Source organism: Leptonotus elevatus, chromosome 13 (genome assembly GCF_054856555.1).
Source record: "Leptonotus elevatus isolate MCC_2025b chromosome 13, RoL_Lele_1.0, whole genome shotgun sequence".
NCBI lineage: Eukaryota > Metazoa > Chordata > Actinopteri > Syngnathiformes > Syngnathidae > Leptonotus > Leptonotus elevatus.
This window is the reverse complement of record NC_141251.1, coordinates 9,826,354-10,114,711: the sequence shown is the minus strand read 5'-3', so window position 1 is coordinate 10,114,711 and position 288,358 is coordinate 9,826,354. Positions and strand designations below refer to the sequence as shown.

Here is a 288,358-nt window from a genome sequence, read left to right as displayed (position 1 = left end):
ATTATACGTTTGGAAGAGAAAGTCTATATGGTCAATAAAAGAAATTAAAGCTGCAATAAGTGACTTGGAATGAATAAATGATTGAAAGTGGATGAATATACAAAAGGTTAGGAGGCATTCCAGTGACTTACCGAGGTCCCATTGTTTTCCCGGAAAACGTCTTGGTTGACATAACTAAAAAGCTTCTTTTCAAGCTGAAGGACGACCTGAATGGGTGGCAAGAGAGAGATGGACCTCTGATTAATACCATCACTAATGGGAAGAGCACTTAGTAATTAGAGCACTAATGAACAGCGCTGTGCTGCAGTGTTAAGCAGTTAATTCGACACGTGTCTATAATATCAAATCACGCTGCATGTTAAACCCAAATAATTGTGGCCATTTAACATACTGCCTATTACAGGGCAATAAAATAAATGTTTGTATTGCTAATTAAGTTTGATTAAAAATAATTTTGTGGGATTGCTTGATGCACTTCCATACATACAAATCATCATTACCAGCTCTTCGATACTGTTCAGTGCCACATTTGAGGAGGTTGCGGGTTAGAATCCCACACCTCGGACTGTACATTGCAAATATATCCACGTCCATTATGCTAAGGGATATAAATGTATCCCAACTGACTATCATATCATGAAATGCATTATGATTTCACGGGAAATGATTAAATGCACGTCAGCTTTCAGCATCAGATGACACTTTTCAAGAATAAATACGCCATTGGCCATTAATTAGGACAAAACAATTTAGCTCAGTGGTAAGTGCAATTGCCTCTCTCCCAGAGAACCTTGGTTCAAACCCCGCTTGGACCACATTTTTAGAACATGCAATGGTTTGATACTGACTATCAGATCAGGACATTGATTATGATTTCCCTGAAATGATTAAATCCCAATTTAGACAGATTGCAATTATTTTTTTCTTTTTATTTATTTGTCATTTAACTACAATTACAAATTTATAATTTCCACATAATTTATCTTTCAATGTCCTTCTTAAGCATTTAGCTAATAGCATTTAGCTTCCATCATTTCCATGCAATTTCTGCAGATTATTATTTTTTTTTTTTTACTGCAGTTGGGTTTACAAATGTGGAAATTTCAGTTGCATTTCAATAAGCCTTAATTCTTTTTAATGGATTTGAAAATTAATGTTGATTGAGGTCTACATTATGACAAATTATACCACATGGCTTACCTTTTTGTCATTATCCCTTTCTCTATATATTAGCTTGTCGACTTCATTGGTGTCCGTGGTTCTTACTGCCTGCATGGTGGCGGTGGAACAGAAAGTCTGAAGGAGAAAAAGGCAAAAATATGCTTAGTGGTTTTATAAACAGCTAAATACTCTAGATAAAATGCTGTAACTGTCATATAAACCAATCCACGCATACATATTGTAGTACCCTCAGTGACCTTTGTGGTCCGGTGACAAACAATTACTGCCTTTGACTGATTTTTAAGACGCTTCCCATGATCACCTCACTGTCCTTTCTTTTTGACAGGACGAATGTACTGACCCCAAGGACTGTGCATATGGTTAAATTTCCCTCTGTGGACTCTTTTAACAATTAGTTAAACATTCGACCATCTGTGTTTGAAGACAGTTGAATGAGGTAATCCCTGAGCTAGTGGTTCCCATACCACACAGCAGACACTGGATGAGCTGATTGGAATTCAAAGCACAGATTAGATAATCGGGTCAAGCCAATATAACGAACAGAAAAGGCCTTTTGAACTAAAATCAGTGCAGTTTGGGCCATGACGAAATGCCCCGATTGGCCCAACAGATTACACCAAATACTGAGAGGAGGGACAACTTGCCCACTGCGTCAACTCAATTTCGCTATGTCTGCCTCAGTCCTAACCACAGATGCACATTTCTAAATCCCTAACAAATACTCCATCTTTCACTCATTTAGGCAATCCAAATGCAGGGTCAATATGGTCACCTGGCAGCCAAATGCTAATGCACTTAAATGAGTTTAAGCAGCTTTGTGCAATGAATAGGCCAAAGAAGGCACTGGTGAGCCGGGCAAGAGATACTTTCCTTGTCAAAAAGTCATTGTTCCAACACACGCGAGCAATCATCTTTTTCCACTTTTGGTAAGCATCTAATGCGCAATTAGTGGACAGGGTCAATAAATACATATTAAACGATGATAATCTTGAAAACTTTTAAAAGCTTAAAAAACATATTTAAAAAAACAATTAGATTAATAGTGATGCTTGAACATTCACATTTGAAATTCAGTAGAATTTCCCATTGAACACTCAAACTCTTTGAGAACTGGGAATTTGAAATTCATTCAGTTGTACTTTTTGAACATTTAAAAAACAATTGTTAATTTCTAATTATCATTACAGCTTTAATTTATTTGTATTACATTTAGGTGTTTTTAATTAGGGATGTTATATACCAATTTTTTTCAGACTGATACCAGACTACTATAAGTACTCAACTCTTGAGTAGTCACCGATACCACTAGTACTTTTGATACATAAAATTTCCCTCTAAATCAATGCCAGATATTTTTAAAGAAATACCTATTTATTTTAATATAGCATGTTTCCTTAAAATTGTATGCAATTGATGGCCATTTTCAATTCTTCTTATTTTTAGTTCCTGATCTTAAAAGGAACACCGATTGTAACGACAAGTTTGCTCTATAGTATTAATTTGGCTGTTCCTAACATAACTATGAGATACATTTTTCAAAAATCATTTCCACTTTAGGAACTTTATTTGGATGTACGCCACCATTTACGTGGCAACGCATTCAGTACGTAGTGATGTGGAATGGCGGCTCGCTCTTTACCAACCAATGTGAAACGCGTATAAAGAAAGCAAGGTGAGCATGCGTAGCGTTCCTAAAGGTACGATCAAAACTCTTAAATATGTCTAAAGAATGGCCGTGGGGGAGGGTGACTCCAATTCAGCATGTTGTTTCTTTAGGAACGCTACGAAGCTTACCTTGATTTTTTATAGGCGTTCCACATTGCTTGACAGAGAGCGAGCCGCCATTGTATGTCACTACGTACTGAATGTGTTGCCACGTAAATAACAATGGAGGTGTACGTCCAAGTAAAGTTTCTACAAAATGTATTAAAACGGAAATGATTTCTCAAAGTTATGTTAGTAACAACCAAATAAATAATATAGAGCAAACTTGTCATTACAATTGGGGTTCTGTTTAAAACGGCAGCCGATACTGGTATCGGTCACTGTGCGAGTTATATAGATATCTTGAAATAAGGCCAGGTATCGAAAAGATACCTGGTATCGGTTTAAAAAAATCTTATCTTATTTTATTTTTTATTTTGACAATTCATTTTGTTGGTTGGTTATGGAATAAAAACAACAATGAATGTTACATTTGAAAAATGGAGGGGAAAAAAATGCAGTACCAGATTTCGTGTCATGATAGCATTTAAGTGGATTGTGGCAACAAATAGGCATTGACCCGTCTCAGCGCCCCCCTCTTGCAATACAATGGAAAGACTCAGTTGCGCTTCTTCTTCAAGGAACTCGCTCTGTTATTTGATGCCACACAGTATCAGTGCAGCGACGCCCCCTTACGACGGGCCGGGTAAACTTTTAAAACTGATCATTGCATTCAAAAGCACATGCGATGTCGAGCCACTTTCATTGATCACCAAAAGTGATATTACCAAAGGAAGGGAGGGTATCTTCCCTCATTTGGGCATTTGATCAGATCCTGCAAAGTGACTTGGCATTACATTGCTGCATTATGTGTCACAGGTCAACAATGAGTGTTTGTAGAGGGCCAGAAGCTGGGGGCTGGGATGGGAGGTCGCCGAGAAAGGCGCTGGCTTTATGCATCAATGGAGGATAATCTCATGACTGTCGCAGGAGGAAGCGGCTGTTTAAAGGAGCTCTCTATTCCAGCTGCTCCTTTTAGTGGAGAGGTTAAAGCAATCTGCCCCACTTCAAAGACCACAGACCCACACACACACCCAAGCCTTCTGTCTACAGTCTTTCCAGCAGATGGAGGTGAACCACTATGCTAAACTTCAATACTGAGAAACCCATGTCAATGAGACCTATTTACTCATTCATAACTATGGAGGCATAAAAAAAAGCTTGCTTTTCATTTAGTGCACCAAAGTGCAATTATTCTTTTTTTTTTTTTTTTTGTATAAAAGAGTCGTACTGCCTTAGCCTGTTGCATGTTTAATTAGTGTTCTAATTTGTGTTCCTTATTTATTCATCTCTATTGATGCATGTTGTACGGGGTTCGCGATTCTTAACAGCTGTTAACATTAAACTGCCCCCATGGGACATATCCTTTTAATTGAATTTAATTGAATACTGTTACTATACTGCGGTAAATTACACACACATGCACACACACTGTACATAGACTATACATACAGTACATTACACAGTACGGATAAATATATATACTGTATAAGAAATGCATATACATACATACATGACATAGATTATTTCGCTGCCGTCTGGCAGAAGAATACAGTATTTGATTCTAAAGTTGCTCAAAATCTCGAATCGTTATCCCACCCGACTCCGGGCAAAACGTCCACGTTTTGTTACAAATTCAGCTCAGTGAGCATTCAAAGTAATAGTTACACAAGTTGCATTTTTCTAGTGCTGTTAAAGTTAACGCGTTAAAGTCATTGATTAATCAAAAAATGAATATCGCATTAATCATGTAATAGCGCAGAATAACCACACCATTACTTTCCTTTAGCTTGACAGCGGATGGTTACGTTAAAGGTAGCGCAGGTTGTGTTTGAGCAATAAACATAACTACATGCATTAAAGTAAAGCATTTAATAAATGTTTATGTATGCCATTTAAAATATTTGTTCGGGGGGGGGGGGGTGAGCGTGTGCAGTGGATCAAAAAATGTTGAAGACGTCCTCATAACATTAAATGTCAAAAGAATGAATACACAACAGGTGCTCATCAAATTTGGCGGGAAAAAAATGTTGCTAAAAAGCCTTTTTAATTGAGTGATTAATCATGCTTAAGATTCTAAAATGTGATTAATCTTATTTTAAAAAATTTATCGTTTGGCAGCTAAAATTCTTTCTCTTTTCTAACAAAAAGAAAAACAACAACAAGGGCATCAATTACATAGAGATGAAAAAGTGTGAGCGTTTCAAATTGCTTATGATTACTCATCAGTATTCTCACTGTATTGCGATAATAGAAAATAAAAATCACAGATGCATGCACTGAAATGAAAATCTTTTATATATGCAAAACCCTACTAAATGTACATAAAATTAAAGACAGCAGTGATATTTACAGTTATTTACAGTTTTACAACCAATTCTCCAAATATTTTAAGTGTCCGTAGCGACTTTTTTCCCCCTGCATTCGTTGTATACAAGCTAATAATCCATCTGCAGCATTGAAAAAGTCTTCTTTGTCTGATTTTCACCCTCTTCGTTTGTCTTTTTCAGTTCATGTTTTCTTTTGTTTGTCGTTGCAGCGCCCACCAAATGGCAGAAGTCACCTTCTGAATAAGGTTGCAACGATAATCAACCACTCTAAAAGGTCATCAAACCTTACATCATTTCATCTCGAGGTGACAGCAAATAACTTTTTGATGACCATCAAACTGGAAATGAAACTTAGCAACAAAGTAGTAAACATGTCATACTTTTCAACAAAAACTTTGAAATTGAAACACATCAGAGGTCAAGCGTGAAGCGATTGATGATATCAGCATTTTTGAAACGTTCAATACTAGTAGGAAATCAAGCTCATGATCAAGAGCTCTAAGAATTATTTAATAACGAGACAAATCAGCTCACTGGTGGGAAAATTGTGTACTGGACTGTGCAGCAAGAGAGACACAATGAGTGGACAATGAGCTAACTATTCATTCTTCATTACTGAAGGGTTGCCCTTTTTGTCAGCAAGGGCAGTGGCATTGTCAGAATACACTATTATTTCCTAGCTGCCACACATGGAGGTTGCCAGCTACGTAAACGTGTGCCAGCCGTGTTGGCAGGTTCAACGTGAATTGCTTAGCACCCTGATCACTTTTCCTCCATTTGTCGTCGTTCATCATACCAATTCTGCATGCATGATTGCTAAGTCTGCCCGAGTGTGGGGTAGGAGGGGGGGGGCATTCAAAGTGGGTAACAACAAATTTAGCCTGCTGCTTTACAGCTAGCTATTACACAGAAAAGCCAGTAAATCAGTCGCGACTCTCTCCACCCAACGTGACTGGACACAAGCCAGAGTCATCCACTCTTGCCTCCCGCGGCTGGCTAATTTAATGCCTCCAAACAAAGATTAATCACTGACAAACACAACAGGATTGTGATTCAAAATGGAGGCGAGGTGAGAGTGGACACATTAGCGACGGCGACGTTAGCCTGCGCGTGACCCACCGATCAACCGTTGACCCTCGTGGGGCTACCCGCCGTCGTCCCTAACAGCGAGCGACGCAGAAACTCGCGACTCTGCCTGTGAACCCGCTGGACTGTGTAATGGTGAGTTGTGTTGGCGCCGTTGGAGGTCTTCTAACCTGCCACGCCCTCGTCAAAAACCAGCTTGGAGAGGTAACAAGGCATGCGAGATAGTGATAATGTGCCCTATTTATCTTGTGCATTATAACATCTGGGAAACTTCTCTAAAAACAATGGCAAGCATTGAGGGCTGCCATTCGGGTTTTACCTTCAGAAACCGGCCAAAAGCATTTGTCCTCTTGGAATAGATAATAGACAGGCCACAAATCATTCAAGACAACAGGACGAAGGGGTTTGTGAGTGTGTGAGAGAGAAACCCAATGTATGTCTGTGTGTGTGTTCCCCCCTGGTATTTAACTTCTCTGCTGGCCCATTCTGCAGGGCCCCGAAGGACAAATTGCCCAGCATGGATGTCTTTGAGAGGCAGTGCAGCGCGCAGAGAAAGAGACAGCGCTGAAACACAGGGAACAGGCCCATAAAAATTCATCACTTTGACCCCAATGACCTCCTGCAACTGGGGGTGTTCACACGCACACACACACACACACACACACACTCACATAAAGACGCACAAGCCAACCATACTTACGCTCAACGTTACAAACCACTATTCTAAAATGTACTCCACCGACGTTGAGCAGTGTTGCACTCTTAAGTTAACCCTGTCCTATAAGATAAGTGAAATCCCAAATGTCGAAAGCCTCTCCTTCACACATTCATAGCGACAAACACAATAGCCATGGAAAAGCTTTCTACACAGGAAAAGGCCACCAGATGCTTCATTGTGACTCCGTCTCTGTGTAAAATAGTAGCAGTAAAAGGAGGGTGGGTTCTTCTTCTGTGGCGCATTCGCCCCAGTAAGAGGAGGTCATTGTCTCAAACCCGGGCTCTTGACACATTACGGCCACCTGTACAAAGAAAAGCTAATGAGAGATTTAATTTGAGATACCTCCCCTGCCACTTATAGTCAGCATTTTGAAACCAACCACAGCAGATGTCTCCAAGACTGTTTAACGTACCCACTCTCAATAATGCCATACATGCACACATTACACAATAGCCACTTTAATGCAGCGGCCATTTGAAGGCAGTTAGCTGTGGTTTGTGGTGTTTCTGAAAGGAAGCTTTGTTATCACCAGCAAATCTGTCTTTCGTGTTTGTTTGTTTTTTTAGCAATGCTATCTTAAAAAAAACATTTGTCCCGTTAATGAGAAAACAAATTCATGCCCAACTGTGCCCTGGCCATAGAATCACATTTAAATATAGCCAACAGAATCACTATTGATGGAGTATAAACACTTACTAAGCACTTAAAAAACATTGCACTCATTTAATTTACCTATCCCACCATAGCTCTAGTTAGGAATCAATTAAAGGAAACAGATAGTGAGGTAATCTGTTGCTGCAAAGTCAATTACTGGATATCGAAGAGGCACTCAGTGATTAGTGATTATCCAATAAGAATGCAGAGTCTGGTGGGTTCATTACTCGGGCATTCGACAAAGAATGGGATGGAATGAAAACTAAAAGAAAAGGAAAAGTTTCATACTTAGATTATTCATTGTTGTGTTTTCCTCTAGTCAAGATAAAACACAGGAAGAATTTGTCCTTTGCTTCCCACAATTTTCAGCTGACTTCATATAGGCAGGTGACCAGCTTCTTTTTTTTTTTTTGTGAGCATTAGGAAGGTGAAGACCCCAGTGAGGCATAAAGCCCCTGTTCACACACAAAGAACATTGATTCATTTGAGCACCACCCTTTAATTTGTTTGCATCATTTCATCTTAATGATGGGCTTGTCTACCCGGGTGAGAGAGAGGTATAATTCAGTCAAGGAAAAGGGAAAGAGGAAGGTACTGGAAGACGGGTGGGGTGTTGACACCCCACCGCAGAGCGCTAGGCAACCATCTAGTGGGTGGGCTTTGTGATACATTTTACCAATTTTTCATGCCCATCCCTCTTGATGTGACCCCACTCAGGGCCTTTTATGCTGCTGACAGCTCTGCGCAGGAAAACATGCTGCCGCTCTGATAGCATGAAATCGGGAACAAAGACCCCCAGGGAGAGGAGAAGGGGGCCGCTGAGGCCCACTGTGCTCTGGTCCCGCCTGGCTCTGGCCACAAACAGATGTTAGGCCAGCCCCGACTCTCTCAGACCCCGAAAAAAAGGAGACCCTTCAGGAGAAATGGGCCTGAAATGTATTGTTTTGGGCACCCACTAAGACAAAAAATGGGAGCGGATCCCTAAAAGGGCCGGTCAATATGTCCATCACTGATAAATCACATGCGGAGGACTAAAAGCCCATGAATTCTAATGTGGCCCTTAATGGGCACTCTTAAATATGATGGGATAGTTGTGAGCAGGTGTGAGTGGAGCTTAGTAACTTAATGTCAGTGGGCTGAGCTATTTAAAAGCTCATGGTGCCAACACCGAGTTTAGAGCTGTAAAACAATTGAGCCCTTCCAGGGAAGCAGCACTGATGAAGATGACATTAAGTACACACAGGGAAACAAAGTTGATAGGCCGATCAATTTGAGTTTGACAATAAAAGACAATTTATTCATTACTCATCATTGTCCTCTCTCGCTTTGCAAAGGCTTGAATTCAAGCCATTAAAACACCATGAGGTAAATGTTTTGCTCAAGTGAATAGGAATTGTGGCTGACTTGTTGAGTGAGCAGCCATGTGTAGCCTCTCTTTTACAGACTGCCTCTTTGCATATGCATAGAGCAAACTCAAATGATTACAATGCTGGAGACAGCGAAGGGGATGCTGTGTGCACATGCTTGTGCACAACCCCCACAGTCAGTGCATTATTTTGGAAGCATCTCCAAAATTTCATTTGGGAAAAAGCAAAGTAGTAAACCTTAGCTTAATAATGAGTTGGAGCCAATTTGATCAACTACTGCACAGCAGTGGTGTCCAAACTATGGCCCCTAGGGCCATTTGTGGCCCGCCATCCATTTTCTAAGAGGCCCGCGGTTTATACTAAAAATGGCATCTGGCACTAACTGTTTTATATATTGTACAGCTTTTCTAAATATGCAAATGAACGATTTACAATTAAGTAACAACATTTATTTTCATAACACTGTGGTGAATAAAGATAATTCATTTTTACGAGCAAAAACCTGTTGTGTCAAGGTCCAAATTGTGAATATATCAAATGAATGATTCCCAAGTAACAGCTTGAAAAATGGTCAGTTTATAACAGACTGCTCCTGTTTTGTAGGATTTGGCTGCTGTTCAGTGCAGGGGCTAATATTTTCTGGTGGGTTACAAGGCCTTGACCACCCCAACATTTTTGTAAAATCCTAAACCATTGGTCTTATAGAAAGCTGTTCAAACAACATGCAACTGCTTGATTGACTGATTTTGGTGTGCTTGATAAAGAAACAAATAATCAAAATGGCCCTTGCAGCCTTTGATTTTTCTCTATGTGGCTCTTTGGAAGAAAAAGTTTGGATACCTCTGAACTACAAAGAAAGATATAATGGCCAATGATCGTTATAGTAATATTAGTGATGCACCAAATAAACCCTCTTGGCTGAAACAGAAAACTGAACATGAGGACTCCAAGGCTTAAAGAAAGAAAGAAAAAAAGAAAGAAAAAAAGAAAGAAAGAAAGAAAGAAAGAAAACTTTATTTTTAAAAATCCTGGGCTGGATAGTTTGCCAAATTTGTCTAAATGTATGTTAATACTGCAGTTTGATTAGCTTTGCCCAATTCATGTATCAGATTTTTTTCATGTCAATGTGAACAGAACAATTCTGTTTTTTTTTTTTATTTCTTACTGAGCCCGGCCTCTCTCGTGTGCATAAAAATTGGACTTGTATCTGATTCGACTGCAGTCTCGGCGCTCAACTCGTGCTCATCCAACCTACAATATATCATCAAAAGGCAAAAAAACAATAACAACAACGTCACGATTGTTCAACAAAACGGACAGACGCCAAAAACAATGGCGGACGAGGGAGCAGAAAACAGTGGCCAAAAACATACGCTTTAGAACTGATCGATATATGGGGGCACCAGTCAGGTCAAGCACAAAGTAATTTTGCCACAAATGCATCAAAAGCATCAAAAAGCAACTTTGTTTTTGTTATGTGAACGACTACATTAAAAAAAAATGGGACTTAGCAAAAAATATCTGAATACGCATCACACCCTGAATTTCCCATGTTCAAAAAGGAAATATTCAAGTTTAGGTTATCAAACATAGTTCCTTTCCTTGGCTATAATGGCTATAACTACTTAGGAAAACAGCAGTACAGTACTGAAGAACAGGAGGGTGATATTATACACCTGACTGGGCCCAAGTCAAGAGCTTATAAGGCCACGCTCCCTCCCATGCCCTGTTAGTGCCAGGCTCTGCGCTCATCCTCGGCTTGGCTGGTCACACCATCTTTGCAGTTGGCATGGTGTTCCCAGCTGCCAGTCACAGAGGCCCCCGCCTCTAAGGACACAATGGCAATCGCATAGCTGGTGCTGGGCTCAAACGGCCTGTTGTTAATGAGCGGGACCAACAGAAGCCATTGCTTGTTCTTTCTTTGCCAGCGTTTTAATTATATGGACATCACTTCCAGCAAAGCTGCATCGCACAAGTTAAGCCCTCATAGCTGAACTCTGTATTCATTAGCATCAAACGCAAACAGAGAAGAGAAAAAGTGAGAGGGAACAGACACTGTTGTCTAGAGGGAATAGTCTCCTTCTATATCCAGATGGGTTATCTGTGATATAATGGTTCCTCATTGTGATAGATTGGACTGTTCCAGCCAGATAATATGCCTTCATTGTATTGTTAAGAAAATCACTGGCATCAACTATGTGGCAATAAACAGGCATGGGTCAAACGACTGGTGCCAATAACCCTGTTTAACTTGCACCGTGCAGTAAATGGGAGGAGTTACCTGCATTTAGACAATTGAGATAGTGTCAGGATTGTTGTCTTACATATGAAACAGCTAATCTGGTAGGCTAAAGCAAACCATCTAAAGAATCTACAAATACGATCCCACCCAATATGACCTTGCAAAACATATAAAAGACCTTATGTCTTGTCTCAAGAAGTCCACTTTTACAATAGATACCGGAATTAGGAGATAAAATACTATAAATATTAAGGATGCACATTTGACTATATTTCCTTTATCGACTTTATTTATTATTTATGAATATCATCTATGAACAGATTAATTAATGTGTATCAAAATAAGATCATCTTTTCCTGAATCATCTTAACTCCTTTTTCAATGTCAGTGCCATCTGCAGCAGTTACCACTGTAACGATTGTGATAGCTCAAATTGCCATAACTAAGGTTGCTCTTCTTTGCTTCGAAAACATGTTAAACCTCAATGAAAAGCGCCTCTCCTGGCTGCAAAAAGGTACTGCACATTATAATGACCAAGTTGTATCAAGACACAATTAGTCAACAACCAATTCTACTAAATTGACCGTATTCTTAATGATCACTTAATCGATTACTATCCCAGTCCTTATAAAAGTAGATGACAAGTGTGTGTTTTAAATGCATGTACAGCAGTGGTGTCCAAACTCGGTCCTTGAGGGCCGGAGTCCTGCAGGTTTTGGATATTTGCCTACTCCAACGCACCTTTTCCAATCAACAAGATCGTTATCAGGCTTATGCAGGTGTGTTGAAGAAGAGAAACATCCAAAACCTGGAGCACTCCGGCCCTCGAGGACCGAGTTTGGACACCACTGATGTACAGTATATACCAGGGGTGACCCAACTTTTTCTTTTTTAAGCTGAGAGCTACTCTCTGGGTACTGATTAAAACGAAGGGCAACAAGTTTGACATAAACTTCTAAAATAAATTTGCTACAATTACCATTAATAATGTTACTGTTATATTAATAATGAATGATATTATGTGAAGACATGTTTATGATTTCTTACAGTAATTACAAAACAATCTCAACACTTTATTTCTATAAATCTCTACCAATGTCCATATTTTTAAATGATCACTTCCACAACATTTCTAGGAAATCACAATGCCCCATCACTAGATAGCTATTTTTAGAACAGGCCAGAACCTGGTGCAAGGTTAGTGACCCCTGGTATATATAGTGTCTGTAACCTTGGGTTTTAAAATACAGAAATGTATTTGGAGAATTGAGGGAAGTCAATTCCCTGGTGTTGAGGTGGCGGAGGGTGGGGTGGGTTTGCACAGAACAGAGGCCCAATCAGTGCTGGCCCGCTGGTTAATGGATGGATGGCCCCCCAAAATTAATTAGCCTGACTAATGTAGTGTACACTTAATTACACTCGCTGGCTTTTGATTTATAGCTAGCAAGTAACACGCATGCTTGTCAAAGACGGGCTAAAAGGGAAAATTGCTTACCCGTTACTGATACCAATTATTTACTCAGTCTAGGTTCAACAGCTACTACAATGGCCATACACTAGTTAATGAACATGTTTGCAATATCACAGACATTTGTTTAAGTCTGCAGTATGTGATGTACAGAATATACGCTCATACAGACTTGCTCAATCCTCTGAAAAAGTGATTATGATATATTTTTTATTATTATTTTATTTTTTATTTAGCAGTAAACACAAAATGACAGAATGGCCTTTATACATGTGCTCATTGTTTTTACTTGTTTTTTATTTTATTTTATCTCTGCAGTTTGTTTGTGTGTGTGTGTGTGTGTGTTGAGTAATTTCACTCTGTACAAAATGAATGATCTATCATGTTAACCCATCATTAAAGGGCATTTTACAGGCAATTCATTAGGAAAGGGGCTAGTCAAGGGCCCCACCTTTAATTTCATGCTGCTCAAGCAAGAGAAAAGACGCAGGACAAAGGACAAGAGATTGATGCCTGGTCTGTCCCTATGCAATTCCAGAAAAAACAGACAGGAGGTGCTAATTCAAAACGCTCTCTTGTGCGAGGCAAGCTAAGCCTAATGAAATCTATCCATGTAGCGACAGATCGGGCCGATTTAAACACCCCCATGCCATGTCATGTGGACAGTAGATCAAGTCAGCAATTAACCTTCCTGCCGGCCTCTATCAATCCATAAATTGGAGAAGGCTCGCACACAATCTCTACAGATATTAAATTTACATTCTATTAAGTTTAATTAGGAGGGATTTTAAATATACTCGAAGTCTAGGCATTGAGCCCTGAGCGTGTCATCAATGCCGTTGATTCATGACAACAGGCCACATCAAAGACCCGCACATAAGCTTTCACAAACATGCACACACTTGCGCCCACTCGCACATCCCTAGAATACATCTTATACTTCTTTCTAATTGCATTTACAAAAGTGTCTGGAACATTTATGTGTAAATAGAAAGGATATATTGCTCTCTGCTGGAATATCGGTTTCAAGGACATATATTAACTTGCTACTGAGATCTGCTGCTAGCAATGCTTTTGTGAGTACATTTCTTGAACTTGTTACGAGTATCTTGCTGAACTTCCGACCATTGCCACTTGTTGCAAATATTTTTTCACCATGCATTACGTAAATGTCAAATCCCCTTTCATGGAGTTTCACAATGGTAGTAGTGTCTTGAGAAAACACACAAAATCACTCAAATCTGTATACATAATAAAGTATGCTCTAATTTCTGATTACCTGTGATGACAATAGCGCAGCAAGTGAACATGCAGACTATTTAGCTGCAGCTGAATGGGTTAGGGGCCATTCTCACTTGTTATCAGAAGGCAGTGTGTTTTATCGTTTTTATGTTTTACAGTCGAGTGGACCCACAATTTGTGATGGATAGGCCATGCATATTGACTTCACACTTAGAATTGATGGACTAAAAGGGATTATATGGGGTATATTAACAGTACTTTAAGCCATAAATACATCCCTAACTGTATGGTACTGTAAATTACTGTACATCTATGGTACTGATTGCTAAGCCACCTGGGGTAGCTTGTGCTGGTGCGAATCTGCTTTGTAGTTTGCTGGCTCCGAGCATTTGGGCAGTTTTGTCTCTTGGTGCAGCAGCACCTTTCATCAGGTTGGATGGGGTGCGTCAGCGCACAGCCATTTTCAAATGTTCGACCAGATTCAAATCGGGGCTCTGGCTGGTTGCCCTGAAGCCACTCCTTCATTACCTTGGCTGTGTGCTTAGGGTTGTTGTCCAGTCTGAAGTCCTGGGGACACGTTTTCATCCAGGAGAGATCTGACAGAGTGACAATAGTCCCCTACCTGACTAAGGCCCTTTTTCACTGGACTGCTCAGTTTAGGACAGGAGACCATCTCTAGGAAGAGTCCTGCTAGTTTGGAACTTTTTTCCTTTTACCGATGATGGAAACCACTGTAGATAGTGGAAGCTTAAAAGTAGCAAAACATTTTCTGTATCCTTCCCCGGATCTGTGCCTCAAGAAAATCCAGTCTTGGAGGTCTACAGACAAGTTCCTTTGACATGATTCTTGGTTTTCGCTCTGACAACTAGGGCCTTTTATAGACAAGTGGGGGCTTTTTAAAATCAATCAATCAACCAATCAATGAATCAATCAATCAATCTGGATTTTGTCAACAATTTCCAGTCTGGATGAATACACAATACAGCTACATTTGACATCTGAATAATCCCCAACAGACTGAATATTGTGTGATGAAGGTTTAAAAGGAACGACAGAAAACACATCAAGCCAGAATCATCTTCAAAAGTTTCAAAACGGCCCCTTTGCTGTTTCATCAGCACTGATGCAAAGCACGATCAAGCCAAAGCATGAGGAGAGGCGGGTTGGTGGGGACTGGATGGGTTCCAGGCTGCTCAGCCCTAACATTAGTCTCCACGTGGCTGTGTCCTTTGTCCGCCAGTCAAAGGGCCGCTGAATGGAGGTCAATTGAAACCAATTCCCTGTGTCTGACACAATTAATAGGGTTGCCCAGGCTGAAGAGAATGGGGGCCACCCTAGGCCTTTGGTTACTGATCCTGTCGCAAAAGCATGCAAGGAATTTGCCACCTGGAATTTATCCTGTGACAATAATAAGCCTGTCTCTTTCCAAACCTACCTCCTCCTTTGTACACAATAATACAAATATCTCCTGTTCCTTTCACCCACCACAAATAAGGACAGGTGTCAGGGGAGTGTCTAGTGGTTGTCCGCAGTCAAGTCAACCAGAGTGAGCCAACAATGGGGAAGAGAAGCGGTGGAGTTGCAGCTGGAGAGAAATGCACAGGTGCATTTTCCCACCAAATGTCTGCAGATGCAGACGACTGTAATATTGTCCAACAATCAAAAAGCATGTGGTGAAATGTAGTTTGCTGTATCTAAAAACAAACAAACTCACAGCCCTCGGCACAACAGTTTTCTATGAGCTGCACAGGAGAGGTCGTATAGAGCCAGAAAACGAGGCAGTGAAAATGAGAGCCAGCCTGCGTGCGTCTTCAGATACGACGGGCGATCGATCCAGTTAAACACTTTGGTGGATGTGCACTAATTGTCCAGTTGACATTAATCGTCATTAGAGGCCTTTAAAACAGCCTAGTGGCTGTGAGTTACATCCTGTGCCATGGTTGCAACCCATCTGTTTATCGGTGACATCACAGCTCTCTCTGTCGCTAATACGTAGGTCACTGTTAAATCAGACAAGTTGACCACTGCATTGGACGGGTTTATTTGAAGAGCAGTATCTTCTTTAATGGCACCTAGATGACATCACCAGCTGTTTCTTTTGTTGCCACTAAATGGTCAGTATGTTTGAGGAACACTCATTAAGATGAAGAGAAATGATCTCTCTGTTTGAGAGTGTATTTGTCCACAACTTTACTTCCTACTAATGCCACACCCCCTTAAAGTGGGTGTATCTCTTAAGAGTCTTTTGGCCTTAACAAATTAGTTTGGATGAGTGTGTGTGTATTCACCCTGGATGTGAATGTGTTTGTGAATGGGGGCCAAGGTGCATATGAAAGGAACAGCGTAGAGGGGAGGGTGTAGAGATGGACACATACTGATGCAAGCCTTACACATCCCTGGAAAAGGGGTCATGACCCCGACCACACTCAAACAGCATGTCAGTGTGGTAGAGACAAGGAGTGGGTTTGTGCTTACCTACCACAGAGCAGAATGGACAAGAAAGGAAACATGTGGAGAGTTATCTGGATTGGTGCACAGGTGTAGCACTGATAGGCTCAGATGATATTCCACTTCCAACATGAAACACTAATGCCCCCAAAAATGACCTCAACACAAATCTACCACCGGTCTACAGAGAGACAGATGCAATCGACAGCACCCACTGCACAGCACCATCTCCGTGCAGAGGAGCAAATTCAGGAATGATCTGCTGTCACTGCCCTTTTCTACTGACAGAATGGGGGAAATCTTCCCCCAATACGCCATGTGGATTTTTAATTCAACTCTGAGAGGCAAAAGTTAATATTGCCAGAAGAGTGCACTACAATTGACTTTTATTTTATTTCTGTATTAAAATAAGAGCAAAAAAATGTATATATGTTTATTACTTTTCCTATCCATCTATATATCTATCTATCTATCTATCTATCTATCTATCTATCTATCTATCTATCTATCTATCTATCTATCTATCTATCTATCTATCTATCTATCTATCTATCTATCTATCTATCCATCCATCCAAAAATAATTACTGTGACAAGCCAAATGTGCACTAGATGACAGTTAATCGCAATCATTGACTTCTCAATGGCCCCACTGTTTGTGCAAACTTCTGTTGAGAATCCTTGAGTTGGATTTATTATCTCCAAAGAGACACATTCACGTGATCTGCAAGTTAATGTAACCTAATTACAAACAAAATCAAATGTACTGCATAAACTTTGAGGCTATGTATAAAGTTAATGTAACCTAATTACAAAACCAAAATCAAATGTACTGCATAAACTTTGAGGCTATGTATAAAGTTAATGTAACCTAATTACAAAACCAAAATCAAATGTACTGCATAAACTTTGAGGCTATGTATCAATACCGCTGATGGACTGTGAAGCAAATACATGTGATTTACAATATTCCTCCACTATATATCATTCACCGTTAAACTAGATCTTAGCATATTGAACTTTAAATATATATATTATACTGTATATATAGGTTTTAGGCACCTACTTTACATCATAAACATTTTTTGGGTGAAAAAATGCATAGTTACTTGCGAGGGAACACAAATTATTTTTTCCCCCTACCATGTCACCTTAGGGGCTCCGCAATATACCACTAGCATAGACAGAAAAACAATAATTATTTAAACAACATTACAATAACAAAAACAGCAAATAGCAATAATGCTGTTAACATATTGTTTCACTTTTAAGCTAACTAGAGAAGATACAAAATGGAACGAACATAAAACCGTGACCATAAAACCGTGACCATAAAACTGTGACCTGGTGTTTGGTCGGTGCTGGATTTCACTTTCCTTTGTTTTCTTTGGTCCTTCCTCGGGTCTCCTGACGGCGGTGTTCGGTTTAGGTGAACGGTATGGGATTTTTTTAATAGGTTTTTGGTGAACTAACGAATACACACACACTCGCACGCACGCACGCACATACAAAAAAAAAAAAAAGAGAGAGAGAGCAATGATGATGACATTACCGAATGAACAATACTGAGCTCTTTAAAAAAAAAAAAAAAAACTGTGACCACAAAACCGATTCCTTTCTTCCATCCATGCATCCAAATTTGATTAAATCCCATTGAGGGCAAATGGCAACATCCAGGTGGGTCCTTAGGCAAGGTACTTCATGGTACACAGTCACACCAACACCGAATATGAGCGATACTAATGGCAGTCATATTGGCTGAGGCATCGCCCCGGTCAACATGACCAAGTCATGTGTTGGGGAACCATGACAATCTGGTGAGAAATTGGCGACTGAAACAAGAGCAAGGCATTGTCCACTTTGCGAGGTGATCTACAGGCCTCCTAGTGGCTTGATGACTACCCTGCAGATGGTCCTCACCAATGCGTACCACACAGAGTGAAGTCCTTCCTAAGCCATTTGAGCAAAAACCCTCCATTCAGAAAGCTTCCCCTCCTCCTTTCTCTCATGAATGGCCTTCTGGTTGAAATGAACAATGCCCACACCTTGAACAGGGCCACTGATTCGAAAGCCATTGTAGTCAAGAGGAGGGAGAGGATCGTGCAACAAGGAGCTCTCCCACTCTGTTATCGACGAACACCCCTAGTCTCCAGTGTGCCTTTATGACTTGTGATGCAGCTAACCCCCTCTTAGAATGCTGAATGACTGCACTACCTTGCCTCTTGCTGGCCTCATTTGCACCATGTGAAGGAGGTGCAAGAGAGGAAGGGGCAGAGAAAGAGCAGTGAATGGCAGCATAACATAACAATGCACTTGGAGGCACAGTTAGCAAACACAGCTGGGCCATCCACAGTGAAACCTTTAATGAGTCATAAGTCTAAAGAGACAGTGCTATTAAACCGCTTTTACTACTTTATATTGCAGTCCCGCTCTCTCTCTTACACACACATATCACAATTAGTTTGATAGGACATCACATTGCGTGAATTGAGTGTATTATTAGACAGCTAGGGCCATATTTCACACAGACTTATTCACACAATTAGCCCGTTTAGCATGTTGATCACTGACTCATCAAAGACAATAGAAGAGCACTCACCTCAATAACCTGTTTTGAGTCCAACCTGAAGTTAAAATCCCCAAAGACAAAATATGGCACCCTTTCAAACCGCTGGTCCGTGATCCTGCAAAACATGACCACCAGTTGATTGGCAGGATATAATGAGCAGGAAGTAGTTAGATGATGAAGGTCACAGCACCACCTTGTGGTGTGATTACTCTGATAAGACGTTTGCATGAGATATATCTTCCAATCTTTTTATAGTCTGGCTCAATGCAAGAGTGTTATTTGTGTATACCAGCATACAAATATGCTGAACATTATAAAGATGGAAGACAAGATACATAATATAATAATTTCATCCAAAGCAGATTTATAGCACTTAAATCGACTGCAAATACTGTGCAATAGCTCTTAACACTTCAACCTCAGAGAACGGAAGACTTTAAGTATATTCAGTGTTTCAGACACTACATTTGAATTATTCTCAAGAAGCTAAATGAAGTAACCTAAATATTACAGAGCATTGTTTGTATTTTCAAAGGAGGGAGACTATAATGACGTTACTACGACATGCAGCAGGAGAACATGTGGAGGGGGTGTGGGGGCATTCCCATGTCCTCATGGAACAGGTTTAGGCACATTTGACTGATAAAAGAAAGTAAAACATGCGCTCAATTCAAACGTTTGTCAGATGACACCACAATTTCATTAGGAGATATTGATCACTTCCTTTGATAACCTGCTTTGATGCTAAAGCTGATTAGTTTTGAAATAAATTCGCTTTGATCTAAAGTGGAGAACACTGACCTGAACCATACCAAGATGTGTCTCAGAGATAGCTCTGAATTTACCGCCGTGCAATGTCAGCTTCAAAAGACTGACTGACTTCATAGTTGTGCACTTGATCAGTGTTTCCAGACTTTTACATTTACTATTAAAAAAATTTCATGGAACACCGCCAAATTTCTTACCATACCATAAGTCGTTTTACAATCAGGAACAAGAAATTAGAAGAATAGAAAATGTCATGCCATTTTAAAGAAGAATGTTGGGATATATCTCGTACGGGTATCGGTCTGGAAAAAAAACATCCCAAATGGTTTATAGTCAAAAGATAATCACAATTATTTGTTATCATTATTGTTATCATCATCAACCACAACTCATTATGTTCAAGAAAACATCAGTGTTGTTCTCAACATGCAAGAGTGTCTCGACAAGACTCGCTCTCATCAGTCCAGAGTGAATTTCGGCTCCCGCTGCAGTGTGCGCTGGTTTGTTATTTTGGCAACTTTATGAAGCCTTGACCATGTGTTTGCCACCTGGTGGTTGGCTGACCACTGGTTGAGAATGTGTTTATTTAGATTTGCAGCACAGCCCACGTTTGAATTTATCAACGGCGATGAGTTTAGTTTAATCGCCATCACAATTAAATTCCATTAATCGACCCTAGTAAGGATGAGTGGGACGTATAATGAATGAATGTAATTAATTGTAGCCCTAATTGTGCAAAACCCCAAAGTAAGAAAAAAAAAGTTGCAAAAAGTGCTTTTGGGGAAATACCATGAAATGAATTACCAATTGCAAATAACTTGCTACCTTTGTTAGGTTTTCCACAGAGCTAATGTCAAAGCCTCTTGTGTAATAAATGATTCAGAATGTTTGGCTCTCTATCACTACTAATCATGTGGATAAATCTCACCATGAACTTCCTAGGCCGCGATAACAATATATTTATGGGGCCGTAAAGTGAGAGGCCACTTCTCGGTGGTGGTGGTGCTGTGTTGTGGCTGCCTGTCTTAATGCATGGTCACTTCCTCTCTGTTAGGCAGTGAGAGTGAAGGGCAGAAAGGTCAAGGAATAAGACAAGGAATGCAGCTATAACTTTAACATTATATTATATTAAATTGGCATGAGCCCATGGGGTTGGAGGGAAAACAGCAACCAGGCTATCCGTGAGGTTGTGGGTTCGATCCTCACTACTGGTGACCATGTCGAAGTGTCCTTGAGCAAGAAAATTAACCCAGATTTGCTCCCCGCATGGTAGCAGCCTACCACTGGCGTGTGAACGTGTATGTGTATGTGTGCGGTTTTTAACCCTGTGAAGCACTTTGTGACTTTGTGTCTGTGAAAAGTGCTATACAAAGAAAGCTGACTGATTGTATAGGACTGTGTTTTGAATTATGTTTAAAAGGAGTATTATTGTTTGAGAATATTTCATTATGTTATATAGGGGTAGGAATAATAATATAAAAGTGTATACATATAGTGTATACAGAGGGAATGCGCAAAAAAAGTGTTTCCATTACACTTTTGCTAAATACGTCTCAAAAACCACCTCATGAGAGCGTAAAAACATTTTTGCGATATTTGAGAGTTTTTTCAAAAGCTTGCTTTTGCGCAACTTACCTTTTGCATAAAACTGGGGGTAATAAACGCACTTTATATGTAACCAGCCACTCAACACTAAAAGTGGACTGATGTTCTTTCTTAATGACCTTACATTCAGGTGCAAAGAGACTCAGCTCAATTTAAAAGCACAGTGCTTCTCAGTTTATCTTTTTACCCACATGGAGGGCTGTAAAAAAAAAAAAGAAAATAAAAAGCTAAAGATTTGCACCTTCAATTGCTGTGCTTGTCAAATGTGAGAACTCCGGGATTTCTGCTGCTGCAAAAAAATTAATGAAAACCATGGAAACCCAAACTTAAACACAAAATCAAAGATGGGCTGTGTGACGTATTCTAATGTCTTGAGGAGTCTTTCAAGGCTACTTTCTCTAGCTTTATCCAGCTAACAGCCATGTCTAATACCCAAAGCTTGGCTGTTTTGTCTACTGGTCTAAGGTATCAGCCACAGGTCAGAAGGTAACATTCTGTTTACACGATCATTTCCTAAAGCACTCATGCTGACCCGCTGGTGTGAAAGTTGACTTTTTTCCCCCTCCGCCTTTGTGTGTGGCACGAAGAATTGCAACATTAGCTACAGCTACTGGGTGTGAAAAGGCCCTGAGAGTGGGGGTTCCAGAGAAACCCTCCAACCCCCCGCTGGCTGACCCTCACCCTGAGCTGGGGCCCCCATTAGCCTCGTCATCACAGTTCATTCAGGCAAACTGTAACAGTGTCACTGACATTCAAGCACAAAGACACACTCCTTTACACAGTCTATAAACATGCTTTCTCCTGGCCAATTCATCGTGCAGTGACACTCCTGAAAGAGCCTCTTCACAAGGCTCCGTTCTCACTGAGGTTCGGACTTGGGTCTTCATAGGGCCTTCCTTGGGGGCCACACAAAGACAGGGGTCAGACGCTAATTTATAATATGGCCCCCCAACTCTGCTCCCAGGCTCCTTAAAATACCACCATTCTAATACTCATAGCATCTAAATTGCTCTCAAACAAATACTTAAAAGAAGCTAAAAAAAAACAAAAAACAAACATGTGATCAAGACACGAAAGACATCCCATGTTGCAAAATGCAGACATGTTACCAAAATATATAAGAATTAAAGGAAGCTCACAATCCTCTCTCTCATTCTCTCCAGTCAGTCAGTATTGCTCACTGACTTTTCGTAGGATTATATGCCATGATTGACAGCCAAACTGGGACGTAATAGACAGCCTATATGGGATTAAGAGGGTGAAACTGGGGGCCATGTCAGGATGATATTGACAAGATGACTTACCATAAATTGGCCAGGCAAATTCAACTTTGCACACAATGGCTGGGCTGTGCGCGGTCATCCATTGTAAGTAAATGTGGAGAATTTGGTAGAATGTTAACATTGTGAAGAATGTGCTTGGTGACATCTTCCTGAATGGGTCAGGGGTGGCCCTGACAGGGCCTTTGACACTGCGGGGAAGGCCTTCCCCACGTCCCATGTTCGCACCACACAACTCTTCGGCTACGCCCACTCCACCAATAACACTACACAGGAGAGAGTGTGCTGTGTGGGATGTTTCAACGGTCAAGCAGAGGTTAGGAAATAAGTCAATTAAAGCAGTATCAACAAACTGAAGACGCTGGGGGAGAGCCTTGAGAACAGTCAGGGACTAGGGATGGAAAGTTGACAATTATTGTATAGAATTAAATAAATGCTTCAATGGAATGGGAGAATTTCTCTGTGTATGTTTTGAACCTCTGTTTCCAAACCAGTGATCCGCTATACTCCATTTAGATTAGTTCTTGCTTGTATTTTTAAAATGTTTGGCATTTTTTTTAATGAAACCTTAAATGGTCTCTCAAACAATAACTTCTCAGCCATGTACGACGCTTAGTAGTGATAGGAAGAGAGGTTCTTGCTATAACATAACGTCAGAGGAGTGACTGTGTTACGTTATGTTTTAAGTGTTTTAAAATATGTACCTAAAATACTTTAGTACGTATTTTCACGTACGTACGGTACATAAGAACTTAACGTACGTGCTTCGGTACGTATGGTTTCTCACTCATGAAGACTATTTGTTGAAACAGATTTCTTTAGGATGAAATAATTTCATTCTCCTATGTAATAATTTTTTTGTCATTTATAACCCATTACATCCAACATAGTACTTAATTTTTTGTAGTAGTATACTAAAAAAATGTGAGCATATTTTACCCAATTATGATTAGTAATTGGTTGTAGAATGTTATCAGAAATGTTAGTTAAACTCTACCCAACGTGCAAAGTATTTCCTAATGACTGAATTTATGTGACGTTCAACCAAAGTGTATAATTTATATTTACCCAATTAAAGTGGCTGCAAATTGTTACCCTAGATTTATTGGTTAAATTCTATGAGTTATTTTTTTCAGTGTTATGCAGACTCCGCATCAGTCTCTTGTAGTTAAGGGTGCAGGGTCGTAGGCGCAAGGCGGTCTCCAATTACGAACGTCACATACACAGCCGACTACGTCACCTGTAAGGGGAAATCTTAGTTTACCTGACTAAGCATGTGCCAATATGTCATGTACGGAACAGGGAGTCTATTCCTGTTCCGCAACATCACGCTAAGGGGGAGCCGCTACAATTGGCCTACTTTCTATCCCACAACGGCGCAAGCGCCCTGTTTCGCCCAATTCTCCCTGCGCAAAGTCTATCAAAATACTAAAAGAAAGTAAATGCCACCCATGCACAGTTAATTAAAAGAAAAAGAAAAAAAAAGACCACTTTCTGGGAACATAAATAGAGCCCTAAAGTTTCTCGGTTGGCCCAGGAACGGTTTAGGTTTTGAAGAGCGGAACAAGATGGACGGATGGTTTGAAATATACCCATCTGATCATATGCACCAAATGTCAACCAATCTTAAAGGCTGACCAAAATCAATATGCAATTTATGGCGTTGAAAATGTAATTGCTATTTAATTATGCACAATTATTCAGTTTATACAATGAACTAACAATCTCTTAAATAAATAAAAATCAATCAATAAATAAATAGGATATCATATGCATATTTTTTTCAAAAGTATCACTGAAGTTAAAATTTTTAAATTTCCACACTTGGTAATTTAGTAAAGCTTGCCTAAATCGCTAATAAAATAATGACGGAAATACACATTTCTCATATGGTGTTGAAAGTGCATTGTGATTTGTCTATGGATTGTCTACGGCTGTGTGAGAGAAAGATTAACCTCAGCTCTGACCCCCCAGAATGAGGAAGTAGACCCCCAGTGTGACTCGGCACATGCAATTACATTGAGACACAGTTATATAACTTAATAAAGAAATAGATACTAGATGATTAATTAGAGCACGATAAAACTAATTGGTTCTGCTTTTGATTCAGAGAATGATTTGCCAATGCATTACGGAAATTAATTGATTTGCAAATATTACACATAAATAGGTATACAATTGTAGTGTAAGTCATGTCAAAACATTTTGTATAATACATACATGAACACACCCATACACTAGTCATTTTTTATAAATTCATCCTGGCTTTATAAAGGATCTCCTTGCGATTATCCAGTCCCCCCTCTTGCTCCTCAACATGTCTATTGGCTAAAGACTAGCCGGCCTCTCTGTGCTCTTTCAGCCTGTTGTTCTGGGAAAAGCCGAAAGGGAAACATTTAGGTTGTAGGGCTCTTTGAGACACTCTGACAGTTGACTGATGACCGTCCATAAAATGACAAAGCATCGCTGTGTGGTAGCCAGTGTGGCCCACTGCCTCCCCATGGGAAACTAATTGCTTTGAATTGTTAAAGGCAACATTATTTTTCTGCCAATCACTGCCTTTCAATGGTCCGAAAATGAGCATGAAACAAGCCTTTTCAGCGAACAAAAACGGTAAATGTCCTCAATGTTGATCAAATTAACTTCAGCACTGTGACAATGGACTATATTTGTGTGAAAATAATGGCGTGCCACGAAAGGAGCTTTTATGCCTGGATTTCACAGTTGTAATGTAAAACTGTTCTCCAATGAATAAGGCTGAGCACTCTGAATAGATGTGAAAAAAGAAACAAACTCAAATACACAATAAGCATTTTGGGAAAGTTTAAAAAATAAACATATATATATATATATATATATATATATATATTTCTTTTTTAATTTGCATATACATATTAACGTGCATAAAAATATTTTGAAAATGAGTTGCCTCTCTCTCTCTCTCTCTCTATATATATATATATATATGTTTTTTTTATTTGCATATACATATTAAAGTGAATAAAAATATTTAGAAAATGAGTTGCCTCTATATATATATATATATATATATATTTTTTTTTTTTTTTTTTGTATATACGTATTAACGTGCATAAAAATATTTAACAATGAGTTGCCTCTAATTGTTTCCACTTGTGGTGAGAAGCTTTGCTCAACAGCACAAGCTACAGAGCTGTGTGTTTTTAATGTGTCTCAGCATTGGGGTATGGCTGGCAAAAACGCTGTTCCTTCTCAGCATTGTTCCCCTGAGGCCTTGAAGCACTTTGGAGATAAACACCGTTTAGCAGTTAAAAGAGGCACGGAGGAAAAGGCTTATCAGATCAGTTCTCAATGGGCTGTAAGCTGCATTATACAGCCTGGGCCCCAGATAAGGTGTTAGCCAAGGTTTGATGCCCAGTAGCACAGATCTTTCCTCTCTATGTTAGACCCCTGTAATGACTCCTTGTGGAGCTCAGCTGGTGGTGTGTTGAGCAGCCCCCTTTTGCTTCTCTCCTCACCCTGCAATGAGAGGTTTGAGCTCAGAGAGGGAAGAGAGAGGAGAGGAAGGGGGATTGGCTTTAGATATTCCCCCTGTCCCTTTTCCTGCTCTGCTTTCTGGGGGTAGGGAGTCACATTTCGGACAATAGTCAAAAAGATGGTTCCCAACCAGCCACTGAATGGGAACACTGTTGGTGGTAGGACTTCATTCAAAGCCCAGCTCGGGCACATTGTCCTCCCAGATCAGCAGAGGATAATGGAGTTTGCTGGTGGCTGCCAAAAGGTTAGCAGCCTCTATGAAAGGACCGACCCATTATTTATTGCCCTTTACAGAGCCCAAGGACCCTTTTTGTGCTCCTCCTCCCTTCCTTCTGCACTGCCAGCCTTTTTCTCACTCGGGTGCTCCGGATCTGCGCACGACAGGTTCCCCCAAAGTGAACGACTGAGGCGCAGTACCCTCAACAACCTACTCTGGGATGCCTATATAACAGGCTGTCCGGAACACGTAAAACCTCCCATCTTTCCTTCACACCACTTACCCCTGATGCCCGACCAGATAAAAAGAAGTTTTAAATTAAACGATATGACCCAGAAGTAACAGCAAGGTTAAACGTGAGGATTTTAAAAGCAGGGAGCGTAGGAAATGCCACTCAGCCAAGTGAATTTTCATTCAATCCCTTCTGCCACCTAAACTGCACGTCTGACACTTCAACTATTTACATCTATTTACAAGCTGACAGTGGAGGGGGGAAAAAACAGCTGTAAAACCATAATAAAAGTGGAGGATTCAATCAAAATAGAATCTTCATCATGCCAGTAAATCCAGCTAAGTAAGGGCATAATAAAAATGCAGGAAAACATCCTTGTCCATTAAAAGGTGGGCCATTCTTTCATCAAAGAGAGAATGGTGTAAATAAAATGTGTCCCATAATTCAACTATGTCACCCATATACATATAGTTATTCAAAGTGGAGGTGACAGGAGGACATGTTGTGCATTTTGATGCCATTTAGATGGGAAGTAACCTAACAGGTAGAGGACAGCAGATATATAGAGGACTCGATTATCAATGCTGTGGACATAATTATGTGTGCTTAGGGATGTCACAAGAAAACAAATATGGATTAAATACATAAGCAAAAACTAAATATAGTCACACATGTCAATGTACCTGTCTAAAACGTAGCTCAGCGCCTTCTGTCTGGTTCCAGAGTAGACTGAAGGGCTCTTCTCGCAGGCCACCAGATTGGAAGCATCGTGGAAAAGGTGGATGTTTACCAGGTCAAAACAACTGGGATGAAAAAAATTAATAAAACATGGCTGGAGAGAACTTCAAATGATTAGTCCTGTAACACATCAGCATACTGTATTTCACAAAGCCACAGTTGAGACCGTCAACAGATTTACGTTGGATGTGTGTTTGCTTTTTATTTGGCTTTTTGTGACATTGTTGTAGCACTTATTTGTAAAACTGGGGCGCCTTCATCATAGCATGCCAGTATAATGATTATGATGATTACTATTTTTATTATTATATGTGCCAATATTTGTTTGATCTTACATGTGTTTGATTTTAATGATTGTTCTTGTTTTGTTTGCGGTAGATCTTTTCTTTTTCTTTTAAATAAAATGGCCTATTATTGTACTGTATTCGCGTATATTGGAATTGTGATACAATATATAGTTGTTGTTTTTTAAATTGTGACTATTACATAATTACAGAGCTACTTCTAGGGTACAAGTTTGATGCACATTTCTGAAATATTTTTCTTGCCCTCAAATTACATTTAATCATGTTATTATAAGTATATGTTATTATTAGGGATGAGGAAAAAACTAAGCTAAGTTGATCACAAAAATTGGTCGATACCTTCATTACCAGTTTATTTTAATCGTGCTGGTTTTTTTTGTTCTTTTTTATGTTATTTTATTCTAACATGTTTAAAATAAATAATTCAATCAATCACTCAAGACTCTTAAAAATATGATGACAATATTATGACTTCAGTGGTGTCCCAGTACTTTTGTCCAGTTTGCAAACCAAAGTTAATGATTAAACATTACTGGTTGGGAACTATTACCTTGGCGTTATGTTTAATTTCTATTATTACCCCCCTTGGAAGAATTTTTGGGGAACCCAAAGTGGGCCAATCAGTGCTCTTGATTGGTTTGTGATCAACCTTCGAGGTTCCACGAGTTAACACTGGATTAGTTTAACACCCTCTGCATTGTAAGAATCCTCAGCAGTAGAGGCACAAATAAAGGGGCTAATCTGCTTTCATTCAGTTTGTCATGTCAAGATGAAGGCGATAGCTCAATGCATAGTGATGAGTATGTCCCCGCTGATCGTATCAATCTACTGTGTTTGTTTGCATTAAAGACGTGCCCTTATCTCACGGGGTTTCCTCTGCAGAGGTATCCGAAACAAAATGATTCATGTGTGTCCTCCTTTATCGCTATCACTTAACCAGTCACTCTCTCTTTCTCCCTGCTGCGCTTGTCAAACATCATGCCCGTATTAAATGCATACCGTTTCAACTCTTTAGTTCTCATGTCATACCTCTATTAGATTACCACTCACCCCGACCCGCCCTTCCACCCACCATCCTCCGCTCTTGCAAACTTGAAGCTGGCATTTGCATTCCTCCCACACAGGTTCAATTGCATGTAATGTTTTGTGTCATCTGTCATATGCAACTCCTTGACTAACATGATTATGCCTAATCAAATCCCAGCTTGCTTGCCCGGAGAGGATGTAGCTATGTAACTAACTCTCTTGCCTGTGCTGTCGAACACAGCATTTCTTTGTGAAGAGGAAAAAATGACAGCCAAATTTGAATCGTCATCCTAAGTCACATTAATGGACTTGTAATCACTTAGGGTTAAACAATGAGGTGATACATTTGAGGGGGGAGGTAAGATCTATCCCAAAAACACACAAAAAAAGACTCACCAGTCAGGTAGGGCCCATCGAGTTCTGATGAATCCCTTTCTGGACCACTTGCACTGTAAAGAACAAAGTACCTTAGAAATAAATCATGTATTGCAGAGTACTCACATTTTTGCACAAAGTATCACCTTAAAAAAATAAAAAAACATCACTTAGCCCTCTAGGCACTACTTAATGACGAACGTGTTCATCAAAAAGATGGAAAGTTCGAAGGAGAAGATGGAGGTTTTATGCCTTGTTTTTCTTCTTTACCATTCGGCTTTTCCTGTTCAGGCCCCGACACACCAGTCTTACGTCGGGAAATAGCTGGGCAAAGATGGTATGCGCCATCTGATTGGTGTAGAACGCACCGTCATAACGTCGGAGCCATTGTCGGAGAACCTGGGGGGCGTTTTCAGCCTGAATCGGCATCGGGCAGTCGTGACATTTGATCACTCTGATTAGCTGTTAGCTAGCGATGAATGTGGATAAACGGTTAAGCGATGGAAATCTTTTGCCATTTTGCTCATTTTGAACATATTACCCTTGCTTTTGGACGTACGATATTGATCTGGACATTGCTTAACACTCTGCAAAGAGCCTGAGCGTGTGCATTTTTTGGGGAGTGCATCATGAGTGAAAAAGATAGCGGCAAGCTTTATTTTTTTTTTCTTCTCCATATCCTGCCCCCGTAAAGAGCTTTCCGGTTGCCTATGTCCAACAATGAATAGTGACCGCTGCCGATGGTATGGAGGGGTATTACAGTGCAACGTCTTGTGCAGCGCTGTTTTATGAATGAGCTGGAAAAATCCAAAAATACCCACTAAACTATGGCCAGCTGATGGCAGCATTGTATCTCTTTTCAATGGGCTGACAGAGTATTAAATTACATGAAAACATGGCGTATCTTAGGAAATAGAACGTTTTCAAGGATGATGTGAATGATCAAAGCGTTTGTCACATTAAATCTAATTCACAGGGTGTCACTAAACAAAAAATATTAGTGTCAAATCAAAGTCACTGTATCTTTTCACAAAAAGCTTGTTTTCTCCTTATTTTTTTCCATTTTCGCTTGATGTCACTCACATTACCTATATTCAAATGGTGATTACTAAAGAACGGAATAAGGTAGAAACATACTTTTTTTTTTCTCAAGAAAGAATGGAATCCAATCTTTGATTTGCTATGTAGTCATAGCAAACAATATTCTGTTTGCCTTTTTGTCCAGCTGTCAGATTACCCAATAAATTTGCTCTGTGTCATTGACCGGACGTCTAGTCACACTACAAGTCTGAAACCGACAAGACACCACCTGATCATCGCGTGCTGTAATGCCATGAGCTCTGGGTCGGCGCTGGTTGTCAGAAAAAAAGGAGGCAGGACAGGGAGCGTTTGTGTGAATGGAGCATGCGGCTGTGCCACACTGCATAAAAAACATAAAAGCATTGCTTGCGCTCCCGGCTCAGTAGTGTTTAAAATATGATTTAGTAGCCAACTAGTTACATTTGGTGAGAGGTAATGCTCACCGGCAGGACTTCATTGACAGCCGCCTCAAACATTAAAAGTCCCCAAATTTAGGACAAGGCTCTGAGCTTTCTTCTTCTCTGTCTGCCTATAAACCTGTTTTCCGCCTCTCTTTCATATTTGACCCACAGTAGCCGAATTTCCATCGGCGCACTGTAAAGCGCTGAATGCGGTCATTGTTTACACGGGCCTCAACCGATCCGGTATGGAATTCATTGGCTGAACGCTCATAATTGGTTGGCAAAGTTTTAATCTAGGTGCCTAAAAAGTACATTCAATTACTTAATTCTACTGTAAGCCACAGTAACATTATGCAGTTTGAACTTTACCACTGTGTTTAAATAAGGGAAGCTAAAAATTCAATTAAAATGCATTGCACATAAAACAACTAAAACATGTTTTAAAACAAAAGGTTATTGAAAGAATAAATGCAAATGTATTAAAACTTTAAAATTAATATAACTGAAGTAAGAGCTAAGTATCTACAATACAATGTTCTAAGACAAGTTGTATGAATGCTACTGAATTTCTGGAAATGAATTGCACATATTCTAGATTAGACTACATGAATTGCAAACATATCACTGCACAGACTAAAGCACTTGTAAATAATAACTGTATTATCAATTACTATATATTCAAAAATGTTTCACAACATAATGAATATTATGCAGTTTTATATTACAATGTGAATATATAAATACGATGCTTTCTCTTGCACAAATGCACATCTATTTAATATTTTACTGTATATTCAAAAGCACCTCCTGAAAGACACTTCCCTGCTACTTCTGGCAGTTATTTTTCATCTTTATGTCTTTCCTTCTTTCATTTTATATCAGCTAAATGCAATAAAAATCTTTAACTCGGATGCCAAAACTGAAAATATGCTTTTCTTTGAGAGAAATGCACATTTTCAGTTCACTGACACAATGTACTCCTAAATTCTGAAAATAATGAGCACATTGATGAATTGTGGGGGGAAAAAAGTTATATGCAGCATGTGGACATCTGGTATACAACAGCTGTTTGATCAGGTCCCTCCAGTCTTGAGTTAATTATCCAATCACAAGTCTAAAGATCTTTCGCAAACACCACATGATTCACCACGAAGCTGGTTATTAAATGAGGGACAAATTGATGCTGTGAGTGTTCTCGTTCTCAAATGGATAAATAAGTCTCTTTTCCACAGCCTCTCGTTTACTGTGCAACTCTCTCTGATACTCCTAATGGAGAGTTAATTGTAGTGATGAATAAACTAATTATGGGCCAGGTCACATAATTACGAATTGACTAATTTCATTTAAAAAAAAGAGACACACACAAAAAAACCTTGGCTTCACATTAAAGGGCTAAGAGGTATTTGATTGCGCCTCACATCCTTCAATCTGCATTAGAACAAGATTAACTGTATCAAATTGAATTACATTAGCATACTTGTATTAATCCATACTGCCTTAAGAGGATGTATGGGCCCAATTATGAGTTGCTGTCCAAATATTGTGACGTTAAAAGCAGTAAATGAAATTGGAGGCATCAGAGTGATTGACCTTGCACTTGAAAAAACAATATACTTTGGGATAATTTTATAACAATGACATGCATATATTAAAAAAACAAAACAATTGACTATAAACACCAATATCCATTTACATCAAACGCCGTGTAAAATCTACAGCACGATTCATGCTTTCCCCTGCGACCTGTTCAGGTAAAGTTGAGGAAAGAAAGTGAGTGGCTCGGATGACGAGGGACAAGATGAAAAGTGATGCTGGGGGTGGTCGTGCTCAGAGCCCGTACAAGCACCGACTGCAGCCAGAGACGTTTAATCTCGATTTAATTTAAAGAGCCATTAACTGCAATCACAACATTAAAATCAATCACTTCCCTGACACCTGGCCCCAGATTGCCCCATTTGCTCTACGTATGACTGATCGGCCCTCTGCTTCATCGCTTGCTTATAAACACACACACATACAAACACACACACGCGCGCCACTCACATACAGCAAAACCCACAACCGCATTATATATATTTTTACATTAAAGGCAATTTCTGGTTTAGCAGAAATTCAGTTAATATGATAATCTCATGAAATCAATCAAAGTCAGAGGAAGAAAAGAGTCTCTCTATATTGCTTGACACGATGACATCATAATTTGGTTGCTGACATTGAAGCAGAGATGATGGCACGGATAATGTCCAGCCTCACCGAAACTAAACACACACGCACACACATGCATCTTAAAAAAAGATTCATGTTGACAATATAGTGTCACTTCTTCAAAACAGGAGACATATTTGGATTAAAAGGATAAGTGACATGTAATCATATCATAAATCAGATTTAGTGGCAGTGAAGAGTCACTGGGCGGAGATGAGGGTGGGAGTCAAAGGGCAATGGTAAAAGGTCGCAAGGCTCGAGGTGACATTGGCTGACCCACCACAGGTCAGTGATGGCGTCTCTGCCCATGACAGTGATGAACGGCGGCTACACGGCGGGTCACATCCAGGGGTGTCAAGCAATACATATACGAGCTGACTGCAACACACACACACACACACACACACATACACCCATACACACAAGTGCAAGGAAAATTCCGAATGACAAAAAAAACAATACCAGAAAAACAAAATATTTTCTTGGGAGTTTTTGGTGTAGTACGTTCGCAGAAAATCCCCATCTTAACGACCCCACAATTTGTAAGCTAAAAAAAAGACACAAACAGGATACAGATTATCCTTGACCAAAATATATTTTCACCTTCTACAAGACCATTCAGTTTGATATTATATTTTCGCTCAAAATCTGACAATTATATTAAACAGGTGAGGTTGGAAGTGAGATCAGGGCTGCGGGTACATAAAAGCCCTATGACATAAATGCACTGTGGGTAAAAAGTAATATGCCCAAATACTGATTGATTTGAGCCTCCACCAGACAGTAAGATGAATCTTTATTCCATCAGCCAGCACATCAATAAAAGGTCTCATAAGGATTCATAAGTGGTGATGTACATGTGCATTCATGATAGAATGAAGACAGAGCAACATGAGCTATCTTTCTCAGTGTCCCAATGTACTAGCCACGGTTATAGAACTAATCACTGTTATAGAAGAAATAGAGTGGAACCTAAAAAATGTGGAAACTTAACTGTTCTCTGACACTGGAATTTGTTCAAATTTAAGTCACAACTATAATTAAAATAATCTGGTCCAACACCAAACATTGTGTAAGTGTAAACTGTACATATGTTAACATTCACTTCTAGCCATTTTCGCTGAAGCAACCCCCTTCGCTCCTGGCTGTTTTACTGGATTTTGACTGATTTTGCAAGGCCCACAGAATATTGTGTTCTATTGCTATAAAAACACGGAATTTACCAAAAGAAAACATAGAGTCTCTTCTTTCATCAGGAAAAAAAAAGTATATTTGTATCTGTTTCCGTTTTGCAGCAATTAGCATTAGAATATAGCTAAGTTTCCTCTTTATTAACAAAACTGTTAAAAACACTGGGGAAAAGAGCTTGCAACATGGCCCTGGTTGATCTCTGATACTCTATTGCTACCTGCTGACTGTCTTTTGTAATAACTACCATTGCTTTAAGCGACCTCTTCAGTTCAGAGGCTGCATCAATGCCTTCCATATGCTCTAGCATAAACAAAACAAATAAAAGACATATAAATAAGTTTTTGGGACCATGGCAATATAAGGATGTTCAATGCCACTTTTTTTCTAGAGCGATACCGTATCACAAATACTGATACCAAGTACCGATACTACTGGTACTTTTGATACATAACCCCCCCAAAAAACAACATAAAAAATAAAAAATAAAATAAAAAACAAGAAGCTTCATCATCTTAACATATCCCTTCAGACATTGATGTATCATGCACTGTAAGTTAGCAGAGAACCACATTGACCAAATTTAGAGTAATCATGTCCCTGTGTCACAGCGGATTATAGAGGGGAGAGGCAGAGTGTATTGAATCAATTCAATGCTTTTATGGACATGCTTATGGCGTGAACAACAAATACAAACTCTTATGGGATTTGATCTACTGCCTCCCGGCTATTTTCTTCCTTTTCTTTTTTTCCCCCGTATCCTGTGTAAAACAATCAATAGCAAGGGCACATTAAGGTTTTGGTCGTATACGTTATTTATATTGGTCAATGACAAATCCGTATGATGCAATGGTTTGTGAAGGCGTGTATTACTGCAGCAACCATGTGAATAGATTCATGCTCAGTGGGGGGTGAAAATATTGTCACAACAACGCAAGACAAGACACCAAATCTATTATGGCAACCTTTCAAAAGATATTTGCAAAGTTCTTTCTTGATGAATATGTTAATTAATCTCACATTACACAGCAACAAATTATAATAAATAGTTACGAGTATGAATTGCAAATGTAATTCCTTTATAGACTATTAAATTACAATTAAATGTAGACACAGAAAACAACAGACCAAATTTAGTTAGGATATACCCCCCATGAACTTGTTAACACCGAGAATACTCTAGAACTCATTCAAATAATTGGGAGATTCACATCAAATCTGGCAGCATGAGTTTAGTTGACACTCAGTAAGGTTTGAATATGAACGTGAATGGTTGTCTGTCTTTATACGGCCTTGTGATTGAATGATGACCAGACCACTGGTGTCTGCATTTCGCTGGAAGTCTGCTGGGATAGGCCCCAGCTACATGCGGCTTTAAACAGGATAAATGGTTGAATGGACACACACAATATACAGTAGGGAATGTCTGCAATATTTGATCACCTCCAACACAAGCGGTCATTCCGAATGTTAACTATACAGTGCCATCTAGGGATGCAGCTATTTGAATAATCGGGTATTCGGATACAAATAAAACATATACATATATTGGCTTGCTTAAAGAACATTATAAATACAGAAGACAAAAAACACATTTCCACTGAAGCAACCCCCTTCGCTCCCGGCTGGTTTACTGGATTTTGACTGATTTTGCAAGGCCCACAGAATATTGTGTTCTATTGCTATAAAAACATAGAACCTACCAAAAGAAAGATCAGAGTTTCTTGTTTGATCAGGAAAAAAGTATGTTTGTATCTGTTTCCGTTTTGCAGCAATTATCATTAGAATATAGCTAAGTTTCATCATTATTCACAAATCTGTTAAACACCGGGGAAAACAACATGGCCCTGGTTGATCTCTTATACTCTGCTGCCACCTGCTGGCCATTTTCTGGAATAACTACTATTGCTTTAAGCGACCTCTTCAGGTCAGAGGCTGCATCAAAGCTTTCTGAATGCTCTAGAAACGTGTTTATACGTTTTTGGGAGCAAATTAGTTAACTGAAAAGCTGGTTCTCACAAGAATTTTGTACAAAACTGAAGTACTTTGGGGTCAATATTCGCTACTCTTTGTGCTAGTGTCTCAATCCAAGTACCTTGTTTGTCTTTTTGTTTTTGTTAAATTAAATGACTTTTTTGAGCCATCACTCACTTTCGAATTACGGTAATGTATTCACCTGTGGAATGCTGCAAAAACGGTATTTTAAGCATTCCGCAACTCTTTTGTTGCACCTGATCCAATATTTTTGTAACGTGTTGCAGAAATTTGCAGAAACAACAAAAAAACAAAACCAATAATAATCATCAGTTTGAACATTAAATATCTTGTCTTTGTAGTGTATACAATTGAGTATAGGTTGAAAATGGTATGGAACACGATTTGTGTTCCATTTGTATTTACACTGTACATAATGTCCAAAATTCACTGGAATTGGGGTTTGTACATTCTTCATTTCAGAAGTTGACCATAGATTGCAGTTGTTTAATTTACTTTATATATGTGCACACACATGTACGCATACAGACACTCACACAGAATACCGTCACAGGATGATGTCATCAACATCCAGCCCAATGACACTTTATTGATGGGGACCTATAAAAGGTAAGCCAAATGCAGAGTAACAAACAGCCGTCTTCCACCAGCCAAGTCATCTGTCTGCCATCACTCTATAACCTCCTACAGCGGAGTTCTTCTGACAAATAAAAAAGTAGTTTATAAATGATAAAATATCTAATCTACCCTAATAAAATATTTCATTTGAATTGAACATCAGTTATGAGCATGTTAACGTGATACAGTGGCTGCCCTCTTGGTTTGTCTGCTAAATGTCTCTTTCCAAATCTGTCAGTCCAGTATCATGCAAAGGCGGTGCCTGTGTGACCCGAACAAGCTGAGACCCGAGCAACTGATTTGGGACCGCGTGTGGCACGCTGCTCAGTCCAAGATCCCCATGTAATAGGATTCCTCAAAGCCTCAGATGGATGGCAAATGTAGGCAGTTTCATCTACTAAAAGAGGGCATAAATCACATGCGGAGGAAGCAGGGACGAGGCAGGGGTTATCACCAGTCTGCCTCCCTCATGAGAGCTTTGCATTAAAGCATTAGTGAAATTAATTCATCTTTCATAAGAGGTTTGAGCAGTATCTGTGATCTATGATAACAACCAATTTCTCACTATGGAGGAGGAGGGAGGGACGGGAAAAAAAAATACTCAGCGACCCTGATAGACTACACAAATCTGCTCTTTTTAAATGGGCTAACATTATCTGGAGTGCCGCTCTCCGGAGCATCATCCCAGATTCATATCCCAGTCAGGAAAGGAGCATAAATCACAGGGCAAAACTTTTCTTCGCCAACCTCCGTTCTTCCTACATCACTCCCCGTCTCCCACTCAAGATGCACCGTGCCGTCACGTTTTGTGTTTTTTTTTATACTCGGCTTGATAAAGACAGAATTATACTCATTTTAAATTTGTGTGCGTCTTACTCAAGGCAGTTACCGGTCATTTAAGGTCACATCTCAATTTGGGATCTACGATATCTGAATTGTGGCATCGCAAGGGTGTGGATGCATGACGGTCTGCAGAACTTGGATGGGTTTATATGGAAGCTACAGTTTGTGAAAGACATAGAAATGGGGGGAAGAGTGCAGAGAGGGCTGATTCCATCTGTTTTGCATATATGTGCAGGGGCGGCCGTTGGAGCATGGTTGACAGATGAGTGGGGAGTGTGGGGATGACACGCGGGCGGTGGTGCTCTTCATGACTACATCAGCACAGCTCTGCTCAATGCTCAGCTCCCCTATTACGGCGCACAGCACCATACAGGAGAACTAACACATTACAGTAAGCACAGAATCCTTCCTCAGGAAACAACAAGCAGTTTCTGTTTCCTAGTTTTCAGGAAGATGGCGAATCACTCTGGTCCCACCACTCACCTCAGGAAAGTAGTCCTGTGGAAACTTCTCCTTCTCCAGCGAGGGTGCGCATTCTAGTGTCTCCGAGCAGGTTTCCTTCCCAATCACCTTCCTGAATTTCTTCGCTGATTGAGGAAAGGAAAAAATATATATAGGTTAATTTGTTTAAAAGCAAACAAACATTCTCAAAAAAAAAAAAAGCATTAGGGGCTATGAGCAACAACCTTGTACAGACAACTGCACCATCTGCTGGCCTAAAAGCAGAGCACTCATAACTTGAAACTAGGGGTCTCAGTGCACAGTAAGTAAAGAGTTCATTAGATGTGAGGGAGAATTTATGTTGTTAGTTTAAAACGTTAAGTTAAGAAGTTAAGAAGCAAAGGACTAATTTTAAGTCTATTATCCCCCCTCCGAAAAAATGATAAATAGTATGTTGTCTTAATTTTGTAAAACGTCTTTTTCCATAAAAAAATAAAATAAAATAATACAAATAAATATATATATATATATATATATATATACACACACACTCCTTTTGTCCGTCCAGACTATTTCCCAATGATAATCAAGGAAAAAGGGCCGAGCAGATGAAAGGCGGAGCCAATCTAACACTCTGTGGAGTAGGTGATAAACACTATTTAACTCTGAAAAAGATTAAAATTACACTATGGGAGTTAAAATGTAAAATTTTAACGCTGCAATGTTAACTCTCCAATTTTTGCTGTGTAGGGTAATTACAATGAATTAACTAAAAAATACATTGAGCTTGCTTATTTTGCCACATGATGAGTTTTTTTTATTCTTTCATTAGATAATAAAAATGTTATTTCCTTAGGTACATGTTAAATATCGCAATAAAATCGATATCCCAATATTCAACGTAATGAATACATCGGGATAAGTGGTATAACTTTTACACATACTATTAGAGAGACATTTGTGAAGTAAAAAATACATAACTATTTAAGTTATAACAAGTATTGGTAAATCAAAATTCAAAAGTACAAAAGTGTGCACAGAACAGAGTAGTGGTCCTCTTTCCTTAAGGACCTCGCCCCTGCCATCGCCCTGTCCTTCACTGGGGTAACTGGCGCTTATGCTGACTTGGGTCTAATAGGAAGCAAGGCCCCTCCACATATATATCCCTTCTTTAATTAGCGCGGCCACAGGGCTCTGTGGCCCTCTGACACCGCAGGCTGATGAGACTGCCGTAACTGTCCAATAACCCGCTGAACACCATTACTGTAAGCCCGAAATCTTATGAATTAAATCCTAATATTAATAAGCATTACCAGTCAGTACCGCTCCTTTTACATTATCCTCAAAGACATTCTTAGCTCGTTGGTTTTGATTGAAGCGGGAATAGCCTGCAAATGGTTGTGTGCGATGTGGAGTGGAGGGATGAGGGGCCACCATAGGAGGATTTTATTTCGAGCCTGTTGCCATGATGTATATGTGTGACTCACCTTTGAAATCAAACTGCTGGATGTTTTTCAAAGATTCATGAATGAAGTAGAAACTTCCCAGAGCCTGCAAGAACAACAGACAGTAGATGTAGCAGAGGAAGTTGTGTAATGATCAACAAACACAAATGTCTTGCTGTACTTCAATTTGTCTTATAATTATTCAAGACTAAGGACACTAAAACGCACAAGTGAATGTGTTCAAAATGTATTTGAACACATTAAGTCTTCAGTTTCCAAGAAACCCATTTTGTGGAAATCTGCAAATACAAATGGGTGTTACACTAAAGTTAGAAGTAGAACTGATAACATAACCACAGTACAGTAAACAGTGCAGTTCTTCTAATGTGGCGACTCATTAATTTCAGCTAACTTAAGGACGCATTCATCTGAACATTTGAATGGGCATAGATCCACTTCAATAGGCTTAAAATTGAAATTTTCTCTGTGAACAATCGGAAAACTTTCCCAGGAAAAAAGTGAGTCGCACAGATGGGGATTTGATGCGGTTCACAGTCCACTACACTGCTTTCTGTTGGCCCTATTTACATTTAGGGCAACTAAAGGCAAAGCTCAGGCTCAATCCGCTATGTCTTTGAGATGGCAGACCTCTGGCTTGGATAATTCGGAGTCTCTTTTCTCTTCTTAGGAAAAGGCTGGTGAGTAACTTTTGCGACAAAGAAGAGTACAAATTAAAATACTAGTGAGCATTGCAAGAAGTTAATGGCTAAAAACCAGAAAGCAAAAGACAGACAAGAAGAGAAGTCAAGGTACTAGATGGAGAGGAAAACAGGAAAAGACGGGTAAGTGATGAAGTGAAGATTTGAGGACCCGATCTGATAAAGGAGACAAGGCATGGGTTTCGTCTTCCTGTATGTTCCTGTCGAGGCCTGGTGAAAACGCCTCTCTCCGACAAGATGGGAGACAGTCTGGGCCCAGCCTGCATTATTTATGAGTGCTGGCACATCTTGAGATTAAACATTTGCTGATTTGTCAAAAGCACAAACATGAGGTCCTGCTCATCTCCTTGACATATAAGTTCAGCCATCGGAAAAAAAACACTGTCGCACATTTAATTGATGAGGGGAGCGGCTGGTGACCTGTACCTCCTGCGCGCTCCCCTACTTCCTCGCTCTGATGGAGGACACAGAAGAACGGGGGACAGATAGAGGAGGGGGCTAGAGAATACGAGGGTATAGCATTGGGCAAAGGCAACACTCAAGGTCACAGCTTCCCAGTTTTGCCCGGCTTCCAAGAAATTCCGCCTCCACTGTGCGCACTTGTCTTCGGATTATTTCTACCAACAGTAAACCTCATATACAGTGATAGATGGGAAGGCGCAGTGTGACCTGTTGAAGTTTGTGCAAATACTTATTAACTCATTCACTCGCAGACATCTTCACTGAAGCAACCCCCTTCGCTCCCTGCTGTTTTACTGTTTTTTGACTGATTTTGCAAAGCCCACAGAATATTGTGTTCTATTGCTATAAAATCATGGAAAGAAAGTTAGAGTCTCTTCTTTCTTCAGGAAAAAAAAGTATATTTGTATCTGTTTCTGTTTTGCAGCAATTAGCATTAGAATATAGCTAAGTTTCATCATTATTTACAAACCTGTTGAGCTTGTTGCAACATGGCCCTGGTTGATCTCTGATACTCTGTTGCCACATGCTGGCAGTTTTTTTAAATAACTAACATTGCTTTAAGTGACCTCTTCAGGTAAGAGGTTGCATCAAAGCCTTCTGAATGCTCTAGCATAAAAAAAAAAAAAATACAAATAAAAACGTATAAATATGTTTTTGGGACAATGGCAATATTTAAAACATCTTTATATCTGGTAATGCCCATTGAGAGACCTTTGATAGTTGTAGCCATCTAGCTTGGTGCTAACTGCTAACCAGCAGCCTATTAAGCGTGTTCGTCTATCGCAGCAGTGAAGAGTTGGTGGTTTTCACAGGTCCAAATGAATTCTCCACTTTAAACATTGTGTATAATGGCAGCAGTGCATTACTTGGGTGTGTCTGCTCCGTCCCAACCTGATTTCCCCAAGCACAGAGTTTCCCAAATAAGGGGCGAGCATTAATTGTCCACTAAAGGAATGTTAATTTTGACACCTCCATTAGAAATGATCAAAATATTCAGACATCTGTGTCACTGCTTCTGCTTCTACGGGCCATTCATAAGACATGGATGGAAACAAATTAATCCACAACTATCCTTTAGTAGCATTCTGCACACTACTTAACCCTCAACCCTGGTAAATATCCAATTTACATCAAGGTTCTAAAACCAAGTGGCTGCTATGCTCCCTCTCATCTGCCTCACTATGGCTCTTCATGAAGAAGCTATTATATTAGCAGGCTACAATTAATCTATTTGTCTCCTAACATGACAGGCACCAAATATTCATTAGGGCTGGGTTGCGCTGACAGGCCATGCTTATCATTTACCAGGAGCTTTACAATGGCCTGTGTCAAACGTATGTTTGTCACGTCTCACTTTATTGATTAGCTGCCAGAATTCCATGAAATAATTAAAAGTATATTTTACATATTTATAAACCCCACTGCCACAGCGGCTACTTAATTTCCCATTAGTAAAATGCAGTCAATTAGGTGCATGATGCAGGGGAGCTAAGGGGAAATGAGTAATCGCCGTAATTGTGGACAGAAAGACAATAACTGCGCCATAAAAGCTTGGATTTTATGGCTTGTTCTGCCAATGCTATCTCTTATCGAGACTTGTATTGCCAGTGCCACTCGGAGATAAGAGAGCATTGGCTCTGCTCTCCTTTGTGTATGCGTGTGTGTGTTCATGCAAGTGTGCAGTTGACATTTCTAATACCCCAGCAGATAAGAGCTGAACAAGTCCCAATAGACTGGCTAGTAGAAACTAGAGACTTGAGTGCTGCAGTACATAGCCTGCATACTTTGCTCCCATGAATGCTTTATCGATAGCGAGGGCTGCAGGAATTAGTTCTGGCCAATGGAGAGAAGCAGGATTTCTCTGACCTCTGGATAGATTTTCTGCATTAAACGTGAAAAATGGGCCATAAAGCAAACATAAAAGTAATAATTTTTCTTCAAGGTCTCACCTCCAATATGTGCTAAGGGAAAGCCACCAGTCCCGAGAGAGCTGCCACGTACACACTCCAGTGTCATCAGTGTGTCACTGTACAGCTTCTCAGAGTAATATTCTGCTGTCCCACAGCCACTAACAACGTGTGGCATAATGGATTTGTGTGCAGTGAGGCTTTAATAGGAAAAAGTGCAGACTGGCTCAAGGTTCTGTCCAACACATAAATGAACATGGCTTCTTTGCTGCCATTTAAATGTCAATTTGCTTCTGGGCATACATTGTTGATTCATTGAATTATAATAAAAGTATGGTTTTAGAGGAGTAGACAAGTTTATGCAAAAAGATGCAGTAACAGTCATGCTTGATTGGTAAGTATTTTTTAGTTGCATTTGACACCCCATGTACAAGAACCCCAGTCCAATCCAAAAACTCATGACTGCCATAGCAAATCTACTGGCAAAGACACCATTATGAGTCAGGAAAATCCTATTTTTAAAAAGTCAAATATCTAAAGTCAAACGCAAAATTTGGGAAACCAAAGGATTCTGGGTTTTAAAAAAAAGTGTGTGGACAAGGGCAAATCAGTAAAAAATCAGTTGAAGGGCAAATGGTGAACCGTACCAGCAGATACAATGAAAATAGCAGAGGCCCCAGAATTGAACCCTGTGGAACACCATACATTACGTTATACATGTGATTTCATATTGCACTTTTTTCCCCCCATTCGACATAGTCAGTATGAAGGGATTAAATAATAAAGACATGACACGACGCACCATCACAACAGTCACAACAGTCGTGTGTGTGTGTGTCTTGACCTCCGCTGAACCCCTGAGACTGACTCACCGAATCACTCTTTTACTAACAACTGAATTCAATCGTCTATTTTTTCTTTTTGATTTTAGCCCTTTTCCCCAGCAAAGGGCCAATTAAATTCATATGCAAGATTGTGGTCTAAATAAGCACCTACACAGAGCAAAATGTCCAATACTGCACAAACATGCTTGTCATCAATGCCACAAAAGTAAGCCGCATCAATAGAAATGTGTGCGTTTTTTTTTAACCCAGTCATAGAGATGGAGAGGCTTTAGTATTTTCTACTGCTGGAGTACACTGCCCACCCCCAATCTGCCATATGTGTTTGCCAAGGCCCTCTCACTGAGCCATTGATTGAGTATTCACAGTATTGAGCCACAATGTCTATTATTCATTGGCTGCCTGGAAAGCCTGACTGGATACACAAAAAAAACTCATTAAAACTACTTCTATCACTTCCTGTGATTCGAAGGAGGCGCAAGTATTGGAACCATCTGTCATGTCCTGAATAAGCCCTTTTCTCAACTGTGGCTGCTTATTCCAGAGCACACATAAGACACAAGGTGAAATGTTTTAAACTGATAATAAATTTAACATTTAAAATCAAAGTGGGAGTTACATTAATTTGACCTGCGTTTGACCGGCCTCAGTACCTAACGATCAAAACACCCACACTAAAGTTTCCATTTTGATCAACAAAACCTAATATTGACTACCGGTAGCTCCATTGGGCGGTCTTCACTTAAAAGCTAGATTTAGGTGAAAACAATTCAGTAGAACTGTGACTGTTTCTTTGTATTATTTTAATATTTGATATACAGTTGAAAATTTGGTCCAATAAATACTTGTTCATTTGTATTTTCATATTTTCCTAATACAGTACGTTTATTGGCACGTGTAGTTGTCGGAGTGGAAAGACAAATGCGCCTTTAAAGAACATAAAAAGTGTCGGACTGAAATGCGCATCATGTCGGGTGATCATTGTCACATGGACATCTCTACCAAAGACGGCCACTAGGTTAATTTTACCTAGTCTCGGGTCCCATGTGGCTTCTTGATTTTTAATTTATTTAACCTTACTAACATAACATTACCACTGCAAAGGGCTTGATTTGTAGCTGTTTATTAGGGATGGACCAATAATCGCCTGGCAGATTATCAGCGCTGATATTGGGCATTTTGACGAATGTCGGTATCTGCCTTTTTTTTTAATCTGACAATAAAAGATAAAACCATTTTAAAGTCAGGGAACTATTTATAAAAAAATTCAGTTGACTTTATAAGAGATGCTGCTGACCCTGTGAAACTTTTGTTTTTGGTTTACTTTAAAACTAACAAATGTGAAAGTTTCAGATTTGAGATATTTTAAAATGTTGGTATTGTCTAAGATATATAAATTTTTAAACTTACTACATTTTGAAAAGTCTGAAAAATTGTTCAATGAACATGCTTTAAGACATTACAACAAAGTAAAGATTGGTCATAATGCGTGTCAATTATAAATTAATTTTCACTAGTCATGGTCGGGCCCGGTCAAGATCCAGGGGCGAATAGCAGGGGTCCACTCTGTTCTACTTGATGCATTTGGATAAAAACAAAATTAAGTATAGAAGTTTTGTGTCTCTGTTGGTCGCAGCAAGGTAAGGGTTTTCAGTGTTTAGATGGGAACAATGCAATAATTTGCACCCTGAGACACATTTTATAAATATATTTAGTTTCCAAAACAAAACAATATAATTTTAAACAACCACATTTGCACAACAGTTTCACACAATTGTACTATTCCAATGCAAATTGTGATGTTTACAATAGCGTAATATACCTACATAGAAAAGAGGATTGCTGCAATTGCTAAAATTACCAAATTCAATCTATCCATTGATTGATTAAATTTCGAGCAATTGCCCATTGCCGTAAAGGTCTGATATAATATCTGTATTTTACGTTTGTAGACTGTGAAAGCTTTTGGCAGAGTGTTTCCAGGCTTTCACTTCATCATTCTAAAATCTCCCAGAATGCAGAGCGACACACGGTCATGATTGATCTGGAAGCCACTGATTTTATTTTCGTTTGAGGAAAATATTATGGATGGGGCTAAACAAGGCATAATAGGCCAAACCCATGGCAGCGCCTGACCTGCCAACAATCCAGACCCACTCCCAAGGTTGGCTGCCTCGCTGGGAAATATTGTGCATTAATTTCATTTAGTCTCCCCTCCAACATTCAATGGTAGAAGTTAATTAAATTGCTTGTCCATTGTGTTCATCCACTTACAAAGTTAATGATATTGTGCCGGGGAATTAAAGAGCATTTTATAAAGCGCACGGGATGGGAGCTGGCAGGCACTACATTGCCCAGTTGAACCCTGTCAGTCGGCGGGCTTCTGGACACCCTAATTAGCGGTGAAATGGATGCTTCCATCTGCCAATTTCCTGCCATGCTCATCAGTCGTGCGCTCCCTCCTCTAACCTGCCCGGCACAGGTCTAAAGCAATAAAACCGTCACAGCACTGACATCCAACTAAATCAAACACACACAAAAAACATGAATGCATTGGACTTTAAAATTGACTTTTCTCCCCCAAGACCACATTATGGTCTAGCCTAATCAAGAAAGAAGAGTTTGATAACTTTGTTAAAATGTTTGAAATGCACTATAGCACCTTGCTTCTATTTTCAGAAAGTATATGCTTCATGTTATATCGATTCGATACTGAAACTGTTGAATTTTTAGATAAAACATGCACAACTTCAAGTGTACTTGAAGAACAAACTTTCAGCTCTGTGCTCCAATTGGAAGTAAACAGTAATATTTTCACAGGAACTTGCTCACAGTGTGTATTTCAACTGCATATTTATTTAAATTGCCTTGCTGCTTCAGCACCTTTTAGCAAGTGCATAAAAATGCAGCATGAGAGTAAATGAGATTATACCTGTTGGGTTTAAGACCCTGTTGACCATTCAGCAAGGATTGACAATTTGGCCCTTAGCATGAAAAAGCAGCATAAGTGCAGTCATGTTTATGGGAAAAAATTATATATCGAATTACTTTGATTAATAATCACTTTAAAATTAAATCCTGAAATCGAGTTTTGTCTTCTGGATTATTCAAAAACTGTTGTTTTTATGTTCTGTTACATTCAAATGTTATTGTGAGTTGTAATTTTGCACGAGTAGCAGAATGCTGGATGGGTAGTATACAAGACATGTTTACAATAGCTACCAACTTACTTAATTGTGTCATTTAAGCGCAAACTATGAATATTAGGTTTACGTTAAAACGGATTTAGAATACACATTATTGATTTCTGGACATTTTTGAAACCTTTAAATGAATGTTTACTGGATTTATTAGATTAAAATTGAATGTATTATTTATGATTATTTTTTGGCCATATTGCCTGCCTAGCCCATGTCATGGTCGAGAATATTTTTTAGCAGGCCCATATAAAATAGTTCCAACATAAAAATGAACAGCCAATGAGGTGCATGGAGTCAAACTGTGGTGCTAATTCTGCCTTTGCAATTTCTGACTTGTGATACTAAGAGTATCTCAGGCTTAGCCACTTTAGGACACTTCACGTAAAAAGTCTGCATTTTTTATGTTAAAAAAAACAGGCAAAAATACATCATCAACAACAACAATCTGCCATTTTACAAAGATGTGCACATGTTTTATATACACAGTTTACACAACCACTTATATTGGTGGCATCGTAGCTTACTTGCCAGAGGCAATAACTATAAGGCATCTGGCATTAAAAACATCATCATGTGAAAAGAGGACATGAGAATGATGAATATCTGCCTAATATGATCAAACTCAAAAGTCATAACAATTGAGATAATTAAAGTGACATTACATCCTCTCAGACTACTGCTTGGTTGCCGTGGCCATTATTCAATTGTTTCATTTGCTGGAAGATAAAAATGCCTTTAATACACTTATCCTCATTCATGTAAATCATATTTGGCTATGGATGTCCAATAATCAAAAAGAATATTTCAACTTGTAATTCCCATCTGAAATACATTCCCATTAAGGAAATAGGCCTGTGCAAATGACAGGTCCTCAAATTCATCGATTTCTTTTTCTGTCTGCAATCTGGGGAGGCTGCTAATGCTGTCACGGACTGTTCATCAATCTATATTTTTAACTGATTTGATATTGCGCCTGTTCACGTGGCCTCATTTGTGAAATAATTGATTGAATTAGGATCATACAGACGGAAAGAAATGGAAGCAAACTAATCTTAAGAGGTTGCTGTGGTTCAAATAAGGAATCCTAAAAGTTTGGCATGGACATGTTTTGTACTACTGTGTGCAAAACGTGTGTGTATACACACACAACAGCTAGACTGAAGGTGACAATATAACATTAAATGTCAAATAATTTGTATTGAGCAAAGTCAACTGGGACGAATGTCACGTGGTGTCAGCTGGAAAAAGTAATCAGTCCGTTTCTACCTTAAAGATGGCTCTGATGCTGGCCTGTCCATCCGGCTATAGCTATGTCATGAAGCTTTGACAAAGTGCATATGTGGCTATATTAAGCACACCTACATTAAAATATAAAGATTGTTGTATTTTAGTTGACTATATTGTCACTTATGACATCAAGCAGGTCTTATTTCTCAAAATTAAGAGACTTTCGACCTCCCTTCTCTTCCTATGTAAGTGGATGCAATTTTGCTTGAGCATGAACCTTGCATAAAATATGACAGCTTCTTCAGCACGGACAATCAATGAAAGTTGATCTTCTCGGACTGAGACATTGCATTGCACTGAAGATTTAAGTAAAAAAAAAAAGTGCCGGCAAAATATTATTATTCCTGTATAAAAAAAAAAAAATTAAGCAGCTTTCTGTCTGTGTTCTGTCTGGGCATGAGCAGAGGCGTTCTCTGAGCACAACAGTGAGCACAGGAGCGTGAAGCTTTAGAGGACTCTGCAAAACACAGGCAGCAGCTCGTCTGAGGCTAAGACGCCCGTCCAGTAGTTCTTTGTGGCCTTCTTTGTCTTTATGTAAAAACCAATGTGCGCCAATGATGTGTTATGTAAAATTCCCAGAGGCTTGATCTAAATGCTTGGATATCCTCCATGCTAGCTTAGTTATACTCGAGTGCATTGCCACTAAGAGCACATGGACGCTGCATGAAAAGCAAATGTAAATGCATCCTCGGCTTCTTAGATATCACGAAATTATGTCATAGGTCTTTTTCGCTTATTGTATCATTATAATAATAAATTTGGAAAAGCGAACAACAGGAGACTTTTCCTTACGCAGATGTTTCTTTTCATTCGTACAACCACAGTATCCGGCCTTTTACGTGATCCCTCTTAAGACTTAAGAGCTTTGAGATGTGCGTGAGCCGCAGACCTGTGCCAGGGGCAAGAGTGGCAGCGAACCCATGTCTATCCTGTAAATATAACCAAAGTATTGCAGGCAGAAAAGAGGATTTGAAGGGAAAACATGCAAGTCTCAGCTGAGCAGGTGCTGCTATACTTTACTGAAAATCATAAAGTCACATGGAAGCTGCACAGAGCACAGAAATTGATATGTACTTGTTATAATATATGGGAAAAGAAATGCAAATCACACCACAGGCGAATTCCCCTATTAAGACTTTGAGGGTACGCATTCAAAGAAAATATAAAAGTCAATGACACAACCTTTATAACCATGACCACATATGTGTGCTTCTGTCACACCGTATACAGACACTGAACTACATACAGTAGATATATAATAAGCATACAAATACAATGCCCAAAAAGATCACCCACCATTAATTAGCATTAGAAATGAACACTTGACCTCCAGTACAAATATGACCAAGGAAGATTTTTCTGTGATCGGTCCATGATGTCGGTCAAACTCATCATGCACAACAGCATTCACAGATAATTCAAATCAAATAGATTTTTGGGACAACGGCAATATTTAAAATAGAAAATGTTTATACGTTTTTGGGAGCAAATGAGTTAAAAACCACTGAAATGGCGACCGGATCTCTGTATATGGCGGCAATTCATCACTTTGGATTTGAGATCAGCACACCTGTGGTCAATCTCTGCTTGTCACGTTTATGTGGCACAAAAAAAGCAGGTTGGATGTCTGACAAGTTTAGGCGCTTTATACTCGAAAAGAAAATGTCCGTGTACGGTATAAACACAGTATGTTTGTATAAAGTATAATGTGTGTGTGAGAAATGATGATACCGTTCATAGAGTGAATATGCGTCGATCATTATTATTATCTATAAATAAATTATTTTGCCATCAAAAACACTTTTTTAGTCTGCTGTTTTATAATTTGAGGACTCTCTAAAGCAGAAATATGGGAAACTGGGAGTGATTATGTTGTATAAGTAGTACTTCAATATGAGGAGCTAAAGAAATAAATATTCCTTACTGTTGCTTTAACGACAAATTATTTGTGCGGCTCAACTAGGTGCCAACAAAACTAGATATATATACAGCATAAAACAAGGACAACAATCCTAACCAACATTGGTGTGATTGAAAACATTTAATAAATGGGCCAATGCACTCCCGTGGTCAATCATATGGAGATGTATTTTGTGTATGAAACAACATTGTGACAATTCATCATGAGCTATTGCATGCTCCGCCCTAAAACACATCCACAGTAAGTTTCATCAGGCAGACTCTGGAGGTCCCCCACTTGCTTGTTTGCCCAGCACCGCCCCTCATCTGCTCAAACCCGTCAAACTTGACCTCCAGAACCTCACAGCGACTACATTAATTTTACAAACAAAAATCAATTGGCCAAAGGAATAGGACAAAGAAGAAGCCTCCTGTTAATACACCAAGCAGGGCGCACACTCTCAGGATGAGAGTTTATGGTTGTTGTTTTTTATCGGTAATAGTTTAACAGCGGGTGGCAGCTAGGGGACAAAGGAATTGCTAATTTCCTCTGACCCCAGAGATGAGTCATTCCAAATAAATCCAAACTAGCATTATTACGAAAGCTGACCAAAAGACAATTTTGAGTCTATTGAAATTGAATTTGTTATTTCAAGCATATGATACTTATTTGTTTAATATGATTGCATTACATTGTTGATAATTGAAGAATGCAGCAAGTCAAGGGGAAGATTGGGCCAATTTGAGGCCATGTGCACATTTCATTGTTGTTTGTCTGCATATCTGCTGGTTTGCAACATTATATTAAATTAAATTAGGAAATTATGATTTTTAAAAATGACAGCCTTTTTCTATTAACTCATTCACTCCCAGCCATTTTCACTAAAACAATCCCCTTCACTCCCAGCTGTTTTACTGGATTTCGACTGATTTAGCAAGGCCCACAGAATATTGTGTTAAACCTACCAAAAGAAAGATTAAAGTCTCTTCTTTCATCAGAAAAAAAATAGATTTCTATCTGTTTCCGTTTTGCAGCAATTAGCATTAGAATATAGATAAGTTTCATCATTATTCACAAATCTATTTAGAATTCGGAGTAATCGAGAGTTTTTTCAACATAGTTCTGGTTAATTTCCTATGCTCTGATGCCACCTGCTGGCCGTTTGTGTAATAACTACCGTTTCTTCAACCGTTCTTTGCAGTTGAGAGGCTGCATCAAATCCTTATGTATGCTCTAACATAAAAAATAAATAAATAAATTAACGTATAAATAAGTATTTGGGACACTTAAAATAATAATTTAAAATAGAACGCATTTATACGGTTTTGGGAGCAAATGAGTTAAGAGTGAATGGTTCCAATTTGGCAATGGGAGCAAAATAAAACTGGATGCAATTGTGCTGAAATGTGCTTTATAAGCTATAAATATGCACATAACAAACATAATATTGGAAACGTTAGAATATACACTCTCTTCCCAAAATAATGACCCCCAAAAAACAGTAAGGCAAATTCCCTTATTTTCGTTGTACACTGAAAAATTTGTAGTTGACATCAGAAGATTATTAAGAGACACCAGATCTTTGATACACAACGTAGCATTATTTGGAACAAAAATGTTAGGTGACCAAAAGTATTGGAATTGAATGCAATAGATTTAGAATACAATTAAGTGAAGATTAGATTTTCCATAGTTACAAATCATTTGCTTGTTCACTTGTTTTCTTTCAGGGGTTTTCTCCAATGAATCCCCTCTTGAGTAACTGAAATGCATGCTCTATTGTGTTTAAGTCTGGAGAAGGGCTCCAGCAGCCTAAAATCTGACATTAATTTCCCCTCGTGAACTTATTTGCTGCAATATGTTTTGTAGGACATTATCTTACTGGATGATGGAGGAAGGCCCACTTAGTTGGGTTGCGTCTTTCTTTAAAACCCAAGTTTCAGTCTACAGCATATACTGTATAAAGGAATTGGCCGCATTGTTACAATACTTTTGGTAGGGACTGAATACACAAAGCGTCAATGGGAGGCAGAGTTAAAACAGTTAATTGTATATGATAGAATGTGGCTGCAGGATGTGATGTCATTACTTTGACAGCAAGCGGGGTAACATCAGGTGAGAGAAGGCTGAGTGACTGTTTAAAATGGCCTATGTGTTTGAAATGTGCTGCACAATACCTACTAATTCTATTAAGTGCCTCTGTGGTATACAAGCGTGGTTTTGGGTTGATGTAAATGGAAGGCTGGTTGACTAAACAATGCAATAGCATTAGAATAAGGTGATTGGATGGCAGAGTAGAGTAGACGGCCTATGCCTAGCGTGCCTAGACCTTGCCAAGTCCATTATGTGTATTGGAGACAACTTGACATCCGTCATGGTGAGCTGCCAGCCTGAAGAGAAAAGAGGCTGTTATTTTGTTCAGCCTTCGTTGTGGAGATGGCTTCCACCTTGCAACATCATGGTACAGATAATGCAATCAAATGAAGACCTCATGAGCGATCCATCCCACTTTTCAATCTGCACTGGGACATTTGGTTTGTTTAGAAAACACTTTTAGTCAACTAGCTCAAGGACATGCATATAGACTTGACTTGTAGCTCAGCTGAGTTTGCATAATGCGTGATACTTTTCTCTCGTAACTCTAGGTCAAAAGGGTATAGATGTTTTTAGTTTTTTTCTGGGGGTGGGGGGCAGCTAAGTATCATATAAAAGGACAACATAATTAGATAGATTTAGATTTTTATTGGATTGTTTGAAACGGTTGAATAAACAATAATAACAATAGTACTAATAATCGCCAATTATACAGTACATAGTGTTTTATTGTCTCAAGACCACTCTAAGTCTCGTTTTGTTGTCTTGTTTCGGAATTGTAAGTCATTTTTACCCCGTCTTGTCTCAGTCTCGGGCTGGGTGGGCTCAGTGCTCGCGTGCTGCCTTCCCGGTGGTGCCAAAAGTACCACGTCCCCTGCACTCATAGCGTGGATGAAGGCAGGTGACGCATCGCCTCCGAAACATTAGACAAAATGTCGACAAACTCTTTAGTTATTAAGTGTGGTTTCCAAAACCATAAGGAGTTGGAGTGCAACAGGCAGTAGGAGATAGAAATTGTGCTAGCAAGATGTGAGGGTTGTGTCTTGACGATATAAATATATAAACATTGCCATTCACTATTCGTGTACCGTGGATAATTCTTTAGTTTGTAAGTTATTAACTTTTTCTTTCAAAAGTTTGCTGCATGGTCTGGCTTGTCTTAAGGTGGTTCTTGTTGGCTGGCTAAAGCTGACGCTAGCTAGCTAGCTGAGTGGGCTAGCGAGTTGTTTATTGTGCCAATTGCGTTTATATGACCAAATATTTGGGTTAGAAAAGGGGTAACCCGAATAAGAGCGTATTCGAGTTTTTGCACCTTTACATGGCATTTCAAAACTCTTAAAAGGGTTATTGACTGCAGGTAAACGTTTGTGATAATCATTATACCAAGCAAAGATTCAAGCGACCTGTGCTGGATGCAGCCAATGCCAGTCATCCTGTGGAAGTAGCCGAAACATGCAGTCTGATAGAAACCAAAACGGCACCGCTTATTTTGGACTCCTGGAGCAATTTACTCATGAGCAGTGATCCAAAATACATAATGACATTGGATTTACAAAACGTGTTTCTTTGCAGTGATTTAGTAAAAATGTTCCATAAAATATTAAATAACCATGATTTTTGCCCAGCAGTTACATTAATTATCTTTCACCAAAAAAATGCCCTATTTTCAGTAGTTAATTATTTTTTTGTACATTTTGCTTATTGTTATTTTTGACAGTTTCGAGTTACAGTGCGTCAGTGACCAAATGTGGATTTTTCTTTCTTTAACAGAAGGGCAGCAACAATTTTGCACGGCTTTGGCACAGATGAAACATTTATCTCACGTATGTGCATGGCAAAGCCTCAGCTCTATTCCTGAGCCAATTACTTGGGCAAATGGCATTAAAAAAAAACACTTGTTTAATGTGTGATTGTTGGAGTGTGTTCATCTGAGACAGGTGTCAAGAGGTTGTTCAACTATAATAATTACCCCACAACACAACGCTTACCTCCCGACAAGCCACAGCCCTTCACCAAACTAGGAAGAAATTGCTTGGATTTAATGTAATGATTTTCCCACCAGCCCTCCACTGATTATAACGGGTTGTGCGTGACACTCAGCTCGAGTGAGGAGATCAATTCCCCAGGAAGGGTTGTCTTCTTCAGACAGGCCAATGAGCCAGGATGAGAGGAAGAATCACGGACAAGCACATTCGCAGCCACCCCTCGCCTAACCTCCTTGTTCTGTACATGATACCGAGCACTGGGAAAGGTGCTCCCCTTGGACCGGCAGAGCGACCGTCCATCCATCCGTCCATCTATCTATAGGAATACACAGCTAAAGCAGGAAAAAGGTCAGGCGGGCTGAATGTGGCTGGCAAATAGGCAGTGGGGGGTCTGGTAGCCGGCGGATGAATCACAGGAGAATTGGTGCATGGCAGTGAATGAATAACCCGCCATAGCTCCCCAAACCCCATTATTTCCCTCCTTCTCCAACAGGGCCTGAAATTCATGTCTGCGCATGCTGCCAGTTCATTAGGGGGAGGATGTCATTCCTCTTCTGGCTGCTGCAGGACAGGCCAGGCGGGCCCCTGGAGGACCCAGCTCTGTTTAATTCCACATCAACCGCTCCACTGAGGGCCTTAATCTCTGCTTGTGTGATCAATACTATATCAGTGTAAATTAAAATGACAATTTTAAAGTAATTAAGCCTGTTAATGCTCGATTCAAATGTCATTATTTGCACAAGGAGAAGCAGAGGAGAAATCTTGGTGCGAGAGTGTTTGTCCGCGTGCATGTGCGTATGGGTGTGCGTCGGTGGGGGGGATTTGTGGTGGGGGTGGGCCATGTCCACAGTGACAGGTAAAACGCTTTAACTAGAACAGCACATTTTTGCCGCTGTAGTCACAAAAAGAAGGGTTTAACAAAAGCAGATTAACTCTCCGCCCATGCCGGCCCGGAGACCTCTCCAATTTCAGAGGAGGGTAACCCAATTGCTGAAATCTGATTTGTACAGGCAAACCCAATTATGGCCATATTAGATGAGAAGTGGCAGGGAGAGAATGCTTGCAGAGGGAATCAGGAAAAAAATAACAGGGGTGGGGGAGAAAAGAAATGTTACACAATAAAAATGCACTTAAGTATAGAATGAAGCTCAGCAGTAATTGCGTGATTAGATTATTTGTGTCTACCCCCTCACTTTGCTTTTGAAATGCTATTTGGAGTCATTGTGATGGTTAGAGTGAAATAAATGGGGCCCAGCGTTAACCTTGTGTCTGTGTGTGTCTCTGTGTCTTCCTCCCTCATGTGAGCTGAGGTGATGTGTAAGTGAAAAGGAAATTAAATGATCACATTGTTGCTTGTTATTATGACAGGCTCACAGCCAATAGCCAGCGACCCGCTACTCCTCATAGACCAGATTCACCAATTACGTCCAGCCACACCATTGGGGGCCACGTTGAGCCTGGTAATAATTCCCACTGGCACTACTGTCTTTCTGAAAAACACCACTGATAACAAATATGACATTTTTTAAATATGTATGCTTCACATACATTTTGCTTTACATCCATCTCTCACAACAAAGCAGTAGTGGCAGGAGGGATAAAGAAAAGCCAATAGGACAGATGCAAAGATCAATCATGGATGTGTACAGTATGTCGATGCTCAGCTCCTTAAGCAAAATACACAGCACAGAACAGACAAGGCTGTCGTCACTATTGGATTTATTTTTTTAAGCTGTTATTTGTCAGTTTCATTATAAATGTTCAGATTACCTTCAGATAACAACATTCAATTATTGACAAGGTCCTGAGTGACGCAGCTCTGCGACGAGTTATGTCGCAATACCGAACACACATGAATTATCGATGCTGAAAAAAACACGTCGGTATGAAAAGAGCAGGGAGGGTGATCTCATGCATGCCCGATCAAGCGGGGTAAAAGATACCCAGGGGTTTTCCAGAGGGCTGAAGAAACGTGTCATTGTATTGGTTTACGTCCAAGCTGTCCGATCCATCAGGCTGTCTGTTGGCTGCAGTTTGAGGGAGCCAACCCTTATTAATTATCAGCTCATTTGGAGGAGGGGGTGACAAGAGTGGAGTGTTAGAAATGGGTGACAGGACCAACTGATCAATTGAAGCAATTGCTCCAAGACAACTCTGCGGAGGGTGATTAAGGTCAGATTGCTTGTTTGTTCCAGGAGAAGTCAGGTTGCTCAAAGGTTGTGGGTGCTAAGTGAGCTAACAATCTCATAGGGCAAACATGAGGGATAGCACATTCACATAGTCCCGAGTAGCCCGTCTGGAGCGCCACACTTAGTGGGGGGGGGGGGGGGAGGTGGGGGGTCCGTTATTCACTGCCAGGCGATTTTGCTTCTTATAGCCTAACCATTTCTGTGGTTAGGATTGCTCGAGTTATCGCTCCCCTCACATAGGGAATCATTAGACATCTTGTGAGACGCTTCTTATTGCATTGACTTGTTTTGTATTACAGCGTAAGGTTTTAGGACCTGGGGGCAGCCTTTAAAAACGGTAACGAGGAAGGGGTGCTCTTTCTCTATTCTGTGATTCATGATTATCTCAGGTGTTCTTTAGAACAAATGAATAAATAAATAGTATGTGGGAGAAAAAAAATGGGTGTGCGTTGGCTCCAGACACGAGGGACGCCAAACGTTTGTGCAATGGGCGCGAGTGATTTACAGCAGTGGAAAGAGAAAGTGTCATGACAGTGGATCCCCACGAGCTACCCCCAGGTCCTAAAAGCTTCCACAATGTGTTTTGTTATTGTAAATTGTATGAATAAAGTTGCTAAAAGACAAGTGAAGCTTTTTTATTATTTCGTATTGTATTGTATTTGTATTTATTCTCTACGCTCCTTTATGATGTACTCACTCTTTGTCTGTGTACATGTTTTTTTTTATTTAAAAAAAAAGAAAGAAAGAAAAATCCTTGTGTGCGCTGAGTCCGCGCTTGTGTGACGTATTGTAGAAGTGACGACAATAGATGAGCAGCATTTGGCTAACGACTACAGCCTAGAGGCTTGGCGTTCATGTAAATGATCTTAAAAACGCACTTCTCTGTTTTTGTGGATGTTTTTTTTTTTAAACAAATGAGGCAGTGTGTAAGGAATTTTTTTTCTACACGTGGAGGGGGAAAATATTTGTTTTTAAAACGCGAAAATCTGTCATTTCTATTATTGCCATCGATGGCTCATTTTTTATTTTGAGTCACAACACAGTCAAAGACACAGAACTTTGGATAATGAACAATGTTTTGTGATGATTACTCAAAAGGGCTGTGCAAAATTCTGAATTTACGAATTCAATTTAATTCAATGAATTTATTTGAATTTGAATAGAACCCCCCCCCCCCCCCCCCCCCCCCCCGCCCACAGGATGTTGAATTGAATTTAAAGTACAAGAAGTCAACTTAAGTTCAATACAATTCAGAGAAATGCATTCTCTTCACATATGAGTGAGAATGATATTATTTCACTGGTGTGCTCCAAACAAAATGTATTTAAAATGTTTGGGCAGCTCTTTTCAAGATTTTGATAAAGCAAGGTATTCTAGGAAATGAAGTGTTTTTCAACCATCATAAACAACTTCAAATCAAGTTTTTACAATTCTGAGTAGGCATTCAAAGTTAAAAAAAACAACAACAATTAGTCCATTTTATTATTTAGTATAATTAAGCATTGTGTACATATAATCATCTCCATAATATTTGTAGAAATTCATGTTGTTAATACAGTAGGCGTATACAATATAAAGCCTAATTGTTAAAAGGGTCATTGACGGATAAGTTGTCCGATGATGCCCATTTTATGAATTATCATGTGGTGCAACCAAAAAGAAGTAACCAATTTGGAACTTTTATTTTGAAATACATTTAAAAAGAAAAAAAAAGGAGTTTGAATCATCCACAAGACAGTCAAGAACCAATGGGAGCAGCTATCAGGTTTGTATTGTTTCACAACTATGTAAAAAGTTACCCTGTTAGCAACTGCTATCTAGTGGTCATATTTGGACATCATGTCATATGAACTGAAAAAAAAATCATTTCGTTTTGTTTAGATGACTAATTGTTACCCTCATAACTTTAAATTGAAAATATTATGTGGTGCGACCAACCATCATTTGTCATAATTTTCCATGATATACATCCAAAATTATAGATGTCCTAAATTGGAGACAATAGTAAATAATAATAAAGAATAAACATTTTATTTGTTTTTATAGAAAATGTGCTGGGTTTAACATCCTTATCCGTCAATAACACCAATTAATGCATTTTAATTTTGCATCATTAATTTCTTTGAATTTATTTTCTACTTCCTGCAATTTGCCACCTCCTTTCCTCTATTTGCCAACTAAATTCAAATTCAAGGATAAAATTGGAATTAAGGGGTAATTCTCTATTCAATTCAGAATTCCATACTGCCCTGTTAATACATGCCATAGGTTGTATTTTTGTGAGTTGCTTTTACCTACGATATGACCGAGCTGATAAAATATACAAAAATAAATAAATAAATAAATAAATGATAATAATAATATTAAAAGTCTGTAAATATATTTTGTGGCATAAGTGATCAACTGACTTTTTGCTTCTTCTTTTTTTTAATAAATCAGTTGCCTGTATCCCTGCATGTCAGCCAATAAATGTCAATAATAAATCCATGCTGTTTGCCTATACAAGCATGCTTGCTTGAGGATATGATGCATACTGATTATTTTAGAGCGAAGTGGCTGGGGTGGGGGAGTTGGGAGGGCTTTTTTTTTTTTCTCCTTGGAGAGAGAGAGGTCTGTGAAAGCTGTGAGGGCTCTCAATAGACGGAGGATTATGGAAATCAAAGAGATTAGCTAATGGGAATATAATGGCCAGCTACTGCCTGGGTCAGCCGGGCCATGCAAATGAAGCAGCGATAGCCACTGGCGAAGGGAGGATCGATATGTATGGGCAAAGTGGTGGCTAATGATAGCCCTATATCAGATGTGCGAGACAGACATAAATGGACAGCACCGCCAGCCCCTTCCCACACACATATACAGGACACTGTATACCGGTAGTAGAGGCCTGATGCCAAAAGACAGAAGTGAGCTTTCAGAGGGAGCTCAATTGAGAAACAGAAGATCTCGCCAGCTCTGTCTCGCCGATGTCAACAGGAAGCGCGCGCTCGCTCGCCCACCTCTCATCGGTACTGATGCAGCACTGAGATGAAGATACTGGTCTCGGCCCATTCTCCACACTCCACCGAGCATCTATTCATCCCGACGCAACAAACGTCCTTGTGGACAATCAATAGTAGAGCGACCTGGACTGCCAAGTATTACGACAGAATTTAGATACACTAAATAGTTTATTTTCCTATAGACTGTGGACAATGTGACATCTTCCATTTAGGGTGCGCAGGTATTAACCTTCTCGAGATGTATGAGCTAAAGCGATATCTGTGTCTGGGAGACATGAAAGCTTTTATCATCAAAATAATTGGAACATCACCTCTCTTATATATCAGAATAGCAATTTTGAGCATGTCAGAAAAATTTCAATTCCAGGTGCGGGGTGGCGGGGACCAGAATGCTGTACTTGGCCTCTCCCCCCTTTCATTTTCATTCCTGCCTGCCCGGCACAGTCATTCATCAGGACCGGGGCAGGGGACACTTCCCGCCTGCTCACAAATGCATGGAGCAAGCAATAAAATTAACCTTGTGGCAATTGTTTTCCCAACCGTTTGATGGCTCTGTGTCAGCTCATCTGTTAAAGCGGATGGGAATGAAAAAAGAAAAAAAAACTCATACTTGGATGTACAAATAATTATTCTACTTCTGAAGGAGAGCTGTAACTGAATGAAGCCAAACTAATATTACATTATTGAGTCCGATCAAGGGGCAGAGAAGATGGTTGCCTGTTGATTTGTGCCTGGGATCAGTAAAGAGAATAAAGCGCTTCATAGGTTATGATTATAAGCCACCCAACAACAAGACGGTTGGACGTAATTTAATGCTCGGCTCGACATCACCGAGCTGGTCGTTTCACTGGGCCGGTGGGAAAAAGCAGTGGACGGTGTAAAAGGAGGGAGGAATAAAAATCCTTCACATGGTGTTTATTTGCTCTCAACAGCACCAAACCAAATCAATATTTTTAATTTGGGTCCAAGTTATTATTTTTCACATCACTGCATCCGGGTGCGGCGTAAAGTGGCTCATATTTTAGCACTAAAAAGATCGATATGACAGGCTCACCTTCACTCGGCGCCCTCTGTGGCGGGGGCCACACATCATAATGGACGGTGGCTAGGAGCAAGCTGGTCCGCCTCATTTTGGAATAACATCATTATCAGTGGACTTTGCTGCGCACATTCATAGCTGTTCCCTTAAGATGGCTGAGGTGTGTAAGGAACCGACCTATGACAGGGCAATGGTGATCCAGCAAGGGGCAGAACCAGAACACCACGCACGACATTCAAACCCAGAACACCTCGACTGAGGCAAATGTGATAACCACTACTCCACAATGCTGCCCCACTCCTATTCCAAAATAGGGACAGATCGTCTTGGTCGGGCCGATTATCGACGCCGATATTCAGCATTTTGACAAATATTGTATTGGCTTTTTTTTTTTTTTATCTTGCGTCTAAATAGGTCTGCTCGGTTATATGAAGAACTTATTAATCACGATTATTTTGGTATTAATTGAAATCACAACTAGAATTTTTTTTTGGTACAAAATAAGAAAATGTTTAAACGTAAAAATAATAATAATAATTCACTATAATTATGCAAGTTTCTTTTGGATGCATTTTTAAAATTAATTTAGTTATTTTAAAATGTAAAAATAAAGGTAATTGTGATTAATTGAAATTGTGAACAATTGAAATACAGTGACCACACTTCGCAAGCCTACCACTAATTATTATTTGCTGTGAGCGAGCAAGCATCTCGACAAGTGTCGGCGACTTGGTAGCCGGCGAGAACCCCGGTGAGCTACGCCAAAGGACCAAGCGAGCCGGAGTTAGCCGGAGCAGCTAACAAGAGCGGCTCGTGTGAGTTAATCTGAGCCATAGGCCAGGTGGCTAACAAGAGGAGCTAGCGAGAGAAGCTAGTACAAAAAAAAGCTACTAAAAGCTTACAAGAGCAAAGCTGAAGGCGACAAGTGGCGGAATCACAGAACTCAGCGACGACCACCTGCAGGCCCCCAGCTATGGAGGGTAAATGGCGGTCTGACACAAGCTACAGGGCTAACTACATTCGCGAAGTTGTCCTTTGGGTATCCGTAGCACAAAGATGGTGGCGAAACATGACATAGAACTTTTTTTTTTTGCATAATACTGTAGTGGATTTTTAAAATGAATGACTTAATAGTTCACCATTAGATGGCGCTAAATATTACACGCTGCCCCTCTAAGAGGAAACCCAGGGACAGCATATACTATGAAAACAGCCAATGTTGGACAACCGGGGTGTATCATCACGAATCACGAGTCGTGTGTGTGTGTCTTGACCTCCGCTGAAGCAGTGAGACTGACTCACTGAACTCCAGGGGTTCGATCGAACCCAGGTTAAGAATCACTGCCTTGGGAGCTTTAAAACAAAGATGTCTTGGCTAAGATAAAAAATTAAATAAAAAATCAACATTTTGCAAATCTGAAAAGCAAACATATGGTTTAAGACATTTCAAAAAAGTTAAGAGTTGGAATTAGAATTTTTAAAAAATTTTGACACCAATATTTTTTCGCTTTTACCAAAACGGAATGTCGGCTACAAATATTGGTTATCGCCTTCTTTGACTACTGACCATATTAGTCTATTTCTATTCCAAAGCCATTCATATACACATTTCAGAAAATATTTTTAGAGTAAATGCCCTCTCCCTTAAGCACATAACTCACAGCTGATGGCAGATGCATTGATTGTTGCTCAAAATGTGTCATGAGTGGTTGTGTGATAGTGCGCCTGCTTGCATTAGTGTTTATTCCGCTTTGACACTGCGCATATGCACTTATGCGTGGCCTAAGCATATGAGTGATGGTCGAGGAGAGTTATTGCCTAGTGATATTGCAGAGCTGACATCTACTCCATTCAAGTGGCCTCGGCCGGTGCCGTACTTCTCACCATATTGAAATAAGAGCTCACTTAGATTTAGTTTGCAATATTTTAACCTGCTTATCAGCGTCGGAGGGGAAGAGCAGCTCCTGCTAGTTAACCTCCGTGTGTAAAACCAACATAGGGACCCCTCCTCTTTGACCCCACTTTCTCCCATGCTGGGCTGTCTCCTGCTGTATATAATCTCTACATGCAGCCCCGTTTTGTTTTACCATAAAAAAATAGAACAGGGGGTGATATAGGATGCCGTTTAAAAAGGTGATAAATGCAAGTGACACATATTTCTGAGCCATACTGTAAACACACGCTAAGGCCTTGTCAGCACAGAGGGACACTAAGTGTTCATAAATTCCTAGCCGAGTAAGGCGGTACTGGTGATTGCATTACAACATGCTGCCTGGAAGAGAATTAAGGACTCACCTCGAGAGCAGAGTGAAGCTGAGCTACGGGCAACTGCTGACATATCTGCTTGTTGAGGCATGGATTATTATGTACTGAGGACGATGTAGCAATCAAATCAAATGACAACTACTTTTAATGATATGTTTAAATCCTTGAATACACAATAAGACGACATATGTCATTATATGCACCTAAAGTTTGCTGTGGTTACTTGGTAGTTTTTCTTTTGACAGCAAGGAAAGAACATTTGTTCAAATGCATAGTTGTAAATATTGTGATTTTTTTTTTTAAATTAATTTCAGGTTGCAGGGGGAAAAAAATCATTCTAAAAATAGACTTTAAACTAATGTCAAAAGCTGTTATTAAACAAAAGGAACGCACTTTTTAATAGTCGCAAATAATACAAATGTGATTTATATAATAATACATTTATACTATAAACCGTACCATACCATATTTTTTGTAAGCCGATAACGATTTTTGGCAGGGGAAAAAAATAGCAAATTGAACAGGAGTAGGCAACCCTGGCCCTAGAGAGCAATAGCCCTGCGTGTTTTAAATATCCCCCTCCTCCAACACAGGTGATTGAAATGATCAGCTCATATGCAAGCTCTGGAGAAACCTGTTAACGACCGTGGCTCTCTTGGACCAGGGTTGTCTACCCCTGGAATAGCTAAATAAATATACTGTCTAAAAAGTTCATCAGTTCCCAGGATGCATTGCGCCACACAATGCATCCTGGGAATTAATTAATTAATTACGTTATAAGGACATTAATTCTTCTCATATGTGGGTGTGTGTTACAAGTAGTTGAATGAGTTTAACACATTTATTTTTTTAATTTATGTCGCACTGTTTTTTTTTTAACAAACTGTGGCACGATGTTTTCTGTAAAATAGTGACATCCAGGTACATTTCTTGCACATCTTTCATTGCTAACCTAAAACTGCATGTAATTTTTTAAAATTTGCTTTGTTTTGAATGACAGGTCCATAGAATGACCTCATCGAAAAATGTCATTATATATGCACTATTTAGGAATACAAGGTTATGATATGGTATGTATAGATTGCATGTAATAGATGATGAGACCAGTGTCATTTATGTACAACTGCTGTGAATGGTTTAAGTACAAAAATACTGTATAAAACGAATCCACTGATACCGGCCGTTTGACAGATGCTTTAAGGGATGATAACGATACCGATCAAATTCATCGCAAAGTTGTTTGATGTGAACTTATGCAACTTATCTAAACATTTTTTTTGTGGACCTTGCTTTGAAAAGTTGGGTTCTTGTTATGCATTCATCTTCAGGGCACTGTGAAGTCTTACCCAACCACTGATTGATTAAATAGTTGATTAAGAGGTGTCCATTAGTCAATTTAGTCTGTGTTTATTACTCTGATAATGGCACCCACACCCACAGACACACAAGCACAAACAAACAAACACACACACACACACACACACACACACAGTGGAAGGATATATCGTCTGTATCCTGTCAAGCCACATAAGCCTGATTTATTTTCCGCCGTTGCTCTCATTGCTGTCCTGTAGACCACAGTTGAGGGTTGCCTTTAATTTCCCATTAACTTGCTTTGGAACAACTGAGGTTGAAGAGACCAATGAGTACCGCTGTGCATCACTGTCTACGTATGCGGTCTGCCGGGCTTGATTAGTCTGTGTGTTGTTTGCGCACATTCTGGGCAAGTGTCCTAGCATTCCCATGCAACGCTTCAGATGCCGCACTATAAGCGTGCGTCAAAAAGTGGGAACAGGAGCAGACGTTAGAACGCATCATTCCAGATGACATGAGCCGCAGCCCATGATAAATATTAATGGCCAAGAACAAGTGGACTGGGAGTTGAGTTATCAGGGTGGGCTTTCCTAATTGACATTTTACCTGCTGTATACCTTAACGGGGCTGTAAAACACCCACTCCCAGCCGTAGGGGTGTCATGTCACTCAAGCTCTTGCCAACCATGGCCAGTTCTTGCGTCTTTGTTGACATTCAATATCAAGCTGCATTTATTTTACATTTCTATTGAGTTGTCTAGGTTTGGGGAGAAAAATATATTTAGGATGAGATTATCACAAAAATTGGAAAATTGCTTCTGTCTCAGCAATGAGTCACAGTTATGTTTGATCCAACGACAATGTTGAAGTGGATATATGTGTGACTGAGAGTCTGAATGGTTATTTGTGTCGTGCAACTTAACTGGCTGAGATAGGCTTTAGCTCACACACAACCTGTTCCTAATGATTGAAGTAGCATATATTATAATAACCCTCATTTATTGGTCAAAGTAGAAGAAGAAAAATATTAAAGGAGACATTTGCAAATACGGATAGGAGAGTACCGATAACAGGTATCGGGGTCGATACCAAGGTATCGGTACTCGCAATGGTGACTGATACCATCATCAGCTGCTCTTTTATGGTAGTTTTATGATCAGGAACAGAAAATTAGAATTTGTCATTAATTACAAGTAGGGATAGACCGATTATCAGCCGGGCCAATTATCGGTGCCGATATTTGGCATTTTGACAAATATCGACATCGGCCTTTTTACGAATCTGAAGGCCGATAAACTGTTATCTCACTGAGCGGTGACTGTATGAGAACGTAGCAAAATTTTGGATTTTTATCAGGAATTGTAAGATGACAGAAAGTTTTTGCTTTTCACAAAACTATTTCGACCATTTTCAGCCAATTTTTACTGTCTGCGAAGATTTTTTGAAACCTTTTATGAACCCTGGGGAAAAAAAACAAATTAGCTACATTGGCATGCATTTGTCGCTTAGTGGGATACAGGAAACTTTTAATTTATGGATTTTTTTTATTTATTTTTTTTAAATGAATATGCTGACACACTGGGAAATCCCTACACTTTTTATTTAAAAAATAATAATAATAAAGTTAAGAAATGATGTTGACATTTTGGAAAACTATCTCCAGTAGAAAAGTTTAGGGAACTATTTACTTGCTTTTTGCTTTTTAACTTAGCGTAACACATGTTGATGATTCTGAAAGCCCCCTGCAATTTTTGTTCGAATTTTTCAACAAGCTGTCAATTGTTTGTATGTTTAAAATAAAAAAATAGATATTCATTTTTAAAATGTTGATGATCAAAATTGTCTCTTTTCATGAAGATGAATATCGGCTCGAAATATTGGTTATCGGTCTCCTTGACTACTAATAATCTGTATCTGTATCAGCCTTGAAAAAAACATATCGGTCTATCACTAATTACAAACAATTTCAAGGAAAATGCTATATTGGGATATACAGGGCTTTTTTTAAAATTATCTATCATTAAAGTACTAGTGGCATCAGTATGGGTGACTGCTCAAGAGTTGAGAACTCATACTGGTATCAGTCTGAAAAAAGTGGTATCAAACATCCCTAAATTTCATGCAATTTTAAAGAAAATGCTTTATTGGGATATATAGCTTATTATCTTGTATTTTTTATTTATTTGATGTATCAAAAGTACTACTAGTGGTATTGATGCTTACTTATTTATCTGTGACTACTCAAGAATTGAGTACTTTTACTGACAAAAAGTAGTATCAAACGTCCATACATTTTGCCAATTAAAAACAAATCAATCGTTTTCAGCAATAAAAGAGCTCACGTAATTTTGCAAATGTGTCAATTTAAGTCCAAAACGCCTTCACACGCACGCATGCACACACGACACACACACGGAGCAAATAAACAAGCTGACCTTTATCTTAACATTCACTCGCTACATTACCATAGCCACACTCAATCAAACAATTCACTCGCAGTTCCTAAGACATCGAGCGACTGCATATGGAATACAACAACACACGAGAGGCGGCAGCCTTGCAACCAAGAAACTTCCCACTTACATTATCTGAAAATTGACAGCTGGTACAGACAACAAACAATCATCCCCGTAGCACGGAGGAGAGAAATCGAAGATTGAGAAAACAAATATGAGTGATGTCATCAATGCTAAATGGCAAGCCCTGTGTGAGGAAGAGTCTATTCATATTTACTGTTGCCTGAATTTCAATAGCGACATCACAGAAAGGACATCCGTTGTTTCTCTTTCCATAGAGCGAGTCTCAAAGATGAGAGCAAATTGTGATCTCTATTTGATGAGAATCAAAATACAACAAAAAGGTTAATCTATACACAAACACTATTAAATAAACAGCTCATAATGCCGGGAAATGAAATGGCACATAATTACATTTCCAAAAGGCCAGCGTTTGTAATATTCTTTTAAAGAGCATATGTGACTCAGCGGGTGCTGTGATTTATGAGCGTTTGTAGAGATGCAGTGAAGCGTGGTGGAAATGCTGAAAACGTGTTGGAGAACGACCACAGACACGGCTCAAACAGCACACACACCGATTGTGACCTCGCCACTTCTTCAAACAAACTGACTTGCTAAATCGGACTCTTTTTTTTTTTTTTTTTTTTTTTTTACACATAGTCTAGTCAGTATGTGCTGCAAAGTGTGCCTTCAATATAATGTAAAACATACTCGAACCCTTGATGTCTTAAGTATAGTGGCTGCAGGGTGGTAGAAAAAAAAGCACATACTGTAGGTCAAAATCCTCACTGACTGAGTCCAGCTAGTTTGAGTCTTTGGCTCCACCAAGAGGACAAACGGCGCATTTGTTACAGGACCAATAAAAAACATAAATTAAAAAAACTGGACTATACTACATAACAAATAGCCCAAAACGAGAATATTTATTCATGTATTTATTTATGTTAGTTTTGTAGATTGTTTGTGTGCTATTGGCCTAAAACAAACAAACGTGTGTGTATATGTGTGTTTCTGTATTAGCCAGTTGGGCATGGTCTAAAAGTATTATGCATGATTTTGTATGAAATACTGTGTGTGTAGTGCTGGAAAGAAAATATAATTTCCTTCTAATTTGGCAAAGGGTCCTATTCTGAGACAAGTGATCCAACAGGTTGACGTACAAATCCAAGCACTGGTAACCCCCCACTTCAGCTTGTAAGTGAAATTCATTATTTGCCACCATCTTTCATCAAACGAAGACAATACATTGTGGGAAAGTAGATGGTAAGTGTGTTGGATGCTGTAGTGGAATACTTTGAAGTTAGCGGTAATGAAAATGTCTGCTTTCCCAATGTGTGTGTGTGTTTTTTTTATATACAGTAACAGTATTGGAACATACTTAGTTATATGATAATTTTAACCGTAAAGATCCAATCAGCTGGGTTAACTTATTACATATCCAAGCAGTACGGACAGGAATAAAAAAAATGCTCTTAAACAGCTTTAAGATAAAATGTTTATGTCAGAAGTCTTCACTCGCACACCATTTAAATAAACCGTTATTGTGGTATTGGCTAAAATGGAACGCAACATGTTCCTGAAGAAAAGTCAACAAAGTAGACTGGTTTACTATGTTAAAAGATGAGAAAATCCTTAACTACTCATTTAATTGTGTCATGAGTTAAAGATCTTGGTAGAATATGAGGCCAGGCTAAACATATATTTTCAGACCTCTACCGCCACCTTGTGGTTATAGAATATTATTACAAATTGTGCATTCTTTAAAAGACCCGAATATGTTGCAGGGCAAATCTAGTTTGGGCTGGCCTCGGGGCTGGCAGTTAATTTCCAGGGGTGTAACAGTACACTAAGAACCACGCTTCAGTATGTACCTTGTTTAAAGTTCATGGTTCACTTCACATTTGGTACTGTAAGGGAGCAAAATGCAAAATTGCTTACAGGGAACAATTCAATGGCATTTAAAATTAAACATCTTCAAGCTTTCCTTCCTAAAAAAAAGTGCAAGATCAATATTTTGTCTGACAGTGTGAATTATGCTATTAAAAAAAGAAAAATGAAAACACCAAACATTGTATTTGGCATTGCTTTTGACTTCATCTGAAGAGCCTGGTAGAGGCCTTTTTAAAAAAGAATAATATTTTTTTTACATATAGCAAGCGATATTGTCTGGTACCCAGAAGCTGAGCTGAAGTGTTTATTTATGTACTAGGTGTGTGGCTAGAGCAGTTACACAAATACGACATGTTCTATGTAGAATTATAACCCCATCATTTGTTTATGATGGATACTGTTTTTGATTTTTAGCATTTGTATAACTTATTTTGAACAAAATATGGGGAACGTGTGCTTAAATTTAAGGAAATTAGCAAACTGTTCTTAATCATTCACTTAAAAGGTACTGCACAAAAAAGTGAAACAAAAATTGCATCCAAATAAACATTTAAAAAACAAACAGTTGTAACAGATTCAATGTAAATGTTTTGTTTAGTTTAAATACAACTGAACTATAGTGAGTACGTACTTGACGAAGGTACTGCACTGCATTAAAGTTCAAAACACAGTAACATTCATTGAGCATGTAATTCAGTGATTCAGTGACACAAACCAAATTTTGAGAATGACTGACTTAATGTGTATGTATTAAAACGGTATACGAAAGCAATTCAGGGTCTTTAGTGGTGTGCCTTGCTGCATGAAACGTAGACTTACTGTGAAATGCTCCTGGGACTTGTAGTTTTCATCGAGGTAGATACGAGCTTTGCTGTACTCCTTCATGGCATCACTGGACAATAGCTCTCTGGTGAAAATACAAACACAAAACTTTTAATTCTACAAGCAGGCACCGAACTTAGCGGAAGCAGTAAAGTCAGGAAAACAACATTGTTGGATTTGGTGATGATTTTCAAATTAAAATGTCATCCTCTCATGTAGTACAAATTGCCGATTTTTCCATTCAATAAATATTTTTTGTAGTGGGTGCAAGAACACTAAAAGTTGTATGTGTGTATGGAAAAAGAAAAACGGCTGGAAATCATAAGATTACATGAGAGCAAGACTTACAGTATACTTACTTGACAAAACTATCCACGTGTGACATGGAAGCCTCGTAATTCTTCCCACCCACTTCTTGACAATGCACAGCTAAGAAATGAGGCTTTTGTGACTGAACTGTCTGCAAGGGAGGAGAGACGAGGATTAAAGTCAAAACTGGACAAACATTGCACTTGAAACGAGATGTTACTCAGTGAAGCCCAAGCCTCTGCCAAGGCAGAACAATCAAATGTCGACCGTATTGAACATGTTCAGATACTCACCCCGGCATATGCCTGCATATTTAACAGAATATTCTGTGGCTGTGCATTCAATGTATATATTTATACACTGTATACGCGCACACACAGCACATACAGTATATACTGTACATTAAACAGAATCGGTGGTGACATGAACTGGCCATTGAAAACAAACGCTGATTCATCATTTTCCCATTCAAGTCATATTGTCGTCATGTCCCATCTCCCTTCTATGGGGGGGATTCACATGCACAGAAGCGATGTACGCAAAAAATTTGAGCAGACACCCGGTGTGGGTACCAGATGTGATCGACCTGCCAAATTGCATCGGGGGGCCATGCGCGCTTCCCGTTGTCTCCAAATAAAAAAGCTACATTTTTTTATGATTGCTTTAAATGTATAAGATATTTTTTCTGATTGACAAAGGAGAGGGAAATGGGTGTACGCATGGTTACGTCACTTCCGCTTATGCCCCGACATTTTCTGTTTGCTCTCAGTACCAGATGTGATCGGGTGCAATATTGTTTGACGGCTATATAATGTATGTATACAATGTGAAATATTTCTTCATAAAATGTGTCCATATTTTGCCTCGAAAAAAAACATTCACCACAATTGTATTCCCAAAGCCACGAAACATACCCGCTTCGAGCCTGTAACGTGACGTCATCGGCATGCGCGTAGGCCACCGAGGGACTTGACCACTGATCTGTATATATTACTGGATAGCCGATAGGCCAAGACTTTTGAATCCGCGAGGCCGCCATATAACCACTCCAAGAAATGTTCCTTGGCATGCGATCCGACACATTTATAGTATCGTAATTGGACAACATTTTGTAGAAACTGCTTGATTTATGAATTTGTTAAACATAAACAAGAGGACTTCAGACATTTTACAACTTGCCTTAAATACACGTATAAATTATATGGTTAATGATGTTTACAGGAGGAAACTTGTATATTTTTTAATTAAATAATTGTAACTGTAATTCCTCTGCCAAATCTAATATTGGGGTCTAAGGAACTGAGCGATAAAAGAAAAAGGGGGTCTTCAAAGCAGCACATGCCATCCACTTGTTAAAAAATATTGACCACCCCGCCAACCACAACTAAGATCTTACGAGCTGTATATGTCTACTCTGTACATATACGTATTGTTCTGCTCGGGAGGTGGGAGTGGTAAGATGGCCGCCCTGTGGCTTCAACGGCTTGTGCGGGTGTGTATGGGCTATCCAGAAGTAGGTAAGTGAATAGATAAGTAAATAAAATAAGAATCAATAACTTAATAACACAAATACAGCAGGCACCACAAATCACCTAAATCTCATGCTGTCAAAAGCCAAAGAATAGAGATGTGCTTTAAGACGGGGTTTAGAAATGGATAGAGAGAGACCAGATAGAAAGCAACATTCTTGGTTCTCCCGTTGGCCAGACTATGGTGCGGGATACTGGAGATGAATTGAAGTTATTTGAAGATCTTTCCGTGGGTTGGTACGCTGCGTCAACCGCCAGTTCACACTCACTATGTTTGAGTGAAATAAGTCAACATGGCTTTGTAAACGTATTAAGTACACTCCATTTAGCATTTAATATTTTGATCAAATTTGACTTTTCATTTGTTGGACTATGAAGCATTTTTGGGGGCACAAGTACAATCAGTAACCAATTTGAGTTCATGCGGTTTGTTCTTAACTTGAATGTGAACGAGTGGTGATTATGACCCCGAGTCCAGGCACTAACATTTATACATATATATATATATACACGATATGTAAGCAAGACAAAGTGCTTTGCTAATGACAACAGGAGGTACTTAATGAGTTTGTTGCGCAACATGTGGAACCTTCACTTAGTCGTTACTTAGGGATGTGCCTCTGGTGCTGAATGCATGTACATCAATCAGGGTGTGACGAATGCTCTCATGTCAATATTTGTTCGGACATATCACTCTCTAAACCAACACCAGCTTTGCTACTGTTGCAACAATATGGCCGGCCAGAAATTTAAACCTGTGATAGCATCTAAGAATTTCATGAATGCGTTTTCGAAATGCATTCATGAAAAATTAGTTCACCCCGCAAAGTAAGATCTGCTAAGCAATGAGGCACTTTTTGCGTGTTTGTGCCGATGCCGCCTGAGGTGTGCAGAGAGGCCAAACTCTAATGGAAAATCAATACCACAGAGGGATTTACAGCACTCGGGCACTCACAAGGTCGGCAGGAAAGGTTATATATCAGTACCACTGAGTGTTGTGGGTGAGGGAGTCAGGAATCTATAAATGCTCAGTGGACCCTAACCCAACCCTGATACTTCACAAGCAGCCCACCTCAGCAATGCATTATGCTCACTGCAGGCCCAATCAAATAAAAGTAATGTATGGCAATAACACTATGGATTTTCCATCAACCTATGGCTTGTCACTTATCTCAATGACCCAAGAAGGAGAAGGCCTAAAGCAGCTCAAACTTGGAAAGATTAGTGGACCTATCAGCTGTGAGTGGGAAAGGGCACATTCTCAAGAAGAGAATGTGACTTGTGCGGGTATATTTTCATGTACTACTTGGGTCATTCAGCTGCAGTCCGTTTGTCTTTCCAGGATGTAAATTTAGCCCTCGTTTGGCAAACAGGGCTTATCCAAACACTAATTTATTTGCCTATTCCGAAGCCTACACCGTTAATTAATGCCATTTCCTTGCCCTACGACAATGTTATAAGGCCACTTAGTGATGATTTTGAGTTTTAAGTGTCCATTAAACATGTACTTCCCTGGCACTTCACGCAGTTTCTATGGATTTTCTATGTTGAAGAGAAAACACAGCAAAGCAAGAGCCTATTTCCGCAAACAGTGGGAAAAAAACGAAAGCAGTTGACACCCAGCAATATATTCAGGCAGTATATCATTTAAAACTAATCTTAAATTGCCCTTCGAAATAAATGGCATAAAGATAATTTGATTTACAAACAGAGATGGGTAGTAACGATGTACAAATACATTGGTTACTGTAATTAAATAGCTAGTACTATTTATTTAGCAGACTACTTTTTAATTTTACTTGCTACATTTTAACACAAGTATCTGATTTTCCGGTTAGTGATTTATTAGCATAGCATTTGGTTAGTTTATTTAGCATAGCTTGTGGTAGCATAGAAATGATTTAGTTTATAATTTTCACTGATGCTGTCAATCACAGCATGATCCCGCCCAACCCTCTCCCAACTCGCAAGGGGTGGAGCAAGAGTCTGTTTGGGGGGGGGGGGGGGGGTGAGTTGCACTTTAACCACTTTAACCACTAATGCACAACTTTCTATTGGACAGGACATGGCGCCATCTTGTGGCATGTAAGGAAAGAACACACAAGAACACAGTTAATTGTTAATAAAAGATGTCATCTCTGGACAGACCCTCATGCATGCAAAATTGGGTGGGTAAATTTAAACCACTTAGCCATGAATGATGATTATTTGCCAATAACGCTGTTATCCAACGCTAAAGTGAAATATGGGTTTTTTGGATAGATGATGTTTTTATTATCCTGCAATACTGTAAAATGAGCAGAACATGAACAGTAAGTATAGTAGGCCTACTTGTTTTTGATAACCAATGAGCCATTATTACAGACAGATGCTGCTTTCTGGTGCAGCAAAATTAACTTCAATTCCATCTGGCATTATCATAATCTAAAACCTTTCAATCAACAGTAATCCATGGTAATCCTATAACATGGACACAATCAGTGAACATTTATTACAAAACATTTTAGAATGAACTAAAAATGATCAGGGTGCATAAGAACTTCATTTTGTATTATTTCAAGAAAATTGTTTATTTCCCTACACAGAGTGGCAGTTGGATGAAGACTAATCAGTAGAGCCCGATTCTTGTTTCATGGTTTGGGGGAGGGGGAAAGAAAGTAAGCGCAAGGGAGCTTTCAGCACCGATGCGCAATGAGGACATCAGTCCTCTCCTGCACAGACTATGGTGAACTTTATCTTATCAACGACAACAATTTAATGCATACCTTATGTTTCTCCTATAGCAAATGGCAATAAAAACAATAGTGTCCATCCGCATTCTAAACAACTGAGTTGTCATATGTAAATGTGTTCAAACAATATTGAAAGCAACACAACATCAAACAACTTTAAGGTGACCTTCAACACACATTTCATTACAAGAATGGATGTTGGGACCCGTCACCCGACACAATCACTGACCTGTGATGGTGAAGACAAGTTCCAAATGCAAATTTGGCTGTGTGACTATTCAAGAGAGTGGTAAAATGCAAATCAATATTTACCCTACCACAGGAGTGCCGGATCTCCATTTACCCAAGGCCATCCATTGCACACAAGGACCAACCCAATTTGTTTTTTGCCAACATTTACAATAGAAGTGTTCAGCCTGTAACGATGTACTATTGTACGTCCCATTTGCTATGATTCCATTGACTCCCACCCAACATGTAAATCATTTTCATAGTCAAGTCAAGTCAACTTTATTTATATAGGAGTTGGTATCCTATATATACAAAACACCCAATACCAGGGGTGTGAATTGCCTAGTACCTGCCGATTCGATTCGTATCACGATTCGATTCGATTAATCCCGATACGAATCTATAAATTGATTATTGCGATTTTAACTCAAATTTAGAAAATACTAATCAGTAAACTTGTACATGTACACTGTAAGATTTGTATGAAAATATATTTATTCATCTGAAAATTCAGGTTGTAGTCTGTTTCATGTTTGAACAGCATTGAAATCCAATATGAAGGCTTAATGTTCCATTCATATAACATTCTTCCATGCTTAATGTGTAAATCCTAACCCTATGTAAGACGTTTTGTTGAATATTCCCATAAAAAATTTATGTTTAAAAATCGATTCGGCCGCATATTGAATCGATTCAAGAATTACACGCTGTAATATCGCGATATATTGCCGAATCAATACCCAATACCCTTCCTGTTCTACTGTCTTGAATTTGAAAACATAAATATGGTACTACATGTCACCCCAGATACTGGAGTTTGCAAATTGATTCTATTTGTATCCCAATTTTACTGTTCAATTCTGAATAATAGAGGAGGTGCGCACTGTTGATTGTAGTAAAGCGGCCATTGCAGACCCGCCACCGATCTGCGGTCAAGGTGTGTCGTAAAATGAATGAGTTCCATTCTTCCGAGGAATTCCCTCACAGTCTATCCGCGTTGGCATACAGAGCCAGACTACAAGTATATCAATATGGGAAGGCGGAGCAGAGGTTTAAACAGGGTGGCACCGTGACCTTTGCTACAGTTGCAAGTCGATAAAACAGAGTTTAACAGCTTGCTCTTGTTTATTTTCCAGGACGTTGCATAGGAACCTTAGAGGGCACATACAAAATGAGCAAGCCTTTCCTTATTGGCCTCCAGATCAGTTGATTGAATGTGAACTGCATCAGCTGCCTTTAAGCAGTTATGTTTCACAGTGAGAACTAACTGTAATGGCATGACCTCTATTTGGTGTTAAACCACAGTTTGACAACGTCTGAAAGCATTCTTGTCACACATACACTATTACGCACCAACCAGACACAACATTACGACAACTTCGGAAGTAAGGATCCAATTCGATATTGCGCCTTTACAAAGGTATGACTGCTCACTTGTGATTGACAACTGTCAGGAAGAAGTTAATTTAACAATATGTTTGTTACTGTGTTTGTAATTAGCAGGGTGTAAAATGTTACCACATGGGAAATGTGTCGGGCAGAATTCTAGTACCGCCAAAATCACAACTTTTCAGGACACCAGAAAAAAAATGTCATGTTTTCAACACTTAAGATTGGGCAATTTGTAAAAAAAAAATAACACACGCACACAGGTGTGAAGTTTTCAAAATGTTGACATTGGAGGTTTCGGCCCAATGCCAGCAATATAATCACAGTTGAATGTTTTGGACCATCAAGCCAATTTTAGTAGCTCACAAATGTGACCCATGTAAATGCAAATGGAAGTTTCCAAGTTATGATTTTATTGATTGAAGTGGGAATAAAATCTAATCATTTCTGACACTATGCAGAAAGGTAATTGCCCAAACTTGTTAAATCACGAGTTAACTGTCATCAAACACAGTTTTGGAAAGCTGAGTGTTAAAGTGATACTTGACTCACTGAGGCATTTTCAGCAGTAAAAAGCTAATATTTTGTCCAGAATTAATTTGACAACATTATTTTTCATATTCAATTAATACCTTTAAAACACTTTTTTCACTTGCAGTTGACTGAAGATGACCTCTGCTGAGAAAGTAGGTAACGACCAATCATGGCTCCGTTTTTTGACCAAACCCAAAAAACAGGTGAGCCATGATTGGTCGTTAACTACTTCCTCAGCACAGATGATGTCATCTTCAGTCCATTTTTTTTAAAGGTATTAATTGTACAAGTATGAAGTTATCAAATTAATTCTGAAAAAAAATCTTAACTTTTTACTGCAGAAAATGTCTCAATGAGTCAAGTATCCCTTTAATGCACTGGCATAAGAGACAGTAGATTTGTTGAATCAAGAAATCACTTAAATAGTACCCATTAGACAAAGTCAAGTAGACAAAACAATCTCAAAAAGATATTCATATTATGCCATTATATAAGAAATTCAAGAACAAATGAGGAATGAAATTGCTCATTGAAGAAAAGGTTGAAAGTAATTTCGAAGACTTTGGGACTCCAGCAAACCAATGCCAGAGTAATTATTAACAAATTGAGAAAATAAGAAGAGTGGAGTACCTTCCTAATTACTCCAAAAGTGCAACAACTCATCCAGGCGTTCACAAAAGAACGACATCCAGAGAACTGTAGGCCTCAGTCAAGGTCACTTTCCATGACTCAACCATAAGAAACACACTGGGCAAAAATGGCAACCATGGGAGAGTTCCAAGGAGAAAAACATAGCTGGGGGGAAGGGGGAAAAAACACACACAATCAAAAGGGCTGGTTCCTTGCCAAGAAACGCCTTGATTGATCTCTAAGACTTTTGGAGTAATATTTTGTGGATGGATGAGACAAAAGTTTAACTTTTTAAAAGGTTACTGGCATGAGAAAGTTAAATGCATTGGGGGAAAATTCTCTATACAGTTGTCAGACACAATGTCGTAATAGAAGTTTGATGGTTGGTCAGAGTACACAATAAGTGTATTGTGCATGCAATAAGCCATGATGATTTATTTCACGTGGCTGATTTTAGTTGAGTTGTCACTGATGGTTTCTCCCGGCCAGAACGCACAAGTTCAGAGTCATGCGTTTTTCCATGACGTCAGCCGGCAGCAGCACAGAGCTGGCATGCAGGCCAGCCTGAATCACCCAGGCCGCACCTCACTCTCTCTCTTCATGCTCTTCTCGTGGAGTCCCTCCCTCTCCCCCGCTACGTAAACATAAGGGGATCTTAGGCCTTTGGCTAAGATGTGTAAGCTTGCTGTACAATGCAACGCATGTGACCAGTGTAAGCTTCAATGCACATACTTTGCAAGCAGAATGGAATCAACATGTTTTGCTGCAATTTGTCTGTCAGTTTTTCATTTGTTTAAAAAATAAAATAAAAATAAAGATTTGTTTTCTTAATATTTGTTTGAAAAATCATATGAAAAAAATGATGAACGGGTGATTTGGACATTTCATGGACTTTGGATATTTTCATTTGCCGCAGGTTGCGTAAACCGGAAGGAAACTTGAACCACAAGAGAGCTTGCACCTGACTCACGGGAACTTGACTTATTTCTATTGAGACTTTGAACAAACTTTATAAAAATAATAATAATAATAAAATAAAAAATCATAACTCTGGAATAAAACCAACCACATGAAAATCGCAGAAAAATTCACAATGTCAGACATACAAAAAAATACAAACAATCATTCTGCGTTGGAAATTTTTGTATTTCTTGCGACTTTTTAAGAGAGAGTGTGTATAATTTTAAAATGTTTCAATGTTCTTTCATTTTAAAAACCCACTACATATTCATTTATGTTCTATTACATCAACGTATACTGTACTTTATTTATTTATATATATATATATATATGTAAATCACGTTACTGATGAGAAACGAGGCCTCGGATTGTGCAGATGACGTCATGGGTTAATTCAACGTATCATTACATGAGAAGACTAGAGACCTTGGAGATCTTGTGCCGCTTTGCAGGTGTTGTCAGCTTCAAATTAGTCGGTGAGTTAGAGACTGACTGTGTGCGTGAGAAAAGAATACTTCGTGTGTAAAAGTATTTGTGGATTAGCCTTGGGATTATTTCCAAGTCATTGTCATCATTGCTTGGTGCAAGTTTTTATGCATCATGTTCAGCTGGCTTTTTTATTCACTGTGTCTTGGTTCAATCCCCGTCTTAGATTTTGACAGTTTTAAAATAATTTGTATTTACAACTCATTCCTATCTATATTTCTTACTAATGCCGTATTTGCACTACACAATTAATGCTAAAATGGCAACACTGCATTATGGATATCCGTTTAGCCTACAATTTAATTTCATTCTGCATATTTTACTGCTTGGTCTTTAGACCACTTAATGACGCGATAGAGTAAATGAATCCTAATGAAGTGTCAGTATATGTGCCGGCACAGTTGACTGAAAGCATTGATGCTTCATGGGACTTCATCTCACCATCACTAGTAATGGACCATTCGCAAAAGCCCGACCCCCCCTCATTTGATGCTTCTGGGTCCGACATCCTTCTGGATATTGACAATGTAAATTAACCTGCCAGAGCATGTCACTGAGTGTTTTCGGAGAGGTCTCGGCTCTTAGTTGGTAATAGTCACTGAGGATGTGTTTCAGCAGGGGGAGCTGGAGCCTCGACTGAAGAGACATGGGATTAGGCCCACAATGTGGTACTGGCAGCCATTGGATGTTGTAGTCATTGGTCGTGTCCACCTTGATCAAAATCTGACATAATTACAAAAGTGGCAGCAATGGATAAAAGGGTGCTCTTTCAGGAATGTTAGTGCCATGCAGGCAATTTGGTATTGGAAATTAAATCAATCAATCAATCAAACTTTCTTTTTCAGATATGCTACACTTTGAAAATGTACTATATACATTTTTTTGTTCATGTTTATAGAGTCAACTTCTATAGCAGGGGGTCTGACTGCCAAGGTCCCCCACCTTTGGCCGTGGCCCAACTCACAGGGCACTGCTCCTTCACATTGAGAGGAACCAGATGAGGTGGCTTGGGCATTTGATTAGTATGCCTAATGGACGCCTCGCTGGTGAGGTGTTTCGGGCATGTCGGACACGCTGTAGAGATTATGTCTCCCGGCTGGCCTGGGAATGCCTTGGGATCCCCCCCGGAGAAGCCAGACGAAGCGGCTGAGACGGAAAAATTACTCAGTACCATAACTCAGTACTTGGAGGAGGAAAATGCAGCGAAGAAGCTCTGTGTGAAAAGGGTGCTGAGCATGCAGTTTTTCGTTTTGATTTCAAACACTTCCCTTCAAACATTAAACTTCCCATCAAACATTAGTGAATTATTTTGCGATAAGCGTTCTTGTTCCCAGTCGATTCCAATCGATGAGACACTGTTTGTATAGCATTTGTATAACACAGCCACGTAGTAGCATTCCATACTAGCGTTTAAAAATACATTATATACTGTAGTAGGCATGTACCTCCATTGAAAAGTAAATGGCAAAGCTTGACAGGGAACCAATTACTGTACATGTTATTATCCAATGTACAGTCAGCAACGTAAGATAGTAATGCAAAGAAAATGTTTCATGTACTGTAAAAGGAAATCCCTCCACCCTGCAGCAATATGTGAAAGACGAGGATTAAAACAAGACTAATCTTAGATGTACTGTGCAATACTAGTAAGAGGCAATAGGTTTCAAGACACATATTCGTTCCCTGTGGCAATATTTGGATATGTGAGAGATGCTATTCTTGTATACACTTAAGGCAAAATAGGGTGACGTCAATCAAGCATTGTGTGTTCAAGGTGAGTCGGATCAGAACCAATAGGGACCTGGTCCCCCGTATACATTTTGTTTGAGGTTCATACTTGTGTAAATAATTGGGGATGGCGGATATGAATAGCAACTAAGGGAAAGGTTAGGCTACATTTCTTACATAGAAAATGTAAACACATAAGCATTTAGAATTTTTAGACCAGTTGAACTTGTTATCATGAAAACAGAGTTCTGGAGCACAAAAATGCAGCATTTGAAAACAAAAATCAGGGGATTTTAAATTGTGTGTGTGTGTGAAGCCGTCTCGCGTCACACCACAAAAACGGGGAAGAGGTCCTGGACATGTTCGAGATATTTACCAAGTGGTGAGAGAATTGTGAAATGTTGATGTGGCAAATAAGACTTACTTTGGAAAATACTTCTTGTTGTCTAGGGAATCCACTTTTATACAAAACACAACACCAGGTTAAGACATTTTTGAGTATTTCCGTTTCGGGACAAATGCGGAAGAAATGAAGTCTTCGATCTCGTCTCGAAACAATAAGAAGCTCGGAGGACAAATAAGAAAGCAACCTTACTGCATGTCAAAACCACCACATATCAATTTACAAACATACATTATACAAGTACATATCATATTGGAATTAAAGACCACGTTCACATTGCAGCTCAATTCCGATTTTTTTTTTCTTTGCAATATGCGACGTCTATCTGTTTTTTTTTCCCCCACATCCGACCTAGGCTTCTTTCATTTGGGGATATTTACCGGTACGTATCTGATGTGTCTGCAGTATGAAGGCTCATCTGGATACATCCAACCAGATCATGTCATCAAAAGCCAAATATGCGCTCCGAAAGGATGGTGGACAATACTGGGAGGGAGACAGACTGTGTGAAGTTGTAGTAACAGTGTTGATTTTATATTTGACTTTAATTTAATCCCATTTGAAACATGAAACATTAAGTGGAAATTTGTGGTGATAACAGGAATATAGCCCTGCAGATGGTTCATTTTTTTCAGAGTCATATTTAGTGGACATCGTCATGAAATGAGGAAAACGTAGAACATCGCCTCATATCTAGAAAATATTACTACCTCCTCCCACCTCAATCCTCTGCCAATATGAGATAATGAGCCCCTCAACGCTGGACCAAATTTACATCTATAAACTCTGTGCCACCTTTTTATTTATTTATTTATTTATTTTTTGTGCGTCACTCAACATTGTGCTTTGTACATATGTGTGTAACATCATGATGCGTTCCGATCACATTAAAAGTTGCATTTGTTTTTGTAAAGTGAACAAGGACTGTACATAAAAAGATCGGATTTAGCAAAAAATCCTAATTGGGCATCACGCCTTGCAGTGTAAACGTATCCAAAGAGTGCATCTTTTCACAGCCCCTAGGTACTGAAAATTACGATACAATGTAATTGTGATTGAATTTCTGTACAATTTTGGTCGTATAGCTCGTACCCATGAATAATAGCATTTCTCTATTTCATTTTTTTTTTTAAGGGGAAGTCAACCCGAACATTTTCTTTACGATAGATAATATGTTGCATGTGCCCCCAATAGTCTAAACTTGGCAGTCTGATTAACACTACATTTGTGGAAAGTGAGTTAAACAGCAAAATCCACCCATTTTTAGTCATCTCAAGGGGTGGCCATTTTGCCACCTGCTGTTGACTTAAAATTACATCCCAGCTGCTCAGCGCTCAATCGCGACTCAACTGTTTTTTCTGAAGCTGAGCTGAGATTGGTCGTTACCTAAGCCGTGAGCAGCTGTGATGTCATTTTCTGTCGAGAGCAAGTGACAAAATGGCCGCCCCCTGAGATGGATTTTTAAAAAAAGGCTGAATTTTGCTGCCTAACTCATATATCACAAACACAATATTAATCAGAATACCATGTTTAGATTAGTGGGGTTATATAGAACATATTACAGAGACAATTTTGGGGTTAACTTCCCCTTCAAGCAAAAAAAAAAGTGTTTGAAAAATTGCAATTTCGTTCAAAACCAACCAAATGCAAACCAAAAACATGATCTCAGAAGTTTAAACTGCTAATGGAAACACATCAGTGTGGCTTGGTTTTTATTGGGCACAGACAAATAATCCTCCAGCAGAGCAACCCCTACCCTTTCCACAATGTTGTTTACACAGACACAGCTTTGTAAAAAAACAAAACTGTATATCCCGTTTAAAACATTCATATCTTAAAATTTGATCAATGGGTTTTTACTGACATTATTTTCATGCTTTCTAGATGAAGCCTGAGGGTGTTGTGCTGACACTGAATGCTATCTCATACACGAGTTTCCAGATGAAGAAAAACAAGCCCCAAAGCATGATGCTGCCACGTGTGCGTCACTGATTATGTTTTCATCGGACCATAGCAAAGTCTCCCAAACACACGAATGTGTTTTTACTGTATGGTCCGATGTAACCAGGGTTGAACTTTTTGATCCTAATTCAAAAAGGCATGATTGGAGCCACCCTGCCCATCGCCAAAAGAACAACATACGGGAGTGTCATGCTTTTTCGGCTGTTTTTGTTGTTCATCTGGAATTAGGGCCTTAGACAAAGTGGAAAACATTATGAAGAGTTCAAAATAGCAGTTAGTGTAAGCACGAAACCTCAATGCAACCTCAAAGTCATGAAAAATATGCGTATGAAATCTTATCTGGAGTTAATCAGACTAGAGGCACTTTAAATTGTGTTAGGTGAACAATGACTCCCATTCAACATTAGTTTGAATGTGAGTGGTAACTTAAATTTGAAGAGGGTCAGAGGGTGTGCACACTTTTACAACCAGATTATATCAGTTGTTTATTTTTAATTCCACTCTCAAAAAAAGGAAACTGTACAGATTATAGGTCACATTAAATTGTAGAAAAGGTTTTGAAATTACTTATATTGGTTTCACTTTTATATCACCCAAAAAATGGTCATTTGAACAGTCATGGAAAACATTTATGTCCACTGTACATTATGAGGCACCAGAGTTTGATTTGTCTCATATCGCAAACTCCAGCGGAAAGAGTTGTAGTTAGTCAAAGGCTTGTAGGCAGATAATGAGCTAAGGTATGAATATGACTGTGCAAGTGTGCATAAATTGCTCTTGTTGAATAACAATTCACTAAATGAGGAATGAAAGCGGATATATGATGGAAAATTTACTTTTGTGCATTTCGATCTGTGGAGTGGTTTTGTGGAATGGTCTTGAGGAAAACATTAAAAGAAGTACAAGTATTTGTCAATTTAAGAAATTGTATTTGAAAAAATAATAATTTTTGCTAAATATACTAGGGACGAATAATAAAAAAAAAGTGGTTGAAAGTAAAATTTTGTTAAGGCATTTATGAATAATGAGTTAAAGTAATAAGTGAGGTAAAATTGGGACTCGATAAGCAGTTGCTTCATCCTATTCCATTTTGAACAGTAAGTCTTTTCTTTTGTAAATGACTTTCTTTGGATGTCATTACTATTATTTATGGAGAACGAAAACAGTTATACTTCATCCTCGTTTTGTGGAATAACTTAGATGTCTCTGTTATTTGTTTTTGGCACAACTGTGACATTATGCTTGTGTGTTTTATTGTCATTTTAAATGTTCGAAATAAAGTTAAGGGGGGAAAAAGGTTTTGTATACAAATAATGGCATTCAATTCAGTGTGAATTACACGACCAAGTATTGAGTTGCATATTTCTAAGTAGTGCCAGTGAGAAAGCAAAAGTTTGAAATTGTGGGACTGGCATGGGGCCTATAAATTTATGGTCAGTCACATGACGCATGTCTTGTGACAAGCTGAGATGTTTACAATGCTTATTATTTTCAAAATTCCCCAACTTAACTTCACATGGAAAAATACCAGAAACGTTCCACCCCGTTGTGCTTTAGATGTAGCTTTAACATATGTACAGCTGAGGCTAAAGATTTCAGAGGCAGTTAACTGTTCCACGCCAAACCTAAACATTTACTGCTTGTTAGACAGAAATGTTAACATGGTCAAGGCCAGACATACATACATACCTGGTAAAACTCCCTCAGCCATGTTTTCTGTAGATTTTCAGGCTGCAAGGAAAAGAAAAAAAACTGTTAAACAAATAATATCACTATCCACACATTGATTTACTAATAGGAAAAATCAAGCAGGATTAAATACAAACAAAAAACAAGGGATAAATCTAAATTGTGTACGATTCCTTTTGACGGGCAACGTGGTGCAAAGTGGAAAAAAAGCAACGTAAGATGTGCAGCTCTTGACATCGGTCATGGTCACTACTACAAGTTAAGCCATCAAGCTTCCACCTGCCATCTATTTTACCTTATTTTGCTATGTCTGTATCATCATTCCGTCTCCTCTCTCCTCCACTTTAAAAGGCTATTCTGAGAACCAGACTTCATTTCCACTGTGCTACGGGAAAAGAGACAGGGCCCTGCTGTCTACTGTACCATTTAAGGAGAGATCTCCCTCTGTCGATAACTCGGCCTGACGAGCGCCAGTTGTGTATGCATGTATGTGTGTGCTCATGTGTGTGCATGTCCATGCTCTTGCTAACTAAAATAATTAACAACGTAGTGGCCAGTGCCACATACTTGGCCTCTGGTGGTTTTTGACGAAATTGTAGTAATTATTTTCTCTTGGCTGCATTGCGTCCAGTACTTGTATATTGTTTGTGCATTTTTAGTCCAATCAGATTTCAGCCTCAATGCAACTGCCATGTCACTCTTATCTGGCCAGATCATTCAGAAGTGCTTGCCATTTTAACTAAACGGATCTAAAGAAAAACTAAATAAGGCTTATGCTCAGAGGCATAGCTTGCCATCCGGCAAGGCAGGCAATTGCTTGGGGCCCCCGAGCCAGCAGGGGCCCCCAGAGGGCCAACAGATTTGACATGAACTGGATATCCTTTACATTAACAATGAAGCAGTACAATGACGATTGACCGTCTCAAACTCACCCTCTCCCACTTGTTGCTGCTCGATGTTAAGAAATACGCTAGGAGTACGCACTGGTTCACTTCAACCGTTGGGAAACTCAAGGCCAAATCCACAAAAATTGCTTTTCTTTTGCACACACAGTTTGCTCTAATCATATACCGGCACAAACACGCCCACAAAGTTTTGACAGTTGAGTGTTTTTGGACCTCTTAATGTTGTATGGTAAGTGACTGGCTTGCATTGGGGTGTAGTAATTAGCCGATTTGATATAAATTGAAACTACAGCCAAGTATCAAGCATCTCGGTTTGAAAGAGAAAAAAAAAATGTGGCCCCTTGACTAATCCCACCCTCACCCCAAACCCAACCCACTTATAGGGTAAAGGTGACAAATAACACAGCTACACCAACAAATGCAGCTGAGCATTGCATCCCTAATATGCTAACGTTTTCAAGGGTACAGATTACCAAATTACCTACAGACTTAGAAAGTCTGTTTGTGTGTGTGCATGCACCATCATCCAAGCTTCTGCCAGAACCATACTGTAGGTCTATATAAGGACATGAGCACTGGACCTTGTCATTAGTCACACGAACAGAAGACGAGAAATAGAAGGCAAAACAGAGACAGGGAGTAATAAAAACGTTAACGAGAAAATTGTCACCTGAATTGCCAGCTAACAATTTCTTTCACTTGTAAAGTGCCTTTGAATATCACACGGCTGTAAGTCAGTGCTCAGTAAATGTATGGTGCATGCAGACAAGTTATTATTGCAAATTCATAACACAACTTGCAAGAATAAAAAAGCAACTTGGGATGGACTATAGTGCGATGCTATAAAACTGCACTGCTGACAGTCTTCTAAGTGTCCGAGAGCAGCTGTGGAATATACAGAATATTCTAGATCAAGTCAACACAAGGTCAAGAGTCAAAAGAAAAAAAAAACTACTGCAGCATGGCCAACAATTTTCCAGTACTTTCCAGCATGCTCAGATGTAGGCTGACCCAGCTTTGGCGGGCCGTCATTCTGTGGAACAGATGTTGACCTTGCCAGGGAGGCTCAGAGGAAGCCCAGTAGGCAGCTTGAGGCCTGTGCCCCGGAGAGCAAGTCGGTGTAATAGAAAAGGCGTTGAGTGGCGCTTGTCCTTGGAGAGTTATGTGTGTACCCATGGCACTTTACACCATCCGCAGCTTATCAGGATGTAATTTGCAGTTAATTAGAGAGTGGGGCTATACAGGCTGAGAGGTAAAAATAAACCCATACCATCCCAAGACTATAGACCTCCACTTCCTCCTCTGGCACCCTCAGTCACCTAGTTTTTTCTACCTCCTCCATCTCTCTTGACTCATGTTCCTAATTTAATGGCCTACTTAAGAGTCTGGGGCCAGATGCTGTATGATTTTTTTTTGTGAATTTGCCCAATAACCAAATGAGCTGCAATAGGAAGGCCCAAGGAAATATATTTTCAAATTACTAACTGCAAATAGTTTCTTTGCAGCTACCTTATGCGTTACATTTAGGGATGCATGATAATATCGGTAGCCGATGATTATTGGCAAGTATTGAAAGAAAGAAAGAAAGAAAGAAAGAAAGAAAGAAAGAAAGAAAGAAAGAAAGAAAGAAAGGGAAGAGATTTGGAGGAAGGGAAAAAGGCCTTTTTACTGTGATCTAAATAAATGCTTATTTTCCATTCGGCTTTTCCCTTCAGGGGTCGCCACAGAAAATTAAATGTTCAAATGAAGGAAACAAAATAAAATGTTTTTCATTTAATAATCATCAATTGTGTTACGTTCTCTACTTTTGGAGAATCATCAACACACGAGTGAGGGCGTACTACTCACGCTATGACAAAAAAAAAAGGTTTTGGGGTACAACAAGGCAAAAAAGGTTGGGAACCACTGCTTTAAACTACAAACTAGTTGAGACTTGAAGTGCCTCTACTGGTATAAGCAAAGTATTCCACTTTTATTGCCTCAAATGCTTCAACACACAATTGATGAAAAATCTATTCCACAAAATTGCTTAATTATTAGTGATCAATTGATGAATTAATCCATTTGTATGTCTATCCCATCATCAAACAAAAATGATGGATTTGATTAACAACAGCACTAGGAATTAGGAATGAGACAAACACCTCCAAGAGGTGCAACTCTTGTACATGTCGAGAATGTTTTTGAATTTTTGAAACCAGGTCATTGGCTTTCAGAGGAGTAGGCAGCTACCTAAAAATACCCAGCCAAGATTGGACACTGACTGATGGAGGGAATTAGAGGAAGGAGGCCAGTGAAGAAATATTACAGGAATAACTGATTGGTTGGTGTGACAAGTTTTTAAATGTTTCTTAAGAGGCAAGTGTAGAAATTGGAACGCATGAAGATATAAAGAAAAAATGGTGCTGGAACAATTTGAGCTTAAAATTGAAATTTAGAGTAAATGACTGATACCTACAAAACTGATTCATAATAAGTGAATGGGGTGAAATGACCCGGGATTGAGAAAATAATGGTACTTAGCATCTGCGACCTTGACTGTGGTTGTTTTCAACTGCTGGGCTGACTTTGACGAGGCACGTTGTTGACATACTCATATTTATCAACATACATTACTCTATTATTGTTATGGTTGACCTAAGCACTTGAATGTGAAGAGATAAAGCTCAACGCATCAGGCTGTCTGCCTTTATATTCTGCCCTTCAATATTCTCTTATTGTAATTGTTAAGAGAATTGGACAGAGGTTTTGAGGGTTGATGTTTTTTCTCTGAAATCACCCTGTAAGAAAAACCTCAAAACAACTGTTGCTCTGTGGTGGAAGTGTATATGCCCTCTGTGTTTAATGCATCTTAAAATCTATGTAGCGGACCACTCAACACTCACGCAGGGTTCTTCCACAAGATTTCAAGAGTGGCTGGTTTCAAAAATTTAATTGCACGGAAACCTTCGCACAGGCGAAAAGTCCATTCCAGAAAATTATAGCTTCCCACCACATGCCATATTTTTATGGATTAAAACAAGTGATACGGTACAACACATTGTATGAGAAGCCTCAGAATGTGATAAAAGCTCTCACAGTTCACATGTCAGTCTTTATGCTAAATCACCCAATGTGCGGGGGTGAGTGCCCAACTGTCACTTTTTGCGATGGTGGGATCCTCGTAGTGGGATTCAGAAGCATCGCACAGTGTGTAGCGGCCCTAAGAGGCTCGTTAAAATTCATTTGAACAAATCTAAAGAGATCACCATAGACAATAAAGAGATCAACTCCTGGGGATAGTCATCCTTGTGGAGGATAATGCACGAAATTATGGAGGAGGACCTTGAAAGCTCCGGTAACACCTATTCTCCCACGTCTTTCTACATGACAGTGTACTACACGTTGCGACACAATTAGCTTGGTTTAAAATGTTCAATATATTAGTCATTCCTGACTGTTGCTTTGCGCACATGTCCAAAAGCATGCTTGTCTTTGACAATTTCCCATGAAACATCTCATACGCCCGAAAGATACCATTTTAGCACCTCGTAACCAGAGATGGGATCACGTTACATACGTGCCTGCCTTAGGTAAATCTAAATTATTAACCTTCAAGTCTCGAGCAAGTCCCAAGTCACTTTATTTAACTATTTTTCCTGCCAAACTTCATCCAAAAAGACAACCCCTACAGTGCCAGCCAATTTCGAGCATTTTCACTCATCTCTTAAGGCAAACAGAATATGTTCACTATGGTAATGGACAGGATGACAGACGAGGTTAGACGGGAATCTCCATGGACTGTGATGTTTGCAGATGACATTGTGATCTGTAGTGAGAGCAGGGAACGGGTGGAGGAGAAGCTAGAGGCGTGGAGGTTTGCCCTGGAAAGGAGAGGAATGGAGGTGTAGCAAGACGGAGTGTCTGTGTGTGTGAATGGGAGGGACCCAAGTAGAAGAGTGAGGTTACAGGGAGAAGAGACCAAGAAGGTGGAGGAGTTTAAGTATTTAGGGTCAACAGTCCAGAGCAATGGAGAGTGTGGAAAAGAAGTGGAGGAAGACAGGAGGCAGAGCTGGGGGTAGCAGAGATGAAGATGCTGAGTTTCTCTTTGGGAGTGACCAGGATGGATAGATCAGGAATGAGTACATCAGAGGGACAGCACATGTTAGAAGCTTTGGAAAAAAAAGTCAGAGAGGCCAGACTGAGATGGTTTGGACATGTCCAGAGGAGAGATAGTGAGTATATTGGCAGAGGAATGCTGAGTTTCCAAATGCCAGGCAGGAGGTCTACAGGAAGACCAAAGAGGAGGTTTATGGATGTAGTTAAAGAGGACATGAAGGTAGTTGGTGTGAGAGCAGAGGTTGCAGAGGACAGGGTTAGATTTCGTGTGAATCAGCAATGCAATCAGTTGGGATTTGTGCAAATTATGTGTCATCAGACTACAGGAAATTACAACAGCCACAACAAAACTGTGTGGGTTGAAAGCCTTGTACTTGCAAGACTGTGGCAAACTCGCTACATTTCAAAATATGACAATGACACACAAGCTATTCAGTGAATTGGCCAACAGTGAATTTGTGTGTCCAAAATGTTTATGATGCAATCATATCTCAATGTAAAAATCAGTGATGAACATGTTCATGTTGTGCAACAGACAATGGCTTTGCAACTGATCTGACTAGTTTGAGCTCTCCCACTCACACCTCTGCCATGTGTTACTCAACCGACACATCATACTTCTTTTTTGATGCACCGAGCTATTCTAATGGGATCTCCAGCGACGCCTCTGCAGGAAGAAGTCAATCAAGAACGCAACCCTTTGAACACAAAAATACAAAAGGCGTGGCTGAGGAAGAATTTTCCATTATTTTATCAGCATTAGGCTAGATGAAATATTCTTAAAACCGCTGTTTGACATGGTTGGCTGCATGTCATCAGTGTGCATATGCAGAGTTTAGTCAGCCCACCTTGGCCAAGATTTGCAAGTTAGTGAGTGAACAGAGTTGTACTGACAAATTCCCCCACCACTTATTTCAACTAAGTCAGTTGCATACAGCACACCATACCGGAAGAGTCCGCCTATTTAACTCGCGAGAGAAGATATCAACCAAAGAAAAGCTTGAGAAAATGAAAAGAGGTGAGCAAATTTCAGCCGTTGGACCTGAAAGTTTTAAAGGCAAGCGTCATGTGTATTTCATAATTTACAGAGTGTCTGTTAAGCATGACACTATTAGCGTCCCAGTGATACCCCAATTACACGTGTAACCCACCGGAAATACTTAAGCCGTTGTCAACAGACATGACACTTGCAGCAAAGAACCACACTTCTGGAGCGAGGAGGAAACCCGGCTACTTTATTTAGCGTGGTGAGCGACATAAATATGTCTTTTATTGAACGTATAGTAAGTTAAAAGCGAAAATGACGTTATTTACGTAATTATGTTATCCGCGCGTCACGGTCCGAACGGCTTATTCCAATCGAGCATGTAAACGGGAGTAACACTTTCCGGCACGCATGTAAACGTGTTAGCTTGATTGTTTCAGAAACCGGAATTCTGACCTTAACCCGAACATTGACTGCATGTAAACGTAGTCTGTATCTCTGCAACCCAAGGTCTCTGGTGCAGAAAGATCTTGCATTGGCGAGATTACAACAATGTTCAGACAAAGCCTTGTGCATCATAAAATTGGCAATTTCCAGCCTTGTACAATCAGGTGAAGGAGGACATTATGAGGGAGATACTTTGCCACTTTAAATATGTGGTGTGTGTTGTGTTAGTATTTGTTTAAGCGTTTTTTTTTCCCTCAACAGAGCACATGTCATGTTTATTTATATTTTTTATCCAAATATTCTATTTGTTGTTCTACATTTCAATGCCGATGTTCAATATTCTTGAGAATTAAAAATTTATAATAAAAAAATAGACATCAATAATACTATCATTAATAATCAGTTTCTGGGAATAGATATTCTTAAATGTTTTATTGTTACAGCCCAGTTTATCATGTGTTAATATGTGCTTGTTTACATGCTTACTTTATCTTAATCTAACATTTTCTTCAGTAGCAAAATGTGTTTCGTTGGATTATGTGACTTTTTTGTGAAGTCACAATTGCTTTGTACAAAAATCTCTCCAAAACACTGCAACATAAAAAAAAGTAGCACAATCTTAAAGCATTGTGCTGTACTTACAAAAATAGCCTGTGAAATGTTAAGTAGCTTAGTGAGGACTAAACGTAGATAAAAATAGAGAAACTTGAGAGCGAAAGATCCTCATCTTAAATGTGCATTCATAAATAAGCAAGAGCAGATACAGGATTGTGTGGTCTTGGGTGTCGTCTTCCATGCAAAAAGCATTGACAACACATTTAAGAAGCAAACCTTGCTTCAGGGATATTCTAGTAGCAAACTAGTAGTAATACTTTATGACAACAATGACACAACCTTGCAGCAAGTTTCAAACCGGTCAAACGGTTGATTTCACATAAAAAAATTAGTGTTACTACAGTACCACTGACAGTTTGTCATGCATACCATCTGACTGCTGACATGTTTTTGACTTTAATTTGGGTTCATGTTTAATGAGTTATGGACTGCAAACGAGTTAAGGATCATAAATTATTATTATTATTATTAATTTATATGATAAGCTCAAGTTTCCTTCGACAAGCTGCCTGGTAATAATTATGACTAGAAAAACATAATTGAATGTCCACCTTAAAAATGTGTTTGAGGATCAGCGCTCACTTTGCCTAAACCTAAGGCCCTCTTGAAAGACACAAGCAATTAACTTGGACTTAGCGATATGGGGAAAAAAATTCACATCTAGAATGCATGGATGGATATTCATGCCAGATACAGTATATTTTTAAAATGCCAGCTATTTTGCTGTTTAAAGTCGAATATGCTGCGCTTTAACGCTGTTCCAGACAGACTTTTTGATTGGCTCATATTGCCACATTTACATCTAAAAAAAAAAATACAGGCATACTTTGAAGTTTGTTTGCATTATTTAACACACCCATTATATAGCATACCCATTGAACATAAAAGCCTGCTCTGCTTCGTGATTCCCATCTCAAGACGGATTTACTTCACACGCAAAAAGCCACACAAAAAAAGAATAAAAGTGAAAACTAGTACAGGAGGAACAACATCTAATCTTAAGTAATTGTATAAAATAAATCGAGCCTCACATACTACCACAATCATACATACATAATGCCAAGACAAATCCACCCAGCACTGGTATGTGTATGCAAGGTGTGGCTTTTACAGACGTAATGAACCCCTTGCATATACAATGGGAAAAATAAATTCAAACAAGCCTAGGTTATTTTATTGGTGGGAGGAAAAAAACGACTTTAGAATCGCTCTTTTCCAGTGACCTAGAAGTTTTCCTGGAAATTCAACAATATTGTCAATGCCTAATAAAAAAAATTATATCTCGGCTCCTGAAGCAGATAGAAACATAATTCCAAAAACATTTCAGAGCTTACGCCTGTGGCGTTCACACAAACCCAATTGTATTATTATAAACTGTCAATACATAAAAATAAAAATAAATCACAAACAACTGTGTCATATCTGCGGATATATTTACCTTCAACACTCGGATCAAGCAGTCATTTTTTATTGTCCATTCCGTTACAAAGTCGTTGAAATTTTCAACATCCTCATTGTTCACAAACAAACATATTTCTTAACAATATGCCACTATCGACTGGTCAATCACCGTCATATAATTCATAACTCCCACAAACATGAGTCAGCCATAAATGGTTGAATAAAGATAAGATACACCTTTATTTATATCCACAGTGGAGAAATTCACAACGTTACCAGCAGCAAAACACACAAAATTCCAGGACATGCAACGAGGCCCACGTCACCCTCACGTGTATATTCTGATGTATGTCCGAGAATTCGTCAAAGCAAAACTAAAAGACGTGCCCGCTTTCCCGGGTTTAAAGGTAGAAGAGCGCAAGAGCGCTCCCGCCTCTAATGGTAGGAACGCGGTAATGCACTCCCGGCTATAATGGGTTAAAGTGTAACTCACCCCCAGACCCCAACCAAACTCTCTCTCACTAATTGAAAACGGCGCTCAAAGGGGGAGTTGCCTGGAGGCCTTTGGGCTTGCAAGGCGGGAGAGGGTTAGGTGTTCTGGCTTTGATTGACAGCAGCAGTAAAAACCACAATCTAAACAATTTCTATACTACGAACCAAATGCTATGCTAATAAATCACAGACCTGAAAATCTATATAAAGATGTTCACAAACGCTACTATTCCAACTCGCTAAGGAGGCGTGTAAGGAGGCGAGTACGAGACTGAGCCGCTAAGTGACGTGGGTAGTCCATGCTCGTCTAATGAGAGCCAAATTGTGTTCATCTCAGTGTTAAACCTGAAGATGGCACCACACAGATATTTTTTGCCCTAAATTTAAGCTTTCAACAAACATGCACTAAAATGTCAAAAATAATGACCAGGGCAAGTAGACAGCATTAGTAGTTACAAACAAACAAACAAAATGATTTGGTGTTGAGTTACACTTTAAGCCTGGGGGGATGTGAGGCTGAATTAAAATTATCATCAAATGTTTGATGCTCAAAATTGGTCCGTTTTTTTTTTTTTTAGCTTGACTTGTGGCTTTGTATACTCGTGACAGGATATCAAAATAATTCATCAAATGAGAAAAACATTCTGCAGGCCAGCAATTTAAAGTGATCATCCCTAACACAAGTTTAGCTTCTCAGACTTCTCAGGGCCCTGAAACGAGATACAAAAAGACAGACAAGTACTGCATGTGTAACTATGTCATCATTTGTGTTTTGAGTACGGATGGTACAACAGAGGACATTTTAAGTCAAGTACGGTGGTAGAGGCTTAGTGTTTCATCGTTATTCTAGCTTTCAATCTTCTCTATCACAATTGAATGCCACTTTTTGGTCTTTTTTTTATATATTTTTTCTGTCGCCTATTCTTATCTCACATCACTCTCATGCACACAGCATCCTGTTTGCTCCGGAACAAGAACATAGCCTCTGTGTGACGACGCTATTTCACAGACATCACTTCTTCTTTTTTTTTTTAATGCGTCAAACACTTATTTACAAATATGGAGAGGGATAATATAAAGAAAGAGAACGAAGAGTTTCTCGTCCATTGGCGTACCATTAAATGGTACTTAACAAAAGTCAAACAAAAACTTAGTCTCCAGAAGCTATGTGAACAGCATTTGGCTAGCATATATTTGAAATGACATTTCAAGTGTTACTCTATGTAGCAATACAGTTTGATAAGTAATTTCGGGAGTTTGACAAATAGTGGACAACTGGACATACTGATAAGTCTTTATTGGGAATAGTGATAGTAATGGACTGCATTACTTGGATGCGACAAGCACCAAAAATGCTGCTGAATCAATTCCAACAAGTTTAGTTCTAGAAGTCCACGCAAGAAACCCATAACACCTGATAATCAAAGTTAAGCCAAATTTATTCTACGGTAATCTCAATTGGAAATTGCTGTTCATCTTTGTTCCTTGTGTAGTGCCGCACAACATTTTTAAGCCATTTCTTGGTTAGTAGCAGACGACGAGTCGCAAACATAAGCATGCTTGCCACTGCTACCTGTGTCGAATGTAAGCGTTGTTGGCCAATCCGTAAATCGAAGACTGTTAAATATGATGCACTCATTAGCCTTGAGCAAACTTTTATGTTTATTTAAATGCTTTCTCAGATTGGATTTGGTACCAGAAAAATCTGATTATTTGGGGCATGGGGTCACAGCGTGACATTTGGGAATTGGAGGATGCATGCCCAAGCTGCTTTATGTTCTCTTAGGAAAGATGGCACTGTGTGCTATCAATATCATATAAGCAGAACTGTGTCTCTACTACATCCAGATTCTAGATTCAGCAATTATGTAACAATACAGCCATCAATTCATTTTCTACACCACCTATAGTTTGCGGATGTGCTGGAGCCTATCTCAGCTCACTTCAGGCGAGAGCTGGCGTACATCCTGAACTGGTCGCTAGCCAATCGCAGGACACATTCTGTATAGCAAATGACTCAGGTCAGGTCAAAAAAACAAAGGAATTATCTATATATAGTGTCTAAACTTGTAATAAACTTAACTGTATACACTGTATATGCAATGAAAACTAGGCTCCTAGAATGGTGATATGTAATGAAGATGTGTCAAATTAAGACCCAACAAATTAATAATTTTCCACATACTTTACAAGCCAGAAGCACCGAACAGATGCCAGACCTTGTAAAAACCTTGTCCTGTTTTATGTCTGGCAGTTTTATGTGAATTGGACAGCTTAAAATAGCCTAAGTACATTACATCTTCGGCTGCCACACTGCATCCGTGGTACAGGAAAGATGGTTGTTTCTATCATACAACCTTATTAAAAAGAGCTTGGGCAGGAGATTTACATAGCAGTTTTACAAGGTTTCCGTCCGTACTGCAGAAACAACACATAATACAAGCTAACTAGTGAGCGTCGTCAATTGAGCACGAACGATATGGATACGATATATTTTTTTTTTGCCGATGATGATTCCAATATTTGGCAAACAAAAATGACAGATTTCTGAATAATTAGCTGATTCATTTAAAATGCATATAATAGCTTATTTTTGGTCCTCTAAAAAATTATTAAAGTCCTAATCAAAATATGTGGTTGTACAACTACTTTTCAAGGAATCCAGCGAAATGTAAAGAATAAAACTACTGCAACGATGATTTAAGTATCATTTAGGAAAACCTACCATTCAACCAGAGTTTTAGGAACACAAGTTTGTCATCTTGTCCTAAAGGCACCGTTTCATCTAACTGTGGTGTCTTTGTCTCAGTCTGAACACTGGAGGGCACCACATAAAAAGATGACTTTGGAGAAATGACGAAGAATAAAAAAGACACAAAGAAGAAATACGGCTTCATGTGACGGATACTGCAGCTCTGTATACTGAGCTATAAATAAATTGTATAAAAAAAATAAAAAAGAAACACAAGATTGACTCTTGAGAATACTACACCAACCAAACCCAAAGGGCCGGAACAGATTGCTCAGACAGCCCACTGTGAAACTCTATATTCGATGACGCAACTAGATAACTGCTAATGGTAATGTGAATGTGTGTACTATGGTGCACTTTCTATCTTGACAGTGATTAGCAAGCTAGTATTTTGTTATCCTCCCGTGCCGTTCACAGTGCGAACACAAAAGCACAACCACTTCAACTGCCATGATACGCCAGCAAGCAGTAGCAGCCCAGATAACTGCCGTGCCTATGTGTCGCGTGTCGGCACGGGTTATTTTCCCATGAAATGCAATGCATGATTGTTGTACACTGAAAATAAGTCATCACTTGGTCATTTGTCAACGGTATTATTAGTATTAGTATTAGTATTAGTATTAGTATTAGTATTAGTATTAGTATTAGTATTTTCTCAATGCCGAAGCATGTTCTATCAACAGTCATAGAACACGCATCCTTGATATTTTGGTTTTTGGTGTGCAGTCCACGGCGATAAAAAACAAAAACAATGGGCAAACATCAGACCGATGTTAGAAGGGCTAAATGAACCGATTTAATCGGCAGGCCTATTACTCGGTTGGGCCCTAATCATTAAAACAATTGCTTTTTGAGTGGACAGTTTTTGTCATTTCTTTGTCAAACAAACATATTTTCTTTCATATTACCAGGTGATGAAAATGTGTTGCAGGGTAGCAGGATAGGCATAGTCAATGTTATTCCCTGAGGCATGAACTGGCGAGTTTCAAGAAGTGCCTGAGTTGAACTGACACTTGTGTGAAGGAGCGCTGACAGGCAAATGGCAAAACTGGCAAATGGCCAGCGTGCGCTTCAATGTGTAGCGCTTCAAAAGCCTCTCAACACATTGACACATGCAAAACGTAGCAATCTAAAAATAAAACATGTATTTAACATTGTCAGTGTGTTCCTAAAGAATGTCTCTCCGTAGCAACACGTCAGGCTTCTATTCATACCGTTAGTTCAAATCATTTTCCTGACAAAACTATGAATAGCTTTTTTGTAGGATGTCTTAGGCAGAGCTATTGTATACTCAAAGATGAAAACTAGAAATAGCCTTTTGAAGAGATTGAGAGATGGCGAGAAAATGGAGGGTTTGCATTGTTTTGAGATATTCACAGTGGAAACTTTATTGTTGCTGGGGGAAGACCAAGTGATAACCCTCCACAAAGGGTAGCGTTGATAAGGCAGTGAAAGGAACCACACACATACAGACAGGCATGCATTGCACACACACTACACGTGCTGAAGAACTGGAGAAGTCTGTTAAAAAGTTGGGATGGCTCATCCTAACCTAGATTCATTTAAAGTTGTATTCATGTGCTTCATGCATGACTTGAATGTTCACAGCTCTTGTAGTGTTGTTGGATGTAGGCAGAAAAAGAAACGTTTTCACATTCATTCTACTGCACATTAGATCTTCCTTTTGTGAAAATGTAAAGACAAAATGCCTATTGTTTACATGAATCATAAATAACTGTCAATCTACAGAGAGCTGATTGAATATGTGAGCGATCAATTCCACACAATCTACAAAATCCTGAACAATTAATCAACAAGCCAAAAATTGTACCAATTATCAATAACATCAACGGTTATCAGACAAGGAAAAACAAAATACATGTCCCAAATATCACAAAATATTAAGATCTCACATTTGCACAGAAAATATATTATTATTGGTCTGCCAAGAGACTATACTGGATCCACACGTAAATGTGTAAAAATTATGTAATACAGACAAGGAAACGTGTGTATGTGTGTGTGCATTTGGTGGGATACAAATGCCAAGTAACCAATAATAACAAGAGAATATAATGAGACATATGTATGGCCACGCCATTTATGTCTCCAAATAATATAGAACGTTAGTTCATCAAGCACAATCAATCAGTGCAAATTGTCTAGTTTAACAGTGGACATCAAAAAGAGTAAAGTAATGATAAAATTTGAGTGTTCCATGACGGCTTTGTAAAACAGGATATGCACATATTGACGATATGGTTGAATTCCAAAGACCCAATTCTCGGATGTCCCTGAAAGATTATCTTGAGAGACTATCCTGAGGTGTGAGCTTACTGTGTGATAGGAGTTATTTTGTTCCCCAATCTGCTCAATTGTGAAAATAATTTTAGATCTCGAATCCTTAGGTCAACACAGAGTTCAGATGAGCTGCATATTGTGACTGTGACAACAAAATGAAACAAATATCAATAGATATTACCAACTGATGATAATACAAGATGAAAATGATGTTTTACATTGGGGGGGGTTTCTCCTTAAGCCAAGTGGACTTTCCTCTGTGGTTGATTCAAATACATAAGATGCAATTCTGTAAATTGTTTTATGGTTAGCTTGACAGCAAACTTCAACTGGGAGAATCATATAATCTTGACACCTCCGTTTTGACAAATTGCTCACTATAAGCAAAAAAAAAAAACTGCCAAATGACGGCTCGCATCTTAAAAATCGATTTGAGTCAGTTGGTTAGTGGGTTTCTGTACCAAAAAACAACTGCAGTACATCACCGCCGACTCGCATAAAATAACTTTGATCCGTCGGGTTACTTTAACCACACTTCCGTAATCGCTACTATTTTAGGACTCATAGACAGAGGGGAGCATTCCGTCAGTCCGTCAGTCCGTCAGTCCGTCAGTCCGTCATTCGTCAGTAAAACGAGCACCCGTCAAGGACGGACTGACGGACACTCCAGACGGAATGTCCACCTCTGCTATCCAGTAATCAAATTATAAATAAGCAAACGCATCGTTGCACGGTCACTGTATTCAGTAGTTGAATAACCAAACAAAATACAAACGATTCACATTAGCATGAAACACCTAATAGCATATTAGCCTGAAAGAATTGATCTACTCCTTTTTTTTTTTTCTTACTACAAATATCAAACAACCAGCCTGTCCACTCTGACAAATGCACACAACGTGATTATGGCGTCAAACTCAAAAATAGAAGTGCGGTGCTCAGTAGCAATTTGAACTTGTGCTTTGGTCAAGTCCATCTTGCTGAAAGAACAAGATCGTGTGTTCTGGCGTGTATTACACTGCAGCATTTCAAATGTGTTTCATGGGACCTCGTAGAGCAACATAACTTGGATAGATATGTCATCAGCTTACAAATCATTGCACAGCACGGCAGACCAAAAGCTAAAGGTACTTTGTCACAATTACAATGTACTGTAAAATCTGTTATTTTCATTCAACCCATCGCAGAGCACAATGAGGCGCAGTGGGACTGCATCCAGAGCTTATGTCACCTTGGTCATCGAAGACAAAACAATAACAACAACAAATTGTCGTGAATAAAAACAAACATGCCACTCTCTACTACTACTACTAAGTGCATGCATATATTTATGAAATGTTATATTAGTGGCCATATATTAGTGGCCATAAGGCTTGCGAATGGAGCAGGTAATACAGTGTGTCAAATCTATGACCTATATACATCAAATTTCCTTCAATAATATTCTTTAAATTCTGTACTGTATACCTAATCACTTATGGTAACTTCTCAGTGTCTTTTGGAGCTCAACGACAACTCTCGTGAATGTCTGTCACCCCTGGCTGAATGCCGGTACGCCATGGAAAACACTAAAACAGCATCATCGTCATCTAAACTTTGTTTCATAAACTTTTCCATACGGTAAGACACTGGAACAGCCACAGAATTAAAAACAAAATTCTAGCAGTCATATTTAGTCGCAGTCTTAGTTGTTGCACTTCTTCTCAACGTTGCCTCACTATTCAATCACTGTTGCATTCCCAGGTATACCGATTTCCTGGTTACACAGTCAAATCTAGTGAACTCACTTCAATCTGGTGCCACCTTTTGAATTTCAAAGCATATCAACCAGATTTTATGATGCTTACTGTTAAAATTACAGTTTTATCAGCTTCCACTTATCATTTAAAATAACGTGGGCAATTTCAGGGAAGGCAAATGTGTGTTAGTCCTTTTAAAGTAAGTGGCAGCACTCGGCCAAAGATCATTTGCAAAGGTGCTACATTATGTAACAATTATGTGTATTAGCACGTGAGTGCACTCCAGTCGTGTTTTTTTTTTTCTATAGGTCCCAACAAGAAATTGATGTCATCTTTCAAGGTCACTGTCACATCAAAGCATTCCTTTATCGGGCGCAAGCGTGCTTTATTTGAATCTGTTTTTGTTTTTTAATCTGATTACCACAAAATGAGGCAAAAAGTACCATAGAATGAGACAAGTAGCTATCCAAGGGTACAGTAGGTAGCTTTCTTACCGTATTATTCAGACTCCAAGTTACTTTTCTTCATAGTTCGGCTGGTCCTGCGACTTATAGACTTATATATGTTATTAAAATCAGAGCACGGACTGGCATCCAAAATGTCCATTCCCTAATGGTGCTGACTTTCTTTTGGAGGTTTTACCACCAGTGGCCAGAAGGTGGTGGCAACGCACCTAAAGTATTTGCCAACCACCAAAATAAAGTACAAGAAGAAATGGAAATAAGACATTTTAAAAAGGGGTAATAATAAAAAAAAAATCATATATTATCCATCCATCCATTATCTGAACTGCTCGTCACGTTTATAATTATTTTAATATTAGTAGTAGTAGTAGTAGTATCAAAACATTAGTGTGGCCTCTTGTTTATTCTTACCCAAATCCTGCTGTTTACAAATGATAACCACAAAACAATCTTCCCCACATCTGTGGGTTTTACTTGTCACACCACAACCGTCGGCATCCAAGATGAAAAGCACAAACTAATCTTAAGGGACATATTAAAAGAAAATAACATTCTGTCAGCTCTTTTAACACAGACATCCTGAAAAATTGCTCGGACATCACATCAGCAACCATAGCTTCAGTATTTATCCACCCGAGCCTTTTACACAGAACTCGGCAAAGCAGTGAATTGCCACTGTGTGCGCTTTCCCACAACAATACATCATTGTGCAAGCACACAATTACTGTAAATGTATGACAACATCTTTGCCAGCATCTGGGGAGACTGGTGAACTAACTGCAAGACAGCAACTAGGTTAAACGTTACACCCCACCCAGGCATTACAGTACTCTTACACAGACAGGTGGCATCCCACATAAAGCGCTGATCCGACCTCTGAAGACAAAAAACTACCAAGTTGACTTGGTCACCCCCATAATATCCCTGTGCCTTTTCTACAGAGACGCAAAACTTAAACTCGGCTTTCAGGTGATTAAAAATGTTCAACCTTATAATTCAGTTCAGGAAAACTGCTTAAAAAAAAAAAGTAACTGACTATGAATTCATGGAAGGAGGTTCAGTTGACAGAGTGGGGTGTCTAAATCGGAATAAAAGTTCCAGTTCCTCTCTTTCACTCTCACACTGGAGACATTTTCATAAAGTTTACAATAAATCTGTAATTAGTCTTAAAATACAGAATACTGTGTGCAAATCCGGCATGAAAAGAACACACATACTCACTATTCAGTCAACATTGAACATTTGTCCATGAGGGTATATTGACAAGTATGATATATGTAATGTAATAATATTAAGACAAAACTAATTCAAATGGCCGCTTAGCTTCCATATTGTGTCCTACGGTCTCAAATGACACTTCTTATGAGAAGACCTAAATTTGGAATCCAAGTCCACAAAGTCTTCATTCGACTGTTACTGAAGGGGGGTACCAACACACTGGGAGCTATAAATAGAATCCGAAGTGCGCACTCACTCCCTCAAAGAACACAAACTCTCATGGACATTTTGGCTGAGTCTTTTCAAAGTCTGGGGGAGAAAAAAAATCCATGAGACATTCAGCACTCAGTTGAGAGGCGGGATATTTATAGGCCTGTGAAGGAAAACTCCAACTTCCATTGTGTAACAAAAGGGAAACGCACTGCTAATACCACTGAAAGTGACACTAAGGGTTTGGAGTATTGAGCAACTCCACTGTTCAATCAAACACTTCTAACCCGCCAGGCTGATGTGCACCATTCATTAATATCTGTGAGCCAGATTACCTATTTTTTTACTCAAGGATGGTGAAGCCGTGGCCCACCCTCCTCTGCCTCTAATTGGCTGGTAGCCCTGCCGGCTGATTCGATTGGCTAACTTTAGGCACATTCAGTAGAGTCAAGTAGTGACCTCAGCTTTGATGGTGGCCAGGAGTTTTAGCTCGACACATACACTTTGTGCTCATACATCGGAGACTTGCTCGCAGTGTGGGTTCAATCCCTGGGGTGGGCGCCACCAGTTACACGTGAACCTACTGGTAATTGATGTTAAAGTAAGTTAAAACACAAGAATGGGGACAAAAAAAATTCACTATTTTTGTTCATTGTATAATAATATAATAATAAATATTTTTTAATACATACATTTTACATTAATTCAGGTTTGTGTTACCGGTAATAAACTACAAACTGCTCTTAATCAAGTCATGATAATTGTATCATTGTGAAACCTCAAGTGTCAAATGAAACACGTAAATCCTGTTACCGCAACATTAGCAAAAAAAATGTATCTGACACATGTATAAGAATGTGTTTGTTGAAAGAAATAATTGGCACCCTTTGATAAGTTTGTTGAAATAAATAATTGGCACCCTTTGATAAGGTTTTGTTTGGGTTGGCTAAAAGACATCAACGTTGGCTTGTGTTGTGAAATCTCCTGCCTCACTGACATCTTAATCGTTTTTATACACACACACACACATCACATGAGAGAGAAAGTGGGCCATGGCATACACACAACAGGAAACATTGAACATAAAGCCAGTGAGCGTGTTTATGAGAACTATGACAGCCTCGCGTGTTTATGCGCGAGACTGTTGCAGTTTGGCTACCGCGGGCGACTTGAAACGCGCGAGTCGTGACAAGCTGAAATGTTAGAAGAGTGATGCGTAAAAAAAAAAACGTGTTTGAAAACGTAAAGCAGAAAGAAGAGAAAAAAAACTAGACGTGCACAACGCTGGGGGTTGCAAAGGGGAAGACGCGAACGGAGGAACTCACATCCTCGAACAGGGATCCAACGTTGGCTGTCACCAGCAGTATTCCTGTGCCTTGCGCCGTTGTCAGCTTTCCAGCCATGATTCTCTCTCGCAGGTGGGTCGAGGACTGGATGGCGAACTTCACAGGTAGGAGATAAACCAGCGAGCGGAGGCGAACGTCTCAGAAAGCTGCTTAAAACACGGGGAATTCGCGACTGAAGCCGGGGCTGAGGTGGCTCGGCTGGAGCATATTTTTCAGCAGTGACCGTCCATCTCCGAGGAGTTGCTTAGCAGTACAAGGTCCGATGGCGACGGTCGTTAGCCTGCTGCTTCTCGCGCTACTTTCCCATCTCCATCGTAAAAGTTTCCGTTTTAATCCACGGCGAGCGCCTGTGGGGTCTGGTTCATTTCAGGGGCGAGCCTTTTCCTTGCGTGGAACAGTGTAAAAGTGTCCCTCGTGAAGCAGGACTCTAACCAGGACCATTGCGTTCAGTCTTCAGACACGATAGGCTGGAGTCCCGCACTGCTGTGACGTCACTGTGCCAATCGGAAACACGGGGCTCTCTTAAAGGGCCAGCGCACTATAAACACAGCTGTTGCTCTTTGCTCCACTGACGTGTTGAGATTGCTGGCATGATAAACATGGTTGGTGCCAGGGGCGATTCTAGGATCACAAGTTTAGGAGTGCAGACACTTTCTTCACCCATCCCATTGTGGGGCATTCGGTCTGCACACATGCAATATTAAGCCTGATGAAACAGATAAATTAAGAACGTCCTTGCTTTAGAAGAGTTGAGGTAGAGTGTAGGCATTTTTCCATATGGCGTCCTTACAATTGCTGGATGGATGGATGGATGGATGGATGGATGGATGGATGGATGGATGGATGGATGGATAGATAGATAGATAGATAGATAGATAGATAGATAGATAGATAGATAGATAGATAGATAGATAGATAGATAGATAGATAGATAGATAGATAGATCATTTGATCAAACACTCTAAACCGGGGGTAACGGTCAAACACCGGAGGTCACCGACGAGGTGCTGCATTTCACCAGTGATGGGGCATTGTGATTTTCAAGGAATGTTGTAGAAATGACCGTTTGAAAATGTAGATACTGGCAGAGCTTTATAGAAATACAATTCTGCGTATTGATATTTACCTGTTTCTTAATTCTAATTAGGAAATTTAGGAGGTAATGTAAATAAAATAAATAAATAAAATATTTTATAATCTGTCTTGTTTAAAAAAAAAAGGCAAATGAAAAAATACATTCTTAAGGTCTCTCAAGGTATGTATATATATATATATATATATATATATATATATATATATATATATATATATATATATATATATATATATATATATATATATATATATATATATATATATTCTGAAGAAGCTGGAGGTCAACCAGCAAACCAAAACGGACTGAGTGCGCCCTTGAAGTACCACTTTCCAATGCCGAGGCAATAAAATGAGTTGATGGTGTCTACCACATTAAGTGTAAAACTTTACCTCTGAATTATATTTGGTATTCATGCTCATGTACAAATGTATGCAAAGCACTTAGAATTGTTTTGCGCGTGAAATGTGCTGTACAAATAAACTTGCATTGCTTTCATCATATCCCATTGAAGCAAACCAACAGTTGAATCATTGAGATTCTGCAAGATGAAACACCAGCTGTGCCCGTCAAGTTTTTGCGTGTGAAACTCAACATGTGGCATCATTTAAAGATCATCAGACCTTTCATGCTGAATTATCAAGAGCTCCCCTGGTGATTCTAAGGAAGCCTGAGACCAAAAATAGCCGCCTTCAGTTAAAGGTAGCTGGAGGTCGGCAGCTTGGAGCAGGGATATGACACACCGGATAAGCGCACAATGAGCTCCTGATGAGGCAAACAGAAACATTGAACTTTCTGTATTGATCGTGTCACAGAAGTCAACATTATGTATTTTGCCTCCCACTCATGCAGTGGAATGTGATGGACAAACATTTTAGGTACATTTTGACTTTGATGATGTGTCTGAATTGCATGTTGGTTCAGATCCAGCTGTGCTAAAGGGATGGCTCATGAATTTCTTAGTGTGTGGACCTAGGAAGTGGAGTAGCTGAGCGATTACTGCCAGAATGTGTGCTCACAGCTGTGTCTGGCATTGGTTTTGTGCACTGAAAATGGTGTGGAATGTGATAGCAGGAATATTAAAAAATATATATGTTGTTAATGGATTTGGGTCAGTACTGCCCTTAAAGCATTTTACTGAAAATGGATCGAACTGGCCTAGAACATACTGTAACAAAGTTCATTGAATGCATATCTGGTTTGAACAAATTGTGACTCTGGCTAAAGGGTTATAGGTAAAAAAAAAAAGAAAGAAAAAAAGGAAAATTTAGATATTCATATATTCTAATTGGACATTTAATTCCCATTTAAAATGATATAAACATGGAGGCGTGTTTCCCTCCCCCAACACACCTGATTCAAATGATCAGCTCATCAGTAAGCTCGGCAGAAAACTGATAATGATCCTCATCATTTGAATCAGGTGTGTTGGAGGAGGGAAACATCTCGAACATGCAGGATTGTGGCCCTCAAGGACCGGATTTGGACACCTCCGCTTAGTGCATGAATACATTCAATTAAAAGGAGAAGAAGACTCGTTAAAGAAAGAGATCCCAAAGCTGAACCTGATTTGTTCATTTAGATTACAAACATACGCCTGTATGACGTATTCGCTTCTGCTGATAAAGTAAAGGAACCTTGCAAGGCAACATTTGTCGTACGCACATCTTATGATTGATTTTGAGCCGGAGGGTCACACTATGATGTATTTTTGACTTGTATTGGTTGCTATGTGCGTTTTAATAAATCATTTGTGAAATGATGTTGGAGGTGGGGAACAGGCTATTTCAAGGCAGGTTCTTTATGACACGCTCGCGACAAGATAGCTAAAAACACGTTAGCTAATGATACACATTGTCTACTAATCACTTATTTTCAAACACTTTGACTACAATTTTAACTTTTGAGATGCTAGGAAATGATAATAGAGACCTTAAGGAGGGTATTTTGGGTGAAATCTTTTAACTGAAGTTTTTGACCACCCAGTCCATTTTTTTGTATTTTTGCGGCATGCAGACCCTTTAGCCAGAGCAGGTCACGATTGTTTTTTAAGTGATATAAAAATTGTTAAAAAAAAAAAAAAGAGAGAGATTGTGTTTTCTCTTTATCTTTTAAAGCTCACTAATGAACAGAGATCATTTAAACAAGTTTAGTTGCTGCATGACTTTTTTTTTTTCACTACCATAAATGACTGAGCCTGAGGGGAGCCTGAACCTGTGTTTCTTCTGGCTTTCTTTTAAATTGTCTCAATGGTAGCCCGTTTGAGTGATCACAACTAGGAAAGCTCAAACCTGTAAACTCAAAGTATACATTTAAGCATCACATAATCGAGCTTGGCTCTACCAAAGAGCTCAGTCAACTAGTTTGTCGTTGACAACAGGCACATGACTCCACCATTTTCCTTTCTACTAATTAAACAGCGTGAAGGCAGACCAAGTGGAAATAGTCCTAAAAATAACAGGACAAATATGTATGGAAGTCTGTGCACACAGATAACAGTAGAGGCAATGTGTTGCTTAACCGTCAGTAAATACTACACCATTAGTTGCAGGCAGGATATCCCAGAGGGAAATGCAAGGACTGTGTATGCGTGTCTGTGGGAGTGTGTCTTGTTTGCTGATAAAGAAGTTCCACAAGCTCTCACTCTCTCTCGCTCTCTCTCTCTCTCATTCTCTCTCTCTATCTCTCTCTCTCTCTCTCGCTCTCTCGCATGCACACACACAGTAGAAACTACACCCTCTGCACTGGGAAATGGGAGGGGGGGGGATTCCAGACAACAAGCAACTGTGCACTTTGACCCCGGTGTCACCAGTACTTAAAATGACTTGTGTAAAAATAGAACAACCTGGTTTCAGATGTGAAATAGGCAATGTGATTTGGGGGGGGGGGTCTAATGCCATACACAAGAACCCTTTATAAATACCGGATGTGTTAGACATGTGAGGATTAGGAGCTACGTTAGTGCTGGCAATTGTCTGAGAAACAGCATTTCCATACTATTTGAATCTATTTGTAAAAAGTGTCAAATTAATTACACACCCCATATGAAGCCCCTTTCAAGTTTTTTTGTCCCTATGGTCTGTGTACTACAATTTTCATGTGATGTTCTTCAAAATGAAAGTCACGGATGGATAATCGCTATGTGATGTCACAATCCTGCAGAATTTTGAATGAGCTGCTTATGGACCCTTTTTTTTTTTTTTTTTAAATAACCGTCTCACAAAAAATGCTCGGTTGTGTAATTTCACACTTGAAGGTGGACATAGACCCATCCATCCATTTTCTTTACCGCTTGTCCTCATTAGGGTTGAGAGTGAGCTGGCTTATATCCCAGCTAACTTTGGGCTAGAGGCAGAGCATACCATATACTGGTCATCAAACAATCAAGCAAATGGTCCTAAAGCATGTTTGAAGCATGCAGTATCTCACGAAAGTCAGTACACCCCTCACATTTCTGCAGATATTTAATCTTTTCAGGGGACAACACTGAAGAAATTACACTTTGCCACAATGAAGTCAGTGTACAGCTTATATAATAGTTTAAATGTATTATTCCCTCAATATAATTCAAAATACAGCCATTAATAGCAAAATCTCTGGCAACAAAAGTGAGTCCACCCTTAAATGAAAATGCCCAAAGTATCATTATTATTTTCCAGCACTTTGCTTTAACTCTTTTGAGCATGGAGTTCACAGAGCTTCATAGGTTGCCACCGGAATCCTCTTCCACACCTCCATGATGACATCATGGAGCTCACATGGAGTTACTTTGAGAGAACAATAAATATAAGCTTTACATTGACTATTTTTTCATTATGTCAAGTGTCATTTCTTCAATGTTGTTCCATGAAAAGGTCTAATTAAATGGGCGGAAATATGAGGTGTGAACTCACTTTTGTGAGATACTGCGCATATGTGGACAAGATGTTTGATTTTCTCAGTTTAAAAAAAACGAAAAATACTTCACTGAGAAAACCCTTTAAAAAAAATCTTAAAGAAGCTTCTAGTAGAATGTCCTTTGACCATGTGAGAGAAACTAACTATTTCCTCACAAAAATAAAGATTGGAGCACACAAAGAATCATGGAGGAGGTACATGTAATATGTCTGTGGCTGCTTTGGTACATCACACATCAAAACGATCAAGGCATCCTGCAGTGAAATCTGCTGCACAGCGTGTGAAAGCTCGGTCTCGGGCCACAGGAAATTCAACAGTACCGTGACACAAAACACTCAGCTAAAGATACACAAGAATGGCGAATAACTAAACATGAGCTCAGTCTGAAGAGCCCTGATCTAAATCCCTGTGTAGATCTGTGGAAGGAGCAGAAACGTGGAGTCTGGGAAAAGGTACCTTTCACAAGTCGTGGGCCAGGTTTAAAAGTCACATTGAAAATCACAGTAAACTCAATTGCACTGATTGCTTCAAAGTGTGTATCTCTGAATAAACAGTCAGCTTGACATAAACATATTTGAGGTGTAATAAACGTCTGAAGTAGTCATTGTATTTGAAACGATCTAAATCTTGAAATTTAAAGTATGGGGAAATAATACTGCAGAAACTTAAACACACAAGGGTATATACAAAGTCATGAAAGGTCCCAAGCTGTTGGGCTTTAATTCTGCCCATCCTGCTATTTCTGTTGGGTCAGTTCACTAAGATAGTCTTTTCTGTTTTGATTGGACCCTCAAATTGCTGACATATTTCTGCACCACTTTTGCAGCCAGAGTGAATCCCACTGCGATGAGGCCTATTTTGGAGCTCCCACCGGGGGCTTTATAATGTCATCCGAGCTCATTTATTCTCCCTTACCAATTAAATTGGAGCAGCAGATTGTTCCTCTGGTACAAAGGTCGGTTATTTTCTGAAAGAGGTTGGTGATGACCTATTTTACTTCAAGGGAGAATGACGTTTAGGATTTGCTTGCTTCGACTCTTGGTTCATGATCTTGGGGTGATAAAATAATAGCGATGTTCGATAGCATTTTTTTCAGACTGATACTAGTACTAGTAATCAACTCTTGAGTAGTCACCGTTACTGATACCAAGGACCGATACGACTCACTAGTACTTTTGATACATATATTTTCTCCCAAAAACAATGACAGATGATTTTAAAGAAAAAAACAATAGATCTTTATATAGCATTTTCCGTATAATTGCATTCAATTAATGGTGATTTTCTATTCTTCTAATTTCTCATTTCTGATCGTAAAATGGCCACAAGCGGTTGGCCGATACTCGCCGCTGTCGCGAGTACAGATTCCATGAAATAAGGCCGGGTATCGGTCCAATATACCTGGTATCGATACTCGCCCATCCTTACAAAATACGTCCATGAATTACAATTACTATGCTATGCTATGCTATGCTATGCTATGCTATGCTATGCTATGCTATATTTAAAAAAAATATCCAGGGACCAAAAAACGAGATTTCTTTTGGTATTACGATCATTTATAATCACTGTCTACAAAGAAATTAATAAATGTTATAAATGGCAATATTTGTATTTGCAATTTGGGAGTTCTATTGTCAGTATTTCATAGAATATAACAAATATGTTCAGTTTACTCAAGCATATACGGTACCTATAAATAGAAAAATTGGAGAAACTTATGGTAGTTGTAAATAATTGTATGTGTAGGTGGCCAACGTATACGTACAGCCACCTCACAGTTCAGAGGTCATGGGTTCGTGCTTGTTCTCCTTGTGTTCGCGTAGGCTTTCTCCCAGTAGCCTACTGCAGTTTCCTCCCACATCCCAAAAACATGCATGTTAGGTCAATCAAAGACTCTGAATTGTCCTATGTTGTGAAAGTGAGTGCGACTGTTTATTTGTCGAGGTTTGTATTTGGTCTGCGATTGGCTGGGTGAACCCATGACTTAACCGAAGTCAGCTGGGATTGGCTATAGCACACCCACGACCCTAATGAGGATAAGCGTGATAGAAAAGAGATGGGTGGGTTTCTAGTATGCTTCTCTTGACATTTTTCCATCGTCGGAAGAGAGCTTCTAAGGCATCACTTTGTTTAAAAGTTTCAATCAGAAGAAGGGTAAAATTGAATTTCCATGTAACACAGTGAATGCAGTCATCGTCAAGTGGAGAAAACATGGCACATTAGTGAAATTACCAAGAACAGGATGTCCTTCCAAAATTGATTAAAAAAAGACGCAATGAAAACTGAGAGAGGATTTACTGGCAAGTATTGGCTGTATAATACGTGACAACAATCTCCCATCTTCTTTATATGTCTGACTCCTGGCTAAGGTGTAGGGTGGCAAAATGGAAGCTTTATCTTACAAATAAAAACAGCCAAGCCCAGCTACATTTTGCAAAAACATGTGAAATCTCCCACGCACGTGGAAAAATGTGTTATGATCCCATGAAACTAAGTTTGGCGGTAACATAAAACAGCTCAATGCCAAGCAAACACTACACAGTACTTACAGGGTTTGTTTTTCTTCATCTAGAACTGGTGGCTAGGTCAAGTCAAGGTGGAGGGAATTTTGAACAGTTCCAAATAGCAGTCAGTGTTAGCACAAAATGTTCAAACTTCTGCTAGGAAGGAAAAACTAGCCTGCTCAAACAACTGGACTTTATTTCAGGTTAATCATATATATATATATATATATATATATATATATATATATATTAAAATAAATATTTACTTGTACATTTATGTTTCCAGAATTATTATTTACACATTCATAGATTTAGTTTTTTTTTTTTTTGTACAAGTAGCTAAATTTATGTGTCTAATCTGCTGCTCTCCGTCATTCACTTTGCATTTACCTAAAGTATACTAGCTTCTGATTGGTTAATGTTAGTCAGCTGATAGGGGACCAGGAAGTGTTGTCGCTCTAGCTGCCGTGTATAACGAGTAAAGTTTAAATTGGGAATTAAATTAAATTACGACAAATACACGTGGCGTAGCTATAAGTCTAATGTGAGGATTTGTATCATACACAGTAAATTCTGTAGAGTAAATTTGACTCTATTTCGAGTGGGACCACATAGACTCAGTTTTAGAGTAATATTTACACTTGTAAGAGAGTAAAATAAAGAATTGAAAAAATTAATAAAAGTCACTCAAGAATTGAGTAATGAACACACGACCTTCAGCTTGGAAGACCAAAAAAATGAGTTAAAGAGACCAAAAACGAGTTACGAAGATTCCAGCTGACACGAGCGATATACTTATACACAGGAGGAGCTGTGTGGCTCAGGGAGTAGAACGGCAGTCTTCAAAGCTAAAGGTCATGAGTTTGTTCCTCAACCCTTGAGTGACTTTTATTTATTTATTTATTCAATTCTTTATTTTACTCTCTTCCAACTGTAAATATTACTCTAAAACTAAGTATATTTAGTCCCACTCGAAATAGAGTCAAATTTACAGAATTTACTGTGTAGGCTATAATTCTTGCATTTTACTTTGACTGGTCTTTCTTTTGGAATAAGCAGCCCAACAATCTACAAAAAGACAGATAAATACAAAACACAAACATTGAGAAACTAATTACAGTATTTGATGTCGGCTGAAACTGGTTCTTGAGAGATATGCCGAGGTCACACGTTGTGACGGTTCAACTGTCAAGTTTTTATGCAACTGAAAATTTGTGTTGAATTTCAAATGTATGACTTGTGTTATATTATTGTATACTATTGTCTCACAAATGAGAAATACAGAGTGGAGAAATCGTCATTAAACAATAAACCTTAAAAAAAAAAAGTTTCTTATGAGCAGCACATCCAAAAGAGTTTCCGTTATCCTGCTCACGTGTCCCACCGAGCCCTCTTTTCATTTAAATTAAAACTGGCAATAAGTCAAGTGAGCGACCCTGTGAGTCAGACTGTATGAGAGGGCGATACTAAATATAAACCCAAGAGGATTTGGCCCTTTTTTTGCTCCATGTCAAAGAGAAATCTCCTGAAGGTGCTGAAAACAGGCCTGAGTGTATCTAGGAAACGTCTGGTGCCAGAATGGAAAACAACCACGGCTCTGTGCTTCTCTCCACAGCCTTATGTAAATGTCCCAACAGAAAAGAGCTTTAATTGGCATTAACTGGTGCCGCAGCCCGACTGAAAATGACAAAATTGTTCCACCTTGGGCTCAGCAGATGTTTACTTTAAGAATCATAACGGAATCTTCTCTTCCAATGTGTTTATATTTTCGGGGGGTTAACGTCAGTGTGGAAACGGTCTCCTAGTAACCAACAATTTAGTACAGCAAACACTCAAAGTACAAAATGAGCTTCATCTAAGTCAAAACAAACAAGGGCCTTTTAATTATACATACAAACAGGGAATTATAAAGTGGTTGCATTACATTATGGGTTGAGACCACTACAAACAATACTAGGTACAGTCTTTTGCAATAAAACTCTATTACAGTATACCAGGCAGTATATTACACCAGTGACTGGCTCTCTACTGGACCCAAAAGTGTTTCGCAGAGCCATTTTAAAATACGTCACTTAAATACTCTGACCCAAAAAATGTTATTTTTTATTTAATTTTTTTTTTGAGCGAGAGAGAGAGAAGGTTTTTCAGATGAAAATGGTTGCACTGCTCGGCCCTGCGCCGTGTTGCCAAGCACACTGTGGCGAGTTTGATAATTGTATTTTCTGTCATGGAGGCAGCAATCGATCACCAAGCCACCAAATTACACTGGTCAAATACAGACACACATACGCACAAAATGCAAAGAAAGTGAAAAGGCTTTGAACCATTTTTAGAATATCCATCCATCCATCCATTCATTTTCTTAACCGCTTGTCCTCACAAGGGGGGGGTATAGCTAGAGCCTATCCTAACTGGCTTCGGGCAGTAGGCGGGGTACACCCTGAACTGGTTGCCAGCCAACCATTTTTAGAACATTATTTTCAAAAGTGCAAACAAATCATGTAATTTCATATTCTCAAATGTAAATATGTTCTAATTTCAAATTTTCAATTACCCTTGATGAAAGCGTGTAAAACAAGACATTCATGGACTGAAAACTGATCAATATTTTTTGCCTCTAGTGCCCAATTCAAAATGTGAAAATCCTCTAAACCCACCACAACAACACTTGAGACTACTCAGATCAATAATTCCCAATTATTGGGACATAATTAGACTAATGTTAGATTAGATTAGATTCGATTAATTTTATTGGTCCCCATAGGGAATTTGTTCTTCGCTGACTGTATACATTTCAGGGGGGACAACATTGCACATCACGGACAAAACAAAAAGAACAATAAACAGCAAATTGTATGGTGGGGCAAAGGAAAATATGAATGTGTTTTCATTCATCATCATTAATGTCAGTGCTAATTCACGCTGTTTTATCCCAGGTAAAATTAGTGAGCAATTTATGACACAGTGTGTTAACATTTTTAATACACTTTATTTAAAATTGTATGTATTTTTATTTAAATGCTTAGTTTTGTACACTATACAAATTGTAAATGTATGTTATTGAGGAAAAAGTTGCGCGTGCGTGCGCGTGTGGCAGAGAGGACAGATTAGGGAAGTCTTGAAGAATGCTACAACACTCTCTCTCTCTCCCTCTCTCTCTCTCTCTCTCTCTCTCTCTCTCTCTCTCTCTCTCTCTCTCTCTCTCTCTCTCTCTCTCTCTCTCTCTCTCTCGCTCTGTCGGTTCCTGCTCAAAAGACCCAACTAGTTGTGTATAAGCAATCCCAAAAAAAGTCCGTGTAAAAGTGGGTCGATTTAATCACAATTGGAAAAAAATGTAAGTCCCAGGAAGAGGCCAGTTCACCTGCAGTCTTGCTTTAATTTCAATGGAGGGCAGTAAAGATCATCTGTTGGACCAGTTTGTTTTGTTGTACATCTGAATTTGATTCCTTCTAATAGCTTTTTGTACCGTATTGCCTTCTATATTTCAGTATGTACATCTCAGGGCCAAATAAATAAAACATAAATAAACAAGAATAGCGCTGCTTACCATTGCTGCAAACTAAAGATACATTTAAATTATATTTCTTTAGCACTAACATTAGAATGAAAGGTGACACCGACATATTTGTAGTGTTTGCCTGCTCTGACCACTTTTAGATTCCAAATTGGATGCGGTTTTAAGACTCTAACAATAAAATGTATTTCATTTTTGACAAATGGAAAAAAATAACATGCATGAGAATGTTTTTGAGTAATCAGAAATACACGGAACATAACACAAAATCAAGAAGTCTCCTTTTTGCTTAGCTTGTTGATTTCAATTCATTTATATTTTTGCATTTCCATTGGAAAGTGTCCCAAAATATGAATTTAAAACTTTATTTTCTTTCTTGTACAACTGTACTGTAAACAGTGCCTTTAATGGAGGTGACTGAATTGAATGGTGAACACCAGGAATGAAGGTTCAAAACCTGTTTTCTATTTATTTAGTTTTCATTGGGGAATTACGAGCTGACTGCCGACTGTATTGTTTGATGTCACACTGTTTACTCAGCTGATGGAGCCATATGTTTACCTGCGACTAAAGCCAAACAGGGTTTTGGCTTTCTGGTACTGGATTTGACATCTCTAATTAAAAAACAGGTTGATTTTTGCATGTTTGAAAACAGTTTCTCATTCAATAGCACTAGAAAGTGTGTCCGAAGTCATGACTGGTTTGAATCTATGTACAAATGCATGTTTATAGCTATAGTATATACACTTCAGTTCCTACTCAGGAAAGGCGAAGGTGTGATCATGAATGCTTTTCTGTCTCTTATATGTGCACTGGAATTGACTAACAGTCCATAGCGTTGTCTACCGTTTGCACAAACAAGGATACGGTATAGAAAATAAATAAATTGATGTCGTTACTTCCCTGATTAACTCAGTTTGTCCACAAGGTGTCAGTGTTGGATTGACTTTACCACCGATGTAAATACACTTGGATGCTGCGTAATACTCTCTGAATTGTGACATTTAATTCACATTGTCAATCAATCACTTATCAGTAAAGACACCCTATTACTTTTTTTTTTTCTCAAGGGTTGGTCTGATTTCACATAACAACGTGTGAGGGTCTCTGTGGATGGTTGTCTGTATATGCCCTGTGACCGTTTGATGAGAAGTTCAGGACACAGTCTGACTCTTGACTATTACCAACGGTCAGTTGTAATTGGCTTCAGCTTGGGAACCGAAAAAAGCATAGGGATAAAATAAAAAAAAATCAATTAAATAACAATAAAAGAGGTGACACAAACATCACAATTTTTTAAATCTAATTTATAAGTGTAACAGTAGTAGTTACACACGAGTGACACCAGTGGCGGGGGTCCCCCAAATCAAATTATTAGCTTAGCTTAGCTTAGTTTAGCTAAATGCTTAGAGTCCCGCAAAGGCTTGGTTGTGGCTCATGGCCGCAGTGTCCAGTGTCCCATTAGGCAGTCCAGATGAAAGGCATGATAACACATGAGTGACAGCTCCGTGGCAGCTGTATGCTCCTTTCCAAACATCACACCACCACCACCCCCATCCATACACCGACCCCATCCCAGCCCTGGTCCATGAATGTCTATTCACAGAGGGAGGCGTATATGTTTGTGTGACAGCTGCCCGGGCCCCTCTTGCCCTCACCCCTTCCTCCTTCGCAGCTTTGCACATCATTTTGTCAAAGCGGAACGCGCTGTCTCTGTAAAATCAAACTGCCACACGTCTTCATTGGAGGAATTCATTGGAAATGTGAATCTCAATCCAAACTTTTTGGTGAGAAACCCAAGATGATGTCAGCAAATAAATGCACTTTATGAATATGTGGAGAGTTGCCAATATGTTGTGTAAAAAAAAAAGTGGTTTTATCTATTTAGACTAAAATGTAGCTTTAATTTAAGACCCTGACTATGATCACCGATTCACCATACATCACATTCACACTTAAGGAAAATTTTGAGTCTTCTGTTAACCAAATATTGTGAGGCAGGTGTGCTCACCACTACTCCACACATTTTGCTTTTCTTATAAGGTAGATTCTGCACTTTTGTGTCTGGTGTGGTTTAGTTCAAATCCGTTATTGGACCTAGCTGCAATTGTGTTGAGGAGATACAACTTGCGTTTATGGTTCATTTGACCTCACCAATGCATCCCTAACTTGACATTTAACAGTTACATATCATTTCAACTCCAGCTGATATTCATGATATTCTTGGTCCAATTTGGATATTTTGTGAAACAGCACATTTGTGGGTGTGAAAATACATCAGAATGATTAGGAAGTCTGCAATGTGACCATGCAAACAGGTTCTAATGTTTGGCATAAAAGGTGAAGCAGTAGGAAATAGTAATAAGTTAAATATAAATAAATAAATAGAAGAAGTGTGGTGCAAGGTTGTGGACTTAGACAGATTGTCTTGCATTTAAACAGGTGTGGCTCTTAAACACAAAATGAGTAATACACAAGTCCCACTGACTCATTGTGCTATGCATGCCAATTGTACTGGTTTGCCCCAACATTGCATTTCTGGATAAACGTCATTTTACAAATCTGCGGCCAATTGTAAATTTATAATGCAAATCGGTCTTTGCTATTGTATTCTTACACATGTAAAATGGTATTCATTACTTTTGTTAGCATTCATTCATTAACGTCGGCTTGCATATTTACAGCATATGTTTATTTTACTGTCAACTACCTTTTTTGTTTCTAGTTTATGAGAGTCAGCAATGAGGCTGTTTTTACGATAGGATAAATGCTTCCACCAGAGGCTGTGACTGCTCCGTGGGAGTCTTTCCCATAAATGGACAACATCTCTGTTTAATTGCAAACATAGAATACGCCTGCCCTGCACATGGACAGAATGAACTTCAAAACACTTCGAAACTATTTTCTCTATTCAATAAAGCACAGATATACCGAATGACATCATGATTCCACCCCCAAATCTTGAGGCTCCCTTACATTTGTATAAAGCGTGTTCACAATCAACTTCAAGAAAACTCCAAACATAAAAGTTTAGTGGTAAACTCTAAAAGTAAATACATAAATTAAAAAAAAATAATAATAATAATTATCATCATAATAATATGAAAATAATGTTGAAATATTCTGTAGACAATATTGTAATTGAATTAAGTCACATTATTATGAGTACATAATAATAAAATAGATTTTTTTTTTATAAAAATTAAAAAAAAAACACATTAATACCGGCTTTAATTTAACTATATGAAAAGAAAATTCAGCAGAACCCACAATGCAATTCTATGAGGATTACATTTCCCTTTTTTTTTAATGTAAAACTAGAAAACTGCAAAATATCATTCTCTCCCAGACCCATCCATATTTTCTAAATTTTAAATAAGCAAACTTATTTTCTTCGCCTTTACATGGAGACATCCTTAGCCAGAGGATACAACAAGAAACACCGTGTGGGCATTTCAGCTGCGTTGCTGTTAAATTCTCCAACTTTCCATCAACAATCTTGTTAAATAAATATGAAATTAACGTGAACTGATAATGACTGACAAATATAGTCCTCTTAGATCAACATAAACCAAGAGTTTTCCTGGCTTCACCGTATGTTTTTTCTTCTTCACATTTTTACTTTTGTTCTTCATGCCTCAGTGTCATAAATTCCAGTCGACATGACTCACTAAGATGACATCGAGCTAGAATAAATCTGATTTCGTTCATCGGGTTACACCATTGTGATCCAGGCTTTTCATTAGGATAATCGATTTTGGCAGCAGCCATTTTAAACCGGATCCCAATTCATCTACCTAGTGTTCCACATTTAATGAGGGAGTAATTAATTGCTGTCTTATATTAGGTTGAATCCCACATAACCATTAAAGCTAAAGTACAGTCAAAAATAATTAAATGATCCAGAGCCATGCTTTTGTGTATTTATTTCTACCCAGATGTTATGTTTACATGCATGAGCTGTAAAAAAAAAAAAAAAAAAAAAAAAACGAGGTAGCAGAATTATGGAAATGAAATATGTTGTCTCTCTACTGTATATCACCATATTACTGTGAGGTGATGATCTGTGGCACCGTCTAAAAATGAGCAAAAGTTGAAGCAGCTTTGTTTCTGTCTTTATTTGCCAATGACCAAACATCTGCATTGTACTGGTTTTCTTCCACTGCTTTGTATTTTACGTCAGTCTGAATGTCCTGTGGTGCTATGGTGACTCACAGGTCAGTCTTGGTACTATTGTAGTATCAAGGATGCACTGTATAAATCTGGTGAAAAAAAAAGAACATGGCAAGCAATGTGCCATCTGCCTTCAAACACGCGGTGCCAGAATGAAGTAGACACAGTGCCACCTACAGTTGTGGAGTCATTTTACAGCCAACAATTACTTTGTCCTTTCAAGCATGTAAGCACTATGGTGGTATATCAACTGAATTATGCGGCTAAGTGATCTGATTACTGTGTTTCTCTGAGGCAAGGGCCAGACTGTGCTCTTGTTCTTCCCGAGAATTGCATTATCTCTATGTAAATGACTTCTCCCTCTTGAAACATTAAACAGAATGTGAGGGAGCTTTTTCTCTGCTGTCAAATGTAGGGCAACGTTAACAAGCCAAGAATTAAAATTTAAATCAACCAGTGGGTGTGAAAGAGTCTCATTGTATGAATATGCAACATTTGATAACAACGGCGTCACAGATGCTTAAATTCATACCATGCTGTCCATCACAATCGAAATGGAAGGCTTAAAAAGCAATACACCTGCTCTTTAAGACAATAGAGGTCCTGATGTTGACGTTACGCGTCTCAAAATGGCCATTATCGCAACAACCATTTTGGCAGTATAGAAAACGCGTCAGCCACTTTGAGTAAACCGCAAACGCCACACTTGAACAATGATTGACAGCTGTTGTGGACCAGCTGCCACAATGAGAAAAAAAAAAGATCGAACATGCTCCAGGCTATTAAAAGAGGAACCAATGTATAGCCAATGTTGCACTTTGTACATGATGGCTAAATCAGCAGATGCTAACTGTTACCACACGCAAGATGTGGGGGGAATAATCTGTTTCGTTCATTTGTGTTGCTACGGTTTAATAGATATTAACCAGTTGAAGTTAATAACTGGCCAACACTATAAAGAAGACTTTTTACGGTATAAATGACAGCAGCTGCGGCCGATTTAGCAGCTGCTAAGTTGCTAACGTACATAAATTATACTGCCAAGGCTTGCTGAAACTGCGATGGCATTGAATGAATCTGAATTGTACAAACTTGAAAAGCACTCACCGGCAAGAGAGGAGGTAATTCCACGTTAGCAGCGTCGCCAATTTGGAATAAAATAAAAAACTCCTGACACATCTTCACCTCGCGTATGTATATCATGTCCTTTTCATCAAAGTGACGGTCAATGCTCTTGGGCAGAAAGTTGACGGATAAACGCTAGTTTTAACTCTTCACGCCATTGTAGCCCATTAGCGCTGCGCCAGTACTTTCCTGCCGTGACGCCAGGATCTCTATGGATAGATATGTTAATTGTATTCTATTACTCTATATCTGTCCAACTTTTACAACTAGTCCTGGTGTACCTCGTTGTTGCTGTCGGTGGATGGCCCTCTTATTACTTTTGCAACACAGTTAGCATCAGTATGTTAGCATTTAGCTTTAAGCGGCAGTCCAAAAAATTATTTGCAATATGTTCTATGTGGTCTCAGTAGTATTCTAACTAATATTGTATTAAATCCACCTGTATTTATCCTGTTTTCTGGGTTTGGTTATGTGATGTTTACAAACTGAGCTCGTGGCACTGTGTCGCCAATTTCAGTCAACAGCAGATGGCAGTACAGGACAAAATGGTACCCCCCTGAGAATGATTTTGTTTTTTTAATGGGTGGATTTTTCTGCTTAATTCATATTGCACAAATACAATATTAATCAGAATACTGTGTTTAGACTAGTGGGGGCACATAGAACATTATAGCAAAGATTTTTTTTGACATGACTTCCACTTAAAGGATAGTGCAGTTAACAGTGAAGAAAATGACTCACTTGGGTCGTGATAATGTCATTAGAACATACTTGTGTGTTATCAAGCAAACAGTTTTTAAACACATCACAGGGAATGCAACATAACTTAGTTTTCTGTTGTTGTTTTAACGCAAAATTGTGCTTCTCATCTCCAGTGCAAGAACTGATGTTTCATCCAAGTGAATTTGACCCACCCAGACTATGAATATGAACACACACATTGGCATTTCCTCCCTCTGGGATGACAATCCACAATCCAGGTTTTTAGCATTGATTCATTCTGACATTTGTTCTACATTTTTTAGCATTTCATTCTGGCTTAAACCCTGTAACCGTTATGGAGTAAGTGAGAGTTGAGGCAGAGGCGACTCGGACAACTGTATGAAAAAATACAAGATTCTGACAGTCTTTAAACCTCCAAAAAACATAACATGGTTGTCAAAGGTATACTGTGCGGTCAACGTCACCATCTTCATAAACTATAGGGGTCAAACTATAATAGCACTCAATTAAGAGCACAGACCTCCACCAAGGTTGAACTGTGTCAACAAAAAAAAACTGTTTATTTGTCTGACCAAATTGCAAACAATCAACAGCACATACTCTGATAATAATCCGGGAGTAGGCGGAAATGCTAAAACCCTTATACAACAACCAGCCTGACTCGAAGTACAACAATGGTTAAAACACATGTTGATTTGCCTGAAAAATGTCATGACATGGCCATGGAATTGTTGATTTTGGGGTAGACAATGGTTCATTGTGAAGAAGCAAAAACAAATGTGACAGCTTCTTCTTCTTTGGTCCATCTGTTCTTATTTCCTATTTTGATGTTCACTTTGGTTTCTGCATTGAATTTGAGAAGCCAAAAAAATAAACTCTGGGAAATTATGAATATGGTAGTAATTATAACATCTGAAACAGTAATACTGTATTAAAGATATGAAATGTAATGCTCGTTTATTATAATAAAGCTAGCAGACTTTGTTGGGGCTAAAATTTATATAATCATAACCGCTGAACAGCCGGCTTCTGTGGAGTTAATAAAAAAATTAATACATTGCTGTTTGTCAAAAAAGATGAGTAAAATGTGTTTAGGTTTGGGTCTCTTAGTTTAAGTGAATGGTGGCTGAAAATACTACGGCGCACAATCGATTTCACTATCAAAAGAACACATATGTGCCATCAACAAATAAGTCAAGAACAAATTAAATAGAACATCTACCATAACCAAACAGATTGTAAGTCAAACCACATCAGTCAACTAATGAACCACTCACAGCTAGCTTTTAGGCGATAGCTACCATTATCAAATTTCATGTATTTCTATCTCCTGAATTGATGAACCACTTTGATGATCATGTCAGCTATTGACTCCACTTTTGAAATGTAAATTAGGATAAAAGTCTCACTTCCAAGCAGTTTACCTCACGTAGCACTTTTTTGACTGACACTTCACACATTCAAAAGAAGGCTAACTAGAGCTAGCTAGAGGCGCTTCCATTGTGAAAATGAGACTTATCTTACCACCCGACAGGAAGAAAAGCATTTATTGAAGTTATTCACCTTGTTTCTCAAGCGCTCTGCCTTGGTCACAACATGACATGGCAGTGCTTTTTAACTAGTGGAGAATGTTAAGAGAACGTAGCATTCTTTAATGGTAACATGGCGTTTTCAACTAGCATACTTCGCCGCTAATGTGTGTCATAAAGTTTACATTTCAATTTGAAACAAATGAACTACGTGTGTCAATGAATGTGACAGTCAACAAAAGGGCTTGTTTGGTTTGTGTAAACGCAAGTTTCACTTATGAATACTGTTCCAAGAGATGCGATGTCTCACAGTATCAATATTTTATCCAACCACTGTTATATAGGTTACTGTGCGGCTAGTTCTGCTACACATGTAAGGTTATTTTGGAGGCTAAATACAATGTTTCTGGTCTTTTTCTGTATAGAAGATGATGCCAAACAATAATACAAAAAAATAAAGCAAAAAATTATTATTCCTATATTGTTGTATTGAGCTTTTTATTTAGCCCCTCCTCCCCACACCCTACCTTCCAACCCACGTACACACAAACACTTCCCCGTAGAGGCCTTAGCAGGCTCCACTTATTATTATTCTCCTGTGGAGCAACATCAGATGGCGATCTACCATACAAGGCTAAAGAATGTCAAATATGAGGGAGGGCAGGGAATGCATGAAGTGAGCTTCTCCTTCTTTTGCTACACTGGATGAACACATTTACTGTGACTGCGCATAGCTGTGAGAATTCAAGGATGAAAACAGAAAGCCACGTGTGCCAACACACAAAGGACACACATAGTGAAATATTGACAAACCAACAGTTCCCAAGCCTCGGGAGGTGGAAGCTGTGCTAGCTCAGCTGCTCCTGACTTACCACAAGCAAGTGAGCTCCTCGGTGAAACAATAACCTCAGCACAAATTTGTGTTCTTTCCTCCCAGAAAGATGAGCAGGAATCGTTTGCTCGGGGTTTCATTTGTATAACTCACGTACCAATTAAAGCAGCAACAGCAAAATGCACATTTGGGAAGATCCAGAATCACCTCCGTTAAAACAATCAAATGGATTTGTCATAGTTAAAGGTGCTAAAATGTGCGTGATAGAAGACAACCATAATGAAAAATGAAAAGATTATTATTTTAGCTGTTTTGAAAAACCTCAATTTCACTGACACCATACTATTAAAAGATCCCAAATGTCATGGTGTTGTTTCTAAACTAAGTGGAATCCTTGAATTCAATCTGTGTTTTCAAATGATAGACTGTATGCAGATGATGCCTAATAGAGATAGACTGTTTTAGAGTCTTCACTTCTTCGACCATCTAAAGCAGGCTGTGACTTCCACTGCTGTCATGCTTGTGATTCATTTTAGTGTTCTGAGTCAAATAAGAAAAACTGGATCCAGATTTCCATTTCCTGTTGTCAGGATGAAAAATAGTGATGGCAGATGGTGGTTATTTTTTTGTTACACCAGACTGGAATGTGACTTTATTACATCAGCTAATGAAATCTTCACTTTCATCTGAAGATTCGCATTAAATTGTTAAGCATGTAAGTGATTATATCAAATGTACTGTATATAGAAATCGAAATATGACTTGAATGAAGCAATTTTTGTTTTGTCCCCAGTGTCAGCCCAGAGCCCACCCCATTTTCAAGAACAAGATCCTGTTAACCTTACACATATGCACCCCTTACGCCTTTTCCCCATTTCTTCTGAGTTAATTAGATTGCAGTCTGTTCGGCGGTGAGAGTTTTGGAAGCCTTCCGATCTCCAATGTGTTCGTAGTGGTGCGGTAAAGTTAATAGTCCTGGATTAGTGAGACAATGGCGGCGGTTCTGGGCTCATGCTGTGAGGAGGCAAGGTTCACAGATGGGGAAAACCTATGCAAACGCCACACAGAAGGGCCTGAGCCGAGATTTAAACCCGGAACTCTCCTCTGGCCACTGTGAGGCAGACATGCTAACCACTAGGGCAAGGGTTTGCAACCTGTGGCTCTGGAGCCACATGTGGCTCTTTAGTCCCTCTTCTGTGGCCCTCCCCCCAAAGAAATTGTAGAATATTTTTTTTAAATATATATATATATATATATATATATATAAGATATTCTTTTTTATTATTATTATTATTATTTTTATTTTTTTATTTATTTTTTTAATATCTTTTTTTTATATAAGATATTCTTTAAATGTGAGGAATAAGCGATTCAAGAAATGGATGGATGGATGCTATTTAATGATAAAATCAAAATGAATAGTTAAATATTCACGTCAAAGTCTAAATGTTTTATTTGTCAGACAAAAATGAGAGGAAATGTAGATGAAAAAGTTTTGTTTTTTTAATAAAAAACTATTTTAAAAAAGTGTCCAAAAAGTGACCATATAATGTCCAAAAAGGAAGAGGAAAAGCAGAAAGTTACCATAAAATGTCCATGAAATTGCCAAAAATTACAGCAAATTGAATAATGAAAAAAAGTCAGAAAATAAATATTCAAAAAGTAACCATAAAATGTCCAAAAACAAAAGAAGAAATCCCCAAAATGACCATTAAGTTACACAAAATTGTCAAAAATGTCAGAGAATTTTTATTTTTTTTTAAATGCAGGAAAAAAACATTCAAAAAGTAACCATAAAATGTCCCAAAACAAAAGAAGAAATCTTAAAAATTACCATAAAGTGCCCACAAAATCGGCAAAAAATGTCAAAGGGTTGAAAAAAAATTAAATAAATTTAAAAAAAAGCGGAAAAGAAACATTTATAAAGTTACCATAAAATGTCCAAAAACAAAAGAAAAAAATTCTGAAATCATCATCGTCATATAAGCATCGAATAATGTTGTAAAGCTAGTGGAGAATAGCAATGTTGACGACTATATACTGTGCATGTCAACAATCAATTGCCTTTTAAAGGCATAATATTAGATACAGCTCTTTAATTTGATTCATTATGTAATTCATGTAATGAATTGAACCTTACACATGTATTAAAAAAGGATGCAACTTAATATATATCTCATTCAAACAAAAACGCATATTTACGCTTTTTAATACATTGTCCTTTACTCCCCAAAATGTATTTATACGTTTGTTTGTTTTTTATGCTAGAGCATACAGAAGGCTTTGATACAGCTTCTGAACTGAAGAGAACGCTTAAAGCAATGGCAGTTATTACAAAAACAGCCAACAGGTGGCAGCAGAGTATAAGAGATGAGCCAGGGCCATGTTGCAACAAGCTCTTTTTGCCAGTGTTTTCAACAAGTTTGTGAATAATGATGAAACTTAGCTATATTCTAATGCCAATTGCTGCAAAACGGAAAAAAGATACAAATATACTTTTTTTTCCTGATGAAAGAAGAGACTCTAATCTTTCTTTTGGTAGATTCCATATTTTTATAGCAATAGAACAGAATATTCTTGCAAAATCAGTCAAAATCCAGTAAAAAAAAAAGAAGCTGGGAGCGAAGGGGGTTGCTTCAGTGAAAATGGCTGTGAGTGAAGTGATATTGTTTGCTCTCGCAAGGAAACAGTTGACCTTTGGCTAAATATTCACCGTAACATTTCGAATGTGGAGCCAGCGTGACCTTTTACCTACCCCGTGTTTTTTATGCTGCATTTTGTGTCAATAGTGAGTCAGAGGAACGCTATCCTTCATAGTATGCTTTTTTTTGGCGGGGGGGGGGGGGGGGGGTTTGTGGTGCCACACATACACAGCGTCAAAATCATTGAGGTTGTTGTTTTGCCTGACTGTGGCTTCGGAATGACTACAGCATGATGACCTTGCAGCAGCTATGAGATAAGCAAAAGGAAGTGGAGGAAAGAAGAGAAACACACCCACTGAAACAACTGAAACAAAAGCCACTTTATGTCTTCAATTCAATGAATCAGCTTACTTGTGATTCAAACAAATTTCACAAGGAGATGCCAAGACATCGTCGGTGTTATGTTATACCCGACAGCAAGGATGCCCATCCCCCTTCAGACAGGCCGGTAAAGTTGGGGGGCAGGGCGACTCTCTTTCACCGGGTCTCCAGAGCCGAGCCGAGCCGAGCCGAGCCCGCCGACCGACAGCTGCTCGAGGAGGCCTGAGGCTGCTGTTTGCTGGGCAGAGGCGCAACCACATCCTGGGGGAGGACTCATGCATGCTCACGGCCTCGCAGCCAAGCAGTTGAATTGAAGGCATCAGCAATGTTGACTCAATCTGTCCACTTATGGAAATATTTGAGGAGTCGCTAAAGGGAGGAGAAAAGAACAACATGACACTGTTTCGAGCTTTTCGGAGCATCGTATGGCTTAATCTATGGTTTGTCATGTAAATAGTCCACAGCCCCCCCAAATCCTTGAAACATTTATCAAGTCTTCTCCTGATTTGCTTCAGGTTGTTGGTTGAAAAGGAGACTCTAAAGTGAAGTAAGTCTTTTTTTTTTAAACAGCCAAAGCCTGATGTGCTTCAGTTTCAAAATCATGATTGCCTAAATCTGACTCTGAGCGATGAAAAACAAACAAACAGCCACGGTCGCAGAAATCATGGGAATTTTCTTTGACAAAGGCACAACATAAAACAAAGAAGAAAAAAAGAAGTAGATGATTCTGCTTTTAATGGGGGAACTATTCATCCTTGACTGTCACATGCATATGCAGCTAGCATGTCATTGATTTATTGGCACAGCTGGCTGAGCTGAGTTTCAGTATGTTGTGAGTGTGTGTGGAAGCCATTCTGCAGTGTTAGCTCTATTTTGTTTCCCCCCTCGATCTTGATAAGATCCGTTTTTTTGTTTTGTTTTTATAAACTTTAAGAGAAAAAATGTCTGCTGGTTTGGTTTTGCTGTGGATCCCCACGTACAAATAAATCAAATCCAGTGAGAAACCAAAGTGAAATGTTACTCCGCATCAAAAAATAAACAAGAATGACATACATTATTTCTAAATCAGTTTTTCACACTTAATACTAGGAGTGGGAATTTTTACAATCCGATTATATTCCGATTTTTGGGGTCTGCGATTCAATTCCGAATCGATTTTCAATTCAGAACGATTTGATTGACAATTGTTTCTGCTTCAATTTATATTTGTGCAAAGAATCGTCATGATATACTCCCGTCTGACTCTCTAATGCTAATTAACGAGCTACTCGCGGCACTTTTATCACCCATAAGCACGGCTATTCATACAAAACGCTTCAGGAATGTTTACAGAGAAGCATCTTAACATTACTCACGGCATATGCTCTTCCTACTTTGCAAAAAAAAACAACCCAACTTTTATTGTCATAACTTGATCGGGACTTTTTTCTTCTACTCTCTAATGTAGCTACAACTTAACAGTGCAGAACCATACTGCCCCTAAGTGGTCAAATTGTGTACAACATGAACAGCACTCCCAATAAAGGCCCGCACAAACAAGGGCAAGACAGTATAAATAAAAAAAATTCAGCTTTTTTTTGACAAAATTACAATCAGGTATTCTTATTATTACTATTATCATTATTATATTAGGCTAAACGCGTTAAATAAATAAAAAAGTCAAATAACAAAAAAAAAATCAACAAAAAAAAAAAATGAGATCCATATTTGATATTATTATTTTTAATATCATATTATATATTTTATTATATTATTTTATAGCCCCATATTTTAAACCCTTCAAAAAAAGCAATTAAGCAACTTGCTCAGGCCCTAATAACAAATGCAGTCTTAGTCACATTTGACCAGTTGCTTGACAACTGGTCAAATGTGACTAAGACATTCAATAAGTCTGCATGACATGAAGGAGGGGAATCAAATTATTGGCTGCTCTCTTTAGCTTCTTAGTATGCCGACCTCTCACCTATATTTGCAAAATAGGTCAATATGGTTGTCATTGGCAGGCTGCTAAACAGTGAAAGAGGATTTACGCGTGATCGGGGAAGCAGAGGTGGCAAAAGTACAAATAGTAGAAAGACAAATACTTGTGAAAAAAAAGTACAAAAATAAGTTGCCTGTGATTGTTTGGCGACCACTTAAGGGTGTGGCCTGCATCTGTCCCTAAATAAGTTAAAAGTAACAATTCAACTCCTTTACTGAAGTAAAAGTAATAAAGTACAGATATTAATGTACAAAAGTAATACTGTCAATAAAATACACTCAGTTTCTAACCCAGAAATCAGACCTCGTGTGCCATATAAATAAACGACGAAATATTTTGACTTCCATGATTTCTTTCTGTGTAAAAATATCAAGCAAACCATTTGTGACAACATGAGCATTTTCCGTTATTTGCACTGTAAGAAAATGTCCCCTATCATTTGCAAGTGCTGTGCTATTAATGCTGGCCAAATGTCAACTTTGAGGTTACAAATTTATTGCTGACCACTGTTGTAACAAGCTAATTAGGCGACCGCAAGTACGTTTCACAGACTACAGAGGAATGTTGGTTATAGTGTGTAACAAATCGTAGATCATAAACAGTCATCGTTTTCAAACCGAAAGTTAATCATTTTGTCATGTTGCATTGTGGACATCCATCGTTATTAGAGTGCCATGCTTTTTATACATTTTTTCTCACCATACTCTTTTCTTTACAGCATTTTTGAGACATGTTTTTGAAGAATCTGAATTGAGATCATTAAGGTTTAAATTATTATTTTTTTTTTTATAGATGTTTGAGTTTACAAACGCAATGCCGTTGACTTGTACTGCAATTTAAGAATATGTCGTCACACCACGGCGGAGGAAAACACACTCCATTGATGGCATCCTCACTGTTTTTCATTGGATTATCTTATATTTATGGCCTCGTATTTAATATACTGTGTCATGGTCTGAATTTTGTTTCGATTATATTAATTTTTTTCTCATGAAAGTTTATTAATGTTACCGGAATTGACCCAAAAAACTCAAGCTTAAAAATTTTTTAATTAATCAAATCAAATAAAAACGAAAATGCTCTTTAAAAATAGAAATCTGAGACTACATCTAAAATGTATTTTAATCAATGTCATAAACGAGCTTTCAATGTTCATTTTAAGAGTATTTATTTACGTATTGGTGTATGTTTGTGTAGAAGAACTAATGTTAAACAGTCATTTGAGAATTACAGTGGGGGGTTTTTTACTTTAAAGTGCGCATTTTTCTTTTAAGCTCATACTCAACAAACACGCCATATAAAAAAAACTAATACTAAAACTAAAAAACTAAACTAATACAAAGTATTTTTTTTAATTCATCATGTTGCTAAATAACAAAATATTAGTAAACCTAACCTCCCTTTACATCCATCCCATGTTACCCGCTCACACCGGGCCACCCATCGTGCCTAATTCAGGAAGGCAGCCATGTCTTTTGAATGTCATCTAAGGTTTGCCTTCCTCGCTTTCGCCTCCCAGACCTTTCCTACGACGATCTTCCCAAGCGGGCTGGGCTTCCACTAGAGTTAATTATGGCCACAGCTTGCATGAAGGCATATCATTAGCAGTAATTGCACATTTGCCGCTCTTTTTTTGTTCCAGATTTACGCTGCGTTCATCCACGGAGGAGTTAAAAGCACAATTCTCAAGGAGAGAATATGGCGCATGTGAGCAAAAGGAGAAGAGTCGGGCTCGATGTCTGGGAGTTGTGCTGTATTTTGGAATGCCACAGGAAACACAGGGATTACTGTGTGTTTGTTGTGGAAGTATGTGTATAAGCGTACATGTATGTTTTTATACAAACAGTGGGGGCAGCTGTTCTCTAATCGGTGGAAGAACCGGTTCATGCATGCTGAATCATGATCTGGAGTTTTTGAGATTCCAAACAGTAAACGCCGTGGCAGTACATTAACACGCAACACCTGTATGGAAATGAAGCTGTGTCAAGAACAGAGGTCTTAACGCCGAAAGACCCTCAAGTCCATTTGGCCACGATAAATAGTGCATCAAAATGTCTACAAAGCAACCACAACAATAAACTATTACATTATAAGAAATTGTAGATCTCACAGGAATTATTTCAAGTAGTGACGAGATAAAAAAAAAAAAAAGACTTAATTGTTCATTTTGATGTGGGATTCTAATTTACTACGATTTAGAATACATTTAAAATGTCCCCAAATCGATTTTATTTAAATAATTTTATACTGTCTTGCCTTTGTTTTGTGTGCCTTTATAGGACGCGCTGTTCATGCTGTACATGATTTGGCCACTTAGGGGCAGTGTGGTCCTGTGTGTTCTGATACATGGTTAAGTTGTAGCCACATTGGAGAGTAGAAGAAAGTCACGATTTAGTGGCCAAAAAAAGTTTGTTTATTTTTTGTGCAGCGTAGGAAGAGCATATGCCGGTGAGTAATGTTAAGATGCGTCTCTGTATACATTCTTTAAGTGTTTTTGTATGAATAGCCTTTTTTGTGTGTGATAAAATTGCCACAAGTAGCGCGCTAGTTAGCGTTAGTGAGTCAATGGTGCTTTCTATTGAGCGTTAGCCTTGAGCTAGCTATGTTCGGGGAAACAAGCTAAACAAAGTGTTTGCATTTAAGTGTGTACTGTGTGTGTGTAATTTTCTTCGTTTTGTGTGTTAAGACTTACAGTTAACTTTAACTCCCTACATTTTGTATTCTTAAAAATAATCAAATAAAAATGAATTAAAAAATGATGTTGGCATTTTTGAAAACGTTATTAGCTAGTGGGTTTGTAGAATTTATTTAAAAAGAAACCAGGCAACTTGCATGGTCACCGAGATGAACGCAATCAACAAGCTGCTCTTATTTGTTGTGAAAATTCACTCCGAATGCAACATAATGCGCAAGAGAATAGAAACACTTTGCCTAGTGCAGCTATTCCTTTGAGGGTGTTTTATCCATACCTTTGAATAAAATCTAATCTAGCGATCTCAGTTTGTCAGATAAAGCTGGAATGTGTGTGCACAAGAACCGCAGGGAGCAAACAGCGGCAGCCATTTTGTTCTTAGGCTTTCAAATGACAGTAAACGTTGCATCACTGCTGTTCTGCATGTACAATATGTTTCCCAGGAAACCGTGCAATATTCATTGTATGTGTATCAACAACTACTGGAAATGCAGCTTGTCTCTGTTCTGTTCTAACCGACAACCCAACCCCCCCCCCCCCCCCTCCCACCCGCCCCCATTTCACCTGCGCAGTGCGTTCTGAGCCAAACAGCCCACTCAAGATAGCGAGGCATTGCCTGAAGCAGGCTTGGCGCTAATGCTGAAACTAAACACACAAGCAATAATACACACACAGGCGCAACCAAATGGGAACTACAATCAGGTGGTTTGAACACTTTACATAATTTTGATTATTATTGAAAGTTTTAACTTCATTATTAAAGGTATTCAGAGCAAATTGGTTATTTCAGAAGTGTGTACGAAACTGGTAGCCCTTCTAATTAATCAGTAACCACGGAGTAGCTTTAACAAAAAGATAGACGGCCCCTGCTCTACAGGTTCCGTCGCATATTTAGGAATTTATTGGAGAGTGTCTTTTGCAACAGGGCAAAGAATCTTGCCACTCAATAGGAAATTCTGTCAAAGTTAAGATGAGGCGGAGCTACAGCTTATTTAAAGAAAAAAATTCCTCACATTATTTTGGGATTACTTGAACAATCATTTCTAAGTACTTGTTCAGAGACTATATGGTTTACCTTTGCCAAGTCGAGGGTTGAAATAAATAGTTTTGAGCTATATTTTGAGTTGCATTAAATCAAGCTTGAATGTTTGACCTTGTTTTCTGTCTTGTCATGTGATATAGTTTACAATATACAGTATATATGTATATGTATAGTTTTATTTTTATTTAAATTATTTTATACTGTCTTGTCCTTGTTTGTGCGGGCCTTTATTGGGAGTGCTGTTCATGTTGTACACAATTTGACCACTTAGGGGCAGTGTAGGTCTGCACTGTTAAGTTGTAGCTACATTAGAGAGTCTCTGTATACATTCTTGAAGTGTTTTTGTATGAATAGCCTTTTTTTTGTGTGATGAAAGTGCCACAAGTAGCGCGCTAGTTAGCGTTAGTGAGTCAATGGTGCTTTCTATTGAGCGTTAGCCTCCTAAATATGTGACAGAACCTGTAGAGCAGGGGTCGTCTATCTTTTTGTTAAAGCTACTTCGTGGTTACTGATTAATTAGAACGAATACTTAGCAGGTGTCGTAAAAATCTGAAACCCGCCACTGGTGGGTGACTCAAGCTTGCGAAAGGGACGACTTTGCTCCCAGAGAAACACAGTGGAACGTTTCAAAAGCGCATAACAGGAGGTAAGAGTCACCGCTAGGAAATGAGAGCCGGTGTGCGGGGTGGGGTTTGTGTACAGCTGAGGCGCGATTACAAAATCCTTAGATCAAGAGATACAGTACAGGGACACATAGGTCAGCTCACCTGGAATAGTAATAGTATGTCCACCGCGCTGCGAATACACGAGTCGAGTACTACTTTTCCTACTGTAATGCATGTAAAGGGTTTACTAAGTTTTCATTTTATGGGTTGAAAACAAATACTTGGTGACAAGAGCAAGAATTAACACCAGTGTGGTAGTTTTTGGAGGACCCAAAAGAGGACACAGATGTCCAGATTACATACACTGATTTAAAATTAAATGAATGTTAGGTGTCATTAATATTGCGTTAGTGGAATACGAGTTAAGCAGCAACATCCAGCCGCTTTTATCCATCTCTGAAGGCAGCCATTTTGCCACTTACGGTCAACTGAAGATGACATCAACGTTGCTCAGGTATGAGGTAACAACCAATCACAGCCCAGCTTCAGAAAACAGGTGAGCTCTGATTGGTTGTTGCCTGAGCCCTGAGCAACATTGGTCATATTCAGTCGACAGCAAGTGGCAAAATGGCCGCCCCCTGAAAGAAAGATAAAAACTGCTAGATTTTGCTTCATAATTTAAATTACACAAATGTAATATTAATCAGAATGTCTTGTTTAGACTGGTGAGGTCACATATAACATCTTATTGTCAAGAAATGTTTAAAGTTGACTTCAACAATAATATGTTTTATGCAGCCCCACCAGTCTAAACATGGTATTCGAATTAATATTGCGCTTGTGAAACACGAATTAAGCAACAAAATCCACCGTTTTTTATCCATCTCATAGGGTGGCTATCTTTCCACTTACTGTCAACTAAAAATGACATCACAGTTGCTCAGGGCTAGGTAGCGACCAATCACGGCTCTGCTTGCAAATGTCATATGACCAAACTTAGAAAACAGCTTTGATGTCATTTTCTGGCGACAGAAAGTGACAAAACGGCCGTCCCCTGAAAAATGCAATACTAATTTGAATAGGCTATTGTGTTTAGGCTAGTGGGGGGCGCATAAAACATTTTGTTAAAAAAATAGCTTGGCTTCCCCTTTAACACCTTGGACATTCAAGCCGGCATTGGACAAACCTGTGTCTTCAATCATAAGAATAAATCAATGATTTTTAACAAGTTATGTTGCTTAAACATTAGCATGCAGTTTAACACAAAAATTCTTTGTGTGTGTGTGTGTGTGTGTGTGTGTGTTAAAACAAAAAATACAAAAGCTGGCGCTAAGACAACAGCAACACCAATTCACAACAGCACTGATATTGCTTGTATATTTTATTTTATGCACTGTACATGTAAAAAAACAAAAACAAAAACAAAACGAAAAAAGTAGCCAAAAACATTGACCAATATGGGCAACAGTTGATAGCCATGTTGCACATACATGGGACACATATCCCCTCTCAGGCATACATACATTTAGAATCTTGTGTAAGGCTGCCAGGAAAACTAGCCAGGCTTGATGGCAGTCAACGCACAGAGCGTCACAATGGTGGTCATCTGCGCCCCTTGAAGAAAAGAAGAAGAAGAAAAAAAAACGACTTCCCTCGTTGGCAATCAATGAGCCGTTTTTCCGCCTTGATCACAGCTAAGCTTTTGGAGCAGGCGGAAATTACAAGGACTGTGTGCACTTTTTTTTGGGACTGTGCTTCAACAGCAGCCGTTTCTGCTTTACTCTGCCAACTCCCTTATTCAAACAGTGCTGCTTTTCAACACTACGAGCAGTTGAATTCACAGTATTCTTACAGCATGTTATTTCACTCTTCCCAAAGTCAATCATAAAGCTTTAACTGATACTGCATAGGGAGTGTTGACATATTTTACCCATGTCTGTCCAGTGAAAATGTCACGTGGGATTTTTGTAGTGTGTGTGATAGATGAGCGGACAATACAGTGTACACAACCATCCAAAACAGGAAAAAAAATGTCGACAAGACTAAAATAAAAATATTTTTTTTTCCTCCTATTTCCAAGGCCATGGATAGTCAACCACAAATATTTTATAACGCCCCTGCTGCCATTCAGGGCTGTATGTCAGAATAGTGTTTTAGATAGTGAGCGTACAGCAGGCCACCAAGGTACAGATAAAGTGCTTTTTTTTCCTTAATGCTTTAAATAATTACAAGTGATGAAAAACGTCTTTACGGAAAAGAAGGGGTTGACGCATCGAAAGTTCAAAATGAAATGTAAGGGTGACATACAAAGGATGACGATCCGTATAAACATGCACTAATCCAAGTAATGTCGGATGGAACACTGGTCACTCGAAAGTAGGAACAGTTATTACTGTCACTGGATGGAGCTGTTCACATTTTGTAGATGTTAGGTTGTTTAAAAAATAAAACAAAAAGTAAGACTTTTCAAACCCTTCCGTCAAATGTCCTTGTACAAACGGTGGGCGGGTGGTGCTCGCAATGAGTCATGTCAGCAGCACAACTGGGATGTTTTTCCAGATACAAAGATGGATTCTGAAAATATAATAAATACATTCTGGTTCTTGTTATGTCGCTCCTTGTTCTGTTCTATCGAAATATGATTGTAGAAAAAAAAAGGAAAAGGAATAGTCCCAGCAGACCAAAGGTGCATGGCCTTTTTTTTTCTTTTTTTTGCTCCCACATACTGAACATCCCTCCACCTTGGCAGCCATTTTACAACAGCCTAGTGGGGGGAAAAAACGGAAGAAGTGGGGCGGGGGGAACAGCATATAAATAGTCGCCGAGGCAACCGCGCATACTCCCTCCTGGGTCTTGATGACAGCCTCTGAGAATTCACACAAAAAACCCTCGGAGACCTCCCTTCAGCTCCCAGCTTCCTGCACAAGACAGAGCATAAAGTAAAGACAATGAGCAAACAAGCAAGCTAATATTCTTTCTTACGTTGGAAGTTTCAACACCGATGTGAAAGAAACCTCGACCTGATAAGGCATCAACAGTTTTGCCTTTTGGCGCAACGGAAAAAGCACACAATTTAAATGTCGTGTGTAACAGGAAGAACAACTATCCTCCACTCACAAATGCAAAGTTTACTCTGCTTTGTTTTTCATAGTACTTAATGAAAGAATTTTTTTTGGTTGGGTAGGCTTTAAGGCATTACAAAAAAGAAGAAAGAAAACCTCAGTTAATGCAGTTGTATTTACTTCCGGTGGTGGCCCATAACCTCTGCTCACGTGTGTGGTAAACGGCACATCATCACATGTGAAGGTTTTTAGTTTAAAATAACTTAACTTTAACCTCGAGGATTCCTCCCTGTACCGTGGCCAATGGCAAAGGATGTTTTTTCTATTTGGTTCCATTTTCAATCAATCTACAATGCTAGTAGCCAGCTACTAGCTAGTTAGCTAGCTAGCGCTAAGCTACTTCATCTCTCAGGCCCATTTTCATTTGTTGATAGCCTCCCATAACTTACTTCTGCGCATTCACGCATACATGAAACGTAAACGTAGCTTTCACGCAGGTAGATACTGTACGTCACACGTACTGAGACATAACAGCCATCCAAAGCAGTCCTCTCTGATAACAATATGCTATGACTGTCTGATTTAGCGTTAATTTTCAATGGCCAATATGCTACTCAATTCAAAAAATTTGCCCCTGCTCATCTATTCTATTTTTTTTTTAAATATATATATATATTTTTTTTTTTTGCATACTAAAACAATTTAGTTTCAAAAGCCTCTAAGTATACTTTGCAGCGGACTGTTTTCTGCTCACTCCCTGACAATGCAAACACAGACCAATTCCAAATGAATGACAAAAAAAATTTAAATTAAAAATTTAAATGTGTATGTAGTAAACTAGCAACTCTGTTTACCAGAAAGTCAGTGTTAGAAGTTGAAAATCAGCTGGTCAAATATTCAACTCAAAATTCACACTAATATCATATTCCTATCAGTCCATTTGGATAAAAAAATTGCAATAATCAGTTAGTTTTATGTAGTAGCTACTTCATGTGTACAAAATAAAACATGCTGCATTTCTTCAGTGTGTGTCTTTGTTCACCCCTACATTTATTTTAGTAATATCATGATTATTAGTTATTGTGCTGTAAAGTTTGCATAATGTTAATGACAAGCTGGTGTAGAACAAATGCACTCATCAACTTTGAGAAATGTTATCAAAAAGCTAAACACCAAAATCAGTAGCATTTGACCACCTTAATTAAGGCTTGACTCTCCAATTGCAGGTCAAGCTAATCTAATCATTAATGCAAAATGCTCCAGAGCTACTTAATTCAGTGTCATTGTTATGAGAACATGAAAATGCGGTTACAATGCAAATGTGGGACAATCCTTTTAACTGCACAAGACAACAGGTTAGGCAAGGTTGAAACTTAAAATCCCTGATTTAGGGGTGTCTCAGAAGTCACCCCCTCTGTGAAAACCATACCATATTTAACGCATCAGTCTGAATAAGACATGCTAATAAACAATTCAGCTAAAACCTAGCTCTAAGGTAGGCAGTACGTTTTTAGTCATTTCTTGCAGTGTATCCTTAAATATTACAGTGACACGCAATGACAAATCTTCTAAACCAATGAGTGACCAGCAGTGGTTTACATCGCCTATAATAAAGCATTCGGTCGGTTAGAGTTCCAAGCATGCTGAGTCAACAACCATATAGGCCATACATGGTTGTTGACTCAGCATGTTTGGAACTCTATAACCGACCAAATACTAGAAATAGCACCTGCAATTTGCCAGTTGAAAGGCATCAATAGTCGGTACATATTTGTCGAGGCGGCAAGGGGGGTTAAGAGTCTCTGTTTGAAACATTTTGTTACTAATGTGCTAATGGTTCCAAAGACATCAATAGACTTCAGAGCAAGCTGAAGGTATTTTTTTTTTTTTTAAAGACTCACACCACTGTTACAATCTTTCCTCACAATCACAAACAATCTACTTGGTGACATAAGAATGAAACACCCACATTTGCCTTACTGTGTAGGAGCCAACTTGTACGACTAACTGGGCTCTGTTCTAAAAATAGCTCACCAGTGATGGAACGCTAACTTGCTATTAAGTACTAAAAAAAGAAAAATGTCCCAAAAAATTTTTTTCACGTATGGTACACGTTTCTTAATTCACCAAATATTCTATATTTTGTTTACAAATGTAACAGATTGTGTTGAATGTATTCCAATATTATGAAAGAGGACAAAATAGCAGCACAAATAAATAATTTTATGGGGTACTCACTGGCAAAAATGGTGTGCGTGTGTGTGGGGAGGAGTTCTCTGAAAAACCCGCAAAATTGAGGTACAAGCAGATGTAAACCCCGCAATGTATGCGTTCTGGTCCCAAATAAAAATCCACAATAGAGTGAGTCAGCAATATGTGGACTGTGGAGTAGCGAGGGACAACTGCTGACTACCTATCTTTGTTACTAATGCTGTTACCAAGTCACAAAACTTTCAATTAAGCGTAGCAAAACTTTAATACACGACATGAAACAATAACACTGTAACTATATTACACCAAGTCTGTACAAAATGAACACATTAACTCATTCACTGCCATAGACGTCAAAAATTCATTTGAACTATTTCTATTAGTTTAACATTTTTTCCCACTTTTGTTAACAAGAGTATGAAAACCCAGAATTTGTGATTAATCGTGAGTTAAGTAGTGAAGTCATGCGATTAATTACGATTAAAAATTGTAATAGACCGACGTTCCTAATTTTTAATAATCTTCTCTTGATTTTTTTTTATTTTATGAAAAAAAATGACATTTTTAAAAAAGAAAATGTAAAAAATTTGGGGCATCAGGCAATTAATTTTTTAAATCTTAATTAATCGCATGACTTCACTAGTTAACTCACGATTAATCACAAAATGTATATCTATTCTAAATGTACAAAAAAAATTAAAAATTCTAGGTTTTCAGACTCTTTCTAACAAAAGTAGAAAAAAATAGTAAACTAATAGAAATAGTTTAAATTAATTTTTGACGTCTATAGCCGTCAGTGGCAGTGAATGAGTTAAAAAGGCATAACCCAGTCACAAGTTTACTAGTAACAGCAACAACGCATGATGGGAACGCCTCCTTCAGTTACCGTTTCGGTTCTCCCAGTTAGCGTCAGTCAGCCAATTAGTGCACCAGAAGTGGCCAGAATAGGTCTCGAAATAAGACCACCAACAGAAAGTACAGTGTTAGCTGCCTTAATCTTGCTGGTTTAACTGTGTTTGTTAAATGTGCCTTGATAAGTGTCAAATGTATTATCCCATTTAATGCCCATCGGTCCCTTTGGCCCACTTTAGGTTCACATACTTGCTCAAGGGCACTCAACAGTAAATCTGTTTGTGATCAAATGCAATATGAAATATCATTAAAGGGTATTGTAATCCACATTGATACACTAATAAGTGAAAAATTGTGTATGTTCATTTAAACGTGAACTTAAGTTGGTCAGTCTGAGCCGTGAAACTCTAGGGCTGGAAATGAGTCCCTGTCCCAACCTGATTTTGCACTAAGTATTATTTCTGATATATTTACTTCAGATTTAGTTTATGTCTTTAAGACGGGATATTTTAATGTAACTTGTTTGCATCATTATTTTGTCCTGTATCACTGGTATTCTATTTGGATACACCCTTTTTGTTCATCTTAATGCACTGACAAGGTATCGGATTAGGAGTATCGTCTGATACTCAAAATCAAGTACAAAATGTGATCCCTGCTTTGTATGTACACACTTTTAGTAAATTGATTTGACTTTGGCATAATAACACATGACGATGTCTGTATATCAATGACCAGTGACATGCTTCAAAATGTGAAGTGTTCATCTAATAATGAATTGGCAACGCGTTTTGTTCTTCATGACACACTCGCAACATGTGACATGGATTTTCGTGGAAAACGCCAGTGACTCAAAACTCAAGATTTACAGATCTTGAAATAAGTACATATTCAATGGTTGACATGATCATCCCCTAAAACGGTTTAGTATGGAAAACGCACTGAAACGCATGCACATAACATCAACTTGTTGTCAACTAACCTATGTGTCGCAGTGAGAAAGTAGCGATGTAATCTCTGGGCTCATGTGTCCAACAGCCTTGGCTGCCTCCAAGATGGCTCTCCGGTACATCCCTTTCTTTTTGCGGTTGAAACGGGACCTGAAGAGCTCTCTGAACGGTGAAAGTTTGGCAACAGAGAGTTGGGATGTGGTCGGGGAACCGAACCATGCCACCTTTGCCTGGGGCCACTGGGCCTCGCATGTGGCGGTCTCCTCTTTGCGGGTGCCGCTGATGCTGAGGACACGTGCGGGCCACCAGGGGAAACCGTGGATTTTTCCCCACACAATGTCTCCCACCGCCACAGCGTGACCTTCTTCTGTCACACATTTGGTCATGCTGCGAGTGTGTAGGCGCACAGTGAGTGGGGGCACTGTTTTGCAATCGTCCCGCGAAGGTAATGAAGATGAGGTTACGGAGAGATCTTCACCAGGCGCCAAATCGCAGAGTTCTGGTGACGTGCCATCAGAGCTGAAAGACTTGGACTCGTCGAGGCTGTCGCTGCTGCAAACTGACAAGCTTGAGGAATCGGCTTTTCGTTTACGGAAATTAATGAGAAGTGTTAGGTCGTTGTGGCCGCGCTCTGCTTCTTCTCCGGAGCTCCCTGACCACAATTCCAGAGAGTTCTTGCCTTCCCTCGAGTCCTCGGAGTGGGCAAGGCAGGGCCCCGGTGCCCTTGGACTTCGTCTTCTGGCATCTCCTACAAGTTCAGCCTCGTACTCGACCACGCTCTCGTCGTGTTTCCTCTGTTGGTGACTCAGGCGGATATTTGGAGATGGTAAATCCTGACACACGGTAGTGAACGGCCTCGTCAGTTTGAGTTTGGGAATGGATACTGTGAGACCAGACCGCCGAGCGTCTAAAATGTGTCTTTGCTCCTTGGTAGGATTCGAAGCTAACTTGCCGTTCTCTCCCAAGCCGTTATGCGCTAGCTGCTTGGGACAGAATGGTTTCACTGAACCGTGGACTCGTGAAGGGATCTTCATGACCTCTCCCTTGCCCTGTGGAGTGCTGTATGAAATCTTGATGACTGGACTGTGGGGAATAACGTCACCTCCAGGGAACTTTTCCCCTTCAGCATCACTCCTTTTGTCCTTCCTGAGGCGTTTGCTGTCAATGCTAGTGCCATTTTCCCGTCTTTTATTGTCCTTGGCTGCAACGACATCATTTTTCTTCAAGAGCTTATTAGGTGTATCTTTGTCATCTCCATCCTCGTCACTTTGTAGTGTGTTTTCTTTTCTGGAGTTCTTTGTATTGTTCAAGCCATCTTTGCTGTCCTCATCACTGTTCAAGGTGTTTTTGCACTTTTCACAAAGTACCTGCCGCGGCCGCAGACGAATGGTACTCATCGTCATGCGGCCTGGCTCTCGCGTCCGCCTCTTCTTCCTCTTGATGGGTCGGGGAGGGGGCTGTGGTACCCATTGGCAGTAGCTGTGGCGTACCCATAACGGCTGGGGGAAGGGGGCTCCTTCAAAATAAGGAGGGTATGGCGTCTGCCCAGCTGGCACTGGTGTGGGAACTGGGCAAAGTGGAGGCGCGGTAGCTATGCTGCTTTCGGGGAGAGTGTTTTCATCCTTTGGTCTTTGCGATTCCTGGCTGGGAGATTTGGAATCTTGCTCCTCACCCAGAACTTCGGGTATTTCACAAGTTGCGTTACATACGGGGAAGTTGACTGGTTTTGTTGCGAAATCTGGCAAACAGAAGAGCCCGGTCCTGAAATGATGAAGAGGGGAGGGGGGGAGGGGGGGGGGGGGAATAATAAATCAATCAAGAATCCAGCGATATTTCAAGAGTACAGTTCATTCAAAATTCCAACCACTTGTTACTTTTTGAGTTTCACAGAGCAAGTCCATTCATAGCTCAAGTTTAGTCAGTGCTTTTAATTCACCACATCAGATGCAAGTGAAGAAGTGTAAATAAATACATTGGGGTTTGATCTCAACTAAAATAGAAACAGCACAAAATAGTAGTAGGAATAGACTGAAAAGAATGTAAGAGCTGAAGTCGTAATTTAACAATAAGGAAGTTGTCAAAAAGTAATATCTGTCAATAGTCAATGTTTCCGGCACATCAACACTATTATAAATACAGCAAGTCCTCAGTTTATGACGGTACAGTTAAGCAATCCCAAGGTTGCGAAAGACAAATAAACTACGTCATGTGAGAATATGTCATCACATATACGGCACAAGAAGGACGTTTCTACCATACTCACCATTTTGCATTTACCTGTTTTAATATTCATGCCCGAGAAGTGTTTTTCATAAAAACATTTACTATTAATTATTATTTCAAAGTTATAGACAGCGCACAATGAGCTCATTTTAAGCAGCGGCGTTTTCAGGTCAATAACTGTTGTTTGTACAGATTTCAAACAAATACTCTTTTTTTTTTTTTGACATTCACTTGTTAAAATGTATAATGTATTTGTTTAAGATTATGACAACCCCACCTGTGAATTAAAGCAGACTTGATGTACGGAGATGTATTTATTTTTACTATTTGTTTTACATTGACTATGCAAACTGCGCAACCCATCTTTTCACCTGTATTTTCAAAATTCTTGACATGCGGGGGTTGGGGACAAACATGTAATATTGAGCTATTTTGCACTGAACAAAAGATGTAATGTCATTCTTGCGTGCTTATTTTCATGCCAAGTTGTCTAAAAATGACCAAACAGACCATTTCTGATGGTTGGCCTGCAATAATGCTACATTTGGGTTGCTTTCATTAGAACACAAAGAAACTAAGGGATGCCCAGGGCCCCCACTCTCGTAATCCCCAAACCTCTTGACTGCAAAAAAAAAATAAACCCATGAATCACTTGGGTATACTCTTGATGAGGAGTCAGGAGAATATTATTTATTTACTTTTTATTTACTTATTTACACATTCCTGGCTACTTTTGGGCTAGGTGTGGTGAGATAATTCATTAGTGCACAATTAGGGAGCTGGCCATCCCCTGGAGAAGAGGCAGTCACTGCTGAATAAAAGTCTCCTGATGCTTCTCCCCCACCACTGATGTGGCACTACGGAACCACAAGACTCACCTTTACATGACTTCACAGCGCGCACACACAGTGCTGCTGCCTGTGACAGGGAACAGGCAAGGCGGGTCAATCATACCACAAGGACACAGTGTATAAGACCAATAAGATGACATTTCATGTATGCAGTGTAATAAAGGTCTAAAATAAGATGACATTAAATGGTCTATGTAGTGTGGAATTAACAACAGGGAATGTTATTGGGACTAAGTCCACACTTTGTCACCTTAAATTGAGGCCTATTTCAAATTACTGAGGGGTCATATGAAAAGCAATCTACACATACTTTGGAGCGACTCTGTCCCAATCTGATTCTGCTCATCTATTTATAGTAAAACGCCGGTAGCTTTTAAAAGGTGCACAACACTTACAAAAAAAAGCTTACATGTGACACACACACACACACACACAGGAGCAGAGAAGACATTACACATTGGTACTTGCCAACAATGTATGCCTTTATGGCCTTCATATGTCAAAAAAGGATGACTTTTAATTGTCAGAAGATCCAGTGTGTCAAAGAGAGCCCAATATGTCAATTGGAGACTCAAATTAAATGTCAACTGTCAACACTGCGTGATCACATTCAATCATAATAGTATACTGTCTAAAAATAGAACTAAAAGATGGTTTTTTTTTATTTTTTAAATCAGCCTAGTTACAACACCTCAGTTTAGAGTCATCTCGAAGGAAAATCAGTAAACTGGACACAACGATGTTTTGAAACCTTACATATTTACTGAATGCCGTACAGACAATTCTTTATTTTTACTGAATACGAAAGAGCTGATCTGTATGATTAGTGCTAACAATAAGCTATAGATGAACCCACTGACTTTACCTATTGTTCTTATAAAGCCAATTTTAATCTTAGTAAATGGGGCTGTTATCTTGACATCCTTGACACAGCGATGGTGAAACGACGCATTTGACAATATCATTGTCAGCTATTGCGAAAATAGAGCTATTAGGTAGAAAGCTAACACGATAGCTACAGTGTCAGCTACATTAACTCATATGCTTTTCGTATTGAGGCCCAGGCGGCTAACTAGCATGCGTTAGTAGTTAGCATCCACGGTCCATTAGCCGCGAGCTAAGTCAAATTAATTTGAGCCACAAATGATCAAGGTTGACATAAAAAAAAAATATGACACTCACTTTTTGTTGCAGTCAAGTAATATCCCCGTGTAGCTCCTCTCTCGATAGGTCAGCGTCACCAACAGCGTATCGTTAACTATTTGATCGATAGTGACAGGTAGCCGAGAGCCGGCCAGCAGCTCCTCGGCCGCAGCCTCCATGTTTCCCGTGGTGAGGTGTCCGGCTCGGCGGTGCTCGATCCGGGCCAAGGGAGCCACGGTCGCGTCGGCTAAAGCTCCGTCTCCCCTTCGCTATTGAAGCAGGAGGCTACAGCAGGGCATAAAATGACGCCATCACCCCTACCAAGTCAATTACACCAATACTGCTACCGCTGACATCACACTGCCTGTGCAAGCAAGAGAAGCGAAAATCTCTCAAGACTAGGCCTTCCCTTTCTCTGCCTCACTTTGACTTGATCGCAGTCATTATTGGCAACCTTTTGCCTCGGAAATGACTTCGACTTTGTCAGCACCTTGACGAGCACCACGGGATTTTTATGCACTATGTTTCAGGCTAAATGTATGCACGTTAATTTGAATAGCACAGCTAACAAACTACACACTACAAAAAAAACAAAAACGGCATAAACTATATTTTGCAATGCGAGTTACTAGTTAGGCATTTGCTCTAAACTCTTGCTCTTACTTATATATATTACGTATTCAAACTTACTAGGTTTATTTGTTGAAAATGTGAGTGAATACGTACATGAACATTATATCAGTCAGTGCCAGTCACTCTTAAAGTGATTTATAATTGTATAGCCATGTGAATAGAAATGTATTGCACCTTATATATGTCTCCCGTGACGATCACAAAATAATTTTCATTATGTTCACCCTGATTCTATAAGTTTATCATCTGATATCGGGGGGGGGGGGGGGGGCGCTAGTCAGCTTTGATAAACAATCAAATGACATTAATTAACATGGTAATGAAGTAGGTCAGACTACTTACACAACTTCATGTGCACAGCAGCTGTCCCTCTCAGGTCTATGAATCTTTTCTGCATTTTTTTTTTTTATTAGTAGTATTTTATTTCGTTTTAAGATATCATGGCTGCTTAGCTTCCTCAGCAGATTTGGAGGGCCAAAATTGACCATCATACAACATTTCTTTTATAAATGAAATACGAAGTTTGAGTACATATTACAACACACATACTTCTGAAAACAAAACAATTGTATTCAATTGTAATGTTTATAAATAATATTTTCAACATGATCCAGACATACTTGATTTAAACCACATGAGAGAACACATTCCCAGTCAATGTGCTGAAATCAACGGCAAGGCAGACCTATTTCATCGAGTTCACCTGAATTTTGCAAAGCACATTAAATTATGCCTTGGAAATGCTGAAATCATGTTGAAAATATTATTTATAAACATTGAATAAAAAAATTTGTGTTAAGAATTATGTGTTTGATTGTTTTCCATGTAGCCAGACTTTATGGACACCCTGTAATGGCTCTCTGAGTTCATCTAGCTTTGACAGTGATATGTAGTGAAAGGCAGAACACTTAAGTGCTCACCCATTCGATGGCAGAAGGTGTATCCACCTGTTGCCTTCAACAGAATAAGTTATGGTTTCCTTTAAGTATCAGCTTTGTGTCCAATCATATGACCACATCAGTTTGTGAGTAAACTGACACGAGATCATTATTATTTCACTATTCATTTTTTTAAATGACATTTCTGTTTTCTTATATAAAATGGATGCCATGGCTCTGTAATTGTTGGAAAACACTGGAGATTTACATGTAACTAATTTGACCACAGCTAACATATTGTCTATCAATGAAACGAGGATGGACAAGTCTACGTTTTCCCACCGACTCTTAAAGACATGGCTAAGTGGAACAAAGAAGAGTGCTGATTCTCTTGTGCAGGTATTAAAATGTCCACTAGGTGTCTCTAGTTTCCCGCAGGCAGTGGAAAAACACTCTTCAAATATCCAAAACAAAAGGTTACATAATGTATGCAGTTTGACTTTGTAGTGTTTTGTGATGTACTGGTTTCCTATATAAATTACTGAAAAACTGTCAAGATGGAAATTTACATATTAACCTAGTAAGTACAAACAGTGACACTAAAGACCAAGAAATACTTTCGTCTTTTGTTTGATTCTCATTGTGTTTATGCTTGTACATTGTTGTGAGAAAACATTACACAATTGTGTGTGCAATTTATAAGTACTATTTTGGTGACAGATACCACGTGACGGATGAGTCAGATGTTATCCTCAGAAGTGAACTGATGTTCATATCTACACTGGGATCACCTCCTAGAATAGAAAAATGTGTGCATCCCTCTCTTTTAAGAAAATAAATATATATATATATATAATTTTTAACCTGTGTACAAAAAAAAAACATAGTAAAATGTTTTTGACAGCCTCAACATAAAGTTTTTATTGTGCTCTTGTGAATGCGCTAATGGATACATACTAGTCTACGACTACTTTCAAGCTGCATTGGAAAGCTGTCATGTACACGGAGTAGAACCAATATAATGGCCACTTGCACAATCCAATAAAATCCAATACAAGAACAGTATCATAAAGTCTCTCCTCGCAAATATAATTATGCTCTATTTCAGAGAGCTATTTGTTTAAAAAGTGCAGCCTAGTGTGGTTGTGTTTTGCTGTGTTCCTGCATCATACATAGTTGTTTCTAATATTGTTGTACCTATTATAGTTGCATGACAGATTCACAATTTAGGGGGTCCTTGGTTTACAACGAGTTTGTTTGTACATGAAACTGAGCACCATGTAGTCCAGTGTTTCTCAACCCACAGCTCATCAGCAAGCTCTGGAGAAGCTTGATAACGATCCTCACCTGCATAGGAATTGGGAGACATGGAAAACAGGCTGGATAGTGTGCCCCGAGGACCAGTGTTGAGAAATACTGCTGTAGTCCATCACTAACCTATGCTTCAGTGTGGACTTACTCAACTTAATCCAACTCTTAATACCACCACTTTTATGTTGCAACTAGAACAAAACAAAACATAAATACTATACAGAAACACGATGTACCAGTATACAACTGTGCCACATACATAACCTGGAACAGTTCAGAATCAATATTTATCGAATAAAATTACGAAATCATAACACTTTTACATAAAATAAATCATAATCACTAAAGATGCTGATTACTAAATGTATTAATGTTTGCAGATTGCTAGCGATTTGTTTTGCTTGTTGAAGTTGGCTGTAATAAGTTAGTATACGTTTTTTTTGTTTTATGCCAGTATCAGCCATAAGGTAATTGATGTCAAAATAAAAACGTTAGGACGCTTACGCCTCTATTTTTTAGCAGTACAGTAACACTATGTTATGATGGTTTATGGTGACTGTTAGTAGGCCTATCCGTCAGATGTAGGGCTTGTCTGCCCCCTGGTGGTGCACAGATGTCAGTTGGACCCAGAGAATGGATGGATGAATGCCGGAAGGTACGTACTTTAGGCTACATTACTTTTTTTTTTTCTTTTTTTCCCCGTGAAAGTGCTCACACTGGCTTTTCTCTACACTCTTTGGTTTTGAATGCGCCTTAAAAGGCCCGCCGTGTCTTTGGGCAATCCAGACAAAGCACGCTGTAGTGCATTATGATGAAAGAAAAACCTTCTTGTGAATGTGACCTCGTGAATGTATAGCGTTCTTTGTATTAGGACAGAGTAATGGCGTTACATAACCAGAATATTGTCACCGCGGGATTAAAAGAGATGAAGCTCTTCAAGCATGCATAAATACTTCTTCCTTAGTTTGAGAATAGCTTGTTTGTCCTCCAGTGTTCTCCTTTACTTTTGGTCGTTTCCCGTACCGATTCTCTAGCAGCTTAGCAAGAGAGCTCACGTTGATGGCCTTGTCAGGCACTTCTGTCTGCTTATCCACTTTAATGTTGTCCATACCATTTGCCATTTTATTATTATTATTATTTGTTGTTCTTTGTTAATTTAATGGCACTCCTTGTTTTCCTTTAATTATGTTTACACTGCCTATAAATAAAATTAAATAAATATAAATTATTATTATTATTATTATTCATTTGCACAGAAACTAGAGCTTATATATATATATATTTTTAAATGATCCAAACAGGGATAGGAACCCCACCGAATAATTTCTGATGAACACAACTACTTAAGGCCCTGTTCATGTGAGATTTCAAACCAAAAGCCAGCCCGCCAGCCATCCCTCCACCGAGACAGACAATCAGCCAGACAGACATCCCATCCAATCCAGCCATCCAACAAATACTACAGTACTCAGTTTAATTTACAATTTTGCAATAATCATCCATCCATTTTCTTAACCACTTGTCCTCACAAGGGTCGCAGGGGTGCTGGAGCCTATCCCAGCTGGCTTTGGGCAGTAGGCGGGGTACACTCTGAACTGGTTGCCAGCCAATCGCAGGGCACACAGAGACGAACAACCAATCCGAGCTCACAATCACACCTATGGACAACTTGGAGTGCTCAATTAACCTGACATGCATGTCTTTGGAATGCGGGAGGGAACCGGAGTACCCGGAGAAAACCCACGCAAGCACGGGGAGAACATGCAAACTGCACCCATGAAGGCCGAAGCACAGACTCGATCTCACGTCCTCTGCACTGGGAGGCGGACGTGCTAACCAGTCAACCACTGTGCCGCCCTGGAATAATCATATCAATCACAATTAATCACAATGCTTATTAATAGCAATATATTTTATAACACTCGGAAGCTGAACAGCACAACTGAGAATAAACCTTATGCTCACATAAAAAAAAAAAAATCCAGTTCACTGTTGTCACAACGAAGTCTTGTTTGACGTTTTCTTTCTGGATTGGAGTAAGAAGTAAGAAACATCTCATTTGACCAATTATACAATTTACTCTTTTATCAATCAAAAGCCCCAGTAGACTGTAACCACAACAGCCTACCGTCATATAGCCTCACACTGCCTCCACCAAAAAGTGTTACTCGATCGGTCATGTGGTACAGCAATCGGCATCACTTTCTATACACTCTCACCATGCTTATGCAGACTCTGGACTCATCGCTGAACACGACATTCTCCACTTTTTCAGGATCCAGTGCAGGCATTGCCAACAATTGACTAGGATTACTTTAACGTCAAAATAAGACTCAGTAGCAACAGCGGACTTGGCAGTTTTGCAAAGGCAGGGAAGATATGCCAAAATGTTCTAAAGCACAGTTATGCTGTTCATCCCACATTAGGATGATGATTATTTCAATAATTTTGTACCGGTACTAGTCTTAAAAAAATGGTTGGGAACTGCTGCCTCAGAAAGCACAAGTGATCATATGTTGTTGTGGGCAATTTGTATAAGTCGTTGGCGTTATGAAAGGTTTTGGTCTGTGAACAAAAATTGGGAAAGCAATGCATCATTATAATTAAAGTGTACTGTACATTAAAAATCTTCAAGTTAAAGCCTAAGCCAATTATCACAAGCCAGCAGATTTCCCCCTGGAGACTGCAGGCCTGTCTTCTCTAATAACCTTGTCGGCAGTGTGATGAGCAGAGTGACTCTGCTCATTGTGCGGCAGCAACCTCTCCTGTGGAGGGCTGTCTTGGTCTGCTCGCGGTGATTAGCCACAGACAGCGGCTTGGCGAGAGTGCTTCCGTTTTGAAGCCGCAGGTTATCGATCTTTTGTCTCATCTGGCTAAAAATATTACAGGGTTGGAACGAGAAGGATTCAACTGTGTGGCACATGACGTCTCCAAGGGAACAGAGGTGACACCGGAGAAGCAGGCCGGGGAGCTATTTTAGTGGACAGCCAGTGTGTCTCATTGAAGAGGGAGCAGATGGCAAGGATGCACGCGCACGGCGAACCGATCTCTGCTCAAAGTTAAGGTGCCTTTGATTCACCTGGAGGGGTCCTATACTCACTTGTCGCTCAGCATAGCGCTCAGCGGGTAATGGAGGATGCACTGGTGCCCCTCGTGCACAATGCCAGATGAAGGGAAAATGGTGGGGCACTAGAGTACTCAAATTCAGTGCTTTGAAGCTTACCGTGTTTCCTTGGAAATTGGACACACACACAAAAACTAACATTTGAAGGACACTTTTGCAAAACAAATGAAGGAATAAAACATGTCTTCCCAATTATTACGTGTAGGCTGTTTTGTTCATTTCCACAAAAATAGTTAATTCCCTTTAATGCATTTTTACAATGTTTTTACATTGCATTTATTTCCTCCACACATACATCTCTTGAGGTTGTAAGAGAGATTCTGCTTGGAAGTACTGTATACTGCCATTCACTGTTAAAGATTTTCCAGATGTTCCACAGGTTATCAATAAGGTGGAGGTTAAGGAATGATGTGAACCGACCAGGAAAATGAATCCCGTTGAATCTGCATGAACTGAAGAGTCAATAATGTTGTACTATAAAGCACATCTCTTGTTGCAAAAGATACAAAGACATTGTTCATCGTCTATATGCACAAGCGAATATTTGCTCTTCACGAAAATGTGGAATGTGTGCCGAAAAAGTGAAAAGAGCTTTGTTCAGCTCCGATTGTACACCACTCTATACTGCCCCCCTGTGGTACTGCTATACAAAACCCAAATTACAGGAATCGGCAGGTCCCATAGATCAATGTCTCTGATTCTCTTCTGCACTTGTCTTTCTTGTCTTTGTGCAGAACAATGTAACCTCATTTTATGGACCTAGATAGATAGATAGATAGATAGATAGATAGATAGATAGATAGATAGATAGATTGATTGATTGATTGATTGATTGATTGATTGATTGATTGATCGATCCTCTATATGGGCATCCACAGAAGCACTTAAAAAAATATTATTATTATTATTTAGAATAATCTGGGAAACTATTAATTCTAATGTGAGTAATCTAAATAGACAGACAGTAAAAATAACATATGCAAAACTTCCCCAGAACAACAAAAACAAACTTTTATTTTCCTTTTCTACAACAAAAGAAAGAAAAGAAAAACAAACAAACAAAGGTACCTGTGTTGAACGGTGGATTACTGGCACTAAATTACATGATAACAAAAGTACATTAAAATTGTAAAGTGTGTGTGTGTGTTTTAAATAAAATGCAGTTGTTAGTGGATGTGTGGATGTAATCCAAATCTGCATATTCAGCAGTGATGCTAAATCATGAAAAGATCAGTCAGTAAGTAAGACAGCAGAAACAGTTCTCAAGCCACAATAGCTTCTTGCTAATAGAAGCTCTGAAATCAGATTTTTTTTTTAATAGTCATAATGTTTGTAGAGAACTACATGAAGAAAGCAAAACCTTTAACATGTATGCTTAATTAGCTACTAGTATAATATTCGAGACAAACAGATTAGAGCCTTATTGACTTAACCATGTGGAGAGAAAAAAGGAGCGATATATACGATATATTATAAGTACATAAAAAAAGGGGTATGAGCTAAAAATGTCAAATCACAGAGAAAAGGGAAATGTCAACAGTTGGTCAGCACAGAACAGCAAAAGCAAGAGCTATCTTTCTTGTGCAGGCCAGTTTCAGCATGCAACTGTGATTTCTGAGGTCTGGTCACAGCAAATTAGGGAGGGGTTGAACATGGAATTTGGGAGAGTATACAGTATATCTATTTCCTTCAAGGTATGAAAAAAAAATAGGAGGAAAAGTCAGAATCAGTCACCGAAAGCTAAAAATACCTTCCACAGGAAGCAGTTACATGAGACACAGCTTTTTGTAAACAGGTTGCGCAGTGCAGCGGATTTTCGTACCGACCTTTCCTTGGCTACTTTTCAGGATTTTTACTGCCACATGTTCCGGTTGAGTTCCGCTCCAGCATAGTGTTTGTCATGTGCAACAGTCCATGTGCTCAGCATCCTCACAAAGGATGTTGTGTTGCTTTTGTGCTTTGCCAGCTCTGTTCAAATACTCTGAAGAGGACCTGTAGTTTTATTGTATTTATGTTTCCTTTCCTTCTTGCTGCTTATCCCGACAAAATGTAATCTCTGTCTTGCTTTAATCAAAATTAGTCAAAGGTAAATTTCTGTCCATTCCTTCAACTAAAATGTGTAAAATATCCAAACGCTATATACAGGAGGGCCTGAGTCACGTTTTGAACCTTTACAGACCTCACAACTGTGAGACAAAAGAAATAAGTTAATTTTAAGTGTTTTTAGTATAGCAGAATCAAGTCTGGCAACTTTCCAGCCATTCTAAAACTACTGTATGAAGGGTCCCTCTATTGATAAAGTATGTGTAAGAAATGACAATCATTGAATTAAATTAATACTGTATGTAAATCTACAATAAATGAATAAAATGGAGAGTGATTTAAACTTGAAAACTGAATAGCATAAGATAAGGTGGTACCATGGCTACTGCGAGCAGTGAATCCCCCGCCAGCAACAGCAGCGGCAGCAGAAACCAATATGACCCCCAACTGCACCAAATTATATTTTATTTGGAGTGGGAGCGACTTTGAGCGAGGAAGAGCCCAAGCCACTCTGTGCGCCATGCAGCATAATTCTTAGCAATAACTGCATGAGCCCATTTCATCCCCAACCTAACACGAAAAAGTGATGAACGGAATCAATCAAAGTCCACCATTCAGTTCTGTCGTAGATCAATTAATAATTTATGCACAGGAAGCTACTGGACATGTATGATCTCAATCTTGTTTTAGTACCAGTACAGGACATTTTTAAGGAAGTTAAGTTGTGTTTAAATTGTGAGTATAAATTAAATTTTCAAGAACAGTATGATTTTTGGGAGAAAAAAAATGCTTAGGTACAATATCTGTTTAACTGTTGTTTGCAATACAATTTTTTTTTTATTAGCATCATTATTGAATATTTCTTCAATTTTCCAAATATTTAAACATAGCGTTAATGTTCAGACTGTGCATAATGTTATAGTATCTTACAATAATATTCAATGCGAATAAAACCTTAAATCTTATTTTAATGTTGGCCAGTAAAGTGGTTGGAGAGCTATGCATTTTTTAAGGGGGGTATATACAAAGAATTCCACTGGGCTCTTCTATGTAGTCATACATGACAGTCGCTAACGTCGACTCCATCAGCTGTCAAGCTAGTTGAACAACTATAACTTCCGGTTTTACATTCCAAAATAAAACAGCATCGGAACCGTTACTCTGTAACGACGCCAGTACGCCACATGATTATAATTATCATTACCCTGTAATAACTTCATTTAGTGTACAAAACATGCATTTTAATCACGTCACTCTAATGTTACCCGTGTTACATTGTTGTCAAAACAGGGAGATTAAGATATAAACGTTAATATACTTACTATTAAATAATATGACAATGTTTCCTGTATTATTAAATCGTATTCATATAAGAATTTAATATAATCCAACATCTGAAGGAAGATATTATTCTTAAAAAGGAATTTAACTTCCGGTGTGGTAACGAGGTTTACCTTAACTCGCTCTCGCTCGTAGCGGGAGAGGCTCGAGTAAAGTCCGTGTGGTTTCCTCTCACAGACTACGGAAGCCAACCGAACGCAAGCGTCACCGATAGACAAGCTTACCGTTATGTGCCCGTGGAACTTGCTTAAACACATTTTTACGCCACCGCCGCCGCTCCTTTCTCTCGAGACCCCCTCCAAAAAAAGGACTTCAACTCGCTCTTCCCCTACATCCGCCAGACCAAATAATAGTAACAGTCACGAGCGGTGTACAAAAAAATAAATAAACAACGGATTCGGTTGGCGTGAAATATGTGCTCAATTGTTCCTGTTTAGCGTTTGCAGTCTCCCACTCTGAGGTGTAGTTTTCTCTTCAAGAGGCGAGGAATGCTATCTGAGCATCAATGTTTCACTGGGGAAAGTGGAAGAAGAGGATGGGAGCCAATAGTTCTTCAAAGAGACCCGTTTTTGACGAAAAGGAAGATGGTAAGTCATGACAAAGTGCTAATAACACTCCTTTCGGAGTTTTTGCTGATGTGTGCATGTTTGTGAATATTTCATGTACATCAGCTGTCATCGATCTGCAGGTAATTAGCATTAGCTCGAGAGGTTGTTGCTGCCTACGCGGAGTTGTCCAAGTTTCTTTTGAATGAAGCCAAACTGCTCTCTGTGCTCAGCCATTGTTTTGTCTTACAATAACAACGTTCCGTTTTCTTGTCTGTATAAAAAGTGCAGCATAGCACCCACTACCCAGTCACTGGGAAATATGTCCAAGCTTGAATGAACCCTTTGAGACAGGAACTAGTGGAAGACAGAGAGTTAATTGCATAATTAAGTCAAGATTAGTGTCATGCATGGAAGTAATGTTAATTCATGATGGCTTGTCAGTGAGGGAAATAAGCCTCGCTGAAGTCCACTGCTGAATCTTGATGATAAAATACAGAGCTTCAGTGTTCTTGGGAGTTAAAGAGACAACTTGAGTAAATGAGGTCATTTCACCACAGGGATATGGTCATCATATTGCCTCCACGGCTTTCATAACTGCAACAAGGAATAACCCAAATAAGCATCTTTTTTTTGCTAGTCACCTTTAACTATAAAACAATAACCAAAATACACTTTTTTTTTTACATTCCTAATGGTTATTGATGTGTAAGAAATTAGTTGCATTTTTAACTGTGAAACAATAACAATGTCACTCTTAACATTGCCTATTGAAGCCAGGAATTCTCAGATTTGTGCCTTGGTCGCATGCGATTTGTGCAGTGACACAGAATGCAAAGTAGAAGGACGGATTTGCCCGCTGCATAGGTAGTTATGCGGGACCAAAACTGAAAATAAAATAACATTGAATACAAAAAATAAATATAAATGGAAATAAAAACAAAAACAACAATATATATATATATATATATATATATATATATATATATATATATATATATATATATATATATATATATATAATAATCGTTTTTATTTTCACTTTTAGTATTTATTTTTATTTTTATTTAGTCATTTATTTATTTAGAATTTTGGCAGTTTTGGTTCATACTGCCAGGACAAAATGTTATTCAAATGAGGGTGCGGTCCTACGCGTGTCTTGCGTTGGACTCCGCCGTTGCAAACTGCCTTTCAATGGTCGAGTGAGCGGCTCGGCGAACAAGGAAGTCTCGCCGGCTTGCATTGGAGAACTGGCATGCCACTCACATGTCACAACCCACATGCTAAACTAAACTAGTGATTACTTACACATTAGTTCCGTGACTGCTACTACTACTACCACCACTTGTTATTCTTCCCATTATTCTTCAGTTTCTTCTTCTACTTTATTCTTGTCGGTCGTCAAATACTTTTTACTGCCAAATTCTTTACATGCGGATACCGTTTCAAATGGTTTTTTTTTACTTTGTGTGCACAAATAAGTTATTGTGCAGATATTTTATTTTTATTACAATTTCCAAGAGGAAATTAATATTCGTTAAAAGTGCATTGCAGAGGCTGTCACCTTTTTACACGTGACTGCTGCTTCTGGCCTAAAGCATAACTGCAGCCTCTGTGTAAAGCTGTGCTGCCATGTAACCTAAGTCATCTGTTGCAAAAATATTGTACTTTTTTTCTTCTCTGTGTCACATCCACAACTATGTTTGTGTGTGCACAACAAGGAGCACAGTTTGATTTGGAATACGTTCTATTCCCAACAATATTTGAGATCTAAATGTTAGGGCAAACCTGGTATGTGCTTTTTTTGTTTTGACACTTTTATTTATTGTAGAACCGCAGTTGTATGTGGCAGTGGTATGCAGATTATTGGGTCTTTCTCAATTCCTGTCTCATGGAGACTTGGGTTCCACAATACTGAAAAAAGAGTAATGGCATCTGTATCCAAATCTTAACCCAAATGTAATTGTTTCAGAGCTGTTTTTTAAAAAATATTTTTTGCCTGCTTTACGCAACTAATTGAGCAAAACTAAATATTTGAAAGCTCTCTTAAATACGCAGTACAATTATACACCACTGCAAGCAACAACCACAGTAATGAAATTCTTGTTAAATGAATACAATGCTAATGCACAACTGAACATTTTACCTCTGCAAGGGCTAAAAAAAATGTATGCAGTTTTTGGATTGGTTTAGGGTTATCTCTTTGTTTGTGTGCAATTTGGCCTTGGCAGAGTTCTGTGTCTCTTGAGTGCTCTTGCTTATTCATTTGCTTTAATTAAGATGGGGTATATCGGCATTGAACGTTATTTACTGTTAATGGCAGTCTTCTCTCCTTGAAAACTTAAGAGTGTAAGGATCCGGCAGTTTGTCTCCTTTGTGAAGAAGTGGATTCTCTTTCATCCTGCGCACTGATAAGAAACAGAGGTGCAAAGTGCTGTTGATGCTGCTACCTTCTGTGGCTGCCTTTTTAGATCTATTGGAAATCTCTTTGAGAAAAGTATGTGGTCTACATTTGGTAAAACTAAAAACTGGCAGTAGCTTAGCCGAGCTTGGGAACCGTAGGGTCTTGGTTTGAATCTCACTGCAGAAAAAAATGAATTACGACTTATTGTTGGAGAAAAGCTAGTCTTCATCCCGACTGCTTTCGAGGTACCCTTAAGCAATGCACCGAACCTCCCCTACATCACTCTGACATCGCTTGTTGCTTGCCCGCATGTGTGTGGTCTGGTACGCAGTGGTGTGCAACAAATATATACAACAGAGTGTGAATTTAATTTCCCCTTAAGGGTTTAAGATTATTATTTAAAAGAAAAAATACTGGCACATGCAGCAAACATAATGAAGTTGAAGGTCAAATTGTTCCAAAATTCCTCTCGTGTTAAAATAATACATTTTAATTCTATTCTAAGAATTACAATTGACTGAGAAGTAGTATCGAAGCTGTAACAGGAAGTGTGATACTTATGTCATGGGTCGCATAAATGATTAGAGCAGGTTAAGAACTTTAAAATGTCACTTCAAATATTGCCAGTGCAGATAACAAAGGTTTTATGATGTCAACACTTTGCCCCTGGAACAGATCATTTTGTAACTTTTCATATACAAATACTGTAATTGGTTGTGGTTGCTGCAACAATGAGCACTTAGCGTATGCTAGTTAAATGGGAGTAACATGTTTTCTTGCATAAATCACTTTTATGTTGTCTTGGTCAGAGCAAGAGAGAGCGCATTTTCCTTGTTTGGCATTTACTCTTGGAGATTTTTGTTTCATTTCATCATTAGGCTAATAAAGTTCACTTTCATCTTTTGGATTAATATTCCTTGAACGGCGAACAGTGAATTGTTGAAATGTGCATGTGATGAGCGTGCCATTGTATCATTATTTAGGTATGTATTTTTGATGTTCCTTGTTAAAGCCGAAGGCAAATTTCCACTTATGTGGACAATAAGCTTCCATTTTTGGTTTGTGCACTCGCGCGTGTGTGTCTGCCTGAATGTCTGAGTGTGCGTGACTGCTCTTCCCGTCAAGGATAAGTGTATGAGGCAATGAAAGCAGATTTTGTTGAGGATAAAGATAGCTGCAGAGAGATGGCTGATTACTTGCACTGAATGCTGAGACACCCACTTGCTTTCATCTCTGTTACAAACTCTCGGTTTCAGGGCTTTTATTGGACTCCACTCCGTGGCTTGCCTGCAGCTACTGGCCTCTTACAGAGACCACCATAATTGGCCATAGCCATGCAGCGCAATATGTGAGGAATACTGTCACAATCTTAAGGCAGTATTATTACTAGCACAGTATCGTATGATTCGTTTGTAAACAACATCAACAAACAAACCCTGAAGTCAAAATAGTTGTACGATGTTTACAAAACCGAAAAAGTTAAAATATAAGGTAAAATTGAAGAGTTGAAGCTGAAAAAATAATAATCAATTTTAGTCAGGACAATTTGAGTTCAAGAAATTGTGACTTTGATATATATTTTTTTTAAACTAAAATGTTCAATGCATGGTCACAGACTTTAGGAATTATATGGACCTAAAGGCAATAGCCTTGTGTCTGTGAAAGATTTATACTTGACTTGTAAAAATGTAAAATATTACTAAGAATAAAAAATGACAAAAGTCCTTTGGACAAATGATCAGAAAAAATATAATCTTTCACTATCAAAGTGGATTCCTGCTGCTAAGTCAATTCCTTAGGCGCTTTTCTTATGCACTTTAAATAAGTGGGGATTTTCCCGTCTGTTTCTGACACTCCTACCATGCGTATCCTGAAAATATGGGCACAACCACCAATAAGGCGTAATCGGTGAATTCTGAAGGTGGCCCGAATTGGAACATTTTGAAAAAAAGTCACACTTTGATTGTGAAATAAAGTTGCGTTGTGGATCCAGAAGTTATCACCAATTATGTGTGCGTGACTCATCTGCAGGTTACGTCAAAGGAGCGTGTGTTTTTGCAGTCTCTTCTTTTTTTTTTTCTTCTGAGAGAGCTCTGTATTGTTCATTCGGTAATCTTACCGATTCGACATGACATCATCGTTGCTCTCTTTTTTTCCTTTTTCCTTTTTTTGTATGTGCATGTGCGGGTGTGTGTGTGTGCATATGTGCGTGCGTGTGTGCTCATTAATTCACCTAAAACCTATTAAAAATCCCATACCGTTCACCTAAACCAAATATTTCAGAATCCAGCTAGAGTCGTGAAGTTGTCAGGAGACCCGAGGAAGGATCAAAGAAAAGAAAGAAAAGAAAATTAACCACCGGGTTACCAACCAGAATCTTTCACCAACCCCAGAAACATCTAAATTCCAACAAATTAGGGAGACCTCAAGAGACCAAAGGAAAGGCTGAGGAAAGGAAGGAAGGATGCATTCACTTCTTAATAAATCAAATTCAAGCAATTTAATCAGAATACAAGATTCTTAATGGAATGCTTGGAAGATGGTGCAAATTGAGTTGACCCAAAAAGTTGAAAAAAAAAGAGTCAGCTGGCGCTGATGCTTTTATTCGCCATTCAATATAATATAATGTCAACGTCACATGTCGGCAGTCAATGAGTGCATATTACATACATTACATAGTACATAGTACATACATTAGTTTGGGAAAGGCATGCGAGCAAGCAACAACAAAGGAGGGAAATGAGGGCTTTTTCATAATTTATCTCCATTGTATGTTCACAGCGTAGAATTGCAATTTAAAGGTTGAACACACACACTATCACAATCATATTCTAATAAATTAAAAGCAGCCTTGCTTGACTATTAGCCATTGACTGCCTCAGAGGGCACACTGCACAGAGGAACACCATTTAAATGAGAAATATTTAGTAATTTTTCCACAAACTAAAACAGTTCAGAAGAGTCTTTATGACATGTCCGCTGTCCAGGGATCAATAATTACAGTATATTCTTTAACCACTTTTAAGCCTCGTTGAAATAAATAAAGCGTTTTTTAGCGGGTGGTCTTTTTGTTTGCAAATGATGAACCGGGTACACATGAAAAGACAATCGGGCTGTTGTAGTCCCGATTTTGCCCCGACCAAGGATGTCAAATACTCGACTTGTATCTTATGTCTTCTAAGATTGTCCAATTAAGATTGTCCTTCTGTCTGTGGTGTGTTAAGACTGGGTGTGTCCCACTAATAGTGTCCCAAACAAGTCGGTGTCAATAATCTTTAATGTTAAACATGCTCAATATTTATGACAACATTTTCAGGTGAAAACTCACTCGTCTTGAGCTGCTTAAAACTCTGTGGACGCGAGTGGAAGGTAGCCAATCAAAGAAGGGCCCTGACTGACTAACAAGTAGAGGGTGGTAAATAAAACAAATATGTCCCTACCAAATTTGGTTTTCTGTATAAAAATTGGTTCCCCAGATGGCAGGAAGTATTTTCCAAAGCATGTCACCATCTTACAACGCTCCTGCCTTCGGTCCTCTTAGGAAACACTCGGCAACTATCAGCACATACCCGGAAATGTCCGATTTTCTTTGTTTGTGAGATGTTGTGGGAGCTCTGCCTCTTAGGACGTGATTGTAGACCGGCGGTGGAGGACAATCTTTATGTGTGTGTGCTGTTCTGTTCTTGAGATTTTCAGAACAGACCAGACACATAATGATGATTTTCTATCGTTATACGTGGAATCTGTCACAGATTAAAAAAAACAAACTCATCTCTTAATATTTGAAAAATCCTTGAGTGTGTAGCGTGCCCAAAACCATGAAGACAAGGGGGCAAAGCTAGGGGATTCCTAGTGGCTATTTATGTTCAAGTGACAGCCCTGAATCTGAAAAAAAAAGAAAAGAAAAAAGAAGCTAGCTCAGATACATAGAGTAAAAGCATCACTTACTTTATTGTCCCTCATTAGTGTGTGGATCGGTGCATGTGACACATTCAGCAGACACGTTACCAAAGGCAAATGCCTTCCTATTAGCCACAATAAAGACATGCATTACTGTCCATGTCAGAAATAGATGATGGCAGCAACATTAACACATCTCTCTGTTGCAGAGAGCCGTCTGGTTTCTAACAAACGCACAATGTTGCTATGTCATGCAATTGCACTAATACCTTGCCGGTTAGTCATGTTAGCTGGCACCATGAATAATACAGATAGACTGGCAACAATGCACAATGTCAAAAAAGTCGACAGCACTCTATGTCCCACACAGGCACATGTCAATTTGCCATGTGCTGTATGTCAGGGTCTGCTGGACTGTATGTAAGCCCAAATGCTTGTATGTGTGTGTAGCAGTGTGAGCTCAGTCCAGCAGGAGAGGAGGAATTGTGCAGGCACTTTTTAAATGACCTAGTGTTAGTGCGCCCTAAGACTGCCGTAAATCCAGCAAAAGATGTGATACTGTAGTTACAGTAAATTACAAGGGTTTGAACCCCCCACCCCCCACCCCCCCAATTTAACTACACAAGATAACCTCTGCGGTAACTGCATAAATCCTTCAAGAATGTCTTATGCGTGCTTTTACTGCGTCTCCACAATCCAAAGTCACAATATTGCTCCTGGTGATGATAGTCAAAGATGCTACTAAGTCTTTCAAAGACAGGAGATTATCCGAATGCCAAATTGACACCCCCCCCCCCCCCCTTCCTTAATGTTTGCTTCTGCAGTGAGAATAGGATTAGGACAGGTGACGGTCAATTGAGACTTGGTCAGCGAAATTTTCATATGGATTCTTATTCATCACCTTTTATCTAGACTTTTTCACTTGCCCATTTAAAGGACCAAGTTTCTACCATTGCAATGCACAGTAAATTGAAGTCCACTCTGCTATGAGGCTGCTAGGGGCAGTTTGACTTTACAGAGAAGTATATAGCTTCTTTCAGGCTATCCCCCATCCATTCCCACTGCTTCAATTACAGTACTACTGTAGATTCATGGGGGGGGGGGGGGGGGGGGGAGAAAACAGAAGAGAAGCAGCAGCAGTAGGTTCTAATTCCTGAAGGGGGACCTGGATTGAACTCTAGGTATATTTTTGGCTGCAACCTGGATGCAAATAGAGAGCAATTAATAAACAAGAGTGACAAATCTAATACTGTAATCCCGTTCATTAGGTGTGGTGTATTGTACGTCTGCAAATGTGTGTGTATTTGTAGATGTTCAGGTCTTTTATGTGTGTAGCACTCTACATATTGCAAAGATTAAACAGGATTGCCCTGAGAAACCAATTATACTATATTTCCCCCCCTTCTGCATTGGTTTCATGTTATAGTTAACACAGTAAGATAAGAATATGACTCTTCCTATACAAGTGGCAAAATATTTGAAGAGATCAAGATAATTAACTTAAATTTGTATTTATATTCTGATTTTTCTCTACTCGGATTATGAGTAAATAATCCAACATAATCACATCGATTTTTTTTAGAACATTATATGTTGTATTGACAAAAAGGAAGTTTTCCTAACTTCAACCAATAAATCCCTGCCAGATATTCCATCAGCCTTGCCCGCAAATATAAATGACGACTCGGAGACAGAGTGGGACTGTATGTCCTCTCTCACGTGCGCACTTTGAACTCATCAGTCCCGTGAGCGAGTCACATGATGCATTCAAAGACGTTTGGAAATAGCATCGCTTAGCAAAACGGAACATGACGTGTATAAAACAATACACGTAACCTAATTCACTACAGTATATTAGCATAAAATAATTATAATAGAAATTATGTTATTTGTTTGTTTTGACAATAAGAGCCCTGAATATTGATTTTGACTTTTGAGTTCTGCGCAATAAAATATTCGCAAAATTACATTACAGTAGATCTTAATTTTCCGTTTAGCTTTACTTCTAGACAAGAAAATACAGTTTGCTGTGTTACACAATGTGAATTTAAGGAATAAAAACAGTTGATTATATAAAAAAACAAAAACACTTAAATGCCCTATTGTCTTTTTTTTTTCTTCTTCTTCGAGTGGCAACTTAGAATCATGTGAAAAGTAGTCAATACATTTTTTTTAATATCCTACGAAAATCGTGAGTTTTGCTAGTCAGTTTGTCCATTTGGCTCGCAAAATCCACATTTTGACGCAAAAACTGCGATGCGAGGCCGCTTATTTCGAGTCTTGCTATATTTGCAAGACAGCAAACTTACTTGCTAAGCCATGTCGTACCCATCTTTAAAATTAATTTTCAAAAGACAAATCTACCCTCTCCACTAAATATAAAGTACTTGCATATTGTACCTGATGTAATGTGCAGTTTGTTGGACACACAGTGTGTTCATTTTACTTGTTCAGGCTTTGTTTCAGATTTGGAAGCTGAATTTAGAAGACTGGCACAGAAAATTACATAAGAAGCCAACCTGATTTGTCCCAAGTGGGCCGGAGTTTTTGACGGCGATAAAGGGGGAACTCATGTGTTTGCTTCTAACACACACACCCCATAGTTAAGTATTAGATAATGCTTTCGGTTAACATTTTTCAGTACAGTAGTTCAGGAATGCCAAAGTAGTTTGCTTTAAATCATAAAACATGACAATACTTCAACTGAGCATTTAGTTTGAATCTTTTTGAGGGAATTACCTTTTAATGTTAAAAATGAGTGAGAATTAGGCATTATGGAATTATGGGAATTGTTTCACTTGCAACGAAATAGGAGCATTGCTGATTTTTTTTTTTATAGTGGCTGTTCGTTTGAAATGAGGTTGGAGAAGGTGACTGAGGTCTTCACATCAGTGATCGAGGACAAGAAACACCTACAGCCGTGTTCTTTCTTTGAGTTCACATGTCGTGAGCTTGCCTAGGGGTTTGTTTTTGTCCAAAACAAAAAGTCATGTGTGGGGAAAAAAATAGAAGATGATTTAATAATATCAGGTTAAGAAAGTCAATTAGCGTGCACCTCTACACAAAATGCAATAACAAGGTTGCTGTAAGACCCATGTTTACATGCTCAAAGTCAGTAATCACATTTGCCTCCCACTCTAACCATATTTTGCTAACCCCAGGCTTCAAATCTGATTATTTTAGACGCAGGGATGCACAAGCACAGCGAATAATCTTTTATTTGACGATGTTGCCTATGAAAAGCTCAAGTCTAACGTCCTCTTCGCTTTGATCTGCTTCTGTTTCCTTCGTTCGCGGGGCTCCCTCTACCATTTCAAGTACACAGCCTCACTTCCTCTCCAGTAAATCAGGCTCGCATACGCTGCTCGAACCTGGTGTAATAATTGGAATATCAGTCCTTTGAGCTACCCATTGCACCCTTAGACTTAAACCAAGCATTGCACAAACCATGAGAATTTTGGAATTTAAGCTTCCTCCTAATTGAGAGTTTGGGATTTTTTTCTGATGCTCATACTCAATACCTGCGAGTCCAAACACAATTTACATGTATCTGGGCTAGCAGCCTAGCACACATCTGCTTTGTTACAGAGACTTTGTGAGGACAGAACTATCCCCCTGGTTGCAGTCATACATACCTCGGTTTCACCACCCTGTGGCCTGGTGCAGCTGTACTTGCTATAATAGTTTGTAAATAATTTACACCTGTACACCTGTGTTTATTCTGATACATTGGTTCCCTCCGGTAAGCACTCCATTAACCAATGTCCGCTTGGTACATTCCCCTTACTTTGGTGCAGGTAGGGTCGGTTCAGATTCTGTTTTGGTGATAATGCAAATTTGAGCGTGTGGACCGTTTCCCTGCGTCTGACTGGCGACCAATTCAGGGTATATGAAGATGGATGGAGTTTGGCAAAAAGTAATCTACACTCAGTTCATGCAGAACTATGCTGGAAGTATTGAACTTTCCAAAAGTAAAGTCTTAATTTCTTTTTATCGTGGCTCTTCCTCCAAATTCAGAACCTGTCATCCTTAATGAAGCATAACTCATGTTGGCATTAGCTCACTGTATTATTACAGTAACAGTCTTTTGCTTTCCTCTTTGAGAATCCCTGTGGCTGCTCCTCCTCGTCATCCTATTGTGCTGCATTTCCTCCCACCACCTCCCACCACTCTCTAAATAGATCCTAAATGTATCCATCTGTAAACAGACTTTAGATTATGGCATTTTAACAATGGATCAATACCTGTTTTAGAAATAGATGCACCTTGGTGATTTTTGAAAAAAACGAAGATGAAGCAATAATGGTTATGGCTGATTTGTTGTTAGGACTTTGAGATTGTGACAAGTATCTGGTGGATGTGGAGTTTAAAATGTTAATATTAAAGCTTTTTTTACATCATGCATGGTCCACCAATGCCCAGATGAGTACAAAGAGCCCTGCGTTTTTAACTGTGACTCCGCCTATCAGCTTGTATCTTTCCTTCAGTGTGGCGTGACAGTTTGTTGGGCCTGGGGAGGCGTGGAGTGGTAGAGGGAGACGTTATGCTTGACCCCGCAGGCTTATAGTGTTGTGTTTGCGAGCGTACGGCACAATTGGGATGGATACAGAAAAAAAGCAATAAGAGGCCAGCTTTGAGCACAGCCCAAACTCCAGCTCAGACTGCTAGAAAACTGAAAAAATTAAAAATGTATTTGAGCGCACGTACTCACACACGCACCATGTAACGACCTTGACATGCTTGACAAGCTGCAGTTAAGCTTTTGGCCAGAGGTGGCAGTCATGAGTAAAAATGTGACAAACTCCACAATGTACCTTTAAAATGAGCACTAGTGTATCTGTCATTGCAAAATGAAAACTGTTCATGTGCAGTGAGTGGTTATAATTATAGTCTCAAACAATATCAACATGCCCAGCTGTTCTGTGTACATGTGTGCGAGTTCAAGTCAGTGTTTTCCACAACATGTGAATACTTGGGCGGGTCACCCAAGTAAACCGGCCACCACCCAAGAAGTTAACAAAAAAAAATCGACCAGATACACCGCATGTAACGTTGATCTTGAGGCTAGAGGAGACGCAACTAACACGACTGAGAAACCTTCCCCCCCACCCCTCCCCGCCGGAGTCCACCCACCCAAGTAGATTTCCAATCTGTGGGAAACACCTCTATGTCTTGACATGTTGAGCAAGTATTTATTTAGCTTTTATCTGGCATCTCTGTAGCCTTTTGATGGTCTCGGTCCTTATTCCCTTGAATGGAAATCCACTGGGGTCCACTGTAAGTTTGTTGTTCAGAAATAAATGCACATGGCAGGGAAATATTATATGCAAAAGTCATCAGGAATGTATGCTCTGGTTACATAGGCTTCAAAACTTTTGTGATATGAAACAGCTGGTTAACTTCAGATCATGTGATGTGTGTGTGGGGGTGTGTGTGCGTGTGTGTGTGTGTGTGTGTTTCATCATAACATTTGTCCAGTAAAAGGTATGAAACATTAAAAGGGATTATAAATGCATACACAATGATCATAAAATGCCACTCGTGCCACTCTACTCTGAGTTTGACTCACCCTTGAAGATTTGGGAAGTGTTACTCTGACAGACCCCTCATGTGGATCTACCCCATTCTTGTCCAATTATCACTTGCAATCCATTGCTGAAACTGTCGCACCCCAATGATAATAAGCTATGTAGTGCTGATGAATATTTATTAGCGCTGTTTAGAGAGCCTACGCTACAGTAGTGTTCAAAGAAAAGAAAAAAGATTGCTGCTCAGTGATCATATTGATTTAAGTCAACAGAATAATCAAAGGTTGCTTTCGACATCTGCACAGGCACTTTTTTTTACTTGAATTGATGGGGTTGTTTTTGGTAGAGAAAATCTTAGATGTAGTAAGAATGTCTTTGGTCCATGAGGACACACTACCACAACACTATCATCTTTAATGAACCCATAGTGCCACTGAGTGTGATTTTCCAGCATGTTAAGATCTCCCCTCTGTTAAAATTATTTCTTGTATAAGAAGCAATTCAGAAACGGAGCGGGATCTGCCTATCAATGAAGGCTGCTCGTAATGTAAAATATTTCAAGCCACTATATCCTTCATTAGCATCCAGAGCGTGTGCCGCTAATTATTCAAGGGATTCAGGATGCACTGAAGATCAAAGATCAGTGGAAGGTCACAGTGCTCATTTTTTTTTAGCCCTGTAATGGCATCTATAAAGTGGCAGGAAAATCCCTGCAAAAAAAAAAAAAAGTTAAAATTTGAGTCCTATAGTTAGTAGTACATCCATCTCAGAGCTGAGGTCCAGCGGTGGATTGAGTACAGCAGCCTATTAAATGGTGGTGCAATAAAATATTAAGTGATCGCACACAGGAAATAGCTGCAACTTTGCTTTGTCTTGTTGGTGTTATGATCCTTGTTGATACTCGTGACACTCACACTCCAGTGTGGGTGTCTGCTGAAAAAAAATGGAAACTAATTCCTTGAAAACTTCCCTCTGTAATGTGGCTTCATTCTTACAAGGCCATGTGTTTCTGCATCGGTTTTATACAGTCAGTGTATGCAATGCATGTCTCTCATGCGTGAGATGGTAAGGTAGTGTGCATTGCATTTGTTTAAAAGGCACATTCTCAAAAAGCATAACAGGAAGGTATTGATTACAGGAGGAGCTTTGTTCATAATCCACAGGATTTATCTATACAGTTTGCATTCCAGCCATACAATACAAGTATAACGGCTGGCTCACAATCTACTAGAGAGCTGACTTAAGAATGCTTTTATGTGGCATTCCTGGCAAATTGGCACATCAGAGACATAACGGCCAAGATAAGATTTATTCGCCTGTCCCTTTCAGAGAGGACCCACTGAAGGGGCTTATTGCCATGAAAATGCGTGCTTGGACGCAGCCGAGATGGAATCCCGCTTTCAGATAATTAAATGCTTGACAACATCAGAGCGACAGAGAAAAATTCCAACCATCAATACAAAGGGATGCGGATTGTGAGCCTCAAGTGTCATATGTCAAATTTGGGTAGAACCTGACTACTTACTATTAGTAAGTAAGTACTATTTATTATACTAGCCAACCTTTTTTTTTTCATGTGCACAAAATTCCAGTGCTTCTGTGCTTATTAATGGGTATTTACACCTGTTATAACCTGGTACCTATTTGTGGGGGTCCACTGAAGACTTTTTATATCCACTCGACATGAGCAAACTCCACACAGAAAGGTGTGAGCCGAAATAACACCCAGAACCTTTGACAGTGTGGCAGATGTGCAAACCACGTTTGATGTGTTACTCAAGGAAATACGGTAATAAATAAAACAGCACTTGCAGAAACACTCATTATACTGTATTTAAACTGACTCTGTAATACACAGAAGTGAATAGGAGGTGGTACAATGGTACTCTTAATCCTAAAAATGGGATTGCTGACACATAATGACATCAAAGATATCAGGTTGCCCCCATTAGATGGCAATTTGCCTTCTTCGCATTTCTTGGTTGCATTGGAGTTCGACTCAGTGCATCAATTCCAGCTGACGGGAACAGTATACCTCGTTCGGTTTATTGATCATGTAGGGATTCTCTTTTACCACTAGCCCCCTTAGGGTGAAACTGGAGGCCACATAATGGACAATGTGATGTTGTGGGTAGAAATTAAATTTACAAAATGTGCACCGGTACTTCTGCTTTCTAAATGCCATGTCCTCAAAGCAAACCAAAGCTTGCTTTGTCAGAATATACAAAGACACATCCTATTAAGATTAACATAAACCCGTAAAAGACTAGAATTACCTCCATTTGGGTCTTTTTCTGTATCTCTTCACATCATACATGTCCCTACCTTTTGTCCCACTGTCTTATCCAGGTGTGCAGTTAGCCTTCGTGATTCGGAAATTGCCTTCTACAACAATGTAATGTGGATTGTTCAGCCAATGCGCATACAATATCCACTAACTGATGCAATGAAAACTGTTATTTTCAAAAAACTCTTGAGATTGCAGACAACTATCAGTTAAAAATTATTGTGAAAACACCCTCTTAATGGGTCCATATCATGCTAAATCAATCTTTTGGAGCTATTAGCCATGCTAAAATGCTAATTCCTCACCAAAAACACCCACAAAGTGATATTTTCCTCCATTCCTCCAATCATTTGTGAGAATTCCAGCTCATTCTTGCTCTGTAAGCCCTAGCCCCTCCCAACCCAACAATACGACATGCGTGTCCGATGATGGCTCCGAGTGGCCTCTCCGCCCAAAGTGCAGACAGGAGGACACCCAACGGGACAGAGGCGCTATGACGCCGCCTCCCCGGACATACCATCTCCCTTGACTGGTTTGACGACGTGAGGCTCCACAATATGTTCTTCCATATTTACCGTTTTGTGGACAGTCCAGGTAGCAGCCAACTTAGGACGATGTCATGAAAGGGGCGCAGCAACCACACGGAGCTGGGTTTTAGTTAGCGCAGGCCCTGATACTGCATTAACACAGTGGTATCGGCTTTGGCAAGTACTAACAACACCGATGCCATTATTTCCGACGCTAATATAGGACTTTGGATGCAGCATCTTGTGTCTTCCTTATGCACGACATTCACTGATGTGTGACGTGCTCACTGCATGCCGAGCCAAGATATCCAATTGGCCCTTGAATGGTCTGAATCAATGGCAGGGCAGCTTTTTCATGTTGAAAAAAAAAAACTTGGTATCGGTACGGTATCAGGGGTTAAAAAACAGAATCGGAACAACACTAGTTTTAGTGAACCAGGCGTCTTTCTTCCGGCTTAGAAAAATAGCCACTAAATTTATTTATTTATTTTATTTATTTCATCTGAAATGACATCGCCATTATGCCAAATGTAATCATTAAAACGTACACATATGCCTATAGTTAATTGTGTGAGGGCTTAAAATAGCGTGATACAGATTCTTTCATTTAGACGTATTTTTTTCCCAAGTACTTAAAGGTCCACCCTAAGCATTTCAGAACAGCACGTTTGCCATGGCATGGGCTTCTTGCCAGTAGAAGCTCCTCCACAGGAGCCAATCTCCCACTGCGGATGACAGGGGAGCCCACTCAGCATATCATCCTGGTGTGTCAGCAGCTTCGTAACCCAACAGGGGAAGATGTTGTTCCTTCACGTTCTTTTTGATAGATGAAATCCTATTATGCTGCATGCTGCTTGGTCTTGTCATATAAAGCGTTCACTAAAACCTCGGAAAAATAATGACGTTTCTCTTTTGGTAAACATAGGATCTCCTTGTTTCACAAGCAGCCCTAAGGAAGCGCCATACTCATTCTTATTGAGATCCAACAAATGATTCAACTAGCTTGTTTTTCCCTTTCAACATTGCTACCAGCAGGTAACATTTAAGGATTGGTTTTCTTGACGACTGACTCTAAAGAAGTCTAAGATGATTACAATAATCTGCGGCCAGAAAACATATTTTCTTTTTTCTTTTTTTGTCATTCTTTTTCAATAAACATGACTTATTTTGGCTGTAGCGGACTACACACTATCATCTCCAACTGTTTTTGTGTGTGTGTGAAGCTTCGATTTAGGAATTTGTGCTATAAAAGGGTCCCTCAAAACTAACACAAACCAAACCAAACCCTTATATGGTAGGTAAAATGTAAGCTAGTCACTCAACTAAAACTAACAACTTTAACTGGGACTTTGACATTGTTGGTAAACTATGTTTATTATCCTATATTGTGACAGTTTTTATAATAGTGAAATGTTTTTTTTCTTTTTCTTTGCAGTGAACTTTGACCACTTTCAGATACTGCGGGCTATTGGGAAGGGCAGCTTTGGAAAGGTAATGTATCCTCAAGCTTTTTAGTAGTACTTTGAATATTGTACACCCTTGATTTACAATAGTTGTTTGTTGTGTACCCATCATTTGGCGAGCACAGTCCTAATCTCTGCCAAGGAGTGAGAGAACTTCCCATTACATTAAGCTTAAAGCTTACAAGATATATTATTTTCTGACTTCGAAAGACTAATTAATAAAAGTCACTTAGAGAATAGTCGATTTGCTTTTCAGCCCATGCCAGCAAACCTGCTGGGATGTTTTGACCCATATCTACGTTTAATTACAGAGGAGAGTCTGGTTGTGCTGAATAAAGCAACTTGTTTCCCGTGTGTGTGTGAGATCTACAATGTAAAAACAAATTACAGCAGTACTTTTAAACGGCGTCCATTTTGCTGGTCACATATCAGATTGATGATGAACAGATCTTTTAGGATGAATGTATGTTTTTTTTTGTTGTTGTTGTTTTTTGAGCTAAGAAGTAATACCGGGGTGAGATGTGCTGCTGTGTGTGTGTGTCAACACAATTGGGCTCAAGAGATTATAGTAGTTTATCTTCATTTTGAATCCTAAATATGGTGGCAAATATTTGTTAAGCCTTTTGTCTCTGCGTGTTTTTGTAAATTCATTCCATTTTGCTCCTCTCTAAACGCCCCCCCCCCCCCCCCCCCCCCCCCAGCCCCCCAACAAATATGTCTCTCTGTTGTGGAAAGTCGTTCCCAATGCTGAATACATTACCATGCAAAATTATGTTAATGTGATGTATTCCTTTCTTCCACCAAACTGCTGTCACTTTTCTGACACTGAAGGGAATATGCTGTGTGCGGACCAAGACCCAAGTGGGGTCTTCCAAACATGTATAAAACATGATATATGACTCGCGCGTTATGGTGGTCCAGTGGTTTAGTTAAATGCTGCATCACCAGCAGAAGATAGCGTGCTCCTCCCAGAGTCTAAAATCAATTGGTTTGGTTAAGTGAAGACTCTGAAAGAACCGTTAGTGTGAATGTGAGGTTGGATGGATATCATTGTGATAGTGGTCAGTCCTCAGAAATCTTCCGATTGCGATCAATCGGAAAACCACTAATACGAACCTTTTGATAATAGAATAAAGATTAAGAAAGTCATGGACATTTTGGGGACATCTGTGGTGACTTTGTTTATGCGCTCAACTTGTGCACAAAGTAAAAACTTCTCTACTTAACAGTTGAATGAATGCACATTGTGTTGCATTCTGTTAGAGCTGAGAGGAGATCTGTCCTCTTCCAAAGCCATGCACATGCATTGCTGACATTATATTTTCTCTGTTCTTCACCCCTGTTTTAGTCTTGCCTTTTAGGCCCCTCCTTTTTACACCCAACTCTTTCTTCCAATCTCTTTATTGTCACGATTCAGCTTAACATCCACAAAAGCCTCTGCAGGCTATACAGCTCCCAGAATCTTCTTTTAATTTGATAGTTTGTGAAACTATATTATGCAATTTGTCCTTAGGCTTCTGTTACACTTTATGACCTAGACTTTTTTTGGGAGGGGGAGAATTAGACCTTTCATGTTTTTAAAATGTATGTATTTCAGATCCCCTTTGACTTTTGTCAGCTTACTTCATTTGTAGTGATAAAAGCGCCTTAAGTATTGCTTGACATAACGGTGGCATAATAGTAAACTAAAATCTTACTCTACACCATAGGTGTCAAACTCCGGTCCTCGAAGGCTGCACTCCTGCAGGTTTTGGAGGTTTCCCTCTTCCAACACAAGCTGATTCCAATCAGCAGGATCGTTATCAGGCTTATGCAGAGCGTGCTGATGAGCTGATCATATATCAGCTGTGATGGAGAACGGAAACATCCAAAACCTGCAGGACTGCAGCCCTCCAGGACCGGAGTTTCACAACTATGCTCTACACCAGCGTTTCCCAATCAGGGGTACGCTTACCCCTAGGGGTACGTTAGCAATAGCACATTGCAGGGGGTACTTGGAAACATTTAATAATTTATTTCCAAGATCACACAGCTGCGCCAGAATCACAACAGCCGCGTGTCAACTCAAGTATCTCATTCAAGCTCAGATGACTGATGAAAAGAAAGTAAAACTGCTATAGTGGGTGTGAATATTGTTCTTGTCAAGTGACGTTCGAATTAAGGACACGAAATAAAATGATTTTCATTTTATAATCAGTTACTGTATGTTACCTTCTGCTCATGGAATACTCATGGTATGACAAAAAAGTTGGTGGTATCACTGGGCGATAATTCAATGTTAGTACATATAGCAATAGACACATGATCAATACCAATGCAAAATGTGTTCAATAAAATGGTCATTAGAAAAAAATCAGGAAGGAAATTCTGACCCTGGCATTATGCGTGTTGTAGACAGAGGCTACAGTGTGGCGTGAGATTTGTGCTACAATTACAAGCACGTAAGAGGACATTTTGAGCACACTTTGTGTTTTGAGCACAAAGAACTGTTCTTGAGAGTCTGGTTTACTGTCATCCGAAGAAGCAGCCGAACCAACGAAGAAGTGCATACATGCATGAAAGTGTGGTTTAACGTCGTTGAAATAAATGACCAGACGATGTTTTTGTAGTTGCATTGACCTCTTATTAAAGATTAAATATTACATGTTAAAATGTATTTGCTTAAATTCACCTCTTTACATTTGCCTAAATTCACCACCTTTTTCTCCAGGTCTTTTTTTTGGAAAAGTTAAGTAAAAAAAAAATAATAATTCTATAATTAGCGATAATCAATATCAACTGATGAAATGAAATACTTATAATGTGATACACTTTTCAGTCATATTGCCCAGCCCTAGTTTTACACAAACCAAAAACTACAATTGTACTACAATTGTATTGATGCCATTATGTTCTTATGGAACGTTTTCGCAAGTAGGGTAATGTTTTGAAAATAAGACAACACAGCATGTACAGTATCTGCCTGTCCAATCATTTACATTGATTGATATAACCCAAGTCCAGTCTTATGACAAGTCATTCCTACAATTATTTCATATGTAAGACTAATATTTTCTTTTTAAGTGTTCTTTATGGGTATAAATGTGCAAAGTTGAGTTGAGATTGTTAGTTTGAAATCTCAAGCTTCCTATCCTCCCTCTGTTTCGGATCATGCTTTCTTTATATCTGTTGGGCAATAAATGATGGTAGGTTGGTGTAATTATATCCACAGCAGTGGAGGGTATATGGCAGCTCATTTATAACACGCCTTCTATAGGGTTGGATGGCCATGCAGTGCCCCGGAAAAGATAATTACCTGCCCCCACCATCTTACCTTTCCCTGTGTGTCAGCCCCCTCAGTACTTGGATTCTTGGAGGTGAAGGAGACAGCTTTCTCCTCCACAGGGCTCATTAAGGCTTTCAGATGGCGAGCTCGAGGATCGTAAAAAGTCAGTGATATGACAGTCATTGACACTGACAGGAGTTTAGTGACAGCTCTTTGATACCAAGAGTCAGATGAAAAAATAAACACAGAGGGAGGTTGAGGGACAATGTTAAGGAAGGTCAGAAGTAGCGCAGGAGCTCAGCTCGTGGAGATTTCAACCGTACACACAATTGCTTACCAGTAGTAGTAAGTGCTCATTAGGACCCAGTGTGAAATACAGTGGATGTATAATATGTGGGGGTGGAGGAAACAGGAGATGAGATCCTGGTGAGCAAAGGACAGAGAGGATGGCTGTAACACCTCGTCATGCCGGAAGACACCAGCTCTTTTGGAAAGGTCAGAAGATGATTAAGTGTTTGTTAGGTTTTTTTTCTCCCTTTTTGCTCTCCGGAGCTCCATGCGGGTCTTCGCCAGTTTATGTCTTTAAAAAGGAAACACAAAAAAACGTCATAAATGCAAGCACATTTTCACGAATATTACGAGAAAAAAAAGGGTATTTTGAAGAGTGTGGCAGTTTATACTCTCACCAACCTTTAGTTACAACAGGCTTTCACTTTAGGCAGCAGATGACGAGAGCGAGTCAATATATGAGCTTTCAATGTTCAATGTGGAATGATTAGTTTTGCACAGAATTCCCCCTTTTAATAACCACATTTGATTTGATTCACTGGGTTTATCTGACAATGTATGGCCAATAAATTTGCTAAGCACCTTTGAAAAATCTTGAACAAATATCCATGATAAGCCTTCTGTTTTTTTTGTATAGAAATGCTAAAAAAATATTTATGTTGGAAGATTTTGTATTACATGGAGATAATGTGCTTTGTGTGTTATGCTGTGTAAAAACAGAACAGTCACACACAGCTAATTACAGCTCTATTTTTAGCCACCAATACTAGAGTCCTATATAATATAGTTCAGGCGGACAGTTCAGGTTGTACACTACCTCTTGCACAAAGTTAGCTGGGATATGCTCCAGCTCACCCGCTACCCTTGTGAGGATTAGCGGAAATGGATGAATGGACAGTACTTGTGCCACGCGCTATCGTTGGTTTTAATCGGGATTCTTTAATTAAATAGTGTGAGGCATTAAATAATGTTTTAACGCCTTTTATTAGTTCTCTAAAAACCATCATTTTTAAAACACATTTTCCCCCCCAGATCTAAAATCCTTTGCGAAATATTTTGAATGAATCAGAAGTCTGATTCATGACATGGGTGGCATTTTGTAATGTCATGAATCAGCCTTCGCTTATAAGAGCAAATTATTCTCTCCACTCTGTGGATGACATATTCGTCAGACCTTGAAAGTCTGTTTGCCTTGCTCGTCTCACTCAGAGTCCTCCCAAATTCGACATCATTTTGATTGCGCACATTTGTGCGTTTGTGTGTGTGTGTGTGTGTGTGTGTGTGGGGTGTGTGTGTGTGTGTGTGTGTGTGTAAGCTTGCACAATTGCATTTCAACAAGCCAACCTCTGCCTACACAATTCTTTGCCAATTACTGCTCACTGGCAATGTGTGTTAAACCAATTGTCCTAACATCAATCTCAAACTTAATTGTAGAATGATGGATGTCATCTCTCATGGTGCAGTATATTTCACACTGTGTTGTAGCGTAGAGAATTGGGTAAGCAATAAGAAGAAATACTAAACAAACAATGCCGGTCATGCCTTTAAGAGAGAAGCCATTAAATAATTTCTCCATTCTGACTATATACAGAAGACACAAAAGTAGTACTTTATGACTCGGATCTAGGTGATTAAATATTTAAAGCTAAAAATAGAATTTATACTGGTGCTTTAGAGTCATGAGCTCCTGATACTTTTCTGTCATTGTTTTTTTCCTTGGCTAGGTGACCTATCACCTGCTTGATAAATGGATAGCTAGAATGGATGAATATTGTTAATATGTTTACCTCCATTGATTTATTTATAACTCCTATTATAAAACTCACTTATTAAGCCTTTATCTTTCATAACGAATTCAAGATGTATTATGCGTTACGTTGACTTCTCAAGCTATTTTGTGAACATATTGAAAATGTCTGTTACTGTCAGTAGATACGCAAAATAATGGAATTATGGAATATCTTGCATACAGTTGATCAAAATGAATGTTATACTGACAGACACAAAAATTGCAGCTATGCACACAGTTGTGATAAGGTTTGGCTGCTTTACTGAATGTACTGCACCCGCATGAAGATTTCATAGTGTCAATTCACTACCTGTGGATTAAAAACCCCCCAGCAGTTTCTGATACTCTCTAGATATACAGATCTGCTGACGGGTAATGCAAAAATGGTTTTGTTATTTCGCAATCCTTCCTATACGTATATTTTGCTTCATGGTATTGAATTGAATGTTATTGCAGATAAATCTGTCAGAAGCGATTTATGATGAATATTATGTAAATTGGACAATTTGGACATGCACGCGTCGTTCGCTACTGCATATAAACAAAAGAAGAGAGTCTAATCTTTATTTTAGTATGTTACAGGTTTCGAGAGCAATAGAACACAATATTGTGTGGGCCTTGCAAGATCAGTCAAAATCCAGTAAAACGGCTGTTATTGAAGGGGTTACTCCAATGAAAATAGCTGGGATTAAGTGAGTTGATCGGTTTAGAAAAAAAATCGGGGAATAAAATGCCAGAGATATTTGCACTTTTATTCTCCATACACAATGCCTAATCAAATACTGGAAATGAATTTTAAGGAGTGTGTTCTTTTAAGTACACTCCTTTCACCGTGGAGGTATGTGAGAACATGGTTCAAATCCTGGATGGAGCAGATTTTATCCCAACTTTAATTTCAGAAATAGTCGTCTAATTATTTAACACCTATTATATTTAATGTAATTTAATGTAAATTCACTCATTCAACATGGCAGCTTTCAGTATTGTACTGCAATGTCACAGACACTTCCAAATCTACAATAGTGCTGTGGTAAGCATATGACTACTGCATGGAAGATTTGTTTTCAAATCCCGCTTGGAGCACATTTTAATCTCAGTTCATAGATTATTTCATATAATAATCATTGTCTAATTATTTAACACCCATTATATTTGTGATTTCACATAATTTTTTTCTACATCCCTCCATATTTTCCTTCACCACCATTTCACATTTCAAGATCGACACCAAATTCACTGTGGCACAGGTTGAGCATTTAACCAGTAAACAGAAGAGAAGTGTTCAAATTCCATTTTAGACTGTTTGCAGTTAGAGTTGTGTTTTATTTATCATTCATCTAAAAAATTATAATTTGTAATTTGCACTTAATTTATCTTTCATTATCCTTCATAAGCATTGCACATGCATTCACATGCAATTTCTACAGAAACTGCACGTCAAGTTATTAGTATTATTCCCCTTCATGCTGATTCAATAATGAATGTTTTGAGAAAAAAGAAAAAGTTACTGACATGCCTCAGAGATCAAAAGTATTAAAAGTGAGCAATGAAGCTATTGTGGTATTATACAATGTAATATATTTGGGCAGCTGTCTTTGAGGATACTGATGAGATAGACACCACTCTTCCATCTGGAGAGAAATCAATTTGTTTTTGTGTGTGCGCACATGCCTGTCTCACCACCTCTGAAAAGCTATTTGGGAGAGCTAAACAGGTGCTATGCGCAGCTGGTGGTCAAAGATTACAGCCAACATTGTGACAGCATCTCACTCCAAGCCCATAAAGCATACATATATATTTGTTTTAACTTCAATTGTACTTTGTCCTTGACAGAAACAAATTTTCTTTTCACTACGCCTCATGCAGCATGCATCAGCTGCCGTACTGAATATTGTGTCGCCTGGACCGTAACTCCCAGTAATAAGATGCAATATGCAAACACAGCTGCTCGAAACTGATTTTCAGTGTGTCCCCCCCCCCCTCCACCATGTCCCCTTCCCTACTTAAATGAAGGTGAAAAACAAATAAACAGCAGTTTAACCCCTGATAGTTTTACTGTTGACCAGTGCAATAACAACACGTATTTGTTGTTAACGTACGTGCTTGTTGAAAATATATAAAAAGCACATCCTTATCATGTTCCATTGGGATAAATTAGACTTTAATTAAAAAAATAAATAAATATATATATATATATATATTTTTTTTTTAAGTATAATGGCTTGTTTGACTTGTGTTAATTTGAGGGTAGGCTATTCCTGAATGAATAGGAGCGGTGGTCTCTCTTGTTGTCTCTGTCCCAAACCAACACTTCACAGAGATTTGCTTCAATCTTTACTCTGTACTGTTTCCAATTTAGGTGAAATGTCTCAATTTATATGCAAATAGCTTTGAAAACACTGGAAAAAATCTGCCTCACATTTGTGGACCCTAAAATATTGATTTCTCCTTCTCCAGACTAAGCTAGTTTAATGCACTGGATTGCTTATAGTTTCTATGAATATATGAATAAATCCTTTTGAACTTTTATAATTTTAATGTGCTGACCAGAGATCTTAATTCCAGGCAAGGAAGAGCTATCGCTACATGTTTGACAGTGACGGTTGGGCTTACATAATACACAACCTTTGACCGTATTATCATGTTTAATAAGACAGGTCTAACAAGATACGGAGAACATGGTCAAGCCATACACATGACACACAAGACATGATCGGGGCATTATGTTTGAAAAGGCAATTTTACTTGAAAATCAATGCCCAACATGAAAGTCTAATGCCACCTAATGGCAGAATTAAATTTACATGTAATACTAAATGTTGCAGACAAAAAACAAAAACAAAGAAAAAGAACATCAAATCAATGATGCAATGTTTTACAATCTAAGTAGAATACTAATATATTTTAAGCTTCCAATAACTTAATGAAGTACTTTATTAATGAATTAAAAGATACAACAGTATTTACATAAAGTATTTATCCACTTTTATGTTAACAAGTGCGACAGTTCCCAACCAATGATCCCCAACCTGGTCCATGGCCCAGTGCTGGTCCGTGAGCCATTTGGTACTGGGCCACACAGACAGACAGACCAATGATTTATCCATTTATTTATTTATTTATTTAATTTCACAAATGAATTTTCTGTTGGACTATCTGTATGATCATTTGGGATTGTAAATGTCATGTTATGTGGAATATGTGGTGTTAATTTAATTTACATTTGGTAAGTGCTAGTATGTGTTCCTAAGGAGTACATTTCAACAGCTTTGATTGTGGTTTTATCATTTTCTGTAAAAAAAAAAAATTTGCTACATAATTTGTGATCTTTAAATTGACATACAATATATTCACCAAATATTACCAAACTTCCCTAATCTATACATCATTGGAAAGCATTTTGATGTCCTTTTAGAAAATGTATATATGTCATTTCTTAAGATTGACCCAAGCGATTTGGTTTGTGCTAGTGGCTCAGAATGTGTGGAATTCATCATCTGTACCTGTATTGTGAAATGTGCTGTTCATATTGTATGTACTCTGAGTGAAGGTAAGGGTAGCTGTCACAATATTTACATAATCCTTGACTTGAATGCTAGGCTTTAGCTCACAGTGCTATGAAGAAGATGTCTAAAATAGGTCCTGAGCCAGTGAAATGCCAGAGTGCCTCTAAAAAATGGCATGCTGTTCAACCAAGTACATGGCACTATTGGCACTAGCATGATTTTATTTTATTTTTTACATTAACGGGTTATTGTGTATGTCTTGGTAAGAGGTTGTATTTTTTTTTGTAACCAGAAAGGAGGAAGGACCTTGAGTATTTTGTTTGTCATTTAGACTCCCATCCAGCACGGTGCAGTGCAGATGGCCTTGCTTAGAGCAAAGTGAAACTGGGTCTGCGATGAGTGCAATGATCATTTTGCTACAAGGGATGGCCTGGAGCTGTGTGTTGTAATGCTGAGGGTTGTCAAGTGACTCAACTCGAAAGAAAATGACAGATGCCAATAAACTGATTAAGAGGTTTCCAAGTCCAGTGGCGATTGTTTGATTTTTAAATACGAGTAAGCAACGTTTACATTTACATTCTTCTCACTAAATTTTATTTGTCAATGTAATTTTAAGATATATTTAAAGTTGCATTTTTTCAATGTATGTTTATTGTAGTACTAACACATGACATGGCACAAAATACAATCACTGAGGTACCAGGTTAGCCAAATCCATCTTATGAAAATAAGAATAAAACCAAGTACTATGAACTAGTTCATTTTTGGACCAATGAACTTAGTTCGAAAAATTTCAAATATGATCTATGAACTGAACTTAATTTCAAAATTTGCAGAGGTGGGGACCTCAATGAAGTTTGAGCGTCTGTCCTTCGGCGATCGTCGGAACACCCTTCCGTCATCGTCAATCTGTCAATATTTGAAGCAGAACAGCATTGCAATCATCAATCCATCATTCGTCGATTGCTCAGCATAATGAGCGTCCATCAATGTTTCCGCCTTTTGAAATGGGCATCCGTCATTTGTCAATCCGTCAGCAAAATGTTGTTATATTTATTCACGTAATGAAAATTACATTGACGGACGAAAACACCCTTCCGGCAATGCTTAGTTCGTCAGTTTTTCACCAAAAGACCAGCGTGGTGTGAACAAAGGTTTCAAGTGGACCGTGTCATACCGAGTATCGGGATTAATATGGTCGAATGTTCTCGTCCTTGTCAGAAGTCTAACTGCAGCATTTTGTACTAACTGTCAGACGGAAATTCCCACAGCAGCTCTTGAGAGTAAATGTGATTTCAGAGTAAACAAATATGGAAGTGAAGAGGAGGCAATGGCAAGAGTTTGTGGTTTGTTTTTGGCAGGAAAAAAAGCGACATAAAAAGTTCAGTGAAACCGTAGATGAGTTGAGGTCTTTTATTATAATTATTATTATTTTTTTTGTTTAAACCTTCAGTATTGTGTGTAGGTCTGGAACATATCCCTGCGATAAATTTGGGTTCACTGTAAGATTGTATAAAGTATATTTGTCTGTATTTACTGTTCTACATGGAAATATTATGTTTATAAATTGCTAAATGAAACCCATATTGAGGTTATCAAGGTTGGGGTTTTTTTTAATTAAACTTTTGACTTGACAAAATGGGAACTTACCTCCTTCCCCTCAGTCTAGAATGCAACATTAATTTTGTAAGTCTGATTGTGGTGTCTCTGACGTTGCTGTTCGGCCTGTTCTTGTGATTATTGAAATTAGTCTTTAGTATCTCAGCAGGCATCTAGCTAATGCTTTCCTCTTTTGGATCAGATACTGTACATTATGTTATTGTGCTTTGAATATATTACTGACCAATTCTTTTCCATTTTTCTCTCCATTCATTCTTCCATCACTTCATTCTATCACTTACATTCCAGGTATGCATCGTGCAAAAGCGGGACACAGAGAAGATGTATGCCATGAAGTACATGAACAAACAACAATGTATAGAAAGAGATGAGGTCCGAAACGTCTTTAGAGAGCTTGAGATTCTACAGGAAATTGAACATATTTTTTTAGTAAATCTCTGGTGACTATCTTATGTTTTTTACACTTTCAATGTGGAATGCAATGCTTTGTCTGTTGTCTGCATGTATGCCCAGCCAAAAGAAACTCGCAAGGGATGCATGTTTAGTTGAAACCTGAAACAGAGACAGTACATTCTTTGTGGATATAATGCACCTGGTATTGCAAACACATGATTTGGCACAGAGAGGAATAAAACTTTTACAAATGATTTACGGAGATCACAAGTATTAACTTTGATAATTTACACAAGATATTTTGCATTCAGGAAGTGCGCATACACATTTGGCAATTATTATGCTTTGAGTTGACCTCAGTTCTCCCTCGAGTTGGATAAATCAGTGAGTGGCGGCTGCTTTCATTATTCAACGCTCATCTCCGAGTGGGACACATTTCTAAATGTAATTGGGGACCTGGCACGCCGTTCATGGCATATTGCACAAAGCACTTAACGCTCCTGTAATTGGTAGCATGATATTGCGTGCATCCATCTTCTCCAGAAACTCACAGAAAAAATATTTTGTCTCTCACACATCATATATGATGGTCTCATAATATGCAGTTAGTAACTAGAAGTGTGGCGACAAAGCATTTAGTCTAATTGTGAGATGTTAAAGGTAGCCATCTTGAGAACCCACAGCACTAGATCAAACTGAGGGTATTTTAACCAGTGTACAGTACTGAGCTTGTATATTTTTTTATAGTTCAATTCCCATCTCGAGTGTTTCTCTGCCAAAGTCGTCCGTGATCTAGTTTGCCATGCGTGGTGCTCTGCTTACTGCTGTTTATACAGAATTAGTTTGAATACCTACAGAATATATTTAGCAACTCACAAATTAGAAACAAACACTTCCTCATTTTTTGGGGTCTAATTTTGAAACCGAAATTTGGAATTCCCCAGCCTTGGTATGTCAGGAATCGTCAGATTGCCCAGGTGACTGGGATTTTCAAGCATGTACAAAGTCCATCCACCACTGCCAATGTTTGAGCAATATTTTCAGGATGTTGTACGGATTAACAAATGTGCTATTGGTCTTTAAAGGGGACATATTATGGAAAATTGACATCTTAACGATTGTATTGAGTTACTAAGTACCTGCTTTGCACTTCATTAACATAACCACCTTTACACTGAGTTTCTCCGCCAATGGCTTACCAGCTATGCCAGCCAAAGTTCCAAAGTGAAATAACCTCTGACGTAGCAGTTGAAGTACTTTCATGTCAAAGCCAAAAGGCAGTGCTAGCACAGATTAGTGTTCGCTAACAGTGTAACCAGCATTAGCTTCTCGTATTAATGTTATGATCACATTTGACTAAGTTGTCTACATGGAAAAGGGGTAGTGTTTGACTTAGCTATGTCAGGTGCCACACCGCTACACAAATTGATGTAAAAGTTTATTTGGATGGCTTGTTGATGAAATATGCTGGTTTCACTAGGCCCTAGGGAGAATAATGTGGGCAACAGCGTTAGCTTCTTCTAAATGATACCTACCTGATTGGGTTTGTGTTTAGTGATGCATCAATGCGCTACAAAAAAAAGGTGTCCAATGTCTGGGGACTCGTGGCTTGTTTTTCACACATTGGACTCTTTTTTTTATTATTATTATTATTTTTTTTATCTAGTACAATCAAGAATTCGGCCGCTGAGTGAGACAAGAAGTTTTTGGCGAGATCCAGCCCACTGGTTACAATTCTCACCAAAGATGGACTAGCCATTTGCCCAGCAGTTTGTGGAGCAGGATGAGGGCTGGCAGTCTGGCACACTGCATTAGACAGGCTGTCAGGATTCCGGTGCCGGGGGGACCCAAGTGCAGAAATGTGAGGGAATAAGCAGATTGAGATGATGTAATATTTATTTCACCAAAGATGGTGGTAGAGTTGCTCATCATAGGTGGGCAGTTGCTGGTTGGCGAAGGAGAGCCAAGAGCTGAGTTTGGGTAAACAGCGTTGGAAGCGAGAAGGTTTTGGGAGTGTTGGCAAGGTAGCAAGGCTGGGAATAAGGAACGAATACAAGTCAGGAATGGTATTCCAAAATGTCTCAGCCAAAAAATTTACTGAGTGGCTGGATGTGCAAACTCATCGTAGACTCGTCGAGTGTTCACGATCTGGCGGTGTGGTGGTGTCCAAGTCTGGTTTAAGAAAGGCAGCTCAATGAGACGGGAAACACCTGTTGAGTTTTATTCCAATTTAATTTATTTCTGCCCAGTTTTAATAAATAACTTTTAAGATGTTCAATGTATGACGTTTAGTCTGCGTTGCATTGAATCTGCTTGAGTTATTTGCTGCTTTGACAGCCTCTCTGCTGTACAGGTAATGAGACAAGACTAATGAATCCTCTGCTTCATCTTGCCCATGTCTCCTTTATTTTATAACAGGTAGAAATGTAAATTAATTCGCCAAGTGTGAACGTGAAAACCCTATACAGTACATCTAACCGATTCAGATGTTCATGGGCTTACCCCTTTAGTGTTGCGATTTCAGTTGCTTAGCAATTGGGCAAGCCAGTAATTGTTAATGGATGTGCAGTAGAGCCGCTGGGGAATTGGGGATGTCTATTCTCAAGCAAACATGTGAGAAACACCAGCTTTGATATCGTTTCAGAAGTGCTTTTCTTGAGACCATGCCAGGAGGGAGCCACATACACATCTGTAGTCACTAGGAAGGAACACACCAAACAGCTGTCACAGGAAATAATGATTTCTCTAGTACTGTAGTGATGAACGCAAACAGGAGAGTTGTTGAAACCAATGCTGGGGTAGTATTTTGGATATGGGATATATTGGGACTGAAAAAGGATTTGTAAGGGTTTCCTCCATCCTTAACACACGCGCACACAGTTAACTCTGACTTTCACTGAGATATCCTGAAATCTGTTGGGCTTTTGTTCTCCTATCTGCAGTTGCAGAGCAAAATCATTAAAAGGCTAGCTTGTGAATCACATCAGTTGGGTAAAGGCTGCCTTAAGCAGAGCTGATGTTGACTTTACAACCCACTGTAATTGCTGCGGCTGGTCCCTCACTCCATAAGTATGTGTAGGAGTCGAGGTAATGTTGAATGGATTACCTTGGAGGGGTAAGGATTGGGTATTATGTACTACACGTGTCAAATCCTTCAGAGGATTGGCGCATGGGAAGACTGACTTTTTCACTCACGTGTTTCAAACCTACAGTTTAGAGGTCACCTTTCACCATTCTGTGGTTTAAGAGTTTTGTTCGGTATGAGAAATGTTGCCTTATGCACAACAGCAAATCCCTCAGTCAGCATTATCAGTTTTCCCCACAGAATCATCGGCCAAAGGATGTTGCCTTTGCTTTGTCGAACTATTGATAGGGCAGCAAGGGTGTATATATATATATATATATATATATATATATATATATATATACATACATACATACTTATTTTACTGAAGCTGGTAACGTGAAGGGCAGGATGGTGTTTTTCCTCCTGTTTATTCATCCCCTCATCAGAAACCAATTGAGCAAGAGGAGTGGAGAGGATAGATGTGCTGCGTCCTGCTCAGACGCCATTAAGAATATTGATTTCAGGCTTGGGTGTAACAAGGCCTTTTGGCAATTGTGGAGCAAAGTAACCCTTTATACCTTCAGTCAGAATTCGAAACAAGCTGACATTTTAATCTAAATCATTTGCTTTCAAATTGGCGTGCCTCACATACTGTTATTACTTACATGACTTGTTTTACATGACACGATGCTGCTACTTTTCGAGAACTAGTGAATTTTGGGAACATAATACAAGAGTCATTTGTCAAGGCAGGACACCTGAAGGTGTACAGTTGGGGCTATGTTTTCAGGCACTGAGCGCAGGGACAGTGCTTGGTCACACCATTGGAGAAATCCTCTGGACTACCTGCAGGTCTCTTGTGATGGAGTGATGCAGTCACTTCCATCTAGGCCACTGTAACTGTGCAGACCAAACACAGCCAACAGGATCAGAAATTTTTGTTTTTCCTTTGGCGCAAAACTGTTCTTCTCTTGCTCTCATCTTCGAGCTCCCTCTTCCCCGCTTCCCCGTGCTCATTTGTCACTGTGGCCTGATTATTTCAACCCTTTCCTTGTTCTCCTTCCAGCCAAATAACCTTCCTTTTTTCGTCGCTGCGACTGTAGCAGGCCAATCCTGTTCTGACCTTTGTAAGTGCCCCTTTTTTTTTCTTCTTCTTCTTTTTTGTTGCTTTTGGACGGATCTCCGTAAACCTCAGATTGCTGCTTGGCATTCACTTCTTCCCTAAGATTTTAACTTCTCCCAGCTTTTGATTATGCATCATTGCATAAATGATGCTCATTTTAAACCACTTGCAACCGTGCACACAGAATTACAGTAGTGATTAGATGACATGTTGTTTTTTTTCCCTCCCAATGCGGTGTTTCCTGAATGAACTAGATTCAGGTTCGTTGTAACGGCTCACTTTCTATGCAATCCCTAATTCCTAACAAATTCTATGTGCTAGATGTGGAAGCACAATTTTAATCAATATGGGGCAATGAGATTGTGAGTGCCACGGCAGAGGAAGCTGTCTTATCAAGTGTCTCCTGTGAGTCAGATAGTGCCCATGAGGTGATAAAAAGGTGACAGTGAGAAATGCTGCATCCTGCGGCCAGCCATCTGCTCAGCCTCTGGTACAGTGAAGATGATTTTTGCATCTTTGCTCCTGCTCTCCTTCATGTATCATACAAAGACTGGCCATCCATTTGTATGCAGGGGGAAATGTAATTTTGAATTATTTAATAGCAATACAAAGCAGAACTTCCCATTATCTGCCCTATCACATGAAAGTCAGGGACAAGTCAAAGGCTTTCAGAAGAGGCACCAAACTGTGCTTCAAATTTTTTTTTTTTCCTTTGAAGAAAGAATATGTGTTTGTCCTTGTATTAATTTTCACTCTTAAGAAAAAAAAAACTGCACACATTTCTCAGTTTATAGATGCAAGGCATTGCATCTGAAGAGGTATGGTCAGAATGTGAATACGAGACATATACTGAGGGTTACAACAGGAATGCAATTTACCATGAGGGTTGAAAAGAAAAGCAAATGGACACATTAAAAATATATACTGTAATACCCACTCATCTGCAAATCAAGAAAAAAAAATCTGCTTTTTTTTCCAAAGATGATATATTGAATTTTGCTGTGTATAATTTGTTCACCCATGTGCTTTAAGGATTGGTGAGTTTATGGAGCAGAAATCATGGTGTGAAGCATTTCAAATCCCCACCCTCTCACTGAGAGCCTGTGTTTTAATTTGATGTGCATGGTTAGGTAAGCCTGATTAACTAACGTGTCAACGGTGGAGCAAAAGCAGCTTTCAATTAAGTCACATCAAGCAAAGATGGGCTGCATTCGAGCTTAAATGTAACCCCAAAAAGTGGCACTTGTTAATTTATCTCTCTCAAACCGCCTGCAATCTAAGGTGCATTTCGTCCACAAAAACCAACATACACTCACATTTCAATGCACATCTCTCATTCTGTCATGTTGGGTTTTTAAAAAATGTAATAGGGCTTTTTTAACAAATCCAGTTTTGCACAAGTGATGCATGCTTTGTTGTAATCTTTTTTGTGCAGCTTGTGTTTCTTTTAAAAATCCAGCGGGGACTTAGTGCTGTGTCCTCACTTAACAACCACATATCCCACGTCAGGTACTCATTCCAGGATGAGGAGGACATGTTCATGGTGGTGGATCTCCTGCTTGGAGGAGATCTTCGTTACCACCTGCAGCAAAGTGTGCCATTCGGCGAGGATGCTGTTAAACTTTACCTCTGTGAGATGACACTTGCACTAGACTACCTACAAAGCCAGCACATCATCCACAGGTACAGAGTTAATCTATTTTATTTTCATGTACTTGTCATCATGCATTTTCTGCACCACATATTGTGAACATAAATTAAGTTTTATTTTAACTAAGTTTGCAAGAGCCAGATGTTTGACCTTTCTGAGATCAGAACATGCTATAAGAGTGATATTCACTGTAATCATTGCTTCCTTTGTTGATTTGCTAGCTTTAAGCTAAATCTGCAGCCTCACAGATGGCAGCCAGGAACAATGCGTTGACAGGAGTGTCAGTGGAATGAAAAGAGCGATAACACTCAAAATAACTGCTGGCAAACTGAGGTGGGCAGGCGTGGAGTTAAACTAATCCCAGCTTTAAGCGACCAATAGAGGTGAACGTGTGCTATCTCAGTAACTTGAGCCGGGGATTTTTCTATGGGAACTGTCAAGTGATAACGTAACGACAGCCGCACAAATTGTTTTTTTGTGTACACTCCCTATGAAATATACATATTAAAAAATAAAACTCAGTTCTTCACACCTGACCTTGTCAATACAGAATCATTGTTTTGCTTTTATGTTTGTCTTTTCTTAACCAGTAATTATAAGACAAATCAACAGTTGTTGGTGTGAATGACGTCTGTCTAATTGTGAACTGTACAAACTGAAAGACGGTTATTGTTCACTAATAATTTAAAAGCACTGTGTAAAATGATATCCTTCATTTTTCGATATTCTCATTAAAAGGTTTCATATGTGTTAGATTAGCAGTTAACAATTTGTCATCTGCAGCCATGGTGGGCATTCAGTCTGCAGCCATTGTTCAAATGTGCTGAGCACATCATTAATTGTAAGCCAGTGAAAGAGCTAGTTCCCTGCAGACCCAAATTTAGAACCATCGGAGGCAGAAAAAGAGTTTGAACCTTATTCAAAACCCTCATTTGGGCTACAGCGTACCTACCGTCTGTGTGTGCTGTGCACATACAGTATGTGTAACTGCAAGGAAAGTATTTACTACACATTATCCCTGATAGACATTTAAAGCAAATTCACACAGCCGTATATATCTACTGTTGTTTCTTTCTTTTGCAACATGACAGGCAGCTCTTTAGCGTAAACTCTGCACACTTTGCCAGTCGAAACAGTACATGAAAAGTCTTTTTACTTTATTTCATCCCTTCCGTTGGCATCCACTTTTCTGTTTTTCTCACAGTGTTCTCTCACACCCATAATCCAAACCATGGCCACCCCAAGCTCTTCAGTTTTGTTCCACCCTGCAAGTTTTTGACAGGAGAATACCACCATACAATTATTTTGTGGCACTAGCTGAAGGAAGAAAGTCTCTGGTCTCCTAGCAACAGTCAGCTGCTGCTGCTGCTATGCCCAAGGAGGCAAAATTAGTTCTTTTAGTCAGAGAGGAAAAGGGATGAGTCCCTCCTGTGTAGTCGCCATCAGGATTTTAGTGCACCAACATCTTGTCTCATTTGATTTCCTCACTCAGGGTATTCATGGTTAACAAAGAAGAAACCCAGTGGTTTCCCACTTGCTACAAAATACCATAACTGTTAAGGGAATTTTATTCATTAAATAAAGTGAGTTATTAGTGTAGCTTTTCTTTAGAAGTCCTGCTATGAATATGCATGTGTGCTCCTTCAGCCTGCTACACTATAACGGCCTCCCCCACTCCTATTCCCCATCCCCCTTTTGGCACACAATTTTAGCATTTTGGTTCTTAGAACATTGGGAGTAATGGGTCCACAAATGCTTATGTTCTGCATACTAGTGTGTGTAGTATCATTAATTTGGTATCCCACACCGTGTTAATCATGTGGCAGGCTAGGACGTGCTGGGAACTGCTAAAATATGATGTGTCAATAGCCTGGCTGACTAATATTGAGCATGTGCTGACAATCCAGCACGAGCCTCTGTGGAGTCTTCTGATGCATTCTGAGAGAGTTTCAATTAGAAATGAGAATTTCCTCCCTGTTATCGTCTGATGGCCATGCTCATACACACACACACACACACACACACACACACTTAACGTGTTGCAACAACATGTAGTTGACACTTACGATTGGCTTTCAAACACCTCCCACAGGTTTTTACATATACAATATATACAGTAATTTCTACACACATGGAATCTCAGTGTTTCCTACTTACCAGATCGGATTGATAACTGTATTACTATATACATTTCTAGTATAGCATTGACTTTATGTACTGAATAAAGTTATTGTGTTGTATTTGTGTTTGTTTCCTTTAGAGATGTCAAACCAGACAACATTCTTTTGGATGAACAAGGTAAGGATGTCATCTGGTTTTGTAAAGCAAGTTAGCTTGATTTCCTGATTCCAGTTGTTAGCTAGGGTGTCCCTTTGTAGACTACATGCATTACGCTACATTAGAGATATGTTAATCATTAAACAAGTAAAATACCGGTAATTGGTTTTGGCAGCAAGTGAAGTAATGTGGATGTTACCATCATTTAAAGGAGGGATATTACATTTTTTTCGCCCCACAATTTCATAAAAAAGCCCAACATCAAGAATTAAAGGAAACTTTACACGCTATTTTGTAAAAGGACAGTGTGTCGTCTTTAGCACCATCTAGTGGTGAAATAATAATTCATTCAGTTAAAAAAAAACTATTGATTTCCATAGAATGCACACAAAAAATACAATCATAGGTCTAGTAATCTCTAATTATATTACATAGGTCCTTCCAGGAAACAGACATGTTTGGCCACCATATTCCTGCTACGGATACCCAAAGGCCAATTTCGCAAACATAGTTAGCCATGGTGGTGTTTGTAGCTAGTCCGACTCAATGGGTTGACTGTATTGGGTTTTAAATACATTTTATTGTGTGCTTTATACAAAACGTGTGTTTTGTGAACAAATGGGGAAAAAATTGCCTTTTATTTCATATGATTTTAAGGAATTTTTTTACATTGCAATATATATGGGACTAAAAAGGAAGGATTTTTAAAACAATATCTTTATTTATTTTTTAACCGTGTACAGTTAAGTAAAACCTTAATTCTTCCCATCTATGGCCAAACAAAACACTCTTAATTATTTATCAGGTAATATAAAATTACATTAAAAAAAATATACAAGGTGTATACATCCATATTAACATCCTATATCCACAAATCTAAATTCCAGTATAAAAGGAAGTCATTGTATGCATATTTGTGTTTGTTTGTTCTCTTTTGGTTAGTTTGCACATCAAAATAAATCATTAAATATTCTAAATTAACAAGTATTGTCGGATTGTCTCCTCTCAGGTCATGCTCATCTGACAGATTTCAACATTGCGACAATAATAAAGGATGGAGAGCGAGCAACGGCTTTAGCTGGAACCAAGCCGTACATGGGTAACAGTCCAGCTGTATTATATAATCTGCATATTATTGTGTCTTGAGAAACGTCAACAGTGATCAGGATTTGAGTTTGGGTTTATTCTTCAGCTTTCAAATACATGTTGGACACTTCTGTACTTTCAACTTCATGAGACAGTTGAGGGAAGGCTCCTTTTCTGTTCTTGCATCATTGTTGTTGTTTTTTACAAAAGGTCCATAATACATGGTTTTATTTTATCGTGGAAGCACTTAAGAGCTCTGACATCAAACCTTAGATATTCTTCATTATGGAGATCTTCTGACAATGCAAGCATTCTGATTGGCAGAATACAAACTATTGGATTCCCAACATAAAACACTACACTCAAATATAAGCAGAATTCCATGAGTGACAACGATACTGTAGTCAGTCTGTGCGAGTAGAGGCTGCAGCAAAAGGTGCCAAAATCAAATGTCTGCTGATTTCATCATCCCTTCAGAAACACTTCCAGTATGTGTCTTGTGTGTTTTTGTGAAAGGCTAAACTGTCTGTATACACTGTGTTCCCTCTCAGCTCCAGAGATATTTCAGTCCTTTATGAATGGAGGGATGGGCTATGCCTTTGATGTAGACTGGTGGTCATTAGGGGTGACAGTATTCGAAGTTCTACGGGGATGGGTAAGGTGACAAATTTTAACTCTCAACTTGTCCTCCTTGAAGGAGACATACATCCATTTAAAACGGCTCCCATGTGTTTTAATAACATGACTATGACATGCTTGTGCCAAAATATCTCAATGATCAAGAATACTGGCATAAACAAGATTTATTGAATTGTTAAATTTCACACTTAATTGATGAGTAGTCTCTCCGGAGACCCAACTATTTGTATACAAGACATTAAAAATGCAATTCCCTACTATGTCCTCTTTCATGCTTGCTTTTTTCATATTTCCTTCTTTCCATTGTGATATCCTTAGAGGCCCTATGACATCCATGCGAGTAACTCACTGGAGTCTCTAATCCAACTCTTCAGCACAGTCAGTGTCCAGTACAGCCCGGCCTGGCCCAAAGACCTCGTCTCTCTCTTGAGGAAAGTAAGTGGGCGACGTCAGATGTTCTCTGTGAGTTATTATGCAGATTGACTTGCGCACATAATTTTGCGACATTAAAGTCCTGACAGTGTAGAAGTGGTCTTCTTGTGTTATTAATTTAGTATTAATTTTGTTTTCTTATTTACTTACCTACTTATATTTATTAATGTATTTTGTGTTATTTATATCCAGCGGATATATTTTTAAATACTCATTTGAAAATCACAATCATACTGCAACTACAAACTATAAACCAAAATATTTCGAGTGTTTTATCTGGCTTGCTATCCTTTTGATTCAATATGCATTTTATGTTTTATTTCTTTTGTACAGACATGCATTTGTTCTGTGCATACTGTCATAAATGAGGTAAATGTAAGACATTAAGCTTTGTAGAATCGAAGCATAATGAAATCAAAATCAATTCAAGGGAAGGCTAAACGGAAGAGCAGAGCAAAACAGGCTGATAAAAGGGTTACATCAGAGGTCGTGTTGTGGTCGGGTGGGAGGTCGATAGGAAAAGGGGAGGCAACGGCTAGAGGAGGGAGGATGAGTGGAGACCCTCAGGAGTAGGGAGAGGAGACAGTAGGCTGGAAATCTGATATGAAGGCAGAGAAACTGAATTCTTTTGGAGTATCAAAAACAACCTTTTTACTTCTTAATGACGCTGCAATTGCACACAGAAGTTAACATCTGCCATATTCCCTCCGCCAGAGTACTTGATCCAGAGTACTTGTCTTGCGTTGTTGTTTTTTTCCGGAAACAGTTATTTGTATTTATTTTAGTTAGGTCAAGAGATGGATATTATTTTTGGCACTACTAGAGTGCACATGCACTGTGTCTGGGTGAATGTTCTGGATGGAGTGTTGGTCTTTTCCACTCTGCTGCTAATCGATTACTCTGTCTGGTCTCCAGTGAGACAGATCTATCTTGCCCTGCAGGAGAAAACGGCACAATACTGAAATAAACAAGGGGCGGAAAAGCACAAGAGTGTTATTGTGATAGCCAAAGCCACAAACCAATTCTTTTTCCCCAAAATGTTTTCTATAAAATGAAACACCGTGAACACGATCAGCTAATTTTTCCTCTCTCAAAGATGTTGTCCAGTGTCGTTGAGAATTGAGCTACAATTTCAGGTCCAACTATAAACGAATGACAGATTAGATTAACACTGCCCCCTTTTGGTTCTTGCCTCCACGTTTGCTAAACGTCACTTGTAATTAATTTATTTTGTATATGGACTGTTTTTAAAAAAGGAGGGAGGCAGTTCAATCATGAAGTATAGTCGACACTGTTGAAATGACGAGATGAGGTGATTACTTTGAAACTGCTGTGTATGTAGCAAAAATGGTCTATATGTTTCCATCAGCTACTTACAGTGAACCCTGAGCATCGTTTCTCCAGCCTGTCTGACATGCAGACTTCTCCCTACCTCGCTCACATCAACTGGGACGCCATTTACGAAAAGAAGATGGACGCTGGATTTGTTCCAAATGTTAGTAACACACACGCACACACACCCACACAAAATACTTACTTACAATACTTACTTACAATACTTTGCAAGTGTAGCTACTAAATAATGAAAATCAAAACTGATGGATTGTCGCTTCCTATTCGTTAATATTGTGTTTGTACGTTATAGTAAGTTTAGGTGCCGTGGAGCTCAAAATCACTTTGATTTGAATTGTTTGTTTGTTTTTTCTCTCTCTTTTGGATTACTCCTCCGGTGATGCAGAAAGGTCGCCTCCACTGCGACCCCACCTTTGAGCTGGAGGAGATGATCTTGGAATCGCGTCCTCTTCACAAGAAGAAGAAAAGATTGGCAAAGAACCGGTCTAGGGACAACAGCAAAGATTCGCAGTCTGTGAGTACCACCATTATGTTTAATTTCAACTTATTGTTTACCAAAAAAAGCCCCTTAAAAAACAGCAAAACTTTGTGTAAATTCAATTTCTCCGAGTGTATCGGTATATTAAAATAAATCATGGGGAGGGGAATAAACTGATTTCAGTTCAGTTAAGTTTCAGAGGTTGAGTTTTTTTTATTTTTTATTTTTTAAGACTGCTAGAAACTATACTTTTTACCCTTATAGAGTTTTGGATTATTTATAAGGTCGCACACAGCTTCCTCTGGAATCACAAAGTCTTATGCAACTACTTTACAATGATCCTGTGCAAATGTAGCCCTCATTTTTCTAGCATTGCAGTGCCTCATATTGTGTTTTAGGTTATTCCGTTATTTGAGCTTTTTAATGATGCAACATGTTTGACTTTAAATATTTCTTGAGAGTTGGTGAGAGAGAGTGGCCTCGAGTATGTGGCCTTTGTTTACATGCGTGGGTTCTCTCTGGCTACTCCGGCTTCCTCCTCTAGCAAAAAAATGACTTTCATGACTTTATTCACTTTATGGTCCTTCCCTTATCCTTACATATAATTTTCATCTCCATACATAATTTATACAGTAATTAGCACATTTAAAATGATGGAATGAATACAGTATCAAACCAGGGCAATTCTGTATTTTTCCTTGATGTACTCAGTCTTTATTTTTTAGCTCTTTTTGCATTTTGTCAACCTATAATTCATCACAGATTTCCCCTCTGTCTAACATCCTCAGCAAGTGTACACGCAGCAAGCAGAGTTGTGAAACGTGGTCATGTGTAAGGGTATAGCCTGTGTTTTCTCATGCTAGGTTATTACCAAGGTTATTAAATTATGTAGCCTTCAGAGCTGTTGTCATGGCCTCAAGAGCTTTCAGAAATTCGAGCTTCTATTTTTGTCGTGGGCAAAACATCCAATTTGTGGAAGACGATTCATGATATGTCGTGGGGCGGGGATACTGAAAACGAACCTGATCTCAGAGGTTACGGCATCATCTGATACAAATTGACATTGGCGTTTGTTTATGTCTCTAATGAGGACGATGGTGTTGATGCGTGAGATGATGAAGATAGATGCACTTGATATGTTGGACTGTTTTTGTGCAGGAGAACGACTATCTACAGGAGTGCCTTGAAGCGGTGCAGCAAGAGTTCATGATTTTCAACCGAGAGAAGTAAGGCAAAGCCGCACAAACAACAAACTGAGGCTGGCTTGACACTATATGGTGCAAGTGACAGAATTCAGATTTGCTGCCAAGTGGCACAATTTGCATATAGGTCATGGATGCTTAAAAAGGAAAAAAGAAACACTTGAAATCAGCCTCAGATTGCAATCAGCCTCTTTCAAATGTGGATAAAATCTATGTGTCAATATATGCAGTATATCTGCCGATGTGACTGCATATAAATCAGATATACTGGATATATATTATATACCCCCCCCCCCCACACACACACACACACATGTGCTAAATCAAAAAGCACAGACAAATAAAACAATGAAACAAACAAAAAAGATAGCAAACTGCAGCCAGTGTAGTAAAGTCAAGGTTACCTTTTCCATTTAAGGGCAACCAAGCCAATTTAATGGTATATATTATATCTATTGTGTTACTTGTGTAGTTGTTTGCACACATTTGGGGAATTTGTTATTGCAGGCTGTTTCATACTGTATGTAAACACAGTGATACGGGTCAATGGAAAGTACTGCACATTGGATATTGGCACTAAAATATAATTAGCTCTTCTGCTTCGCAGCGGTTGGAGGTAGTGCATTGTTCCGCACGCACGTTAGGGTTAAGTGAACCCATTAAGTGGATGAGTAACTGGATAAAGGCGTGAGAAGAGTCATTTATTCTCACCATTTGAGTCACTGTAGCAATGCAAGCGTGCGCCCCAGAATTGTAATGGCGCCACCCGTCTGTTCATCATCCATTATGAACCAGTTGTTAGCAGTTTTTCCTTCACACCAAAGTCTTCACTCTACTGAGTGACAGAATTGTTAAGACAATTGTAATTTAGGCTGCTGCCTGAGTAGTCCAAATGATTCTTTAGCCATGCAAGTTGTGTTGTGCTGTTGCATTCAGCAAATTAAAAAAATTAATTAAAGTAAATTTGGGGAATCAAAATTAGTGCGTTAATTTTGAGTTGTTTAAAGTACTATTTTTTTAAGGCGTGATTGACCGCCCCTTGGAAAGCCTGCACTGGGGAAAGCAAGCAGACACGTCCACATCAAAATTTAGCAGTAATAAATGTAATAATAACGCATATATTTGTGGAGGCTGTGGTCAAGTTGTATTTTACAATTTTAAAAATGTTAAAAGTAAAAGTTACTTCATGTTAAAGATTAGAGAGCTCTTAATATGAAAAGAAAAATGCACTGAGCTGTCACCGTCTTAAAAATGCAATTATGCCATCTAGTAGCAGAAAAATGACCAACACAAATCAATATCACACTCGTTTTTTACAGTACAGTATATCTTTAATTTGAACTCAATTTTATGAAATATTATGAAATTACTGTATCAATGACTAAAATATGCAGGCATATTTCTATTATATATATATTTTTTGCACTTTTATTTTAACAAGAGTATGAAAACTTAGGAAAACATTTCTATTGTACCTTTTATTGTACATTTAGAAAATATATAAAATTAGCTATTTATCGTGAGTTAACTATAGAAGTCATGCGATTAATTATGATTAAAAAAAATAATCGCCTCACACTCCTTAAATAAATAAATAAAAGCTACTACTTGTAAAATGGGGACAAACTAGACAATCACATTTTGCCTTAGGATAAAAAAAGAATTTATCTTAAAATGTAAGTTGCATTTACAGTGAATTAAACAGTTTGAAAAAAAAAGCAAGGAAAAAATCATCAAATAATACATTTTTGTTGAACCGTCATAGTATAACATGATATTAAACTCTTTTAGAAATTATATTCATATCTGTACAATACACTGTGGTAAATCATAGTTAATACAGTTCCATGAATTATTGTCTGTCTCCTCCGCTTTTGGTTCTTTAAATTATTGCCTCATTTATTATCAACCCAGTTCTGACACTGCAGCATTATTGAAATCCTTCTTTATCAGAAATAACTCATTTTGTCCTAATTCGGTGATTATTGATGAGTTCTATTTATAGTGCGGTGCATAATATCACAGCAGAAGTGATCTCATAAATTTTTCAACATAATACAAAATCCATTACTTTCTGGGACCTAAAAATATTACTGTATATGAGAAATATTAATGCAAGTTGATTATTTTTAACTTTGTGGACTGACTTTTTTTCTTTCCTGCTCTAAGGTTGAAAAGGCGTCAAGAAGAGGGTCATAGTGAAGCTGCGGCAGACGATGCCAGCGGAGACGGCGATGCGGAGGCTGGCGGCACTGACGACGACGCAGCCGAGCCTGAACCGGAAGCGGAACCCGAGCCGCCTTCCAAACTGAGCATGTGTGGCTCCGTGTGCTCCTCCCCTGGCAGCTGCTAGTGCCACATCAGCTCACGGTGCACAATACAGGATGAAGGTCTCTCAGTGCCATGCCCATCGATATATTCTCTCCTCTCTCCTTTGCAGTAGCCAGGAGGGGAGGAAACACACAGCAGGGGGGGACTGACGCACTGCAGGACCCAATTAGTTTTTTCTGTAGCTCTCCCTTCCCCGGTAAGGCAAGAATGAAGCAGATTCTCCACCTCTGTGTCCGCCCTTCACAATGCTCCAACTTCTATGCAATGTTACACTTCATTCACAGCATGACAAACAGTATCACACACTGGGAGGTGAAGCCGAATGCACGGCAAAGATGATGACATCCTGAGCAATAGCCGTTCATGATATTTTGGTGGCTTTGGTGGTTTTAGCAGAGATGCTTCTCCTCCTCAAAATGAGCCTAGGATGACTGAATAATTCAACATGCACAGGCAGTTTTACAGTTTTAGCTTGTCTCTGCTTCACTCCTCCCCTCAGCCTCTCTTATGTCACGAATGCCCTAATTCAGAGCAATTGTTTTTTTTTTATGTCCTGGCGTACTTCTATTGCCACACCTTGCCACAGTGGCAAACGAAATATGATTAGCATTATTCATATTTAAACCATGAATTGAAAAGATGCTCAGATGTTGTATATGCTCTGACTTAAGGTTATGTCGCTTTTGTGAGGAAATGAAAAGAAGTTAAAAATTGTGTTTGCTTCTCAAATCATTCTCTTTTTTCTCTGTAAGTGCACACTCTGGTTGTCCACAGTGAAGATCACCTTCCTGCAGTGCTCATCCCGGGGATTAAACTGACTAGTTGTCAGTACTTCAAATTGTTTTCACGATCAAGCACAGTAATGCCATAGTGACACATTTAAGGTGGGGCCGTTATTTTCTGTTTAAACGTGGGAACATGTAGCAATGATCCACCTTAAAGCCCATCGTGAAACGAAAAAACATGTAAATAGCATAGATTGTAGGTAAATAACTTCACCACAGTTTTATGTGGGCCTGCAAACTCGACATTTAACGCCAACTAAAAGAAGAAGCTTGTGGAGTCAATCCTCCCCATTGCTTCGTTCTGCTCGCCGCTCCAAGTGTGCAGGCACATCTTGTAGGCAACATAGGCCAAAGCTTTTCTACCATTTGCATAACCATTTCTAAGGAAGTATGTGAATGTTTGTGTCTTTCTTCTTTCTGTATAACGTGGATTTAACAGTCCAGTGTACATTCATATTGCCAATATGTAGAAACTGTCAGAATTCAGGTAATAAGGGAATTAAATAACATGCAAAAGAGTTGAAAGAATCCTCTGGCCTATGAGGTTGGTTTGCTTAGTTTGAGCAAAGAAATGACCCAAAAGCTTGCCATCAGCTGTCAAACCCTACTTTTGCTTTTATACGTCATCCGCAGGCACTTGTGTCACAAGGTTGACGTAAGACATTAGAATCGGTTTATATTATGGTCATAATTTAAGACTCTTTACTATTTCTAACAGTAGAAGTAGGCTGGTGCATTTATTAGTTTGAACAAAAAGAAGGCTTTCCAAATTCTCATCGCTCTGCTAAAATAGGCTAATCAATGTTCGTTTTACAGGATATCTTACAGTGGAACCTCTTAAGATTGAAAACAATTCATCACAGTGTCGGACAACCTCGTTTTGGATTTCGTAAGTAATCAAAGTAAATTCATTCTTATCAGCCATACAAGTGTGAAAGTAAGTTAGTTGTAATAAAAATTAAAAAAAAACACGATTACCATTACAGTTTAAGCCGATACAGACAAACATTTAAAAGTTTCAAACAGCATGTGGCGTAACAATACGTTGTCGTGCAGCACAGCTCAGTAACTACCGCACTTACTGTTTTTGTTGGGATTTATTTATTTTTTTATCTGTAGGATAGCAGCGTTTCTCGAGTAAATATTTACGGTAAATGCGCACAATGAAGTCATTTGTGTTGTGTAAGATGGAGATGGTCAGTTACAGCTGTAGTTTTTTCTTTGGGTATTTTATGGCCTCGGAGTGTTTTTAAACAAATATTTACCGTAACAAAGGGAATTTCCTGAACGTCCCCCAAAACTCTCTCCCGCTCAAAAAATATCGACGAATGACAAATACTAATTGCTGGATGTTGGCTACCATCCACCGAATAGGATTCAGCACATGTCCGTTATCAGCACAGCGCCGCACCTGCCCGTCGAGGAATAGGATTCGGTGTATGTACGTTGTCAAAAATATTTTCCTGGGCCAAAGGTTATGCCAACCGAGGATTAGAGCTTGTCCTATGTTGTCATTTCAAAAAGGTACACCTTTGGGGTGTTTGAATATCGAGGTTCCACTGTGGTATTTGTCTCTTTGAAATAGTGAACGTGTTTCCTTTGATGTTTAATTAAAGTGACTGGATTATCGAAATTAATTTGAGACATAAAACGTAGCATCATCCAAGACTTTCTGTCGTACTCTATGTTTATTTTTGTTTCTTTCTTTTTGTTGCATGTACAGTACAGTATAAGCCTGATTTTGCCAAAGCCTGGAGCTTGAGCTTTAATGGCTAATTTGTGCATGCATAAGATAGTGATGACAGCATACCTCAATGCTCACACCATTGTTGACTCTGAGTGCAACTGGCCTGTGTAACTGTTTCTGGATGTTTAATTGTACTGAGGCGCTTAAATCTGGTGTTATATAGACGGCATGGTATTGTTGTATGGTATGAAATTACCTTCTGGGATCCTGTTGTCTTGATATTTGTCATCTTCATATAGCAGTTAGATTTTTTTCTCTCTCTGCCCCCCTGCGCTTCATTACTTGTGACTTAGAGTTTTACAGCAGTAAACATTTGTTCCAAAGCTGTCTAAAATTAAAGAAACCACGCCATGTGCTCAACAAGCACACTTGCATTACAGTGAAGCCCCATTTATCAAAGGGGGGGATATGTTCCAGACCTACCTGCAATAAGTCAAAATCTCTGATTATAGTAAGATCATATAAAAATGTTTTACCACTGCCACATGCTTTCAACAAATTTAAATGTATTAATATACATATATAAAACACATTATAAATGTGTTTGAACACAAATCACCAATTGTATAGAAAATACTGTACAGTATTGAAAAGTGCTGTTAGTATCCCTTGCTGGCAGTAATGCCTAAGGCAGGGATGTCCTCTTAGGGCCACATACAGAAAATCGAAGAATAAACACAACTGCAAATGTACAAAAAGCTAGACCTCACTTATTGACACAAGCATGCTATGAATCGTCACCAGAATTCACACACACATCTCTATTTATGTCAACGTCAACCTCTGAATTATTAAAAAAAAAAATTAAAGAAATGTATGAGTTGTAGAAGTCATTTTTAGTATATGCCGCAGGCCGCTTCAAAAGGGATGCCGGGCCCTAAATGCCCCCCAGGCCAAAGTTTGGACACTGGTGGCCTGAGGAATGGAGTTCCATAGCCAGTTACGTTGAGATTCACTACTGAACCTTGAGTTCTCAATACAGCAGCTAAGTAATTTTGTCCTTCATGAATCCTGTCCAGTAGTTTTATCTTCTGATGAATGGATCTTTCTCCGGTGCTTAGGCTCAGAAAGTGCTAAAAAGTATTTTATTCGAGAATGAGTTCATGTTACCAGCAGCCAAATACAGTGAAAATCCTGGGATATTGCTTCTTTATTTGAAATGCAGTACTTATTGATGTTTGATTGCATTTTAATCAGTATTTTCATGTTTTCAATACTGTACAGTATTTATTACAAATGGAAAAATCTGTATCACCCTGCAGCTTAAACTTGTACACACAACGCCAAACAGTAGGATTAACTTTGCCGCTCATGCTCACTTTTAACAACATGCTAATGCTAATGGCATAAGATGTCACTTGTTGTCTAGCTCTAGTCCACTAATATCGTAGAGCTCTAATGGTGAGCAGACGTTGCCATGGCGATTATTGAGACAATAGTCTGATCAAATTTACCATCAAAGCTGTTATTCTAGTGTTCAATTACTACATGCTGTATTCTTGCTTTCATAATCCAGTGTCAAGGCGCATACGCTTGCTGGATGAGTGGAATGAGGGTTTCCTTTCACTTGCTTTCACACGTTAAAAAAAAAACATCTACACACATCTAAATATCATTCAATACAAGCCTGTGCGCATAATGCTGTTTGCCAATTATTTGTAAATGGATAACACATTTTGATGATTAGGTGTAGCTTTCAATGCTAATCTTTTTATTTTATTTTATTTTTTTTGTAATAGCAGCGATCATTCCCAGATGGGTATAGCTTGCTTACCCTCCAGACATGTTCCTTTTAAGTGTTTGGATGCTCTTTGGTGTTTTCAAAGCGCTCTGTGCTCGTATTTGAAAGCATGTCTCCTAATCAGCCGTGGTCCATTCGATGCCCTCAAGGTATGCAAAACTGTAGATGTTTTAACTCTTGTCGATTACAGTTTGAAAGTTGGTGCCCTGTTACCATGAAATTAAGACGATGCAATTTATGTTTCTCCTTTCTTCCATGTGATCCTACAGTGCATCATTTTGTGCAATGGGATTTTAATGAGGGATTTGGTAAAAAAAGCCTTGTACTGTAAACTTACTGAAACTGCTTTTGTGTTCAAAACATGCTGCTTCAAATGCTTTCATAAATAAATAAAACTCCTTCCCGGAAGGTGTCGTTTAGGTGTGTTTGTCTTGTGAAGGAATGAAACCTCGTTTGAAGAGATGACTACAGGTCAGTCTGTGCCGCCGTGAGGCTTATTTCAAGGGCTCATGCCCCCTTCAATTTATTCTTCCCCCCCGAAAAAAACAATAATTGGATACTACGCCCCAGTTTAGTCTCAAATTGGATCCGTAGCTTAATAAGCACATCAGTTAAAAAAAAAATATTGCTTGTAATTACAAATACATCTGACATCAATTTTGAGAATTTTCACTTTATTGAGGATTTTGTTGCAAATCTTTCTCAACAAAGTGCCATTTCAAGTCTCAACAATATTCAAGATCTGTGTTTTGTTTTCTTTTCTTTACACAACCATCTTACACACCACGTTGCATCTATATACTGTATACAAAACATCATAAGACCTTGAAGTCATTTTAAATGTACATCAATTCCCACATCCCTCTCTTGACAACCTCACCTGACTCATTAAATCTTACAAAGTAAAGTGGGGAGATTGCAGACTGAGGGTGCCGTTAGCTCCAGCGACCAGCAGAAAGTTCCCCTGTTTGCTACAGTCTGAAATGCATTGTGAGGGCCCTGGTTTACATAAAGATAAAGAGGTTTCTGGAATGACGTTTATGCATGAGCTGAGCTCGTTCATGTATGATTATCATCAGTGCATAACAATAGGCTGACACTCATAATTGATTAGTAACGCGTCCACCCTGTTGAAAATGGAATATGAAACATTTCAGTCAATGTGCATCATATAAGACATATTTAACTTGAGCTTTTATGTGGAAGAGTAGTGATTAGAGAAGTTTCTCAACCTTTATTAACCCATGGCATCCAATTGACATCAGAAAATGTTTACGACAAACCACCAAACTATAAAACGGATGAAATACAGATGATGATCTTGCCTCAATTTACTAATAAATGTACTTGGTGTGATATGTAGACCTGTTTAATTGAACACTAAGCAGGAAGCCATGACTTCTCGTGTTGTATATATGGCAACAGGTGGATATACAAGCTTATTGTACCTTCTGCTATTGAATGGAAGCGCCTTTTTTTTCTTCAGCATGTCAATGTGTCAGTATCCATCGCTGGCATAAATTGATGAACAAAGATGGATTTATAATGGATAAATCATTGTCATAATCATAGTGATGCTGTAAACATACTTCTTGTGTTTCTGGACTGTATTAAAAGACAAATTGATATAACACTACAAAACTTTGACTAATACTTTTATTTTAAAATCTGTCCCGAAACATGTAAAAGTAATTTCTCAGTCTTTGTTAGCTGATAAATTTGTGCTTACGTCTGGCCCACAATGTCCATCCGTACAACCTAGTTGAAGTGCCGACTCCAAAAAACAAAAACAAAAAAAAAGTAAATTGGTGAAAACTTGCCCAATTTGGGTCATAATGAGACCGACCCAACTTTCTGGGTTGCTTTGTACAAAATTACCCTTTTTTGGGGGGTTGAAATGCCTGTTGTTGTTGTTTTTTGTGTTGGGGGTAGGGGGGGGGGGGGGGGGTTGTACAAAATGACCCAGAGAGGTCAAATTCACCCAACTACAGTGTACACTCCAAAAAAATAAATTGGGTAAAAAAAAAAAAGATGGGTCAAAAAGAGACCAACACAAGTTTTTGGGTTTTTCATATAGCACGAAAAAAAAAATTTTTATTTAGTTGTTTCTTAATTGGGCCGACCCACTACTTGGATCAATTTGACCCAACAGTCTGAGTTACTTTGTACATTACGACCCAAAATTTGGGTCAAATTGATCAGAGGCTACACTATGAAAACAGTTGGGTCTAAAATAACCCAGCATGGGTTAAAAAGGGACCGACCCAACTTTTTGGATTTTTCATTCCACACAAAAAAAATTCGTTTTTGGGGGGTGATAATGGGACTAACCTACTTGGGTAAATTTGACTCGACTTTCTGGGTTGCTTTGTATAAAATTACCCAATTTTTGGGTTGTTTTTTTTTGTACATAATGACCCAGAAAGTTGGGTCAAATTGATCAGAGTCTACACTCTAACAGTTTGGTCTAAAATAACCCAGTATGGGTCAAAAAGGGACCGACCCAGGTTTTTGGATTTTTCATTCAGCAACTTGGGTCAATTTGAACCAACTTTCTGGATTGCTTTATACGAAACGACCCAATTTTGGGGGGTTATTTTGTACAAAAGGACCCAGAGAGTTGGGTCCAATTGACCCAAGTAGCGGGTCGGTCTCATTTGGACCCAAACTGGGTTATTTTTGACCCAACTGTTTTTAGGTCTGTCTAGGTGAGTAAATGGCAGAGGTTTGTCCTGCCTTTAATAGTATAAAAACTTTAAATAATGCAAGACTCCTCTTTAGTTTCAGTTTTAAAATTCTAAATCTTCTAAGATCCCTCCATTGATATCTGATTCAGTGATGGAATGTTCACCGGGTCCTCCAGGATGTCCACAGGTGTTCCTGCATTGTCCAATTGAGGGTGCCACTTTGGATCTTCAATGGCCTCCAGGAGAGCCGCCAGCTCAACCTCCAACTTTCCAACGGTGTCCTCCACTTTCTGCAAAATACAAAGGTATGTTTGTGTGCTTAGAGACTCAATAATAAATGTTAATAAGCTATAGTATGAATAATGGAAACATCAGTCATGAATTATACAACCCCTTGATTCATATGAATATTCCAGTTTCCCAAAGCAGTCAGTGAGGGAAGGTCAGATGAAGTAGAAGAGTTCTTGATGAGTTTTATGAGACTTACAATGTCAGCAATAAATGACTTGAGAATTAGAAACGGGAAGTTGTGGTCAGCCACACTCTTTTGAAAATAAATGTGGAGGCTTTTTTTGCCACAGAGAGGGGAAACATAACATCCTCTATCCTGTTATTTTCAAATCACTATTGAATATGATTATTTGGGAAGGGATTTAAAAAAAAAAAAAAAAACTCACCTTCTCCACTACATCCAAGCGGTTATGAAGACTTGTGTGTTCTTGACATGCACTTGAAAGCACGGCTCGAGTCGACCGCTCAGTATCCACCTCTGAAAGTGCACACGTGAGTGAATGTAGACTGTGAATCAGACACAATCCTCTCTAGTGTCTACAGTGAGTGGATAAAGGAAATTAATACACCCCTACATACTGCTTTGTGGAATTTTTACCTATTTTGACATTCAACAGCAATAAAAACAGCCTAAATGTCATTCTTTTACCCTGAAATTTGATGACTTCCTAATTTACAGTAAATATATATATATATATATATATATATATATATATATATTTTAATGTCAGAGAAACATAACCAAAGTAAACAATATTCAGTAATTAAGAGGTGATTTAAAAAAAATATTTACAACTGAAATTGAGCGTTTCTATGGCAATGAGTCTCTTCTGAGCTATTTTGGTTCACTCTACTTTACAGAATTGCTTTAATTCAGTGACACGTGGGGTTTAAGCATGAACAATATTTTTAAGGTCATGCCATTGCATTTCAAATGGATTTAAGTCCAAGTCCAGGCTTAGGACAAGGCCACTCCAAAACAAGCCATTAGATGTCGACTCGGTGCTGTATTTTCGGTCGTTGTCCTGCTGCAGAACCCAAGTGTGCTTCAGCATGAGGTCTCAAACTGATGGCCAGACAGAATGTTCAGGATTTTCTCTAAATAACAGAATTCATGGTTCCATCAGTCGTAGCAAGTCATGCAGGTCCTGAAGAAGCAACGCAGCACCAGAACCATTTATTTTCTGCAAAAGTAAGATGAGCCTTTATGTTCTTTTTGGTCAGCATGGCACTTACCTTGGAATTACATAAACATTATTATCTTTTCTTGAATGTCTTTCCTTTGTGAGAATCAGGTGCAGCTTTTTGAGAAAAAAAAATATTTTTTTGTCAGACAGGTAATTTGTGACTGATTTCTTCAGTATGGTCTCTGAATAATATAACGGCTGCTTTACACACACAAAAAGTGCTTATAGGGTACTTTTTCATACAGGGCCAGGTAGCTTTGAATAGTTTTATTTTTCAGAATAAATAAAATAATTTTACAACAATTGAATGTTTACTTACATTTGTTTGATTATTTTAAACATTTAAGTGGGGGAAATGCAAAATATAATAAAGAATGAAGAAACAGAAAACATGCAGGAAAAAAAACAAGAATTTGAGAAAAGGACCAATTTAATGAGGATATTTTTGGGCCAGTATGAAAAACATGCCATGTACCTTGGAAAAGCCCCAAATCAATATCAGAACATAGCACGCATTTTAGGTAGTTGTCTCTGATCTCAGCATGACATTTTCTTGACAATATTTGCCCAAGTTCTTCCTTGCAAAAAAAATGCTCCAAATCTGTCAGATAGGATGCAAAGATGTTTCTTGTTTAAATGTGGGCTCTGGCTGGGCCATTCCAAAACCTTCATTTTCGTCTGGTGAAGCCATTCATCTGTTTTTGTTAAGAGATTGCATTTGTTACAGACATAAAATAGCATTTTACCTTGAAATTGTCAAACCTAACAAAATGATTCATAATGACATAATAGTCATCCTAATTTTGCTGGAAACAGTCACAATATACTCACATAAAATATACTCATAGGGATACGTGTTTTAAAAAAGCAATTCCATTTTTATTATGCATATTAAGCAGATGGAAAAGCAACATGGAGAAAAAGAGAACAGGTCTCTCACTTGCTGTTTCTCAATAGAGTAAATAACAAGAAGCCTCTCCTAGTGACAACAATCACGTTGAAAATAGCAGTTTCTTATTCATTTTGCCTCATTGGATGCTGTTGAAGATGAAACTTAAATGCCCCGCTGCCACTGAACTGCCTTTTCTTCTATTGAACGCTGAGACACTGCGAATTACTTTTCGCCTCCATCATTTCGCTCATACCGGGCAGCTTGCCTGCTGTGGACCACCAGACGAGGCTGTTCTCTCCTGGAAAAATGGACTGAGACGTTGAAAATTGACTTCCTCATAACATCCAACTGGCAATGGACCGAGAGAAAGGAGGCCAACATGTTGAGATGGCTTTCCAATTGTAAGAGTAAAAACAAGCCTTTCCTGAAATACGAGCCGAACATTTATTATTTTCTGGGTCATTATTTTCAACTCTGATCTCATCTTGCAAGCTCCACGGGAAGGCTGGAGCCCGGATTGGAACCCCCAACCTCGGAACCACCCGCCAGCATGCCGCCAGAGGCTGTTCACTACAAGTAAATGTCTGTTTACCCTTTTCCCAGTGGGAGTTGACAAAAGCAAATCAGCATCAATCAGCATCAATCCATAAACAATTTATAAACACTTAAAAAGTTTACAGTGCTATCAAACAGGCAGAGAAAAGTAAACGTGTTCTCTCTCCAGCTACGTGACCTTGATGCTGTGGGATTTGTTGATCTTGTTCACCCGAATGAAGACTTCTGCCACCGCATCTAACAGTGACGGTTCCAAGATACCCACGCACACTGTCAGAGGAAACAAGCTAGCTACAGGAAAAGCAAAGCGACCTGGTGATGTAACGTAGCGACTGCGCCAGGGGACAAAGGTGAATGAGCTTGAGTGTGTATGTCACGTTCCTCCCTGCAAGCGCAGGGGGGGAGTTCAGTCAACTGCAAAATTGAGAAGTCGCTGCAAAAAAAAAAAGATGCCGTTTGTGCGGGGGGGGGCTAAAAGACTGCAGATTGGCTTACTTCTTGACTCATTAATAAAAGCTCAGGACACAAATTAGAAATTAGTTCTCTCCCTGTAGTCACCAGATCACGTTCAGATTTTATGTTTAGAATAGCAAAAATCACATTTCCTTTAAACTTTGATTTAATTCAAAACACATTTTTATATAGTTGACTAATATTTTGATGATTTAGTATTTAGATCTATTTAAGAAATCATACATATTATCCAATATCACTCGTCGTCATTCTTTGTCCTGCAGGTATTTATGTGAAAAGACTAATTAAGCCAGTTAGCCAGTGAATATTAAATTATTATTGTAATGATTATTATTATATTACGATTTTATTAGGGATGAGAAAGCACCGATACCCAGCCTAAAAAGGTGAAAGGTGGAACAAAAAAATAATAATTTCCACCAACAAATATGTTTTCATTATAATTTTACTTGTGTGGCTAGCTATTTTGTTTTGTTTTGATAGGTAATTGTTAGCCTCATAACTTTAAGTTGAAAATATGTGGTGCGACCAACCATCATCTGGTGTGACCATTGTAGATGTATGTCCTAAATTTAAAAAAAATAATGCAATTGTAAATAATAATAATAATAATAATAAACAATAAATATTTTTGCTGAATTTTTTTATTTTTTATTTTATAAATTAAAAGTACTAGTGGTATATGTGACACGCAAAACTGAGTATTACTGCCTTTGCAATGGCACTTATATTGGATAGGATCATAATAAAGGAGGTCAATTAAACCGTCTTCCTGTTTTCGAACCTACCGCTACTCACTTTCTGCCCAGTGAAGCAGCATACATGCTGCATGCTGGCTTACAGCCGACCATTCTTGCGGTATGAAGTCATCGTAATGCGCACTCTAATCACATGCAGTGCTTTCCCATTGTGCTTGACAAAAACAAAGCTATAAAGAACCTAAGACGTGAATACAAGAGATTTCGTTTTTTCTGCTCACAGTAAATTTAATTCAACGAAGCAGCTGCAATGAATTACAACCATATGTGCCTCAACACATACAGACCACACGCACAACTCTGTAAAAAATCCCTTTTTGTCACAACTATCACACTAATCTGTGTCTACATACTACCTAAAGAAATCTCCACCTCCCGTCTGCCCAGCTCCTTTTTCTTACCTGCCGCAGTGCAGCCAATCAAGAGGATGAGGAGTCCAATTGTGGGGGAAGAGGGGTAAATCATGGTGTATTTAAAAAAAAGAGCGTAAACAATGACTTTTCGAGTGCAATACTTCCTTGAAGCAACGTTTCCCACTCTACAATGTTTCCTCCGGGGTGGTTGCGCCCAGTTTCCTAATGAAAGCATGGAATGCAGAGCAGAAAGCTCGGTATCTGGGAAGGGGTGGGAAGTTTGTACTGGGGAGGGGACTGACATCCATCTCAGCTTAACTAAACGTGAATAAACTTCAAAAGATCAAACACCAACTCAACTTTTAGTTTATCCATCTTGCAGAGATGCATTTGTGGTTACCGTATGTCAACTTAGTTTTTTATTGACACTGTAGCAATGTTTTTGTTCACACTGTTTTGCTTTGGATATTAAGGGAAAAAAAGCATCTTAAAACAAATTGAGATTTACTCGACTCCTTTTTGTTTCATTTTTAGAGAAAAAAAAAGCTTTAAGCTGCTGCTCTTTTTCTGAGAAGTTCTCTCTTTCCAGCAGGAGATCTGTGAAACCAAATCAATTCGGCAGCAGCAAAGAATGTCTTCTGTAGTTGTATTGATTGCTTCCTTTTAGTCTCTCTGAATTGGCTTTCATCCGTCTTGAGTCACACGCACGTGCAAGCGCACACATCCTGGTTGTAGTAAGCATGGTTATCTTCTTTAAGCCAGACTGTCTTCGGCCTCGTGCTCTTGCTCACTTGTCTGCCCTCTTAAGCAGATCTACAGGTTATGCAGCAGAAATGGAGGAAAAGTGAGAGGGGAGACATAAGACACAGGCTGTGATGTCCGTGTCCATTAGTGGAAGTGACAGGTGACCACCAATGGAGAGCGAGAAGGTGACGGCACCTTGTTGCGCTCATGTGTCATGTGACAAACTTCTAGAGGCGGGGTCACCTCTGTCTATTTCTGTGCACTTTTCCACTTTGTCTCCTTGGGTCATCATGGCAAAATATCTAAACCACTGGAAAGGACATAGTGTTACAGACTGTTTGGGGGGAAGATTAAGAGAAGGATTACCTGGAAGTGTAGGTCGTACTAGAGGTTGGTTCAAGTTAAGTTAGGGTTTAAGGAAGGATAACGTAACCCAGCATGAGGACTGTGAGAATGCCAGTCTGCTTTCTGTAAGCTGTTGTTTTCAAACTTTGTGCTCTCAAATCGGTGTCATTGACACTGAAGTGATTCGCAGCCTGACTTCCATGTAGGCAGCTTGGGTTCAGTTCCCACTTGGTTGGTTGTCTCTTTCTCTGTGGAATCAGCCTTTCGCCTGAAGTCAACTAGGATCAGCTCCTCGCAACCCTGAACAGGATAAGCAGTATGGAAAATTAATAGATGGATATAAAATGTAAGATGGATGTGGGCACCCCTGTTGTAGATGCTTTTAGGGATCTACCACGCAAGAATAGACCATCACAGTAAAACCATGTTATCTAAGCATTCCACTCCTTCAAATTTGGGGTAGGCCTAAATAAAAAGTGTCAGAACCACAACCATCCATCCATTTTCTATGTTGTTAAGTCCGGTCAGGGTGACTGAGAAGCTGGAATCCATCCAGGCTGAAACATGGTACTGGAATGGACTACTACTTATCTCATTCAAACCCAAAAAACGTGTAAATACGTTTTTTTATGCTTTGTCCTTCACGCCCAAAAACATATTTTTACTTTTAAGGCTTTGATGCAGCTTCAGACATGAAGAGGTGGCTTACAGCAATGGTAGTTATCACACAAAAAGAACAGCCAGCAGGTTGCAGCAGAGTATAAGAGATCAGCCAGGGCCATGGTGCAACAAGCTCTTTTTCACGCTGTTTTCAACAGGAATGTGAATAATAATGAAACTTGGCTATATTCTAATGCTGATTGCTGCAAAACGGAAACAGCTAATGAAGAGACTCAAATCTTTCTTTTGGTAGGTTCCATGTTTTTATAACAATAGAACACAATATTCTGTGGGCCTCACAAAATCAGTCAAAATCCAGTAAAACAGCCGGGAGCGAAGGGTGTTGCTTCAGTGAAAATGGTTGGGAGTGAATGAATTAACTAGCGCTGATGACCACTTTACCACTGAGCCTAGCTGCTACACTGTGTGCAAAGAAGCAGCACCAGATTTTTAACCAAGCCAACCAGAACCAAAATTTCAAATCATGGATCTGAAGTTGTCCACGGGTATCCTAAAAGCAGATATCTTCATTCTTGGCTTGAAAAATGGAGGTGCAGTTATTCCTTTCTGATCCAGCCCCACTGCCAGTCGTCTCCCCCTGTGTGGTTGAGCCTCTGGATCACCGCTCCTTAGATAAACCCTAAGTCTCCATCTATCCCCTTAGACCGTCTGATTTGGTCTACGTCACAGAAAGGGAACGTAATCCTGGTCTGGGCCAAGAATAGAATGTTGGGAGGGGCCAAGTCACCGGAGAGAGTCGCTCCCAAGTCACTGTGCATGTGTCCCTAGATAATCCCTTCTTAAACAGCTTCTGAGCAGGGTAAGAGTTTGGGAACTATAACGGCTTAGACTGTGGGAGCTGTACTGGGCAGTAACCCACACCGGAACAGCTGAGGACGATTCACACACAGATACAGAACTGTTTGGATTCTAAGAGGACTCTGCTTCAACCAGGATGAACTTTGCTGCCCAGTTATTCTATTCAAGCTACTTGAGTGAGCGACTGGAACGATTGTTTTCACCAAAGCCTGCACTTAAAGGCATCGAGGAAAATGACCCCTTTTGGCACAGGTGGGAAACACGTAGTCACCCAGACCCATCAGAACTTTCCTCTACCCAGATAAATCCAGTAGTGATGCACTGTCTTTGTGGCAAAAAACAACCTTCAGCTCAGAGCAAAGACAAGACTTCCGATCTCAGCGCAGTTCCTACCTCAGTTCCTCTTCCTGTTTGTACTCCATTTTTTCAGCGTCCTCTAACAAATTCCCTTCATACCAAAAGAGTCTTGTTTGACCCAGGCCCTTCAGAACTCTCCTCAACCCTCATCAATCCAGTAGTAATGTCAAGTCTTTGTGACAAAACTGAACCTCCAGTCCTAAACAAAGACAAGACTTCAAGTGTAAACTCAGTTCCTGCCTCAGTCCCTGCTCCCTCTTGTACTCCACTCTCGCTAACAGATACCCCTCATGCCGAAAGAGAATTGACAAAACAGTCAACTGCTCTTCCAAATCGCGATTTGACTGCTGTGATCTCCAAATTAACAAAATCCAAGCTTCCTTCCAACAAGTCTCTTTCTCCACAGAAGTCTATCCCCAAATCTTGTCCCGATCCATCCAAGTCCCTGCCAACCTCTTGTGTCTGCCTATCGTCTAAGCCTTCATATCAAGAGAAATTGCTTCCTTCCCTGGATGCCCTAGTTGAGACTCTCCTTCGTTTGGTACTTTATGTTGTTCTCCTCTTTGTCGCCAGGTAGGCTTCATGCCTGGTGCATGTGTGTTGCACGACATATCTGTACATGTGTTTTTGTCCTACATGGAAGCTAGTGTTGGTTGTTATGGAAATCAATATTATATTAACCCAAACAAGGTAACATGATATGACTGAACAATAACTTCATTTATCTATTCGTTATTGCAGACATGTTTTTTTTCCCTTAAGTGTGCCCTGGGCCCTATTTTGGTCAACAGAAGCCTGTACGCTTGGCGTAAAAATGTGTGTTTTGGAATGTGGCAGATCGCGCTGCGCCTTGCAGGGCATTCAAGTGGACGAAGCTGGCACCACCAGCCACCCCTGATGCACCTGATAGCTTGGAGACTGAAATTAGACTGCACTCTGGCTAAAAATGGGTGCATCTTCATTTTTATGCCGGGGCAGGTCTAGTGTTTGTGAATTTGGTAGGCCCCGCGTATTCCATTGCACACTCTCGGCACATCTGGCAATTTGGTGACCGAATGTAGAGTAGATTATAGACTAGCTAAAAGCAGGTCTAACTTGTGGCACAGGTGGTGTAACTGTAAATTTGGGTGGATTTGATCGAGGCGCAGGCAGACTTCCGTGGACTTATTCATAAATTTGACAAGTGTAAATTATTGTAGAAATTAATGAATTTAATGATTTATAATCAGTATTATCTTAAAAATATTTAATCAATAGCACTGCCCTGACTGTTCGGCACAACTATTCGGGTACACCGCACATGGCTGCATGATCAGGGGTAGAAGGTGGTCTCCAAGTGCCCATTAGACGGTGACACGGGAGTGGATTTTCCGTCCCATCCCACTCCCACAGCAATAATCCCATCCTGGTCCTGGACAATAGTAATATTATTATTATTTAAAAAAATAAATAAAATCCTGTCCAGTCCCACTCCTGGTAAAAATGACTCCCATTCAGAATTACTCCCACTCCCGTACCACTCCCATTATGGAGGTCAACTGCATCATTTAATAATAAAACAACAACAATTTAAGTTGCATTTTACTCATTTATTGAGTAGTTTATTGCCCCTTATCTCCTCCAAATGGCTGCGCAAGTATGTATCTGTCACGAACGGATGTTGATTAGATTCCGCTCACGTCTGCTTTTTTATCCTGTCCCGTCCCAATCCCGTGATTAAAGGTAAAATTCACTCCCATCCTGTGGGAATCCCACGGGAATCCCGTGACCCGCAGGATTCCCCAAAAAATGCCTCTAGTGCCCATCCACAGCGGCCAACTTCAAATTATCAGCAAGTGTAGATCTTGCACTTCCTTTTACTGGGGATTCACTGAATTTGAAAGGATTGAACTGGGGAGCCGCTTCATTTGGCCATGAGTTGGCTGGGTTCCCTACCACAACGGCACAAATACCCTTTTCTATCTGCACTAGTCTAACAAAAGACCAAAAGAAAGAAAATTCCACCAATTTACTAGACTTGGCTGGGCACAAAAATAGGACCCTCTGTGTTTTTAAGAAATAAAATAAAGAGGAAAAATTCATCCATATATTTGTCGCTCCCATTCACCATAGCCGCTTCATTGTAACTTTTGAGGGAGGGTACGCCGCTAGAAATCTAAAACATAAACACACATGTGAGCTGAGAACACTGTGTAAACAGAGCTGCAGCCTTGGGCTTTCCCATTCACGTTGTTGTTAATGAGTACGCTGTGTGGCTGAATAATGGACTGCGAGCCTCAGATAAGTGAGGCACAGGGCAATAATGGAGCCAAATGACAGAGTGAAAGGTCAAAGAGTTGTGGTTTAAATAGAAGCAGCTCTGAATGAAATGCATTCAGGCTATTTGGAAAACTGACACTCCCATGTCGTCCTTAACATAAATGACATTAATGAAACAGTCAAAGCACAGCAAAGCTCAAGTGTACAGTAATTTCTGGACTACAAGGCGCACCTGACCATAAGCCGTGCTAGCTAAATTTGGGGAATACTCAAGTTTGTTACACATATAAGCCGCACTCGACTATAACCCGCAGGTGTTTTAATGTTACTGCACCGGGTTCCCGCTACTTTCTTTTCCATAATGAGGCCGCAAATTGTCTCGCTCTCGTTCTGTCTCTCTTACTGTATTTGGGCTCACTTGGTTTGTTTTGCTCTGCCTGATGCTCTTACGCGTCCTTTGTAGCACGCCCCATTGTGATCTGATGGATAAGCCGCACCTTTGTATTAGCTGCAGGGTCGAATGCAAGTGGAAAAAAGTAGTGGCTTATAGTTCAGAAAATATTGTATATTAATTCATACTTATCACACTTCCTGACAACCCACACCCTTTGCTGCAGTGTAGATCTAATTAACAGTCTACTGCACACACTAACCAAGAGTTTCTAACCTTGCCATTAACCAAATGTGATCTTGTTTAGCGTCTAGGTGACGGGGTTAATCTCCAAAGGCTATAAGCCTATTATTATGTTTATACTGTGTGAAAGGTCTCCTAACTAACCAGGTGGTGGCTGAAGAAGTTCCACCAGTTTGATGTTTTGTCCGGAAAGTTTTTACATTCTAGTCAAATAATATGAAATGAAACTTGACTGCTTAAGGACCATTTCATTAAATGTGAACCCAATTTAACAAGCTGCTATAAATCAAACTACTCTGCCTTTGGCCTGTAATTGCCACTTTAATCGTTCGTGTGAGCCATGAAAAGAAAAAGTGAACAACTAATGAATCACAAGTTAGCTTATAGATGCAATCTGTCACAGTGAATGGAAAATGTTGACATGAAAGGTGAATCCATTCCTCTTAGAAGAAGATGATGTTCTTATAGTCGTCAGGAAAGAGGTCATATTTCAATTAGGTCAGTTTAAAACTTAAAAATGGTAACTTTCTAAAACTGCTAGTTCAAGAACATGCTGACATTCACCTTCAAACATTTAATTGGCTGTGCTTTTATGTCGTAATTACAGTGTCTCGGGTTTTATATGACTCGTTAGGTCACTGACGTCTAAAGTTTCTGAAAATTAGTCATTTAAACTGTCCCAGCATATCAAGGACAAAAACAAAGACTCCTTATACATCTGTTTGACAGTAATACATTCTGAAATTTTGACATGAATATGTGTTCATAAATGTGGTGTCCAGATGTCAATGACACTGTATATGACAAGACATGTTTTTTCTTCTTGTAGCCCTGACACAAAGTGGAAAAGTGTGATGTGGTCTGACGAGTCCACCTTTCAAACAGTTTTTGAAAATTATGGATGTAGCCACGAAAAGGAACATGCAGATTAGCATATTTTAGTCATAGTGAAATGAAAATTAATTTATGAAGAATTTTTAAAGAATTCCCACTTTTTTTTTTTTTTTTACTTATTCTTCGCCATCAAGTGGGCCAATATGTTATTTTATAGTCATTCATCTTCATATCATATTCCAGAAAAAAGTGTGCACTCTTCTAAAGATTTAAGGACTTCTACCTTCTAGAGAGGAGCTGCGTCTGGGCCCTGCGGAACCAGAAGACTCGTACAAAGAACTGCACCTCAGTAATGGCGCCGTGGGCCGTAGACCGACCCTCATTGAACCGGAGAGGCTGAAGGACTTTGGTGAGGAGGAACTCCTCAACGGGGACGTGAAGGTCTTGGACGTGAAGGTCCGTGACACCAGAGTGGTGGTCGAAGCACCTGTAATGGCGCTAAAGGAGCCGCCAAAAACCAGACGAGTCAGCGAGTTCAGGATCGTCCCGAGGCCGGCTGTTGAGTTCCTCCGCTTTGAGGACATCAGCGCCGCCGCCTTCACTATCCAATCGGAGATACAGAAGACGCCCTGCACAGTAAATAAACACAAGAATTTGAAACTAGGGGTGTCAAAATTAGTGTGTAGATTTTAAGTTAATTTAAAGTTCCTTTAACCCCACCATTTTTTTTTTAACGCACTATTAATGACCGCCCTTTACTTGAAAAGCCTGTACTGGGGGAATTCCAGTCGCAACGCAGCAGACACGTCCAAGTGGAAATTTAGCAGAAATAAATTTAATAATAATGCATATATTTGTGGAGACTGGGGTCAAGTTGTAGTCTACATTTTTTTTAAATGTGCACAATTTCACAAGTTACTTCATGTTCAAGATTAGATAGCTCTTAATATGAAAACAAAATGCACTCAGCCTTTACCGTCTTACAAATGCAATGATGCCATCTAGTGGCAGAAACATGACCAATACAAATCTTACTCGTTTTTTACAGTACAGTAAATCTTTTGAATTTTAGCTCAATTTGATGAATTATTATAAAATTACTGTATCAATGACTAAAAGATGCAGACATATTTCTATTTGTTTAACCTTTTTTCCACTTTTTATTAAAAAGAGTATGAAAACTTTGAGATATATATTTTTTATTGTACATTTTATTGTACATTGTGAGTTAACTATTGAAGTCTTGCGATTAATTACGATTAAAAATTGAAGTTTGAACCTTAACCTCTGATAACTGCACTACAACATTTTAGTAGGAATTTCCTTTGTGATTAATAGAATGCTAAAAGCCGTCTTGTGTTTCTCAGTACTCCCGGCTGTCCAAACAGTATGGCATGGATATTTATCTGAAGAAGGAGCACCTGCACTACACGGGCTCAGTGAAGGAGAGAGGAGTGTTGTACCTGCTCTCCTCCCTCACACAGGTAAGACAGGATCATCCCTTCCTGTCTGTGAGTTTTATGTGACGTAAGAATCGGCCTTGTCAGTCTGTTGTGGTGGGAAACGAGTTGAGTACTGTGTGCGCAGTTAGTAAGTTGAGTGTGATGTATCTTCTAATTTGAAGGCGAAATAGTTGGACTGATGAAGCCTGCTAAAATAAGAACCAAAAACATCTAAGCCAACCAGACCCCGGGAACCGACCCCAACATCCTGACCACTTCACATGCATGTTTTCAGGAGCAGCAGAGGAAGGGAGTGATCGTCGCCACAGACTGTAACTTCTCCATGGCTGTGGCTCACCATGCAGTGGAGCTGAAGATTCCCGTGTTTGCCATCATGCCGTCATGTTGTTCCTCGCCTCGTCTCAGGATCTACAGAGACTATGGCGCCATGGTCATCTCCTATGGCAGCACCGGTCACGACTCTCAGAAACACGCCCGCCATCTGGCCAATGACAATGGATACCTCTACCTGGAAGAGTGAGTCATTTTTCCTGATTTGACCTCACTTAACATTTTAGTGTTTAGCATTTTATAAGTGTGAGGATTTTAATCTGAGTGATTCAGAAACCTGCCAATAATGTATTTATTATTTTTGGAGGTGTTTTTGTTTACTAGCTAGCAGGATACTAGGTGGTTCATAAATAGGCAGTGCCATTGTGTATGTTTTTGGAGTGAACCATTTTCTTGATGCCATCACAAGTATAGTACATGTATGTACTATAGTTAACTGAATACACTACAAAGACAAGATATTTAATTTTCAAACTTTATTGGGTTGAGTATTAAATTGCTCAATAGTCCGGAATTTACATTGTTGTATTTTGCTCTTCATAATGTGCCACACTTTTTCAATGGGAGACAGGTCTGGACTGCTGGCAGGCCAGTCTAGTACTTGCACTCTTTTACCACGAAGCCATGCTGTTGTAACACGTGCAGAATGTGGCTTGGCATTGCGTTGCCAAAATAAACAGGAGAAGAAGAAGCTCCAAAATCTCAATGTACCTTTCAGCATTAACTCATTCACTCGCATACATTTTCACTGAAGCAATTCCCTTCATTCCCGGCTGTTTAACTGGATTTTGACTGATTTTGCAAGGCCCACAGAATATTGTGTTCTATTGCTATAAAAACATGAAGAAAGATTAGAGTCTCTTCTTTCTTCAGGAAAAAAAGTGTATTTCTATCTGTTTCTGTTGTGCAGCAATTAGCATTAGAATATAGCTACATTTTATCATTATTCACAAAACTATTTAGAATTGTGAGTAAATTAGCTTTTTTTCAACATGGCCCTGGTTGATCTATTTTGCTCTGCTGCCAGCTGCTGGCCGTTTGTGTAATAACTACCATTTCTTCAACCATTCTTTGCAGTTGAGAGGCTGCATCAAAGCCTTCTGTATGCTCTAGCATTAAAACGTATAAATACGTCTTTGGGATTCACACCAATTCTAATTACCCACAAAGCGCCCCACTCTCCCACCCATGACATCAAAGATGCTGGCTTTTGAACTTTGCACTGATAATATTCTGTCCCTTTTTGTCGTGGCCCGGAGGACACTATATCCTCGATTTTCAAAAACACTTTGAAATGTGTACTCGTCAGACCACAGCACACTTTTAAATTGTGTCCTTGGGCTTGGGGAATCTGGCGGCATTTCTGAATGCTGGCTTTTACTTTGTCTGATAGAGTTTTAACTTGTAGATGTAGTGACTAAACAGGTGATTTTTTTTTGTGCATTCCTTGACCTTTTCCAGTCTTTTATTCCTTGGCTTTTATAGTTCAGCATTAATTGTGTGGTTTTCTGTGTCTTTTTGTGTTTTTTTTTTAAATATTTGTTTATTTGTGTATTTGTTTGTTTATTTATTTTTAATGTATTCATTTTTATTGTTTATAAAATGTGCTATTGAAATAAAGTGGATTGGAATGTTTGCCCCTACCCTAGCTGGCATTAAGTTCAAATTGAAAGAATATTTACACACACACACAAAACAATAACATTCATCAGTTTAGCATTAAATATCTTGTCTTTGTGGTATATTCAGTTGAATATAGGTTTAAAAAAAAAAACATGATCACATCATTGTATTCTGTTTTTAATTTACATTTTACACAAATGATCAACTTCATTGACCTTGGGGTTTGTAGTTGCTGTTCATTCCTGTTTTTGAAAAAGGTCATTAAGACAACATTATCGTTGTGTTCAGAGATGAAAGTGCGACCTACCTGGCAGGACTGGGCACAGTGGGCATGGAGATCTACGAACAAGTGCCCAAGCTTGATGCAGTGGTGGTGCCCGCAGCTGGACAGTACGGCCTACTGGCGGGCATGGCGGCGGCCATCAAGCACCTCAACTCGCACATTCTGGTCATAGTAAGTTGATGCTCGAGAATCCTCCCAAATTGTGATGAATTACTTCATTCACAGCTTCGATCGTGCGCCTGAGAATCAGGTCACACCATTCCTCATAAAGCCATCGCTTCCTATCGCAAAAGACAAGTTGTTGCTCTCCTCCTACATTGCTCTGGTGCGGATCCAAGGATGTTTTTCACTCAGCCTGGCTTTTCTTAACAAGATAAATGTATTTGATGTGACTCCCTGTTTTTGCTCGCTGCCATTATCTTCCCACTGCGAAAAAAGTCTGACAGCTTTAGGTCTGTTTACACTGGAGGGAAAGGATGAGCCTCTTATTTTTCATCTCAAATTGCATAATACGGTCTTCTGGCTTCACTAAGTGCCTTGCATTATAATGCACGGGGGCTGGTGGAGGTGAACATGCGTGGATGCTCTTGCTAATTTACCGTGATCAAAGAATTAAAAGACGCACGAGCAAATCTTTGTGCAGCACATTCTCGAGTACCCCGCTCAGTGTCTGTGAGGGGGGGGGGGGGGGGGGGCGAGTGCGTATGAGGGCGGCCTGAAAGAATATTTGATATTTATATTTATTTGATGCGTTTGTGTGGTCCAAAAAAAGTGCTGCAGTGCACATCATGATTCTGCGCGTGGACTCTCTTCAACAGGGAATAGAACCTGAAGGTTTCCCTTTGCTGCTGCAATCTCTGAAGACAGATGGCCCGACCAAAGACATGCACTGCAACCCGAATAGCAAACTCTATGGAGGTAAACACGCCGCGTTGAAGACGTTAATTAGATGCGTCGTTGAACTCTATCAGAGCTTGGTTGGATAAACATTCACCTTTTCTGTTTGGTCCTCTGTTTGTTGTCAGATCTCATGGGGTGCTCACTCGGTATCAACACCTTCCAGCTGGCAAAGAAACTCGTCGATAAAGTCGTCTCTGTCAGGTAGTCCACACAACAAACTTAAAGTTGGGAGTTTGTCATTTGTTAGTAAATGTCAATGTAATGTGTGTATTCAATCGTGATAGTGTTTTTTTTTTCTTCTTCTAATGATTTGGCCTTTAACTCATTTGCGCCCCAAAATGTATAAAAACATTCTATTTTAAATATTGCCATGGTCCCTTTTTTTTTATTTTTTTATGCTAGAGCATTCAGAAGGCTTTGATGCAGCCTCTTACCTGTAAAGGTAGCTTAAAGCAATAGTAGTTATTACTAAAAAACGGCCAGCAGGTGGCAGCAGAGTATAAGAGCTCAATCAGGGACATGTTGAAAACAAGCTGATTTCCCCAGTGTTTTCAACAGGTTTGGGAATAATGATGAAACCTAGCTATTTTCCCATGGTAATTACTGCCAAACGAAAACAGATACAAGTATACTTTTTGATGAAAGAAGAGACTCTAATCTTTCATTTGGTATGTTCCATGTTTTTATAGCAATAGAACACAATATTTTGTGGGCCTTACAAGATCAGTCAAAATACAGTAAAACAGCCGGGAGCAAAGGGGGTTGCGTCAGTGAAAATATTAATCACAATGGATTAAAATAAAATAGTGATGAAATGCAGATTTGGAAAGTGGCTACAGTCAAGGCCTGACGAAGAATCTCTTGAGAGGAAATTCACAATTTGGTGGTGCCCACAGTCATTAACTGTAAATAAATTTCACCCACAGCATTGTGAACCCTTTAGAATTACCAGGATTTCTTGATCCTAAAATATGATGATCTAAGGCACAATACACACGCTGTTTACTTAAACTAATACCACACAGCACACTCTAGAGGAATTTTGAACCATTACGTTTTGCAAGCGTTTTTGTCCAGCAAAATTAAGTGCCACGAATGGCTTGTGGCCAATGCTATAAGGGCTAATGTGGCTAGCTGACACATGATCATATGCACGATGTGAGTACAGAACATGCACTTATTTTATGTTCAATCAACTAAGCTCTTATTTAGCTCTACTGCTACGATCGCACCAGAAACAGGAAATGAAATGTCCGCAACAACAACAGACAACTTATTATATGATGTAAATTACATACATTTGTAACATTAGACATTATATTTCATGTTAATATCCCTTTTTTTAACAGTCTTTTGGGACTGGTTAAATCTATTAACTCATTCACTGCCATTGACGGCTATAGATGTCAAAAATTATTTTGAACTATTTCTATTAGTTTAGCATTTTTTTCCCACTTTTGTTAACAAGAGTATGAAAACCTAGAAAAAAATATTGTACATTTAGAACAGATATATAAAATTTGTGATTAATTAGTGTGAAATCATGCAATTAATTCCGGGGGGGAAATTACGCCCTTAATTAGTAATAATCTTTTCTTTTTTGCTTCTTTTTTTTTTAAGAAAATATTATTTAAAAAATTATAATCTTTTCTTTTTTGCTTTTTTTTTTTTTTTTAAGAAAAGATTATTAAAAATTAGGGGTGTAATTTTTTTCATAATTAATCGCATGATTTCACTAGATTTTATTTTTTTTTTAAGCAAAAAATAAAACATTATTAAAAATTAGGGGCGTCATTCGATTACATTTTTTTAATTATAATTCATCGCTTGACTTCACTAGTTAACTCGTGATTAATCACAAATTTTATATCTGTTCTAAATGTACAATAAAAAAAATATTTTCTATGGGTTCATACTCTTAACAAAAATGGGAAAAAAATGTTAAACTAATAGAAATAGTTCAGATGAATTTTTGACGTCTATAGCAGTGAATGAGTTAAATATGAATTTTTTTGTATTTTATTTATTGATTTATTGATTCATTTATTATTTAACTCCGAACTGCTAATAATTGTTCAATTGATGTGCTTTGACCCTTCGCAGTGAGGAGGATTCTTTGGTGGCAATGCTGAGGTTTCAAGAGTTTGAGCGTTCCACTGTGGACACGGAGGGAGCCATGGGATTGGCTGCCATCTTGGCCGGACAACTGACGGAGCTGAAAGGCAAAAGGTACGTTTGATTTGTTCTGACATTCAGATTTGATCACATGGGACTGCTGGAGTGTTTCTGCCAGCTGCTTCCCTCGCTGTTAGACGAGGTATAGTCCTCATTTGCATGCAGACACAATCGTAGTTTAGCAATATTGTGTAGCGCTGCCACACTTTCCCTGGAGCAGCTTCTCAAATGATCAGATGGCTTCAACCGCTATTATTCTGTCAGGCTGCATGATGAATTGTAAACAACAAACTCTTCTCACAGATTGGATTGTGCTAACCTGCCGTTGCTTTGAAAGTCCGGGAGCATAATTTGAGTTATTTGGCCATTTGGTTTGTGAACGTGTCCTCCAAAATGCATGTTAATAATGCGGAGTTTTCCAAGTGATGACTCGGATGACACATTGAAAATCTCGTAAGAGGTTCTACAAGTATCTGGAGAGTGACTGTGGCAGTATTTGTCATCATCATTTGTCATCATCATTGCGCTCTTTTTTTTAATTATTATTTTGTATGCGCGTGTGTATGTATGTGTGCGTGAGTGTGTACTCATTAGTTCACCTAAAACTAAAAATCCCATACCGTTCACCGAAAGCGAAACCGAGAGATTTCATATTTCAACGCTTTGTGAAGAATGGCTGGGTGAGTGTTTCACATGAATGATGTCAAGAAAATTGTGTTCTATGTCAATCAATGTCCATGAATGCATCGATTTGCTTAAAAAACAAAGATAATTTGTCTGCTTTTGTAGAGGAAAAAAGATAACGCAAAGTAATCAAATTTGACGGGCTTAAATCAGAAGTTTTTTTTCTTGCCACTTTATCATATCACAAATATGCATATCTATTTCTTGTAAATTTGTGCGTTGTTTTTTTCTCGCCAATTTACTGCTTTCTAGTGTCATTAATCTGCAAGTTTGTGAGGGTTTTTTCTCGCAAATCTGCAAATTTATTTCTCTTTATGTCACAAATATTCACGTTTTTTCCTCTGAATATTACCCCCCCCCCCCCTCTAAAAAAAAGTTTTTTAATAAAAAATAATATGTGGCCCTTATACACTGTCGTAGGTTTGGGTCCTAACCTTTCACTTCCTTTCCATTTTTTTAAGCTTGCTGGCAAAAATGATGTGTTACTGAATTTTGCGTTCTGTGTTTCCACTGGACATTTAATTATCTGTCTCCTAATGCTTTCCTGTCAAAAGGTTCGTTTTTTTTTTTTTTTTTTTTTTTTTTTTTGGGGGGACACGATGGAGAGGAGCAAGCAGTTGAATGAGAGATGACGGCAACGCCCCTAGCCTCAATACGTTTGTACAGTCTTGTTGAGACAACAGAATGCTGACCCTTGACCCCTGTACTCTGGTGGTTGTTGTTGGTTCTTGTCGGTTTGTCCTACATCTTACTTAGACGCAACCGTGTTGAAATGCGTCTCTGTAGGGTGGCAGTGGTGGTGAGCAGTGCAAACATGGATCTGGATTTGGTGAGGCAGTGCGTGGACCGAGCCCTGGTGCTGGAAGATCGCGTCAGCAAGTTCTCGGTGCATTTGGGAGAATGGCCGGGAGACATGGCCAAGTTGCTGGATGTCCTGTCCAGAGAGGACGTCAGGTCAGTCAACTGGAACCTTCTCCATTCAGATCAGAAGATTCGGAGAGAGAGTAAAATCCCACCAATGAATTTCATACGGGGCGCGTTTAGCTCTTTTTGGTGTGATAAACTGTGCAGCTTTGAACAAACATGCGTTTGGTGTCAATCATCCATTTTAATTAGGTTGCTGATTAGTCTATTGAGGACAAGCACTAAAGAAAATGGGTGCATGAATTATGGTCAGAGTAAAAGGCTCTTTTTTTGGGGGGGGCAAGAACATTTTTGATCCATGTGCATTGTAAATGAGTCTGCTGGGCTATTCTGTCTTTTTTTGGATTTCTAATTGATGTTTCACATAAGTAAGATAAATGGATTTGACATTTTCGGGTGAATTTAAAGTTGGATAACTGAAGCATTCTAGCTTCAAGGGCCCACTTTATTATTATTATTATTATTATTATTATTATTATTATTATTATTATTATTATTATTAATTATTATTATCATTATCATTATCATTATTATTATCATTAGGGATGGGCAGGAACCGATACAAGGTGTTGCTATGGGTCTTATTTTAAGGTATCGCATACTCGTGGAGGCTGCCGGCACCAGCCCCAGATATTTAAGTGGGTAAAAACAAAATCGGACATTGAGTAAGTCCTCCTTTGCAGTATTCATAATCATATTCATAATTCTTTGTCATTGTGTTTAATAAAGTTTTATGTATCAAAAGTACTCGCGGTATCGGTCAGGATTGGGGGAAAAAATGGTATTGAACATCCGTAATTATTAGATATAAAAGTATTTTAGTGTATAATATGTAGATATATATCAGTACCTAATGCTATTTACTAAGTTTGGGTCCTATAGAGGCAACATTTGTATTTGTGATTATAAAACAATCAAATAGTGTATACACAACGTAAGTGAAAGAGAGCATGGAGAGGGATCAAAAAACAATTACTGTATCAGCCATAATATTGCTGTGGTTATAAGCAGTAAGGATGTCGGCTCATTTTCAACATCGCTATTAATATATCATCATGCTAAAACTAATTACATCAGCTGTAATGGTGTTGTAGTAGTTGGCTACACTTTTAATGCAGGAGCATCTGGAGATAGGCCTTGAAATAATAATAATAATAATAATAATAATAATAGGGTTGAGAGCGATCTTAGAGAGTTGAGGGTGGCCATATGAGAGCAATATGAGAAAACAAAATAACAATCATAAACAATTCATGTCGTGATGTCCTTCCTCAGGTTGTTGGACGTCAGCCATCGGAGGCACAGTGACAGGTCGGACCTCTTCAGGGCAAAGGTGAGCTGTCGAACCGTTGTTACAATATGCATCTTGGTTTTCACCACTATAGAAGAAGATAGCGTTTGTAAGAAAAAAATACATCTCAAAAAATGACATGAAACTGGAAAGTAGGGATGGGGAAGCTTCATGAAGCACTTGCAATATTTTTTTACTCCTCTAGATGGTGCCATTGGTTTAAATATAAAGGCTAGTGCAATGGAAATTGATAAAACAGATGATATTATGTTAATATATATATATATATATATATATATATATATATATATATATATATATATATATATACATCCCAAATAAAATAAAATAAAGAGTTTCAAAAAATAAAAATAAATGTCAAAATAAATACAAAAATATAAATAGAATTAAATATCAATCAATAGATAAAAGCGCTCTGCTCTCACATTAATTTATTTCATGCTGTCTGTCAGGCTGTTGCAATGGCGTAGCCCAACCCACAACACGCTTAGGACCGCCCCCTCATTTGAATAACATTTCGACTTGAGAGAGTGTCTGCAGAATGAAGTAAATAAATGTGAGAGTGTTTTTATTTATTTAATTCTATTTATATATATTTTTTTGTATTTATTTTGAATTTTATCTCGTTTTTATTTTTGTATCTATTTTTACTTTAATTTTTTTATTTTGGGATACGTATATATATTAGGTGGTTTAATTTAAATTTATTTATTTAATTTTTGAATTAGATATTTTTTATATCTATTTTTATTTTCACTTTTAATTCATTTATTTATTTATTTATTTTATTTTACGAGGCCTTCAGAATCAGTAGTGCTGGCTAAAGTAACTTAAACTATTTATTTGCATTTAGCAATGGGTTTGTTGCTTTATCCAATTTGATTTTAAATGTGCCCCTCACTCCTAATAAACAAATAAATAAATGAGTAAAAACACCCTTGGTCATAGTAAAACATGTCACAGTCAACTTCAATTAGCAAATATCAACATGTCTGGTGACAGTGGTGAGCACGATGTATTTATTTAAATGTTTTGTGTGTTTGTCATGTTCACATGAAATAAATATCAATTCTAAACTTCTCCCAATCACCGTTATGTACATATATGGCACACTTTATTGATATTATTACATGTTTGTATAATTGCGGCGTGGTAGCTTTTCTTTTAAGAGATGGATTAAGTCGATGAAGGCCCAAAAATCAACAAGATAAACCTGTGAGCATTTTCTGGATTATCGCATGCCAAAAATAACGCAAACCTACCGGACAATACGCCTGAGCATGAAGACAGACAATATTAATATAGATTCATTCCCAACTCAACTTTTATTTTATAAAGCAACCGTTCTAAGAGGTGCCACGAGGTGACGAGGGTGGAATAAGCATGTGACATCACACACACACTTGACCGTGTGTGTGTTTGTGTTGCCAGGTGGAGTGTGTGGTGGAAACGAGGGACAAGGCACAAAGCGCTCAGCTGCGGAAGACGCTGAGTGAGCGCTATCCGTCTCTCTGCTGGCTGGAGCGATGATCGCCACAAAAGCCCTCGAAATGACGTGAAATCTGATGACGACGTGACACGCGTGTGGCAAATGTGGGAGGGCGGAGGACTCGAATGGCGCTCAGACGATCTGTGTGTGTTCCAAAAAAGCAACACATTTTATAGAGAAAACGTTATCGACTGCATTATTGTTGATTCATACATTGGAGGGTTGTGTAGTTTCCTCTTTATTGAGGAGCGCGACTGATGCAGTGCTGGTGTAAGCTCGCCAATAGACGCGCATGGAAGCATTTTGTGCGTAATATTAGCCACAATCCACTGGATTTCCATACAAGTCATTATTAACTCATTCACTGCCATTGACGGCTATAAGCATCAAAAATTCATTTGAACTATTTCTATTAGTTTAACATTTTTTTTCCACTTTTGTTAAAAAGAGTATGGAAATGTAACATTTAGAACAGATATAAAATGTCTAATGTTAACTAGTGAAGTAATGCGATTAATTACAATTAAAGATTATAATTGCCTGACGAAATGATTATTTTAAAAAAATTAGGGGCGTCGGGCGATTTAAATTTTTTACTCGTAATTAATCCCGATTAATCACAAATTTGATATCTATTCTAAATGTACAATTAAAAAATCTAGGTTTTCTTACACTTGTTAAAAGTAGATTATTATTTTTAATTAATAGAAATAGTTCAAATGATTTTTTTGACGTCTATAACAGTCAATGGCAGTGAATGAGTTAAAGATGGAGTTAATGATGCGGCTCTTGGATTTCGTTGGATCGTGCGAGTGCAACCAATGAGTGTCTGGTGAGGGTTTGCATGTGTGTATATATAAAGTATATTCATGAGTTTAATACATAACTATATTAAGATGATGCCTCTTTTTGGAATTATTATTATTTTTGAACTGTTGTAAATATGTTTCAGTATTATTTATATTGTTGTACTAGGTGGTATAGTCACTCCAAGCAGGAACGTTCTCAAAAATATATAATAAAGGTATACCAAACCTGATGGTGTTGTCTTGCCGCCTACACAAACTAGCACGTAGTTTATAACCTTGCAACTTCTCACAACTGTGGATTATCTGCTAGAAATAGCAAAGAAACAAAAAGAGTAATTGACCCCCGCCCACAAAAAAAGGGTTCAAATGTAAAGGCTAAACTTGGCTCATGCCTTCGTCTCAACAGTTTCTTGCCTTGGCACCAAGATTCCACACGTCGGCAACAAAACACGACTTTTCCATTGTTGGGGTTTTGGCGCCACCTTGTGGCATTTCAGCGTACTTCAGGAAAAACACTTATGTACAGAAAGTGCTTCTCAGAACGTTAAAATAACTGATTTACAAGTTTTACCAATGTGGTGGGCCGATATTGGAGTACTGTAAACGTCTTGTGTTCTGTTAGCAGGAGCATCCATGCTAACAGTTGTGTGTAGTTCAGTTACAAACTTTCAAGGTAAAAATACAATACAAAATACAACTCAACAGCTTACAAACGAAACAAAAACACATCAGAACCAGTGCTATTTGTTTGAATAATGTTCACAAACATATTTGTATTTAGCAGCAGCTAGCAAAGAAGTCTGACCACAAAATAAACATTGAAGTTCCTGTGTGCTTTTTGCTTAATTACTTGCATATAAGAGGAAGAGTATTTATAGACAGAAACAATTTAAATGCCGTTTAGAGGAATTTTATTTCAATTGTTAGCATTAAGAACGCCAAGTGCAACATTTTTAAGCAGAACACAGCAGCTGGAAAACTATCATTATCTCTGGAATGTAAACATCATGAATGTATGAAAATGTCTCGAGAAATTGCACCACATTTACAGCTTCCTATTTATCTCCCAAAATACTTTTTCTGTATTAATGACTATTTGTTCAGAAGGAGAAAAAAAAAGTCATCATTACAGTAACACAGAATTCGAGTTAAAAAGATTCGGTGATCCAATTCACAGAAAGAACACTTCAAGAAGAAAAGGCACTAGTGTCACATTCCTAGGTTACAAAATGTTCCCGGCTCGCTTTCTGACGACACATCAGCGCTTTTTGGGCCGCTGAGGCTTGTATCTGATGAGCAGGCCGAGAGAGGCGAAGCCAAACACGAAGGTCTGCAAGCACCACAGGTAGCTGGTGGGTGCGGTGATGCCTTTGTTGCTGAAGCAGGAAATCCACGCAAAGTTAACAAGTTCATTTAACGTTGACACTTTTTACACAACAGCACCACCAAGTGGACAGTCTTCTCTTTCTTACCCACAGACTTTCAAGGTGACCAAGGTCTCAACCACATGGATCGCACAGGTGGCCCACCATCTGCAAAAACATGTCGGATCAAATTCAGAAAAGCAGAATATGCATAATTTGTAAAAATATGAACTATATTTTCTAATATTAAAGAGTTGTGTTTTATTTTGTGTCAATGAATATATATTTATAAGTGTAAACCGTGATATATATTTTTTTTAATCATTTAATTTAATTTTTTTTAATAATTAAAAAGAATACAACAAAAATAAATAATAAAATAAATAATTCCATACATATTTCTAATATAAATGTAAAGAAATAAATATAAGTAAATAATATCAATGTATGTTTATGTTTCTACCTGTGTCCTAACTGAATAATGATGAGGATGCGGCTGAACAGCTGAAATTTATTTGGGGGTGATTAAGAAGCACTTTTAAAAGGTGGCGGGTGCGAGCCGACTCCGTTTGACACCAGTTTGAATGTGGATGGTTATTTCTGAACAAACGTGCCGTTGCAGGAAAGAGGGTGTGCACAATTTTGCAACTACATTATCTTAGTTGTCTTCTCATTTGCATGCTATATGTGACAATGGCGGAACTGGAAATAGCTTCAAATTTATTTTTCTTGGTCTCGTTTTTTTTTTTTATCACAATAAATTCAAACAGGGGTGTGTAGACTTTCAAATCTGTTTACAGATACACCATCATCTCACTGTATTTACACTATTTATTGACAAGGAGGTGTGGTGTGAAAAGCTGCATCAGGAGTCACATGAGGACAATTTACCTGGCAAAAAAAACTGCCATCTTGTAAATCATGTGATTGAGCCAACATGAAACTATAATCCCCCAGCAAATCCATTGTTGTGCTGATTGCCACACTCTGTGAACACGTGACAACATGTTGTGCCCGCGGGCGCGGTCACAACGACCCGTCAGGCATCATTGATCAAACAGTATATGAGTATGGAAGATTATCTTTTGAAACAGAAGAAGCGTCATACATTTACAATACCAACTAAAGGTATTATCACATATATTTATTAACCTTTGACCTTTTGCCATATTTCCCACAAATAAGTTCTGGAGTCAGTTAGCTGCACTGAGAGAAAAGGAGGTGAATAATTTTTACTATTTACACACCCTACTTTTCTTTCAAATTGACGATATGATATAAATTCTGTTCTTAAAAAAAAAAAAATCTAATCGCCTATCTTTAGGGTTGAAGTCTGAAATGTGCGGAAAGGTCAAAAGTTCAAGGGGGGCTAATACCTTCGCAAGGTGTTTGCTCATTGACGATGCATCATCACGCGATGCTTATTTGCCTACACTAGAGAAATCTTTCCTCCTGTCGAAATGGCGCCAAATGTGACATTAGCTCTTACCCTTTGTACAAGCCGCTAGCATGGTTGTCCACAAGATATCGGCAGAAGGTACCAAACGGGCCCAGCAGGTGGTATGGTATTAATTCAGGCGCAAACACAATGCACTGGAAAAAAAAAAATAATAATTAAAGACTCACTCAGCAAATGATAACACAAAATCATTCCTACATGACTCCAAATTTGTGGACAGACACACTTGTCTGCGCAACAGAAGTCATGTTCTTTTTTTAAGAACTGGAAACCCCACAAGAACATATGACCACCATTTTTTTTTTCAATCTAAAAGGTTACGGCCAAGCACACGAGTCTTGTTTGTTCTGATTTGGTATGCGATGAACAGGCTCCGCGCCGATGTGGAGCATGACGGCTTCGATTGAATGGAGAACAAAGTTTAAACTTTGTTTGAGAGAAGCCACTGAAAAAAGGAATTTGATGCACTTTGGGAGGGAAATCAACTCATGACAGGCTGTAAACTACGCATTTAGGTATGCTGGAAATGACTAAAAAGGGGTTGTTGAGATGCTAATATAGCTAAAGAATCCTACGCCATTCTAAGAGACTATTTTTAAAGAACATAATGATAAACGTGTTTTCAGATACACATTTTGACATGACATTTTTGTAGCAAAATATAGCAATTATGTCAATTATTCAAATTTTTAAAAACATGCTTTAATTTCCATACTTTATTCAAAAATATGCCTGATTATTCGATTGACTATATGACAAATGCCATTGATTATTGTACAAAGTACAAATATATATTTTTTATCTTTTACAGCTATTTTTACAACGCATTTTTCTGATTACCTTAACTTTACTTTCTGAGATCGGACACCTGTACTTTCTACTCTTTATTTTGTCAAAATAGGCTTGTAACTGCCAACCCCCCCCCCCCCCCCTAAAGAAAAAAAAACAGTTGATTCAGTGCAAGCACATACTTCAACGCAACCAAAGTGCAACGTGGCAACAAGGGGACAAAAGTGTACCGCGCGGTATTGAGCATTCGGATTAAAGATTCGCGTCATATTTTCAACGAGTACGCATAAGAGCCAACCGGTCAATATTTAAAATGTGTAAAGCTCTCAAACAAGTGTGTCCAAATGTAAACGAAAGGCTCCTGGCTGACTTGTAAACTGCAGTTCGTCAAGACGTGTTCACTTGCAGTTTGGACCTTGCGCAAAACTCAAAATCCGTTTTCTTTTGGACGCCACAGTGAATCCGATAAGATAAAGCAAGCTAGCGGCCAACAAACAATGACAATGGCCTCGGAAGCCACTTTTATGCAGACTTAAAACGGTCACAAAATAAGAAGCCGTAAATGGACATTTGAGAGAATATATACGAGAAACAAAAGCCTCGCCAATTTTAATAATGTAAGTGGCTTTAAATTGAGTTGTGTGGTATCCTGGTTACAGTTAACGCAACACAAGAAGACGAAGTCGGCATGTAGTTCGCAAAAACAGCAAACACGTTTGCATACTCATTTCAAATTAGAATACATTTAACTAGTTTTACTTACAGCAAAATACCCCAACCCAAATATAATGGAGACGATCCAAAAGAGGCTGGTTCTTTTAAAATAATCACTTTTAGCCATTTCTGCTGCTGCTGTTGATTCCTGGTCCAGCCGTCAAATGTGTCCGTGTACACCGTCTGTCCACGACACTGAAACTTCTGGCTGCATGCATTTATTTGGACACGCTTATAATTACTATGCATGCGCATACAGTGGAATATACGATTAGAACTGTAACATCGATTCATTCAACTGCTTACTTAAAAGTATTTTGTTTTCTTATTGCGTAATATTAGTTTTATCGAGCAGGAAGTTGTGTAAAAGTCATCCACTATAATAGTGCCCTCTCGTGGTTGTGAAAATATCACATGCACTGATACAGTGGTTCTCGGTTGAGCTACGACATGCTCTTTTTTTTGTAGCTTCTTAAACAGAATGACATTAAGGCTACATGTCCAGTATGTTAATTTCATTTATGTGGACACTATTTTGTACTTGGATTTTGTTTTGTTTTTGTTTCAAAAAGTTAACATAAGGCCATGTGAATACAGGGTTGAGTTACAATAAGGTTACATGCAATATAAAGCTTTGCTGCAAAGCTGCTTTTCATGTCGTTTTCCTAACTAAAATCAGGTTCTGTTGTGTTTTAGCATATAAATAACATTTGATTAAAATGGATACAGAATCAGTGGACTTAAAATAAGAGGCTCTTGAGGTTTTAGATAAAACATGGCTGAAATATCAATGGTGATACATGTGTGTGATATTATTTGATGTTTCTTGTTACATGGGTGCAAATGTCCAAATATAATGAAAAAATGCTCTTTGCAAAAACAGAAGTATAGCTTAAACGTGCTATATAACATTAAAAAAAACAACAACTGTCATTTAGCATTTGTTAAATGCTTGGAGGGTGTCACATTATATTTAATAACTTGATCACTGTATGTAAAATTAGCCATTGCAAGTATTTAATCTTTGATAAGTCTCTTTCCGATGCTCATTAGACAACAATCATGAAAACAATCTGAAAATCATGGCAATAACCTTCTTCTGACTATATATATAATTTATTTTTTTTAATGGAAAAAAACACAACAACGGAACAAAATACTGAATATGCGTTAATAGATAAAATCATTAAACACAGGATATGATGGTAAATATCCCATTAAACGCAGGATATTTACCATCATATCCTGTGTTTAATGATTCTATCTATTAATAATTTTATTAAGGGTAGAATTGCATGATCTGTTCAAGAGGGGGTCTTTTGGCCATTTTAGCAAAGGTCCCAGGAATTGGGAAAAATAATAATTTTGTCAAAAATTATTCAATGATTCAGGCTATTATTTCAGAAAGATGACGATATGAGGACATGTCACCAAACAGCAGTTCCTTTTTAAGTGTCTTGTGAAGACACTAAACGGAGCAAAATGTGGCTTGTGATCTCTGATAGGATTTAGATGGACTCTGCAGCGAGTCGGTGGGACTTTGAGGAGCCATCTCCACTTGGAGATATTGATTCCGCTGGTTACCCAGATAAAGATTAAAGATTGTCTTGGTTTGTTTAGGTGTTGTTGGGTCACCTTCACACTGCACTGTTTTCTAATGCATGTGCAAATACAACTTTGACCTTTATCATTGTGTGGCTTTTCAGTGTGTTCCAATGTATGCCCTTCAAGTTGTAATGCTCTTCTTCATTCTTCTGACTCAATAACATGTTGACAACATACGCATGAAACATCAAATCTGAATGAGTCTAATCACTTTCTGGCCGCTCAGCGCATTCAAACCATGGGGGTCAAAGGTCAAAGCATTTGCACACAACCTGGCCAAGGCCTGGACATGTTGAACCACTTGACAAGCTTGCCACTCAATGGGATGTCGCTCTTCAGTGTAATGAGGCTGCGCGGAGGGCCAGGCGAGCATCCAGTTAATCATTGAATAATGGGCCACCTTTGTCTTTCCTCTCTTGATAGCAAACAGCTGCTTTGCATATGAAAAGAAAAGAGTAGCCACTGATAGGCTTCACATCACAATGCACGTTTTGCTATGTTTTTCCTTAAAACTATTGTGGCTGATTAACGTGCAGCACTTTGCAACTCTTCCGACGTTTGTCACGTGACTGTCAGCCGCCATGTTGGGAATGAGGGGACGGCTTTGATGCACACATACGTAGATTTTCTCGCTGCGTCATCTTTGAACAACTAAGATGTTGCAATATGCTTTTATATGAATTGATATGCTGAAAATAGATCACAAGCCCTTCATATATAGTATGATAGGATATAAACCGAGATCATGACTGGTAAAATATTTATCACTGATAATACATGTACCGGAAATGATCATGATATAATATTCAATTCAGTAGTGAGAAGTAGCACAGTTACGATTAAAGCAATGATATATGAATGAATGAATGAATGAATGAATGACATATGGAAGATTTACGATATTGCAGCCTATATAACAAATGTAAAATTGTGAATTATCATGCATGAATAAACAAATGAGAGATAAACAATACTACTACTAATACTACTACTACTAAGAATAATAATAATAATAATAATAATAATAATAATTCATATTTCACATATTGATGTATTTGAATACTTTTTTTTTTACTTGCCTGACATGCCATTATAAATTTTTGGGACAATTTGCAGCTTGCTGCATTCATTTTTTTCCTGTGTAGTAAAAACAAGTTTGCTTGCTAAATGAGTAAACGACACTCTAAAAACAGTTGGGTCAAAAATAACCCAACTATGGGTCAAAAATGGACCGATCCCAATAAATGGGGTTTTTCAGCGCAAATCAACTCATAAATATTGGTCACATCCTTTACTTGGGTCAAAAAATTGGGTCATTTTGTATTAAACAACCCAGAAAGTTGGGTCAAATTGACCAATAAAGTGGGCCGGTCCATTTCTGATCAATAATTGGGTTACTTTTGACCCAACAGTTTTTAGAGTGAAGTTTACAGGAAATAAATGAAATAAAATACTCATCATTTATTAGTAACAATTCACAAACTTAGGTTAAATTTGCAGTGAAATGCAAAAGAAGTGCTTCGCAATATTTCTTCCGCCACTTTATTTTCTGACATATGCAGAGCATCAAAAAGTCACTACAACAAGCCAACAGCTGCAATGAGTGCTTTTTGTTAAGTGGTATCGACGAGGCTATCCTTCAAAGTTCTTTTATGTCACATTTGCTATTGACCTTGGAAACACTTTGATAAAGATGGTGTGATAACGAGGGGCCGGGTGGGCGGGTTGTTGGGGGATTGAGGGGGGATTTGGTGGGTCACACTTCTTCTGCTGACCAACTCTCATCAAAGAATAAACCCCACCCCAACACTGTGTTGCTGCTTTACCAAGTCCTGAGCTGATCAATATATAAGGTATCCTGACACAAGCGGTGGACACACAGTGAAGGCACACACAACCACACTGACCTCTGTCACATCAGACCGGCGGTAGAAATCCATTCACGTTCAGACCGTCATCCACTTCAGTGCTGCCATGTGGAAGGACTCTAGTAATGGTAAGAACACTTAAAGTGTGCTTAGTTTTTCAGCCTTTTCTTTTTCTTCATCTAGAAACAGTTTGCACACGCAGTGCAGAACAAGTCTTTTAGACTTTTAGTCTTACTACAGTGCAGGTGATGATGTTCAATAAGGATGCGGGGCAAGTAGACAATATGTGATATGCTTAGATTTTTATATTTGGGTGTTTACAATTGTTGATCTGCCCCACTTGATTTTATTTTTTTTATTTTTTTTTACAATGTATACTGTATGTTTTTTTTTGTTTTGTTTTTTTAACTAGCAATGGTCCATAAATGTGAAACACATGAAAGTATGTTTTGGAGCTTGTCTGATGGATGACCTGCCGTTTTTTTTTCTCCCCCTCTGCTCAGATGATGCCAAACCCACGGCCTCCAGCGGCGCCTCCTCTCGCAGCGCCAGCCGCAGGAAGAGGACCAGCTTCTCCAAAGAGCACGTAGAGCTCCTGCGGGTCACTTTCGAGACCGACCCGTACCCTGGCATCAGCCTCAGAGAGAGCCTGTCGCAGACCACAGGCCTTCCTGAGTCCCGCATCCAGGTAGGGAATGAGCTCTCATTGTTTTCGGCAATAAAGATTTTTATTAGGAATTTACAGATTGTCCATGAAATGCAGGCTTTTTTTTTAACTTTTATTTTCAAATTACAACTCTGATTCCTCCGCAGGCACCATTGTCATTACACGTTTGCCTGGTTAATGATAAATAGAGTAGCTTCCAGCTTTTTACTGTGACAATCAGCAACCTCATAAAAACTATAAAAGTTTCACGATTCTAAATTTGGGAAGGCTGATTTATATCATGTAGCCTACAAATGACGTATAGCATATGTTGTAATCAATGTTTTAAATAACTATAATTTAAACAATATTTTCATTAACGAAATAAAATAAAAACGAAAATGCTTTGTAAAGAAATAAAACTAACTGAAACTAAATTTTACATTTACAAAACTAACAATTACTATAGTGAAAATGTCCTTTGTTTTCGTCTTTGGTAATTAATTTAATACATGAGCCTTTGGGGTTGATTTTAAATGTGATTTAAGTATATTTATTTTGATATTAACCGGAATAAGTACGTTTCAAAGTGTGTCTCACGGAAGTGACGCCATTTAGCAGCAGCCAATAGAAAAGCACATTCAGATGACGTCACTAATAGCTGACAATTTTGCGTGTTTGACTTTTGGCTCAAAGTACGGATAAAAAATAAAAAAAACAACTTTTGCTACAATGGCTTCCCTTGCCTGCTTTGTCATTTAATTCAGCCAAAACGCAACGCTAGGTAAGAAGTGTGTTACTTTTTTCATTTTACCATGGTATTTACTAAATCTTTAACACAAGTAATACATTTTTAGGGGGGAGGGGGGGGGGGGGAAGAAAACTAATACTTAAACTGACTAAAACTAAACTAAAACTAAGCATTTTTTTAAATAACTAAAACAAACAAAAACAAATACCTGCCTTCATAACTAATTAAAACTAACTAAAGCTAGAAAACAAAACTCAAAACAAAATAAAAACTAACTATGATGGAAATTCCAAAACTGTAATAACCCTGATTGTAATGTATATCCTTATCATTGCAAGGCCTGTTTTGAAATGGCATCGAGATGATACTGCTATCACTTTATTTCTTTCAAGATGACGCAAGCATTTTGTTTGAGGTTCGAGCTGACAGTCCCTCTGTGGTTCCAGAAAATGATTAACGAAACAGAATATCTTAGGTTCTCTGTTGCATTTTCAGATCTAACCTCCAGTTTTTCTGTTCCTTCCCGTCCAGGTGTGGTTTCAGAACAGGAGAGCTCGAACACTAAAGTGCAAAGGGGCCAAGAAAGCGCTGTGGCAGGCTGACAGTCCAATTCAAAATGCTCCATCTCCGCATCACACTGTGGCCAGAGGCCCTCAAGTCTCTATGGGGGGGGAGGGCCCCCCGCCATCCTACCCCACCCGAGTGAAGGAAGAAATGGAGGAATCCTGCTTTTATGGACCGTGTCCTCCAATGTACCCCGCTATTGAGGAACATCGACACTATGGCTCAATGTACGGTCTTCATCAGAGCACACCGCTGGGCAACAACTCCAGCCCGCGCCTGAGAGGCTACTGGTCCCAGCCAAGCCCCCTAACGGAACCCATGACCCCGTTATGGTCTCCCGCCGAGGGACACGGTTACAGCTCAAACACCCTCGCCTTCGTGTGCCCAGAGCAACAAAAGTACACAACCCGCGCCGGCTTGCACGCCACCAGCCCTGACACCCCCGACTCGGGATACTGGGACGCCAGTCGCAACAACAGTCCCCCAACGGAGAGTCACTACTCACAACTGGATGATTCGTGGAGTGTTCTGGAAGGCTGCAGGGGGTCGGTGGTCCAGCATGCCCCCTTGCCCGAGCTGTCCCTGCAGGAGATCCTCGGGGAGCTGGATGAGGACTGGCTCGGTGGGGAAGGACTGGACAACCACGGCACTCACGAGAAAATGGCTCTGTGCTGATGAGTCTCTACGGACATTTGAAAAGAATCGGAAATCATATGTAACCTTTGATTTTTCTCAGAGGCGTGAACATAGAAAAGACTCAAATGCAAAAGTGTTACAAATGGGATCATTCAACATTATCAAAAGCCATTTTCACACTGCGTGGTAACACTCTTTAATGTATTTATTGATTTGGCCTCTATTTATTACCTGTATTTATGTTTTTCTGCACTTTTATATAAATAAATCATTTAAAATAACGTCACGTTTGTATGTATTTATGGGTATATAACACAGTATGTCTGTTAATGACGATGGCATAAAGAAAACAAATGGTTTGTTCTCTTTTCATGCAAGTATGAAAAGTTGGCCATAAACAACCACTAGATAGCGCCAGTGAGTAGGGCACAAATTTGAATGGCTGATTTTTCTTCCAACGCGCGTGTGCATTTGTCTTTGCTACATTGTGGGGCCCATACACGCGTGTTTTTCCAGGTTTAACTACCATTGAGGGGACCGACTTGAAATTGTGAGGACATTTTGGTGTCATTTGGGGCGGGGTTGTTCATGGCCTGTCCATGTCACGACACGGACTTAAGTCTTATATATGAATGGACTATCAATTTGGCCCCTTGCTGCTGAAGCCACAGGGCAGCCATCTTACGTTGCCACTTTTACTGACAACTGATTTTTTAAAATCTTATTTCATAAGCATTTCATTAAATTCAGTAGTTCGCCGTATAATTTCATGCGGGGAGATAACGGCGTACTGCCACGTTCGTTGTGTTACGAGGAGTTATGTCAAATATTTATGAATGAAGAAAGCTATCGAGTTTTATACTCGAGTAAATTGTGTTTTACCATTCACGGTCTGATTTTCCAAAGGGGTCGCCATTGTAGAGTGACGTCACATTAAAAACCGTCGACCTCGCAAGTGGGATTTCCGAGTTCAAGATGCTCGAATGCAGCATGAGCCCATTCACATATGGAGGTCATTGTGTAATTGAACGTATATGGAACTCTCAGCTATGAAAGTACTTGATTCTATTTCTTTCTTTTGCCTGTGTTTTGTTGACACGGTACTAATTTCTTTCAAACCTTTAAAGGAATCCCAACGTCTTAGGATGTGAAGCTTTAGACTTTAGAGAATGTGCTCCCCCCCTCCCTTGATGTTGGCCTCATGCCTTCATCCACATGATGAGCGGAAGGGAGTGTTGTCCTTTTGTTGGCCTCTTGTGTAGGTTCCTTGAGCGAGAAAATCACTCACAATGGGAACGTGACTCCTCAGTGTGCTCCTAACTAAAGATAGCTCAGTACAGGAAATAACGCAGCCGGGCAGGTGTTCTCCTTCTCCAGTGGCCAACAACCAGTTCTCCAGAGTAGTTTTAGTCCATTATTTTTAATTGACTATGAACAGTATACTTGTATGACAATTAAAAAGCGTTTATCCATCCATTTTATGAACCGCCTATCAGTTTTTGTTAAAATAAGTAAACAACTGAATAAATAAATAAGTAAACAAATAAATGAATAAATAAATAAATAACCTATCTTCCTTAATCCTTGAGAGACAAACCAAAACGAGGCATAACTTGACCTTTATATCCCATTTTGCTTCCTCCTTTTACGATCCTTGCATATGCACCCCCCCCCCCCCCCAACACCACCCCACCCCCGGTTTGTTTCGGTCATTGTGACATGTTAAGTTCTCTGGGGTCACATCAATAAATGTGCCCCTCCCTTTATAGCGAGTTAGCAGAAGGCCAATCAACCAGGGGAGGGATTATTTGGTATTATCATTACATTACTTGGGCATTGCTTTACATTTTCATTTATGTTTGCTGTTCCATGTTCAGATTTAGCTGTTACGTTATTATAAATAAGAGAGATTCATTCACCCACACAATAATTGATCTGGATTTTATGTAACGTTCAAGCAATGTTTCATTGTTTTTCTTAAGTTTTAGTATTTGCCAAAGTTGAATACCAAAATTTTGCTTGTGTTTGTCTTTTAATAAGAGTCAAAAAAAATTGGACCGGCCGCATCAAACGACAACGAACAAGAAACAAAATTGCAGCAAACTCTCAAGAAAAAATGTCTAATGGTCACTATAAGATCATCAAATACATGCACCTAGACATTTTATTTACGAGAAACAAGGGTCAGGCAGGCATAATGAGTGATGGTCCTCAGCTGTTTGCAGTTCAGGGCAATGAAGGTTAGGATCACTAAAAATAAAGCCTGTAATTTAACCAAACCCTCCCAGGGAGTTGACACTGGCCGCACGCTCTAATTTAAGAGCTCATCTGGGTTCTTTGTGATTGCACTGCTCCACTCTCGCTTATCTACTGTCTGTCTCCAGACTGTGATTAATGTTGCTCACGGAGAGGAAGGAAGTTTGTGTCAACATGCATGTGCCGCCCGCATGTCATTTATAGGGTACAGCATATATATATTTATATATATATATATATATATCCCTAAATAAAAATACAAATATATATTTTTTAAAGGAGTTTCAAAAAATAAATACAAAAATAAATATATAAATAGAATTAAATATCAATCATAAGATAAAAGCGCTCTGCTCTCACATTTATTTATTTCATGCTGTCTGTCAGGCTATATATATACTGTGCAGCAATACCTGAAACTGGATCGGGGGGTAGTGAGAGAAATACACTTGTTTGCCTTTCCCAAAATAGAAAGCTAAACCTCTTGCAGACAGCTCACATAAACTGATGTTATTTATCAGTGTCAAAGATGTATTTTATTTGATATATGCATGCAGTGTGGATACAATAAACCAAAATCATGTCATTGCAATTATAAAATGATAGCTACGCTATGTACATGTTCTGCCTGTAATATGAAAATATTTAGTATTTGCTGAGATTACGCCAATAAACCCACAGCCTCATCCTCATACACAAATAGTTGATATTTAAATGTCATTCACATGCAAAATGGGAAGGCCAGCAGCTTACTAATGAGATCCTGGGCAGCAGGTCCATGCCGGTTCCAAGCTGCTGTACATTATACAAGCCACCTGCGCTGCATCGATAGTCAACATTGTAGCTGTCAACTCATGACAGTAGTAGCGCACATTGTGACTTCATTAAGTAAATATCTGTGAAAATTTGATGGGAATAGAATGTGTGCAGCTGGTGTCAAAATAAAACATTTACTGTGGACTTTCTAAGGTCAAACAAAAATCTTTTAGGGTCCTGGTCCACCTTAGACACTTATTCCAATAGAAAATCGAACTTTTTTTTTTTTAACACTAAGAAAAGTACTGCCGGTTTACGTATGTGTGATCTAGTCCCCTGATTCAAACACTGAATAGTGTTGAATGTCCATGCTCAGATTCAGATTGGGTTTTGCCTGTGAAAACTATATTTGTACAAGTTAAAGGTGTAACTGTTGTAAAAACTAGAGAGCTGCCTACGTGTAAAAAAAATAACCAAGTAAATGTGAAGCTGGGAGAAGATGAAAAATAAATCAGTCATACCAAAAACATTGGCCATAATTACAACCATTTGGATTGTTCTGAATCAACAATAAATATCACAATCTACTGTCTGCAGAAGACTTTACAAAACTAGGGGTGTCAGGTGATTAAAATTTTAAATCGTAATTAATCACATGACTTCAATAGTTAACTCATGATTAATCACAAATGTTATATCTTTTCTAAATGTTCAATGAAATGTACAATGAGATTTTTTCCCCTAAGTTTTATACTCTCATTGATACAGTAATTTCATAATAATTCATAAAATTGAGTTAAAATTCAAAAGATGCACTGTACTGTAAAAAACGAATGTGATTTGTATTGAGGTAATTTTTTCTGCCACTAGATGGCATAACTGCATTTGTAAGACGTTGGTGACAGCTCAGTGCATTTTTATTTTCATATTAAGAGCTATCTAATCTTTAAAATGAAGTAACTTGTGAAATTCTGCACATTTTTATCATTGTAAAATAACACTACATCCCTTGCTAAAATTCACAAATGTGTATGAATTGCAGAAAGTTCAGGGAATAATAACCACTGCAGTCATAAAGCAGTAATTGAAGTTAGTGGTCCATCTTTTTTTCACATCAATCCCAGAATGCTGACTTGGGTGGTGGCCTTCCTTTGATGCCTCAACATCAGCACCGAGAGAGCAGCGTGTCCAATGAAACACCTTCAGCCGGAGCACTACATGTATGAGGTAATTGTTCATGTTTGGTCACATGACCTGCTGCAGCAGCTGTCAAATGTAATGAAAGCAGGAGAATCCTCGGCCCCGCCCCCCCCCCCCCCCCCTACAGCTGATAGGACAGTTCACAGCAGTCTAGGGACTGTCAAGCAGGATTTCATCCCATATATGAACACTCACGGACAAGTTTGGAGTTGCAACAAGGAGATACGCTACTGTATTGGTTAATCATTCATCCATCCAACCGTTTTCTACAGTTTATCAGTGATCTGGATTTCAGCTGACAATGTGTAATTGCAAAAGCACATATGACAAACAACCATTCACATCTATGGACCTTTTTTCGATTATTTGTATATTTTAGGAATGTGGGAGGAAAACCGTAATTACTGCAGAAACTCTACATAGAAAAGCTGCAGCCCACATTTGAATGTAGAACCTTTTGACTGTGAGACTGATGTGCCACATGCATTGTAATTGTATTTAATTAACTATATAATCAGGTTTACACCATTCATTTCATTTGGACAAAACAGCTTGTGGTACACCACCTTAAATTTTTTTTTTTTTTTTGTCCCTTTCTAACTATTGATGTTTCATTTGTACCACACAATCCTTAAAACAGTCTTGGGCCATGGGCCCTGATATTTTTAAGTATGATGGCTTTCATACAGATATTGTTTTTTGTGCAATCTCATTTTTTACATTTTTATTTTTGAAACATCAGGCCAGGCTGAAGACTTTCCAAAACCCATTCTGGAGTGTTTCTTTGTCGCTGGTGAAAAATGACCTCTTTGGTTTGTGCTACATTATTCAAAATGTATTTAATAGAACATTTGCCATTTTTTCATGTAATCAAGAAAAGCAAAACTGCACATGTGGGCAACACTGAATGCAATTCTGGTAATGGGCAACAACAAAATCCTAAAAAGTCCTAAACAATTTGCTTCATCACCTTTAACAGAAACTATCCTTTGAAGCATCTTCTTTTTTTTCTTTTCTTTTTACCTGTTTCCAACGAGCAGGATCGTTATCAGGCGTATGCAGAGCTTACTGATGAGCTTCAGGTGTGCCGGAGAAGAAACATCCAAAAAGACTCTGGGCACCGCTGGTCAATGCAAATGTTATGGCTGATGGAGCACTGATGGTTCTACAGGCCCTTTTCCACTTTGCCTTTTCGATCTATTTGAAAATAAAAATGTGAAAAACAAAAATGTTGCCTTTTCTGTGTAAAATCGAATACACAAAGCAAAATGCAGCCACTTTTGTTGTTGTTTGAATGCCAATTGAAAATGGAAAGACGTACGGATCAGTAAGCAGACTAAATTATAAAAGTCGGCACGTGTGTGCACTACGCGTTGTACTTTACACACGGTGCCTTGGTTCCCAACGTTAAGCCCCGCCTCTCCACCAAGCGCACACACCTTGTTCTGGCCCCCAGCTGCTCCACACAGAGCGTCCAGCAGCGTGAGCCACACCGGGAAGCGCGCACCACTGGCCGGCCGGAGATGTGAGCAAACACGCTGGAAAGCTCCGATGAAAAGGTCCTATATTGGATTAGAACGCCCTCGCTTGAAACCTCTCAACTGGTGACACCGAAGACTGTGTCAGAAAAGTGCTTTTCGTTACATTTGGGAGCAGTGTAACCGGTGGTGGTGAGTTACGGGGAGGAAGATGCAGTTGTGCAGCCGCTCGGCGCGCCTCGCAACCCGGCACCGAGGCTGGTGATGTCCGCCGCCGCCGCGCGGGGATCATTAGCGGCTAAGCAACATCAGCAACAGCGGGGAGAGGAAGAGCAGGAGGGCGGCGAAGCAGGGCGGCCGAGGAGGAGGAGGAGGAGAATGATGAGTTTAAGCTCGAGATCATGGCAAACGGAACCGGTACTATCATGTTAAAATGTGTCGTGGTGGGAGACGGTGCGGTGGGCAAAACGTGTCTTCTAATGAGCTATGCCAATGACGCTTTTCCGGAGGAATATGTCCCAACAGTCTTTGATCATTATGCAGGTAGGCACAATCATATTGTTTCATTTGAATAAGAATGATATGTTGGCGTGTTGCTGCGTTTTGCTTCAATGGACATAACATTTGTATAGAGAGAATAAAGTGCACTCACTGTTTCCGGCTGCACTCGAACTGCATTGGCCTGCCTGCATCTGTTGCTATAATCAAAACCACTTGTTTGCCTTCATTGCAGACAGAGGTTGGGGACCCACAGCCCCACCCCCTCCACTTCATGCTTCATGCTTCATGCACCCCTCCCAGACCTTCCTCACCCACAAGCCTTCCTCTTTCTAACTGCTCTTTGTTATTTCCTCACAGTGAGTGTCAATGTCGGAGGAAAGCAGTACTTGTTGGGACTGTACGACACTGCCGGCCAGGTACGCTTTTTATATTTTGTTACTAGTTGCCAAGCATGTCAAGAATGAACACGCACGCCCACCCCACCGAAAAAAATAAAAATCTCACCCTGGCTGTCTCTACGTCTTGGTTGAAGCAACATCAGGCTTCATATTCAGACTAAGCTGCAACAGGTGATAGTTTTCACACATATTTACTGTTAGTGTCCGGTCTACCATACACAGTGGTGGTAGTGAGGGCCGTTCAATAGTTCCATTATGTCAAGAACAGACTTTCTATGTCCAATGATGATGTCACAGATTTGTTAATAGGGCTGCCCATTGCTCGGATTTCTTCCTCAATGTGCCATTCAGTGCACAATCGTAAAAATTCTGATCCAGCAGCCTACGCATGCATACACGCACACAATATTTTCTCTCAACACAAGGGCATGTGTGTGTACACACAGACATACTGGTTGAAGCAACCATATGAACAACACACACACAATTAGTAAATGTTGAGAAATGCCTGGTTGCGGGCATTTGAACTTCCTGTACTGGCAAATTAGTGGCATTTTTTTTTTAAACTACAACCAAAGCTGTAGATTATAGACAGTATTTAAATTTTGTTGTTGCTAGAAATACCAAAACCCATGACTTAATTTAAAATGCAAATATTTGCCATTTAATATAGTTTTGATTTGACATATTGCATATCAATTAAATAGCAGGTTTGAGCAACTCTGTATGATCGTCAAGTTTAATGGTGCCTCGTGGAGTTTGTGGCAAACATTGGGGCCTACAAAGGAATGTATTGGCAACAAACTGAAACCAGCTACAACATTTTATTCTAAATATAAATATATATAAAATGTCCAGTTGGCATTGCATGACTAATAGGAGGTGAAGTACACTGTGTAACTGCGACTGGTACCACAATTTCAAGGTCACCCTATCTTCACTGATCTGAATATATGACAGGGTAGCCAATGGGCCGAGACTTTTGAAGCCGCGAGGCCGCCATATTGCCCCTCCCAAGGCATACAATCCTATACATTTACAGCATCAAAATTGGAGAACATTGGACATAGAAACAGCATGATATAGGTTTTAATTTGTTAAACATAAACAAGAGGACTTCAGACATTTTACAACTTGCCTTAAATACATGTATAAATTGTATGCTTCATGATGTTTACAGGAGGAAACGTGTATATATTTTTTAATTAAAGAATTGCAACCAATTCAACGAAAGATGCCTCTGCCAAATCTAATATTGGGTCTAAAGAACTGAGTGATAAAAGAAAAAGGGGGTCTTCAAAGCTGCACATACCGTCCACTTATTAATTTATTATTATTATTAATAAAAAAAAATTAATAAATTTTTTTTTTAATAGTCCCCACAACCCCCTATACTAACTGCCTACGAGCTGTATATGTCTAATCTGTACGTATACTGTATAGTTTATACAGTAGTCTGCTCCCGAGATGGGAGGAGCAAGATGGCCGCCCTCTCGCTTCAAGGTCTTACACGGGCGTGTATGGGCTATTGGCTAGCCAGTCATATATTCAGTGGTGTTCTTCTTCTTCTTCTTCTACTACTACTACTTCTTCATTGCTTTCTTTAATAATTCAAACTCTAACAACCAATTCAAACGGTGGTGTCAAACAAGACAAAAGAAAAAGAAAACACACAAAAAAAGTCTAATCGGACCCAGTAATTTTTTAAAGTTATTAAACCCTCCTCAATGTCCTTCCAAACCCTTCAATTTCCTTACAATAAATCAAAAACAAAGGTCAACATTTAATAAATCTACATCTGTGAATAAACTGTTTTGCTATTATTATCAAAGTATTGAGCATCATTTCCCTTTTTCTGTACTGTATTACAATCCCAAACTTAATATTCTTGAAATTCTACTACTACTACTTCTTCTTCTACTACTACTACTACTTCTTAGCACTGTTCTGGTTTGTGTCCTCAGTTTGAATTGGATGTTGGAGTTTGAAATAATAAAGAAAGCAAAAAAAACAACCTACTACGACTTCTTCTACTTCTTTTTTTTCCCAAAGAAAAGAGCACACTGCTAAAGACACTCAAATGGGTCTTGGACAGTCCACACAAGGTCTCTGGAAATAGTGGAGAAGGAAAAACTCCATCTAAGGAAGAAAAAAAAAAAAAACCTTGAACAGAAACAAACCTCAATGTCGGCTGGCAATCTGCCAAGTGCCAGTAGTATAAAATATTACCAAATTTAGCTCTAATAACTGCACGAGTACTGCTACTAATAAAAATAATAATGCTGATTACATTGTGACGTAAGTGGGCATTCTCTGCCCCAAGACCCGCTGTCTCTCCCGCAACCCCAAAATGTGCACGTCTCAAGTCAACACTGCTCAGGCCGGATTTAACAGTGTGAATGAGTCGCAAATCTGAAACCAAATCTGTTCGCCGGGAAAAAGATAACCAAGGCACGTAAAGGTCAAGAGATTATTCAAGTCTGCGCCTCTGTGCTCTTAATTTAAATCAATCCAACCTCTTGCCACCTCACAATCCACCTGCGGCTTTGTGTGTTGCTATTCGGAACACAGGTAGCAGAAGTGTTTACGTCTCTATGCTTCCCTATTGTCTATTCTGGTGTGTTGATTGTAAGCGAGTGTGCGTGTTTGTTTTTAGCTCATTCTGAAATGGAGAAGTTCCCCCCAGATGTCAGCCAGGGAGAGTAGAGTTTCCACAGTTCAAAATCCGTCCCCCTGCCGTCCCTGACTCTGCTGACCTCTTTTAGGGAGCAGGAGGCCAGCTGGTAATGTTTATAGCTTCAAAGTGTGATCAAAGCGTGGTGGCGGAGATAGAAAGATGGGGTAAAGACAAACAGTGAGGCAGGAAGGGTTGTTAGAGAGTGAAACTGTGGACCTTTCAGGATATGTTTCAATGATTACAACCTTGTTTAAAACAAAACAAAAGAATTTCTTGTATGTCTGTTTGAAGTATTATAGGTAACATTGCAACCTCCGTTCATTGAAGTTAACTCATTCACTGCCATCGACGGCTATAGACAACAAAAATTCATTTGAACTATTTCTATTAGTTTAACATGTTTTTACTATTGAAGTCATGTGGTTAATTACAATTTAAAAAAAATTAATTGCCTGATGCGATTAAAAAAAAAGAAAAGATTAATAATTAGGGGCGTCGTGCGATATTTTTTTTTAATTGTAATTAATCACATGACTTCACTAGTTAACTCACGATTAATCACAAATTCTAAATATACAATTAAAAAAATTCTACGTTTTCATACTCTTGTTAACAAAAGTGGAAAAAATGTTAAACTAATAGAAATAGTTCGAATACATTTTTGACGTCTATAGCCGTCAATGGCAGTGAATGAGTTAATGTTACCTGTACTATTTGAACTATACGTTTGAACCCCAACTAATTAGCTTGTATAGACAAGACATTTACATTGTTCTTCAGAACACCCGCCCGAAATGCTGGATGGTTTAGCCTGCACGCACGTACAGTCACCATCTTACGTGAGTTTGGCGGTTCCAATAATTTCATTAGAACTCTTTATTTATTTAGCGATTTTGACACAGATTGTTTTCATTACAAACATCAGACATTCAGCAATGATAATTTTCTCATTTTTTTCAGTCTAAAGACCACAAACAAACCCTAGGAAACTTCCAGGTGTCGCAAATGTTTTTTTTTTGAATGATTGAAATAGCTTCGATGCATGCATTTTTGCATTGACCAATTTTTGTGGTTGACCCAACCGACTTGGTCAATTTGCAGTGTGGAATCAATAGCTGATTCCTCTTGCCTTGAGCAATTGAGTCTCAAATAAAGCACAAAATTTAAAATGAAAGTCAAAGCTGGAGTTCAGAACATTCAGACAGATTCTCCGATGCCTTTTCCCTCCAGTTCTTATGAAATATACACTAGTGTTATGCCTTTGTTGGATCAACTTTGATGAGTCATCAAGCAGGCAATTCGGTGTTTGTGTGTGAGCCACGTAATCACAGCTCATGATAGTGTTGTGTCTGCCTCCTATTGTCTGAAAAATAATCACTTCTCGTCCAATTATTCCATAGGGAAAGTCTGCAAATTATTGCTGAATGTAACACAGAAGCAGAGGCTGAAGTGTTTATTTATTCATTTGTTCACCCGCTGTGCCTGCATTAGGTCTGGTCGCGCTATTGCTCATCACACCTTCACAGGTAACTGCACATGTGTTAACACATTCCCTGCCATTGACGGTTGTAGACATCAAATATTAATTTGAACTATTTCTATTAGTTAAACATTTTTTTTTCACTTTTGTTAACAAGAGTATGAAAACCTAGATTTTTTGATTGTACATTAGCACAGATATAAAATTTGTGATTAATCGTGAGTTAACTTGTGAAGTCATGCAATTAATTATGATTAAAAAAATTCAATCACCCCACGCTCCTAATTTTTAAATAATATTTTATTTTCTTTTTTAATTGCGTCAGGCGATTCATTTTTTTATTGTAATTAATCGCATGACTTCAATAGTTAACTCGATTAATCATAAATGTTATATCTGTTCTAAATGTACAATAATTTGTATTTTCTAGGTTTTCATACTCTTGTTAACAAAAGTGGAAACAATTTTTAAACGAATAGAAATAGTTCAAATGAATTTTTGACGTCGATAGCCGTCGATGGCAGTGAATGAGTTAATCAATGGAGATTGTTCTTTGCTTATTGTAGTAGACGTAAGACACCCACTTCTGTCTAGCTTTTTTATTTTTTATTTAGATTGACTGAAAATTAGGTGTCGGCAATGTATCTTACGCTATATTAAGTGCTACAGTAAATATAAATAAACATACATACTGTAAGCAGCAGATGACTTCAGAATGATAGCAGACAGGAATCCCTTCCTACTAGACAATTTTGTTCCAAATGAAGACAAATACTATAAGTATCTTCTTACTGAATAGATATTAAGATAATAATGATCAGTTTTGATTGACATTGACAGAAGTTTTAATTAACAAAAACAGTTAATTATTGGGGTTGTAGATTGCAGTGATGTATAATTTTAGTTTTTTAGAACTGTGTTGGGGATTAATTGACACATATTGTTATATGAATAATTATGAAAGCGACAAAGCTCAAGACGATTATTATTAAACGGCAGACTATTGATCTCATTTGACTGAAGCTGTACCTAAAATATGTAGCGAGACCTTTTTTTGTGGTTAAATCTTAAGTGGGCGGCTGAATCTTGTGATCAATGTCTTTCTGTCAGCATGTGGGTTTAAACAAATGAGGATGGGTAAAAATAGACAAGCTTGCGTTCATGGTCATGGTAACGAGGAATGTCAACCGGTGAAGCTCATCAGTGTTTGTTTGAAAACTGCACCAATCGCACACATTGACAATCTGGTGGCGATAAACTATGTGAGTAATAGTCATCAAAATGACACCACTGGAGCAATTTATTTACACAACGTGCGTAACGTACCTGTACTGATTTAATTTAGTGTTTTTGAAGCGATAGTTTCTGAATGCCATTGCCTAAAAAAAACAAACCCATTAGATTTGAGTGGCATCATGTTTTTATTATTGTAAATATGGTAGTAGTGAGTAGATGGAGATTGTTTAGCCTTTTCATTATTATGAAAGGCCAGCCATGTTAGTAAAGATAGCTCCCATTCTATATGAACCTATCCACTTTATAGACCCCCCCCCCCCCCCCTCCCGAGGAGGTTATAGAAGCTGCGACGGAGGACAATGAAGATGATGACGCACGAGAATTGTGCTCATATGTCACACAGCAGACATAATGAACACAGCTAGCTTTGCAGAAACGGGCGTGTACTGAAAATAGTTTGATCATTAGACATATTTAATTGATAGCTAATTGATTATCAAATTAATTGACAACTAGTAATCAAGTCATCGTTTAGAGCCATGGTTGAACTTAAAATTGTACTACTTGCCCCTTGTCCTACTGATGATAGTATGGTGTCCAAAAAGTTTGTGATGCAGTGTTGCCGCAATGTCATGAATTGTTCAACTGATCTAATAAAACTGTGTGACATCCCTGTGATAAAAAAACATTCAAGCCAACAAAGTGCCCTCTGAGCAGCAGGAGAGTGAACATAACTGGGCCAACAAGCACGGATCGGAGATGGAGTATTTGAGCTGAGCTAGCGTGTGAACCTCCTGACTTGCGGCTAAAGGACATATTGTGTTTAGTTTAGCGTCAAGAGGTAAAGTGAGGAAATGTGAGAGGCATTGATGGCTCTCTGAGAAACTGTGGGCTTGTTTGTAGGGGAAAATGCTGAATGGATCCCACTGAGTTTCTTTTTTTTAATTTTTTTTAATTTTTAATTTTTTTATTTTTATATATATATATATATATAATTATATATATATATATATATATATATAAATTTATACAGTTTGTACAGTACTGTGGATGATCAGAAGACTGAATTTGGCTACTCTGCTTTCTTTCTTCCTGCCTCCTCTTTATCCAATCACAAATGACAGTCTGTTACCTTCGCGACCTCACAGACGATCGGAAATGACAGAACTCATAACAATATGTTCAGCGCAACTGCAGGCTTGCAACAATATTCAATCATTAGCTCACATACCAGCAGAGAGTGGCCCCCGCATACCACTCAAGGTACTCACAAAGGATGTTTTTTTGTGTTTGAGTTGACACATTTGCCCTGCTCAGATACCGCCATCTAATGTCACATGACCACTTTGTGGCTCAGCTTGCATTGAAGGACAGCAAGTAAAAAAAAAAAAAAAGAGGGAAAAAAATCCTAATTGCCTGTCATTGAGCGGGCAAAGGAGAAAGTAAATCCCACGTGAAGGTCTTCACATTCTTTGCTCTTCATAACTCAAATCCACTTGACGCTTTTACGAGTGTCTTGCCTGTCGTAAAATTACACATCTTATGTGAAAAACAGCAGAGGCTTGGCGGTGCGTATGGAACGAACCACCTGTTAAGCTAAGAATAAATTCTCTTTCCTAACCTGGCCTCAGTGAAGAGAAATTGTTCAAATTGTATGCACCTAAATATTTCATGAAGATTAATTTCACTGAGGTACGGTAAAGAAAGAAAGAATAAATTATGTATGCTCATGAGTTTCCTAACGTTGAATCCTTTTCCCAGGAGGATTATGACCGACTCAGGCCGTTGTCCTACCCGATGACGGATGTTTTCCTCATCTGCTTCTCTGTGGTCAACCCTGCCAGTTTCCAGAATGTGCGTGAAGAATGGGTGCCGGAGTTGCAGGAGTATGCACCTAATGTCCCCTACTTGCTCATTGGCACTCAGGTGAGGCCTAACCAGGATGTTGATCCAAAATGGATGAATGCATATGAAAATATGGAGGAGCTTAGTTTATAGAAGTCATTTTAAATGAACTCATTCACTGCCATTGACGGCTATAGACGTCAAAAATTCATTTGAACTATTTCTATTAGTTTAGCATTTTTTTTCCACTTTTGCCAACAAAAGTATGAAAACCTAGAATTTGTTATTGTACATTCAGAACAGATATAAAATTTGTGATTGTTAGTTAACTAGTGAATATTTTTTTTAATTAATATTATTTTTTATAATTTAATTTAATAATTTAAATAAATAAATGTATATGTTATAAATGTACAGTATTTTTTTTATAGGTTTTCATAAAAAAATAATGAAATGAAAAAAATGTTAAACTAATAGAAATAGTTCACATGAATTTTTGACGTCTATAGCAATTCTATTCAATGGCAGTGAATGAGTTAATTTGATCAACTGAGTGAGAAAGATTTTGCTATCTACACTCACCAGCCATAACACTAGATACACCAAGCTGTACACTTTAAGATCCAATACAAGGGCTGTGAAATGTCAAACTCTGGATTTAGAATAGTCGTAATAACTACAGTGCCATGTTTATTGCTCATTTCTCAGATTGATTTACGAGATGACCCAAAGACCATTGCCAAACTGAATGATATGAAGGAGAAACCAATAGTGACTGAGCAAGGCCTGAAACTGGCAAAGGAGGTGTGTATGTTTTGAACCGACCGCGAAAGCTTTTATGTTCTATGCAGACAACCTGCCAAGGCCCAATTCATATTAAGGAAAAAGTCATTTCATTATATTTTATTCATTTTTTTATATGACGTCAGATCTATCCATCCATTCTTTATATCTGTTATCCTTTGACAGATGTTGTATATGCTAAGACAGGGGTCTGCAACAGGCGGCTCTGGAGCCACATGTGGCTATTTAGTCCCTCTCCTGTGACTCCATGTTGATCGCAAACATTTTTTTTTGTAGAAATTAATATATTTTTTACACTTTTTTGGGGATAAAATATTCTTTAATTAACTAAAAGTTTGGATTAAAAAAATGATAATTTATTTTCAAACTGTCAGTCTAAATTTGTAGGTTGTCAGAAAAAAAGACAAAAGGTACGGGTAGATGAACACGTTTTTTTTATACCTAAAAATGTCCAAAAAGTGACCATAAAATTACCATATAATATAAACAAAATTTCCCCCAAAAACTTATAAGTTTAGAATTTATAAAAATAAAAATAAATAAAGAGGCAGAAAAGAAAACGTTCAAAAAGTAGCCATAAAATGTCCAAAAACATAAGAAAAAAGGCAGAAAATTGTCATGAAATGTCTTTGAAAACAAAAAAAACTATTTATTTGGTTTAAAATGGCTCTTTTGACAGTAAATTGTTGACCCCTGCGCAAAGACAAAGTCATCAAGTGACCAAATGCTACACGTTAGGAAAATGGACTCAAGCATGAATTGACGTCACACATTACTCCAACCCGAGAATTAAAACCAGAACCTTCTTGCTCCAACCACTCATCCACTGTGGTTGTAGAACATGGATGGATGGATACCTTAATTGTTGACAACTTGGGGTTGTTTTTGTCTTTGTCACTGACTGCTAAATCACCCTCTTTTTTTTTTCCCTCCTCTCAGATTGGCGCATGTTGCTATGTGGAGTGTTCAGCGCTAACCCAGAAAGGCCTAAAGGCGGTGTTCGATGAGGCCATCATAGCCATTTTGGCTCCAAAGAGAAAGAAGGGAGCGTTAAAACGAAGATTGGGACCCCGTTGCATAAACTGCTGTCTGATCACATGATTCAGCAGCATACCTCACAAGCGCTGGACTTCCTGAAAGACTCATGCAGGTTAGTTGAGCGGAGACAAAGAAGCGCGCTGACAACCACTGAGAGACGGTGTTTAAGCTGCAACACACTCCAAAGGCCATTACTTTCTTCTGCTGCCCAACATGTGAAGAAGCAGTCAAATTATAAGGAGCACAAAGACCATGAAAAGCTCTTCTCCTAATTCAGGTGTTTTACTTTCTTTCTTTTTTTTTTATCCATAAATAGAAATTTGAAGAGAAAATGTTTGCATTACAAAATGGAGCTTGATTTGTAAAATGTTTGAAGAATATGAATATAGTGACTTATGATGCCATCGTGAGAGAGAAGTCTCTCAAAGCAAAAAGCACTACATGCCCATTTTTAGGCATGAAGGCCAAGTGGGGGTTTTTCTGCCACCCAACTTGTTTCCAATTATTCGTCATTTGAAAACCTGTAGAATAAACCATGCTGTGTATAGAGGATTACTAAATCAGAAATGTATCAGCAAAATATTTTGGACCTAGAGCTATTTTTTCATATTCTTTATCATGCAATTGTATGTCATACTTAAAGTGGGAGAGGATAGAAAGTCGATCACATACAGTACAGCATAACTCAAAGAAACAAATGCACATCAAAAGCAGGTAGCAAAAATGACCTTACACTTTATATTAAAGGCTCAACAGATGAAGCACGTTCCTCTGCTTTTAAGTGTTGCCGATTTTCCAGCACGGGGACGCACTGAGGATGCACAAACTTGCAGGCACAAGCTTGAGGAATTTATTATCATACAAATTTTTATCTGAAATCAAAGTCTGGAATTCCATTATTAAGCATTCGATGGAAATTCTGTCTGATAGGTTGTACCTTTTTAGACAATACAGGGTCAAGTGTTAAGCTTGTAGTAAAGAAAAAGAAAAAGAACATTTGTAATTACGGTCGATTAACCTGATATATTAGGATCTAATACAATTGCCCAAAAAGGCTGGAGTCAGCCTTTGAATAATATGCACTGAGCAAAAATGTCATCATACGTTGTAAAAGCGACACGTTTGTTTTTGCTCTCATTTTTCATGTGCTGAACTTGACTTTTTTTCTATGTACACAAGGGAATTTCTCACCAACATAGTTTGCAATTCACTTGTCAATCAATATCTGATGTATCGACGTGACCACCTTGCGCAGTATCACATATATCTTTTTTTTTTCATTAAAAAAAAATTTACGGGCAGCAAAAAAAGAAACACAATGCAACGCAACCTGAGGCACATCTGTGCATTCATCGTGCTGTCAAATTAGCATCTTGATAAGATGCACCAGTGTGATGACTGGATTATCTCGGCAGACAAAGAGCAAAAACAAAAGTGCTACGTTATTTTTGTTCTGCATAATTCTGACCGATAGCAAAATGTAATAATTCAACTATATTCAATTGTATCCCAGTCAGAAATTGTTCCTCAATTCATGTCACGGTATTTTATTTACATTTACAGGGGTGTATGGGACTATTAATCAATGCCAATAGATGAAGTATATTCTTAGGTTTTTAACCAAACAGTAGCGTGTGAGAATGATGAAAGCATGAGGGAAATGCTAAAAGAATGAGATCACTGCAGCCAAAAATATGTATTCTGCTAAAGCGTGTCTGTATTGTGTTGCTTCTTTATTTTGGTGCAATATGAATCCAAAAAGGCTAATTTAGTGTTCAGTTTCTCAATTTCTGCTGCAATTTTCTACAACCAATGTAAAAAAGATTACATTTAGAAATAACTGGCACAACAATGAATTAGTTGGATAATTACTTGTTTTTACTAAGGTATAAAATGTGATTTATTTATTTTTAAATGCCCAGTAAGGGCTCATCATCGAGCACTAGCAGAAATTGCCAGGTGCGGCCTGTTTTCTTGTTCGACAGTTAAGCGAAGCGCTAAAAATCTTGATTAAAAAAAAAAAGTGTCAACTCAATCCAGCATTTCTACAGATCATGAATTTGTATTTGCGGTCATTTTCATTACGTCATATCATATCTAAAATTTAGACCGTGTATGTCAGGTTTACTAGCTGGGCACTGAACTAGTGTCTTAAAATCGACTTTTCCTGCAAGCCAAATGCCCTCACCTATATTATGTTTTATTCATTTGTTGTTGGCTATATGTTTTGAAAAATGCCAACTGTTACTGAAGTACTGTTGTTATGTCAAGAATCTAATACAAAGACTGAGTGATGCTTTCATGTAAAATGGTGCTCCTTTCCTCTACCCCAGCCTGCACGACTGTATTGTCGCTTTGAGTCACAGGGTGTATCGCAGGTCAAACAACCTCTTGCTCGGTGAGAATCCAACATTGGAATTGCAACCACTAGTGCATTGGTGCTCCTGTCATCTCAATAAAAGTGTTTACTGTGCGGAAAAAAAGAAGTCATTTTATTTATTTATTTTTTATAAGTTGTGGTGAATTGTCTTGAATATAGGTTATGCTGGATTTGTATGTTGTACAGGGGCGTGCAAAAAAGAAAACGTACAGTACTTAGTGTTTAGAAAAAACAGGAAAAACCAGAGTGTGAATGTGTGATATTCATTTTGTGCTAAAGCCTTGCTGATTGAGTGGCATTGGGACCGTGTACCCTAGTCTGAAGTAGATCACTGTCAGATCAAGGCCCTGTGACATCATGACAGGCTTTTAATTAAGAGAAAATGTCACATTCCTGATGAAACTCTGAGTGTCTGTCAAAGACACAGGCACGCAAATCTAGGTCCAAACAAAACTGTTACACACAACTGAAAACAAACCCAAATGGATTCTGCAATTTGTGATCCACTCGGGCTGAGAAATTTGGTGGAATGCATTTTCAAAGCAAAAATCCTCTCTCGACCTACTGACATCAGCGACTTTATAAACAAATACATAATAGAGCTGATTGAATTCAAAGAGTGTCACAAGGAGGCGGATCCCAAAGTTGTTTTCTTACTCTTCCAAGAACAATGGGGTAAGATCCAAAATACTGTGTATCTAATTGAAAATAATATTATACATTTAGTTTTGATGTACTTGCACAATACAATACAAATTAGTTTTGGTAACTATTCTGTTATGCTGAGTATTATTTGTTGTTGTTGTTGTTGTTGTTGAGTTGTTTAATGTTTCTTTACAGAGAAGCAATTTGAAGATAAAACAAACGCCAAACCAGAGGCTCCCACGTCACACAGACAATCTTCCCAGTCAAAGCGAAATATATCTGAGATAGAGCTAGACGAACTTTTACAGAGACTGTACAAGGATTTGGAATTAGAAAATGTGGCGGCAAGAGAGGAGGCGTCAACAAATAAAACAGATGGGAAGTCAGGGGCATCTTGGGACGAGTGATGTCTTTCTCTGTGTGAAACAGACTTGGCTAGGAACACATAGGAGTATCCAGTAATTGATTAAATGATCATTCAAATTCTGTTGATTAAGTGGAGTTGATTATTGATTGTGTCTTGAAGCAAATGAGGTAAAGTGGAAGGTATTACTACTGCAACTGCTGCGGCTGCTAATTCCATTTCAAGGAGCCTTGAAACACGTAACACAAAATAGAAAAATAGCTGCTTATCACTGAACCCCAAAAAGGACTTTGAAGCCAGGAGCAGAAGCTGACACCAATGAAGCTGAAGACGACCAGCGTTGGATACTTTTATCTAGATCAAAACCAGAATAAGCAAGGTAGGATAGCAACACTGTAGCCCAATGAAATAATATTTATTTATTTATTTATTTTAAAAAGTGCCCCGCATATCTTAACACGATATTTTAATATCATGTCGTCAAATAAGAATTACCGTGAGCAGATTAATTCAGCAGTTTTCAACCTTCTCAGAACGCAGCCATTTTGACATTATACCGCCCTCTGCTGTCGACTTGAATTTGCGTCAAAGTGCCTGGGCTCGTATTGCAAACTGACTGGCCTGTTTTCTGGGTTCGGTCACGAGTTCAAAGACATTTTTTGACTTGACTTCCACTTTAATTATCTTTATCCATCCAGTGAACTGCTTAGAAAGAGGTTTCGTATTGAACAAAATTTCTGTATTTGTTGTGAGAAAGACATTGAAACTACAGAGAACATCTGTTTTATCAACGTGCTTACACAAAAACATTCTGGGACTGGCTGTCCTCGAAAATGACGACGACGATATTGTGGCAGTTTTAATATTGCGATTATCACGATATTGGCGTTATCGTTACATCCCTAATGCAGTGGGGGATAGCCCAAAGAAAACAATAGCAGCAGTTGACAGAAACTGATTGTTTAAATAAATCAAAAATACATTTGTAACATCAGCATCAACATTTGGCAGGAGTGAAAGTATCACAGTCTACTGTTGCCTAAGAGGTGCTGAACAAAAGTACAGAAGCTTTAAATCCCCTTATTAAGAATATTGTCACTGTCCTGTGAAAAACACTTGTCCATTTTTTTACATTTACATTTATGGGATAAAACTGAATGCAGACACCCCAAAAACGTATAAAATAAATAAATGGATATAAGTGTATTTTACAGGACAGAGAGAATATAAAGGTCAAACTAAAATGAATGCAAAAAATACTCATACAAGCCTAAAAAATAATAATTCTGAAGCAAAGTTTTATGGAATGAGATTTGACCAAGTGTTTTCAGTCTCCAGTAAGGTGTCATTCGCCATGTGATGAGCAAGCAAAGCGATACATATCACTCTTGTACAAATTATGCACACTGGACAACAAAATGAATCTAATCAGACTGAAAATGATCCACTGGGAAACAGTAAAAAAGATGATTTAGTAGTGAGTATGAATATATTACCAGAATATCCTCCTTAATTTCCCTGATGAGATTATATTGTTACAAACTAAATTTTACCGCTCTAATTTTGTGTCAAATAGATTGTTTTATTTAAATATGTTGATTTTTGTAGGGCTTTTCCCAAGTACTAAACCGGTAAAGCCCTGTGACATCATCACAACGCTTTAACATAGAGTCACCCTTCTCATCATCAAAACCTGGCCTCTATGGTTTTGAGTAATGTAAACTGTACTCTATACAGTATTGACATGTTGCTGGTTCGACAATTTAATACGAGACCTGATAACTTTAATTTGGACACAATTTTTCATGACTTTGGTGACATACATGCAGAAAATATTGTGTCCTCTCTTGGCGGTCAGCTCATATAAATGAATGGGCTGACGTAAAAAAAGAATAAAATGACTATCAATTCTTGATTTGAATTGTGACATTGACGAAGTCACATAAGCAACAACTTACGACCCATGTCCATTCAGTACTGTAGTACACAACAAAGAAATACAAAAGGCAGATATGGATCCCTCATCTGATCCATTTGGACTGAAGAGTTTAGTGGACTGTATTTTCAGGGCAATATATTTTTCGCACCCGACTGACATGAGTGATTTTATACACCAGTATATATCAGATCTTATGGACTTCATAGGAGTTCACGAAGAAGAGAGTCTCAAACTTCTTTTCGTGGTCTTCCAAGAACAATGGGGTAAGATACATTTCTAAAAGTACTTCGCAACGTAATGGCTACAGTACTTCACATAATATTACATACTTAATTTTTATGGTAGAGTTCCACTGTTTGTTACCCAAGTGCATACTGTCAGTCAAATTTCCTCAAATAGTGGCCTGTACTCAATTAGAAACTGTGGCACAGGTAATGTAGTGGTAAACGCTTCTGCCATTCTCGCAGCGGGCATAAACTTGATTTATGGTCAGCAGCTCATAATCAGTTACGAGTCACGACCAAAGCCCAAGAAAGAAAAAAATGTGTCGCTTTTGTCAGGAAGGGCATCTGGCATAAAAACTGTCAAACAAATCTTGCTTCTGACTCATTGTGGCGGCACCTGATGAGATGAGACAAAAGTTGCATACGCTTACTTGAACGTGCCATACAAAATCTTATCTATCTCCTGTTGTTCCTTCAGGTAGCCCTACTTTAGTAACATTTCCACAAGGTGCAGTTTAGTTTAGTACCGCGATAAATATTGTAACTTCATAGCACTCGGCCCGTGGCAATTTTTAACAGCGTTTCTTTTTATCTGATTCTTTCGTGTCCCCAAAGTTTAGAGATCGTGAAAAACAAACAAAAACAAACTATTCTTCCACATTGACCGTAACTAAGAATAATAAGTCACCCAGAAGAGTTTGTTCATTGAGTTCCTTCTCATTGTACCAAACAAGTAATAACGCTCCGGCGACTAATCAATGGCCACTGCTTGAGGAAATACGATATTTGGGTGCTGGCATATGAAGTGAAAGGATTTGAAATGTTACACAAATTTCAATTTTTTAAGCATAAACTCACATCTGTGGTTTTGTAAACGGCTCTCTACAGAGGAGAAGCTTCTAGATATTAAAGACACAAAACCATGCATGGATTCTGTCCCATCCTTGCAAAATATATCTGAGGCAGAGATCGAAGACCTTTTGCAGAGACTGTACAAGGATTTGGCAATGGCAAATGTATTACCACAAGAGGTAGTACATGAAGCTGGAAGACAGCCGAAGACCATTAAGAAGTCGGACGAGAACAAATGTGCAGTCATATTACGATCACAAGACTGCCATTTCAACACAGAAGCAGATGTATCGCTGTTGCTCGAACGTTTACCAAGTGGCAAGGATGAATTAGGAGGGGATGATGAAGCAGACGTAATGCCATGCTTGTTGCCACCTGTTACGGTGACATCTTCAAATATGCTCATGGCTACATCGCCAAATTCTGGTGTTTGTCTGGAAGACGTGTCACAAGAGCCTGTTCTCCCACCTAGTCCACCATGTCAAGAGCTTGTTCTGCCGCCGAGTCCACCGTGGCAAGAAGAGCTTGTTCTTTCACTTAGTCCACAAGAAGACCTTCTCCCAGCCAGTCCACCAAGGAAGGTCCAGGATGACCAAGTTATTATTGATGAAGGTGATGTTATGCCACATATGAAAAGATCAGATGAGGCCATCAGCTGGACTTCAGCGCCTGAGAAGGCTAAGTGTATGAACAAGGTAACCCTACTAGTGCCTGAGAACCCCAAGGTGGACTCATTTGGACCCAAGAAAACAGTGCCGGATACCAGGCCCAAACAAAGTGAGCCCATAACCACCAGGGTAGCCCCTTTCTCTGCACCTCAACGACAAAGACCCACAAAATCTGAACTGCACACCAGACCACGACAAGAGTCCCCAAATCCCAGGCTCGCTACTAGCCAGGGATCTGGAACAAAGAAATATGAAAGATCAGAATCACAAAGCAGACTAACAATTCTGGAGACCGCCAGTGTGGTCTCTCGGGTAACATCTGTACCAAGGAGGCTAAAATCAAGAAACTCATCCACAGCATCCTTACCTGAGGTGAGGAGAACAAGGCTGAATCTTCACCGTTTATATGGAGCAGAAAGGCCTAAAACTGTTGCACCAGACACGAGATCAAAACCACACCCAAAACAGCCCTGGAAAAATACTCTAAGTAATCCTCCAAAAAGGGACGGACCAGCACGGGTGCTTTGGATGGACAGGGAAAGAGTAAGACCTGTGCAAAAAAAGCACTGGAAAATTCCTGCCACCATCTTGTTTTGATATAAACCAGAACCAATGTCTCCACCAGGCCCTTACAGCCTCTTTTTTATTTAATCAAGATATCACAAAAGAAGTTTTGAATCTTATGTTATATATCAATTTTTTCATACTGTATATTTTGAGCAGTTTGTTGTCTTTTTGCATGCTTTTGAGTTGGAATGGTGTCTTAGTGACTTCCTGGCAAGTTTCCACCTCAGCCCACGGACTAGCCCATGATGAACATCTCTGCCTAGCCATGTGAGATCCCCATGGGGTAACACTGGCAGCAGGATATGGTGTCATGACAGCCCTTGTGTGCGTGAGTTAGAGCTGAACACATATTTTCTTGTACCAACAGGAACTCCACTGTCAAGGTAGCAATCGAGAGGGTCGGACAGCGTGGTCAGATTGGACGCGAGCGGACACAAGACCTGCTGTGATGACTGGCTACGAAGGATGTCGGCAGACTCCATTTCGTCTTTTCTCCATGATAAAAAAAATAACAAATTGTTAAAAACTCCTCAGGCTCGCTGGAACCAATATTGTATTAACACAATTTTGTCAAATTTAATTTAGACATGACTTGGTAATGCAATGTGAAAATGTCTTTCCTGCCTTGAGTTATGTCATATCTGTAAATATACTGCTCGTGTTCAAGCACCAACCTCTGAAACCCTCTTTTTGGTTGTAAAGATCTCGTGACGTTTAAGCTTATCAACATGTGACATGATTGGTTTCTATTGGAAAAATAAGTAGAGCGCTATGGTTGAACCGTTGGGCCCCAAAATAAGATTGATATTTTTCCCTTTACAAGGTGGTTTTACATTCTCAAGATCGATCATGGTCTCGTCTCAGAGTCGAAGGCATTTTTACTCTGTCATCTCGGTCTCGGACAGGGCGGACTCTATATTTTTGAACAGGGAAGTAGCCCACTACTGTGATGAGTGGTCACCTGCATTATGCGTTTCTCACTGATCATCGGTTGGGATTCTGGATAGATCTGGTGTTGGTGAAAGCTCCTGGATTTGTAACTCTGGTGGAGGTCTTCATGCACTCCAGATCCACCACAACAGCATCCACCAAAACTCAATAAGAGTTTGTTTCTCCCTCTGGTCGTGGAGTTGTTGGAGGTTGGTGTCTGTGGATCTCTCTTTCCTTCCTCTGGTCCTTTCTCTGGTCTCCTGTCAACTTTGCGATTCTGACGGGATTCTGATGTATCGGGTGATGGTGAAGGGTCTTGGATTTATAACAGGTTTCAGGTGAGTTAAAGAGCACACGCGTACACACACCCAAAAAAAAGGAGAGCAATGATGACATGTTGACTCGGGAACACTACCAAATGATTAATATTGCGCTCTACTTAACAAAAAAGGAATTGTAATAAATCAGTGCTGGTTGCAGGAGCACAAAGACACATTTGCTGAAGTTCATGGATGGCACGGTCACACGAAATTGAAAAACGGTGAGTTTGACCATGGACCAGTAATGACGGACTTTGTAAAGTGCCCTAACTGTCAACTGACGTTTTTTCAGATATTTTGTTCTGCAAAAAACAACAAAAACAGCCCTGTCTGGCCCAATCTTGTACATCCAATTTGTCCCATCCATAGCTAGCACACCCCTGCAAACTCACACTGATGTGTTACATTGGGCTTCAGTTCAGGAGCTTTGTTGAAACTATGGTCGAGTAAATCTTAATCTTAATAAATCTTAAAAAAACAATTCTGTGATAAATGTCTGCTTACTGCTTGTATTTGGTGTGCTCTAGTGCCATATTGAGTTATTGCAGCAGTTCTGCTACTCCGTCCTTGTTTGATGATGTCATCAATCTAACAAACTGGTCAAACAGTATAGTTTGGCGAAAGTGTACAAAGTCGGAGTACCCCTAGGCTGTGAACCAACAAAGGACTAGGGGACCAATATATTAGGAAAGTAATAAATAAGCACAAGATGGGTTGTAGCTTTAACTGAGTACTGGGCCTGAGACTGCCAGACCAAATAATGTATGAGATCTGAATAGTCAAGATCGTAAGATCAGTCAAAGAACTTCATAAAGTTTCTCTGAGGACAGAATTCTAATGTCAAGTCCAGGTTCATCACAGATTGAAAAATATTAACGTCATCAAATTTTGTGTGGATAATGAAACATTTTGCATGAAGAAAAAAAAACGCAAGCAAAGATGAATTTAAAAAAATACAGAATATTTCATCAGATGGTGGTGTGGGTTTCTTTCTGTTTTACTACCACAAGAGGGCAAAAGAACGCTTTGTCTTAAATTGTTGCCACATGCATACTGTATCATTTCAAAGGGTTGAATATCCACGCACAGCAATCAACTTGGTCATAGTTACTGTTCCTTCATTATTAAAAAACAAAACAAAAAAAACACAACTTTTGATGATCTCAACATATTGCATATGCAGGTTTAATTAGTTGCTGAGTGACATAATGGCATGCACCACTAAAAAAATTATTAACTCTCCTTTGGCCTAATTATTATATGTACCAATAAATATTTTACTAACTTCTTACTGTATGGATGTTGAGTAATTTCACATTACTGTTGCGCCCACCTTTTTGACATTCCATTGCCTACAGCTTCCAATATTTCCCAAACTACTCAGGTCATTCAGAAAGTCAACATTAACAACCTTTCTTGAGTGATTCTAATCATTCCAACTTAAAATGATTAAACTTGACCCATTGCACTTTCAAATAATCAACACACTTAGAACATATTGGGAACCATTTCTCACATTTCCCACATTACCAATTTTCTCCAATAAAATAGAAAATTAAAACCCATTTTCCACATTTACCTCCTTCCACATTCCTTGGACAGTTCAAAACATCCCATCTTCATTTTATTTGATTTTTTTAACATCTTGGAACTACTTATTACATGTAGTCCCAGATTTTCCAAATGTTCGAAATAAAATAATCAAATTTAGAGATATATTAACCTCTGTCCACATTTCTTGATTGATTTAAACAATTCCTACTTAAAACTATTCAGCTCATTCATGTCATCTAGGAAAGGAAATGATTTAATACATCCCAAAATCTTCACAATGAAATTCCCAAATTCAATAGGTACTTTTTGACATTTACCTCTTTCCACTTTTCTCAGGATTCAAACCATTCCAACAAGTTTACATTCTACATTTCAATTTCCACGGCATTCTAGCGCAGCCTCAGCTCTTCAGCATCTTCACGCAAATTGCATTTTCCTTGTTCTTCAATACAATCCTCGGCGTATCGAGTATTGTCAACGTTCTTCTTACCTGGGTGACGTCATTGTGAGTGCGGCCTGAAAGCCTGCTTCGGTCTGGGGGGAGCATCATTGCAACGGTCCACGTTTCCAAGTAGTTGCCAGCGACTTGGATCCTGGGCTGTGTGCTCATTGGTGGCCCGGGACGCCCATCACTGGGACACAACTCCGGGGCTTTCCCTATCCGTGTTCCCAGTCGGAAGTGGAATTGATTCCCTTGTTCTCCATTGGACCACCGCGCCGTCAGTCGTGCTGCTGAAGCGAACTAGCGCTCCCCGGCCGACGGGGCTCCAAGAGCGCCGTCATATTGGCTGCTGGAGGCTGCAGCTACTATAGCTCGTTGCCGAACAAGACTCCCCTACTCCCATGTCGAACGGGAGTCGGTGGCTGTAATTTGATTTAGCCTTTTTAAATGCCCTGCGCGGTGGCTGCCAAATGCTTTGAGATCTAGGGATGACACCATCAAGGATCGTCGGACCTTTTGCGCCTTCGTCTGACACCGTGGTGAGCCAAAAGGATATATGCCTGCTCTCGTCCAATAGCCGTTTTTTGCAGACAAAGAGGGCTGTTGAATAAGGCTCTCAAAAAGGCACAAGGGTAAGACATACTTCGACAACACACTCCATTACTCATTAAACATATCCCATCTGTTTATACGGTTACAGCTACACGCTTCTGTTTGCCTTGTTTGTGGACATTTCAGTCTGGATTTCTTTTTTAACGCAAACCATGCTAGCCTCATTAGCTGCGTGGCTAGCTTAAACGCTAGCTCCAAACTAACGCTATTAGCGTCCCGTCTGTCGAATGCTAACGGTTAGCATTTGGGGGGTATTTTTTCCATAATTGCAAACATTTAGTACTCTATGTTACAATATGCGTGTCGTGTGATCGGCGTCTTCATATCAATGTTTACATTTTAGTTAGTTGCGTTTTACGGCGTAGATGGGCGAATGCTAGCAAGGGAGCTATCTTGGCAAGGATTAGGGAAAAGAGGAAGACGTCCTCCAGAAATTAAAAGATCCCGCAACTGTAATTAGATGGCTACAATGTTACGATCACATGATCGGTCATGTTATTGCCACCAATAGGGTAACTTTTATGGTTTGGAACCTTACATGCTTCGACAAAGTAATCTAAAACTAATATTCTGGTACGCACTGTAAAATATTAATACGAAATTAATTAGCAAGTACAATCAGGTTTTGTAATTACTTTTACTGCACCGCCGTGTTTTACGAATCCTCTTACATACTTCCTGAATTTGAAAGGGACTGTTAAATCTTACAAAGTGATTATTTTGCCGTGAATTGCGCAATAACTGCAAGTAAAGATTATGCGTCGAAAGATGTGTGCCGGCTCGTGGAGCAGTGTTTGGAGCGGCCGCCCGGAAGTTTATTTATTTATAATTATCATCACTTGTTCAAGTAACACTCTGTACTTTTTTTTCTGTACTTGTTTGTTTGTTTTAAGCACGGGAGTTGTAAACGAGCCGTGTTGTTTCACATGTTTATTGAATAATTGCACAGTTGTGCGGTTGGCTCCGACATTGCCACTGCTGTCCTTTTTCACAAAGTTAAGATTTTTTGTCACTGAAAATAGGTCGTTATCGGCATTACCAGCCCACATTATGCTATATGCGCGAACGCTTGGGGTCCATTTCACAAAGCATGTTCAACAAACATCGAGACTAACCCTGAACAGCGAGTTGACTAAGATAGGAAACTCTGCGTTTTGGGTTCCAGGACAGCTGATTTGAGGTAGTTATATCAACGCAGAGTTGTTTCACCTGACGTTGCCACACTAAAAAGTCCACATCAATGGAGCCCCGATTCGTCGAGTCACCATGGCGACGGGGAAGCGCAGTGCACGGCGCTGCCCTCTGCTTCCGCGTTATGTTTTTTTTTTTTTTTTTACCCCTCGCAACTGAAAATCTTAATGTGATCATATGGCGAATTTGAACATGTCTTTAGAAAAAAAAGTGCAACACCGCAGCGGCTCCCTATAGAGGAAGGCGGCGTGGGAGAACGTTGCTGCTCGGGTGTCGGGTCAATGCGTAAATTTAAATGTAACCATTTGCAATCACAATAATTTCACAGGGAAAACCTGTTGAATGCTAACTCATGAATTCATTTCATTTAGGTGCAATCAATCATATCTTTTTACAAATACATTTTGAGTTATGCGTTAGAGAGTATTCCCCCCGCCCTCGAATTGAATTGCTGGGATTCAAGTGATCACAAGAACAACCGTCCTTAGCACGAGTGTCAGCCATAGCAGAAATCTTCTCCACTCTGCTTCTCGCTTCGTCATGCCTTGCCAAGAGCCATCTCAGAGATCAGTTTGATCCCAGGAGAATGGGTGTGTTGGCCTGCCAGAAAGCTGAATTAGCCTAGTTGTGTTCCACACAGTTGCTGCTGGATTTATATTTCCTGCATGAAGATGTAATTCTGCTTAAAATTGACACTTTGCTTGATACAACATTTGGCCATTGGCTGGGTTGGCACTTGGCAGATAGTGGTTTAACTGACAGAAAGTCATAATGCTGAATTTGAAAGTAACTCAAAACTAAATCAATTTTTTTAGTATTTTATTTTTTATTTTTTTGCTGATAAACTGTCTAAACTGGTGTTTACAAATGCTGTTTACATGTCCTGGTCATTATTTTTGACATTTTAGTGCATATTTGTTGAAAGCTTGAATTTGTGTGTTTGGTGCCATCTTAAGGTTAAACACTGAGATAAACACAATTTGGCTGTTTGTCCTCTCATCACACAAGAAGATACACACTCCGTCACTTGAGCCACATGACGTAGTCGCCCCCGCCACCCACCGGCTCATTCTCACACCGGCCTCTTTAAACGCCTTCTTAGTGAGTTGCCGCTGTCAATCACAACCAGACCACGCCCAACCCTCTCCCCATTCGCAACCCAACGATCTCCCACGCAACAACCACCAATTTCAAATCTTAGTGAGGGGTGGAGCAAGAGTCTGACTTCCAGTTGAGTTGCACTTTAAATGCTCAAGAAGAATGGGCTCATGTGATTCAGATGGAGGACCAATAACACTGGATAACGTTTTTAACTAGTGGCGTCAGGCGATTAAATTTTTGAATCGTAATTAATTGCATGACTTCAATAGTTAACTCACGATTAATCGATTAATTAAAAGTGGAAAAAATTGTAACAATCTCATATTAATCAACTTTTCAACATGCTAAAATAGTTCTCAAATGTGTAAAAGACGTGTCTGTGATATGCATTCGTCAAAATTGACTTTGGATCTAATATTTTTGCTGTCCCTAAATCAGCCAAAAAAGCAGTCTGTTCAAAACAGCCTGTTTTAGGTCACTTTTATGTAAATAGCTACACCAGGCCACGCCTAGGCCCATACCCTTCTCTCTTGAAGTACTCCCATACTCTGAAAGAAAAAAAGCAGAATATCACCACAAATTCTCATTTTATGCTCTTTTAAGTGGGATGAAATTAAAATCATATATGAGCTATGGAATGTGAAACTTGAAGACAAAAAGTTCATCGCAATGGTCCTCCCAAAGCGAGTTTTCCAAACCTATAATGCATGCAGCCCATTTTTGGAGTCACTTGAACCATCAAAACATTTTCATTTTCTTTATGTGACCAAATGGATTTCAGATATAACATACAGAATAAATTATCAATAAACTTTCTTGTCACGAGTCACAACAAATGGCAAAAAAACATTTGACTCAAAATGATTAAATCAAATTTCCCAATGTGGCAATATGACCTCATGGGAAAAATAAAATACTACAAGGAGCAACAATAAAATAACCAAACTTTGGCTGATTATGCCTCAGAGGATGAATTGTAAGCTTAAGGGGATGCTTGACTCATTGAGCCATTTTCAGCAGTAAAAAAGTTCATATTTTGTCCAGAATTAATATGATAGCGTCATTATTTTTCATGTACAAGTAGTACCTTTAAAAACACATTTTTCCACTTGCTATCGACCGAAGTTGACATCACCTGACGGTGCTGAGGAGATGGGTAACGACCAATCACGGTTTGGTCAGCAAAAGGAGCCTTGACTGTTTTCTGAGCACAGGTGATGTCATCTTCAGCAAGTGGCAAAATTAGTTTGTAAAAGTATTAATTGTTGACAAAAAATAAATAATAATATTATTCCATTAATTATAGTCAAAGTATTAATTACAATTAAAAATGGCTGAATGAGTCAAGTATGCCTTTTAATGTGATCTTCAAAGTTTAGGCTGATTTCACCTGCTGAGAGGTCAAACGTTCTAAACTTTTAATGGATTGAAATCTAGGATGTTATCCTTACTTGCTATTGGAATTGTCTTTCCAGTGATCTATCAACAGTTCCTGAAAGTTTGAGTCAATGTTTGAGTCTATATGTTTCTCCTAAGTTAGTGGTTGCTATGGACATTTGAAAGATGCAAGGACCAAAACGTTGAAACCGTTTTTCGCAAAACTAAGATTTCAGCCTGGCAACATTAAAATTGCTGTAACTCAATTTTTGGGGTATGCCCATATATTGTATATCATTTTAAAAGGAATTAAGTGTAGAATAGAATATATCAATATCTAAAAAAAAAAATCTTGACCCACGAGGACCCTTTTGCCGGTCACATATTTTCGCAATTCAAATAAAATCCAACATCCAATCAAAATGTATTTTCCATCAGGCTACTATATACACAACCAGATCATAGTAGTGCCGTTCTTAACAATTTTCATAGGTTGCAAATTGCAATGTTCTATCTTAAAATTACTTTTTGTCAACAATCCAGGTGTTATTTTTTCCTGCTTGGGGATCCAGACTAGGACTGCACGATATGGCCCAAAATTAAGCTCACGATATAAATTGCATCCTTTTGCCGTAACGTTATCTACTTTGTATTACAATATAAAATCAAAAGGGAAGTCAAATTGTTTTTACAATTATATGTTCTATGCATCCCCACACAATATTCTGATTAACATTGCATTTGTGAAACATGAATTATGCAGCCAAATCCAGTTTCTTTTTAATCCATCTCGGAGGCCATCGTTTTGCCACTTGCCGTTGACTGAAAATGACATCACAGTGTTGAATGCGGCCCGCTGGCTTCCAGTTGCCCATCCATGTTTTATTGAATGTACCACCGTGCACACCTATTCAAGACCAACTTTGTCTTCTACTCGAGGGCTGTAGACACGGATACAAGGATTTCAGCATCGTTTACTGTTTTCCCTCGATGGCAGGAATGAGTGGACACAGAATCTGGTTATGGTTTTCTCCATGGTTACGTTTAGGACAAGGTGGCAGCCAAACCAGCCAGCACAATTCACTTGCAGTCGGGACGAAGAGAGACAAAGAAAATGTGAGAGAGAATGTGTGTGTGAGAGTGAGTGAGTGTGAATTTGAGGCCATATCGCCTACCACTGGGTCATGAAACCTTTTTGCCAGTGTGGCTAAACAGTATTAAAAAAATACAAAATTCCCAAGCACATTTGAGTTAGCTGGTTCGCCTCGACATCATGTGTTTATGTGACCAAACCTTTGGCGTGGGGCGGCAGTGCCATCTGTTTCTCCGCTATCAATATTTGAGAACTGTGCACCACGAATGGGTGATAGTTCGGACATTTGTTTCAGTGGCCGAGGCAAATTAAAAATCAAATCGTAATTTGCGGTCGCAGATCAGATTGTGTGATGTCACCGGAAACGGTGTTTTGTTACATGTTAACTAAGCGCAAGTGCACTTTCTATGACAGTTACAGACTTAAACCATGCGGGAACGCCATTTGACGCATATTAAAAGAGAATGTAAATGGAGTCAATAGACATGAAATCATACCCGATCTTCTCTTCTGTTTTATTCAACAAAACATCGTACTTGAGGTTAGCTTTTAAACCAAGAGTGCCATCTAGAGGAGTCAAAACATATCACAGGTGCTTCTTGAAGCTTCATTTGTCCGTCTGTCCATTTGTCTGGTTAGCTGTTTAGCTAGCACCTTTAAACCAAGAGTGCAATCTAGAGGAGTAAAAAAATATCGCAGGTGCTTCATAAAGCTTCATTTGTCTGTCTGGTTAGCTGTTTAGCTAGCTAGCTAGCTGGCCCATTTAAACCAAGAGAGCCATCTAGGAGTCAAACTATCACAAGTGTTTCATGAAGCTTAATTTGTCTATCACTAATGATTAGTATGTTCAAAATTTTGAATAAAAAAATTGCAATAACCGATTTACAGATTACTCATGATATGAATCTATATCTAATCAAATCGTGACCTATGAATCGTGATACGGATCGAATCGCCAGGTACGAGGCAATTCACACCCCCTACTAGCGGTGTGAATTGCCTAGTACCTTGTGATTCGATCTGTATCACGATTCATAGGTCACGATTCGATTCAATACCGATATGAACCTATAAGTCAATTATTGCGATTTTTAAAAATTCTAATTTAGAAACTACTTATCAGTAAACTTATACACTGTAAGATTTGTATAAAAATGTAGGCTTATAACTGTGAGCCACTGTATTTAACAAACAGGTTGCAATTTGTTTCATGTTTGAACAGCATTGAAATCTAATTTGAAGGGTTAATGTTACATTAATATATCATTCTTCCAGACATTTTGTTGCATATTTCAAACAAAAATTTATCTTAAGAAATCTATTCGGCTGCATATTGAATCGATTCGAGGATTGTGCGCTGTAATATCGCGATATTCATATTTCCAGAAAAACTACATCCGCGAGTGTTTTTTATTTGTGTTAAACTGTTTGTATTAAAGCAAGCCTTTAATAGCTCCCACAACATATTTATCGAGACGCCATGACAGCTACTGCTTGCGGCCATATTCACCGGCGAGGAGCGAAGCTGTGACGTCACCTCGTTGAACGGCCCCTCGGCAAACTTTGAAAAATTATTCATTTCATGGCATCACAGCTGTGGTAAACGAGCATCTAGAAAGGACGCATGTTGTGGCTTATGCCTGATTTAATTTCTGACAGCGTTTCTGCATAGCCTACATCAAGCACCATTGTCTCACAAAAACTCACACAAGATTTCTCCCAAGTTTGCCATCCCTGAAGCAGGGGTCATGACCGACGGGCCAGAGGAGACTCCGGGTTACAGCTGGAGATCTCTCATTCAAGTGAATGGGACCCAGCGAGCAGTGTGTGCGCTCATGTAAATTTTTTTAACCATTAATCATTAAAAAAATAATCCATTAGTACATATGAAATTGTAAATATTGTTGTAAAACATTATTACTGTGTGTTTATTGTATATATTGTATTTTTATGACTTTGGCGGGTGGCTCTGTCACACTCCACCAGGAAATGGCCGTGTGCAGCGGAGTTACTTGCTTTATCACTGTCGGCCAATCATGTCACAGCCCCAACTTTTATTAATCCCGGCCCTAACTTTGTCTCAGTGGACAAAGCGCAGTTGTACTTTCAAATTGCTGAGTGCATTCAAAAAGGAAGGCATTTGAAAAACGTTCCTTGAAATGACAGCAGTTAGGACACATAGTCCTATCTGCTGTCATTTCAAGGAACGTTTTTGTCAGGTCTAGACTAGCTGGGTAATACAGTACATACCAGCAGATCAGTTGTGAGCAGATCCTGGGTCATTTATAGCTGTGGCCTTGTGGCACTTGCTTGTCTGCCTGGCAACCCTTAACTCTACTGTTCCGACAGCTCAAATCCTACGTATCACAGTCCATCTACTTTTTAATAGTGTTGTTGTTTTTTGTGTCCTTTTCGCAGGTCCCTGGGGCTCTTGTTGAAAACAAATTCAGCAATATGTGGAGTAACCTGAAAAGCAAATGCCAAACCCTCTTTCACAACAACAGTTCCGGACCCAATGAAGGCAGGAATGAGGCAGATGCCGTCCACTGCGTGGTGGATCTCAGCCATGGGGGTGCCTCGGGTGCAGTTCAGGCATCAGAAGTCTCTTCTTCATCCAGTAGCCTCATTCCAGTGCCAATGGTAACCGTAGGGCGTCGTCATCACAACTGTGTCTCAGACGCCCCTCAGATAGTAGAGATTACTATCGATAAGGACCCCGAGGATGTGGGTGGTGGATTAGGAGGTGCCCCCTTGGCTCGCAGAGACTCTTATTCCCGCCATGCTCCATGGGGGGGCAAGAAAAAACACTCATGCTCCACAAAAACTCAGAGTTCTTTAGAGGTAGATAGACGGTCTGGACGCCTGCGAGGAAGTGGAAACCGTAGAGACAGGCGCTATGGAGTGTGTTCAATCCAGGAGATGAGCGACTCTTTGTCTGGGGGACGCAGTTTGAGTGGTCGATCGTTGCGTCAGCGACTAAGCGATACCGTAGGCCTTTGCTTACCACTACCTGCTAGCAGGCGCTCTTCAAAGAACCCTGTTATTTCCAAACGAAAGATTCACCTGACAGAGCTCATGCTGGAGACCTGCCCCTTTCCACCAGGGTCGGACCTTGCCCACAAGTGGCATTTGATCAAACAACACACAGCACCAGTGAGCCCACATTCCTCCACTGCCCTGTTGGATGCCTTTGACCCGGTGCACCCTTCTCCCGAGGATGAAGAGGAACGTCTGCGCGAGCGCCGCAGACTTAGCATCGAGGAAGGTGTGGACCCACCACCTAACGCACAGATCCACACCCTTGAGGCTGCCGTGCCAGGCGCATCTGTCTACAAACTAGGACCAAAGATGGCTCCTGGCATGGGCGATGCTCCCGGGGATGTCCGAGCCTCAGGAAGCGGCAATTCTTTGGGAGCTTCGACATTGGGGGCCTGCGGACAGGTGTTGGGGGCTGCAGCTTCGGCCCAGGACACTGACTCAGAGGAGGACTCGACAACCCTCTGTCTGCAGGCCAGGAGACCGAAACAAAGGCATGCATCTGGGGAAGGTCACCTGAGCAGACAGCAACCCGGGCCCTGGAAGGTTCACACCCAAATAGACTACATCCACTGCCTTGTGCCAGATTTATTGCAGATCACATCTTTGCCCTGCTACTGGGGCGTAATGGACCGCTACGAGGCCGAGTCACTTCTGGATGGTCGTCCGGAAGGCACCTTCCTGCTTCGCGATTCAGCCCAAGAGGACTACCTTTTCTCCGTCAGCTTCCGCCGTTACAACCGCTCACTGCATGCCCGCATTGAACAGTGGAACCACAACTTCAGTTTTGACGCGCACGATCCTTGCGTTTTCCACTCGTCCACCGTCACGGGGCTGCTAGAGCACTACAAGGACCCAAGCGCCTGTATGTTTTTTGAACCTCTGCTCACAGCGCCTCTCCACCGGACATTTCCTTTTAGCCTGCAGCACCTTGCACGAGCAGCCATCTGCCGCTGGACCACTTATGATGGGATAGGCTCCCTGCCGCTGCCCCCTGCCTTGCAGGACTTCCTCAAGGAGTATCACTATAAACAGAAAGTTCGAGTTCGCTGGCTGGAAAGGGAGCCGCCGCTTAAAGTCAAATAGTGGTCTTTGTCCATTTGCCTGTCAAACCATGGAGGAAGATTACAGAACTTGAGAAATGCCTCATGAGAGGCTACACTGACTGATTATCCTCTTTCCATTGGAGGTTGGAATTCAAATGTAACAACCTATACAAGATTCATCCTAATCTTTATTTTAGTTATTACTTACAGAAAAGCATATGATTATATTCTGTGTAGTGCTGCCTGGCTAGCACAAATAATCGAGTTCAGCGATATATATATATATATACAAATACATTATAAACAGTACCGGTATATATTTTGGATGAGGGCAGGGAGGAGTAGCACAAATAGTGCAAAACCATCATTTACCTCCTGCTTTGCCCTTAACATTTGCCTGATCCCAAAACATCCCCTTGCCTGTAGACCTTCGTGCATGCCTCCCTGTCCATCCCCAAGAATTCAAATAGCTATAAAGCCACATTCTGTAGCTACATTGTACAGGTCACTTTTGATGCACTCTAATTGTTTTTCTTGTCAAAACACATAGTGGAAACACCTTTCCAAGAGCTTTTTAAGGCGTGAGGTTGCGAAGGCATCTGCAAGTGCTTATTTGGTATGTTGCATTCTGGGCTTGTCTCATAAGCCTGGTTTACATGGAGCCATGTCTTCCGATTAGAAAGAATCCATATGAACACCTCAATCGGAATGAAAAGGCTGAATCCGAATGGAATTCCATTTCAGCTTGTCTGCGAGGGCAGAACTTGTTTTTAAGTACTTGAAACTTGTTTTTATCAAGATATGTTGCTCCAATAAAAGTGTTGACACGATCACAACTACTGTGCTAAATGACGAATGAACTCAATCTTGATAAATCGCGCGATCGATGTCCGTGCGTCCCGCGGCCGATCCGATTAAAGGAGGGGAGCATATCGACGGCTATAAATGGATCACGTCACATGCAAACAGGTGACCAGAGATCTTCATTTGGAATGATTTCAAATCGGAATGACAAAAAAAGTCTCCATGTAAACCTGGCTAGAGATAAAGCTACATAAATAAGACACATTCTTTGCCATCTCTTTGCACATGAGCATTAGCTAAACAGGCGACTGGGTGAATTCTGAGCGGAAAGTAGATCAGGGAAATGCAAGTGCTTTTTAAAGGATTATATTTACAGATTATTAACCACGCGTTTCTCCCTAAACGTTCATGATAAATAATAAACCAGTTTATTGTTTCTTACTTTGTAAGGCGAACTTGTCAACTTGGCTTTGCTCACGCTACTGCATAAACTCCTGGATGAAATTCAAATCCAAAATGGCTCAGTCAGATCATGCTGTTATCCGACAAGGTTTTTCATCAACTTTATGGCAAACCCTAATCATGAGTCAGTGAGTTAGCGCATCATGCTTAAGTTTTCTTTACCGGCCACTTGGAACATGCTTGCATCACTTTAAATAAATAAATACATAAAGGGGACACAAGGGGTCTGAGAAGACAATGAGTCAATAGATAAACGCTTTCTCTCATTTCAAAACGCGTCTATAGAATTAATGTGGCCTGCTTAGATGTCACCCAGTTCACATAACCTCATTGTTAGTCCTGAGCATTAATGAGGCTTGAGAAAACCATGTGATTTGTGCCATAGTATTTTGTGCAGGATGCATCACGCTACAGTCAAAGTTCAATTTTGTTGCAAGCCACTAGACGAGGTGGCTTTCGCAACATAGTGGTGCTGATGATGCTTTGAGTACGAAGGCCCCGATTACATAGCGTGCCTTTCGTATTGAAACATTTCTTTCATCTAAATTTGGATCAAATTGTGCTCCATCAGTCCACTGACGCCATCCAATCACAGGGGAACGAAAACTAACAAATAGGTGCATGAGCTCCAAGCTCTTTTACTCGTGTTGCACATAACATCTTTGTAAAGGATACAACTTTACTGGTGCCAAGCTGGATAAGCTAAGGCAAATTAATTGGATAATTGAAGGTTGCACTGCCTAGGTTAGGATTTGTTCTGCATGTGCTTGTTAATAAGAGGATTTCTCAAAACGACTTGGGCATTTCTTGCTGAACTTCCAGAAGAAGAAAAAAAAACACTTCTTGGATGTATTTTTCTCTCAATTTGCATTTGTTTGGTTTAGTTAAAAATACAGTAAAAAAAAAAATATGGGTCCAATGCCATTTCTTCTAATACTTCAGTTTATTTTCCCTTTTTCAATTATTAACCAGAATTCAATTAAAACTATATACAGTATAGCCCAATCAACAGTGAATATTATAGTCCCTGCCCATTGACTCCAAGTCATGTAGATCGGCACCCTCATGACATTTCAAATTGTAACACATCTTGTTGACGTATTTCTTGTCATCATCAGTGGACAGAAATTCTGAACAAACACACAACATTGCCTATTTTTTCCTAAACACTTTTCTATTGCCATTGAAAAAGAGCCTGTGTCTGTGGCAGTATGTGTCGACGGCCAGGAAAATCAAAAAGGGAGTGGGGCAATTGGTGTCAGAAATCAATATCCTTTATACCATTGCTCTCTTTTATTCTCCTACTTAGCAATAATATTACTCCTTACATTATCCTTTTCACTACGCAGCACCAATTAGGCATATTTTGACATTGAGGGCTTCTCCGTGTGGCCTTTGTGGATACTAGGGAAGCTTTTTTTCCTCTTAATTCTTCACTCTCCATCTGGTCACGGCTCTCCCCAAGTCTCTCAGGGTAACAAATGGGCTGCAGTCCAGGAGCTAGTCACAAATGTCCCCAAGGGTACCCTTGCCCATTCAGACTACAATGTATTTTTTTTCTTTTCTATTAATAGCACCTTAATTGTGTATTTGTGTTATACAGTGCAATTGGTGAGTATTAGGGCACAGATGCTTTTCAAATGTTTTTCTTTTTTAAATTTGGTTTATAGCCATAGACATCCAAATTATTTTCTAGATTACTAAAATTTGCAATGAGCATTAAGCTAAAATGTCCTCGATTGACTATAGGGAAAATTTATGACCTCGGTGGTAGAGGGGTCGTCTCGTAGCCCTGAGGTTGTGGGATCGAAGTATCCCTTGAGCAGGATACGCTGCGTCATCAGTAGATGATTGAGTAGTCAAAATGTAAAGCACTTTGAGTGCTTTGTAAAGTCAAAAAGCGCTATATAAAAATACAAATAAAAAGCCCAATTATTTTCTAATGCTATTCATAAGGTAGGAATCTCTCTAGATGTAGCTCAGCTTTTCATGGCTGTCATGTTTAATGTACTGCAAATTAGTTGAGTCTGAATCAACAGTGCACTGCATGTTGCCACAGTAATGCATAGTTGACAAGGAATTCTGTACAATCCACTAGTGATGGACAAATGAAGCTTCGTGGAGCACTTGTGATACTTTTTGACTCCTCTCAATGGCACTCTTGGTTTAAAGATGTAGTGGAAATTTAATACATTTCTATTGCACTAGCAGTTGCCTTTAAACCAAGATCATCATCTAAAGGAGTAAAAAATAAATAAATAGTGCAAGTGCTTCATGAAGCTTCATTTTCCCATCACTACAATCCACTGAAATCGGTTATTATGCCCATCTATCTATACAAGGAACCATATATCCGAAAAACAGTTGTCGAAGATGGTGATTATAAAGATTATAGTTAAAAAATTAGGATGTAAATTGAGGAAAAACCTTCATGCTACACTCACTACGTTTACACGCAGTCAGTCTGTCAAAAAGCATGCAAAACCCGAGTATGAAAACCCAAATAAAACCCCTGGGTTGACCTTTTCTAACCCGAATATTTGGTTATTAAAAAACGCGATTGGGTTACCTCCTTTGAATGGAATTTTGGTATGTGTTCTACGCAAGCTTTATGCGTAAGGTACAGAACTACTGTATTTTCACGACCATAAGGCGCACCGCACTATTGGGGCTCAGGCACGGTTAAACGTACGCTAGCTCAAAACATATGTTGGCATGCTTTCGCGCTAAACATGCTAGATGCTAGCGTATGTTTTTAAAAAGGCGGCGGAGCATAACTGAGCTCGGTTGTACTTGATTGAAGTATTTAACAATGTAAACAGCGAGTTTGGTTGTACTTGATTTAACAATGTACTCGCGTTACTTTTGATCAACCCTCAACGTCCTCATCTTCTGTACCTGAAACAAACAGCTGGGCTCGTTCTCCATCAAACACGCCAGGTTACCTCTCATCATTGTAGTATTGTCACAGTCAGCCTCGTTACCCGTTACTCGATTTTTGAGAACATTTAAGACTTTTAAGTGCGCCTTATAGTCGTAAAAATACGATACTTGATTGCGAAAAACAAGCCTAACTTGAATACATTGATTTCTCAACCACACTTCTAGAACGAGGAGGAAACCGACTACTTAATTAGTGTGGTGAATGACATGAAAACAATGTCTTTGATTGACCAGAGAGAGTTAACTCATGTAAAACAGGTTGTCCCGAATAAGAAATGAGCCTTTTTGACCATAATCCGAGTATTAACTGCATGTAAATGTGCTCAGTGATTTTTACCAACTCAACTATCTTCAAAGCCAATGGCAGGTTTTTAACCAATTTTATAAACAAATGGAAAGAAAGGTCTCATTGTCAATACCCACCAACTGCACTTTACTAATGTGTGTTCATATGAAACAATTCCAGAATTCATTTAGCTTCAGGCAACAAAAGCATGAGTAGGAGTGTGTGTGCGTGTATTGAGCGGGGGAGCCCCTATGGAAAGGATGCAGAGTTGCCTGTGAGGAGCGATGACTCCTGTGAACAACACCTCTGTTCAAATTGAAGCCGGTCCATTTCAAGGATGGTCTCAGGACCCTCTGAACTCAATCTTTTCCCTATGGGAAGTAGAATATTACCGTAATACTCGAGTGACAAGCTAAGAGATATACAGTAAACCGTTGTTAATATTAGCGAAGTAATGAAACCTGATAGACATTTTTGATGTATGTTGGCGCATGGACACGCACACACGTAAACATGGACCACGTTTAGCCAGCGCCATGTTTGTGTGACTTCTAAAAAAAAGCATGAGAACAAGACGGCTATCTACATTTATATTATTTGCAAAAGGAAAATGTTTGTTTTGTTATTAAGCTGCACTATGAGGAGCCTTGCTCTTGGCGAGACACCAACAGGTCTGGATAAAAAGTGAGGCAGGTTGTTAAAAGAAAAATATTTAAAAAGAAAAACAAGTTTCCACAAAATGATATATTTTAGAAAGTTGGTTTAAATGCTGTATGCAAACAGAAATCTATGTATGAATGAGTCTGAATTGTTCATTTGACATCTCCCCAATATGCAACAGAGTCTAATGTAACAATGGTTGCAATCCTGTCACTTTAATGCTGTATGTGCACATTAGTTTGAGTGTGGATGTGAGTGCTGAGGCAACAGGACTTGACAATGATGCCAACTAATGATTTTCGCTCTGCAGTACGGCCGCGCATTCCCCCAGACTGCCTTGTTCGTTCTGACCCGGTCCCTTTTAATGTGGGACCGCAGCCGCCGCCACAGGCTGGGTAATATGACGTCAGACGAATAGCGCTGTTTCTTTTACCTCAATCCCACTGCACCCCCACCTGTTTTCTTTTTCAGTATGGTAGGATTTTCGGTGTGTGTAAATGGCAGAATCATGTTCATGTTTCACTGTTTGTTCTGTTTGAGTCACCAGTCAAAGAGAGTGTGAGGGGGGGAAAAGAAAAGAAAAAAGTTTTCCGGTGTAACCTGTTCATTTGGAAGAGTCATATGATGCTATACATGTAGCTGTCACTCTTGGTGCTTGGCTTTTGCTTCATTGTCTTAATATTCCAATAAAACTGTTAAGTGTAAACCACACTGACCTGTGATGCAATGAATAGTCTTATTTTTTCTCTCTCAAAAAAAAAAATTATATATATATATATATATATATATATATATCCTGTTCCAACACGTCTTAGCACCAGTACACAAAGCAAAAAGTCCATAAGAGAGTTTTGGTGTGTCCTATAGACAAAACTGAAGCTTGTGGAAAAAATGTCCTAGAAGAATTGAAGCTGTAGAAGCGTGAGCCGACATATTTTCCACCATAGATTAAGACTTGGATGTCATTTGAGTTCAAACGCAAGTCAAGACAGGTGAGTGAAACCTTTTGGCAATACACTGTATATTTGATTTACTTTTTTTTTTTCTTTTTTTTTTATTGAACTGAAATAATTAACTTTTCTAGGCACCTGTACATGACCTACAGTGAGCCCTTTCCATGCCGTATCGTGTGACCAGCACACATTGGGTAATCAGCTAGCATTCACGCATTTTCAATGGCCCCAATTTATTTTCTTCTATCCAAAAAAACAACAACACGTCAGATGTCTTGTTTCCCTGCCAAATGCAACAACCAAAAAGGTCTTTGTCTTTGTGTCATGAGGATGCATGTGTTGAGTTGTCCTCAGCTCTAGGATTGGAATGAGTATTACTGACTATGAAGATGAAATAAAAGTTCCATTTCAAATATTCACTAGTCTGTGTAATGAATCAATACAAGCTTCCCTTTTTTTAATTGAACTCAATACGGGAATTAATTAAGTTCTTCATAATATATCCTTTTTATTTTATATTTTCCTTTTATGACAATTTCTCTGGCTGAGCGTACATCCAACCACGTGGCTCCTTGTGTCTTATCTGCAAACTGCAGCCCTCTGTTGAAAAGGAGACAACGGGGAGAAAGAACAGTGAGACAGTGCCGTTGCTTATCCCCCGAGCTGGAGAGCCTCCAAGTCTGCGGCGCGCAGCCATGTGAGCGTTTGACCTCTGCTTGACCTCGTTATAGGAGCCTGCTTGCAAAGAGCAAATCATTCACATTTCATAGCCGATTTATATTTGCCTGATACAGAACATCTGTGATTGAACATAATCCATTTCTTGATGCTTCAAATGTTTTATTTCGTCTCCTTTGTTTATCAACATAACCCATCATTGAAGGCCGCGTGTAAAGTGAATTCAAGAGGTTTGTTTTTTGGTACAATATACAAGTAACTATATATATATATATATATATATATATATAAATAACTTAGTTATTAGTTGTTGCCACATTTCCAGGGAGCTACATTTAGCATTTAGCTATAGCCATGCCAATTTCCCTAGATACAGGAACTTACAGAACAGATCGCAACATTTACACTCCCAAGTGTTATTTATTTTGTGTTAGTCAGGCTACTATATGTTGGAACGGAACGCATTGTCGCTAACTGATAGGAAGTAGGCTATGTGCTAATTAAAATATCTTTCGGAGTTTGAATGTTGTCTGCCGCCGTGTTCAATAAACGGTCTACGGTTGATTTTCCCTTGAGTGTCTGTTATGTGGACCTCCAAAACAGCAACAAGCAAGGAGATGTTGCCGTGGACTAGTACGGGGGAGGCCATTAGCTCGCAAGCTAGCTGGTTTCTAGCCCCTGTTGTCAGCCCAGTGATTGATACTTTATATGTTGTATACTAACTAATCCAAGTGACTATCAGTAAGCTATAATTCATCTACAAGCAGAAGGGGGCCTGATTTGTTCACTTCCTGCTTTACCTCCGACAAATTCTTAAAACTCCCACCTGTTCAACATCTGCTAGCCAAAAACAGTTCAGGCTCTATTTCAAATAAAATGAGTCAAGTGAGACACCCGGTTAACCTTTCCCTTAAAACTTAAACCAGTCAAAAGTTCTCCGACACTTTAAAAATGTTTTTATTATATTGACGTTCCCATTGTTTAGCCATTAGGCAACACGAGTTGTGTTGAGCTAACAGTTCTTAAATGTCTCCCACCGTATTACCTTTTTGTCCTCCAGTAATCGTTCTCTTTTTGACACGTCTCAGTTTAAATCTTTTGAATGAGCTGGAATGTATTCTCATCGCAACTTATTTTCAAAATATCCAGGTCAGATTGCAGCTGTCCAGCAACTTTTCATCTCTCGCTCTCACACACATACACACCCTTGTGTCCTTCTCCTTCGGCGCAGTGTATCATTGCCGCTTGGCTGGCCTTTGCATAAACCCTCGGTCTGCCCAGCAGTCCTGCTTACACTCACCCTCTGCCTTAGCCTTCCCATGGCTCAGCGAGCCCCTGGAAAGTTCTCCTCACTTAGAGCACTGGCACCGGGATCTGAATCCATGCATGTGTTTATGGATCTCTGACAAATTCCTTCCTCCTCACTCCCTCTCTTGAGTTGCAGACTTGACATGCGAGCATTATATTTAATCCCTCGTTCCCAGTGCATGCAGAGGCCGTGTGGTGGAGCCGCTATGGGTCTTTGAGCTGGAGCCTGTGCCTTCTGTGGTGGCTGCTGCTGCACCATATTGGATGTAGCCAGGCAGCGCTATTCACATTTGTCATGCGGTGGAGTTATGGGTTGTATGGTAGAGCTGTCATTTCTTAAGGCATGACTTTGCCTGGGTCATTGGTTTGGACCAGGCACATTTAGGGTCAGGACAAGTTTTCGTTGAGTCATTGCAAGTAATTCCACACTAGCAACCTTAACTACCAACATGGCTGTGTAAAATGATCATGCTCATTATAAAGAATGAGTCAAAGCTATTCTAACAATCATTGCTTTCCCTGGGAGTTCTAAAACAAAGCATGGCACATTTTAATAGCGCTTACTTGAAAAAGACCTTTAACAAGAAAAAGCACCGGAAAATCTGTTCTACCCCCAACCCCCAAGTTCTGGTGAAAACTGGCAGCGGCAGAATTAAAGGGGTCCAACAGAAACTGTGGTTTTGTTTCTCAGCAGTGTGATTCAGCCAAAGATGACCACAAAGGAACCCAGAGCTATTTCATTCATCCCCCAGGGTCGCCTCTATGCAAGCTGGAGAAAGGAGAGTTAAACCACCTCTCTGATGTCACTTTTAACCCGTCAGTGTTTCACAGTGACTTGTGCTGTTTGACCTCTGCCCACTTAAGTTGGGGTTGGTTCACTTGTTATGTTAATTCTCCTGCAATATACTATAATGTTTGCTGAGCGGGCTTTTTGGCCAGATATAGCGTACAACATTAATTATGTGTAAATGCATACAGGAAGGAAATTAAATATGCCTAAATAAAGACATATTTTTTTAATTTGAACAGACATATTCGTTATTATGACATTTAGCAATACTTGTAATTTTATCACAGCTTCTTGTAATCTAGATTTCACTCATACTCATGAAGTCCAAAGAAAAATTTCAAACCGATCCAATCATCATTTGATGTGTTTTTAGCCAATCGTCAAAGTACCAAAGAAAGAAGGAAAGAAAGAATACTACTGCACTTACACTCTAAAAAATAGTTTGGTCAAAAAGACAACTTACCCAACTTTCTGGGTTATTCAATTTACCCAACAATTTGGATCAAATGAATAACCCACAGAACAACCCCCAAATGGGTTGCTTTAAGGGTTATTAATTTAATTTGACCTAACTTTTGGGATTATATAAATAAATAAAGTTGCCAGAGGTGCATCTTTGCATATGTGACAACAAACCCCAAAATGACTGAGACAAGTTGCCCCAAACTACCATGTTGGCTAATACTTGCTCTAGTTTAAAGTTAGCTTAAAAAAAAGAGCAAGTTGAGGCATGACAAGATGTCTGAATATCTCTTCTAACAAATCCACATGATCTGCTGCAAGAATTTGTCTATAAACGACACCTGTTTCAAAATATATGAAGTTGGGTTGTTCAAAACAGATAACTGGCACTCATTTTAGCTCACAATGAGCTATTCTCTTCTCAGACGGTACACAACCCCTGACTATTTATACGAAGAAAACTAGTATTCAACTTTTTCTTGGCTCCCTCTGGGGGAGAGGAAAATTGCAATGTGACAACTTACCTGTGATACAACCAGTCTGTACCTTCAGCAGGTAGTTAACTGAGTAGCTGCAAAGTATTTGTACTTAGTTACTTTGCACCACTAAGGGACTGGACCAGACTCAACAAGAAGTGCTATGAGAAGTGCGGCCATTTGTGTTGTTACTTACTTAAGGAAATTGATGCAACATATGTTTATATTTTTAAATACTTGACTTATAAGAATAGTTCATTCCTACATACACATATGAAATGAAAGGAAAAGAAAATTGAAGAAAATATCAAGTATATGTACAAAAATCCACATTGATCCAACTTTTGGTCAACCATTTTTTTTTTCATTCAATTGTCTGCCACATGACCTCCCACATGCAGCTGCTGCCATGATGTCCACCGCTCTGCTTGAATGGTTACAGACATTCTGCTCCCTGTTAAATGTATATTTGTAGAGGGAGCTGTATAGTCTACTGTACAAACTTTGCCTGCATGTGCCTTTTTAAAATATGGTTACTATCCAGTAGAAAAAAATAGGATGTGCAGTGCGCACACTGCTTTGAGGAATTGTTGCAAGGGGAAATTATTCCGAGTAAAATACCAACTTTATACCTCGACTGCGCAAAATGACATCCAAAGCCAAATCTCCCGGCGGTGGTTGTCCCATCGAGAACATTTTAAGAACGTGCTGTACTTGGGTGTGATGCTGGAAGAAAGCAGAGAGGCACTGAGTCTTGACTTTGTGGTCAGCAGTACTGCGAGGCCTACAACAGGAAATGACAGAACTCTGCAGAGTGGCTAAAAATAATGGCCGTTGTTAAGAGAGAATAGCGCCGGGGAGGCCGCGGAGAACAGCAAATATTATTGCAATTAAACCCGCAGGCCTAAAAACTGCGGCTGGCGCTTGGCTGCAAGAAGGAAGAAAAAAAAGTGGAGAAAATGTGGCGAGGTGAGGAGGTGAAATTCTTGCCAATGGAGTGAAATGCGGGGTGGGGGTAAGATTCCTGAAGTTATGGTGCAGTGCTTGGGCGTTTCCACCCTGACATTACATTTGCGAACAAAAGCTGAAAGAAGGGGGTGCTGAGGGCTGTAACTTTGGAAAACAAACTGACACCAATGCCACTCCAGTTTACCTCCCCCTTTTCAGTCACACACACACTCTGGCGAGCTCCACAAACCCTGGCACTCGGCAGCGCCGAGCTAAGAATGGAGCACTCCTTCAGCTCTGCTCACGCAATGTGGTGTGCTGAAATTTCCTGCTCTAAAAAAGTTATTGGGAAGATACCCATTAAAATGTGTGAGGGAAGAGGAAAGAGACGCGTGCTTGCCAAGCAACTGCACACGCATGAAATCATAAAGAAAAGAAGGCAGAGGAGTGGATGGAAATGAGTTTCGTTGAGGAAAGTTAAAGACAGAAAAAGCACAAGAGTGGGAGTGTGTGCTTTCCGTGCTGACCACTTGCTAAAATGCCAGCCATTTTCAAGGGGGGAGCACCTTGGCTTTATTTGCATTCCCTTTCTTCAAATTCTGTTTTCAGTTAGCGCCCGGCAGCGCTCCCCCCAAACTCTTGACTTTCCCAAACCAAAAGCTTTTTCCTGATTCACTCCCTCTCTTCATATAATTATTCTTCTAGGCAGTTCTTTTTTCAGCCTTTTTTCTTCCAGCAATGCCTGTTCTGTACTTAAGGGTGACATCACAGTTTGAATGGGGCAGCCTGATGTTCACAATAGCTACTCAGAGCTGGTTTAGCTACTCAACCAGCAGTTAAGAGCTCATTTACCTGCTGGTTGAGTAGAAGCACCTGTGGCTATAGCCAAACTGTAGCAGGGTTTTTACTTTTGATTTGATTTGACACCACCATTTTCACGGCTCAAACGTGTAGTTTTGTGTAAGCCTAAGAAAGATGCTATAGGCAAAGTAGCATCCATTTCACCAAATTGTATTAGTGGTATTTGATTGACAGTTGAGTGGGGTGGCCACATGGGTTCAGTATTATTATATACTTATAGTATTATAGTAATATTAAGTCTTGTACTTATACACGTATTTGTTATATTATAACTAATAGGGATCTTTTGGAATGGGACATTAAATATCTTGTTTTATCAACTTGCACACGTTCTCAAAGCAATCTCACTCTCTCTTTAATTGAAAAATTTTAATGTTTAATTTTTAAATTTTAAAAATTAGCTTTTAATTTTTGGAATTTTTCTTTAAAAAAAATGTATTTTTATTTATTTGTTTTTTTATTTTTATTTTTATTTTTATTTTCATTTTTATTTTATTTTTATTTTTATTTTTATTTTTATTTTTATTTTTATTTTTATTTTTATTTTTATTTTTATTTTTATTTTTATTTTTATTTTTATTTTTATTTTTATTTTTATTTTTATTTTTATTTTTATTTTTATTTTTATTTTTATTTTTATTTTTATAAATGTTATCCTTTGATGCAGCCGCTCAACTGCGAAGAAATGGTAGTTATTACACAAACGGCCAGGAGGTGGCAGCACAGCAAAGGAGATCAACCAGGACCATGTTGACAAAAACCCTCAATTACTCAAAATTCTAAATAGATTTGTGAATAATGATGAAACTTAGCGATATTCTAATGAATGCAAAGCGGAAACAGATGAAAGAAGAGACTTGAATCTTTCTTTTGGTAGGTTTCATGTTTTTATAGAAAATGGAACACAATATTCTGTGGGCCTTGCAAAATCAGTCAAAATCCAGTAAAACAGCCTGGAGTGAAGGGGATTGTTTTAGTGAAAATGAATGGGAGTGAATGAGTTTTAATTAAAGAGCATTGGAACATGCACCACTTACAAAATAAAAAAAATAAAAAAAAATCCCCGACAACATTTTAAAGCATAATGTGGCATAATCTATTGAAAGTTTTTTACTGTATTTATTTTGAGTTATGTCAAAATGGAACCACCATTTTATGTTAGTTCGTATTTGTGTTATCGCATGTTTGTCTGACCACCCTGAATAAACAGACCTTAGACTCATTGAAAACTCATTTTTTTGTGGCCCTTTATGATTTGTATTTGACTACCGCTGAAACAACCCCTCACACTCACGTTAACACCTAAACTATGTGCAAATTTGTCTTCGGGGAACTTAAGATGGAGTACCCAGAAAAAGTGCAATCGCCACACAGTGCTATAAACCCTCTCCTATTATGATCCTCACATTTGTACCAATCACCTGTTAAACAGTTGAGTGATGCTATGCGAGACAGTTAAATTAAGCTACAGCTTTTACGGCCTCACTAATCAGTCTTCTGTAGCAACAATGGGCCCGTGACAATTGAAGTGAAGTATAATGTGACAAAACCCATTGAGAATTGTCACCCAACTCCTGGGAGCCTTTCACGTTATTATTTTAGTCATGTGGATTTACAGCATTAAAATGTTTACTCGCATTATCTCGTGACATTGACCTTGGCAATGTGAAATATTGCGGAATCAATGGGAAATAACCGCCAGCACCAACCAGATGCCGTTGCCAACGCTGAACCTCTGGACTGTGAGGCAGCTTTACCTCAAAGTGCTGCAACTGTAATCATTGAGCAAGATATTTTGAAATGAAATATGGATTTAATTCAGTATGTTTTTGGCCCAGTACCATGGGTTTAATTATTTAATTTTCATAAGGGATGTTTTGGCCCTTCTATGTTTAAAATCCCCGCTAATGGTCTGATGAAGAGGAGCGTAATATGCTTGTGAACTTGTGAGTCAACACGTGGAGCATATGTGCGTCCATTAGCAAGTAAGTGCCTCGATATGAAGTGTTATTAGAGATTGCAGGTGGTTAATATGCATTGCTGTTATGTATTTAAAAGTGTGAGCTCATTTTTTTTACATTGTTGTGACCTTCTTTTTTTTTATATCGCCAACCTCCCCACAATATCGTGATAATATTGTATCGTGATGTTTGCATATCGTTACACCGACTAGTAGGCATGACTGTGTCTTACTTCACTTGTCAAGTTTTTTTCCCGCTACAACTAGTGCCGCTTTTAAATTACTAGTAACACCACTATAGATATTTAGATTCACATCTAGTACGCTCATTGTTCTCACTAGTTTTGGATAACTTAATACAGTACTAACGAGCACATTTGGCTGTTGAGGCAAAATTAAAATTATGCTCTATAGTTGACATCTGCGTGCTACTAGTGATGTTATAAAATGGCCTTAATTAACATTTGACACTTCATTAGTAGTCCTAGTAATAGTAGTAGTAATACACAGTCAAATCAACTGGGAGTGTTTATGTGTGTTCTCACCAATGAGTGTAAATCTGTTATTTTTTCCCCACTTTACTTATTACTCCAACCCTGTATAGTGTCTACACTAGTAAACACTGAGTAGTGTTGAAAGTACTCTACACTATTGTCAGTGTTAAACGTTTAATTCTGCCAAACCACGCTTAAGTGTTTAAACGCTTATCAGTGTATTGCACTAAATGACACTTCATTTTTTGACAACACTCAAGGAAATTTACTCTGACAGTGTAATTTTTTATTCTAACAGTGTTACAATAACACTGCTTACTGCATATTTGATCAAACACTGAAAAAATTTAACACTGACTGATATGCCGTGCGCTTTTGACATAGTCAAACTGGACCGGGATCGAACCCACCGCTCTCTCTATTAATGATCCATGCTGCCGGGACACTCAAGGAAATTTACTCTGACAGTGTAACTTTTTGAATCAATGCTGTTTACCTTTTTGACTTGAATGTCATCTTTCTTTCACTGCTCTGCTATTTAGAATGCAAAATGAATGGTGCTTGGCAAAGCCACCTTTGGCCACTGCAAGTATTCTTGGTTGTTTAATTTCACACTTGGATGGATGGTGCGGACACTTTGAAGACTCAACTTTCTACCGTCTCCGGTGAACAATTGCTTGGACGGCTCTTTGTGACGCAGCCACATGGAAATGGAAATGCTTTCAAAAGTCTGCCCATCAACACTCAAGAGGCTCTCCATTTAACATGATGCATCTTGTTAAAAACATGACGGGGTTGAAATGTTGGAGTACATAATACATGTCGGGGGTTTTTCCCTGAGAGCTTTTGTGGTGGGTTTTGGCACACTGACTTCCTGGAGTCTTGACACACTTAGCACGCTCGGCCTCAAGCAAAGACGCTATGTCAAAAATGTCTAATTATAACTAATGTCCCATGGAGAAACAATTATTTCATTTGTCCAAGGATAATTGAATGTAAGGTGCAATTATGGTTTATCAAGTCGCCATTTTGGAACCTGAGAGGTTGACCTGTGTGATATAGAGAAGAAACCAAATGAATAGAGAGAGGAACAAAAGATGATGACTATACTTTGGCACTTGTCTTACTGCTTCGGGCTCTTTCGTGCAGTAGCGCATACATTGTAAGTCAGGGTGGCAGAGATGAGCTCACGGAGCGCCTTTGAGGATCACAGGCGGCCGATGAAGCCAATAAAAGGCTGCCGGGAAGGAAAGGGGACACCACCAAGGGAGTCTGGGGCAGGAGGCATCCAGACGACAGCTCTGCAAATCCATGGGCCCGCTCTGCCAAACAGCTGAACCTCGAAAACCTCTTGCAGGGCATGTTGCCACATGCTAGCATTATCTACAGTATGTCATTCTGTGATGAAGCTGACATTTTCATGGAAGCGCAACACTGTCCTTTGTACTTTTATCTCATTAATGATATAGCCAGAATTGTGCTGCTTAAACTATTTGCGCTTATACTGTCGAATCAAAGAGGGATTATTATAGTCAGACATCTTTACAGTTCATAAGAAACAGTCAAAACTTCTTCCTCTTTTTTATGTTTGTATCCTTGAAAGATGAGAGTCCCTTGGCACAGACGGCGCAAAAGCAGCGTGGCAGGCATATGATCAGTGAGAGGGGAGGCCGCATACCTCGCCATCTGCTGAGTCATAACCATTGAAATGGTTCACTTTAGACCCTGAACACTGATCCAGTGCTCAAAGAGAGTCACTTTCAATCTGTAAAGTTTTGCACTCAGTCAAAGTAAAGAAACAATAAAAATAATTTCTAATCAGACACAGCACATAAAATTACGACGGTGTATTAGCGCCACATATGAATATTTTTAGAGTGGGGTAATATAACGGGTGTGTGTGTGTGTGTGTGTGGGGGGGGGGGGGGGGGTTGTCACACATTTACAAGAAAAAAAAATGCATATACAGTATTTGCGACATTACAAAGTGGCAAATTTGCGAGAAAATAACTCACAAATTTACAAGAATAAAAACTTGCAAAATTGTGACATTATTAAGTGGCAAATTTTCGAGAAATAACTCACAGAATTGTGACATTATAAAAAGGTAAATTCGCGAGTAAGAAATTGGTAAATTTGACGAAAAATAAACTTGCACATTTGCGACATCACAAAGTGGCAAGTGGCAAATTTGTGAGAGAAAAACGTAAAAATTTACGAAAAATAAACTTGCAAATTTGTGACATTATGAAGTGGCAAATTTGTGAGAAAAACTCACAAATTTACAAGAAAAAACTTGCAGATGTGTGATATTATAAAGTGGTAAATTCGCGAGAAAAAAACACAAATTTACGAGAAATAAATATGCAAATTTGCGTGATTTTTTTTTACAAATTTACGAGGAATAAAATTGCAAATTTGTTTGTGCCAATACTTTTCGGTCTGGTTTTCAAATAAGGAGATAGTAATTGCTTTAGTAGAGATTACCCATATCATATTAAGCATTCACACTTTGAAGCGTTGGGTACAAGTCGCTAAATTGATGTGTTGAATCTGTTGTTCTCAGTCATTCACTTTTTTTGATTGGTTAGTGTTAGTCAGATGATAGGGGGTAAGTAAGGAAGTGTTGTTGCTCTAGTTGCCGTGTGTAACGAGTAAAGTTTAGAAATCTGTCTCCTGCCATTTCATTTCATAAAGATTGTTCCAGTAACCACCAACAAATCTTCACGTTATATAGACAAAAGACAACACATCATCATGCTATGTCTGGCAAATTTCTCGTAAATGTATTAGGTTTTTTTCTCGCAAACTTTCCAATTTCTAATGTCAGAAAGCTGCGAGTTTATTTCTCTTAAATTTGTGAGTGTTTTTCTCTGAATATTACACCCCCTCTAAAAAAAAAAATAAGTT

The 288,358-nt window shown here is 38.9% G+C and overlaps 11 protein-coding genes and 1 long non-coding RNA gene across 23 annotated transcripts in view; 7 read left to right on the top strand and 5 right to left on the bottom strand.

Moving 5' to 3' along the window:
- inpp5a (inositol polyphosphate-5-phosphatase A) overlaps window positions 1-102,798 on the bottom strand; it is a 132,390-nt gene extending 29,592 nt beyond the window's left edge. For all 4 annotated transcript variants that reach the window (XM_086093526.1, XM_086093525.1, XM_086093528.1 and 1 more), the window contains exons 1-11: window positions 102,311-102,798; window positions 83,359-83,400; window positions 69,136-69,236; window positions 68,774-68,861; window positions 39,390-39,453; window positions 37,945-38,048; window positions 29,153-29,205; window positions 27,371-27,490; window positions 19,100-19,184; window positions 1,201-1,296; window positions 132-206 (exon numbers count right to left, since the gene is read on the bottom strand). In XM_086093526.1, coding sequence (XP_085949652.1) covers window positions 132-206; window positions 1,201-1,296; window positions 19,100-19,184; window positions 27,371-27,490; window positions 29,153-29,205; window positions 37,945-38,048; window positions 39,390-39,453; window positions 68,774-68,861; window positions 69,136-69,236; window positions 83,359-83,400; window positions 102,311-102,388 — 906 coding nt within the window. In that variant the 5' untranslated portion in view covers window positions 102,389-102,798. The remainder of the gene's footprint in view (window positions 1-131; window positions 207-1,200; window positions 1,297-19,099; window positions 19,185-27,370; window positions 27,491-29,152; window positions 29,206-37,944; window positions 38,049-39,389; window positions 39,454-68,773; window positions 68,862-69,135; window positions 69,237-83,358; window positions 83,401-102,310) is intronic.
- Window positions 102,799-132,433: 29,635 nt separating this feature from the next.
- Window positions 132,434-142,863, bottom strand: pwwp2b (PWWP domain containing 2B). The gene is made up of 3 exons (XM_086093662.1): window positions 142,399-142,863; window positions 138,175-139,903; window positions 132,434-133,985 (listed from the first exon to the last, which is right to left on the bottom strand). The coding sequence occupies exons 1-2, from the start codon at window positions 142,536-142,538 to the stop codon at window positions 138,175-138,177; spliced, it is 1,869 nt and encodes a 622-aa protein (XP_085949788.1). The 5' UTR covers window positions 142,539-142,863; the 3' UTR covers window positions 132,434-133,985.
- Window positions 142,864-151,825: 8,962 nt separating this feature from the next.
- Window positions 151,826-205,072, top strand: stk32c (serine/threonine kinase 32C). 5 transcript variants are annotated; one of them, XR_015096797.1, is made up of 17 exons: window positions 151,826-152,276; window positions 168,316-168,371; window positions 179,100-179,251; window positions 184,904-185,077; window positions 187,306-187,343; window positions 188,332-188,421; window positions 188,960-189,063; window positions 189,366-189,482; window positions 190,849-190,974; window positions 191,218-191,346; window positions 192,469-192,536; window positions 194,682-194,882; window positions 194,953-195,039; window positions 201,980-202,108; window positions 204,434-204,574; window positions 204,666-204,749; window positions 204,898-205,072. XR_015096797.1 is itself a non-coding variant. In XM_086092273.1 (13 exons), exons 1-12 carry the CDS (start codon window positions 152,195-152,197, stop codon window positions 194,863-194,865), a joined length of 1,320 nt encoding a protein of 439 aa, XP_085948399.1. In that variant the 5' UTR covers window positions 151,826-152,194; the 3' UTR covers window positions 194,866-194,882; window positions 194,956-199,524. The 5 variants fall into 5 exon arrangements, 3 of the variants coding, with proteins under 3 accessions (XP_085948399.1, XP_085948398.1, XP_085948397.1); XR_015096796.1 differs by having other exon boundaries at window positions 204,386-204,574; XM_086092273.1 differs by lacking the exons at window positions 201,980-202,108; window positions 204,434-204,574; window positions 204,666-204,749; window positions 204,898-205,072 and having other exon boundaries at window positions 194,956-199,524.
- Window positions 200,759-206,552, bottom strand: LOC147163759 (uncharacterized). The gene is made up of 3 exons (XM_086092281.1): window positions 206,362-206,552; window positions 202,481-202,572; window positions 200,759-202,093 (listed from the first exon to the last, which is right to left on the bottom strand). Exons 1-3 carry the CDS (start codon window positions 206,546-206,548, stop codon window positions 201,923-201,925), a joined length of 450 nt encoding a protein of 149 aa, XP_085948407.1. The 5' UTR covers window positions 206,549-206,552; the 3' UTR covers window positions 200,759-201,922.
- Window positions 206,553-208,888: 2,336 nt separating this feature from the next.
- LOC147163758 (uncharacterized) lies at window positions 208,889-225,187 on the top strand. 2 transcript variants are annotated; one of them, XM_086092268.1, is made up of 12 exons: window positions 208,889-209,312; window positions 209,484-209,811; window positions 213,256-213,601; window positions 214,333-214,449; window positions 214,703-214,944; window positions 216,670-216,835; window positions 217,483-217,582; window positions 217,690-217,765; window positions 219,668-219,793; window positions 221,210-221,377; window positions 222,623-222,680; window positions 224,091-225,187. In XM_086092268.1, exons 1-12 carry the CDS (start codon window positions 209,018-209,020, stop codon window positions 224,187-224,189), a joined length of 2,121 nt encoding a protein of 706 aa, XP_085948394.1. In that variant the 5' UTR covers window positions 208,889-209,017; the 3' UTR covers window positions 224,190-225,187. The 2 variants fall into 2 exon arrangements, with proteins under 2 accessions (XP_085948394.1, XP_085948393.1); XM_086092267.1 differs by lacking the exon at window positions 209,484-209,811 and having other exon boundaries at window positions 208,891-209,133.
- Window positions 225,188-225,851: 664 nt separating this feature from the next.
- tmem254 (transmembrane protein 254) lies at window positions 225,852-229,604 on the bottom strand. Of its 2 annotated transcripts, none has more exons than XM_086092279.1 (4): window positions 229,333-229,604; window positions 227,811-227,914; window positions 226,430-226,489; window positions 225,852-226,333 (listed from the first exon to the last, which is right to left on the bottom strand). In XM_086092279.1, exons 1-4 carry the CDS (start codon window positions 229,408-229,410, stop codon window positions 226,216-226,218), a joined length of 360 nt encoding a protein of 119 aa, XP_085948405.1. In that variant the 5' UTR covers window positions 229,411-229,604; the 3' UTR covers window positions 225,852-226,215. The 2 variants fall into 2 exon arrangements, with proteins under 2 accessions (XP_085948405.1, XP_085948406.1); XM_086092280.1 differs by lacking the exon at window positions 229,333-229,604 and adding an exon at window positions 228,752-228,956.
- Window positions 229,605-232,862: 3,258 nt separating this feature from the next.
- On the top strand, window positions 232,863-235,515 carry mxtx1 (mix-type homeobox gene 1). The gene is made up of 3 exons (XM_086092274.1): window positions 232,863-232,884; window positions 233,260-233,444; window positions 234,685-235,515. Exons 1-3 carry the CDS (start codon window positions 232,863-232,865, stop codon window positions 235,390-235,392), a joined length of 915 nt encoding a protein of 304 aa, XP_085948400.1. The 3' UTR covers window positions 235,393-235,515.
- Window positions 235,259-262,387, bottom strand: LOC147163752 (uncharacterized). The gene is made up of 5 exons (XM_086092276.1): window positions 261,956-262,387; window positions 241,210-241,341; window positions 241,005-241,127; window positions 240,589-240,762; window positions 235,259-235,399 (listed from the first exon to the last, which is right to left on the bottom strand). The coding sequence occupies exons 1-4, from the start codon at window positions 262,073-262,075 to the stop codon at window positions 240,631-240,633; spliced, it is 507 nt and encodes a 168-aa protein (XP_085948402.1). The 5' UTR covers window positions 262,076-262,387; the 3' UTR covers window positions 235,259-235,399; window positions 240,589-240,630.
- Window positions 235,765-240,746, top strand: LOC147163755 (uncharacterized). Its single transcript, XR_015096798.1, has 3 exons — window positions 235,765-235,903; window positions 239,490-239,592; window positions 240,606-240,746. It is a non-coding gene; the product is annotated as an uncharacterized LOC147163755 (long non-coding RNA).
- Window positions 241,019-253,499, top strand: LOC147163754 (rho-related GTP-binding protein RhoQ). The gene is made up of 5 exons (XM_086092275.1): window positions 241,019-241,586; window positions 241,902-241,960; window positions 249,097-249,261; window positions 249,889-249,984; window positions 250,924-253,499. The coding sequence occupies exons 1-5, from the start codon at window positions 241,445-241,447 to the stop codon at window positions 251,083-251,085; spliced, it is 624 nt and encodes a 207-aa protein (XP_085948401.1). The 5' UTR covers window positions 241,019-241,444; the 3' UTR covers window positions 251,086-253,499.
- LOC147163753 (uncharacterized) lies at window positions 253,829-260,289 on the top strand. Of its 3 annotated transcripts, XR_015096794.1 has the most exons (4): window positions 253,829-254,077; window positions 254,243-256,613; window positions 257,463-258,928; window positions 259,029-260,289. XR_015096794.1 is itself a non-coding variant. In XM_086092269.1 (3 exons), the coding sequence occupies exons 2-3, from the start codon at window positions 256,424-256,426 to the stop codon at window positions 258,689-258,691; spliced, it is 1,419 nt and encodes a 472-aa protein (XP_085948395.1). In that variant the 5' UTR covers window positions 253,829-254,077; window positions 254,243-256,423; the 3' UTR covers window positions 258,692-260,289. The 3 variants fall into 3 exon arrangements, 1 of the variants encoding a protein (XP_085948395.1); XR_015096795.1 differs by lacking the exon at window positions 257,463-258,928 and having other exon boundaries at window positions 254,243-254,790; XM_086092269.1 differs by having other exon boundaries at window positions 257,463-260,289.
- On the top strand, window positions 262,029-277,240 carry socs5b (suppressor of cytokine signaling 5b). The gene is made up of 2 exons (XM_086092266.1): window positions 262,029-262,539; window positions 269,700-277,240. Exon 2 carries the CDS (start codon window positions 269,736-269,738, stop codon window positions 271,401-271,403), a length of 1,668 nt encoding a protein of 555 aa, XP_085948392.1. The 5' UTR covers window positions 262,029-262,539; window positions 269,700-269,735; the 3' UTR covers window positions 271,404-277,240.
- The last annotated feature ends 11,118 nt before the right edge of the window (window positions 277,241-288,358 follow it).

What these genes read in the sequence shown, in the direction of transcription:
- pwwp2b (XM_086093662.1), bottom strand. Translation starts at nt 142,538, where the DNA reads ATGGAGGCTGCGGCCGAGGAGCTGCTGGCCGGCTCTCGGCTACCTGTC. An exon ending in TTACTTGACTGCAACAAAAA is followed by an intron (nt 139,904 to 142,398) that starts GTGAGTGTCATA and finishes TCATCATTTCAG; the next exon opens with GACCGGGCTCTTCTGTTTGC.
- LOC147163753 (XM_086092269.1), top strand. Translation starts at nt 256,424, where the DNA reads ATGGATCCCTCATCTGATCCATTTGGACTGAAGAGTTTAGTGGACTGT. An exon ending in GGTCTTCCAAGAACAATGGG is followed by an intron (nt 256,614 to 257,462) that starts GTAAGATACATT and finishes GGCTCTCTACAG; the next exon opens with AGGAGAAGCTTCTAGATATT.
- socs5b (XM_086092266.1), top strand. Translation starts at nt 269,736, where the DNA reads ATGTGGAGTAACCTGAAAAGCAAATGCCAAACCCTCTTTCACAACAAC.
- tmem254 (XM_086092280.1), bottom strand. Translation starts at nt 228,838, where the DNA reads ATGACGCGAATCTTTAATCCGAATGCTCAATACCGCGCGGTACACTTT. An exon ending in TGCACTTTGGTTGCGTTGAA is followed by an intron (nt 227,915 to 228,751) that starts GTATGTGCTTGC and finishes TTTTTTTTCCAG; the next exon opens with TGCATTGTGTTTGCGCCTGA. An exon ending in GCTAGCGGCTTGTACAAAGG is followed by an intron (nt 226,490 to 227,810) that starts GTAAGAGCTAAT and finishes ATGTTTTTGCAG; the next exon opens with ATGGTGGGCCACCTGTGCGA.
- mxtx1 (XM_086092274.1), top strand. Translation starts at nt 232,863, where the DNA reads ATGTGGAAGGACTCTAGTAATG. An exon ending in GTGGAAGGACTCTAGTAATG is followed by an intron (nt 232,885 to 233,259) that starts GTAAGAACACTT and finishes CCCTCTGCTCAG; the next exon opens with ATGATGCCAAACCCACGGCC. An exon ending in TTCCTGAGTCCCGCATCCAG is followed by an intron (nt 233,445 to 234,684) that starts GTAGGGAATGAG and finishes CTTCCCGTCCAG; the next exon opens with GTGTGGTTTCAGAACAGGAG.
- LOC147163754 (XM_086092275.1), top strand. Translation starts at nt 241,445, where the DNA reads ATGGCAAACGGAACCGGTACTATCATGTTAAAATGTGTCGTGGTGGGA. An exon ending in AGTCTTTGATCATTATGCAG is followed by an intron (nt 241,587 to 241,901) that starts GTAGGCACAATC and finishes ATTTCCTCACAG; the next exon opens with TGAGTGTCAATGTCGGAGGA. An exon ending in ACTTGCTCATTGGCACTCAG is followed by an intron (nt 249,262 to 249,888) that starts GTGAGGCCTAAC and finishes CTCATTTCTCAG; the next exon opens with ATTGATTTACGAGATGACCC.
- stk32c (XM_086092273.1), top strand. Translation starts at nt 152,195, where the DNA reads ATGTTTCACTGGGGAAAGTGGAAGAAGAGGATGGGAGCCAATAGTTCT. An exon ending in TTTTGACGAAAAGGAAGATG is followed by an intron (nt 152,277 to 168,315) that starts GTAAGTCATGAC and finishes TTTTCTTTGCAG; the next exon opens with TGAACTTTGACCACTTTCAG. An exon ending in ACGCTGGATTTGTTCCAAAT is followed by an intron (nt 190,975 to 191,217) that starts GTTAGTAACACA and finishes CCGGTGATGCAG; the next exon opens with AAAGGTCGCCTCCACTGCGA.
- LOC147163752 (XM_086092276.1), bottom strand. Translation starts at nt 262,075, where the DNA reads ATGAGCACACAGCCCAGGATCCAAGTCGCTGGCAACTACTTGGAAACG. An exon ending in CTCACAATGACGTCACCCAG is followed by an intron (nt 241,342 to 261,955) that starts GTAAGAAGAACG and finishes GATGTTGCTTAG; the next exon opens with CCGCTAATGATCCCCGCGCG. An exon ending in CGGTTACACTGCTCCCAAAT is followed by an intron (nt 241,128 to 241,209) that starts GTAACGAAAAGC and finishes AATCCAATATAG; the next exon opens with GACCTTTTCATCGGAGCTTT.
- LOC147163759 (XM_086092281.1), bottom strand. Translation starts at nt 206,548, where the DNA reads ATGCTTTCATTAGGAAACTGGGCGCAACCACCCCGGAGGAAACATTGT. An exon ending in GATTGGCTGCACTGCGGCAG is followed by an intron (nt 202,573 to 206,361) that starts GTAAGAAAAAGG and finishes GTGCACTTTCAG; the next exon opens with AGGTGGATACTGAGCGGTCG. An exon ending in GCTTGGATGTAGTGGAGAAG is followed by an intron (nt 202,094 to 202,480) that starts GTGAGTTTTTTT and finishes TGTATTTTGCAG; the next exon opens with AAAGTGGAGGACACCGTTGG.
- LOC147163758 (XM_086092268.1), top strand. Translation starts at nt 209,018, where the DNA reads ATGAACTTTGCTGCCCAGTTATTCTATTCAAGCTACTTGAGTGAGCGA. An exon ending in TACAGAAGACGCCCTGCACA is followed by an intron (nt 213,602 to 214,332) that starts GTAAATAAACAC and finishes TGTGTTTCTCAG; the next exon opens with TACTCCCGGCTGTCCAAACA. An exon ending in CTGTCCAGAGAGGACGTCAG is followed by an intron (nt 221,378 to 222,622) that starts GTCAGTCAACTG and finishes GTCCTTCCTCAG; the next exon opens with GTTGTTGGACGTCAGCCATC.